Genomic DNA, 284,639 nt, shown 5'->3' on the forward strand with positions numbered 1-284,639 from the left:
TTATGCTGCTCTCTCTCTCTCTCTCAAAATAAATAAATAAACTTAAAAAATAAATAAATAAAGTAAGTTGGTGATTGCCTGGGCATAAGGAGGTGAGAGGAATGGGGAGTGACTGTTAATGGTCATTGAGTTTCTTTTTGAAAATGTCATAGAACTAGATAGTGGTGATTTTTGTACAACTTTGTGAATACATTATAAACCACTCAATTATACACCTGAAATGAGTGAATTGCATGATAGGTAAATTATAAGTCAATAAGGCTGTTATATTAAAAAACAAACATCACTAAGGGTAAGTTAAACCAGCCCTTGGGTATAAGCAGCCCCTGGTCCTGCTCACTGAGGGGTAAGAAGGAGCATTTTTCTAGCATGTCTTTTAATGCTTCCATCAGACCAGGGATTTACCCCCACTCCACAGATGAAGACATGTTTCCAGGTCACACATCCCTTCAGCTGTGGGCAGGCTTGACACTGTCTTCCAGCTCAAGAGCCTACGTTCTTTGCATCATTCTAAAGTCAGAAGGCCCCACTGGTATGAAACCAGGAAGAGACTGACATCATTCAAACTTCTATTTGTTCATTGTAAAATGGACTGGCCACCCCTGTCCTGGGGGACTTCCAGGCACCAGGTCTGCCAGCTGTGGTTGGACGGGATATGCACTGCACAAGGGCACTCATCAAAGGGGGCAGGATTCCCAGCTTAGACCTGGTAGATATGAATATCAGTGGTGACAGCAATTGTAAAAAGGTGTATTTTCTTACAAAATCACTTTATAACGGCAGTTTTCTAACATAGGGATATCAAACGCTTTGAGCAAGAAGTGCTAGTTTTAAATTGAGGTGAAATCACATAATAAAATTCGCCATTTTAAAGTGAACAATTCAGAGAGATTTTGTGTATTCACAATGTTGTGCAACCATACAGCTTGTATCCAGTTCAAAAATATTTTCATCACCCAAAAGGAGACTCCACATCCATTAAGCAATGGCTCCCCATATTTCCCTCTCTCCAGCCCCTGACAACCACTAATCTCCTTTCTGTCTGGACATTTCATATGAATGGATTCATATAATGTGTGACCTCTTGTGTTTGGCTTCTTTCATTTAGCATAGTGTTTTTTAAAAATTAAAAAAAAAGTGTATTTTGATGCTTAGTTTTGAGAGAGAGAGAGAGAGAGAGAGAGCAAGTGGGGGACAGCAGAGAGAGAGAGGGAGACACAGAATCTAAAACAGGCTCCAGGCTCTGAGCTGTCAGCACAGAGCCCAATGCGGGGCTCAAACTCATGAACCATGAGAGCATGACCTGAACTGAAGTCTTGAGCCAAAGTTCGATGCTTAACTGGGTGAGCCACCCAGGCACCCCAATGTTTGTTTTCGAGAGAGAGAATACACATGAGAGTGGCGAGTGGGGGAAGGGCAGAGAGAGGGAGACAGAGGATCCAAAGCAGGCTCCAGGCTGACAGCAGAGAGCCCTATGTGAGCCTCGAACTCACGGAGCCTTGACATCATGACCTGAGCCGAAGTCGGACGTCTAACCAACTGAGCCACCCAGGTGCCCCTCATTAAGCGCAGTGTTTTTAAGGTTCAACCATGTTGTAGCCTGTATTAGTGCTTCACTCCTTTTTAAGGCTGTAAATATTCCATTGTATGGATATACAACATTCTTTTTTTTGTAAGTTTATTTTTATTTTATTTTGAGAGAGAGAGAGTGCGTGAAGGAGGGGCAGAGAGAGAGGGAGAGAGAGAGAATCCCAAGCATGCTCTGCATTGTCAGCACAGAGCCCAATGCAGGGCTGGAACTCATGAACCGTGAGATCATGACCTGAGATGAAACCAAGAATCAGATGCTTAACCACCTGAGCCACCCAGGCGCCCCTGGATTTACCACATTGTGTTTACCCATTCATCTATTGGTGGACATTTGGTAGTGTGAATAATGCTGCTCTGAACATGTGTGCACATGTACTTGTTTGAATCCTTGTTTTCAATTCCTAGGAAGGGGATTTCTGGACCACATTACAAGTCTACGGTTAACTCTTTAAGGAAGTTCGCGGGTACCTTTTCCGCGGGTACAAAGGCACTTTGTGGGCACAATGGCTTTGCCCATGAGACAGTCTTCGGGCTTCCATCCACCCAGCCCTTGCCAGCTGCCCAGCCTGGGGCTAGGGTCTCCATAGATGTGACTTGCTTCCCCCCTCACAGCCACAGAGAAAAGGGCTCAGAGAGGTACAGTGATCCCTTAGTCACACAGCGATAAGTAGGGGTCACAAGTGCCCAAGTCCCAAATTGGTGTCCTGGACCACTGTGCCATCAGGTGGGATTGTCAGACGTGGTTTTTAGACAGCAAGGCTTTCTGCTGTAACACCTACCCTAAGACCAACTTGAAAATCTGGGCCTTTTCTTGCTCCTTCCCTGTCCTGACTGTACCCTCGTCCTCACTAGCTCTGGGGGCTGGAGGCCAAAGGAGGGCTCCCTTCAAGCAGGATGTGGCCATGTGACCCCCATCTGTCATCTGTCATCCATCATCTGTCATCTGTCAGCCCTTGGGAGCTGCAGGCAAGAACAGAAAACTAGGGCGATCAATACAGCTATTCTTTAGTCTGTTTGCTTGTGCTGTACTGGACAGTGCGTGGCTGGGCACCTCCTCCAGACCGCCAGCCCCAGGCCCAGAGTGGGGAGCAGCGACCTCTGTGGGACTTCCTTGGCCAAGGTTTCCCAGTGAGTGATTGTGTGGGCCTTCCCTCCCAGGCCCCCCTCAACTTAACTCCACCTGCTTTCTGCAGAATCAATTATTGATGAGGCCCCTACAGCTAGGGAGTCCCAGGGGGGTATCCTGGCTGTCATTTCCAGCTTTCACAGAGACAAGATGAGCTTGTTCCTGAAAGCATGGCCTGTGAGATGATCTAGGCTGTGGCTACCAGTGGTCGGAGGCCCAGAGCACCCTCAGGCCAGGGGGTGCCACCCACCTGTGGGGCACAAGGGAGCCCTGGGGCTGCTTTGTTTCCCAGACCACCCACCATGTGTTCCTGAACAGAGTAGGGAGTAAGCAGAGCGAAGGGCCTGTAGACAGCAGGCTGGGGTGCAGGCTCAGACAGGTGGCTGGCTGGTGGTCCTGAATGCTGGGGAGGCGTCTGGATGTGGGGGTGGAGGCCAGGAAGGATCTGGGCTGCCTGGAAAGAGGCGGAGGCGGTGTGACAGCCACATTTCCCGTCTGCCGATCAACTTCCCTCAGGGGAAGGCCCGACATATGGGAGGTGACATTGGGAGCCACAGCAGATGGCAGAGGAGCCCAGGAGCTGCTGGGAGGGGGTCTCATATCAGGGCAGCGCCTGAAGTCCTGGGCTTCTTGGGCAACGGTGTACCCAGGGCCCCCCCCCCCCCCAGTCTTCAGGAGCCCTTTCTCCCCCAGAAGAGGAGGGTCCTCCCTAAGCTGCATGCTGCTTCTTCTGAAAGCTCCCCCCACCCCATGCCTTCTCTCGGTCCCTGCCCTGGGCTTCCTTGGTCGCCGTATCCCCCCTGTAGACTCTGAACTCCTTGTGAACCTGGTCCTTTCCCAGGTACGTTAATTCTCATCCGTGCGAATGTATGAACGTAAGTGACCCTCTGTCCATGTCTGTGTCCCAGTTACCTAGATCTTCGGTAACCTGAGGTCTCCCTGCTTAGGATGCCCTGGGTCTCTCTGGAGAATGAGGTTCATTTGGGGGTGGCTCCCATCTCACCTCTAAGCTGAAGTGAGAGTTGAATGGATCTTCAGTCTTTCCCCACCCACTCTAGTGGCCCAAAGCAGGGCTAGGGGAAGAGAGAGGCCAGCAGGTGCCCAGGACACAAGATTAGGGAGGTTGGGAGCAAGTGCCCCACTCTGAGTCACTGGGGAGTCTTTGTCACGTCACATGGCTGCAGGGCCTGGGGGAAGGCTGACCCAAACTGTGGAGGCTCAGGGAGCAGGGGGTGACAGAGGAAGGGATTGGTTAGCTCATTTCCTGGCTCTGCTGGGGACCCTGAGGAGGGCTGGGTGCAGTTGAGGACATGCGAATAAACCCCTTTTAGGGGTCACAACCCTGGGCAACAGGGCACTGGGACCACCTGACTGGGGGACCCATGTAAGGGACACAGCATCCCAAAGCTGAGGCTGCTTGGCAGGGAAACGGGGCTGAGGGACAAGCCATTTCTGAAACACTTGTGTTGTCCTGTTTCTGCCCCAGAAATTACAGCCAAGTCTTGAGGTGTTTGAAGAGAATGTCTTTGTCAGCTTGTCAAGTGATTCTGACAGAGGAGACTCTGAATCAACCGGTGGGAAACAACCAAGCACACAGTGGACAGCATGGGGAAAGTTTAATAAAGGGCCACGTACAGAGAGTGGGCACACACAACATACTGTGGTTGGTTCTAGCTCAGGAGCTAGCAACAGGACACCTTTATTGTCGCCCCCCCCAACCCTGGGGCCTGAAGGGGTGTGGGGAGGGAGCCAATGGAGAGCGCCAGCCCACTGTGACCGGGCTCCTCCGTCCCGTGACACTTTCTGTTGTGTGCCACAGCCCTGGTCCTAATGTGACCTGCCTGCCCCCCAAGATTGTGTCTAGTGGACCAAGCTGGGGACCCACACCACAGAAGGGCCAGCAAGTCCTCTTTGGGAATCCTGAGTGTGTGAAGCTACATCTATAAGATGGTCACTGAAGCACCTTCGGTAAAAGCTAAAACATGGACACAAACCAAATGTCTCCCTCAGGGGACAGGGCACTTGGGACTCTGGTCCATCACGGGAAGGAAAATGGCAGCTGCTAAAGAACAAGTAGGTTCGGTGTGTGGAGAGGGCTCCTGCAGGTTGACAAGAATGCAGGCTGCCAGGCAGCATGTGTGGTGGAAGCTCATTCTGGTTAAACAAACAAGCCCACAACCATGGTTGTGCTGCCCAGGAATAGTCTGGGAGGATTCCCACAGCCATTAACAATGCTTACTTCCAGGGACAGGAGGGGGACTTTTAGTCTATATACAAAGCTTTGTAGTGTCTTGTTTTGGCTTATCACAAGTGTGTACATAATTCCTTTGTGTGATTTATATAAAGAAGTATTTTATAGCTATAAAAAAAAGACAGCTAAAATGTGAAGGGAGAATGAACAGAAAAAAGATGCCAGGTTCTTCCCCAACCAGCATTTGGCAGTTGCTATCAGCTGATGAACGCCACTGGGCACTTGCAGTGTGCCAGGCACTGTATGGGGTACTGTTCGGGGCACTGACCAGAACAGCTGTTTGCAAAATGCTCACCTGAGAAGCAGGTGGGAAGTGCCCAGATGTGCCCACCTGCTTGTGGCACGGGGTGGGCAGGGATGAGCAGGCACCCACCCAGGGCCGCGGAGTGTGGGGTGTGTGGGGGTAGTCAATAGCTCCCACAGAAGAGTAAGATGAGGGTATAGAGAGAGCGGGCACTCTGGGAAGGAGCTGGGGAAGGGGTGCCTGGGTTGTTCCTTCTGGTTCTGGATGTGCAGGACAGGGTGGTGTAGGTGAGGAGCCTGCTAGACTCTGGAGGGCCTCTGATATCCTCGAAAGATACGTGGATGCCACCACAAAGGTCCTGAGAGGCACACACCCAGCATTTTCTTGTTTTCCAGGCCCTTCCTGTGTAGGCCGGAGGGAGAGAGGGATGGCAGGGCAACCATGGACACCAGCTCAGCAGTGTCTGGGTGACCATTGCTGGTAACAGCAGGGCAGTGCCATGCACATTGGATGTAGTAGGAATTTACCTCAGGGGCAGCTGGGAAGCCTTCTTCCCATAGCACAGCTAGGGAAACTCATTGTCCAGGTGGGCCAGAGGGGCATGAATAGCCTATTCTGCACATTCTCACCCACTGACCAATAGGACAGGATCCCAGGGATCAAAGGTGAGCCAAAGATGACCCCTTGGCCAAAAGGGGCCTGAGAGACCATCTTGTCCATCCTCCTCCAGAGGGGCAAGGCTGCTGAGGGATCCCATAAGTCTGTGGCAGAGGGACAGTGGACGATGAAGCCTGGGGCTCCGAGGCCCAGAACTTCAAGTCCTGTTGAGAACAGAAAAGTCCCAAGCAGGGATGACAGGTGGATTTTCCCTCATATGCTGACTTTGACAAGTCCTGCTTGCCTGGACCACTTAGATGAGAAGGATTCTGAGGCCAACCCAGGAAAGCTGGGAGAGTGCCTACATGGGCAGCTGATGTGTGCCGAGGGTAAGAGATAGTGGGGCACAAGTGTCTCATATCTGTAGTCCTGAGGCCTCTCAAGGCCAGGTGAATCTAGAGGAGGGACTGGCCTTCCAGATGATCACCACAGTATACCCACAGCTGGGCAGTGAGAGGCTCCTGGGCAGCCAGAGCAGGTCTTTCCTGGCTCCTGACCTGCTAACGACAAGTGGCTGAGCTCTGGGGCTCAGCATGGTGCGTGGGCAGACACGGATGGCTTCCTATCACCCCTCCACGGTCATGGAAGGCACTGTCCATGCATGTGCAGGGAGTAGAGGCTTCGGATGCAGGCCCCAGCTAACAGCAACCCAGGCTGGAGGATGTCTTGCTCTCCTGGGTCTCGGGTGGACTCCCCTCCATTCCTGTAAGGTTGGAAAAAGTCACATGGCCTCAACTAAGCACCTGTAGCTGACACTGGGCAGCCTCCCTCCCCTGCCACTGGTACCCTCTGGTGACTCCACTGGTCCCAGCTGAGCTTGACCTCCTGGGCCTCTCAATCAAGGTCCTGATTACCTGGCACAGGCTGAGAGGCCTAGGATGTATTCTAGGTGGCGGAACAGCATGGGCAGAGACACAGACTAGAAGAGCCAAAGCCCGGACACATCCATGCAGCCAGGGATGCCCAGCCTGGCTCATGAGGAAGCTGCTGGAAGGGCAAGGAGAGCCAGGGAGGGAGTCTGAGCTGGCAGGCAGGGTCAGGGAGGCTGTGGGCCTGAGGTCCGAGTAATGGCAAAAAGGATAGCCCAGAGAGGACAGCACAGGGGGACGAGTTAAGGGAATGGGCTCTTGGGACAGGGGGATGGTGGACATAGATTTTAGGCTGCAAGCCTGCTCCCCAGTCCCCACCCTGCTGTCTGTACGCACGGATGAGGTCTCCGTCGCCGACCTGGAGCTGGGCACTGCTCCTCCTCTCCAAGTCCTGCAGAACCGACTGCTCGAATGCCAGGGCAGCTACACGGCTGAAGAACGCCTTCACATTCTCCCCTGTGGGCCCAAGAGACAGCCCTGACCCTGTCGCCTCTCCCCTCACCCACAGACGAATTTGTGAGCCAACAGGTGCGGGAGCCAGGGCGGCCCGCCTGTGGGGCTTCCTGAGGCGGCACAGTGCAAAGGATGGGGCGGGCTGGCCCGGCCTCCCACCTCAGGGGGCTCTGGGGCCCCCTGCCCTGGCAGCTCCCTCAAATCTGAGGCTTGGTTTCCCAGCATCTACTCTTCCAATTATTCGCCACTGAACATCTCCTGTGGGCCAGGCACTGGGATGTGTGGAGATCAGAGGGTGTCTGCTCTCTTGTCACTTTTGAGCACCTATCCAGTGAGCAGTTGTGAAGATTAATGTTCTGTCAACTTCCACATGGAGACTTTGTGTATCCTCCTCCAGGTGGAGGAGAGCACCCACCTGGGCACAGGGCTAGATTCCAACTCCTGACATGCACATGACCCTTGTGCAGCTAACAACCTATACAACTGCTCAGGGCAATCCTGCTTGGCCCATAGGAGAATTCTCAACGAATGTGCTGTTACTCTAAGAGGGTGGGTTCTCATAGGCACAGTGGATGTTGTCAGGAAGGGGCAGAGGGAACTGGGCATGGCCATTGCCACACTCTTATCTGTGTCAGGCTGGAAGTTGTGCTTCCACCCGTGGTGCCTATCCCACCATTACCTCACCAAGTCCCTGGCCAGATGTTTACCGCAGCCCCTCACCCAGGGCAAGGACTACAAGGCATAATGCCTGAGTCCCCAGAGCCACTGGGGCCTTCTATGAGCTATGCAATAACTGCATGTTATTTCATTTCATCCCTGGCAACAACCTGTGTTTTTAAAGTGTGTCCTTTGCTTCTCTGCATTTTCTAACTTTTCCACCATGAATACACATGGCTTTTATAATTTAAGACATGTTTTTTTTTTTAATATATGAAATTTATTGTCAAATTGGTTTCCATAAAAGACAACATGTTTTTACAGTAAAAACAAGATGAGATAGAAAGCATCACCCATTTCTCAGATGAGGACACTGAGGCTGAGAGATGTTAAGCATCTTGCCAGGGCTGAAGTAAACAGTGGCTCATGGGTGAAGGTGGCACAGGGACCGAGGGCTCACTGTGGCTGGGGCCCAGTGTGGCTGGAGGACAGATGGGTGGGATGTGGATGAGGGCCAGGGGGCCATGAGCAGTGTTGCAGTGTCTTTCACGATGACACCCGGGGAAGGGGTGGGAGCCCCCAGTTACTGGACCCTTCTATGTGCCAGGAGGTACCTCTTACCTGGCTACCTCAGGTGGGGGGTGGGCAGAATGGTACAGTGGTTACAGGTGAGAGCTATATTCCAATCCCAGCCCTGCCACTTCCTCCCTATGACCCTGGACATGACCCACAGGGATAAAATGGATCTGACTCAAGGAGGGAGGGGGTTGCATTACAGAACACAAGCATAGGGCCAGGTGTCGCTATTCCTGTTGCCCACGGGGGAGGGCTCCTAGTCTGCCTTTAGGGATGGGAGACTCCTCTCAAGCAATGGAAGGCCCTGCATCGTCACCAGCACAGCTGGCTGTGACTCAAGCATTCCACAGAGACACAGAAGGAAGCTCTGCATGCACTGTGGCAACTCACCTGTCTTAGCTGACACCGACCAGTACTCTGCCCGCATCTCGCTGGCCAGGCGCACAGCCTCCATTTCTGCCTGCTCACATGCAGCCCCTGACTGGGAGAAGCAGCCCTCCTGACCCAGCTTTCCAGGCCCTCCCTGTGGGGAGGCACTTCCTACTGGGCCACCTCCCTCCCCATGTCACCCTGGGATGGTCAGCCTCAGTGCACAGGTGGGGGTACACATCCCCAGGGGTGAGACCCCAGTGATCCCTCAGACAAGACAAAACAGGAACAGGGAACTCAGGTGCCCCTAACTTTCAGCTCCTGGCCTCCAAATCCCCATCTAGGCATGTCAGCACCACCCTCCATTCTCCAAGCTTAGGCTGAAAGTGCATGCATTTTCCCGGGCGCCATCCTAAGCCTCTAGCTCTGGCGTGCTCACCAGAAGGTCCTTCTTGGTTCCCACGAGGAACACGAAGCAGGAGCCTGGTTCGTTCTCCCTTAGCGCATCCTCCAGCCACTGCCTGGAATGCACAGAAGGAAGACAGGCTGAGGAGGGCATCCGTCTCCCTAGAGACGTCTGAAGAAGACCAGGGAATGGAGGGTGCAGACCTGGGTCCACCCGAGAGCTAGGAGCATTGAGCCTCCAGTTGCAGGGAGGGCACCTAGACCCAGCTGGCTGAGTGGGGCGCTGGTCCTGCCACCAGCTGGACTGAAGGTGGGTGGGGATGCAAAAGCACTTGTCAGGGGAGGTGAAGACCCTACCCTGGCAGCGCCCTCACCCTGTGTCAGCTTGGGTGAGTGCTGTCCTTTCATCAACTTAAACAATCACCCCAGCCTCCCTCACGGGGTTTGGGAGAAGCTGGATATGAATGCCCCAAGCCCAAGTGAGGTGAAAGGACTTTGGTCAATTCCCAATTCCCAGCAGAAGCAGATGGCCTCCCAGAATTGGTCATGTTACCAGGTCTCCTGACTGATCTCTACCCAAGACAGCAAATACTATCCCTTCAGACAGGACTGGATATACGTCATTTGTAGGACCCAGGGCAAAGTGAAAATGTGAGGCCCCTCCTCCAGCAATTATTAAAGCTTTCAAGATGGTGACAGCAGAGCATTAAAGCAAATGCAGGCTCAGGGCGCCTGGTGGGGCTCAGTCAATTAGACGTCTGACTTCAGCTCAGGTCATGCTTTCATGGTTTGTGAGTTCGAGCCCGCATCAGGCTCCCTGCTGTCAGTGCTCTCCCTCTCTCTCTGCCCTTCCTCCATGCACACTCTCAAAATAAATAAGCATTAAAAAAAAAAAAAAAAAGAAAAGCAAAGGCAGGACCTTGTGAGTGCTGGCCCCAGTATGACTGGGCTGCCCGTGTATCCTGAACTGGCCCTGCCTTCAGCAGATGGATGCAAATTTTAAAGGATAATTTGGCAAATTGGACAGTAAGTGGCCTGTGGGCAGTCAGTTCTGACAAGTGAGCCTGGTCATGTGCACCCACCAATGGGGGCCCAGCTCGTGGGTGTTCCCAAACCCAAGAGGACCACAGGGGCCACAGAGTCCCAGACTTGCCTGGTGTGCTCCAGAGTCTGCACATCAGTGAGGTCAAAGGCTGTGATGATCACTGTACACACAGGGAGAAGCCAAGAGCAGGTCAGCAACAGGTGAGGCCAACATGGTGCGACCAGGAAGGGCTCCCCTCATGCAGCTCCCTGCTCCCCAGGAGAAACCCAGAGAGGAGCCTGGCTCCCACACAACTGCCAGAGTGGTCCCCCAGGCAGTCGGCTCTGGTCCCCACTGTGGGGGCTGGGGAAGAGACACTCCATAGCTGCCCCTTGGGACCTACCTACCCACCACCCTTTCCAACCCATATCCAGAGGTCCAGCCCCAGGGGTTATCCAGGGAGGCAAGATGAGCTCATGGGCTCCTGTGTTCAAACTTCTCTTCTGCCACTTACAGCTGAGGGAGCTCAGATGAGGGTTTTAACTGCTGAGAGCCTCAGTTTCCCCATCTGTGAAGTGGTGAGAATGATATCTCAGGCTCTCAGGGTTGCCATGAGGATTAAGCAAGAACAGCTATTTTACAAGCTCTTGATCTAGGGCCTGATGCAGGGATTTTGACCAATGGCAGCTATGGCTATGAGGACAATTAGCAACAACCAGCTTTAGGAAAACAATTTCTGAGGAGCAAGGTAGACAGAAAATTGGGAGATGCAGCCGCTGCCCCCTAGGTGCCTCTCCTCAATGGCTCCGCCCTGGACCCGTTTTGTCCAGGGTGTCCAGGAGCCCGTTGGGAGTCCTGAGGGAAGCCCCATGTGGAGGACATTCCAGAGTGGCCCTGGGGAAGTGAGCGGGGCTGGGCAGAACCTTCCTCTGCACCTTGGCTGAAGGTTGTAGGAGGCCGCCTGAGGCAGAAAAGAATGGAAATGAAGGAGGACACTGAGGACCTTGATGGGGGTGGGCCAGGGTGCAGTTCCCAGGGGTGTCCCAGTGCCTCACACGTCATCCTCAGGACGTGTCATGCCCCTGAGAAGACGTGCCAGTGCAGGAATTCCAACCCACAGCCAAAGTGCTTATGGTTTGTTTCCTGTTTTTGCTTTTCTCAAATCTCAAATGGAAACTTGTAATTTCTTTACACCGGTACTGAGTAGACATAACTGTGCCTCAAAACTTGAGCCTGGTTTTGGAGCCTGTGAGCGGTTCTCATGTCTCCCATTGAAACCCCTTCTTCCTGGGAAGCTGGGGTCGGAGTGGGGAGCTTATGCTGCTGCCTACTGCCTGGGAGGCCTGCCCAGTGCCCGGGCCACCCCCACTACCCCCCATCCGCAGGTGCAGTCCTGTGGCCCTGCCACTCCTCCCCTCCAGCCTAGCCTCCCTGCACCTCCTCCAGGAGTCGACTATGCTCTTCTTTTCTTTTTAGGGGGTTTCTAGACATGCATCTCCCTCTCTGAGCATCCTTCTGAGCTGAAACTGTGGCTGAGACTCACAGGGAGCAGCCACCAGCACAGGGTCCCTGAAGGATGTGACTGCGGAGGCCAACCACCGGCCGGGTTGGCTGGAAGGCAGTTTCTTCATCCCAGAGGACTGGCCAGGAATTTTCTCAGTGGTCCTCGGAGGACAGATTTGGTGTCTGCGTGGAGGACCTGGACTTCTTGTTATAAGCCCAGTGGGAGCCTCCTGCTGTATGTGGTTGAGGGCCCCACCATTGCCATCACCCAGATGCTCACCCTGGGCACCCCGGTAGTAGGCAGATGCAATGCACTTGAACTTCTCCTGCCCTGCTGTGTCCCAGCTGTGTGGTGGCAAAGACAGAAAGGGAAACAGAGAGGTGGCAGATTAAGCAATTGCAGTGGTCTGAGCCAGCAGGCTAGTGGGGCTGTGGGTGGGCAGGCCTGAGGGCCCGTCCCAGCTACCAGCCAGTAGTCCCCGCCCACCAATTCCTCATGATCTCTTCCTAAGGTGCCCCATGGGGGAGCTTCCTGGCTGGATTCACCATGCCAGTGGAGGAGGGGGCATGGCCCAAGTAGTTCTACTGCCTGGATAAATGGAGTTGTAGCTTAGTCCCTTTGGACCATGCCATTAAAAAAGAGAGTATGTTCCCTGATATGCTTGCTCTGAAGATGTGGAAATCCACCTGCAGGGGAGGCCCTGTGAATGGGAATGGGGCTCCAGGCTAGGCTGCCAGCTATGGATCTGCCCTTGCTCATGTGTGGCTGGGCCATGGCTTCAACATTCTGTACTGCAGCAGAGGGGATGTTCAGGTTCTGGGTGGGGGGGTGGGAGTATATAACAGGGACATGGTTTGCATCTCCTGGGTGACTCTGAGCTCTGGCTCTCTGGAGGGGCACAGCCCTGACTTTATGGAAAAGAATGCCACAATCGATTAATGATGTCTGCCATGAGCACACTATAGGAGAGGGGGACACCCATGCTGAGATCTACTTGCTCTTGTTTAGAAACAGGCAGGTGATCAATATGCAGGCCTAAGCCTGAAAATCCATTCCCTTTTAAAAATAATAGATCGGGGTGCCTGGGTGGCTCAGTCGGTTGAGCATCCGACTTCAGCTCGGGTCATGATCTCACAGTTCGTGGGTTCAAGCCCTGCACTAGGCTCTGTGCTGACAGCTCAGAGCCTGAAGCCTGCTTCGGATTCTGTGTGTGTGTGTCCCTGTCTGCCCCTCTCCTGCTCATGCTCTGTCTCACTCTGTCTCTCAAAAATAAATAAATGTTAAAAAAATAAAATAAATAAATAGATCAGAATTTAACTCTTCAGCAAATGGAAAAGTAGACAAGCCATGAATAAGACCTCAAAAGTCTGAAATGTTTTCATGTGATTCAGCATGACGCAGAACATTTTGACTCTATTCTTTCATTAATTCATTCATATTGTCTTTCATTTCTGAAGATGACTCTGGATGGGAAGCTGGAGGGTGGCCTGGAGGTGGGGCCAGATGGATAGCTAGCAGTGGCCTCAATGTAGGACAATAAGAAGCCAAGCCAGGACAGTATCTGTTCTAGTTAGATGTGGCCAGTGGCCACAACGGGGAGCCCAGCACAGGCCATTCTCTGCACGGCTCCACCTAGGCTGCCCCATCAGCTCTGTGCTCCTCAGCTCTCCTGGCTCCGGAGCCCCTTGATCCCACAGCCCTGCATTTTCACAGCCTCTTCTGCTCTGGTCTGGCCCTGTACTCTCCCTTGTGCAAGATTCAGCAGTGCCACCTGTATCACTAGGACTGCACTGGGGCTGTCCTCAGGGAAGCAGACATTATCATGACAGAGTTAGGAGCTGAGGTCTATGAGAGGGTGACCTCCATCTTGATGACCATAGATTCCCCGGCTAAGCCCAAGCAGGGCATAGAGGATGGAGAAATGAAACCAGAGGAGCAGGGGTGAACCCCAGGGAGAGAGAAAAGAGAAGGGGACCAGGACAGAGGCAGTAGGCAAGAGGAGGTATAGGAGCAGCTGGGCAGAGAGCATAGAATGTGCCATGCAGGGCAGCTTGGAAGCGGGGAGGAAGCCACACAGGAGAGGGTAGGGCTGGTGACACAGAGAGGCCTGCAGTATCCTCCAGGTGCCAGAGGAGAAGGAAGGTAAGGTCCAGAGCTCTAGTGGGAAAGTGTGAGGCTGGGGAAAAGACTCTGGGCTGTTCTGAGGGAAACTGGAGGGAGAGGCTGAAGCCAGTGGGTCACTGAGAGGCAGAGACATGGGGTCTGGCAGGGAAGCAGACAGACACAGGGAAATGGAGCAGAGCGAGGGCAGGGGGTGGGGGTGGGGGTGGTACATCAGGCCTGAGGAAGGCACATGGACTAGGTGCCTTTTGGCTCCATTTTCCAGATGAGAACAGATGCTCACAGGCCTGAGGTGACTGGGATCACCAGGGGCCAGGCAGACCTGGACCCGGAGCCAGAACCTGAGGGGTGGGCATTAAGAGAGAATGAGGGTGAGTAGGCTCATTGGTCTGTGAGGCCTTTCCCAGGTCTGATGACCAATGTGAGACACCCATGGGGACTGAGGGAGTATACAGGGCCTCGGGGAACTGGAGAAGTCCAGTTTCACATAACTGTTCCTGTTTGTCCAGACAGGTCCTCACTGGGCACCACAGGGCACAGTCAACAAGGAGCTTACCAAGGCTTTCCCCAAGGGTCTCCTCCGCAAAGCCCACCCATGAGCCACACAGGAAATGCTGTGACATGATGGCGACTTACATTTGGAGGCTAAAGGGAATCCCAGCAATCTCAAAGCGCTCGATTTCAAAGTCTACCCCGATGGTGGCCTTGTAGTCACGGTCAAAAACATTCTTGCAAAACCTGCGGGAGTTGAGGGAGTCATCAGAGAGGCTGTGTGTGGAAGCTTTGCTCACGACAGCCAAAGTCTGCAGGCAATGAAAAATTCACCCTGTAGGGAATATAAGGAGATGATGGTTCACAGGGATAGACCCTAGATGGAATGAGCTGCCAACAAGAGCTTTATGGGGGTGGAGCAGCAGCCTGGAAGGCAAACACTGCAGGTCAGGGCCAATGAGGTATGAGCCCGTGGTCCCAGGGTATGGTGTCATGAATGCCAGGCTCCTGGGATGCTGCGCCCTCCTCCTGACCTGCCACTCCCTGGTTCCCTGTACCCCCTCTGGAGACATGGTTCCCATCAGCCAAGCAGTTTGGACTACGACAAAGTTATATGGGCCTCCCAGGCAAAAGTGTGACAACCGGTGCTGGGAGGTGTGGCGGCAGGCATACCTGTGGATGAGGCTGGTCTTGCCCACGTAGAGATCGCCAACGACAACCACCTTGGAGAGTCTGAGCCTGTGAGGGATATGGGTGTGTTGCTCTCAAGCTTGGCCACAGAGCATCTTCACACATATGGGCCCTTCCTTCCCTGAGCTCCCCACTCATGAACCACCCCTCAATCCTTGACAGGGGACAGGCCACCTGCTGAGACACTCTGGGATGTCTAGCCCCATCCCTGGTATTCAAAGGGGAGGGCAGGAGGGTCTGCATTTGTTCTGGGGACTCTGCCGTTTCTGGGGCCATACCCTTGTGCCACTGGGCCAAGCTCTGTCATGAGGATAAGAATTGGGCATGATGAGAGGCTGAGTCTTGGGCTGACGGGGTGGAGGGAGGAGTCCTAGGTGGTGTGATCTACAAGCTGGGGGTGCAGTAAGGAACCAGGAGCCACTGATGCAGACATAACACCCATGTGCAGGGAATACAGGCGTGGGGGAAGAGAGCCCCTGCATGCTCATACCCCCCCTGGGGCTGCATGGGCTCTTGCTCTTTGCAAGCAGGTGCTCCCTGACCAGGACACCATGGCCACCAACTGCCTTGGAGGTATCTGCAAGGTCCAGGCAGGCCCCAAGAGGTGAGGAGTGGACAGGAGTCGGACCAGGACACGGCACCAGGCTGTGGCTTGAGGCCAACCGGCTCTGAAGTTCTTGGGCTCCCCGGGGACCCTGCTCACTGAGAACAGCCACAGCCTCACCCTGTGTGTGTCCTGCACTCCCTGCGGCAGCATGCCTGGGACTCCTGGTGATACTTTAAGTTTCTGCAGCTCGCGCCACAGGAGCTCAATGGGGAAACATTTGACCAGGCACTCCCTCTGCTGGCAGACCGCGAGAAGGCACTTGTGTCACCTGGTGACCCGGTGTAGTTCCCCTGGTCATGTCCGAGAGTGCAGCAGCTGTGTCTTCTCTGCTCCCAGCTGGCTTCTAGTTCTGGAGCAGGGCGGCCCTGACTCCACTTCCCAGATGAAGGAGTAAAGGTACTGCTGAGGTACTGTGGGAGTACCCACTGTGCCTCAGTTTCTGCACGTCCCAGAACTGTTGTTGAGGGTCAGAGAGGTCATCTGCGTGAAGCACCTTATAAGGTACCAGTACGTCCTAACTGGTGGCCAATGCTCTCAGCCCATGACCATGGCTGCTTTGGCTATTCTGACCTGAGCGCAGCCTCACCTTGTGCCACCTTGGGAGCCTCAGTGCTGGGTGTCCGCTGCCACCTCACTATACCGGGCGACACCTGTGAGCTCAGCGGACTGCCTGAGCAGACTGTGAGCTCCTCAGGAGGAGAGGCAGAAGCAGGCCCTGGTCCCTGTGTGCCAAGAGGAGTAACTGCTAACTCCCTGTGCTGGCAGAGCTGGCTGCTGCCAAGGCAGGAACGAGGCGGTGCCAGGCGCTACAGGAATGAGGTGGTACCAGGTGCTGCCGAGGAGGGAACAGGACAGACACGGCCCATGCCCTCACAGGCTAGGTCTCGTGAGGAATCCAGATAGGCAAACTCGGAATTCTGTGAGCTAAGTCCTTGGGACCCAGAAGCACACAGGAGGGGCACCCCACCCAGCGCAGGCTGGGGAGCAGGGGTGATGGGGGACTCCCCTGACACTAGACTGTGAGCTGAAAGAGTAGGAAAGACATTCCAGACAGAGCAAGCAGACATACACGGAGAGAGACCTCAGGCTGAAAAGTCATGGCGTGACTTACTGAGAAAAGGGAAAGTCGTTCTCTATGGCAGAGGTGGGTCAAGCAAAGCCAGATCAAAATCCCCATCAGCTCCAGGCCTGTACTGGGCTGCACAGGTGTCATCTCTGTGTTTCATTTGTTCGTTCATACATTTATCCATGCATTCATTCCTTCTTGCCACCTCCCCACACATCCTGCACCCCCTGGCATGTGGGGTCACTCACCCGACGGTCCCCGTGTTCCTGCTCTGGCAGGTGCTGCTGACCTGCCCGTGAAAGTGCTCCTTGAGCTGCAGGCAGGCGTCAGGGGTGTACCACTGGAGAAAGACAGACAAACAGGTGGGCACTGTACCCTGTGAAGCCACGGCTCCATCACCAAGCAGGGCAGCGAGGTGGTGACTTGTTTCCCAGCATTCTCTCCCGCCCCAGCCTTGAAGCTCCAGCTTCATTAGCTTTCTCTGATCCCTCTGTCACATCTGTCTTCTATCCCATCAGTGGCCCTGAGGCTCCAGGGTCTTGTGAGTCCTGAGGAGCAACAGCAGAGGCCAGGCCAGACCAAAGGACCCAGGTGGTGACTTGGAGAGCTGGGTCTAGCCTGGGGCAGCTGTGCCTTTGCTGTGGGCATGTGGCAGATCTCTGTCCTCTCGGGGCCCCTCAGGGTGAGATAAGGGGTGGGCTATGAGGGCCCTTTTAGCCTCCAAGGTCCTTCCATACTTTCTGCAGATCTTGGGTGCCATTTTTCTTTAAAAATATGCATATGTGCACATGGGAAATGTCCTGGAGGGCTCTTTTCATCTTCCACATTTCTTGGAAGGCAAAACTGGGCTATGGTTTAAGAGTACGATCTCTCTTAAACAGGAAGAGGAGGACCTGTGTCCACTCTTAGCTGCTGTGTGATCCCAGACAGCTGTCTAATGTCTCTGAACTTTAATTTCCCCATCTGTTAAGACTTCAGAAGCCTGGAGGCATAGAATGAAATCATGTTGTAAAGCCATCAGGGCAGACCCAGCCTGGCACATATTAAGTGCTCAGCAAATGTTCACAGCTATTAAGAGGTCATGACACATGTTGAGTGCACTTTTGTTTTATAATTGGAAAAGACGATATTAAACAAGCTGAAGGTGACTGTTATGTTTTACTCTCAGATTGGCGGAGGCTAAGGATAGAACATGGTAAGGACACGGGGAGAAGGGCATCGTTGGAAGCTGTTGGTGTTCTCTGCTATGATATGGTAGTAGTCCCCCGGGCCGCCCTCTGTGTCCTTCAGAGGGGCACTGCTTGGACCCACAGCTCCCCTATGGCAAGAGCTCCACCTCCTCCTTTAGCCCTAGTATTTCTTCTGCGTTCCCAGCCACTGAGATGGGCTCTTCCCTGGCCCATGTGCCCCCACAGCTCCATGTGGGACAGAGGAAGCAGGGACAGTGGAAGGAGCTTTACAAAAGGGTAAGTCACAACATCTCAGTAGGCCCGTTTCCTCATCAGTAAAGTGGGGATACTCATAACAGCAGCTCTTCATATGGTCATTGAAGGATCAAAGGGGTAATGCAGGTGAACAGCTTAGCCCCGTGGCCCACATTCATGTGGAACAGTGTCAGCTACTTTAGGAGAAAGCTGGCTGCTTTTTCTTATCGACTTCCATGTCGGCTTCAAAACAGGGGCCAGCCTGGCCAAAGTGGTCATTAGAGGAATCCCACCATTTTGGATGCACTGAAGAAATGTAATAAGGAAGACTGGGCAGGAAGCGTGGGCTGATTTTGGATACAGGGAAACTGAGGCACAGAGTAACAGGAGTTACTGACCATGAATTTCTCAGGTGTGAAATGGTGTGGCCCTGGGATACAAGATGAAATGCCACAGATGGGAGTGGGGAGAATATTACCCTCTGTGAAAACACGATGGATGCCCCAGGGTAGGGGAAGGTTGGAGCTCTGGAGTCAGACCCACATCAAGTCCTGGCTCTGCCACACCCAGCTGTGTGATGCCAGGCAGCTCTCCCTACTTCTCTGAACCTTGTTGGTCTTCTCTGTAAACGGGGTCCTCTGTCCCTGAACTGTTTTGTGCCCATCACACTTCCCTTCCTTTTGCCTCATGAAACATCTGTGTCCATCATCCCTGGTTACCACTGTCAAGCTTTCTAGGGAAGCAATTGCCTGGGCTTCTGTTGAGATGGAAAATTCTGGGGGAATTGTCCACAGATCTGAGGCACCACAGCTTTCTCTGTGGGTGTGTAGAGGAAGAAAAGGTGAGAAGATATGGTTGCAGACCCAAGTTACCCAAAGTCCTACAGCCATCTCCTTCCTCCTTAACAGTCTGGGCACAGAACTCAAGAAAAGAGGTCACTCTACAGAGAGGATTTTTCCCTCCATGCCTGTCCCAAGTCACATGGAGGCAACCACTGACAGCAGCATCTCATGTGTCCTTCCAGAGGTATTTTTGGCATGTACAAACACATACATTTGTTTTCTCCCCTCTCCTTTTTTCCACCCATGGAAGTACACTACACACTGTTCCCTTCCTTGCATTTTACTTAATTGACTTTAGCCATTACTGCACATCAGCTCCTGAAGGGAAGGAAGCCTCATTCTTCCTCACGTCTGTTAGGAAGTAGCATTTTGCTGTTGAAGCAGCCCCCTCTGGAGGACATTTACATTGTGTCTGACCTGTTTTACAAATTGCTTCAATGCCTGGCCTTGAATGGCTGGATCAGAAGGCAGGGGCAGCACAAAGGTGGGAAATACTGTCTCACTGCCCTCTATAGGGGTTGTACTGATTTGCATCCCCTGATGCAATTAACACTGGATTTTAATACACATGGCAGAGAGCTGTGGGTTTTCAGCAGGAACCAAGCCGAATGGTAAAGAGGGACACCCCCGGATTTGGTTTCAGGAAACTAGAATACTATTTTGATAACAGTAGTAATAATGAGAAAGGCAGAAATACCCACAACGCGGGTAAGGGAGCTCCCATTTACCAAGAGCCAGGCACCCAGTGTGAGAGGAGTTATCCTTATGTATCAGCAGCTGAGAGGTTGAGTGACGTGCCCACAGTCACACAGTTAAATGACAGAGTCAGGATTCACACCCAGGACTGTCTGACAGCAAAGTCTGTGCCTTTAACCTCCATGCCACCCTGTCTCCTGGTGTCACCCTTAACTTGCTGGTCCACTTTGGGAGAGTCAACACCAAATCTCCCTGCTTCTCTAAACTCTGGTAAGTTCCCAGGGTCTGTTAGTGAGGGACTGATCTCCTAGGCTCCTGTGCTTTGTTTCCAGTGATGAATGCAGGTGGGGAAATGTGGATTTGGACATGAAACACACATAAAGGGCTGGCCTAATGACTCTCTACCTTAGGGAAGCTGGTGATGATGCGGTCCCGGCTCACAGGTGGCCCCAAAGGCGTCAGGGAGGACCTCATCCTTCCAGAATGTCCTGTGGACCCAACCAGGGGAGAGTTAGGGAGCTGTGCAAAACCCTGGGGACTCAGCCTCAAGTTTATGTTTAACTTCTCAGCAGCTTTAAACATTGATCCTGGCTTCCTTCTCAGTCAGGGATACTGGCCAGAGGTCATCTCTTTCCATCTGCAGACAGTATGGTTGGGGTGGGGGTGGAGGGAACCAGGCTTTCCTAGTCCTGCCTGAGAGTCAGGAAGACCTGGGTCTCCTTCTGCCGGGTATCCAACCAGGAGAGGCTGCTCTCTGAACTTATCACTGGGGTGCGAGTGAGGCATTGCACAAACGCTGAGCTGTGCATCATGGAGGAGGTGGAGGAAGTGGAGGAAGTGGAATTGCGGTGGTGAGGGGTGGTCCCTTGCTCCTAGTCTCTAAGGGATTAGGGTTTGGGTGGTGGTGGGGGCTTAGGTTACAGCCCACAGGCGTTTCCCTGTACCCCCTCACCATGCCCAGCACCTGGCCCCTCAGGCCTATTCAACAGTCCTGCATCTTCTGTCTTTCCCCTTTCCCCACGAGGGTGGCCTTGGCCGAGGCCTTAACCAGGCCTATCGTCCTCCCGGATCTAATCTGACTCTCCTTCAGGACCAACACAGGCCTGGCCCGAGGTGGGCGCTCAGGGAATGAGGCCCCGGGGCTGCAGGCCTCGGCTTTCAGGTTACCTCGGTGAGAGGTGGGCGGGGGCGCGGAGCCCTCCCAAACAGGGCCTCCGGGACAAGCCCATACGGGGGCGAACGAGGTTGGGGCAAGGGTATGGCGGACTCACCCACGGAGGTTGCGAAGGCTCCAGAAGCTTGGTGACCTGGTCAGGCTGGGCCCCGGGCAGCGATCACCATGACAACGAGCACCACGCGAGACCCGCCGGCTTCTGACGAATCCAGGGCGTCGGGGACGGGGTCTGGGCGGGGCTCACAGCGGAAAGAGTCCCACACGCAGATAGCGCAGTCGGTCACCGTAGCAACCGTAGCCTCTTGGGGAACGGCGGAACCCTCCAGGACACTGCACAGGCGCCTGCGATCACCTTGGTAACAAGGGCCGGAACTGGCAGGCAGGCTGTGGGAGGGGGGCAGGGCGGGTCCAGGGGCGGGGCCGAGGCCCTAGGGGTGGGGCTGAGCGTGGAGAGACTCGCGCACCCGCCTCCCTGGGATAGGTGGTGGCTCAAAGGAACGGATAGAGATTATGTGAAGTATTTAAATATTTATTTTCAGAATATTAAATATGATTTTTTATGGTTATCTAAATTTTTTATGTTTTTCTTTATATATTGGTATGAAGGGATCTCCAAGATCCCTTGACTTCTTGTTCTCACAACCCATATCTGACTTATCGGTACATCCAGTAGGTTCTACCCTGAAAATTTGTCCAGTATCCTCTTACTCTCTTCCACTTCCACTAGTATTGCTCATGTCCCAGCCATTATCTTCTCTCCCTGCAGCTGGTCGCCTTGCCTTCACCCTTGCCCCTGACCTATTCCCAGCTCAGCAACCCCAGGGATCCTCCGGTTAAAACAGATCAGATCATGGCAATCTTCCAATGCCTCCTCATCTCTTCAGAGTAATAAAGTCTTTACAATGGTCCAAGAGGCTTCACCTAATTTGCTCTGGCCTTATTTCCTCTCTTATCATCTTCTTCTTCTTCTTCTTCTTCTTCTTCTTCAATTTATTTTATTTTAGGCACACCTGGGTGGCTCAGTCAGTTAAGCCACCGACTTCAGTTCAGGTCATGATCTCATGGTTCATGGGTTGGAGCCCCATGTGGGGCTCTGTGCTGACAGCTCAGAGCCTGGAGCCTACTTGGGATTCTGTGCCTCCCTCTCTCTATGCCCCTCACCTCACAAAGCTCATGCTTTGTCTCTCTCTGTCTCTCAAAAATGAATAGATGTTAAAAATTGTTTTAATAAAATAATTTTTTATTAATTTTTTTTTTAATTTTAGAGAGAGAGAGCACATCGGGGAGAGAGGCAGAGGGAGGGAGAGAGAGAATTTTAAGCAGGTGCCACTCGGAGCCCGATGTGAGGCTTGATCCAATGACCCTGGGATCATGACCTGGGCTGAAATCAAGAGTCAGATGCTCAACCAACTGAGTCACCCAGGAGACCCTCCTCTCTTATCTTCTACTGTTTACTCCCCAACCCCCCATCCCACACAGGCTCCACTGGCCTTGTTGCTGTTCCTGCAATGCACCAGGCACTGGGGTATTTGCACACTGGCTGTTCCCTAGGTCTGGAATGCTCTTTCCCCGGATATTCACATTGCTCCCCTTCTTCAGCTTCTTCATGTTTGCTCAGATAACACCTCTAAGATGAGGCCTCCCCAAAGCAGCCTATTTACAATGGCAGCATTCTCCCAACCCCTTAATTCTGCTCTGTTTCCCCCAAGCACTTACCATTTTCTAACATATTATATAATTTATTGTTAATGTTGATTGCCTATCTCCCTCCACTGGCAGCAGTGAGAGCAGGGGTGTTTATTTATTTCATCCATGTATTGCATTGGCTAAACAGTGTGCCTGGACAGAGCAGACATTTAGTGAGTGTTAAGTGAGTAAATGAATATTAAATTAAAAAAAAAAAAAAGAAGGTGGAGAACACTGTTTGAATCATATTTACTTGTATAAGTTTAGCTGAGCTGTGGAAAGCTACCAGTGGTTGTTACAAGTGAAGACAACCAGTTGGCTGGGGGCTGAGAAAGGAGGGAGACATTTTACTTTCATACTTTCTAGATTTTCCTCTATGTGCATATATTGCCTATTCAATAAATAACTCAAATGAAAATAAACAATTTGGGACACAGAGAATAAATAAGATCCCCCATCTCTGGCCCTGCAAAGTCAGACTTGATTATTTTGGTGTGTTTCCCTCCTTCAAGTCTTTCCCCCAGACACCTCCTCTCTGCAATCAGGGCATAAGAACTCTTGCTGTAGCATTGGCATTTAATTGGAGTCCAGCCCCCTGCAGTGGCCTACCATTTATTGACCTTAATCTGCATAGTTCTGAATCTAATGATGCCTGAATATCATATGGCTGGCTTCTGGAGCTCATTTTATAATTAATTTCTGTAATTAATGGCTGTTTATAAGCTGACCTGAGTCACTGAGCTCCTGTAAGCTAATTTCTGTTTGAAGAGTGAGGCATGTGGGCTAGATGGCCTCCAGAGGCACTTGTAAGACTGTGTAATCACAAAATGAGAGAGTAGTTAGCTTTGGAGAGGAGGATGGGGTATGTGATAGGGAAAGAGGATGCAGGCGTTGATAATGTCTGGTGGTGAATTCATAGATCGTTGTTACATTTTTATGCTTCATAAATTAACATATATATAGCGTAATGTTATGTGTATCTTTAAGAACATAACAAAAAAGAGATTGAAAAATAATAAAATACAAGGATAATTAAAAAAAAAAAAAAACAGGGGCGCCTGGGTGGCTCAGTCGGTTAAGCGGCCGACTTTGGCTCAGGTCATGATCTGGCGGTCCGTGAGTTCGAGCCCCGCGTCGGGCTCTGTGCTGACAGCTCAGAGCCTGGAGCCTGTTTCAGATTCTGTGTCTCCCTCTCTCTGACCCTCCCCCATTCATGCTCTGTCTCTCTCTGTCTCAAAAATAAATAAACATTAAAAAAAAAAATTAAAAAAAAAAAAAAGACTCCAGGGGCGCCTGGGTGGCTCAGTCGGTTGAGTGTCCAACTTGGGCTCAGGTCATGATCTCATAGTTCGTGAGTTCGAGCCCCATGTGGGGCTCTGTGCTGACAGCTCAGAGCCTGGAGCCTACTTCAGATTCTGTCTCTTTCTCTCTCTCTCTCTCTGCCCCTCCCCTGCTCACACTCTGTCTCTCTCTCTCTCTCAAAAATAAATGAACATTAGCAAAAAAACTCTTAAAAAAAGAGACTCTGTAACCAGATTCTGAGAGGCCTAGGGTACCCAGTTTTGAGAATCTACTTGATTTAGCTTCCTGATTTCACAGATAAGGAATCTTAGACTCAAAAAATCAAAAGAATTTGTCTAGTGAGTTAGAACTATAATTGGAACCCAGATTTTCTGAACTCCTAGCCCAGTGCTCTCTACACCACCTTCCTAAAAAAGCTAAGAGGCTCTGCTTAGAGAGATCTTTTATGATTAGGTCCTTGGAAGGACAGCAGTAGGGGGCAGATCTCCACATCACCATATGGGATCCTTGGCCACAACAGATTAAGTCGTGGTTAGTTATCTTCATTTCAAAGCTAAATGTGCTGGAGGCTGATGCTTGGTGCCTTTGTTAAATTTCAGTGCTGAAGACTCAGGCTTAGGGGGTGGACTTATGTGAGTTGCTCTACCTCCTCCTATGCCTCAGTTTACCCAGCTATAAAATGGACCTGATCCTGTACTTCAAGGGTTTGTGGTGAGGATCACACAAGATGGTGAAGGTGCTTTGTAGATTATAAATCTTGATTCAAGCCCATTAACCATTCATTTATTCTACATTTACTGAAAGCCTTCTAGTATATTCCTGGCACTGGAAAGACAAGTAAACAAGATTGACATGGTCTCCACCCTCAGGGAAGTTGGAGTCTGCAGGAGGAAACAGAAATAAGTAGAGAATTAGAGGAGAAAGTTTGCCAATGGGATAATTAAGCTGTGGGAACATTTACTAATTTGGAATTGGGGAGAGGATAGGCTTCATGGAGGAAGTGTATACCAAGCTGTGTCCTGAAGGACAAAGAGGTGGTCAGTGTTACAAGTAGCTCAGGCTGCAGAAAAGAGTTGACCATTTGGGAAATTAGAATCCAGCATGACTGAAGGAGGCCCGTGACCCCGGGCCTTAAGTGGCAGGCTAGGAGTTTGGAATCTATCCTGAGACCAGTGGGGTGCCACAGGAGGGTTTTATGCAGGTGATGGCTGGGTCTGGCTTGCTTTCAAGAACAATTACTCCAGCCAGTAATGTGTTGCATCCACTTCAGGAGCCTATCTGTGTCATTACCAGGTAGTCGGCAAGTAGATAAGGAACATGGGCCAGGGCTAGACGGTCCCGGGATCAGGCCTGTGTGGTTTGAAGGAAGGTACTGAACCTCTCCGAAGTTTCTGTCTGTGAACTGGAGTTTGCTCTGAGGATTAAAGGCATGCAATGCTCAATTCAGAGCGTACAATCGCTTCCTTTCCCTTCCCTTCCTTTTTGTGCCATGAACAAAACTGAGCTGCCTTTGTTCTTCACAGTAACCCTGTAAAGTATCTTTATCCCCATTTCACAGCTTGTCCCAGCCCGGTGCAGTTCGCGCCTGCGCGTTGGGCACTGAGGACGCCACGGGGGTAGCTTGGCAACCTGGTCGCCTGGCAACGGCGTGCGCTTCCGGGACCACGCGCTGAGGCAGGTGAGCCAGCGGCCGCCAAAGGGAACAGGGGGTCCCCAGACCCATCCAGTAGGGTTCACATTGGGCTCATGTTCTCTTATCCCAAGGTTCTCTCACCTGGCTGGACTCCCTAACCCATGCTCCTTAGAGGAGGGCAGGCCCTTGTCCCCAGCACCCATTGTTCCTTGCCGGGGGAGTCCAGAAATGGCCACGTTCCTTCCATCTAGGCCCCTTCCCCTCTTTCCCTGTGGTTTGGTGCCCAGAATCAGAGTCTGGCTCATCTCTTTTACGGGAGTTGACCATTCCTCCTGGAGTTAACTGTCACTGCGACTAATCGCAGTAACCACCACCACTATAATAATAACCCCAGAGGACATATCCCGAGCCTGGTGTGCCAGGCCCACGAGTAGCAGTTCATATGACAACTCCAGTAGGGAAGGAGGTGCTATTATCACCTCTCTTCTGCAGCTGTAGAAAGACACAGACAGACATAACTTGTCAAGGGCCACCTATGGCCTAAGTCTGAAGTCTGTTCTTAACTACAGCTGAACCTTTGAACTACCTAGGGCTTAGGAGTGCCAACGCTACCCTTTTCTCACAGTCAAAAACCCATGTATAACTTCTGACTCCCTCCTTAACTACTAGTATGCCCACTGTTGACCAGAAGCCTTAGCAATAACATAAACAGTCAATTAACATGTATGTTATGTTATATTTATTATATATTATATTCTTACAATAAAGGAAGCTGGAGGAGAGGAAATGTTATTAAGAAAAGCGTAAGCGGGGGTGCCTGGGTGACTAATTCGGTTAAGCGTCTGACTCTTGATTTCTGCTCAGGTCATGATCTCATAGTTCATGAGATTGAGCCTCATGTTGGGCTCTGCAGTGCGGAGCCTGCTTGGGATTCTCTCTCTCCCCCTCTCTCTCGCTCTCAAAGTAAATAAACATTTTTTAAAAAAGAAAAGCATAGGGGCACCTGGATAGCTCAGTCGGATGCTTTACCAATCTGAGCTCCGGTCATAATCTCACGGTTGGTGAGTTCCTGACCCGTTTTGGGCTCCACACTGACAATGAGGAGCCTGCTTGGAATTCCCTCTCTCTTCCCCTCTCTCTGCCTCTCCCCAACTTGTGTGCGCAGGTGCGTGCTCACTCTCTTTCAAAATAAATGAACTAAAAAAAAAAAAAAAGAAAGCATAAGGGAGGGAAAATACATTATATAAAAAGTATTTATGCAAAAGTGTATTATGTAAAAAAGTACTATATTATAAAAAATCCACGTGTAAGTGGACCCGTGAAGTTCAAACCTGTGTTGTTCAAGGGTCAGCTGTACTAGCCACACTGCTTATAGTCGCTCAAAGTATGTATGTGTGTAATAAAAATAAATCACACTTTAACCTTAATTCCTTTTTTGTGGATGTGTCAGGAGCATGTGGATATGGGTCCCTGATGGATGAATGAAGTAGACCTGGATTTGAACATTGGCTACTGGCCTTATCAGTTCCATGACCTGAAGCAAACTCCCAACCTTAAGCCTCAACTACTTCCTTTGTAAAATTGGGATAATGCAAGTCCCCTCCTTCTGGAGTAGTTGAGTTAGATACTAGATATTGCTGGCAGAAGATAACTACTACACGTGGTGACCATATTAATGTTTGCTTTTTTGGTTTGTTTTGTGTCTTTGGTGCCTTTACAGGCCCCAGCCTATAAAGTACTGGTGGTTTCCTCTGTCATTATGGGTGGGAGAACCCTGGAGTTTGCAGTGTGGGCTACTATTTACCTTTACTGTGACCTTGAGCAGATTCCTTCATTGTTCTCAGCCTCAGTTTGCTCATCTGTAAAATGGAAGCAAAAATATCCCCCCGGCTGCCCTTACAGTTTTGAGAATCAAATGAGAAGTAGCTTCTAAATCACAGTAGTAGTAACAACAACTTTTTGGATTCTCTCAATCAGTGGTTTCTGCAGAGCTTTGTTTTGGAAGCTAGAGAGTTGCCCTCTGCAGGCGTGGAAAGATGGCCCATGCCCGGATCTCCATGTACCTGCCCCCCGACATCAACCCCACCCAGGCTGCCATTGCCTATGGCTGTCGGGCCCTGCCCAAGCTGAACGAGGAGCTGCAGTCAGAGGACCTGCTGACGAGGCAGAAAGCCCTCATGGCTCTGTGCGACCTTATGCACGACCCTGAGCATGTCTACGTGGCCATTGACACAGGTGAGAGTGTCACAGCCCAGGTAACCATGACTAGGATGGACGGACAGTGGCTCAAGGTGGGAGGTGCTGCGGCGACCTGGCCCCTTTACCGCATCCCTCCTGGCTGGTCAGTCAGTCCCTGCCCAGACACCACTCGTGTCCCACCCAGAGCCACAAATCAGCCCCCTCTGCTATGGCTCAACCAGGTGGCCACAAATCCACCAAACAGTTCTGTTTATGTATCTAATTCACAAAGCTGTCACAAAAGATAGGCACACACCTTATGAAAACCACACGTATATCTGGGAGCTCTATGTCCCTTGTGTCCCACTCTTCTAATTCTCAAAATAAGACTTGAGGTGACTTTCATGGCATGGTCACACCTTTCTCAGATCAGGCACATGATGGATGAACTGCTTCTTCTCCCTCCAGCCTTAGTGGAAGGGCTAGTTAATTCCAGCTTTGCCTGAGGTTCCTAGAACCAGGGCCCAGGACACTGGGTGGAGCTTCAGTAATAAGGGTTGCTATTTAATAAGCCTGACCCTGGGCCGGCATCACCCCAGTGCAGAGCCTGTGTTGTCTTAATCCTAATAGCGCCTGCTTTGGGAGGGAAGATTAGAAAACTGACAGATAAAAATCAGAGACTCAGAGGAGGGGAATGAGGCTAGGGTTGCCAGATAAATAAATAAAGCAGGATTTTTATTTGTTCAACCTGGCATCTCTAGGTGTAACCTATTCACAGGTAGGACTACTTTGGGCCTGGAATGAGAATTTGACCCCTCAGTCTCTCTAAAGGCAAAGGCCATTTTCTTAATCCTGCAGTAGACTGTGAGAGGAGGCATTGGTGGAAAGCCTGCAGGGCTTTAGATAAAACGACCCCCCCCCCCCCCCCCGCCATGTGAGCCTTTGTAGCACACAGAGACCCCTTTGGTGACTCTGAAATATTTTGTAACTGACATGATTCCCTGAGGCCTGAAAGCAGCAGAGCCTCTGGTAGTCTTTGCTGCCCAACGTTGGCTCACCTGTTGACTGCTAGGTTCATTGATTTCTGAGAATGGTAAATGTTCAAAGGTTTTTGTGCCTTGCAGGCTGCCTGGAGAGCCTGAAAGCTTTGCTGAAGGATAACAATGACATGGTGCGGATAAAGACCACTGAGGTGCTCTACATCATGGCGACCCATAATGTGGGCAGGTGGGCAGCTGTCTCTGGAAACGAATGTCATGCTTTGGAGCCACATCACTCCCCTGGGTGGCATGCCCTTGGATGACCTTGAGCACTCTGAATTTTGGTTTATCAGTTTGTGTGTATCCGGGGGAGGGAGGGGGTGCTTTCCCATATCAGTTCAGTTCACCCTCTTGACCTGGGATAACTAGGTTTACCTGGTATTGAAAACAGAACCAAGGGGCCCCTGGGTGGCTCAGTCAGTTAAGCATCTGACTCTTAATTTCGGCTCAGGTCATGATCTTGTGGTTGTGAGATTGAGCCCCACATCAGGCTCTCTGTGCTGGGTGTGAAGCCTGCTTAAGATTCTCTCTCCCTCTGCTGCTCCCCTGCTCGCTCGTGTGCTCTCTCAGAAAGAAAGAAAGAAAGAAAGAAAGAAAGAAAGAAAGAAAGAAAGAAAGAAGGAAAACAGACCTGAGAATCACAAGCAGCCCTCAAGCCCTGCCCAGGCACTGATGCCCAGTGTGCACATGTCCAAAAAGAAGGAATAGAAGGGCAGGGTGCTCAGTGTCTCCCGGCTTGTTTGACGTAAACAACAGATGGTCCTTTACAGAAGCTTGAGATCTTTTCAGCGGTGTCAGGGCATCTTACAAAACTCAAGGTTGCTCAGTCCTGCCTCTTCCCAAGCTCTCTGTGCCTCAGTGTCCTCATCTGCAACTGCTCATTGGGGCAGTTAACACTTAGAGGCAAGGGGGTGAAGCACCTCTCATTCTTCTGCTCCTTTGTTCTCTTTCTGGACTGCCATGGACATTGGGTAGTAACCCCCAAAAAGGGCTGACAGATGCTGTGAGGACAGGTACTTGGAACCTGGGCAAGTACAAGGAAACTGTGAGCATAGCGAGGGTGCCTGTAGGTTTGTTTAGTGGCAGTGGGAGGTTGGGGAGGTTGTGTGGGATTCCTGGATATGGCCACATTAGCAGGGGTGGGGAAAGGGGACACACAGCGAAGAAACTGTCACTGATCAAGGACCTGCTATGGTCTGGCCCACATACTCCTTCAGCATCCACTATCCCTCACACTGCCACCTCCAGGCATGGGGAGGAGAACTGAGTGACCAGGGTACAGGATTCTAACACACTGGCTCGCTCCACCACACCACAATGGACAGAGAATGCAAAGGGCCAAATATAACCTAGGCCAGCTTGAGAAGTTTGCCTGAGTTCGGTGGTGATCTTATAACTTACAGCCAGTAGCTTGTGGAGCCCGTCAAGCTCTAAGTACCTGCTCATGTTGAAACCCTTGTGCCTCTTGCACCCACACAAATAGCAACAGGAAGAGGAGATAAGGGTGGCAGCCCAAGGCTCGACATCTTGTCACCCTGAGGAGTTCATGTGACAGCCCACGAATGGGAGAGCCTCACGGGAGGACTAGCTCCCCCTGCCTGCCTCTTCCTTGCTTGCTGGTGAATGGGGCAGCTGCCCTCAGGACAGACACAGCAGACTTGCAGAGCAGGAGTGATGTGGCGGGGTGACCAGGCACTGACTGAGGAGGGCAGGACACCTCATGATGGGTGGTCAGAAAAGGTCCCTGCAACCTGGGTATCCCGCTATGATTTTCTTGTCCCAGAACAACTCAGAACTCGCCACATGGTTAAGTCCTGGCCATCACAGCAGGAGCACAATTGGTTGGGCACTTCCTGCGTGCCAGGCACTGGGCACAGGCCTCACAGTGAGTTCTCACTTATTTCTGGTCCCAGGCCTGAGAGAAGTGACCTCAGAAGCCCTCACCATATGCAGTTGGTTAATGAGAAGAAATGGTTACAAAGCCAGGAATTGAAGAAATTGTACATTCCCTTTAAACTGTTCATTAAAAAAATTTTTTTAATGTTTATTTATTTATTTTGAGAGAGAACAAGTGGGGGAGGGGCAGAGAGAGAGAGAGAGAGTCCCAAGGAGAGATTCTCGATGTGGGGCTCAAGCCCACGAACTGTGACATCATGACCTGAGCCAAAATCAGGAGTCACACACTTAACTGACTGAGCCACCCAGGCACCCCTAAACTGTTCGTTTTAACTCCAAACACAAATAATTAGGCATTCACCAATCCCTGTGTGTCACCCAGGCCTCTTCTTGGGTGTGGGCCCACTGGTTGGTGTTTCCCGTCATCTCTTTTGCTTAAACCACACCTGTAACATCATCTAATTTGCAGCTTTGGTTTCTTTAAGATAGAGTGGAGAACTCAGACATTAATGGAGTAATCTGCATGTAAAAACCTTCTAGAATCTTTTATGATCATCTCACTTTTTTTCTTTTTTGAGACTCACTTTTGAGTCTTCCTGAAGCAATCAACTTTGTTTTCATAAGGAATTAAAAAAAAAAAAACCCACAAAACTCTTCTCACATCTAATTGGCTTACCTAATAGCTAATTAACTTACATAATTATAACAACAAACATAACAGGCACACATAGGTTTGGAGGCCAGCATCTGGCTGTTGGCAAGCTCACAATTCAGCTGGGAGAAAAGGAAGAGGCTTTGAGGGGCGGGGCTTGCAGAGCCTGGAGCTTCAGGGGGTGTGTGCCCTGGTGGGTGCAGCCCCGATTCAGGGTGGGTCAGTTGTGAGGCTCTGCTGCCTCATCATCCTCATTTTACAGGCTCACAAGAGTGAAAGGAAGGATCCAGGCGCACAAAGAGCAGTTGGAGTCCTAGCTAAGGAAGGGGCAGAGCTGCATGATTCCAGTGCGTGGTTCTTTCCACTGCCACCCAAGCCACACTCCTGGCCTCTAGGGATTCTGTAATATATGGTCCACCTCTGGCCTTTTTCTTCTTCCAGGAAGCCAGAGGGATGTGGTCTGCACCAACCAGCACAGGCTCAGTCAGGCTCCAGGTGGGGTTGCGGGTGGGCAACTTCCCCCTGGTTTTTACTGGATCCTCTCTGGGCATGGTCTTAATTATGTCTAAATCTGACTTCTCTTCCCCAGAGAGGGCTTTTTAGAGCACGATGTCATCCTTGCCTTGTCCTACCTGCTGAACGACCCTCAGTCAGCCTGCCGGAAGAACCTGCACCTGGCGTTCAAGCATGTGGCTCAGCTACCTTCAGGTAGGCTCTCAGTGGGCACTCAGATGGCCCCTTGGTCTCCACTCTAGGTCACTCATGTGCCCTGCTGCAGATCATGGTCTAAAGCACGTTTTTTAAAAAAGGTACAATTTTATTAAGATACATCATACATATCAAAAAGGCACAAATCATACATGAAGGTTTTATTACATTGTACCAAGTGGACATGCCATGGAATCACTACCCAGATTAAGAAATTTGTACATATCGCCACCACTCTGAAAACTTCCCACATGCCCCATACCAGTTTCTACCCCTCATCCAAAGGTGAACAGTATCTTCTATTCATAAGACCACAGATTAGTTTATGCCTTTTCTTGAACTTTACATCAGTGGAAACATATAGGCTGAAATATTTTGTTTCTAGCTTTCTTTTTGCTCAACGTTTTATCTCTGAGATCCACGTATGGTTTTTGCTGATTTGCACTGGAGTATGGTATTCATGTTATATGAGTATACGATTCCAGTTTATTTATCCACTCTGTTGCTGACGGACATTTGAATCATGTCAAGTGTATGGATACCAAGAATAGAGTGTCTGTAAACATCCTCTTGTCTTTTGATGGATGCGTAGAGGCATTTCTTTTGAGACATACCTAAGAGTGGAATTGCTGGGGATAGGATAAGTTTATGTTCAGCTTTAGAAGGTACCACCAATGGTTTTCTAAAATAGTTACATCAATTTACACTCCCACTAGCAGTGTCTTAGAGTTCCACATGCTCTCTATCCTCACCCACACTTGATCTTTCCTGGCTCTTTATTTTAGCTATTTTGGTGGGTGGGTGTGTGGTAGTATCTCATTTTGGTTTTAATTTGTGTTTCCCTGATGATTATAGCCCTGTAAATGTCTTCCTTTGTGAAGTGCCATAGCATGTTTAAGGATTAAAGAAGTCCTGCCCCAAAGGCCCCTCTACCCTCAGGCTCAAGGTCCCCTTCACCTGACTGTTTCTGCTAATTAGATGCAGAGTCCAGGGTGATGGCCACCCACCTGCTGCAGCTCGAGAGTTGAGATCTTGTGTCAGAATGACATTGCCTTGTCACATGGTGCAATGAACATTTTTGAATGGGGGGCTTATTCCAAAAGGCATGATATCAAGGTCTTCAAGGGGGTGCTTTAAAATTAAAGTTGGGCAAAAAGGCATTGCAGCCCAGGAGTGAGACAGCCCTAGGTTCCCTCTGCCCTCCCCCTCGTTCCTTGCATGCCCCTGGATGGATTATTTCCTCATCTCTAAAGTGAGGCTGATACTACCTGCCTCGGAGACCTGAAGTGAAGGCAAGTGAGAAGATGCTTGCCAAGCATGTAGTGTATCACCCTGCACGAAACACGCCATAAACATCAAGTCCACATGTGAGTACTCTCTGAGTTGAGGGTCCCAGAGAGAGATGACTATGGGATCAGGTACGGAGAGGTGGACAAAACAGAGCGAGCCCTTGGGGGCCTGGGATTGCTGCTCATCCAGGAGGCACGCCTTCTTCCAGCTGGGCTGGGCATGTGAGACCAGATGACAGAAGCTTCTGGTAGTTTTTTTGTTTTTTTTTTAAAGACCTGCTTATCCCTGGCCATATCCCAAGCCAACAGAATCTGTTTCTGGGAATGGGCACACATATCTTCTCAAATGCACCTTGGCTGATTCTCCCTCGAGGCCATGGTTGAGGGCCACTGGAATACTGGGATGTCTATGAAGCTCCAATGCTCAGAGCGGAACTAAGTAAATGCCCTGTGCTCACCATGGAGCAACTCTCCTTGAGGTGTGAAGCTCCCAGCCAGCCCTCTTAAATGATTGTGACCTGTTTAAGCATTCAGAGAAATACAGAGACAATAATAAGAAACATTGAGTACCATCATGGCTTTGCTAAGTCTTAACCTTCTGCCGTATTTCATATTTGCTTGGTATTTTTGTTTTTAAAAAAAGTAATGACAGTCAAAGCACCCTGTGAAGCTCCCCACCTCCCCACCAAAGCACCCTTTCTCCTGCCCTCCCTGGAGCCACCAATAATTTCCGAGTATATCCCTAACGCATGGCTTTATAATTTACCATGAATGTAGTTATTTGGTGATCTTGCCTTGCATGTTTTAAAACTATGTAAATGGATCTTACTGAATGTATACCCTTGCTACTTAGAGAACCTAATGTTATAATTTTGAGATTTATCCATGTTCTGTCATGGGCTCCGTTTTCCTATTTTATCTGTGGCGTGCCCTTCTGGTGTTTGAACAGACGCTTACTCCTGCTCGGCTGATGCGGCGTGCTGGTTGTCTCTGATCCTGAGCATTCCCGCTCAGATTTTCCTGGAGTCCCTCCAAGGCCTCTGCTGGAGGAGAGCATCCTTGTGGGGGTGGGAGAATGCATGGCCTTCAGCTTGGCCAGATGCTGCAATTGCTTCCCAGCCCACCCTCCTCCAGCCGGAAGAGAGCCTGGTGCACATCCTCACCAGCAACCTGATGGTGTGCTGTGCTGTTTCACTGTTGTGTGGCTTTGCCATCCCCTGTGACTGGGAGAGGCGGCATCTTTCCTCTGCCTGGCGCCACTTGTGTTTCCTCTCCTGCCCAGTGCCTCCCCGGAGCCTGAGCACATTCTGTTGAGTTGTTTTTCCATTTCTTATTGATTTGAGGGAGTGTTTCATATATCCTGGATTCCAACCCTTTGTTGGTTACATACACTGCAAATACCATTTCCTGGGTTGTTTGCATGGCTTTTCACTGTTTATTTGCTTATTCATTGGCCCAGAAGTTTTTTGTGTGTGTGCATGTGTGTGTGCATGTTTGTGTTTGATGCTTAAGAGCTCATGAAGATAGTCTGTCCTATTTTGTTCTAAAAGTGTAAGGGTTTTGCTTTTTACATTTAGCTGGTGAAGGTACCTGAATTGGATTTTTGTTTGTTTCTAGGTCTTCTTGTATAGCCCTTGCCAGTCCTACACTGTCTTGATTACAAAAGCTCTATGGTGATCTGTGTTCTGGTGGGAAGGGCCCCGCCCCATCTCCTTTCTGCAAAGTTGTTCTGGAATCCACAATCACTGGGCCCACCACGAGGAGTAGGGGGGCTGTGGTTCTGACAAGTCTGACTGGGGGCCCCAGCGGTGAGCCTTGGCCTTCTGTCACAGTATCTCTTGGCTGCTACTCCTTGTCTCTGGTGTGTCTGGAAGGGAGGCCTGGGACACTCTGGTGAGGAATGTGCAGTAGTGGTGGGTGGGGGTAGCTGGAGGGAGAAAGGGAGACACACAGTGTGCCAGACACCGCAAGAGGTCTGCCTGGGGGAACTCAGCACGATGGCTTCTGGGTTAGACAGTATGGCTGTGTCCTAGGTGGTGTCCTCACTGGGCCACTGGGTGGGGTGAGTGGATCCACTTCAGTGGTCCCACTCTTAACCAGGGTGTGGCCTTGGGCAGTAACATAGCCTGTCAGAGCCTCAGCTTCATTACCGAGCACGGGAATATGTGTGCCTCTGTGGTCTGCTGGGATAGTCGGAACTCAGCTCTCCTACTGGTGGTCATTGGTATGGGTTTTCTATCCACTGCCACACCAGAAGGCACCCTCTGCACCTGGCAGAGTGCCTGGCACTCAACAAATGTTGGCATTTAGGTTTTATGCCGTATTTTAAAGGATCATTTGTTAGTTATTTGCCGCAATGCACTTCCTCCCTTCTTTCATTAATTACATAGTTGTGTGTTGGGCCCTTGCTCTGTTCCAGCCACTGTGTCTCACTTGCTTCGTCTGTAGTGTTGGGTATCTGTGGGGGGGAAGTAGGTCTTCCCTGAGTCCTTGATGTCTGGCCAGATCTGGCCTAGTGTGTGGTTTCCCAGAGTAACCAGCAGGGGGTACCACAGGATCGATGACTGCCTGACAGAGCCTGGCTGTCAGGCCCCAGGGTGGTGCAAGTCAGGCACGGGAGAAACCAGGATTGGAGAGGCAAATACCATGCAGAAGCCTCCAGGCCACGTTCCCTGTCAGCCGGGCCCTAAGTGACCGCTAGGGATTCTGGGGGAATCTCTGTTCCCTTGTTTCTGCTAACCGCACACAGAAACAGGTCTCGTTTTGTGGCCAGGCGTGCTGTAGGAGAGAACTCTAATGCCGAAATTGAGGATTCTTCTGTAACTGGACTTTGGGATGTAGCTGAATAGTACCGGGGACCTGGAAGTGTCTCCCTACCAGCCCCACTGGCCATGACCCAGGCCCCTTGGGCCCTATGACAGTGGCCTGGAACCAGGGTGACTGGGTGCACCTGTGAGACTGAACTCTGAGCTGCTGGCCCAGCTGTGGCAGGACCACGGTGTGGGGACTGCTGTGTCCCCTACACACTGTGTGCAGCCTGGCTTGGGTGAAGCCGTGAGGGTTAAAACAGGTGTCCCTCCCTACCCAGAGGAGAGCACCAGCTGGGGAGGGAGTTAGGGATGTGAGTCCTCTCCTATGGACACTGGCTCTTCAGCTTCAGAAAGGAGCAGGGTGGGCCTGGGGAGGGACAGGGCATGCCAGGCATGATGTTGGATGCTGTTCTGATCTTGGCAGTTTTGAGGTGCAGGGGAACATCAGAGCTGAAGCAGTGGGAATAGCAGAAGCCTAGGGATAGGGGGTGCTGGAGAAGCAAAACAGGATGTTCTCACCCTTCCACAGTGTGCCTCAGCCAGGCAGCCTTAGCCAGGCAAGCTGCTGCACCCCTTTCTCTCCTTGAAGGCTGCCTCGGGAGGTGGCCCAGAGTAGCCTCCTGCTCCTCCTAGCCCTGACACCACAGAGTACAGGGATGGGGCTGGCTGCCTCAGGGGGGTGGGTCTTTCCTTTCTCACCTGCCTTTAGGATGGGATGCACCCGGCCCCAGGCACATCCTCAGCCTGATAGTCCTTGGTGGGCAGTTGCCCCCTTCCCAGACTTAGCAAATGACGATGCCCACCAGTGGGGACACTGCCCACCTGGTTCCCAGCCTGGTGCACCTGCATGATGCCTCCTGTCCTCACCCTCTGCACACACTTGCCTGCTCCAGCCGGAAGAGTCTTTCCCTGTCTGGCCTAGTCAAGGCTGGCCACTGTCCCAGCAGCTATCCTTGTGGTCTCTCTGGGGGTGGGCCATCTTTCTCAGCCTTCTCTATGAGGTCTTTGTAATATACCCAGGTGGTTTGGGACAGCTTGTTACACAAAGAGGGTCAAGACTTTCCGGTGCATGCACTGGGCAGTACCAGCTGGCCCCTGGCCTTGGACCTACCTCAGCACTGAAGCCCCTCACCCAGCTCATCTCTTAGTGAGGTGAGCCCCCAGGGTGCCATCCAGCCTTGGTGGGGCCCCCTTGTCCTCATGGTGTACTGCACCCCTCCCTAGCACCTGCCCCTGAGTCGGCAGACCTATAGCCCATGCCTATTTGTCCTAGATGGCCAGGGCCTTGCATGGGCTCCAGGGAAGGTGGACAGATGGAGCACTGCCCCTGGGGTCCCAGGCCTGGTTGGGTCACTTGCTACACAGTGTGATGCCAGGAAGTCATTCCCCCTCCTGGTCTCTGCTTTCTCCTCTATAAAATCGAATCAGTAATCTCAGTGTCCTGAGAGTGGAGGAGGCTGGGATCAGACGAGTGGGTACGGGGCTCAGCGCAGGGCCATGTGGTGTGCAGTCACTGAGGGGAGCTAGGGTTATTGTCACTGACCCATCACACTATCTTGGATGACCGAGAGAACTACAGGGGAGGATGGCAATACCCCCATGAGCCCACAGGGCAGTGTGCCCTGTAAGAGAGCGTCTTTTGTCTTCCTGTCAACCCTGGCCTCCTCTCACTGGTCCCTCTGCTGCTGGTCCTAGAGCTCATTTCTCTCTGGCCAATGCCACCATTGGTGGACCTTTCCTGGGCCTTTCTTTGGCTTAGCATGTGCCTTCTCCATACTGGGAACTGTTTGGGCACAGTAGAGAAAGGAGGTGGGTCAGAATGTGCCAGGTACCCTTCCCACCTTGCCCTGGAGTGAGCACTTTATGCAGTAGAGTGTGGGAAGGAGGGGACATGCAACACCCAGAAGGCTGAGCCCCGAGGGATAGACAGTTCTTGGACTTCAAGGGTGGGGAAAGGCACATGAGCATGATTAGCAGAACAAGAGGCAGACATAGCATGCCCACGAGAGGAAGAACCAGCACAGACAGAGGGTGACTAGACTTATCGTGGGGATCATTTCATAACATATATAAAAATACTGAATTATTGGGGCACCTGAGTGGCTCAGTTGATTGAGCATCCGACTTCGGCTCTGGTCATGATCTCGTGGATTGTGAGTTTGAGCCCTACATCGGGCTCTCTGCTGTCCGCGCAGAGCCCGCTTCAGATCCTCTTTCCCTCTCTCTCTCTGCACTTCCCCTGCCCCCACTCTCAAAAATAAACATTAAAAAAAACCTCTCAATCCCTATGATGTATACTTGAAACTAAGAGGATTGTATGTCAATTATACTTCAATAAAAACAGTCAGCCCATGAAATGAAAAAAAAACCTCACTGAATGCATGGTCTCCAAAATGTGGAAGAGAAGAATATAGAACACATACTTACCAGAGTTGATGAAAGGAGGCAGGGAGGGGTAGTTCATGTAAGTTTAAAAAAAAAAAAAAATCAATGCAGATAGATTGCAGCAGAGGGCGGGACATTGAAGAGTCTGCCCACTGGGCTCTGGGGACCAGGCTCTGGGAACTGGGAGGACTGTCCCAGGGAAGGCACCTCCCATCCCTGAGCACATCAGGAGAGAAGGCAGAATCCTTCTATTTTCCTTCTATCTGTGTATTTTTAGGTGAAGGATGCTCATGGTGAAATTACTGCTCTTTTCACAGTTGGCATTAAAAGCGTAAAATAAGTCTCAAAGATTTTAAGTCACACGCTATTTCTTCTTATACAAAAGTCCCCTTGGGTTTTTGCTGTTTGGTGATGTGGGAAGGCGTGAAGGGAATCCCCACGAGGCTCGTGGTGGGGGAGGGAGAAAGCCCAATCTGTATGTGTCTGCACGCTGTGTGTCTGCGTGTGTGCGTGCGTGTGCATCTCCACTTGCTGGTCCTCACTTAGGGCTTTGTGTGGGTCCTGCATTTGAGGAGGAGGTGCAGAGTGGCTCTGGGCTCCCCATGGGATGCTGTCTGTCTGGTGCAGAATGATCAGGGGCAGAGCCAGACAAGAACCCCAGGCTTGGGAAGCCCTTGCCTCTCTGTTCCGCCAATCCCTGACCTTGACCTTGGACACCTTTTCTCATCTGTAAAATGGGGCACAGCTAACAACCTGCTACCATAGAGATGTTAAAATAATCTGTAAGGAGCCTAGTGCAGACTGAACAAAGTTGCTTGACTACTAACTAGTGCTTTCCACCGCATGGAGATGCCTCTAACCACACAAGCCAGGGTCGGCAAACGGTGGGATAGTGGGGGGACCCCTCCTCCCCACACCTTGTAGGACCCACCCTATACTCTTGGGCATTGTCAGCACCCTCCAGGCTCTCTACCTCTTCCACTCTGTGGGGATGAGTCTGACTCTGGCAGAGGTGTCTTTAGGGTATGACGGGTCTGGGTGTTGGTGCAGCCTGGGCCATTGCTGGGCAGGGGTCTTGGAGCCATCATCACCCCTGAACCTCAGCTCCTCCAGACACAGGGGCCTGGCAGGCCTCCCCCTGTCTTGATTTCCAAATGATTCTGCCTAAATGTGTGGGTTAGGGGAGAGAAAAAGCACCCTGGGCACGGAAGGTGTCTCTGGGCACCCTCCCAGATGTCAGCCGCACACATACAGCACATCAGGACAAGGCTCAGCTCATTCAGGGTATTTTATTTTCTTAAAGTAGACAATCTTTAACTTTCATACAATCACCAGCTCCTCTTTCCCTCTGTACATCTCTTAAAGTCCTTGGCTGTGATTCCACACACTGACCTTGGACATATAGGTACCGAACAGAGGCTAAGAGAAAAGGAGATTTGGCAAGGGCTTTGGCGGTGCCTTCCCTCTCAACAGCGGGGGTTCATATTTACATGCGGCCCTCGGCCAAGGTCCTTCCATGATGGTGGGTGCCACAGGCCCTGGGACATGAAGGGCCAGAGTGCGAGGTCCCAGCAGGGCCTCCCTCAGGCTACAACGCTCGCTGAGCCTTCACAGGACTTGTAGCTGCTCTCAGCCCATCTCAGGTGTAAGGTGTGCAGGGGCCAGGGCCCCATCTCTTGCTTCCCCTTCCTCCACTTGCAAAGCCAATGGATAATTTACTCTTTAAATACCAAAGACATTTAGCTATTGTTCATTCGCTCCTAGGTGAGGAACCTTCTTTAAATACATCACATTTATTTTCTGAAATAAAAACGAAGCAGAAATCGCACCAGTAACAAGAGGACGCTGCACAGGCTTATGTACAACGCGGCCCCACGAGGCTGCCACAGGGCGGCCGTCCGCCCCAGTGTCGCTCGGGAGCAGAGGGACAGACTCATCCAGATAACAACTTTTACACTCAGCAAGCCAGACACAAAAAGGACCACCTGAAAAAAAAATATGTTTTGAAAATCTGCATTTTAAAAAAGAATACTCAACTGCATTTGAAATTTTCCATATTTCTGCGAAACACCACGAGATTTGGCCAAAAAAAAGGATGTCAGAGAAGAAAAACCAGGTTTTGATTTATAAAACATCAGACTAGTAGAAGAAAAGCTGGAACCCAGCTGGCCTAGTTTGAAACAAATCGTGCCACTCATGTTATTGTGTGGATTTTTGCTGCATATTTTGAAGCTGTTTAAAAAGAGCTGTGAGTGGCTAGAGGTCTGGTTAGTGCTGTTATCTGGCCTTGCACCCTGGTTCCAGAACGAACGTGGTACAGAGTAGGCCAGCAGTAGGCGTGGCCAGCAGGGAAGGCGCATGGACCCTGCTCTGGTCCTCCCTCCTGGTCAGCAGCAAGGTCCCCAGTCCCAAGCTTGGGCAGAGCTGGCTTCCTCCAGATGACCCAGCCGCCTCTCCTCATAGTCCCACGAGGACCCCCATGCAGAGCGGGGCCGGCTCGGGAAGGCAAAGTGAAGGGGGCATAAAGGGCTCATAGTGAACATGGTGACAACTGCTTAAGTCTTCAAGAGGCCTCAACGCTTTGGGGAACTTTGCCATCTCCAGACTGTGTGTGTGCATATGTGTGTGTGTGTGTGTGTGTGTGTGCGTGTGTGTCTACCTACCTAGCAATCTATCCGTATATATTTATGTTTGCGGTAATGTGGGGGCCAAGGAGGTGGAGGGCCGGGGGGGGGACATTTTTCAGGTCCCCCGTTTTCTGCCCCTAGGCTGGGTCTCCCTAGCACGAGTGGGGGTGTGACACCCCAGGGGTTTCGCCACAGGCAAACTGGCCTGCCCAGCTCCTCAGCAAAGGCCTATGTACTTGAGATTGTTCTGTATGATGACGTCTGTCACCGCGTCGAAAACAAACTGGATGTTACTGGTGTCGGTGGCACAGGTGAAGTGGGAGTAGATCTCCTTGGTCTCCTTGTTGCGGTTCAGGTCCTCGAACTGCCGCTGGATGTAGACAGCGGCCTCCTCGTAGGTGTTCTGGCCCTTGTACTCAGGGAAGCAGATGGTGAGCGGGATGCGCCGGATCTTCTCCGCCAGCAGGTCCTTCTTGTTCAGGAAGAGGATGAGTGAGGTGTTGATGAACCAGTTGTTGTTACAGATGGAATCAAAAAGGCGCAGGCTCTCTGCCATTCGACTCTGCAGGCAGGAAAATGCTGGTGTTAATCAGGGGATGCAGCAAGGAAAGGCCCTAGACCCACAGCCCTTCAGAGAGGCCCCTTGGGAAGGTCTCCCAGCCCAGCACTGGCCCTGCAAAATTCACCCTTTTATTGGGAAGTCTTCCTCTGCGAGGCCAAGTCTGTCTTCACCTGCCTCCCACAGGCTCTGGAGCCCCTACAGTGGCTGGCACCGCCCTCCGCGCCCTGATACTTGTTAGTAATGGGCGCTTCTGCTTCATCGGTGCCTCCTCTGTGGCTCGGGGCTGCTTCATGGTCTCCCTTAGCGGCAGGGACCTGGGCAACTCCAAGCTCATAGCTAAGGGCCCCATCCCCTGCCACCCCACGCTGGCTCAAGTCCCCCATGCTGCCATCGCATCTCCCTCAATGTGAGCGTGGCCAGCTTCCTGCCCAGCCAGCAGCTCCAGCCTGCTAGGGCTTGGGCCAGTCCTCTAAGCCTCGACCCTGCCACGTGGTGCCGTCAGTCCTCAGCCAGATCTGTGAACTAACAGCCTGTGCTTCCAAAACCGAAGGCTCCAGTCTAGAGAGCTGGGGAAGGCTCAGGCCCCTCTGCTCCGCCCAGGTCATTGCGCTCATGTGAGGACAGAGGCCTACCAGGCTCAGTGACCAGAGTATGGCAATGGCCCTTATTTACCCCCTTCTTTCTGAGGACCTTAAATGGGTTGTAGTAACTGAGTTTTTAGGGAACATAATGTATTTGTCTGACTCCCAAACTCACCACTCACCATTTCCACAGAGAACTGACAATTCTAGCTTCTAAAAAGAACTGCTGGTGAGTTACTATGGTGAAAGCTGCCCCTCATTTTAAAATAAAACGAACAAGCCAAATGTCCGAACAAAGCCCGGAACTAGTTTAGTTTAGATCCAGGGTGTCGGAATTAAGGACTTTCTGACTAGATTATATCACCGGTGACATGGTAACAACAAAGGAAGCTGCAGCTGGTGCTGATGGTGTGGCCATGGCATGCCAATTTGTTCAGTCCTTACACCTTCTGATTCCCATTTTACAGATGAAGAAACTGAGGCTTGGAGAGGCAGGAAATGTGCTCCATGTTCCACAACCAGGAGTTCAGGCTCACTTGGAGGGTGGATGGGCAGCACTGTTGGACCCAAGTGAGATCACCCCAGGTGGGGCTGTCCAGGAGGATGCCACAGTGAAACCCTGCTCTCCCAGAGATCCTGAATTGTCTGAGATACACGGTCTAATAGCATCAGTGCTAGGAAGGAACCAGGTTGAGTGGGGAGAGGATGCCCAGAGGTACTTGTCATTACTCTCCAACCTCAGAGAAGTGGTCTTCAGATCCCGTATTCCACCTTGGAGAAGAGGTTTTCCAAAACCAATCTTGTGCCTTCTTTAGAATGAGCTAAGAAATACCAGAAACCCTGGAAAGTGGGTGGTTTCAGGTCTTGGGGAAGCAGGGGCGGGGGGGACCCTTCTCCAGAGAGAAACAAGATGCAGGATTCCCATCCCCAGCAGTGCCTGGAGGAGTCACATGATGTTCCCAAAAGTGAGATAAATGGTGGTCTAGGAATGTCACATTCTGCTGGAGACTAATTAGCTCTAATGGATTTCTGGAAGCCACACTGTAAAGCCTAACAGAGCTATCAATTCTCACAGGAATGATGTCATAATCAGGGGCTGTGCTTCTGACCCCAAACTTCACATCAGATAAATAACAGAAACAGTCATTAGCACATATGCATGAATTCAATGAGCAAACACTTGCTGAGCATGCCCTAAGGGCCAGTGACAGGCCCCAGCTCTCATGTCAGGTGATGGAGCCATGACAGGTGCCCAGGACTCAGAGGGGGACGGGCTGCCCACCAGCAGGTAGGACCCAGCAGGCCAGTTCCCAGGGTATGGAGCTGGTGTTCATGGAGTGGGGGCCAGGCAGAGAAGCCAGGACACAGCCAGGCTCCTAGAATGGGTATCTGCTGGGTCACCTGGGGTGAGAGCCAAGGTAGCTCTTATACCTGGTCCAAGCCCAGCAGCTCTGGGCAGGCTGTAGAGTCTGGGAAGTGGAGGGGCAGGAGGGTGTTCTCAGCATGCTGAAACAGCGCGTATGTGCTGGCCGGTGCTCATGCCGAGGCCTCTGCTGGTCGGTCGTTTGAGGGCAGGCCCTGCGTGGCACTGAAGGGGTCAACGGGCCACAGGGCCCCTCCCACCCCATGGCCATCTCAGCTGCTCTTCCTGTTCAATATCCACCCCAGGTTCCTGACTTCAGCCCCAACTGACCAGTCCTTCCTGTCCCATGTGAACCTCTGCCCCACAGACAGCTCTTGGCAGACTTTTTGGTCCTTAGACATCTCCCTGAGCCTCATGTTCCTCTGTACTTGAAAATCTGGGAACTCAGGCACTTTCCTCACAGGGCAGCCATGCCCTTGGCAGTGCCTCACAAACACTCATAGGATCACTACTGCCTAGGACCACAGGAGTCTCCTTCTTGCTTTTGTGTTTTTTGGGGGCTCAGGTTTCCTGCTTGTCTCTCTTCCTTGGGATAAACCATGGGTAATCACGCTGGCCATCATTTACACACCTGCGAGGTGATAGGCATCAAAGAATAACCACAAAACCTCTATCTGTGTAGATGCCCTGCCTGCATGGGCCCTGCCAGGCAGGATTCAGCACAGCCTGCACAAGGCACTGACTGGGTACTGGCTTGTAGAAATGCACATGACCTTCAGAGCTTGTGAAGCACCAGGCTAGATGCTGCACTCCACCTGTTATCCCCTACTGCTCTCTGGGTGCTAATGGCCCACAAGGGGTGCCACTTGGCCAGCGCCCCCTGTAGCTGCAAATGAGGCCCCTTGGCTGAGGAGAGCTGGTGACGGTGGGCAGAGTGGAGCTGGAGTCCCCTGGCCTTTTGACTCGGTGCCCTCAGTGCTACTGTCACTGTCGTGTGCTCACTCCTTCATTCCAAGCGCTCCCAGGTGGGCAGAGCAGTGTCCTGACACCTCAAAGCATAAATCATTGAAAAAGGAACGTGCTATTTTGGGCTGTAACTCTGGAAACTGTGTGAAGCTTGCATGAGTGTGAGTATGGGAGGAATGCCACTGGTGTACTTCCCCGCCCAGCTTCCAGGGCCTCCCTTCCCCTCCTCTCCACGTTCTGCTCGCTATGGCCTCACCTAAGACCCCTTCTTCCTGGAAGCTCCTCTACTTCCGCCCCCATATCCCTGTTCACCTCGCAGCAGCACATGTCTGGCTATGCGTCCTGCACCAGGGTAAAGTCCCAGCCCCTCAGTCTGGCCTTTAGGGCTTCCCCTGGTACCTCTCTCTACAGCCCTCAGTAGGTATGCACAGCCTGGACACCAGCTGTGGCCCCATTCTTCTGCTCCTCGGCCTGGGTGGGGCTCCCCCATGTCGCTTAGTTCCCCTATGACTCTGCCCACTTGGTATCATGGGTCAGAGCTGCCGCAGAGGGCCCCAAAGGTGGTAAGAGAAAACTGGGCACCATCCTCTTGAGGTCCAACTGGGCCACTGGGCCCCTACGGCAAATGAAGGCAGGGGCAACTTTGGGATCATCGCTAGTATATCACCCCCTTGTCCTGTGAAATTTCCATTAGCCTGACACAAACATCCTCTTGGACCCAGAATCTGAGAGGCCACCTCTGCAGCCCATGGCTGTGCTGTGAGCAGGAGGCTACAGATTTCACACGTGGGGAGATGGGGGCCCAGACAGGCTGACTCCCAGGGCTCCGTTAAGAGCCCTGTATCTCCAACAACCGCTTGCTCTTCCAGGAAGAAGCCCTTCTTGCCTTTACTGCTCCAGCTGCCAGTGGAGCAGTCATGGTTGTTTCACCCAGGAGGCAACACACCCACTAGCAGCTGCCTGCAATGCCAGCCGGGGGCTCTGAGGCCCACCCAGCTCTCCCTAGGGCCTGCTCACCAGAAAAATGGCACTTTCTAGGAGTCTGGGATTTGTCTGCGCATTCATTTATATAAATAACATGGAGCAGATGATTCCCATCAGAAGCTTATGCAGTGGCGGGAATCTTACTGCCCAATGGTGAGAAATGAGTGATTTGCAACAAAGCATGTCAGACAGCAAGAGGCAGTTGGGTGGCTGGATGTAATCCCTGGGGTGGTAAAGAAGTAATTTCTTGGCCATTTGCAAAAAGAAAGCTCCTGCTTGGACAGGTCCAAATATACTCAGTGTCACTGAATGAACTTTCTCCCAGGGTGGCCTGTGGATGTCACAAGGCTGGACCTAATGGCCTGTTGCTAAGGAGCTAGCTGGCCTGTGAGTCTGGAGTCTCTGTTCAGTGCTGAACTTGGCAGCAGAGGCCTTCACCAGGCACATGGCTACCATGTGATAGCACCCATGGTCTCCTGGATGGGACCAGCTACATTTTGAGGCCAACAGCCAGGGTGAGCTGGGATGCAAAGGAGAGCCTGCATGTGGTGGTGGTGGTGGTGGGGGGAGTTGGTACATTGCCCCTTGGTTCTGATTCTCTACGATGGCTCTCCTTGTGTCACAAAAGGGCTGTCCCCTATCCCTGGTTACAAGTACCGGGTCTGGAGCCAGGTGCCTGGTGTTCACTGTCACCACCAGTGTTTGATGTGCCTTGGACAAGTCATTTCTTCTCTCTGGGCCTTGGTTTCCTCATCTGTAAAATGGGATGGTCACGGCGTTCAATGTCAAGATAACTGTGAGGAGGAATAAAGGTGCTGATATGAGAAGAGCCCAGATCTACTGGGCCTTTTCCCATGGCTGCTGCTGCTGCCCACTGGGCACTCTCCCGTGTCACTCACTGCCCCTTGCCCCAGCACAGGGCTGTCTGTTGTCTCCTTTCACCTCTCAGTGGAAGACCCACCTCCCTCAAGGAGGCCTGCGTCCTTGCACTAGGTTCCCTTAGCTTTTTAGTGGGGCACAGGACAGCCCCAAGTGCCAGGCTGAGCACCTCCAGTTACCATCGTTTCCCTGATTTAACAGGTCAGGCCCATGAGCTTTGTCATGACAAGGCAGACTTTGGTTTCCTTGCGTGCTGGCTGGGTGGGAGAGGGCTGTCCCAGAAATCCAGCCTGGAACCCAATCATGGACACTCAGGTACAGCTGCTGCACTTTGCACATGAGGATAATGGGCCCTGCTACAGGCAAAAGGGTCTGTCCAAACGTTTCCCGCACAGCCTCTTCCAGAACATCTGCCTCCTACTGACTTGAGAGCTCATTGGCCTGCCTGAGGTAGAGGGGACAGCGGGTGTCCTCCAGCCGTGGTCCTGGGTCCCTCTCTGAATTCTGGTTCCTTGCATGGCTGGGGCAGGGAGCACTGCTCAGCCCCCTAAGGCACTGTAGTTTCTAGAGGGAGGTAGGGGAACAGGGTAAGGGAGCTGGCTAAGGACTACCAGGTTACCAGCCCAGCCTGCCTTGGGTCTTTCTAACTTGTCTCTCTAGGGGGCTCATTTCAGTCTCCTGCCCTCTTGGGCCATCCTCCCTGCCTCCTGAAGCCTGAGCCAGTTTCTGGTCTCGTGCAGTTTGCCTCCACAGTCTGTGATAGAGAGTGTGGGGTCCTGTGTGCAGCATATCTGCAACTCAACAGGCTTCTGGGGCGGACGAGGGGTGGGGCCTGTTTTTGGAGCTGGGTACCTTACACCATAGCCTGACCAACCCACACAGCAACATACATGTCACTTTCCAGCAGCACCAAACGGTGGGCAGGCAGGCAAGAGAAAGAGGCCCAGAGCCTCAGAGCCTCAAGGTCTGACCTCTATCCACCGCACCTCTCCTGATGGCCACCCAGACCTTTGGGTGCCCACAGGGCGGTGCCCTTCCTGTTCTCTCCTCACAGGCCACCACAGGTGTTCTGTTAGGACCCAGGTCCTGTATGTGGTGATTCACTGACCACCACTGGGACTGAGGACTAAGCTGTGGGGAAGGGGCATGGGCATGCTCTGAAACCCTCTCAATTCCCAGATTTATTGACTGAGCTCCTGGGGCTAAAGCTGGACTCCTCAGAGGGGCATGCTGGCCTTTCATGATATGGGTGCTCTCATCTTTCTCCCAGCCCCCACCTCCACGTCACTCCTTGTTCCTGGCCCTCACCTGCTCCGCAGTACCTTACACAGGCTGTCTCTAGTCTGTGTCACTCTGGGCAAAATGCTTGTCTCTCAGTGCCTCAACCCCTCATCTGTGAGAAGGTAGTAAGAGCAGCCTCATCAAAAGGTGTGGCTTTTAATGGAGAAAACGCACACAAAGACTCATACGGTTTCCATCATTGGTTGTGGGGCCCTGGGTCCTCCACCTGTCTCTTGGGCCTTGAGGCCCCATCTAGCTGTCGGGTGGGCGGAGCCATAGGCATGCTGCATGGCCCCTGTCTAGATACAGGCGCTTAGCGAACCTTGCTGCCTTGTTATTATCACACAGGTCCCCCACTATTCTGTTCCAAGAAGAGGTAGGCTGTATGGATGCTGCTCCTTGCTCCCTCTGGGGTCCCCAGAAAGTGGAGTCCCCACACTACAGGTGGCCTTGGTTTCCATACCAGCTCCTAGCTCTGTAGTCCTCCTGGGATACTGGTCCAGTCCACCCTGTTCCCAGTGCCCTCTTCTCTTATGTGGACACACATTCTAGGGGGGGGTGGTGGGACCAGCACCTCCTGACCCTCCAGGGTCACACTGGTTTTGGGCAGCCATATGCAAATGCTGACTCATGCTAGACATGCCATCAACTAGACCCTTGGAACATGGGGAAGGCCAAATGGGGGCCTGATGGGTAAATCTGAGTGGGGGATATGCCAGGAGGTGGTAGCATGTGTTATGTTGTGTGGCTGGGGAAGGCTCTGTGCTGACCCGTCCTGTCTCCTTGTCTGCTCACTCTTCACCAGGTTCCCACTCTCCAGGGTCCGGCACAGGGCTCACTGTGGTCACAGCACAGGGCACGGCCAGCTGGTATCCACAGAGGTCTCCAGCTTTAGACCTCACACAAAATGCAGGGGATGTCAAGGTTTCAACTCTTCCCAGCACTAGCCTGAACCCTAGGGTCAAGTTGACCTGGAAACTTCGGCCTGTCAACACTTCAACACCCCTTCACTGCTGAGCCCCTGCAATCCTCACTCCTTCCTTATCTCCCTGGTAGATCCTCTCCAGGTGCCCTTTTGCATGAGATGCTGTTCTAAGCATAAGGGAGACAGAGAAAGAGCCAATGGTTCTGTCATCAATGAGCTTGTCCTGGGCAGGATGGAATGAATGAAGTGGTGTGGCTGTGGAGCGGTCAACAAGGGTCAGAATCCTTGATATGTGAGTCACCAGCTCTCAGCTGTTCTGAGCCTCAGTTTCTCCACCTGTAAAACGAGGTTGAGTAGCGTGCCTCCTCACAAGGTGGCTGAGGACTGAAATGTGACATTCAGGGAAAGCTAAGTCCCCATGCCCAGACACTGTGGCTGCTAGCAGCCATCAGGGGTATGACTGAGCCAAAAGAGGAGGCTTCCTGGAGCAGGGGGTATCTCTACCGGGCCTTATAGGGGGTAGGGCTCCGAAAGGAAAAAGGAAGGGCAGGGAAAGGCCCTGGAGTAAAGACCAGCCAAGGCATAGAGCTGCTGTGTGGGTAAGCTGGGAAGGGTGGTAGAAGGGATGCAGCAGGGGGCCAAGGCCTTGGCACTGGCTCAGCTGGGGCCTCAGAGCCCAGGTGGGACTCAGTTTCCTCATCTCTAATATGAGGTCTCAGTTTTGCTATAACCTGGAAAGCTCAAGTCTGCCTGTTATAGAAAAGCCTGGAGTGTTTGTTCATGGGAACTGTGAATTCGGCTTTTCACACTGGAAGTAAGGCTGGAGGCTGGGCTATGCACATGAATGAATTCCATTCACCATGGATGGAGCCAGCCCCATAGCTGCCCACCCTGCAGCTGAGCCACCGGGCCTAGCCCCGGGCAGCAGAGTGCCAGGTGCCAAGGGCGCCAAGGGTGGGACCTGGGCACTGAGGCTGCCTGGCAGCGCCATGGCCGGATGGGCCAAGGGGGAGGTTTCATATGGGGCTGGACATCAAATTGGCACCCTTCACAAAGTAACAGCCAAGCCTCTGGCCCCTCTGGGCTCCCTCTGTGGTGGAAGCTTGGGGGCACCAAAGACGGGGGCTCCCCATCAGCTGGCAGGGCATGGTCTGAAGGGTGGGGCATTGCTGACCCGGTGAGTGGCATGTCCCAGTGGGCAGTCTGGTGCCCACCCTCAGTGCAGTGCCAACTGCCTCTTCCCACTGCATCGCCAGCAGAAGCAGGTGAGGCCTGGAATCCTGTGCTCTGGGACTGGTGGGCGGGAGGAGCCTCCGAGACTTCCCTGGCCCATCCTGAACCCTACCAAGGTGAAGTTGGCTTTGCTGTCTCCAGACTTTTCCAGCAGAAATAGGGGGAGTGGGCCCCACCCTCAGACCTATGCCCCAAGGTACTGGCTGGAAGGAGCAAGGGGTGGGTAGGGCCTGTGTTAGGTGTGTTTGCAGCTGTGGACTGGTGTAAAGACAGGGTTCTGCCTCCAGAGTAAAACCACTCCAAGGATGGCGTCAGTCAGTCAGGGAAACAGCTTATTCTTTGTCTCCAAAGAAGTGGGGCGGCAGGTCTTTGGCGCTAAGACAAACATATGTGTATGTTTCTCTTCCTGTAAAGCTGCAGAGAAGTCTAGAGTGGCCAGGGGATGCTCAGATGGCCCTGCCAGGTGGCTATGAAAACGAGGCTGATCTAGGGATGAGGAAGAGGCCAGCCTGGGCCCAGACTGCAGGCTGCCCATTGGCTCAAAACCCTTTGCTTCCCCAGCCAGTTCATAAGTCCACTGAGGGTCCTCATTCTTCCAGGGTTCAATTCCCTTTTAGGCTCTAGCTTGTCCAAGAGGAGCTCACCCTGGCCTGGATCTACCCTCAATTTGAGGGGTACAGGCAGAAGGCCTCCCCCGGGGAAAGGGTGGTGGTGGCAAGAAACACAGCAAGAGCCCCATCCTGAGCTGGAGGCCTCCTCACACCGTACCTTGGGGGCTGTCCCTAAGGGAAGCAGTGGAAGAGGGACAGGTACTGTTAGGGGCAGGAGACAGGGTGGGATCTAGGGGCAAGAAGGATGCTAGACCAGCAGAACCTCATCTAGGCACAAGGCCCTGTGCTGTTTTCACAAAGATGCTGTTTGGTCAACGTTCGGATACTCCGCTCTCCTTTCAGAGGAGTTACGGACTCAGTGAGGAACCGGGGTCAAACAGCATATCTGGGCTTCAAGACATCCTTTGCCATTCACCTCTGCTGAGAAGCATCTCCAGCCAACATCCTGCCTATCTCTACACCCCACCACACCCCACACCGAAATCAGGCAGTGCCCAAGACTTTCTGAGGTGTCCCTCTGCGGCTGGGCTGAGCTCACCTCCCTTGCCTGGCGGGAGCCTAGAGATTTGTGGCTGTGCCCCTGACCGGCAGACAGACGGCTATGCTGCAGGGAAGTCTCTCTTGGGCTTTGCCACTCTCCTTTTGAGCCGGAGGGGGAGGCCACTGTACACACTCCCCTGAACTCAAGGAGCCTGGGATGCAGTTGGGAGGTGATGGTAGGAGGAAGGGATGGGCAGACAGACAAAAACCACTCAGTGAGGCAGCACGACTGCTCCTGCTTGGCAGAGGCACAGTGCGGGAGCAGGGGGAGGAGGCCTGAGTCATTTCGGCTCATGCCTGCAGGGATGGGGACAGGATGCTCGGAGCTCCCCAGGCAGCCCCAGCTCAAGGTTGTTGCCTGCTGGAATCCATGTTTCTTTACCTTCTTCCCCTGCCGCATGGTATGTGTCCCCTCATTGGAACTGTCTCCCGGAAGGCAGGGCCTGTGTATTCGGCTCACCCAGGCCTGGATGGAAACCACCATAACTGTGCAGACAAGAGGGCAGATGTGGTTACGGTCCAGCTGCCAACAGGGAGACAGTGGGTAAGGAGGCCTCTGAGTTGCCCTCTGTGCTCACCAAGCTGAGAGCATGGCAGCCCCTGGGGTCCTTCCAAATGCTGAGCTGCTGAGAGTCTGTCATAGCAGCTGCCACCCAGGGTGGCTGCTCCCCTCCCTCTGTTGAGCCGAGTACTCAGATGCTCAGCAGACTCACTGCTGTTTCCATGACAACTGAGGAGAAAGCCTCCACCCTCAGAGCCTCACACAGCAACACAGACCGATGGCGGGAGGCTGCTGATCCTTGAGCTGGGCCAGGAGTCCCTTCCCAGGGGCACACGGGCCTGGCCCTGGCTGGCTGGAATAACCAATATTGTCCATCACTATCTACTTGTTGGGGGGTAGGGGAGGGTCTTTGGGAGCTGAGTGGACCCCACTCTTCCTGAGGGACAGGGTAGTGGACAGAGAAGAGGGGAGGTCCTTCTGTGACCTACTCCTGGCTGGAGCACCCCTGGGTGGAGGGGGCCTCCCGATGGAAGAGGAGGTGAGGTGCTGGTAGTGTCACTGAAGGTCGTGTCACTGATAGTGTCTGGCCCTTGGCAGAGTTAGCCTGTGGCAGTGTTAACCTCAACAATTGCCCCTGATGGCTCTGGGCCTTGCTTCTTCCTTTGTGTGGAGGCTACCCTGATGCCTAGATGTCCAGTTGTGTTCATCTCAGAGAAGAGGCTTGTAAGAGGCTCCCAGACATGCCACGGAGGGAAGCCACAGTGGGGTTCTTCCTGATATTTCCATTTTACATAGAAACTGGGGCTCAGAGGGTTAACCTGGACTGCCCAGGCCCCGCTGCCAGGCCTACCACCCCCATCGCCCAAGGAGAGCCCCCCGTACAACGACAGCCACCCAGGCCTGGTCATCCCCCACTGCTATTGGCTTCAGGAAAGGGGGACGTGTCTGGGGACAGAGCTGGATGACCAGGGTCACTTCCAAACCAATCTGGTTAGCATTTCCTACTTCTTCCTCGCACAAACCTAAATGCTGCCTTGCCAGACTAGAGAACTGGATTAATGAGGCTAATGAATCAATGAGCCCCTGACTGCCTCTAGAGCCCAATGTGCAGGGACAGCACAGAGAGGAGAGCCACCAGGGCAATGTGGGCAAGCCAGGAAGCACTGTTGCTCACCCTCGTCCCCTCCTCCAAGGCATTCAGGACCCCTGGGGTGAGCAGCACTCCCCCTCAGGACAGCCCTGCTTCCCACTGCTGCCAGGCCCAGGTCGGTTGCACCCACCCCCCAAACTTAGGCCCTCAAGGCCCTGGAGGTGCGCTGCCCCCATAGCTGTGTGTAAACCCTCAAGATGCCCAGGCTGAGACAGACGGACACAGCCCTGTCCACACATAGGGACAGCAGCTCATGCCCCTCCTTCCCCTCTATCTGTCGCAGCAACTGGGGGCTTCCTCTCCTCAGCACCGCCACACCCTCCCACTTGATGTCTTCCTATCCCATCCTGTTCTCATGTCCCTGGGCCCAGCCACAGGCCTCCCCAGTGTAGGCCATGGTTACCCCTGCTCTCTGACCCTTGGTCAGATGTCCACTCAGATCAGCACCCACCCCTCTTCCATCTGACCCCTTTATCTCTCTGACTTACCAGCTTTAGGGCTCCCTGGGTGGCATGTGTGGATAGGCTGAAAGGGTCAGCAGCTGAACCCTTAGCAAGTCAGGAAGCAACCCTACAGGGTGAGGGCCTGAGTGAGGAGCCCTCAGACTGTCTGCTCCAACAGGGCTACCCACCCACTCTGCGGCCAGATCCATGGAGGGCTGCCTTGGTTCTCCTTGAGCTTTACCTTACCCGAGAGCCTTGGGTCCTGCGAGCCATCAGACGGCAGTTACTTTGGGCTATCATGCAATGAGTCACAACAGAAATGTGGTCAATAGGCAATAATGAGAGAAGGCTGGAGGCCCAGTGTCCCACCCACTGAGCACCGCTGTTTGGGTGCAGCAGCACTGAGATGCAAGCCCAACCTCCCCTGGCTGCTTCGGCTGCCCTTTTCTCCGGACCTCAGTCAGTCCCTTGGATACACCTTAAGCTCCTACCGAATGTAGTGCACACTCCTGCCTCGAGGGACAAACAGAGAAGAGCAAGGAGCAGTCCTGGCTTATGAAAACCGAGTCTCCCTAGGGGAAGGACACACATGCCACCAACTGTCCGTCACCACCCCATGCAAGCTTGAGGGCAGGTGGCACGGAGTGGGGTGTGCCAGCTGGGCTGGGCACTGATGAATGAGCTGATTTCTGCCACTAGAGGAGGAGGCGGCACCCCAGGCCATGGGCACAACCCTAGCAGAGGCCAGGTGTGTGTGTGGGGCTACGGTGTGCAGAGGGCCCAGTGTCAGGCTGTGGGCTCTGCCCGCATCCTGTCCCATCGATGGTACTTCCAGACACACCTGGAAGCTGTCCACACCTCTCCTTCCCAGTGCTACCATCTCTTGCCAGACTGTCTCCCTGCTTCTGCTCCGTGACTCTGTCATGGCCCTATCACTGCAAAGCCTAACCCTTCCAGTCGCTTCTATCACAGTGGATGATACCATGCTTTCCGCCAGCTCCCTGACTCATCCTGCCCCTCCCCGCCTGAGGGCCTCCACCACTGCTATGCTTTTCCTTCCCTTGGGTTCCCACAGAGAGGATCAGCTCCCCAAGGCCTTCTGTGAGCCCCCTATCTGAAGCACCCGCCCTAGTCACTACCTTAATTTGCTACACAGCTTCAGGCCCAATTGGATCCTGCTCTTGGTATTGCTCATCATCTGCCATGAACACAGTGCCCCGTCCGTCAGGGGCACTGGTCTCTCCAGTGCCCGGCCAGGGTGGTCTGCTGGATGCAGGGTGATGGCAGCAGGGCCAGATGGTGCACGCTGTCGGCAATCTTATTGGCATCACAGCCGTGTGCGGGGCTGGGGTGGGGTGGGAGGAGCCGTGGGTGCAGAGTGCCCCTGCCCCACAAATGGCCTGCAGGCCTCATACTGCCCCTGGCCTCCTCCCCTGCCCGGGACCCCAAATGTGTGGCAGGGACTACTGAGGACAGCAGGGCTGGGCCTCCCTCTCTGAGACAGGCCTTATGCTGCCCTGGTCTTTCACAGACAGTTGGCCTGTGTTCTTCCTCACTTCAGCTCAGTTGTTCAGTGGCTCAGTCTGGCAAAACTAGCCGAAAAGGTGTTTGCTAAGTAGGCGCTCTTCTGGCTTTAAAATGATCAGGAACTGCCTGATCCTGTGTCTTGGTGGATGTGGTCTCAGGTTTATTTTCCTACTTCAGCCCCTTGTGGCCAACCCCAGGGGGTTCTGTGTAGAGGCCCCAGGCCCCGACTCCACTGGTGTGTTCCCATCCACACCTTGTGAGGTGGGTCTGCCTGGCACCTGCTCCTATCACCCCCAGCCTCTGCTGCCACCTGGGGACGGACAGTCCTGGGGCCACACAACTCCCTGGCTAGAGTGGAGATTAGCATGTGACACAAAAAGATTAGCAACTCAGGGTGGCACACCTCATGCCCTTGGACAGTCCAGGTTTTCATGGGGCCCCTGACCTTCCTATCACCTTGTCCTCTCCTTCTCTTCCCCAGATCTCTCCTGCCCCAGGGCCCAGCTTGCTGCATGCCCAGGCAGGGAGGGAGGGGGACAGGAGGCTCAGAAGTGGCCCATTTTAAAGTGCTCAGCCCTGCAGGCCTTGGGCCAGCAACGGATGGGGCTTCTCTGGGTTGGGGGTGTGTTCCGACCAGTCCAGAAGTCAGAGTCATTGCTTGCCTGTCCCTTTGCCCCCCAATCCAGTGACAATTGCAACGCTCATAGTAACAGCACTGGCCAGGCCTGCTACTCAAACAGCAAAGCCTGTTTAAACAAGATAACAGGCTGCCAGTAAAGCTGAAATTCGGGTCTTAATAGCCTAAAACCCTCCGAACCTGCCAGAAACGGGAGACAGCTACTTCCTGCCTCCCATAGCAGTTCAGCTTTGGACCACCCGCCGCTGATACTTCTCACCCAGCTCGGCACCCACCCTCCACCCCCCTTCTGTGGGCCATTTTGTCTGCTGGCCCCTGTTTTCCCCATGTATACATGGAGGGGACTAGGGAGACCCAAAGTAATAGCAAGGGTGGCAGCCTCCCAGTCCCTGAACTCTCATGCCCTGGGCAGGGGAGAGCCATGGGTCCTCCTTATAAGGTGGTAGAGAGAGGGACCAGCTGAGCAGCCTGAAGTTTCCTCATCTGTGTGGTGGGGGCCACACCCTGCCAGGGTGAGGGTCTTAGAGGTTTGTGTGCAGGGCCCCATGGCTGCATCTGGGGGTCTAGTCTCTGTCCTCTGACCTGCCTTCGTCTTCCCACCTGGATGTCAGCCCCTGGAGAGAAAGGGCTGGGGCCTGGGTGCCACCGACTCTCCCAGGGTGCCTGCCTGGCACAGGGCTGAGAACCAACGTGCCTGAATACAATTGTGGTCAGCCCAGCTTGCCCCCTTCCATTTCTTCTGTGGCCAACCACAACCCACACAGCCATCCGAGCTCTGAGTGCATGCTGTGCCCCAGCCCCATGGATTGCCCAAACTCCCCAGGAGGTGCGCAAGGGACAAGGGGCCGGGAGCTATGCCACTGGGCCAGCCTGGACCTGGGCAATCTAGGCCACACAAAGCCCTGGGGCTCCCAATTGCCGAGCTGTCCCCCTGAGAGTCTGAGCGGGTGTCACCAGCACCCCAGACACACACACATCACTTGGTTTTGCTTTCTGCTCTCACTGAACCTCGGAATCGACTTACAGGATCTTAAACCCAGAAAGGACCAGAAAGGACCATCCCTCTCCCACAAGTATCTGCAGAGCCCTGGGGTGACAGGACCCTGGGGCTAGTGTGACATGGGTGGTGAGCAGCCTGTCACTTGAGGGGACAGATTAGGTATGAGAAACAACTCCCAGTTTGGGGTAGCAAATTCCCAGGGGAACACTGGAAACATCTTCTCTGAAAGGTTCCTGGAGTTCCCATATTCTGCTCTCTCACTTCACACCCAGCCCCAGACAGGGGAGGGGCCCCTGGGCCACCCAGCAGATTATTGGCAGTACTGGATGAAGTCTAGGCTGTGGCCCCACCTGCCCTCACCTTAACCCCCTGCCCCCCCCACCGCCTCAGGCAGGAGCACGTCTTTTAAAGCCCCAATGCATTTTTGCTTTAGCTGAAATGAGAACTGTTTCCTATTTGTTTTTGTGTTAAATCTTGCCAGCTTGATCTAAGTCCCCCTGCTGTCAGTCACCGATGGGAAATTAGCAAACAGCAGGATGCAGGTTCGTGAAGACTGGAAACTGGCAACACAGATTACAGGCCTGGCCCAGGGCTTGCAGACCATCACTGTCACTGAGGGAGGAAACAGAGCACAAAAAACTCTCCCAACTTTAGCTCCAGAGGACTCCTCTGGAACCTACTAGCCTAACACCCTTGTCTAACTCTGTTCAACAAGGAGCATGCTTCCGTACTCCTGGGCATACTCCTGTACTCCTGGGCCATACCTCCAGGAGCAAAGGCTGCTGAAACCACTGGCAGCCAGTTCCTGCAGAGACATGGGAAACTGGGGACAGGGTCGGTGGGGTGGGGGGCAGGGGGAGATGTCCCCATTAAGACACCTTAAGGGGGAACCTCTGGCTGTGGGTCATTACTGCCCTAACCCTGGCTTCTCCATCTGCAGGGGATGAGGGAGGCTAGTGTAATCTTCTGGGTCTTCTGGGATCTCAGCTCCGTTGAGAATCTGATCAGTGGCAGAGGCTCTCCAAGGAAGGATTGCCCATGCATGTGTGTTGGTGCAGCCACACAATGGGAGTGTGATTTAGGGAATTCTGCAGGCCCATGGGACCCTCCATGGATCCCAAGCACTGCCAAAACAGGGGCCTCCCCCTGGGAATGGCTGTTGCTGGCCCAGTGCCTGACACTGCATTTGCCCGAGGTGGTGGCTGCTGGCTTTATCCTGCCCAGGAGGATACAGGTACAGTACCTGTCATTGGTTCATTGATACACCCTGTACCCTGCTAGGTTCTCAGCAGCAGACAGTGCTTTCTTGGTGCTCACTCTGGCCAGCTCTGTCCAACCCTCTCAGGTCATTTACAGGTGAGGTAGGGAGGTGAGACAAAGTGGGTGGTGTTCCATTTTTGGCCTCAAGTCCTCGTCTTCACTCGGGAGACAGTCTTGGTCTTCAGGATGTGCAGATCATGTGTCATTGCCCCCTGGGCGGCCCCCAAACACCTCACCCCACCTGCACCTGTGCCCACCTGCTTCACCAGGGCTGTGCCAGCCCATCCTCCCAGACAGGCAGTGTCGGGGGAGAGAATGGGGTGGCCCAGGGTGACGCCCAGGTAAGGCCACAGGTGGGTAGGACAGTCTGGGCCTAGTTACAGAGCCAGAGCAGTTCTGCCTTGCAGACAGAGCACTAGGTGGGAACAGGGACAAGATTTGAGGGAAGGGTGAGCCAGGGGCCAGCTAGTCAGTGGTCACAGTCACAGTCTCACTGACTGTAGGCTAGACTCACACACTGTGAGAGCTCTGGGGGAAGTCAGGCCTCCAACTTCCACAGGTTCCTTGCTGACCAGATGAGACCTCCTGCCCCGCCCCCCTCCGCACCCCCCCCCCCAATACCACTGTAGCCAGGGGAACTGGGATGCCCCTAGGAGGAACCTGTCCTGTCCCAGACCTGGCAGTGCCCCAGTGCCTTTGCTCTGAGAGCTTTGTGCCAGGTTCCCCGGTCAGGAGGGGTACAAAAAGCCAAAGTGTCTGAGTGTCAGAGCAGAGCATGATAGGCCTGTCCAGCACTGCCCTTATCCTGATTCAGTGGGGTCTGTAGCCCCTGTGATATGATGTGATGTCATGTCTTAAGAGGCACTTGAAGCCTGGCCCTGGGAGGGGTGTGTGGGATTAAGGGGGGAGGTGGGCAGGATGGCTACCGATAGGCTCCCTGGGGAGCAGACTACCCTGGGGAACCAGTCTCAGCTCAGGCCACACATGGCCCCAGCCTGCTATATGGTGGGCTGGCCTTAGCTTTGGCGGAAGGTGGGGGGGGGGTGTTGCTCAGCTATATGCAGGCTCAGCCCACTTGCTTGTCCAGGGGGAGGTCATGGCAATTTCTCATGAGAGGAAAATGAAATGGCAGGATGGTACCATGTTCCCCATGGGCCTGTGCTGATTCCCATACCACCTTCCCTGTCACTCAAACCAGGGTCTAAACTCCAGTGCCTGTACTCTCCAACAGAGCACCAGCCCCACAGTTCCAGGCGCTGAGGCACCAAAAACAGGCACAGGTAATGGCAAATATCATCAAGACTATGTCTTGTCCTTGAGCTGAGGGGCTGTTTCACTTTACAGATGAGGAAGTCAAGACTGGATCAGATCATCCAAGCTGAGAATGGGCAGGACCAGGGGCCTCATCTGGCCAGGTACTGCTCCCTTTTGCCTTCTGGGATCCTGTCCTTGGGCAGAGAAGGCTAAAAAGGGAGCCAAAGGGGATGTACCTGGGAGCCCAGTGGGCACTGAACAAAGCACCATGGAGTAGAAGTCTCCACTTAGTGCCTTTCCTACTGGCCCAAGGGTGGGAAGCCACCCAAGAACCAAAGGTTGCCTCAGTCAGCCCAGGGCCTTTGGCTGAATAGGTTTATTAATGAAATTAGAGAAAGTGCATGAGCCAGGGCTATGCCAACTGGAGGTGAGGAAGGCAGGATTAGAGTGAGCTGTGGCCCGGGCTCCTGGGCCAGCCTGAGCGTTTGTTCTCTGGATCTGAGGACATGTGTCCAGTCGGGAGCCATGTGCAAGGGGAGTAGGAGTGCCTTTTGCTCCACTGTCAGATACCCAGGGCCCCTCCCCTTCCCTCAGCTGACTGCTACTCTAATCTCCCCAGAAACTCTAGACTGTCAGAGCCAGTGGGGCCTCACGGGCCCTACAGATGGGTAAAAAGGGGTCCTGCAGGTAACCTGTTAGCACAGAAGCATTTCTGGTGTTGTTCATTGCAGTTGAGGGACTCCCCTGGGTTGCAGACGTCCTATGTCCCCATCTCTGCAGGTTACTGAGGGTCCCCAGCTCAGCTTGGCCCCCACTACTCTCAGCCTCCTTCCTTCAGTCTGTTTTTTCTTTTTTTATAATCTTTTTTTTTTTTTTTTATTTAGAGAGAGAGAGAGAGAGAGAGAGAGAGAGAGAGAGAATGCGAGCAGGGGAAGGGCAGAGAGAGAGGGAGATAAAGAATCTGAATCAGGCTCCAGGCTCTGAGCTCCAGGCTCTGAGCACAGAACCCGATGTGGTGCTCCAACCCACAAACCGCGAGATCAAAACCTGAGCTCAAGTCGGTCAACCAAATGACTGAGCCACCCAGGCAACCCTGCAGTCTGTTCTTGATAAGTGGACAAGTTGTTTTTCAGTTCTCGGATTATAGAAATCCCTTAAAACAATAATAATCTGTGTCTTAAAACCCAGAGCTGTTCTGATGTGTGCGTAAGGAGCAGAGCTAATGCGCTGGGGAAATTAATTACCCCACTGGTCTGGGTAGCCAAGTCGGATGCGGGCTGGGAAGTGTTACCATGAAGCACAGAATGGAGACATTCTGTGGTCAGCTGAAGGGGCGTCCTCTAGAGCAGATCATGTGGCAGAGGGGGGAAATGCACAGATTGTGGGAGATGCAATGGCCCCAGCAGACCCCGGCTCCACCATCCCAGGGTATGCAGGCACCAATGCCCATCCCAGACTGCTGGGGATTGTTTGCAGCACCCGGGACCTTGGCTCTCCTGCAGGGTAGTCAGTGCCCTAGCTCTCCATGCCCCCTTCAAACAGCCCCTGGGTCTTGCCTTTACTGGCTGCTCCCACAGCCCCCACAGCCAGGCTGGATTCTGCAAGGTCCACATTGAATACAGATTACCACCCCTACCTTTATCCCAATCCACCCAGGCCCTGATCCTGATGCCTCGGCCCCCCTTCTCTCCTGCAAGTTCGTCTCTGGGGCAGAGGAGGCCCTTCTGGCTTCTCTAAACCCAGACAGCTGCTTCACAGGGGTGCCTTGAGGCCAGCGACAGCGAGCATGGGGCCAGTGGAAATGGGTGCTGGCCGAGCCACCCCAGCCCTTCAGGGGCTGCGTGATATCATTCTCATCTGACCTCAGAGAAGGAAGGGACACAATCATTTCTGTCCCTAGATGGTGAGCTTCTTGCACATAAGAGGTGTGTAAGAAACGCTTCCTGAATGAGTATCACAGGGCTTGTCTTCTCAGATGGAGAAGAATACTGGACAGGCCCTGGCTCGAGCAGATGGTCTCACGTTAGTCTGCTAACGTGCTGACAGAGAGAAAGCAGAACTACCCAGCTCGGAGTCTGCTTCTCTGCGCAGAAAGGATTCTCGTAAATCTGCCTGGGGAGAGTGGGAGGGGGAGCCCAGGACGAGCGTGGAGTCACTCTGGCAAATTACTGTTCTCAAGCGGGATGAACGTGAACAGAAATAACACCTGCGGTCACAGGGCCGGAGTAGGGAAATGCTGAGGAGGCTGAAAAAGGGGGACACTGCCTAGCTTTTCAAAAAGACACAGATGGTGAATCCTGTAATTCACCTATCAATGAGGCTGCCTAGAAGGGGCCCTTCTGGCTAGGCTTTGGGGTCACTGGCTGCAGTAGGCTGGTGAGTGTTTAACAGCAGGTTGGGAGGACGCTGATTTGTAGCATCCGCCAATTTCTGTGGTGTGAATACGTTCTCCTGGATGATTTTAAGCTACCAACATGATGTCTAACAGCTAGCTCATCAACTTCTTAAAAAGTGAAAATTTGACACTTATGAGCTGGTACTGGGCAGCTCTGGCCCTCCGGTGGGCTGGTGTGCAGAGAGGGAGGCTCTGTTGCCGCCACCTTGGCTTTCAGTGTCCTCTGAGGCAAGTAGTGGGCCAACTCTGCTGGCACAGTGCTGACAGTGCCTGCTTGCCCCCCTCCCTCCTGGTTCGTCAGCACTAGGGCAAGAAGCCGACCCCAACTCGCCTATGAGGGAGGCCCACGATGGAGCCCAAGTTAGTCGACTTCCTGTTTGGGGAGGGCCACCAGGCTCAGAGATCCGAGGAGCGTTGTGGAGGTCCCTACTGCAGATTCTGCCAAAGCGTGTGGCAGTCTGTCACAGTGGAAGAGGGGGAGGGATGGGGATCACATTCCAGATATGCTTAGTGACAGCCTGTGCCTGGGGCGAAAGGGGCCTCCAGTGACACAGCAGGAGGTGACCACCATGGAGGTGTGGCTGATATGCTCAATGGCAGAGCTGGGTCCCAAGGATGAAGAGGTATGGGATAAATGAAAGGCTGTATTAGGATCCCAAAGTTCCACTATACAGAACGGAGCAGGGATGGAGGAGCTGGCCATGCTGAGCAGCAGGTGGGCCTGAGCCCTGGGCTGAGGTTCATCCTTCTGTTTGGCTGGTATGGGACTGCAGACTTACTCTGGGCAAGGAGCCAAGCACAAAGGTAGACAGGAAATGGGAGCCCGTGGAAGTTCTCAGTGCAACAGGGATGAAGGAACATAGGAAAGACCTATTGACAATGGCCTCAGTGGCTGCATGTCTCCCTGGGAACACAGGAAAGGAAGTCTCAGCCCAAGGAACTGACATATCAGTTGGCAAGATCTATGGATCACATATAGGCATCAGGCTGTGCTGCAGGGGAGTGACAGTTGATGGCTGCTGCCTTCTCTACGCTCCCTCCACTTCACCTCTGCCCATCATGGGCTGGAGCCAACACTCCGTGGGGACTCATTTGAAGCTCAGGGTGGCCACACACTGAGTGGGGGCCATGGGCTCACTCCCAGGGTTCACTGAGGTGAGAACCAGATGGCCTTAGCCCTGTTAGGACTATGACAAGGGCTAGGCAACAGAGCAAGGACCTTGGATGGGCCCAGAGCCTGAGGAGCCCACATGGAGGCAGAGGGACTGTTCATAGGTACTGACAGCACCTCTGGGCCACCAGAAATCCAGTTGTGAATGCATGTGTGCCTGTCCCCCTTGCAGCCAGCCACAGAGAGAGAACTGGTCTAATCTGTGGGAGGGATGCCGCTGGGGAGAGTGTGTGGCCAGCTGAGCCCTGTGCCCACCTGTACCTGCCATGGGAGGCACTGTCATGGCCCAGCTCTCTTACTGCCTTTGCTCTTCAGAGCAGCTCAGATCTGTGCCTGGGGTTGTCCACTCCAAGGAACCCAGGCCCCTCTGCCAGCCAGGCCCTGCCTCCTGGCTCTGGTCCAAGAGGTCTCTGATGTCCCAGGGTCATCCACAATTTGTGGAGGTTGCAACAAATTGGATGTGGCCTTGGAACATCATGAGACTGGAAGGAGCTGCTCAGGGAGACCAGTGCCTGGGGGGCAGGAGGAAGGCCAGTGGCCTCTATGCAGGTCAATGGCATGCCTCCCTGGAATTGTCCCAAGTCCCCATGGCACAATTCCTGGATCTATGTCCTCGACCAGTCAGGAGCATGAGGCAGAGTGGGGATGTACTCTGCTCAGGCTGCCTGTGGTCCTGGCACTGATGGCGTGGGGGCAGGGCCAACTCTGACAGCCACTCAACTGTCCTGAGCCCAAGGGTGGAAACCAGTCCCCGCCCCAAGGCCTTCCGTGGAGCACCCCTGTACCTACAGGATGTGGGGATTCTGGAGTCCCTGGAATCTCTGAGGGAGCACTGCAACTCCCCATCCTCTGAGAGCCCAGGGACACATGATGCATGATCTCTAGGCCTCAGTTTCCTTACTTGCAAAACTGGCTGGTTAGGGACACTAAAGGATATATGAAGTCCCTTCTAAATCTAAGCAGAAGTATCATCCACATCTGGCTATTTCTCATTCTAATCACCTCCTTTGGACCAGCTCTGTGATCACCAGCTCTGTTAACAATAAGTAGAAGCCTGTCTTCCTGCAACACAGTGCATCACCTTTAACATGCCATTTTGTGACACAACACAATGTTTTAAAGTGCCAAAACCAGTTCCCTTTAGGGCTGAATGATAAAGCAGTCCTAGGGTGTGGGTACACAGTTTGTAAGACAGCCTTGAGCAGCCCTCTCCTCTGGGGCACACTGCACAGGCCACCCCTTAGGGCCCAGCACTTTCAGGGGCTCCCCAGAAGGGCTGAGTGTCCCAGTGGCTGTGCACCCAGAAGATGGGACTCTGAACTCTGGCTCTTCCCCAGCCTGCATGCTTCCTGCCCAGTCCAGTCTGCTGAGCACCATTGTGTGCCAACCCTGTGCCCATAGCACATGCCATCTAGGGTGGGTGGATGACAGGGCTGTGGACCTGTGACCTGTCTGTAGTTCAGCTCCCCTGGGAACTGAGGGCCCCAGGATGAGGAGGAGGCCCCAGCTGAGGGCCAGAGCTAGGCAGAGGTAACATCGATAGTCTAGAGTCTGGTTATGTAGCCCCCGCCACCTGCTGAACCTGACCCCCTAAAGGGCATGTTCCTGTGTTCTACCCATCGCCCTAGGGACCCTCCTCAATACACATCAACCAGCTGTCTGTTGGATAAGCAGTGGGGATGCCAGGGTTCCCACACTGAGCCTTGCCATGGCCCAGAGCACCTGTGGTCACAGTTGGTCCTAGATGAAAGCAAATCAAGGGACACCCCTGGGAACTGCTACCTGCCAGGTTCTGAAGGAGAGGCAGGTATCCCAAGGCAACATGAGGGTTTGTAGAAATGATGCTGCAACTATGCTGGATGTGTGCCCCTCTCCCCACCAGCCACCCCCCTCCCTACCCCCCCCAATAGCTCTTTGTGCTGCTTGGATGGTTGGGCTCATCTTGGCGTCTGGCCTTGAGTCTAGGCCTTACATCTGCACAGCAGGTACACAGCAGGTGCACAACACGTGCACAACAGACCCTCTACAGGGCTGGGAACACTAACAGCTCCACCAGAAAATGGGTAACTAGTGAGCTCCCTGTGGGTTTTCACATGAGAACACTTTGACACTTCCTAGGCAGGCCTTTTAATCTGCCCCTTCTGAAGAATCCCCATACCATTAAGCAGCGGCAGAGTCCATTAGCAGATCCACAGGGGCAGAGATTCAGTAGCAAATGCCCACCCCCTGTGCCTTCCCACGGTTCCCAGCAGGGTGTTGGGGCCCTACCTGGTGGGATGTGTGATGAGAAGTTGGGTGAGACGCCCACAGGGGGGCCTTGGGCACATAGCCTCTTGGGGCTATCACAGTGGGATAGGTGCTTAGTCGGTACACCTCTGCGCCTGAGGGGGGGCCATGGCTGAGCTTCTGAGTTTAAAGCTCTGTCTTTCTTTACTCCTGGAAGAGGCCAGGGACAGGCCCAGAAGGAAGGCGGAGCTGCCAGGAAATGGCTTTCCCAGAAAAGGCAGGCCAGAGGCAGGGAGACCTGGTGTGGCCCCAGGCTGTAGGTGTGGCTCAGGGAGGGATCATGACCTGTCCTAAGCCCGGGCACTCCCATCTATTCCCCCACCAGTGACTGGGACAATAGGCACAGCCACCCCACAGGATCAGTCAGGTGACACATCCCTGTGCTCTCTGAGGGGGTCCCATGTGGCGATAGTAGAGGCCCACCTGACTCTGGAGGCCCCAGGTGCCTGCTGGTACTGTATAGGGGCATGGGGCCCCAGGTAGGCCCGAGGACCCATTAAATCCTTCCAGGATGAGGGTGGGGAATCACAATCAAGGCTGGGCCTGGCTTCTTGCATCTGCTCGTTGCCATGTTCCACGGACACCCGGAATCTGCCTCCCCCTGCCCAGGTGCTGCCCTGCGCTTGCTGTAGCCCTCCACAGCCCTCCACAGCCCTCCACGCCCAGGAGCCTAGAGATCCTGATGTTACCCTTGGCAACGTGCTGACGCAGATGCCAGCGGGCGGTGGGTGGGGGGAGGTGGTGGTGGTGGCTGTGGCTCGTTTGCCAGGCATGGGGGCGGGGGGCTCTGCCAGCCCGCTGTCAGAGGGAAGACGAGACCTTGAGAGCCGAGCCGGGGAGAAGAGCTCTGGGGAGCCATGTCCAGAGCCTGGCACCGGGCCCCCAGGTTCCCTTGGTTTCTGCAAAAATCACCATGGCTGGTTCTTGGCTGCCTTGCCTTTGCTGCGGCCCAGGAAAGACAGTTCAGGGCCCTAGAAAAGAAGGCATGGGTAGCAGTCCTGTCCCATCCCCTATGGTGGCACTTGCCTTGGCCAGGCAGGAGGAGGACAGGGGCACAGAAGAGGTGGGCCAGCGGTGGTGACGGGAGCTGCCTGCAGGCGCCGGCAGAGGCAGGCTCTGCTTTCTGCCTGGCCCGGCTCTCCCCTGGGCTGTCAGCCTACCACAGCGGCCAGCCGGCTGGAGGAATCACGGAGGGTATTGTCTTTCCTCGGCAGCCTGTTTGTTTTCCATCCCGAGATATTGCTGGTAGAGCATGAAAGGTCACAACTATTTGGAATCCAGTGAATTTCCAGCCCCACTTGAGTTTCTCATGAGGAATTTCCTTTTCTGGGGAACAACTACCTCCCCAGGCCTGCTGAGACCAGGGTGGCAGCAGTGGTGGGGTGCAGGCCTGGCTGCTAGTCCCTCCCTTCAGAAAATGCCCTGAGCAGCTCCAGAGCCTGGCAAATGCAGGCTTCCCAGAAACACCCCTCCCCCCTGCAAGCCAGGCCGGCAGCTGCCAACACCGCCCAGGGCTGCCCACTGGGCCGCCACAGGGACAGGGCTGGGAGTAGGCTAGTGATGCGACGGCCTGTGTGGGGCTGCCTGTGCAGTCCTTCGTCCACCCAGCCCAACTGGGCAGCCATTCACTTGCCCACGAGAGGGGACCCACCTGTACTGACAGGCTGCAATGGAGGGGTGTGCTGGTGTTGGGGTCAGGGAAGGCATTTCAAGAAGGTAACACCTGAGATGAGACCTGAAGAACTGGGGCAGGCAGAGACAGGGTGGTCACACACTTAAGGCTGGAGACAGCAGAGCGTGTGAGTGAAACAAGCCCACGAAGGTCAGAGGAGAGAAGGGAGGGGCAGCAAGGAGGCAGGCATGGGCCAGGTGGAGCCGGTGGGGCCTCAGGCAGGAGAAGGCCTGGGCTCGGGCCCATCTTTAAGGACACTTGGGTGGCCTCCTGGCTGATAGGTTCAGAGAGCAGAGATAATAACCAAATCCCTCCATGAAGCACGTGACCAGCTCAGGCCCCAGGCATCCTGCCTCCCACGTCCTGCCACACCTGTGGGCACTGGCTTGGTTGACAGAACCTGCCAACAGACGATCTGGGAGCCTGGCCCATTGCTGGAGGAATTTGCCATGCTTGCTCTGGAGATGACAAATGAGGCAGCCCCAAGATCCGAGGAAGATCTGGGAAGGTCCCAGAGCACAGGCTACCACCAGCCTCAGGACACCACAGACACAGGCAGAAGCCTGGAGAGCTGACCACAGGAGTACCGTGTTCTGGGGCCTCACCTGAGCAACTTGCTTTGCATCATGGCCTGGTCAGCCCCGAGTCCTCTGCTCACAGCAATGCCTCATCAAAGAGCCTGACCTCGCCCGTCAGCTGGGATGTTCCTTCTGCCAAGAACCACACATGGCACTGAAGTGGTGCAGGCAGAAGCATAAGAGGAACTAGAACCCCTAGAGACCACATAGTACTGGGAGCAAGGCAGGCCCTGCCCCGCGGATGTGGTGTCGTCAGCCCAGACACCCTCATACCATCACTGCCTGGCACGGCCCTGGAGAGACCCCTGGATGCATACAGGAGAGATGAAGGGAGCCCTGCCTCTGTCTCCGTAACTACCTGCAGCTGTTTCTTTCCTCTTCTCCAAGAGGCCGGGCTTCCTTGAAAACCTGACGAAAGCTGAAGACCTTCTCTCTATCCAGAAAAATGCTCAGGCACCTGGCAGGATGGCCACAGCGCGTAGCCATCCACAGACTTTCTTGGGGCCACAGGGCCAACTAAGACTCCCAGCTAAACCCAAAGAATAAAGCCATCACCTGCCTTAAAAAAAGACTGAGTGAAGAACTAAGCTCCTTCCTTGCCATTGCCCTGGTTTCCTGAACACTGTAGGGTCAGCCCCCCATCCCTGCCATTTCTCAGCATGGTGGGTCCCCCTGATGACTATTGTCACCCTTTCCCCTGCCAGCCCACCGACTCCCTGAGCTGCTGGCACCCACAGTCCCATACCACCTACAGCTACTTGCAGACTTCTGTTTGCCCCCATGCCCCCCACCTCCAGGATCAAAGATCTCTTAAGAGCAGATTCCAGATCTTTGCTCAGTGCTTCTGCCGGGCACAACACCTCCTCTGCAGGACAGCCGGGTGGGGCAGCCTTAGCCAATCCCATCCCATCTGGCTGCTCAGCCTCCACCACCACCCCTGGGCGCCCAAGGAGACTGTATTGCTTGTGCACTGGGCCTTTCGCCTTGGTTGAGCTGCATCGGTTGCCCACCCTCTCCTTGCCAGCGGCCTGGCTCCCTTCCCTGCCCAGGTTCCCCATCGAGCCCCTCACTGGCTCAGCACCAACCCTGATTGTACCTCCCTATGCTACATACAGTCTCTGGGGCCTCCACCCACCACATGCCTTTGAGCCTCCTGCCCCACACAGTGGTTCTCAGCCTGGGCTGAGGGCCTGAAAGAATCCCCATACCCACCCAAATCCTGGGGATTAAACCTCAGAAATAGTTCTTAACCCTGTCACCGCCAGACTCCCAGGATCCAGATGGGGTTGTGGGGCCATGGCTGCAGTTCCCAGGACCCACAGTGCCAGGGATTGGCAGGAGTTTTGTGTATTTACTGAATTGCCACATGGACCAACAACTGGATCCCTAGCTTGGGCCTTGTCTCCACTCTCATCCTGCAGATCTGTCAACCTCCCTCCCAGCCTCCAGCGTTACCCTCCCCCACACCTGAATGCCCCCCAACATCACCTGAAGTGAAGCCCCTCACAGGGCCGAGCTTCCCCAGTGACCTCCAGGTGTCCTCTGGGCTCCAAGCAACATGCTCTTGGGGCTGTGAAGCAGACCCCACTCAGCAAAGGGATGGCTCTCCATGCCTAGAGTATTTCAGGCATAGGGTGTGGGCTGCTCGCGGCACTCAGGTGGGGGCTACCTGGGCACCTAGGGTCTATGAGCACCTAGAGGGCAGTGCTGTCAGCAGCTGGATGAGGGCATCCATACCCGGTGGAGCCCGAGGGTATGGTGGTTACTCAGAGGGTATTCAGAGCTCTGAGGGCCTGTCAGGGTACTGAGGTCAGAACGGGACCTGCCCATGCTGGGGCAGCCACTGAGAAAGGTGACAGCAGACACTACTCCAAGGTCCTGTAGTGGCTGTGATACCCAGCACATTGCACACTGTGCTCCCAAAGACAGCACGTCGCTGGAACCACCCTGGCTCCCCTTCTGACTGCAGCCTCTCCTGTCCTGCCCTGCCCATACCCTCAAGCCCACCCCCTTCCCAGGAGCCAGCGGTGGTAGGAACAAGCAGAAGAAAAGCCTGGCACACTCACCGTCTGGTTGTCCTCATAGAGTTTCAGGTCGTAGCCACTAAGCTCCACACAGAAGATGATGGCTGTGACGCCCTCAAAACAGTGGATCCATTTTTTGCGCTCTGATCTCTGCCCGCCCACGTCCACCATCTTGAAGGTGAGCTCCTTGAAGGTGAATTTGTTCTCCACTATGCCCGTGGTCATGTCCCGGGAGCGCAGAATGTCCTCAACAGTGGGGATATAGTCGGGCGCGGCAATGCGCTCCAGGTCGTTCAGGTAGTAGGCGGCGTTGTCCTCCAGGTGGTACTCGCTGGAGCGGCCGAAGCAGGCCTGTGCCCCGGGGTCGGCCCACAGCCGCCGCATGACCCCCAGCAGCTCGGGTGTGATTTCACCCTTGCTCTCGGCAGGGCCCGTCAGCGCGAAGAGCTGGACTGCGTCGTAGGCGCGGTCCGGGTTATGGAAGTCGATCTTGAGGGCGGCCAGGGCACGGATGATGCGGGTCAGCGAGTCGATGGCGTTGTAGATGATGAGGGGCTTGTACTCCTTGCAGGCCTCCAGGTTGAAGCCACCACTGTGGATGATCTTCATCTGCTTCACGATGGTGCTCTTGCCCGAGTTGCTGGTGCCCAGCAGGAGCAGCTTGATCTCACGGCGCTGCCGCTGGCTCTCTGAGCGCAGGTGGCGGTCAATTCTCCGGGACCGCCGCGCCGCCTCTTTCTCCTCTGAGCTTTGCCGACATCCCATGGTCCGGCAGCGGCGGGCCCAGATGCAGAGCAGGGGACGGGGCACCTCTCCCTGTTGCCACCAAGCAGGGGACGCTGAGATGCAGGCCGGGTATGCCCGGCAGACGGAGCCCTGCGCCCTGGAAGCGCTCAGTGCGGGTGGGGGGGCGAGGCTGTGCCACGCTGCAGCCCCTGCCCCAGCACCTCTTCTCCGGCTGGCATGGCGATCTTCTGTTGTGAGGAGGTGGCCGAGCCCTCCCTCTAGTGACACTCCACCTGCCCAGGCCAATGTGGGGCCTGATACGCCGTAGTCATTCCCTGTTCTCCGACGGTGGGAAGCTGTACTGTAGCGGCTGCCTAGGCTGCTGCCGTCTGGTTGCTGGTTGCTGTGGCGATGCTGCTAAGTGCGGCTGGAAGGCCAGCCACTGGTGCCGCGGGTGCTCCCTGCGGCCCCCCTGCCTTGGGCATCCGCCCTTCACCTGCCAACACAGAGAAGAGGGTGAGCCTCCTCCCACTGCAGGCTGGGTGGGAAAGGGTCAGACCTCGGACGTCGTCAGGAAGCAGCCTGGGGAAGAGTGAATCAAACCCCCTCCTTTCCTCCGAACTCTGCTGAGTCGTGCCCAAACCACAGCAAAACAAACGTGCCTGGGAGCCACGCCCCACACCCCTCCTGGTGAGCCAGTTTGCCTGAAGCCTGGTGCTTGAGGAAAGGGTACCCAGAGCCATACCAGCGTTTTCAGAGTGACGGAGTGAGTACGGAGCCCTGCCACCCCTCCCTGCCCACTGGACCCAGGCAACCTCCCCCTCCCAGAGCCTCAGTCTCTGGGTCAGGTGGTCATTAGGATTCAATATGGCAATCCTGCTGTGATGTCCCTCCCACGGCCTCCCTCACCCTCTACTACACCTGCTGGGACTGTACCCACATGTGCCACAGCATCAATGGGTCTTGGCCCCTCCTTGGTTTATGGTGAGGTCCCATGCCAGAGTAACTGGATGACCCCCACTCACCACCAGCTCTCAGGAGCTAAGTCACTCCTGCTCTCCCAGGGCAGGACATTCACCAGGAGGAGGCTGGCCAGGCCTGGCAGCAAGCAGACAGGCAGGGAACAGAGCAAGGTGGAGACCCCAGGCTGGGAGCACCACGGGGTAGATAGCAGCCTGGCTCCTGGTGGGTGAGGGGGAGGGAGGCTCAGGCTAGGTGGGCCCAGTTAGGGGAGCAGGGGCTGGGGGGTGGGATGCAGGGCAGCAGCCATATGTGGGAAGCAAGACAGGCCAGAGTATGTCTGAGGGCATCAGGAAATGCTGAGTTCAGGGCAAGGCAAGGGGGCAGCCCACCAGCTTCCTGGTTTCAGGCCAAGTCTATCATGTCCCTGCCTCCCACCTTGATGGTCAGTAAGGAACAGTTGTGCTCATGCCCTAGGCAGGGCCTCAGCACCTCAGTGCCCAGCCCTAGCCAGCCACCTGCTGACCTAGGATGCCCGAATGCTCTTCCTGGGCCTCCCCCATTGACCTATGAGCAGCTGAGCCAGAGCCCTCCCCTCCAGGGCAGTCCCAAAGCTCAGGCTCTGCTCTCCCCACCTGGGAGCCTGCCCCACACAACTCTTGCCTCCTTCTTCCAACCTCTGTCCCAGCCTGGCTGCCCCCTGCAGCCTCCTCATTCTGCCATGGCCAGTGTCCTCCCCTCTAATGTCCCCATTCCCCTCATGGTAGGTCCTGGTTGGGAAGGACCCAAGGTGCCTGGCGGATCCCAAGACCCAAGGGCCTCATCTCATTTCTCCACCGGTCCATCCTCCCAGCTGGCCTCTGTGCCTGCTAGACCTGGCAATTCTGCTCCAAAGCAGGCCCTGAGGGCCTGATCTTTCCCTGGCTCACCTGCCTCTGTGGCCAGGGGCCCTGTAAGCACCTCTCACACCACCTCTCCCCCTCAGTAGAAACTTCATGTGTCCCCAGTGCTTCCAGGATGATGAGTCTCATCCCAGCTGTGTGGCCTGGGCACTTGACTCCACATCACAGAGCCTGTCCCTCACCGGTCACAAGCATCTGTTAGAGATGAAGTGTTCAGTGCAGAGCCTAGTCCCCAGCCAGTGGCAGCCAGTGCCCCAGTGTCCTCATCACTTGTGGGTGCCTGTCCCCTGAGGCCTGGAGCAGCACAGTACCCTGCACACCACGGGAACTCAGTAAGCACTGGTGGGAGAGAGGACGGGAAAGACTCAGGCTTGAAGAGACTGAGGAACTTTGCCGCTTTTCCACAGTCCCATCAGACTGAGGATGGGGGACATGCTGGGTATGTACCCCTGTGTAAGCAGAGGTCAGGGAAGGGATTTGAGCAGCAGTGAGTTCCACATGGTGGAATTACATGGGATTTTTTTCTTCTTTGCATTTTACCATATTTCTTGTATCTTCTTGATGAACTTTTGTTGTAAGAAAGGTTTTGTAAACAAGAGTCAGGGCTTTAACAAGGCCCTGTCTCTCATGCTACCCAGGACTTGCCTCTCTCCACCCTGGACTCTGAGTGTGTGGAGCAGGGACCCAGTGGCTGCTCCTTGGTCCCTACTGATGACCCAGAAGCCCCCTGGGTGTAGAAAGAAGTCCAAAGTCCCCAGCAGCTGCCACCCAGGGCACCACTCCTGCAGGAGTGCTGATGCCCTCCCTCCTGAAGGCAATGCCAGACAGGTTGGGGGTGCCCCATGTTGTCATTACTGTTTTCCTCAATTTGTGCTTGAAAATCTAAGGTACACCCAGGCCCCAAGTGACCAATTCTCTCTCAGTTGGTTAGTGACAGGGACAAAGATCATCCAGAAGGGCAGGTTCCTTCCACCATTTACTGTCACCTAGACAAGCAGCAACAAGGCACCAGGTCTCCATGCCTTGGGGCACCCTGCAGTGACCCCACTCTTGGGACATGGTCTAGCCCAGACAGGTGACATGGCCTGAGGTCGTGCAGGCCAGTCCTCTGCCTCCATGCAGAGCTGCACCCAAACAGACCAAGACATTGGCCGCTTCCTTGCAGTGCCGCACATGATCACCCTGCCTCCAGATCCTTCTCAAACCCAAATCCTTCCCCTTGCAACTTCGGCCCGCGGACCTCTCCAGGCCCAGCACAGGCTGTGCTCTGGAGGGCTGGCTCAGTCACCCCAGGCTGCTCATCAGTGGCCCCCTCGCCTTGCTCCTATACCAGAACTCCGCCTATTCTTCACAGGCCAGCTCACGCGTGGCTGCCACCCCGCCAGCAGGGCACCTTGTACCTGCCTGTGGCCTGAGTCTCTTTCTACTGTGTCCTTTCTTTCTCTGGTCTCTCCTCCTTTCTTTCTCTGGTCTCTCCTGGGGTTTCCTTAAAAAATGGTGATGCCCTTACGAAACACCATATACAAAAATTAACTTAAAGCAGATCAAAGACTTAAATATAAGACCTAAAATGACAGAACTCGTAGAAGAAAGCAGAGGTCAAGAGCTGCATGAACTTGAATTTAACAATGATCTCTTGGATATGACACCAAAGGCACAGGCAACAAAAGAAAAAAATAGCAGGGGCACCTGGGTGGCTCATTTGGTTAAGTGTCTAACTTCGGCTCAGGTCATGATCTCATAGTTTGTGGGTTCAAGCCCTACATCGGGCTCTGTGCTGACAGCTTGGGGCCTGGAGTCTGCTTTGGATTCTGTGTGTGTTTCTCTCTCTCTGCCCCTCCCCCACTCATGCTCTGTCTCTCTCTCTCAAAAATAATAAACATTAAAAAAATTTAAGAAAAGAAAAATTAGACAAACAGGACTCCATCAAAAATAAATTTTGTGCATAAAAAGGCACTATCAACAGGTAAAAGGGCAACCTACAGGATGGAAGAGACTACATGCGATTCCTATATCTGATAAAGGATTAATATCTAGAATATACAGAGAACTAAAACTTGGCCACAAAACAACCTGATTCGAAATTGGGTAAAGGACTTGAATGGACGTTTCTCTGAAGAAAATAAGTGGCCAAGAAGTACATGAAAAGAAGCTCAACATCAAGGACCATTAGGGGAATGCAAATCAAAACCACAGTAAGATATTACCTCATACCTATTCAAATGACTACTATATTGAAAAAAACAACAACAACAACAAGAAAAGAATAAGCAGAAATTAGATCCCTTGTTCAGTGTTGGTAGAAATATAAAATGGTGCAGCTGCTATGGAAAACAGTATGGCAGTTCCTCCTCAAAAAATTAAAAATAGAAGGGTGCCTGAGTGGCTCAGTCAGTTAAGCATCTGACTCTTGATTTCAGCTCAGGTCAGGATCTCATGGTTCATGAGTTCGAGCCCCATGTCAGGCTCTGCACTGATGGTGTGGAGCCTGCTTGGGGTTCTCTCTCTCCCTCTTTCTCTGCCCCTTCTCCACTTGCTCCCTCTCTCAAAATAAATAAATAAACTTTAAAAAAAAAGTAAAAATGGGGCGCCGGGGTGGCTCAGTCATTTAAGCGTCCGACTTCAGCTCAGGTCATGATCTCACACTCCGTGAGTTCAAGCCCCACGTCGGGCTCTGTGCTGACAGCTCAGAGCCTGGAGCCTGCTTCACATTCTGTGTCTCCCCCTCTCTCTGCCCCTCCCCTGCTCATGCTCTGTCTCCCTCTGTCTCAAAAATAAGTAAAAACATTAAAAAAAAAATTTTTTTTAAAGTAAAAATAGGATTACCAGCAATTCTACTCCTGGGTATTTACACAAAAGAATGGAAATCAAGGTCTTGAGGACATTTTTGTACACCTGTGCTCATAACCACATTATTCACAATAGCTAAGAAGTAGAAACAATCCAAACGTCCACTGGCAGATAAATGGATAAGTAAAATGTGATGCACCCATACAAGGGAATATTATTCAGCCTTTAAAATGAAAGACACATGCTTCAACATGGATAAACTTTGAGGACTTTATGCTCAGTGAAATAAGCCCATCACAAAAGGACACTGTATGATTCCACGTATATGAGATCCTTAGGGCCATCAAATTCAGAGATAGATGGTTGCACAACATTAGTGATGTATTTAATACCACTGAACCGTACACTTAAAAATGGTTAAAATGGTAAGTTTTACATTACATCTATTTTAACACCCAAAAAACCCCCAAACAATAACAAAACAAAACAAAAAAACACACAAGTCTTACGGGTAAGCCACTCCAAAAATAAAAATAGTGAGGAGGCCAACTTGTGCAAGAGAAAGAGGCATGCTCCTGCCTGGTCCTGGCTTCACCCACTAGTGGAAGGTCACTTAGGGGCCACATCATCCGTCCTGTGGACTGGAACACCTGACCTAGTGGCCCTCAGCTGGTACCAAGATTCATGAGAGGGTGAATCTCGCAAACCCAGCCTTCGGTCCAAAGCTGCCTTATCCAAGGAGGTGTGACTTGTGTTTTGGAATGACCCCAAGGCTAAGGGCCGAGCTTCTGAGAATCAGGAGAGCAGTTTAGGGGCAGTGGGTGGGGAGCCTGGGGCTGGCCACGTGGTCCTTGACCAGGGAAGCCACAAGGGAACATGGGAGTAGAGGGGAAAGAAACACAGTCAGGTGGCGACTGTGTGCACTGGGCCAAGTCTGGGAGCTTCTGCCATCTGCATGGGGCAGCCCCCAACAGTCACATCCGAGGTGGGTCCCTCTATTAGAGGTACCCTCTTCCTTCAGATCACCAGAATCAAACAAGCAGAAGGCCCACTCGGAATTCTCCCTGCGGCTCTGCAGGGCTCGGCCACATTCCAGGGTGTATAGAACCGGTGGTGGGGAACAGGGATGTGCACTGACATAAGGAGGGAGGCCTGTGAACAGGAGCTTTGGCCAAGGTCCAAATGGGACCTCAAGACAATCCCATTCTGAGGGTCAGCTTCTTTGCCTTTATGTGAGGCTCCTGCCAGTCCTATCTCTTTTAGTCTACTCTGGGCTTTAGTGGGCTTCTTTAGGACTCCCCGTCAGCCTAAAGACAAAGGGCCAAGGGCAGGACGACCACATTGTTCCCTGGTTCAGTAAGTGCTCACGGTTCCCCAGGGCCTGACACCCACAGTCCCCCACCACAGCACTGCTGGGTCTGGCTGGAAACTGAGCAAATGGGTGAGGGAAAGAGTGCCAGGCAGAGGAAAGGCATGTGCAAAGGCCCTGTGGGCGAGGGGAGAGATGAATCATGGTGTGACTGGGGAGATGAAGGAAGGTCAGAGTGGCTGGACAGAGAGAGGAGTCACAGGTGAGAGGATGAGGCAGGGTTGATCAGAGGTGCCCACTGTGTAGGTGCATATTTGTGACCATGTGGGTTGAGTGTGTGTGCGTGTGTGTGTGTGAGTGTGTGTGTCTGGGGTTGCACACTTGCAGATGTGTGTATGTGCCTGTTTGCAGGACTGTGTATGTGTGTGTGTAAGCACTGGTCTAGGTATGTGCCTGTGTGCAGGTCCGTGTATGTGTGTGGGAAAATGTAAGTGCTTGCTCAGGTCTGTGTGCGGCTAGCTGTGGTGTGCCTGCAGCAGAGTGTACAGGGAGAGAAGGTATGGGTTACAGTGTGGAGCTGGGCTGGGTGAGCGAGAGGGGCTGAGGGGAGGAGTCAGGGGTTACTTACCACTTACTGGGGCTGGGGCTTTGAGCCTGGCATTGGGGTGGGGTTAGGGGGCACTGTTGAACGAAGCCAAGACCCATGCCTGAGTTTTCACAGGTGGAGGGAAGTCAGAATCAGGCCAAAGGCAGCAAATTGATGGAGAAGGGTGCCAAGCTGCAGAGTCGGGTCGGGGGCGCTGGGGTGAAGGCTGCAGGTCTGTGAAGGCGGGCAGGGCCTGCTTCCTGACAAGTGACAGGTGACCATGAGCAGGTGGTGAGGGGAGTGTAACTGCTGGGTCAAAGGCCCTGAGGTGAGAATGTGCCTGGCCAGTCTGAGAGACAGGAAAGAAGGTGGGTAGCTGGCATTGAATGTGAGGGGCTGACAGTAGGAGGTCACTGTAAGGGGTTCTGCTGTTTCTCTGAGCAAGTTGGAAGCCAACCAGAGTGTGAGTGAGGAGTGCCCTATCTGAATAGAACAGGGTGGGCTCCTACATGTAGTTATCCAGGTGACAGGGCAGCAGCATGGGCAAGGGCTAGGGGTGGGGGAGGCAGGGCTGTATGGTGGACAGTGCCTGGTGACGGAGTGGGGTTGGTAACACTTATGTCCACTACTGTCCTCGCTCATGGCTGAGTTAAGGGCCAGGACAGAGCAGGGCGGAGCAAGGCTGTGCAGCACCTTGCTTTTCTTGTGTGCATTTGTGCATGCTCCCCTACAGAGGAAGAGAGCCTAGGGCCAAGGTCACCAAGGTGTTGCCCAAGCCAGGCTAAGCCAGGGGTCTCCAAGGAGAGAAGACAGCTTATCAGCTTACAGGCCTGGAGAAGGCCTGGCCTTGGCAGGTGGGACTCGCTCATCACCAGGAGGGAGGTGGAAACAAGAAGCCAAGCCCCTCACTCTGTGGACTCCCTCCTTACCCAAGGAAAGCCCACTCCAAGCTGAGACGCTGAGTCCTGGACTATCAGAAAGGGGTAAATCGGGGGTGGGGGGCAGAATTTGGTCCCATTGAGGAGGTAGGCCCACATCTAGACTGAATAAATGGAGAAGCATGGTTGTGTTTGATGCCCAAGCAGAAGCCACTCAGATGGCCAGCTGTGGGCGAACAGGGGTAGAACCCCAGAGGCAGAGGGCAGCACAAGTCTCAGGGCCAGCAGGCAGGGTGAGACCACATACCCAGGGTACCAGCAGGCCCCCGGTTTTCTTGCAGACATGACACACGTGCCCCTTGGAGAGTGCTCAGCCCCAGTGTGGGGATCAGCAAGCAGTCTGAGGTCCTGGGCCTTTCCATTCCCCCAGACCTGCCCACTTGTCGCCCCCCATGGAGGCCAAGCATCAGCCTGCCTGGGCAGGGCTATGACTCAGCACTACTGTCCCCTGGCCCCGCACCCCACCCCAGCTTGCTCAGACACCTTCTGCTCTGGCAGCAGTGGCTCTCCCACCTGCCAGCTCCACCTTGGCACCTGGCAGCTGCTCTATGGTGACCTGGAGTGGGAGGAGGCTGGAGGCCCAGCCTGGGTGTCTGTGACTTCAGGCCCTTCCTTGCATAAGGGCATCTGGGCAGAGCAGGGAAGGCTCTGCCCCAAGTCCCAGTAGGCTCATGTCTTAGGGTTTGCAGGCACTGTCAGGAGAGGCATGTTGGGGTACCCTGACATATTGGGGTCCACATGCCTCTCCTGCTTACTGGCCTTGGCTTGCAGGTCAGAGAGGCTCCCATCGCCTTCTAGGGGCAAACCCGCCCATGTTGTTTCCATCCCATGTTGTTTCCATCTTCTTCTAAAGAGCGAGTCTCCCTCCCCGCCCTCCAGAACCGTCATCCCTGCGTCAGCTCCCACCGTGGCTTTATTTTAGAAACACAGGGTCCGGAAAAGCCTCTGCCTGTACAGTCACTGATTATCGGTTTTCCTCCCCTCTTAGTAAGGAAATGTTTCCCACTGCCCTTTCATGCCTGGCGCACTAGAATCCAGTGTTCTACTTTTGGTCAACATTTGTGCACACTCCTTCCTGCCTGAGTGTCATGTGCTGGGGTTCCTTGTCTGCACCCCGATTTAGGTCTTCTAGAACCCAGCCTGGACCGCAGGGGTCTTCTTAGTGGCTCTTCTGTGGTCTCGCATAAGCTGATGTACTTTCACTGCCCCGTTCTTGTGCTGGTTTGGACTTCCCTCCCCTTTCAATTCCCCACTTCTCCCCTGTCTGAACACGGTGAGGCCCAAGCTGGTATGTCACCCTCTCTAGCACTGCTGTGCCCACCAGCCAGCACCCTACGGGTGTGTTACTGGCCCCATCTGCATGCATCGCCCTAATGGTCTGGTTGCCAGAGCCTGGCAGAATCTTCACGGTGCCGTATCCTTGTGTCCTTGGACCGTCAGGGATAACTATGGGCTGGGCCTGGGGAGGGTCTGTCCCAAAGAAGCTGGGCATCGTGGTGTCAAGGCCAGGCTTGGCTTTACTTTCCAAGCCCACACTCTGCCTCCTTAGGCTGCTGAGGCCAGCCATGGTGGGGGACACAGCCGGCATCTCTCTCATGTGTGGGTCAACCCTTCCCTTTCCATATGTGGGACAGGTGGTGCCCACCCGTCCTCATATACACGTCCTGTCTAATCGGCCTTATATCGTCCCAGGGACATGGGTATGACCATACACATGTAGGAACTAGGGTTTGAGGAGCAGGGGGTGCTTCCTCAGGGCTGCCTGGCTGGCAGCCTGTGGGGCTCAGCCTCCACTGGGGCCTCCGACTTCTGTCCCCACGACACAACCCACTTACCTGCTGTGACTTACTCAAAGTTTCTCTTTAAATTGACTTGCATTTTTAAGTACTTTAAAAATGACTTCGTATTCATACTTAAATGGAAGCTGAGGTTGCTGTAGGCAGAAGGAACCTAAACTGTAAGCTGGTGTCACTGCTGCCTGCAGGGACGCTGGCCATGGAAGGGCCAGCGGGGCGCTGGCTGTTTGTTAAACAACTGGGATTAGCGCGCTGGAGGGTGTGAGAGCCACACTGGCACCAAACTGAGATTTTCTCCTTGAAGGAAAGGGATTGAGAGAGAAATGAGAAAGGATTACCCTCCTCACGGGGAGGGCAGCTGCTGCTCACAGCTGTGGCCTCAGGCCACCTTGTATGTTCTGGAGGTGCAGATGGATACACAGGGAACCCAGGTACCCCCCAGGGTACCCCCGGGCTGAGACAGTGGGGTAGGAGTGCCAGCCCCACATCCCTTGTCCTCACTTAGGCCAGAGACCATCTCTCGTCTCAGGAAAGAACACCACTCTGACCTCAGGAAGTCACCCCCTCTTCTGCTCAGTTCCATCTGCCTGTTCATCAGGGCACCCTCTGCTGCTTCTCCCATCACTAAATGACCTAGCACGAGGTGCAGTGGGCATCTGTAACCAGGCCTGAGGCCTTCTACACTCAGATCCAAATGGGCAATCAATCAATCAATCAACCAACCACTAGGCCCCAGACGATCATCACTGCACCCTCTGGGAATCAAGCCTAGTGCGTGGCAGCTCAGCTCTGGACTCGGGGACATGGGCAGGGGAGGCGTGGAACAAGCTGAGTCTGTGCCTAGAGGAGCTCATATCCTGGCTGGGGAGACCATGAGCAAATAAGTGTGAGAGGCCATTTTTGATAAATGGCAGTGCCGTGGAGAAGAGGGAGCAGAGGCATGTGGCGGGAAGATCCAGGGAGGTGACAAGACACGATTGTAAGAAGCTATTGTCATGTAAGGGTGGGAGAGGGGGCCAGAGCAGGAGGCAGGCAGGGTGAGGACACCTGAGGGGGACACTGCCACAACTGCTCAGTTGGGCAGCAAAGACCTGCCTGGCCTGGGCCCAGCTCACAGCAGGCCCACCTGAGCAACATCCTTCCCATGGTTCCCTAGGGAGTGGCTCAGTGACGGCTGCCATGGCAGGGACCAACTCCTCCCAGGGGCCAGAGGGCAGAAACTGTGCCCACTGAGACCTTATTTCTCCCATGAAAGTGCCTTTGGTGGTGGTGATGGCGGGTGCATCAACCTGCACCCAAGAACTGTGGGCAGTCTGCTGCCAGTCCCTAGGTGGGACCCTGGACATGTGGGCTCCCCAGAAAGGCCGGCAAGGCAAGGCCCAGGAGTACGGCTGAATGCAACATGTCTCCCCCACTTTAGAGCTTGTGGGCCTGACCAGCATCACGTATAGCAGAATCTGGGTCGGCCCATTCCAAATGCTCCAATGGTTTTGGACACAACAACACATATTTCTGGACTAAAAAGTCTTATCTTCCTGAGGAGATAAAAGCCCCTGCTTGCCTTGGTGCCAGTAACACTGGATGGAGGACAGGGATAGGCCACCCTCCTAGGAGTTGCCCTCTGGGGAAAGCTGGCCTCCACACCCCACCACTTCCTTCCTGGGATCCCCCACCCCCCCACCCCCCCACCAGAAGCCTGGTCCCTGCCTCCCTGGCTGCGTTCCCCACTCCCCTGTCACAGTGCCCTGCCCCAGCCCACCCCACTGAAAACATCCCCCTCTGGGGCCAAGCAAGAGCTTCCCCCACTGTGAGAGCCCCCTCACTGTTGCAGCACCAGGCAGCCCCCTTGGAGCCTGAGGGACTCGGTGGAGACTTGCCGCCTGGCCCTGTGTGACCTTGAGCTAAGTATCATGTGCTACTGGCTTGGCACTGGGACTGGACTTCACCCCGGGAGAGTCCAGCAGGGATGCCCAGGACTGGCCCTTCATAGGCCTCTGGGCCGCTGGCTGCCTTGCAGGTGACTTCCCTGAGCATACCCACCATGCCCTCAGGTCGGTCTGACCTCCTATTCGAGGCCCACCTTACCCTCCCTCTCCTTCTCTGTTGCCAGCTCTGTAAAGATGTGTAGAACAGATGGATGGGTAGATGGACGAACACCAAAAATTACTGGTTCACAGCTCCAAAGCTTCCCAGCACTCCCTTCTGAGTGGGTTACCTCACATGACCTTGCCTGTGGTCCTGTGTGGTCTACTGCCATCCACACCGGGCCTCTGAGACCCCAGCAGGGGACTCTGACCCCTCTGCCGGTGCCTAACCTCCCCCAAATGTCCCAGGGCATTTCACCCACCCCTCCCCAAACTGCAGGCAAGAGTCCTCCTGAGCCTTCCTGCCTCCCCCTCCTACCACCCCTGGGAGTTCACCCTGCCCTTTCCCGCCTCAGCTGGTTTGTAATCCCACCCAAAACTCTATCCTGACCGTTTCTCATCCTGCTGAAAATAAGAGAGGAGCCCGGGGAAGGCATGGGGGGAGAGAGCACACCCGTGCACCCCACCCCTCGCACCCTGTGCACCAGCATCTCCTGGTCTCTCTCACACTGAGAAACCCCACACTTCCCTGCAAGTTGCTCCTGGACTCTCCCCTGGAGTGGTCCTGAGGAAGGGGCTTCCAGGTTGGCTTGCCCAGGAGAGAACTCTACAGTGTGGGCAAGCAGACCTTCCCCTGCCCTTGTCTGTTACTGATCCATCATTTACAAGCTTTTCAGGTAGACAGACCTACCGCTCCTTGTTCTAAGGTTAAAAAAAACAACAAAAACCCAACCCTGTAGATTCCACCAGGGGTGCGTGCGTGCATGCGTGTGTGTGTGTGTGTGTGTGTGTGTATTTATTATAGGTATATTTTCAAGATCGGTTAATGACCAAAAGTTGCCATCAAAGTTGGGACTTCTGGCTGGTTGGCATATTGAAATATGACTTAACACAGGGAGTCATAAGAAATGATAATACGAACTTTAAACATTTTAATTTAACTTAAGACAGATAATCATACATTCCTTTGCCAATTTTGGGGGCGGGCCATCTTTTCTCAGAGCACAGGCTCACTCATTGGAGTTACTGTCACTGTTCCTTCTCAAACCAGAGCACATTATGTGTGAGGTCCAGTTGGCTTTCTCCGGGCAGTGTGAGGTTGCAAAGTACCCAGGACCTGAATCCTAGGTTGTCATGGCTCTCTGTCTCCAGTCTCACAGTTTGGTCTTGCCCAAACCAAACCTAATCACAGCTTGTACTGAGGCTTTCCAAAGCATCCACTGAATTTCCACAGAATCCCTCTTTACGTTCATATTTCATCAGTGTGTATGGTGTTCAAGGATGTAGTCACAATGACAAGTACAACTGGCACACACAGGTTTGGGCCAAACACCAGTGACTCAAAGGGATGGCTGCCAAAGTGCAGGACACTGGCTCCCTGCTGTTCTGGAGCATTCGGCCGGCACGCTTTATCATGAGAACAGAGCACGCCCATTCATCCAGGGAGCATTGGTGACGGGGGTAAAAGGGTTAGAGCTTGCTTAGAGCACCAAGATTTCTACAAGTTCGTAAGTGACTCTGCATTTCATTGATCACAACAGCTTCTTTGAAAAAATGGTAGCATGTGCACACGTGAGACACTTCTGTGCTGGGGAAACAGGACTCTCTGTGTTGGGTTCTTTGCAGCCACTCCACAGCTACCGGGCCTCAGGCCATTGGATTAGCTTATCCATGTCCCCCCAGCCTGCCTGACCGGCCCGGCACAGGCAGACCCATAGCGAGTCTCCTCTTAAAAGCAGCCCCCCTTTCTTTGCCTCTTCCTAGCTCCCTGCTTATTTCGGAGCCAGAGTCTGAGCAGATGGGGGAAGGACCAAGGTTGGGTGCACAGTGTCCCCAGCTGCAGAGAGGCCCCAACAAATGGCTCTACCCCAGCTAGGCAGCCTCTCAGCCTTAGGGCACTGAAGACGGCCAGGGAGGCCCTTCCCTATGGCCCTGTACTGTCCTGTGGCTCTAGATGCCCTCAGCCTTCTAGCCCACAGCTGCTAAGGCTGACGAGATGAGATGTGATAGCATCGCCTGAGGAACACTGACTCAGGAGGAAATCAGGCCAGAGATTTCTGAGCCAAGAGTAAATAAATAAATAAAAATGAAAAGGTTCCACATACAAGGAGGAGGGAGGCACAGATGTGCAGGGAAGACATGTGGCCTTTACTAAAAGCCGAGTGGAAGGGGTTGCTGCCTGGGGTGGAGCCTGGCTCCTGGTTTCCATAGGGAAGGTAACTGCTGACTTTTAGTCAGGCCCGTGGGCTGGGTAAAGACTCTGATTTAACCACTCTGGGTCTCTTGCCCTGCAATTTCCTGCCTCTGAGTGTGGAATCCCAAGATCCTACCCCCCACTCCAGCTATCGTCCCCCCAGGCCAGACCCTCTCTGCTGAGGGCTCTATGGACCAGGCAAGTGCATAGCTCCTTCCCCGAGCCCCTTCTGCCTCCGGGCAGCTCCTTTTTTTTTTTTTTTTTTAATCTTTCTCACCTGAAAGGTGAGCACCACCCTTTTTCTTCCTTGACCTTCCCCACAGCCTGCTTCCCAAGCCTTCTGAACTCACGTAGGCCTGCAGGCTGTGAGTCTGGGGCCCCTGCAGGTCACTCTCAGTGGCTGGTACTGGTCCTCCCATCTATGCCGGGCGAGCCCTAGGAGTCTCTAAGTCTGCGGTAACCTCTGACCCTGTTGATGAAGTTCTCAAAAAGCAGAGCCTGAGATGGCGATTCTTGGGCATGTGACTGGTCCAGGGAGCAGGTTCAGGAGACAGGGAGACAGGGAGACAGGACAGGGCCAGGCAGGGAACCAGGCAAAGGTGTGGTTTCAGCCACCTTCTTGGTGTGGCCTGATCCCAGGGAGCTGTGGAGCCTAAATGAAATCAAGGCTGTCCCACCTTGAGGGACAGGACAGGGCCTCCCAGGGCCCAAGGCTCTTTTCCAGCAAGGGGTGCAGCTGTGAGCAGGCAACACTGATGTGGTAGGGGACAGTGTGCCGACAGGAAAGGGGATCTGGGGGCATATGTGGCATGTGTCTACTGCATGCTCTGCTCTGCATCCCTCTGTCCCCTGCCCCCACTCCTTCTGACAGAACCCAGTGCCTCAGGTCAGGGCTAGGCCTGGCTGGCCTCAGAGGAGCCCTCTGTCTGAAATCCAGCCACCAGCCTCCAACCCCCCAGCCCCTCACTGGGACTGCCACAGTGACCTCTCAGGCACCTTTGCTCTCTCCTGGCCTCTGCACTCTGTGCTTCCCCAGCAGCCAGGGGGATCTTTGTCAGACTGTAAGACAGAGCATCTCTCCTGTGCTCAAAACCTTCCCACAGCTGGCCATCTTAGTTCTGAGCCAGAGCCTGAGTCCTCCCAGGGCCCCAGGGCTCTGTGACCCTGCATCTCCCCCCGCCCTGCCGTGCCCCCTCCACTTTCCATGCTGGGTGCACTGGCCCTCCTGCTGTCCCTTGAGTATCATCCACAATCTCAACTCCAGGCTTCTGCACTGGCTGTTCCCTCCACCTGGAACACTCTTTGTCCAGAGAGCCAATCCATTCTTTCCCCAAATGGCTCAGATGTTCCCAACTCAAGAAGCCTCCCTTGCCCATTCTATTTATGACTCCCCAAACATCCCACAACACTGTGTTTTCTACCAGGGCACACAGCTTCCTTACCGTGTTTACTGCCCCCCCTTGCCCCCATCACACTTACCCCGCTCCCCATTCACACTTGTGAATGCCGGCTTCGCAGGGCAGGGACGTTGGTCTGTGTGCCAATGATGTGTCCTACAGGCCCAGGAGTACCCGGCAGGAAGCAGGTGCTAATAAATCCACCCCAGCCCTTTGTACTGAATGAGGGAGGGGCCAACTCATCACAGGGAGGGGACAGCCAGGGACTTCTGGGAAGTCTTCTGGAAAGGCCCTGGGCCTCCCCCAGATGAACACGGTAGATGTGTGGCCACCTCCCACCTAGTCTTGGCCAACCCTGATACTGCTCTGCCTCTGAGCCCTCAGCCCAGATGTCCCTTCATCTGGTAAGCCCATAAGAACTGGGCTTCCGTTGCTGCCACCGGAAACTTGCCCCCACCCCAACTCCATCCCTCCCTCAAGGCCCTGAGGCCCCTTCACAAACCCTGGTCCTCACCCTTGGCCTCCCCACCCAGCTCCAGCCTTTCTGTGCCAGTGACAGAACACAGCCTGGGGCTGCAGCTCTTCCTCTGCCCCAGTCCTCAGCAGCCACAGTGGCCATACCCCCACACCCCCTCCACACCGGTCCTCCACCCCTCGCCCGCCCCAGGAGAGCCCCAGAACAGCCAGCAAGACAAGACGAACACACCCAGAAACTCAGGCCACGTAGGAACTGAGCCCAGTTGAGGAGCTGGAGGAGCCAGGGCAGGGATGGTGGGTGCAGTGTGGCTGTGGGGCTTCCTGGAGGAGGCGGGTGGGGTTGGGGCCTCAGACAGTGCCATCAGTGTTTTTGCGCCCTCTTCCCTGCCATGAGGTGGGGCAGGGCTGGGGATGTGCGTGCATACGTGCGTGGCGTTATCATAGAGGAAATCAATGCCTGGCACTGGCCCAGTGTTTAAGGGAAATGAATAGATTTTGGCCGAGGACAAAGAGAGTTTGATTAATCAAAAATTGGATAATGGAGGCAACACTCTAATTATTTTTCTTCCCAGCATTTTATCGAGAAATATGTTTGCACAGCATATCAGAGGTAACAGAGTGGGTGAGGGGGGGGTGACCATGCTGGAGGAAAGCCCAGCCTGGGGACAGGGACACCGCACCCCACATGTGCTGATGTGGAGGCTGGCTGGCTGGTCCTGGTGGTTACTCCATGGGGCCACAGGAAGCAAGAGGGGACATGTGGTGCAGGCCTGAGGCTGCACACAGCTGGGGCAGCTTGGGTCACAGCAAAAGGGGTGGGCAGGGTTGCTTGCTGACATGGTGGCCAGGGGGAGTGGAGGTGCGGCACCACCAGCTCAGGTCACTGGGACCTCCTGCAGGGTGAAGGCTGCAGGTGTCAAGTACTCCAACCCATGGTCAAGGAGGGTCTTTGGAAGTCCCTCTGGGCAGTTTGGAGCAGTTTCTCATGTTCACCTTGGTGAGCTGCCCTGTGGCTGAGGTCAGATAGGACGACCGGGCCCCACAGGACCTTCTCATAGCCCTCCCTTGTCACTCACCTCCTCCTCCTGCACTGTCCCCACCACTACAACACCGTTTCTGTGGTCACCTAGTCTCCTAACTCCAGGCAGCCTTCTTGGAGCTCAGCATGAGGCTCACTAAATTGCTCATTCATTCATTCAGGGTACAGAAAGAGGCTGCCATGGGAAGAAACATGCGTAGGGTCCTGGGTTGCCTGTTAGACTCAGGAGGCTGGTGGAGGAAGCACTGAAGAGGAGATGAGTCCTCACCTAATCTGGGGGATCAGAGTCAGTGTCTGGGAGAAGGGAGAGATGAAGGAGAGATGAAGGATGAGCTGAAGCTTCTAGGCAAGAGTCACGGTGTAGTGGGCGGGGTCAGCCAGTCCTTGGCAAACACATCTGAGTCTAAATCCTCCCTCCAATACCCACCATGGACATCACTCGTCAACCATGACCACTTTCCCTCTGAGTCATAACATAGCCCCAGAATCCTTCTCAACACTCTGTGCTTTGGACAGTCACTCCAGAGTTGGTACAAGAAATGAAAACTATCTATACCCTTGACCAAGGCCAATTTAAAGGTGAGGACACTAGACCCAGACAGTGAAGAGGCTTCACCAGCGTCAGCATTACAGGGAGAGCTGGGACTAGAACCCAGGTCTCCTGATTTCCTCTCCAGTGCTTTTCCCCCTGCACCAAGCGGCTCTGCTGAGCTGGTCTTGGGGCACAGGCCATAGAAAGGCCATTCAGCCATCACATGGTCACTGCAGACACGTGTTCCTTTCCTACCACCGGGATCTAGTCTTGCTCTCTTACAACAGTTTCCTATGGACATGCCCCTATTTGTCATGACCATATGAAACCTCTACGTCTGACCAAGGACTTGCCAGGTCATACCATGTCACTGAGGGGCCAGGTGTCAAACTGAGGCATCTGATTTCCAGTGGCAGGGACCCATGCCTATAATGGCAGCATGAGAAGTGAGGCACTCACCTGCCTTGGCTTGTGAGCGAACCACAGTCGGGCCTCACTGGTGCACAGCCAGTGGTGTCCACCTATAGGTGATTTGTGTTTGTTGGCCAAACCTTAAGGCCAAAGACACACCTCTTGGGATCAGAGGGTTGAGCTGGAGCACTGGTTCTCCAGTGTGAGGACTATAGCCACTAGGAAGCCCAGCCCTCTGCATGAACGTGGCTCAAAAGATCATGTTAGCCCTGACCACTTGCCAGTATTCATTTACCCCTTGAACAGCCATTTCTTGAGGCCCTACTATGGCCAGGCCAGGCTCTGGGGCTGGATTCTCAGTGGCAAACAGCCAATGAAGGTCTTGACCTTACAGAGCTTACATTTAGATCCAGGAGAGAGATAGTATATAAAATAAATAAAACAGGTAATAGGTTATATTGTGATGAGTGCTAAGGGGAGAAATAGAGGCAATTACCCACTTGGGAAAGCCACCCCATCTTCCCACGTCTCAGTCTCCTTGACTATGAGGACAAAACTGAGGTAAAAATCAGCCCCTTCTTGGAGGAGTTGGTAGTGGAAAGATAAAGTGAGCCTCTGCCCTTCGAAGGCACTAGCTCACTGTAATCCACAGCAGGTTCTGCTGCTGTCCTCATGAATGCCTGTGTTTGGGCTCTGGGGGAAATGTGCATAACTGAGCCTACTGTCCTCTGCTCCAACACCACAACCTTGACCTCCCTGGCTCACAGGGGCATAGAGCCTTGCTGAAGGGCTCAGGGCTCAGATCCTGGAACCCTGCCTGGAAAGCTCTCCATTCCAGAGGTTGGGGAGGGCTATTCAGTTGGGGCAGGGTCTCTTTCTGAAACGTTTGCTCTGACCACTGTCTGCACAGCCAGGAAAGGCACAGCCGGCCTGGACAAACCCTCGGGGAAGGGTGTGTTTCTGGCTAGAGGCTGCTGGAAGGAATGCCGGGCTTGACACTGTTTGTAAGGCCTCTCCCTGCACCGTGGTTTTTAACAGTCTCGCTTCTTAGCACTTTTTGATGGATTCTCCAGGGATGTCTCTAAAAGAGAGTTATACCTTAATTTAGAAGCAAATAACTCAAAACTCTGTGATATACCAGGTTCCTTTGGAAAAGGGATGAACTCAAGGAAGCCATTGTTGTATGAAGCCAACTACGTGCCAACAGGACTGCCCAGCCCTCAGCCCTTGAACCGTGCCTCCCTCCCGAGGTTAAGGGACAGAGGGGGAGGAAGCAACACTCACAGGAGGCCAGAGTGAGGCTTGCAGGCTGGCTCCGACTGACCCTAGTGGCCCCAAGTGCCAAACACAGCCCGTGTGCCCAACTGCCCAAGGGAGAAGGGGGAACATGGTGGCAGGCCCGTGGAACTGCCCTCCCAGTGCCATAACCAGGCTTCATGGGCAAGCACTTGGGCAGTCAGTCAGGGCCCCATGTCTTGTGTAATGCTCTACTGTCTTGAAATGTTTAACAACTTTTACCAAGGGCCCACAAATCATATAGCTGGTCCTACCCCTGTTGCTCAGTCCCCATGCACTCCACGCATACCTTGGGGTTTGCCTCAGAGGCCCCGCTCTCCTGAGAACACCCTCTTCCACAGTCTTCCTCCACTCCACGTGGCCACTCCACTCCACTCCATGTGGCCATCATGATTGTGCTCCCACCTCACTTCCTGCTCAATCTTTCTCAATCTCTTTTCTGGAAGCTCCTTCTCGGCTCATGCTCTGAGAGGTGAAGGCCCTGAGGCCTGACCCAGCCCCTCTGGTCCCACCTACCCTTGATCCTCAAGTGACCTTGGCCAGTCCCTGGCTTCCCATACACCTGGTGCCAAGGACTCCGGGTTTCTACCCCCAGCCTCGCTCGCCCCTCTGACCGCCACATGTGTCCATGTCTACCAGGTCTAACCTAATTTCCAATTTCCTACCTCTCATGATGGAGTCCGCATCTTCCTTCTCTGCCAATGCCACTGCCATCCCTCCAGCTGTCCATGCTTCCCGTCCATCATTAGGTCCTCTTTAAAATAAACCCCATCCAACCACTTCTCATGACCCCTACTGCTCCCACTGTACTGGGTCAGCAGCCTCCTGCCCCTGACTGCTGTAACAGCCCCTCACGCCCCGCCCCCCCCCCCCCCCCCCCCCCCCGTTCTTGCCCCCATGTCCATCAACCACACAGGTCTTTTAACAGCAGAATTAGTTTGAGTATCTCCTCTTCTCCAAGCTTTCTCTCCTCTTCCTGCCTCACTGGGGCCTGCCTGACCTCCTCCGTAAACCACCCTCCCTACTGGGCTCTGGCTACCTGGCTTTCTGGTGAGGCCTCCAGCAGCAGAAGTGGGTCAGCCTCAGTGCCTATGCACCTGCCACCCTCTTTCCTGGTGCTCTTCCTTGTCAGTCATGACTCACCCGTCACTCTCCATGGCACTGTGCCAATGGTCCCTCCATGCAAAGGGACCCCCTGACCCTCTCCCATCCCCCTCCCATTTAATTTGGTTCTCTTCACAGCACCTACCTTACCTGGCATTCAGTTACCCAGGTGTTGTGTCAGCCTCTCTGAGACTGCTGTGAGCACCATGAGAGCAGACACTGCATCTGTCCTGCTCCTTGCCATATCCCTGTGCCTGGCACAGTGCCTAGTACTCGGCAGGTTCTGGTAAATATTAGCCAAAGGAATGAATGAATGTGCGAACCATTTCTGTTTCCTCGGGCTCTGTACGGAGGGCTGACATCTCCCATGTGCTCCAGGAGCCATCAGATGGTCCCTGTGGTTAGTCCCTGTCAGTTCACTACCACGAGCATCTTCCCTGCCAGTGTGGATGCGTGTAAGGGGCCAGACACATGGGGAGGTCCCATGCAGGGATAGGTGCAGGGACAGGGCAGGGAACTCTTGGCTCTGTTTATGGATGAAGACAAAGAAGCTCAGTCAGCACAGGGTTGGGCCAGGGGTGATAGGGCCAGGGCCTGACCCAGGTCTTTGGAGGCCTTAACTGGAGGGCCCCCCGAACCTGCTTTGGGGCATCTGGGCCTTTCCACGTCAATCCCCGGTCTGCCTAAGCTGTGTCCGGCCACTGCTCTGGGGCTGATCCTCAGCATTTGCCATGATGCCCCTATCCATTTCCTTTTGCCCTCTTTCCTGCCAACCACAGCGCCTGCAGGCGTGTGTCTGGAGGCTCAGTTACCCCAGGTTTCCTTCCTGGGGTTGTGGGAGAGCAGTATGCTAATCTTCTTCTTCCAGAGTTCTTGCAAGCCCAGCCATGGTCAGCAGCAGTGAGAACATCCTATACCCACACAGCATTTTAGGTCTTCCGAGTGCTAGCAAGAGACAGGATAGGGCTGCCTCATCCTCACATCCAGGGACGGAAGGCATGGCACACACTGCCATCACAGGTATGTACGCATGAGAAAAACACACAGAAAAACACGCTGTTCAGGCCACACCCCGAGTCTCAGGCCAGCCCTCCCACCATTCAGTCATCCATCCCACTGGCCTCTTACAGGGGCCCTTGCCAAGTCCACCTGGTTACCCAGAAGTTCCTGAAATCACCCTAGAAGCTTCTGAGATCTGGACCAAGGAATTCCTGAGACTCCACGAAACAGAAGAGCTGAGAGGTTGGGCACAGAGGGAGGAATCCATTCCATATCCCAAATCTAGCATCCCACAGACTCCTGCCAGAGTCAGAATGTGGCCTGGCAACAGGCACAAGAGTGAAGTGGCTCTATCCCTCTTGGCATAATCTGCACCCCTATGAGGGCAGGCAGGCCCTGCTCTCACTGCAGCAACATGGGCTTCAGCCAAAAGCTGAAAGTGAGTGTGTGTTAGGAGTTTGGGGGGGGGGATGCCACATACATGAGTAACAAACAGCCCCTTCAGAGGGAGAGCGAAAACATCCCCGGGTATGAGCAAGTGAGCAGATCTAGGGCAGAAAGTGACACTGGCCTTCCAAGGAGGAGGGACTATGTCTTATTTACCTCCTGTCTCAGAAAATCAACGTCTGTTAGAGGGACACACAAGAGTTTTAAGCCAAATGCCAGTGTCTTGTCCCTGGAGCACGAGGAACGTTGAAGGCACACCACTTCATTTGAACATGGCCAGGCTTTCCCATTCAATCAGCCCCTAAATGGAGACTCCCAAGCCTCCCTGTTACAGTTCACAAACATCCACGCCCCAAAGGGGCAGAGTCTCCAACTAAATATCATTCTCCATCCTGGCTAGGAAGGGGGCCAGGCTGTTGGTGACCCAGTACCCTGGCCTTGCCCATGAGACAAGGTGCCTGGAAGGGCAGTCTAGGTTGCAAGGAGACCCCAGAGTCTTTCAAGCTCTTCCCCAAGCCCACCCCAGCTCCTAGGTCACAGAGCTACTCCCTTTTACAGATGAAGAAACTGTGGCCTACCTGGAAGAGCCACAACTAACAAGCAGTGGGGTGTTCCATTTCCCCAGCTCCTTTAGCTCCTGTGCACCTCTCACCCACCTTTCCCACCACACCACCTATGTCTTCCCAAGCACATCCTGTGCTCCTTCCAGACCCAACTGCCTGAGTGCCCTCTCTGTGGTTTGTTCCACTTTCTTCCCTCTGCCCACAATGCCCACCCCATATGTGCTCATGTCCTTCAAGCTCCAGTTCAAATGTCACTTTGCCCACAGGCCCATCTGACTCCAGCCCAGACCTCATCTCTAAGGTCCCTCCAGAGGCCCTGGCACCCACACTCAGGGTTGGGAGACATTTCTCCCCTGTGGGGTGGTGCGTCGGTCTCAGGAGGGCAGGCCTAGTCCACTCCTACCTCACCGCCAGGCTCTGGGGGAGCAAATGCTCAGTAAATATTTGTTTAATCGAATTTGGCCAAGGAGCCTCCTCTAGACAGAGCCCAAGGCAGCCGGACTCACTCCCCAGAGCAGGGAAATCACTTGGGCAGAAGGGAGTCCATCGGGGGCTGGGATGCCTCACCAAAACAGGCAGACCTCGCCTACCAGGCGGGTCCCTCCATCCTGAGACAGGGACTCTAGGGAACCCTGGTCTCCGCACTGTCTTCTTCTTTCTTGTAACAGAGATCCTCAATTCTCGGCCTAGGCGGAGTCCTGCCATCATCACCAAGGCAGGCTCAGCACCGCCCTGCAGGCAGAGCCCCCGTGGATCTCCCGCAGGATACGGAGCCCCAGCCCCAAGGCCCTCACACCCCTCCCCCCAAACACCCCAACACCCCCACCGCCTTTTAAGGGAAAAAAATATTGAGCCAGGAACATATCACAATCGCAGCAGGTCGATACTCATCTCTTGCTCTAAACGCTTCCAAAAGAACCTGCTCTCTGCAAGACCGGTGACGGAAAACTGCGAGCCACTCGGCCCCGGGCCCAGGCCTCCGGGGCCCTCTCCTTCGTTTCAGCCAAGGCCACAGGTCGGCGCTCCTGCGGCCCGGGGTCGCCTCCTCCCCGCTCCCCTGGGAGGGAGACCCCGCCTCAGCGCCTCTCCCGCAGGTCTCCTGGCCCCGGCTCCGCACGGGCGGCTTTTTTTTTTTTTGGGGGGGGGGGGGGAGCGACGCGGCATCCCCGGCAGCCCTTGCCCACCTCCCGGGCCCGCGGCCACCCCCTCCTGCCAGCTCCTCGGCCCAGTGGCGCCCCTTCCCAGCACCTGCCCGGCCCGTGGTCTCCCCCTGTCCACCTCGCAGGCATCCCCACCCTGGTCGCCCCCACCCCGGCCGGGCATCCCTTTCGCTGCTCCCCGGCGCCCCCCGCCCAGGCGGATCCCTAGCACAAAGGCCCGGGTGGGGCCCCGGGTGGGGGTGGGGTGGACGCCCCAGCCGCGTCCCCGGCCCCCCGAGGTTCAGCGTGTGCCCCGGCCGCGGGTCCGCTCACTCACCTCCGGGCCGCCGCACGGTGCATCGGCCGAGCTGCTCCGGGTGGGGCGGGGCGGGGCGGCGAGCGCGGGCCGCGGCGCCCTCGTTCCGCACTACGCGGGCGGCGGCACCCGCGCGGGGACGTGACCGGACCGCGGGCGGCGCACACCCTCCGGCCGGCTAGGCTCCCTCCGCCCGCTCTCCCGCGCCGCCCGCCGCCCGCCCGCGGGTCCGCCCGCCCCGCGCAGCGCTGCCGCCGGCAGGGGGCGGAGCCGCGAGCGCAGCGCGTTGCCAGGCCAACCGCGGGCGGGGGTGCCGCGCGCCCGCCGGTGACCACGCGCTGGGCGCCACCGCCCCGCCACGAGCGCCGGCTCTCTTCCCATTGGGCAAGAGCGGCTGACCGATGCATATGAGGCCCAATGGCAACGGGCAGGGGTGGAGCCACGGTGCCGCGCGCGCCGCAGTCCCGCACGAGCTGGCGCTGCCCGTACAGGCGTCCCCGGGACCTGGCTGCGCGAGGGCACGGCTCCGAGCTAGCAGGACTGCTTCTCAAAGAGCCAGAGACAGAGCTTAAGAGTGGCGGAAGGCCCGGGCCCCCGTTCGCCTCCCCCAGTTTGTATTCGAACCCAGCTTGGCACTAAACTCCGCCACCTTGGGCAACCAACTGACCTCTCTGAGCCTGTTTTGCAAAGTGGGGCTAGTGGCACCTGCTTCCCTGAATTGTCGCGACCAACCGCTGGAACGTGTGCAAGGCTATGAGGCTATTCAAACCCTAAAGGTTTACACCAATGAGGTTAGTGCAGCGATGGGAGGGACATTAGTCATCTTTGCTGCTTGCTACCCCAGCGTGAAGGGGCTTTTTAAACGGTCCCTGGCAATCCTGGCCATAGAAGGTTGCCTGGAAAAGGAGGAGAGGAGGAAGGGTCCAGGATGTGTCCCTTAGATCAGAGAGGCAGGAGGGAGCCAGCCAGCTCAGTTAAGGCCAGGACCCCCGCCGCCTTTTAGAAGCTTGTGGAAGGTAGAAGGCATCCAACCGGCAGCAAAATGTACCTGAGCCAGTCTGCCAAATTCTTTCAATTTCCGGGGAGGCCCATTTGTGGGCCTCAACGCCAGGAGTCCCTCACTCCTGTGCTTAAAAGACTTGGGCCAGAGAACCAAGATATTAATGCCACTCCTTGTCTTTTCCATCATTGTAACTTGAAGCTTGGTGTATTCTAGAGCATCCCTGGTGAAATGCAGATTCTCCTAGGGACACCTTCCTTATCAATTTACACCCTCATGGTCACATTGCAAGGATCACCCAACACCTGGCAGGAGCACTGGAATTGATCATTGGCAAGGGCGGATTGGGTGGTCATCCCAGTCCAGGTTTGTGGTTTGAAGGCAGGGGCGGGGGTCCCATTCTGCAGGCTGGACGCTGTAGCATTGCAACATTATCCCATAACCTTTCTGGGAATGTTTCCTCTGCTTTTTGAGATGGAGACTGTTGGACTACATATCCTGTGACATGACATGCCCACCTGTGAAGAAGTTGCCCAGATTCTCAGGGACAGGACAGATGTTGGTGATGGGCATCCCGAGGTGAACGTAGACCTGGCACAGCGCTGGCTGGAGGTGGTCAGTGAGAACTAAAGGAAGGTGGCCAAAATTGTGGGGCTTCTCTGGGTGCATGCCCTCAAACCCCCAGCCTGGATCAGGCTGGGCCCCTGCCCACAGGACCACTCAGAGGCCAATGGATGTGATACCAGGAAGATGATTGGCACAGGCCCTGCCCTGATGTGGATCAGAGGTGAGAGGGGGTGAGGGTGAAGCACAGACCCAGCTCTGTTGCCCGTACACCCTTGGGTGAGTTATTTCACCTGGATGAGCCTCAGTTTCCTTTTCTGTCAAAGGGGACACTAATAGACTGTCCTTAGTGATTCTGAGGGGAAGTGCACGTAGGCACATGTCTAGAGATGGGTGAGGGCAGTTTCTGTTGTAGGATTGGGGTCAGAATTGAGCTGTTTGCAGAGGCAAACTAGATGTTAGTGTAGATGACCCTCTACAGCAGTCCAGGCATAAGATCGGAGCTAGCCCATGAAGCAGCCCAGTGGAGCTGGCTGCTACCTCCCTCACCTGACCCTAGGGGCCACTAATGATTGTAACCCTTCATACAGCAATTATTTGTTGATGACCTCCTCTGCACAGACACAGTTCTGGGATTTAGACAGGCCCGACCCTGCCTGTGGACCTTCCTGTCTGTGGGGCAGTAATCCACCATTACTCTTGCCTCACGGAGGAGAGCCCTCCCCAGAACCCTGGGCACACATGCAGGGGGAGAACTGGGCACTGGGACAGCAGAATGGAGGTGGCCTGTGACCTGGGACAAGAGAGAAGCATGTTCCAAGGTGGGGGATGTGCTGGATGTGAAGGAGCTATGATGATTGGGAGGAACCCATGGGAGACCAGCATGGCTGGAGCCAGCAAGCAAGTGTGGGTGCCAGAATACAAAGCTGGAGTGGAGCTGGGGACAGTTGAACCGGGCCAGGGGCCCTTATGCAAGATTGGGGATGTTGACCTAAGAACCACCGGAGAGTTTTAAGATTAGCTTTTTATTTTATTTTAATTTTTAATTTTTGTTTATTCATTTATTTTATTTAGAAAGAGCATGAGTTGGGGAGCGGGGCAGAGAGAAGAGGGGAATCTTAAGTAGGCTCCATGCTCAGCATAAAGCCCAATGCAGGGCTCGATCCCATGATCCTGGGATCGTGACTGAACTGAAATTAAGAGTCGGACACTCAATTGTGCCACCCAGGTGCCTCTAGCTTTTAATGTCTTTATTTTTTTTTTAAATTGTTTTAAGTGTATTTATTTATTTTGAGAGAGAAAGAGAGAGCATGAGCAGGGGAAGGGCTGAGAGAGAGGGAGAGAAAGAATCCCAATCAGGCTCCTCACTGTCAGTGCAGGGCCAGGTGTGGGGCTTGAACCCACAAACCGTGACATCATGATCTGAGCTGAAGCCAAGAGCCAGATGCTCAACCTACTGAGCCACCCAGGTGCCCCCATTTTTTTTTTTTTGAGAGAGAGAGAGAGAGAGAGAGAGAGAGAGAGAGAGAGAACAAGCAGTAGAGGGAGAGAGAGAGAAATCTCAAGCAGGCTCCACACCCAGCGTGGAGCCTGATGTGAGGCTCAATCCTATGATCCTGAGATCATGATCTGAACTGAAACCAAGAGACGCTTAACTGACTGAGCCACCCAGGCACCTGAGATGGTGTAGGTTGTCTTAATATGCAGAATCAAATAACAAAAATGTCAACTATTCATCCCAGAGAAAATAAGAAAGCAGAGATTCTGCATGAAGCTGAGTTCAGCATAGGGCTGCAGGATCACTGAGCGACAGAGTGTGTCAGGAGAGGGCCATGTGGTGGCTGCAGCCATGACAAAGAGCTGGCCCTGGCAGGGGGGGGGGGCAGAGTGGGGAGGGTGGGGGCCAAGGAAGAGGCCCCCATGAGAAGAGGTGCTGGAGGAAGGGTGGTGCTTGCTAAGCACATGAAGGACCAGTGGGAGAGGTAGCCGGGAAACCAGCAAGTAGAGGGTCCTGGAGCCTCAGGAAAAGTGTCTTGAGAGGTAAGATGGGGTCAGCCACATCATATGCTATTGAGAGGCCCAGTAAGCTAAGGACAGGGATGTGTCCTCATGAACAAAGGTGGGCACAGTTGGGGGTCAGTGTGCCAGCAGTTCAAGGCATGGGGGCCACATGAGGCTAACACTGGACAGGTGGGTCCCCCTGAGGTGCAGATGGCCTGGGGGCTGGGGCTGGTGCCCCATCCTCAGTCCTTCCTAGCCAGGAAAACAGGACCAAGAGATAACAGCTTGGGGCTCTGTGGTGAAAAGAGGAAGGGGGCCCTAGTGATTAAGCCTTGGACTTCACCAATCCTGCAGGGACAGATGGCTGAGGAGTGGCCTCTCCAAGTGGTATCAACCTATCTCCAGAAAATGACCAAAACTCAGTCACAGAGCATTCCGTGCCTGGACATCATGTCCCTTCAGTTCCAGAGCAACTGGTGGAGCTTTCTGGCTCATCAGTCACTGAATCCGTCCTGGCACACCAGCCATGCCAGACCGGGGGCCCTCCCCAAATACACCCATGCCTCGTGCCTTTGCCCTTCTGCCCCATGAGGCCCAGCTCCCCTGGGCCTACCTTCCTGCACGCCCAGAGTGCCTAGGATGCTGGAACTCCTCATCTATGTGAGTATGAACCTGTCTCGTCACGACTGGTCCCGGGCAGATTGTGCCATTGGTCTCCCCACTACCCGAAGATGGGGGTGGTGGCATCTTGCTAGTCTCTGGATGCAGGCAACAGCACCCTCCTGTCTGGCTCTTCTCCCGGCTTGACCTGCTCTCCCAAGCCCCTCTGGCTGACTCTCAGGCTGTGGCGGGGCTGAGTGGGTTTCTCCAGTTTATTTCCTTGGGGTCTGTGCAACCCCCCCAGCCCCAACTTGAACAAGCCGTTGCAGATCTGGGTTAGTTATAAATAGCCAGGCCTGCAACTCTCCTTTTAGCTGAAAAGCAAAGTGAACGAGCAGAGAGAGACACACCCGGCACGCGTTTTATTTTTAATCTTCTCCCTCTGTCTCAGAATGAACTGGGGTCCCAGTGCTCAGCATTTCTAGGAGCAGAAGCCCAAGACAAATGCCTGGGGCCCTGGCTTTGCCCCTGTCTGCTGTGTGATCTTGGGCACTTGAGTTGCCACTCTGGGCCTTGGTTTCCTCACCAAGGGAGGGAGCAGTGGAGGTGATCACCTCTAACAGTTGGACTTGGACTGTCTTCCTCTGCCTTTCCCCCTCCCCCCTGGCCCCCGCCTGTGCCCAACAACACCTTTGGGAGGAGAGGGTCCCTGGAAAGCCTAGGTGCAAGTGAGGCCCCAGTCAGGGCTCACTTGGGATGATGCACAAATTGGGATGATGCACAAATTCCTCATCCCCAGCCCTTTGCTTGGGTGTCCCCCAGCTAGGAACTTTCTTCCTCTATGCAAAATCTTTCCAGCCAGCCAAATCCTTGAAATATCGAATGTTACCTCCCCATGGTGAGCTAGGAAGGGGCTGTCTGGGTCACGTTGTGTCTGAGTTGGACCCAGGGCTGGGGCAGGTAGGGAGCCTGTGGGCAGGTGCCTGGGAAATGGCAGGTGGGAAATGGACCTGGAGCAGTCCAGGTGTGTGGTCTGGCAGGGCCCTGATGGGGAGGGTGAGGCTGAAGGGGAGAGACAGAGGCTGTGTTCCTGCAGGGCAGGGACTGCAGCTTTTGTTTTTGTATCACACTCCTCTAGTGGATCTCAGTGATGGTGGAGTCCCTTATTATGCTAGGCCCAGCTGTTTTGGGCTTATGATGATAGTCCCTTACAGAGAGCATGTTCCCACCCACTACCCATTGGCATTGCACAACTCCTTGCCAGCTAGGCTGGTTTCAATAATGAGGAAACCAGGCTCAGAGAAGTTAAGTAACTTGTCTAAAGTCACACAGCTGGATATATTTAGGAGTACAAGCTAGGCACTTTTGGAAATCCGTGTGTATTAAATCTTAAAAAGCCTAGTACTCTTTTAAAAAAAAAATGTGTATTTATTTTGAGAGAGAGCATACATGCAAGTGGGGGAGGGGTCGAGAGAGAGAATCTCAAGCAGACCCCGTACTGTCAGCACAGAGCCCGACGCGGGGCTCCATCTCACGAACTATGAGATCATGACCTGAGCTGAAATCAAGAGTTGGAAAGTTAACCAACTGAGCCACCCAGGCACCCCAAAAAGCCTAGTCCTCTTAAAGCAATGGGAAACTGCTTTTCCTGTATCATGAATGCCCTGAGAACAAATAGGGCAGACCTACTTCTTCCATCATGACACCCCAGTGAGAACCTGGCCGGGGAACTAGGAGCCACTGGACACGCATCTGTGCCTCTCCGCCCCCTCACCCTGGGGGCACCTGCCATTTGACATCCTCAGGAAGTGAGGGAGGAAGGCTGGGGTGATGTCTTCAAAGAGGAAATCCCTGGTGCTAATTGGCACTTAGAGACCTTTCGGCTAATTAACCTGTTTATTTGTCTCTCTAGAGCAAATTAGAGGGTTTCTGGGGAGGCAGAAGAGAGAGGTGTTGCTGGTGGCCACCTCCATGGGGGCTATATATGGCTTCTTGGTGGGTGGTGTGGGCCACTGGGGAGGCCAGGAAGAGGGCTGGGAGGTGGGCTGGGAAGTGTGGGCTGCCCTTCCATCAGTGCCCTGCTCACTTCCCAGTAATGGCTGCTATGGGAGCAATTCTGGGCACATGGGAGTTAGGCTCCTTGGGGGTGCCGCCCGGGCTGGTTCCAGGTTCCCCTCCAGACATCTGCCGGAGGGAGGAGGAGCTAACTGGAAGGAGGGAAGTGGAGTCCATCCTTGGGGAGGCTCACCACACCGCTTCTTCCAGCCCCAGTGCCCCAGCCATGCTGCCATGTGGAGTTCCCCTTTCTGAGGGGGCTTTTTTAGACCTCCTTGGCCAGAGTTCATGGACTTCCTGTCATCTTGGGTTGGAGGCACAGCTCTTTTTGTATATAAGATGCCAGCCTGTTAGCTTCTACCTCAGACTTGATTGCAAGCTCTTTTCCCTTTCCCCAAGGGCTGGCCAGACTGGTCTGGGGTTTCCAGCAGCTTAGAGAGGTTTCAAGTGGGAAGGAGGGGTTTGGGTGGTCCCCCTCCTTCCTTCTGGTGCAGGGTGGGGAAGGGAGGGAAGCTTCTATGCCTGGCCATGCAGGGATGGCTGTTGTGCTTACACAGGATGGCCGCTGCTTCTCAGGCTACTGAACACCTGTTGAACGCCTGTAACTGATGTCCCCCCAGTTACAGGTGACAACAAGGCTGGCACCTTTGGGGGTTCTCCAGGGCTGTGTGGTTCCCACTCTGGCTTGTCATCCATAGCCTCCTGCTAGCTGCTCAGGGGCCCAGGAGCCAGAGGCATTTGCAAACCTCCCCTGCCCCACCAGCTCTGCAGAACTTTCCTGGCTCCTGCTTGCTGCCCAGAACGGGTAAGGGGGGCTGGCCCACACTCAGTGCCCTTTCCTGTTCTGCAGGAGCCCAGGGCATTGTCAACAGTGGCCTGATCCCCTCACTCGTGTGGAAGCTGCAGAGGGAGGAGGAAGAGATCCAGGGGCTCCTCTTGGACACACTGGCGGCCTGCCTGATGGAGGATGCCACCGAGGCGCTGGGTAGCCACGTGGTGCCCTTCCTGAAGCAGAAGCTCCTTAGCACCAATGATGACATTCGCAGCAAAGCTGCCCGCACACTCATTGCGGTCAGGTGAGCCTGGCCCGAGTGGATGGAGCAGGGAGGGTGGGAGTGGCCGGCCCTGGGGCTTCTGCTGAGGCTCAGAAAAGGCAACTGAGCTGCCCCCAGCCCTGCAGCAAGCCAGCCTGCCCTGGAGGTCCAGGGAGCCCACCTCAGGGCCTGCTTCCCCTGGCCTGCTTGTGCCCTGGGGGAGAAGGACCCTCTCCCCTGGGGTGGCCACAGCCCTGTTGGCCTGAGGGTGTCCTAGGTTTAGCACTCACAGTCCTGTGTCCCAGGAAGCCCCCAGTCCTGGGGAGCATGAGATGGTTTTTTACCCCCTCCCTCTGAGGAGGGCAAGCACAGGAGAACTGGTGGTGACAGGGTTCACTGAGTGTTCCCTATGTGCCCAGCATTACCTACAGACCGCACATTTAGACATTCCTCCAAGGAAGGTGAGTATCTCCGTTTATAAGTAAGGAAATGAAGGCACAGGGGACCCAGGGTTACACAGAATCGTAGTCTAAATCCTGGCCTGGAGCCTGAGGGAGCACAAAGCCTCAGAGCTGGGAGGAAGGGCGGTAGGGAGGCAGCGTGTGAGCCTGGACAGAGATGTTCCCCAAGGATGGGTGGTCCCTCGTCCCCCCCAAGTCCATGCCTTAGATATGGCCACCTGCCTTCATCCTGACACCTCTTGCCTCCCTGAGGCCTGGCTTTCCCTCCATCTGGGATTCTCTCTAGAAACCCAGGCCATCGTTTCTACAAGTGTGGCCCTTGATCCAGACCCCTGGGAGCTTATGAACATGGAGATTCTGCGCCCCATCGCCCATCACCCCACGCCCATCACCATCTGCTCTTTGCTCAGAGGTCCCCTTCCAGGGAAGCCTCTAAGGACCATACCTGCTCTGGAAACTGGCAGCCTCCACCAGCCTGCATGTGCTTTGCACTATTCCCTCCTGTTTTGTGTGTCACCCCCAAGGGGAGTTCCTGAGGACAGGGCTTTGCTCTGTTTGCCGCTTGGGACTAGGGGTTCAAAACAGGGGGAGCTTTGGTCCCCTAGGAGACAGGCAGCACTATCTGGAGACATTTTTAGTTGTTCCAATGTTGGGGAGAAGGGGCACTTCTGGCATTGAGGGGGTAGAAGCCAGGGATGCTGTTGAGCATCCCACAATGCAAGGGACACAAGAACCATCCAGCCCCAACATCAGTGGTGCTGAGCTGGAGCAATCCTGCTCTGGCCTCAGCATCTGGCCCCAGGGCCTGCAAGGTACTCGGGCAGCCCTGGCTGTGGGAATGAATGAACACATGGGACCCCTGCAGGTGGGCCTCAGGACTCTGCATCTTTGATCAAGCTCCCAAGGGGAGCTCATGGGGAGTCCATCATGTACATTTTCACAGCTTTGTACAGTGCCAGGATTAGAAGTGACTTACAGCATCCTCTCTCCTGAGGGTGGCTCTCTACCGGTGTCTCCCTGGCAGCTTGCTGCTATTTGTGTGGCTGAGCCCATCCCTGGTAGCTCTGGCTCTTACATGGAGTCAAAATGAGTGTCCCTGTGGTTTGCACCCCTGGGTCCTGCTGCTCCCCATTTTGGAGCTGGGGGGAACAGGTCTGTTTTTTTTTTTTTTCATGTGATACCTTAGGACAAATCTCCATCACCCACCCCACCCTGGCTCCTCTGTGGTTTTGCCTTCAGTGGCCACAGGCCATGCTCCCAGGTTGTCTGAGTGTGGGGGGTGAGACCCAAATCTGTGCTCCCTGGTGACTTGGTACCCATTGGCTAAGCCTGGACCACCAGGGATAGTCCCAACACAAGTCTTTCTGGTGTCCCCTGGGGTGGTCCTGGGCCCTGCTCACCTCCTCTTGCAAAAGTGAAGCCACATAGTTGTTCCCTCTCTGGTCTAGCATCCCTCTGGAGGGCAAGAACCAGGTGTGGCAGCATGACGTCATCCCCATCCTGGTGCACCTGCTGAAGGACAAGGTGGAGGAGGTGCAGGCCAATGCCGCTGGGGCCCTCATGTATGCCACGGTGACAACTCAAGGTGAGGCAGCTTGCTGGCCAGGTGCATCCCCTGTATAGGTGGTGGAGCTTACTGGGCAGTGGGGGGTCACTGCAGCCTCCAGCATGCTGGCTGTCCCTGCAGGCTTTCCAGAACTCTCGTTTTGTGCTCAGCATCCTACTGTCCCCTCCCTGCCCCACCAAAATACTTTCCCGGCCTGTTGTTGAAGTCCTTTCAAGTTTGGGCCCGAGGCTCCACCCTCCTTCTTCTTCCTGGCCACAGTGGGCCACCTACCTGTAGTCCCTCCTGGTCACTCCCATTAGGACCTCTGTCCCCTCCTGCCAGGCTGTTCCCTGGGACTGGAATTCCCACCTCCAACCCAGGACGCTTGTAAGCCTGGATTCTGGGATTAATTATGTCGTTTGCCGTCCTTGATTTGGTTATCTTGAGCCCTAGGCAAACAACTGGAGCCTTGCTTTCATGGGTTTTTAAAAAATTTTTTTAAATCTTTATTTATTTTTGAGAGAGAGAGAGAGACAGAAACAGAGAGTGAGTGGGACAGGGGCAGAGAGAGAGGGAGACACAGAATCTGAAGCAGGCTCCAGGTTCTGTCAGAGAAGAGTACAGAACCCGATGTGGGGCTCGAACTCATAAACTGTGAGATCATGACTTGAGCCGAAGTCGACGCTTAACTGACTGAGCCACCCAGGTACCCCTTCATGGTGTTTTTTTTTTTTTAATCAAAATTACTTTTTTCAATGGGTGGGGTAGGCAGCAAATAAGAGTATGAGATTACCTCTCCCACCTGGGGAACCCCAGCCAGTCAGGCTTCCATGTTAAGTTATCCAACCCTGGGCTAACAGGAGCTACTGGGCTGGTTTCCCCACCTGGAGGCCAGGGTGGGTAATCCCACTTGACCTCTGAAAGCTGTCTGTCCTTCCCCATGCTCACAATTGCCTGTACCAGCCCTATGCCCCGTGCTCTCTTGGTGTTCCATAGAGGACTGACTGGGTCTGACTCTCAATCAGCATGCTGTAAAGCCCCCCAGAATTGGCCTCTCAGCCATTCCCCACTAGACCCTAATGGTGGAATTTGAGACATACCAGAGGAGGAGAGGTTGGGGCCTTCCTGGAGCCACAGCCTCCTTTCGATTATGCAGTGAGGATGCTGACCACCAGGGCAGGGGCTCCCCCCAGCACATTTATTTCTTGGGCGTCCTCAGTGCTGTGTCTCATTTGGGCTTCCTTTGGGAGTTCTTGGAGGGCTGGAGGGCTCATGGTGGGCCCAGGTAACAGCTAGAACCTAGGGATGTGGGGCCACTTTTCACAAAGCTGGCACTCCAGCCAAGGGTCCCCAAGCCCCTGCCATGTGCCAGGCCCTGTGCTTGGTGGTGGGGACCTGGACATCTCAGCCTCTGGTGAACATTGGTGGGAGTGGCAGAGGGTTGATGATATAGAAGAGAAGCATGGCATGTGGTGGCCCAGGGCAGGGGCTGAGCCTCCTCTGGGAGGGGCATGGGTGTTGATCCAAGGGACAGTGGGAGTCAGCACGGCGGAAGGTAGCTGGACAGGTCCCAGCATTAAGAGAAGAGTACAATGGGGTGCCTGGGTGGCTCAGTTGGTTGAGCGTCCGGCTTCGGCTCAGGTCACGATCTCACGGTTTGTGAGTTTGAGCTCCGCGTCGGGCTCTGTGCTGACAGCTCAGAACCTGGAACCTGTTTCAGATTCTGTGTCTCCCTCTCTCTCTCTGCTCCTCCCCTGCTCGTGCTCTGTCTCTCTCTCTCTCTGTCTCTCTCTCTCTCTCTCTCAAAAATAAACATTAAAAAATTAAAAAAAAAAGAAAAGAGAAGAGTACATTAAGCATAGCAGGAAGGATGGGAGGCAGGGGGCAACCATCTGGCCTTTTAGCAGGCCAGGACAGCGGGGAGATGGTGAAGGTTAAGGAGCAATGTCTTCTTTACACATTAATGTCTGTGCCCACCACTAGACTGTAAGCACCAAGAGGGAGAGAACTATGTGAGTTTTTGTGCCTGACACAGAGTGGGTGCTCAAGAAGCATTTGCCACATAAATCAACAATTGGGTTTTACTTTTTGTGTTTCCTTGTGAAAACTGGATTGCCGGAGAGGCATCAGGGTGGTTGGGGAGAAGCCAGTTGAGGGGCTGGAGGGGCAGGAGATGAAGAGGGCAAGGTGGGAGGCAAAGGAAGATGCTAGGCCTTCGAGGGAGTGAGGAATGGCACCTCCCCTGAGGCCAGATGCCAGGATTGGGCTGGGGTGAGAGGAGGCCCCCTGAGGAACGCGTGGTGTTGGTGGCCCACAGGAAAGTATGCTGCCCTGGACACAGAAGCCATCCACCCGCTCCTGAGCCTGCTTGGCTCATCCTTGAGCAAGGCACGGTTGAATGCCACCAAGGCCCTCACCATGCTGGCTGAGGCCCCCGAGGGCCGCAAGTTTCTGCAATCTCGTGTGCCCGTCTTCCGTGTCCTGGAGGATGACACCAGTGAGGCCGTGCGGCGGGCAGCACAGATCGCCGTCAAAGTCATTGAGTGGAAACCCTGAGCCTTTTACTGGGCCAGATCTGATAAGCTGCATGCCTGAATAAATGGGCTGAATCTCTTTATCTTGCGTCTGAATGGCACTTTATATTCCTGGAGTGTGGTCACATCTTCCATTTCCTGCAAAGGGGAAACACCCGGCCTCAAAGGACTGGGTCATGGTGGCCAGGCAAGGAGGCATGGGCTAAGTCCAATGCCCAGGGATGGGAGGGTGGCATTCTGGCTCTCTGCTGGGGCCAAGAGTCCCCACAGAAGGTAGACAGCAGGGCTAGGCCCTCCAGAGACAGGGAGGGGCAGGAGTTGGATTGGGAGAAGAAAGACAGTTGGATCTGGCACAACCCAAGTTTCAGACATTTGAGTGACCAGGCCCTTAGGTGTGGCTGGATACTGCCCTGTTCAGCCAGTTCTTCCCCCTTCTCACAATGGGTGTCAGGAGGGAAGGTCACAGTGCCAGCCTATGTGGGCTCTTTCAGGGGGAATGTGAGTTGTATGAGGCCCCCTAGAGATGCACGCCCAGGACAGATATCTTCCCCGAGAAACAAGAAGTCTTAAGAGTAAACTCCCAGCTGGCCTATGCCAACCATACCCCAGCCCCACAGCAGCCCTCTGTCCAGCCTTCCACTTGGGCCTCCACCTGTCTCCACTTGCCTCTCTTCTCCCCCAAGTGAAACTGGCAAATGAAGCTGGAGAGCTTGAAGGGGTTGGAGGAGAAGCCAGGCTGTGGAGAGTATGAGGCTTGGGAACCCTTTAATCTCCTCCAGCCTTCCCTGCCTGGTCTGGCAGGATGATGGTTCTCAAGCCAGTTCTGACCTCTGTTCTAGAAGCTTCAGGAGGGGAGCTTAGCTTCAGGGGAGCTTTTTGAGGCTCCCTGACTCAAACGAGGCTTTCCTCATTATAGCGCCAACCTGCAACCATATTTCCTATGGGACAGAACTTCCCAGGCTCATGGAATGCCCACTTCTCCCAGAATAAACGTTATCAGCAGAACCAGAGTCCTCAAGTGAGCACCTTCTTATAGTTCTTTCAGTGACTGGGGCTTTCACTTTCCTAGAAGCAACAGAGAAGTTTGTGTCCCTGGAATTAGAGGATTAGCCCAAGTAGGTGCTCTTGTTCTAAAAGGGACTGGCTGCTGAGCCCATCTGGGGTTTCGGGTAAGTCTCATTCTCAAAACCGGCCCCATAGGAGGAAACCTTTTCTCCTTCAGCAAAACAGGTGCTTGAGGACCCCACTTCTTCATGTCCCCTTCCCACCTCAACCCATGGCAGCTCTGGCCAGGGTCACTGACTGCCTTGCTGCCAACACCCTGTGCTCTTTGTGTTTGATCCACGCTGTGGCCCAGGTGTGGATACTCCCTTCCTGTAGCAGCTATCTTGGGCCTCCTTCCAAGGCTCTGGCTGTGCTCTCTTTGGTCTCCTTTATAAAACTCCCTTTCTCTACATGACCAGTAGTGTTGGCATTTCTCACAGCTTTGTCTAGGCCTGCTCTCCTCCCACTCTGCCACACAATCTCACCTTCCTGGTATGGGCCTTCTCTACCAGGTTCTCTTCTTAGCTAGGCTTGCCCACTGCCTTGTCTCCCCCAAATCTGGGCCTGCAGCCCCAGCCTCTCTCCTAAGTTCTGAACCCTTCTATCCAACTTAACATCTATCCTTAAATGTCTCCAGGCAAGAGTTAACGCCAATCCTTCACAAACTGTTCTGAGAAACAGAAGAGGAAGGGACACTTCCCAACTCGTTCTATGAAGCTAATTTTACCCCATACCCAAACCAGACAAAAACATTACAAGAAAATAAAATTATAGACCAATATCCTTCATGAATATAGACCTAAAAACTCAACAAAATATCAGCAAACCAAATCCAGCCACACTAAAAAAGCATTATACACCATGATGAACTGGAATTTATTCCAGGAATGCAAGGTTGGTTTAACATATGAAAATGAATCAATGTAACACATAACTACAATAAGGACAGAAATCACATAAACATCTTAATAGATGCAGAAAAAGCATTTGATGAAATCCAATACCCATTTCTAAAAAAAAAAAAAAAAATCCAAACTAGGAATAGAAGGGAACATCTGCAAAAAGTCATCGCTAATATCATTCTCAATTCTGAGAGCCTGGATGAGTTCCCCGTAAGATCAGGATATCTGCTCTCACTACTTCTATTCAACACTGTACTGAAGATTCTAGCCAAAGCAATTAGGGAAGAAAATGAAATGAAAAGCATCCAGATTAGAAAGAAAAAAGTAAACTATCTCTTTTTGCAGACTACATGATCTCGTACATGGAAAATCTCAAGGAATACACTTAAAAACTATTAGAACTAATCAATGAGTTCAGCAAAGTTGACAAAGAAAACAACTCCATTTATAATAGCATCAAAAAGAATAAAATACCTAGGAATAAATCTAACAAAAGAAGTGCAAAACTTGAGTACAAAAAATAAAACATTGTTGAAAGAAATGAAAGAGGACCTAAATAAATGGAAAGACATCCTATGTTCATGGAACAGAAGACATACTATTGTCAAGATGGCAATAAGTATCTTCATGCAACTCAAACTCAACATGTCCCAAATGGTGCTCAACTTTTCTCCCACATCCACTCCTTTTCCAGTGTGGCCTGTCTTTGGAATTGGTGCACCCTTTGCCTGCATGCTTAACCCAGAGAGTCATCCTGGCCTCAACCTCCAGAAGTCTAGTCAGTCAAGTCCCATTACTTCTGATTGCTGGCTTCTCTTGATGCCATTCCCTTCTCTTTTCTTCTTTGCCACTAACTTGCCTGGGTTGCTCTAAACAGCCTCCTAGCGGGTGTTCTTGCTTCCCTTTAATCTTTCCAGCAACAGCCAGCAAATCTGAACCTGTCACTTCCCCACTGAAGCTCCCAAGAACTTATGATCCCAAAGTAAATAAAGCAAATCAGGCCTATGCTCACCTTGCCCTCCCTGTGGCCCACTGTTCTATGCATAAGCCATGTCTTGGCATCCTCAACCATGCTTTCCACTCTTGTGTCATGACTTTCCACATGTTGTCCTTTCTGTTGTCCAGTGCACTGACTTCCTTCTTTGGCCAGGGGAGGCCTTTCTTGACTCAGACTAGGTGGGCCTCCTTGTTGTATACACAACTCATGGAGAGCCAGTGTGTATCTTTGGTATCAGGCAGGGCTGTTCCAGGCCCTATGCCCATTCCCAATGTACTCAGTTCCCTTGCTGAGCCTGTCTCTTCCCCTATGAGATGTGGTTAATTCTAGTCCTTCCACAAAGTGTGGTTCTATGGCTTGAATGTGATAATGCACTTACCCCTGGCAACAAAATAGTAGGCCATATTAAATGCTGGCTATCATGGCTAGTGTTTCACTCTCTGCTTCCTATGCTGTATTCACAACTATTTCCTTGTAGCGGCTGGCACATAGTAGGCACTCAAAAATGTCAGCTGAAGGGATAAACTAGGGAGGAGAGACTGCATGTGAGTGTGCCTTGAGTGTGATTTTTGTGATGCTGGGTGGGCCTCTGCCAAATCACTTTAAGGCACCTGGAACTTCATCTAAAGACACATATTATTGATTTTTGAGAAGAAGGAAGAGGAAGGAGCAGCTTATGGAGTCCCTGCAGAAACACAGCCTCAGAGTGGCCTATACTTGACAGCTAAAGGAGTTTAGCTCCTGGATCCAATGCCCAATAACATGCCAATTGTAGGTAGACTGGGAAGGACTGGGAAGAGCTCAAGAAGGAGGAAGTTTTCCTTTCCACCTGCCCTTCAGGGGTGCGGTATGGCTTTAGCCAGACAATGCTGAGTTGTTGAGAGGACTGTTTCACTGAACAGAGACTGCTTCAGCTCCACCAGTGGTCCAGACAGGAGCCAAAGTCCCACCCGTGGGCAGCCTCGGCTTCAGCTGGTCTGTGAGGTCTTTGGCAGTGGGCACAGCACCTGTAGGTGGGAACCCCCACGTGGGGGTGAGGCTTACATTACATGGCATCTTTGCCAGCAGGGCATACCTTTAAAAGGAGGAGAGAACAAAGCAAATGGAGGTTGGGCATAGGAAGGAAATGGTTACAGTGAAGTAAACACAAGCAAAAATCTCAAATATATCTAGAAATAAAAAGCCAAAATTAAATTTAAAGTGAAAGTCAGTGTTTATGCAGTAGAGCCATTTGGAGAAAATGACTCATTTTGTAAAGGAACAGATGTTCTCATTTGCATAGTCTCTGGAGTCGCAAATGGACTTCACCCTGTCCCCTCAGCATGCATGCCCTGCAGCTGGTGGCACTTGATTTGTGACACTGAGGGAGTGTTTACATTAGTGTAATCCTTGGTCCCATATCCATGAGTCTCCCGGTAGGAAACACTTTCTCCACTGGATGATGAGGGACTCTGGAAGAGGCTGTGGTTTGCTTGCTCTTCCCAGACACCCCTGGGCCCCAGCTGCCTTAGTAGTAGTAGATGTGTAACAGGACTATGGTCAATATCAAGAGGAACCCACTGGCATTGGTAATTTCTCTCCTGAAGGGGATCTCTGACATGTCATCATACTTTGTCCCTTCCCACATGTCACTGTGGTTTGTCCCTTCTAATATGTCACCACTCTCTGTCCCTATATGTACATCATGGCACTCTGTCTCTTCCAAAGTGGCACTGTGCTCTGTCCCTTCAGACGTTCCACAGCACTTTGTCCCTTCAGACCTGTCCTGGCACTTTGTCCCTTCCAATATATGCTCTGTCCCTTCCGATATGGTACCACACTCCATCCTCTCCTTGGCTACTTCTTCTGGGGCCAGTTTGGGGCCAGGCTGTGGCTCCAGTCCACAGAATGCATTCCACGCTTTCCAGAAGCAGCCCTGGGTCTCCTCAAATGCATCTGGAATAGAGGGAACAGGCAAAGATCAGGATCACAGGCCAGGACACAAGAAGGACTTTCTATGGTGTCATATCTCAGCAGTCCCAGAGAAAGACCAAAAGACTCTCTCCAATATGATCAGTCCTCAGCCCCTGCTATGGAACATCTACCACCATCCTCAGAGACATGGGCGAGTGGGATAAGGGGCTTTGGGAGTTTGGCAGGAGTGGGGTGGGAACTGCCTGGGGCCATGCTTGCCTTCTGGCAGAGCCTTCAACAGGGCCCAGATCCTGGAGTGCCTACCCTTCTCTGTCTTAGGCACATGGCCGAACACAGTTTGGTAGGTTTAGGGCACAGGACTGCTCCTCTGAATCTGCCTCCCCAGTCGCTACTCTCTAGAGGATGGAAGAAATCCCCTGATTTCTGGACACTGCTCTCCTTGGCAAGCTCTCAGAGAATGTTTTCCTCAGGCAGGTATCAGTCTCACGGCCTGGCCCAAAATAAGTTACTCCGGGCACTTGAAGGGGAAATCACTGATGCTTTTCAGGAGGCAAAGGAGGGAAGTCTAGGATTTACAGGGAATTTTCCATTCAAATTAGTCAGAATGCCTTTCTGGGACTTAAAATTGCTCCCTGTCTGTCTGTACAGCTCCTGCTGGCTGCTCCTTTGGCCTGTTCAGGCTCGGGTCAGCACCACGGCTAGCTCCGGCACACCCATGTGGGTCCAGCGGCTGCCTGCAAACAGTTTCCTCCTTGATTACCAGATGGGCATATCTCAGTTCGAGTGTGCACCCAACAGTGTTCGTTGCGACCTGTTCTCTGTCTCATTCTGTTGGGCAGCATCCATGCCAGCCGTGTCCCGAGGCTGAGGTAGCACCATGGATGACAGAACCCATCAGCCAGGGACAGAGGAGCCTCTGTTACACAGGGAGGGCTGCTGCAGCAGGAGGACCTCAAAGCCAGGGACACAGATCTCTGCTGCCAGTGCTGAGAAGTCCTGAGTGGCACATTCTCAATACCCATGTTATCATATTGTCATGCAGCTGCCAGGCCCAAGAGGCTACTGTATGTAAAAGGCAACTGATCGTTTTGATGATGGCCCAAGGGTTATATGATGGGCAGTGGGATGGCCAGTGGCCGAGAGCACACATTTTAGAGTCAAACTTGCCCATGTTCACATTGGTGCGCTATTTCTGCCTGATTATCTGTGGACCTGGGGCAAGTTACTTAACTGTTCAGTGCCTCAGTTTCCCCATCTCTAAGTGGGGATGATAATTGTACCTATCACACACACCTATCACACCACCTGGCACATCCCAAGTGAGCAGTAAATATTAGCCACTGTCATTATCATCATCATCATCATCATCATCCACCCATGACTATGGAGAGAGGAAGAAGAGGAACGGGAGGTGCACCAAGAACAAGCACCTGGCACCTAACAAGCCCGTTTCCCCCCACCAAGAGAAGAGACATTCCCAGAGAGTCCTACATCCTCCAGGTGTATGGGACAACCTTGCTTAGGATAGACCACTCTTCTGCTCTGCACCTGCCCCCAGGGCCTCCTCTGCAGATGACAAGAGGGAGCCTGGGGCCTCTTTGGGCTCTGAACTTCCCTAGCAGTGGTGGAGGGGGGCCCCAGAAGGCTGCCTCCTCCCCTAAACTCACAGCCTCCCTGGGTACTCTCTGCCTGAGACTCAGGACTAATCTCATTAGGCCTTTATCCCTGTTTGCGTCAGGGCCACAAGAAGCTCAGGTCACCCCCCACCCCCACCCCCACCCATGGCCCCAACACTCCTTTTCTGACCCCATCTGCCGAAAACCTTCCTCTGGGCCTTCTGGAGTCCCCCCCACCCCCGGAACATTCTGCTTCTGCTTGCTGGGACTGAAATCTAACTGTCCTCAGACCTCTTTTCCCGGAGCCCTCTCTCCCTTTTCTCCCTCAGGTTTCTCTTGTTAAGGCAGGGCATCATCTCTATGTGGCTAAATCCAGTGGCCAGTCCTAAGGCTTCATCTTTCTTCACTCATCAGTATTTGCCTCTCCTCCAATGGCTTCTCCTGGGGTGTCTCTTGCTTCTGCCTGGGCCAGATCCCTGTCTCCTCCCCCTGCCCCTCCCTTCCAAAGGTGGCTCACTGTGTCTGCTGCCTCTCCCCAGCCCAGAAGCCTCTGCATAGATGTCCAGAGACATCTCAACCTCAACAGACACCCCAGAGGGGGCCTCTGCCTGGAAAAGCATTTCTGAGAGGAGGGACCATGGGGCAGTACAGGCCACATCCACCCAAAACACTATCAACCAGGACCTCCTGCAGGGTTTGGATCCTTCTCACCTGGGTGTGCTTGGGGTGCTGGTCTCCTCCTTTGTATTTCTGCATCCAGATCTACCCTTTCCTCTTGACTATTTCGTAAACTCCAACAGAGCCGGTGGAGCTGGGGAGAGAGCGGGGGGCATGTCACCATCTAGGGCCCTGTCACACAGACTGTACCCAGTCACAGCCAGAAGCTGGGCACCAGGGTCTCCATGGACTGAGATGAGACCTGGTTGTTCAACTCCAACAAGAGACAGAAGGAACATGGGGTAGGGAAAGCATGGCACTTGGGGACCTTGGATTTCAATTCTGGCTCTGATACTGTGTGCTTGCATGGCTTTGGCACAGGGGACACAAACTGTCTGGGGCTCAGTGTCCTTCAACTATATAGTAGGGGTAGGAGAAAAAGTGCTCAGAGCTCCTTCCAGTTCTAAGAGTCCAGGAACCTGTGCCCTTCAGGATGAGAGCAGCCGCCTGTCACCTTGGTCTGCTTCTTCCGGTGGAGGAGGAGGCCCTCTGACTGGATGAGTGGACAGGGCAGACCCGGGAGCTGCTTTCCTTCAAAGAGCCCCTCCTGCCTGTCAGAGTTGAGCACTAACCCAGCCCAGAAGAGGCTTTACCTGGTTTACCTGGCCCCCCACTGAGCTTAGTTACTCAGACTCAATAAGGCATTTGCAGATGCAGAAGGAAGTGTCCCTTCCCTTCTGCTCTGTGACCTTGCTCTTGTCCTGAAAACACACATGGAAACTTTGGGAAGTAACAAAATCCAGCCAATTGTTGTTGTTGCTGTTTTTAAGGGCCAACTAAACGAACATTTCCACCAAGCCTATCCTGGAATAGATTTTGATCTATTGTACCAGACTCATTATATTTGAATCCCAGCATCCCTACCCCAACATATGGCAGGGATATGAACAGGCTGGGTTGGCCCCTCTCTGGCCAGCCCACTCCAAGACCTGCCTGAGCCCCACCTCTCAGACTAAAATGTTGGAACTAAAATTCTGTTGTATTAATAACAGAGACTGGGTTTAGCCTCTAATTGCTTCCTGATGATGCCATATGTGTATATTTGCCTTCCCAACGACACTATCAGCCCCTTTGGAAGAGGTTGCTGGGTGCACTAGAAGAGCCTGGGTTCATGTGCTGTCCCTGTTGTCCTGCCTCCTCTGGTAGGCGGTGAGAAGAGGGCCTGGCCCACTGACACTGATCCATAAGTTCCAGTTCTCCTGTTCACTTCTCCCTCCCTTGTTGGCAGCTGCTTTGTGTTCTCCAGAGCACCTGGCACACTGGGAGGCAGGTGGTAAACAATCAACAAATACTTGGCTGCTTGAGAAGTGGGCACAACCAAACAGTTGAGAGGAAGAGAACAGCAAAGAACACAATCTAGACAATTAAGACCCTGAGCAACAGGAAATCAAGTTCCCCACCCACCGCCGGATTCTCAAGGCGCTGGGAGCTGGGCAGTCTCCCAGCTGTCACTGATGCAGCGGGTGTGCACATCCCACACCCCTGGTTGTCCTCCCCATATGCTCTAGCCCTCTTCCAACTGGGCTCTGTGCACAAGAGAGGAGTGAATCAATTGGAAACCACTGACCAGGAAGCATGGCCAGAGGGAAAACCCAAGATTGAGGGGGAGACCCTGAGGCAGTCTTCTGAGTTCAAGGCTTTTACCCAGAACCCAGGAAAAGCTGCAAAACAGGCATGTAGATCTCATAGACTCATCTTCCTTCTGATCTCCTCCCTAAACTTCAGATACAGTAGGGCTTTCTGGCTTGGCCAAGTCCCTGTCCTGCGAAGCCTACTGGCCATGCTGATGGAGGTGATGTAGGGGAGCCAGGTTGGGGCCCAACCCTACCACTTACCTATTTGTGGTACCTTGGGCTTAATTTCTTGACTTAATTTCTTGACTTAATTTCTCTGGGCCCAGACTTCCTATATTCCAATTGGGGCGACTGATATCTACTTCCTGGGAGATGGGAACAGCAGCTCAGGAGAAGGCTGAGAGGCACCCAGCCCTGAGATGAGCCACCAGAGGCTTCCAGTATTCCAGTCCCCTCCCCCTTCCTGATGGCTTAATTCCCTGAGGATGGGTGGAAGCTGGGACTGCTCTGATTACATTAATTCACACTGAGGTTAGTGAACTTAACACTTCTAAGGAAAATTTGCATCTTAAAAGCCAAACTTCTCATTCTAAGTGAATATCTAATTGGTGAATTGTTGGAAAGTCTTTTAGTTTAGTTTTTATAGCAGGGCCCTTTCTCTGTTCTTTGCCTATTACTGACCCATCCCCCAAGCCCAGTCCCTAGCCCTCCCTCTTTTCAAAAAGAATGCAGGAATTCAGTCACTCTCTCCCAAACCAGCAGAGCCTAGTTACTGCTCACGGGGACTCTGGGACTGAGGGTTGATCCCAGAAAAACCTCACGACAGCACTTACATGTTTATCGGGAATTGGGTCCGTGAATAAAGAGATCCCCAGGATGGTGAAAAGGCTGACTATGAAGAGGATTACAGCAAAGTAGAGGTAGTGCATGCCACAGATGATCAGGGGGCACTTGCTGTTTGCCCCACAGCTCCAGGGTCCGTAGGCAAACTCAGACAACATTCGAGAGAAGCCAATCAGAAGTCCTCCGGTCAGCCCCCAGAAGGCACCCTGCCAAAGGAGGAGCCCCAAGAGAGTCATCTGGAGGGGATGGGTGGTGAGACAGACCATCAGCCTCACCTCCCCACCAGTTGAGTTCTGAAATTAAAATCATCATCGTAACAAAGGCTTTAAATATCTTGTGGAAGGAAGCAGAATGTAAGCACCAGTGAGGAGGCCGTGCCTTCTTGGGCTGAACCAAGACCTGAGACCCCTGCACTTTCTCTTAGGTCAATCAGAGAACTTGAGAAACACTGGAAACACTTTTAAGTAAGATCATAAAAAGGCATCTCAAACATCATGTGTCCGAAAGGCTGTGGTGACACCTCCATCTCCCTGGTTGCTCAGGTTGAAACCCCAGGAGTCATCCCTGGTCCCCTTATTTCCATCCTGCCCTACCACCAACCTATCAGCAAATGCTGTTGGCTCTGCCTCCAAAGTATATCTGGAATCCCATCACCCTATGGCTACCGCCCTAATCCTGAAACTGCCATCTTCTCTCACATAGGTGGCTTCCCTTCCTGGCCCCTGCCTGCCCACTGTCCTCACAGAAGAGTGAGCTCTTCAAAGCATGCATTAGAGAATGCCTTGTCTGTCTCGCTTAAACTCTCCAGTGGCTTCTCATGGCCTGCCATCAGAATAAATCTCCACCCTACCCATCAGTTGACTTCACCTGGCTCTGCCACTCTCCCCTTGGTCATTCCACTTTAGCCACTGCATGCAAACTTCCTCCTGCATGTTTAACCTGCCTGTTTTGCTCTTGGCTCAGGCCTTTGCACTTGCCCTTCCCTCTGCTTGGGTCTCTCCCTAGATCTTGGTATTTCTGGCTCATCCTTCAAGGTTCAGATTCAAGGTCACTTTCTTAGAAGTCTTCTCCTACCATTGGCTAAGGTCCTTGTATCCCCCCTACCTCTAGTGCCTGCCTTGCCACCCTCTACTATCCTTTTTTATCTTTTAAACAATACTGCATCACTATCAGAAATCTTTATCTGCTTATTGGGTATAATCTGTCTCCTCCAGCCAGACTGTCCACACTTTAAGAGTAAGGACTTCATCTTGGCTCTAGAGCTGTATCTGGAGCTTGACTTAGATGGAGATGGATGTCAGAGGAGACAGAAGATATGGTACATGGGCAAACATCTTGGAAAAAGGCCTAAAACCAAACGCCAGGTGGACGATCCACAGGAACAATTTATTGAAGGAGATGTGCAGAACGGGAAGATCTAGAAACAGATGGACAGCAGAAGCCAGATGAGCATGCCATCTGAAGCAGAGTGGAGGAGAAGGCCTAGAGAAACTCTCTAGGTCAAAGGGGTACCTGCAATTGCTTGTAACCTTGGACGAGGGGTGTCAGGGGAACCCCTGAGCAGATTCCCAATTTTCTTTGGCAGTAGGCTCCAATACCTCAATGCTGGTGTCATCATTGGGAGGCAGATTCTCATGACAGCCTGACCCTCTTGCCCATGCCCTTGCCAGCAGAGCAGAGGGCAGCAGCTCTGGCATCTGCAGAGTCCAGCCACCCTGCCCCCCACATTCTTGGTGCTAAGTTGAGTCTTGGTGAGCTGAGCAGAGCAAGGAGCTCTGGCAGGTTGGTCTAGAGGATTGGACACCTGAGATGGGCCGATAGGAAGCACCAGCCATGTGGAAGAGTAAAAAGATATTCCTGGCAAAGCAAACAGTATATGCAAGTGAAGGGAGAACAGAGAAGGCATAGGACAGTTAGGTAATCAGCACTGCAAATCAATTGGAGTAGGTGGGGCCCAGGGGCTGTGCATGGAGAGGGCAAGGGCCAAGAGGTAGGCAAAAGCCAGATCACATGACACCTTAGACACTGTGCTCAGGAAATTGTGCAAGGCCCAGCTACTCGGTGCTGCTAGGGGAAACAAGTTATGACTCAAATAACAAACAAAATATTCTAGCAAACCATGCTTTCAAAGTCTTATTGATAAAATGATTGAATCATTAGTAGGAATCTTTATTTAGTTTAAAGTGTGAATGGAAGATATGGTCTTCACTATAGGAAGGGTGAAAGGAGCTCATGACTGTACATCCCCCTGTGACCCTGAAATCACTGAGTATGACGCATCCATGTACAGAGGCAACAGAATTATATTTTCCTACAACCAGATATGTGTGAAGAAGGAGCATGCACACTGCATCATCTATGTCATGGTTAAAAGTGGATTACATTGTAAAGGGAAGAAAAACAAATTAGAGCTCACCTTTTCCCTGAATGCATGAGGGAGCTCAGACTAAGTCTACCCAGGAGGAAATAATCTCTTGGAAAGCAATGATGCAATGGTGTGAACTCTTGAAGCACAAGAAACCCTTCTAGGGCAGCTCTTGCAAAGACAACTATGATGTGAAGGCAAGTCCTCACACTCTGTCTTGCAGTGGCCATGCCAACACCTACCTACCTTTTCAGTGACTCTCTTGCAAAATACAGCAAGCAGGAAGATGGCAGCAATGGGCGGGGTCAAGTAGCTCATAACTGCATGTGTGTATTCAAATAGTCGTTCACTGTATTCTGTTTCCATAATAGGGACCCAGAGGATAGTGACAGCAAGTAATATTATAACAAAAAACCTGTAAATTATACCAATAGTCAATGGCAATTTGATGAGCATTATTCCCCCCACCAGTAAAATATCTATAAACCATAAACTATTAGCTCAATTATTCCTTAGATTAAATTCAGATGCCCATTCATAAATGTGGAACAGAGGAGACAGCTACATACCTAAATACTGATAGAACCATAAAGCTGCAGATAAAAATCATTTAACTTCTGAACAAATAAAACTGTCCATTTGCCTGTTACTAAACCATGGATAGATTTTCACCACATTTGGAGGGTGTGTTTGGTCAGTCATGCTTACATTATAGTACATGGAAAATATCAAATTCTTGAGGATAGCATGCTATAAGACATTTCAGACAGATTAGTACAGCACATAATTTTGAAGATTTTGACAAGTTCAGAAACTTATTTAAATTTTGCTAAAAATTTTATGAAACTGAGTGGAGGCTCCAAATGTTCATTATTTTTTCTTAAAAATTTTTAAATGTTTATTTTTGAGAGAGACAGAGAGACAGAGTGTGAGCAGGGGGGGAACAGAGAGAGAGGGAGACATGAATCTGAAGCAGGCTCCAGGCTCCGAGCTGTGAGCACAGAGCCTGACGTGGGGCTAGAACTCATGAACCGCGAGTTCCTGACCTGAGCCAAAGTTGGATGCTTAACTGACTAAGCCACACAGGTACCCCCATTATTTTTTCTAAGTAAAAGATTGTAAAATATGTATTGATATATAAAATTACACTAGATTACATGTCATCCCAATGATGAATAAATCTTAGTTCTGTATCAACAAGGGCTTAAAAATTATAATTTAGAGTGAATGACTATAAGATATGAAGGACAAATTCCTTGATAATCAAAGAAGACACAAGGATGTGAATTCCCACCCAAGTAATGATGTGATAGTTTGCATGAGACTAATCCTCCCACAGTAACAATGATAAGTTGGGGGCCAAATATTAAACTGCAACACTCAGGGAGCCAAAAAGCAGGCGGAAATGGGAAAGGATTTAATCCTTGAAAGAATACAACCATAGTGGATGCTATCTACACTACCCAGCTTTTCTTCTGAAGGCTCTTCCTAGTTTGCATGGTGTGGGTGGCTAGAAATTAGCAGAGAGCCTATTACTAGGTTGGGGTATAAGAAGATAGAGGATGGGGGGGCGCCTGGGTGGCTCAGTCGGTTGGGCGTCTGACTTCGGCTCAGGTCATGATCTCACGGTCCGTGAGTTCGAGCCCCGCGTTGGGCTCTGTGCTGACAGCTCAGAGCCTGGAGCCTGCTTCAGATTCTGTGTCTCCCTCTCTCTGACCCTCCCCCATTCATGCTCTGTCTCTCTCTGTCTCAAAAATAAATAAACATTAAAAAAAAAATTAAAAAAAAAAAGAAAAAAAAAGAAGATAGAGGATGGGGATTCAGAGTGGTTGAAAATGCTATGGGGGAATTTTAGAAAGGAGGGAGCTACTGAACAAGGGGGTCCAATCTGTGCATACACTTCCCTTATATCCTTGGCTGATCCCCAAACTATACATGTGTGGGAGACTCTCCAAATAGTCTATCAACAAGTGGCTGCTGGAAGGTTGAAAGAGTTGAGCAGACTTCAGTGGCTGCCTACACTGGGAGAGACAGAAATTGGGAGTTGGAATCTCATAGAGTTAGAGGGCCTGTCTAACCACCTTAGGCTTTTCACTGAAACTCCTGAAGGGCCATGCCATAGAAGTAGAGACTAAATCCCAAGACTAAGAATTTGCCATAAGACTGAGTGAAACTGAAACAGACCCACCCTAATAAAGTATAAAAACAGACCTCTGCAAGTTTAAGGTGATCAGCTAGTAATTTACCCACATGCTTGAACCAATACACTTTAGAAGACCATGATCAGAGTCTCTACAATAATGTATTTATTCACAACATTCAGTATACAATAAAATTTACTAGGCATGGGAAGAAATAAGAAAATGTGATCTTTAGTCAAGAAAAAAGGCAACTGATAGAAACAGACCCCAAGATGGCTCAGATATTAAAATCAGCAAAGACTTCAAAGCAGCTATTATAGCTACATTAAAGGACTTAAAAGAAATGATGGTTATGAGAGAATAGATGGGAAGTCATAATAGAAAACTGGAAACTATAAAAAGTTTAAAAAGGAACCAAAATAAAAATTTTAGAACTGAAATTCCAGTTCAATATATGACATGAAAAATTCACTGGTTGGCCTTAACAAATTGTAAATGGTATAAGAAAGGGCCAATAAACCCAGAGGCAGACTGATAGAAATCTAAACTGAAGAACATAGGGAAACTTTTAAAAAATTTAAAATAAACACACCTCAGTGATCTGCGAGACAATATCAAGAGGGCTAATATGTGCGTAAACAAAGTCATAAAGAGGAGAGATGAAACAGAAAAATCGACAAAGAAACAATGATCAAAAATTTCTCCACTTTGGTGAAAACCATTTATGTACATATTCATATGCTCAGCAAAACCAAATCATGATAGATATAAACACATGCACACATACCCTTAAGCATATCATAACAAAACTGCTCAAAACCAAAAATGAGAAAATCTTGAAAGCCACAGGGGGAATAAAAAACATTATAAATAGAAAGCAGCACTATGAGTTTTGGTGACTTCTTATCAGAAATAAGAGGTCAGAAGAGAATGAAAGAGCATCTTTAAAGTGGTGAGCAAAGTACTGCCAATTCAGAATTATATACCCAGCAAAAATATCTTTCAAAAACAGACAAAACAAAAACATTTTCCAATAACCAAAAGCTGAGAGAATCTGTCACCAACAGACCTGCATTATGAGACGTGCTGAAGAAAATTCTTCAGGGTGAAGGGAAATTACAGAGATGGAAACTTAAACCTAAGGTTGTAATGATGAGCACCAAAAAGGTAAAATATATGGGTAAATATAAAATGCTATATATTTATTTTTTCTTATTTTAATTTAGTTTATTTATTTTTTTAATGTTTATTTTTGAGAGAAAGAGACAGAGTGTGAGTGGAAGAGGGGCAGAGAGAGGGAGACACAGAATTCAAAATAGGCTCCAGGCTTCAAGCTGTCAGCACAAAGCCCGACATGGGGCTTGAGCCCACAGATTGTGAGATCATGACCTGAGCTGAAGTCAGCCGTTTAACTAACTGAGCCACCCAGGTGCCCCTATTTTAATTTAGTTTAAAGGCAACTGACTGCTTACAGCAAAAAATTATATTGCTATCACTATACTATATAGCAATTATATACACACATATATATGGGGTTTATAATGCACAAAGAGATAAAATATATGACAAGCATAATGTAAAAGATGGAAGGAGAAAATGGCATATACTGTTGTAGGGTACTTACATTTGACATAAAATGATAGAGTATTAACTCTAAGTAGACTAAGATAGATTAATAATGCCTATTGTAATGCCTAGAACAACCAAAAGAAATTAAAAACTATTTCTAATCATATTAATGATGATGTTAAATGCAGATGGACTTAACTCTCAAATTAAAAGGCAGAGACTGTGGGTGCCTGGGTGGCTCAGTTGATTGAGCGTCTTGACTTTGGCTCAGGTCATGATCTTGCAGTTTGTGAGTTCAAGTCCCACACTGGGCTCTGGTGCTGACAGCGCAGAGCCTGGAGCTTGCTTTGGATTCTGTGTCTCCCTCTCTCTCCACCCCACCTCTGCTAGTGCTCTGTCTCTCTCTGTCTTTCAAAACTGAATAAACATAAAAAAAATTTTTTTTAAGGCAGAGATTGTCAGATTAGATATAAAAATCAAGGTTCAACTATATCTGCTTTACAAGGCACTCACTTTAAATATATTTAAAGGTTAAAAGTAAAATAGATTACAAACACTAAGCATAAGAAAGCCAGTGTGGGCTATATTAATAACAAAGTAAGCCTCAAGACAAGGAGTATTATTAGAGACAAAAAGCTACATTTCATAACGGTGAAAGCATTAATTCCTCAGGAAACCATAACAAACATAAATATGTAAGCACCTAATACTAATACTTCAATATGTATAAAGCAAAAATACTCAGAGAATTGCAGTGAGGGAGAAATGACAACTACACAATCACAATTGAAGATTTTAATACCCTTCTCTCATTATAGAATATACTGAATGTATATACGTATAGATATAACATACACACATCATATACATAAAATTATATATACAATATATAACAGAACTAGACAGAAATTAAGAATACAGAAATGTCAACACATTTCAAAAGATTAAAATGTCATATAGAGTACATTCTTGGATCACAGCAGAATAACTTAGATATCAGTAACAATAAAATAGGAAAGTGCCCACTACTTGGACATCCAACAGCACACTTCTAAATAACCCATGAACAAAGGAAAAAATCGCAAGGAAATTAGAAAATATTTTGGACTGAATGAAAATGAAAACACAACCTATCAAAACTTGTGGGATGCAGCTAAGGCAGGCCTTAGAGGGAAATTTATAGCTTTAAATGGTAATAATAAAAAATAAGAAAGGTTTTAAGGCAATGATCTGAATTTCTACTTTAAGAAGCTATAAAAAAGAAGAGCAGTGTAAATTCAGAGTAAATTTAAAAAAAAAAAACAAAGAAAGAAAAGAAAAACAGAAATTGATGGGGGAAAAAACCCACAAAAACCAAAAGAATCAACAATTCCAAAAGTTGGTTCTTTGGAAAGATTATTAAAATTGAAAATCCCTTAGGCAAATTTTATCAAAAGAAAGATAACCCCCCACCACAAATTACCAATATCAAGAATGAGAGTTGGATTATTGCTAAAGATCCTACAGATTTTAAACGGATAATGAAATTATGGGAGGTGCTCAGAGCCATCCCAGTAAAGATGCTTCTGAACATCCTGCTTACCAGTATATCAGGGAATGCAAAAACCATGCTAGGCAAATAACCTGCACCAAGATCAGGACTGAAATACACTACTTGGGTGATTTAGCCTGACAAGACTGATTACCAGATGTAATGAATGCAGTCTGGCAAGATGGCTTCTCCTAAAAGCATGTCAAAAAATGCATAGATGATGGCACAAATCCTTAAAGGTATGGAGATTACAGAATATGAGTTAAAAGTTATAAATCAGATGTTGGGAGTTTGCATTCTTTTTTGTTTCAATGTTTTATTTATTTTTGAGAGAGAGAGAGAGAGCAGGGCAGGGGCAGAGAGAGAGAGGGAGATGTAGAATCCAAAGCAGGCTTCAGGCTCCAAGCTGAGCTGTCAGCACAGAGCCTGACATGGGGCTCAAACTCACAAACTGTAAGACAATGACCTGAGCCAAAGTCAGACACTTAACTGACTGAGCCACCCGGCACCCCTGGAGTTTGCATTCTGAGATGTGACCACAATTCTAGATGATGCAAAAATTTGTTTAAGCTATGTTAATAAAGGTACAGTTGATGCAAATGTGAGTAGCAATCGAGTGTCATGCTGACCATTTTTTTTTCTTATAAGCATTATTTTTTTACCGTTCACAGTCAGATATACATCTGAAATAGATTTTGTGTATGGTGTGAAGTAAGAGTCAGCATTCTTTTTTCCATGAATAGCCAAATCACCCAGGACCATTTATTGAAAATCCTTCTCCCCATCAATTTCTCTACTGCATTATACTGGAATCTTTGCCATAAATCAGGTGACTGTGTATCTGTGGGCCTTCTTCTGTATTCTGTCTGTACTATATCCCATTGATTTAGACAAATCAAATTTGATACAAATATTTGTACCCAAATCACATTGTCTAATCAGTATCACTTCATAATAGATACTGGTATCTGTTAACTTAAATCCTCCAGCTTTGTTCATTTTCAGGAATTGCTTTGGCCTTTCTTTTCTTCTTCTTCTCCTTTTTTTTGGTTTTGGCTTTCTTTGCTCTTTACATGTCTGTCTTAATTTTAGAACTGGTTTGCCAATTTTTACATGCACAAATAAATCTGCAATTTTGACAAGGATTACTTTGAATATGTAGAATAATATGAAAGGAATATAGTGTCAATATTGAATCTTCTAATTCCTGGATATGGTATATTCCTTTATATACTTCAGTCTCATTAATTTTTCTCAACAATGCTTTGTAATTTTCAGCAATTTTCTCACTTTTGTGAGATTTATTCCTAAGTGTTTGATATGGTTTAATGACACTACAAATGATAATGTGTAAAATATGATTAATTCTTATATTTTGATCTTGTACCAGTCTTGTTAAATTCACTTTTAAATTTTAGCAGTTTGTCTATAAAGTCTTTTATGATAATTTTATTTCTATCCCCATGCCATTTATTTCCTTTTCTTACCTTTTTGTGCAGGATAGTACAACTCCAGCAAAACTTTGAATAAAAGTGGTTGTGGTGGACATTTGTGTCCAGTTCCCAATCACAGGGGAAAATATTTTCAGATGTAAACATAAAGTATGATATATACTATAGGTTTTTTAATATATATGTATATTAAAATATACATATATATTTAAAAGCCAGAGTAAAGAAGTGCCTTTAAATTCCTAATTTTCTAAGATGAAACAATAAATAAATAGGCATTAAACATTCTAAATTATTTTCATCTGTTGTGATGATTGTATTATTTTCTCCTGTTTTCAGTTAATGTGGTCAAGTACGTTGATTGATTTTTGAATTAAAAGAACTATTCTTGCATTCCTGGAATAAACCCCAGATGGTCATGGTCTATTTTTCTTTTTCTATGTTACTGGACCTGCAAATATTCTGCTTAAAATTTCTGCATCTATGTTCATATTGGCATGGTATGTATTTTACCATGTTTTCTTTAGGCTTGCCTCAATCATATTTTAAAGATATCTCTTTTCAATGAGTTCTCAGGATACAAAATGAACATACAGTAGTGTACAAAATCAGTAATGTTTCTATACACTAACAATGAGTTACCTGAAAAAGAAATAAAGAAGACAATCCCATTTACAATAGCATCAAAAACAATAAAATACTTAGGAATAAATTTAAACAAGGAGGTGAAAGATTTCTATACTGAAAACTCTAAGATGTTGATAAAAGAAATTGAAGAAGACATAAATAAACAGAAAGATATCTTGTGTTCATGGACTAAATGAATTAATATTAATAAAATGTCCATACTACTTAAAGCCATCTGTGGATTCAGTGCACTCCTTATCAAGATTCTAACGGCATTTTTTTTTTAACAGAACTAGAAAAAGTAATCCTAAAATTTGTTTGGAATGACAAAAGACCCTGAATAGCCAAAGCAATCCCGAGAAAGAAGAACAAAGCTAGAGGAATCACACTTCTTGATTTCAAACTATATTACAAAGCTATAGTAATCCAAATAGTATGGTACTGGAATACAAAGAGATGCATAAACCAATAGAGCAGAATTGAGAGTCCAGAAATAAACCCATACATATACAGCCAACTAATATTGGACAAGGGAGCCAAGAACACTCAATGAAGGTGGTCTCTTCAATAAATTTGTCCTGGGAAAATAGGATATTCACATGCAAAAAAATAAAACTAGATCCCTATCTTATACCACTCACAAAAATTAACTCAAAATGGATTAAAGATGGGGCACCTGGGTGGCTCAGTCAGTTAAGCATCTGACTTCGCCTTAGGTCATGATCTCACCATTTGTGAGTTTGAGCCCCGTGTCAGGCTCTGTACTGACAGCTCAGAGGCTGGAGCCTGCTTCAGATTCTGTGTCTCCCTCTCTCTCTGCCCTTGCCCCACTCGTACTCTCTCTCTCTCTCTCAAAAATAAACAAACATTAAAAAATTAAAAATGGATTAAAGACTTAAATATGAGACCTGAAACTATAACTCTCAGGAGAAAAGATAGGAAATAAGCTCCTTGATATGGGTTTTAGCAATGGGTTTTTGGATATGACTCCAAAATCTCAAGGAACAAAAGCAAAAATAAACAAATAGAACTAGGTCATGCTAAAAAGCTTCTGCATAACACAAGAAACAACAAAATGAAAAGGCAACCACAGAATGGGATAAAATATTTGCAAACAACACATCTGATAAGGGGTTAATATCCAAAATATATAAGGAACTTATACAACTCAATAGCAAAACAAAATATAACATATTCCAAGTAATCCAATTAAAAACTGAGCAGGGGCGCCTAGGTGGCTCAGTTGGTTGAGTGTCCAGCTCGATTTTGGCTCAGGTCATGATCCTAGGGTCATGGGATTGAGCCCTGTGTCAGGCTCCATATTAAGTGTGGAGCCTGCTGAAGATTCTCTCTCTCCCTCTCTCTCCCTCTCTCTCTCCCCCTCTGCCCCTCTCCCCTGCTTGCACTCTCTCTCAAATAAAAAAAAAAAAAACCTGGGCAAAAGACCTGAATAGACATTTTTTCCAAAGAAGGTATTCAAATGGCCCATAGGTACATGAAAATGTGCTCAACATCACTAATCGTCAGGGACATGCATATCAAAACCACAGTGAACTATCATCTCATACCTGCTGGATAGCTATTCTCAAAAATGCAAGAGATAACAAATACTAAGTATTGATGAGGATGCAGAGGAACAGGATCCCTTGTATACTGTATGCTGGAATGCAAACTGATGAAGCCACTATGCAAAACAACATGGAGGTTCCTCAAAAATTAAAAATTGAATTACCATATAATATAGCAATACTACTTGTGGGTATATATTTGAAGGAAACCAAATCACTGTTATGAAAAGATATCTGTACCCTCATGTTCATTGCAGCTTTATTTACAGTAGCTAAGCCATGGAAACAATCTAAAGGTCCACTGACAGATGTTTGGATAAAGAAAATATATGGATACACAATGGAATATTATTCAGTCAAAAAAAGGAAAGAAATCCTGCCATTTGTGACAACATGGATGGACCTTAAGGGCATCATGCTAGGTGAAATAAATCAGACAGAGGAAGACAAATACCGTATGATCTCACTTACAGGTGGAATCTAAAAACACCAAACTCCTAGAAACAGACAGCAGATTGGAGGCTGCCAGAGGTGAAGAGGGTATGGAAGAAATGGATAATGGAGGTTAAAGGCACGAGCTTCCAGTTATAAGAAAAATAACTTCTGGGATGCAATGTCCAGCATGGGGATTATAGCTAACAACACTGTATTGTATATTCAAAAGTTGCTGGGATGGCAGATTTTTAAAATTCTCATCACAAAAAAATATGTACCTATGCGTGATGATGGGTATTAACTAAATTAATTGTGGAACTTCTTGAACCTCTGGGTAATGATCCACCAGTTTTGGAAAATCTTGGCCATTATCTTTTCAAAATTGCTTCTACCCAAACTATTCCTCTCTTTCTGTGATTCCAAGTGACATATATATTATTCTTATGATTGCATTCCATGTATATCTTCATTTTGTGCATGTGTTTCATTTTTGATATTGTCAATTGATCCATTGCCAATCCATTAATTATCTGCTATATCCAATCGTTAACCCATCCAAGTTCTTAATTTCAGATATTTATTTTTCTTTTTTTAAGTTTATTTATTTATTTTGAGTGAGAGAGAGGGAGAGAAAGAGAGAGAGAAAACATGAGTTGAGGCACAGAGAGAGAGAGAATCCCTATGGAGTAAAGACAGCAACTATGTTTTACACATATACATCCCCCACCCCATGCCTAGCATGGTGCTGTATGGCATCATGGTTAACAGCATGGTCCTGAGATGGACATGTTCTCCTACTTACTGCGTGATGTCAGGTAGACCAATTTCCTTCTCTGAGCCACTCTCCCCCCATTGATTGGTAAGATGAGAATAAGAACAGTAAAACTTACCTTTAAAGGTTGTCATGAGGACTAAATGAGACAATGAGGTAATTCTGTAAATTTCCTCACAAGGACTCTTTGGGGGGGTACATTAAACTATGCTAGCATTTTTTAATCATCGTGATTATTATTTTTTCCCAAATGGAAACAAGTTTCTTTGTGATTTTAAAAACAATACATCATCATTGCAAAACTGCAGCAAAAAAGTACAACCATACTGTATTTAAACAAAATAATTCTTATATACAGTATGATAGCCTAATTTTTCACATAATCACTTCTGGTGGGCATTGTTTTCATTGACAGCAGAAACTAGCATGGTTAGAGGAGTCCTTCACCTTCCTGTTACCATGAGCTCCTTTTCAGTGGCCATAGGCCGAATCTGGGTATAGATGTCCATTGTGAACAGGGTGCTGGCACAGTTGAAAATAGAAGTCAGGGAGGACATGAGAGAGGCCCATAGTGCGGACAGCATCAAGCCTCGTATGCCTAGAAGAGAAGGGACATTTCCTAGACCTCCAGCTCTCTGGCCATGCCAGGAGATGCCTTAGGCCTCCTAAGGCACTTTTCTATATACTACATTTTCTCCTACAAAAAACATTCAAATTTTATTTGGAGTGGCATTCCATCTAAAATAGATTAAAGCATTACATTTGTCCTTGCTTTGTGATGAAACTTGCTAGTTTCCTGCACTGTCTTTATATAATAATGAGAGTTAATATCTCTTGGGTGGTTATTTTGTGCCAGAATATTTCCTTGGGCATTAGCCTGTACCATCTTCCCTACAGCCCTGTGAGATGGACTCCACTGCTGCCTCACTTTTACAGATGAGAAGCCAGTGGCTCAGAGAAGGTTCAGACTGGAGGCAAGGGATGTGACTCCTTGTGTCCCAGTGTCCTCATCTCTAAAGTGGGCATAAAAGTACCTATCACACAGGGCTGTTGTTAAGATTAAGTTAAGCAGATGGGTTAACAGAGAGCAAGCACTCATAAAATGTGAGCTATTAACATAACAATCTAATATTTTCACCTGAAAGGCTATCCTACTGCAGGGACTTGACTCTGCAGAATGATTTCTACGTGTTGATGGGAGAGCCTGAGGCTTAACTGGAGCCTGAGCTGGAGGCCCACTGCAGCAAGGTTCCCAGTGTATTCTGTAGGCTACTGGGCCAGGCAAAGACTGGTGTCCTTGCATCTACCTCCCTTCAGGTGCCCTGCAGTTGACCCTCACTTGAAGCCCTGGGTGCTTTAGGATGGGCTCAGCTGCGTAACCTGGACAACTTCCTTCCTGAACTGTGCAATGGTCAGTATTTCTCTCACTCAGATTCCATCTCTATTGGATTTTATGGAAATAGCTCAACTTTGATCTCTAGAGCTCTTACTGATCTTTAGAGCTAATATGGGATTTAAAAAATGTTTGGCCATCTCCATGGGATTTGAGGAAGTAGTTGAGATGAACACACAGACTCACTGTTAATTTGCAGTGAAAGCCATCTCACTGTTGGTGAACTGTCCATCTCCCTGATCACCCAGTGGACATAAGCTCTTTGAGATCAGGGCTAGGTATTGCTCATCTCTGCCTTCTCATTGCTTAGGACGATGCCTGGCACAGAGTGGAGCCCTCCAGCGGAATGAGTGAGTAAAAGCTTGAGTTAAGCAGGGGAAGTGAATAATGCAAATCGTGGGCATGAGCTAGCTGTGCCTCTGAGAGTATATACCTTGTGTGAGCGTGTGAGAGATGATGGAGAAGGAGGCCCGGCTCCTTCCCTCAGGGCAAGCAAAGCTCCATTTACATCACTAATGTCCCCCCTACTTCACAGCCAACATTTTCACCCAGAAAGATGGGCTGCCTGGTAGATAAGCCACCCCCAGCTTTCACACTGCTAACTATCCACTTAAAGCCTGAGGGCACAGGTTCCAATGGGGACACAGATGATGTGGTTTCCATGGCAGGGCCCATCTCTTACCTTCGGGAAGCAGCTCTACCACCAGCACCGGGTAGGCAATGGAGCTGCAACCAGTTCTGGTGCCACAGAACCTCTCACATACTGAAGGTACAACACATGCCACTTTATCTGCAAGGGGAGGTAACAGTCAGGTCACACCAACATGTTGGCCTTAGAGCTCTAGAATCTGAGTTGAAGGAAAGGGAAGCAAATTAGGAATCCTATGTGGATGTCAGATTGGTCTACTGGTGACAGCTCCAATTCATGATCCTTCTCAGGAGGATCACTCCTCAGGAGCTTGGGGTAGAGGCAAGGGCTAGGAATTAGGCTCCTAGGAGCCAGATCAATCAGGGCTTCTACCAATTCACTGCTTGACCCCACGCATGTCATATGGCCTCGACATGCCTTTCAGTGACCACTGCTAGGTGACAGATTATTCATCCACATACTAATGCGTGAACAACTCATAACCTTATTTGCTTAGCCCTCACAGGAGTGTTATTTCAGAGTATTTGGGAAGGAATTTTGGACAAAGGGAAGGAAAGGGAGTGAATGTGATATGTTGTTTAAGAGCTTAAATTAGGAATATAAAGTTATAATCTGATATAAAGTTACCCAAAACAACAAATCAACTTTTATGACAAAGAAGCAGGATATTGCCCCAGTTTATGGGGCAAGCTATTTACTGGGGACAGCTATCGAGCCTAAGCACTGGTTACCAAACATCTTGAGGAAGACTAATACTAAAGCTTGATTAGAAACTCAAGGGGGCAGCTGCATCCATTTACATCTTCCCACTCTCCCTGCCTCCTGCTTCGGGTAACAGAACCTCTGTGACACTTGGGGTGGTATAGGAAGGGCCCAGGAGCCAGGCCTGGCCATTCTGGAAGTTCCTTCCCCTTGGCTACAAGACTGGTCCCTATCACTAAGTGAGTTCACTAAGACTCCTCTAGGATTTTTGCTGGAACTATAGGGAAAAGAAACACTTGGTGGGTATTGTTGAGCTGGTGGGATAGAGGTCTGCTGCAGCTGGTGACCACTTTGCCAAAAGAAGGCCCGAGGATGACACTAGCTCTGAAGAAAGAGGAGCTAAAAAGGTGCATGTCATGTTCAACCAAGGGCCCCAAATAATACAGTGTCCTAAACAGAAAAACAGATTTCAAGAACCACACCTTGGCAGTTGGCAGTGTCTGGCCCCCAGCTCTGGCCAGGGGAGAGACCCAGAATCTAGGGCCAAGAGCACTTGGGTTATTGGAAAAGCATATTCTTCCAGGAACATGGACAGGTGCCAAGCTTCCATGATAAGTGGCTTTCTGGCTTTATACACCTGGCATGTGCAAATGGATATGTGAATCTGGCCATTTCTGAGGACTAGGAACAGGTGGTTCCTGGCTCTTCTCACCCCAAGGGCTCTCCACCAGTGCATCCCATCAACTCTGTTCACCCCTTGGTCAGAAGGCTGGAGAGAGTTGGGGTTCTCGAAACCCACTCCAGCTAGAAGGAGAGGCCATTCCCCGCTCTTTTTCCCTCTCCCTAAGTAGTTTCTTCTCTAGAGTCCAAGATATATGTGACTCTTCCCAGTCTTCTTCTTTAGTGAGCAGGGTGGTCTCTGCTGTGGAGTGGGTTAGGGAGGCAGGTCCACAAAGCCCAGGACATTCTGGAGTCCTAAAGAGCACAGCAGCATATTTCTTAACCAATGAGGAGGCATGAGACCCCCAAATGCCACCTGACAGTCAAAGACCAAATCTGGGAATGCTGAAACAAGGCCTTTCTCTCTGTTAAAACTGGAAGGGAATTAGGATTAAAAAGAGGCATGCCTCGGGGCAGAACGAAGGATGAATTAGGTTTAAAGATGTCTCCTGCACCTGTTACTTAGCAATAAAAAGTGTTTTACATTCTGTTTGGCCTTGTCAAAGATCAGCAGCAGAAGATTCCCATGGAAGCCATCTGCTTTGCGATAGTGGCTGCACCTATCAGAGAAAGTGCTCCATGAAGGTTTAATGAATAAACAAACCTGGTACCTTGAGAGACAGTACGGCTAGTAAGACAAGGTTGAAATGGAAATAAGACATCCGCAGAATTATGATAGCTCATTAAGGGAAACAGAGATGCTTTAATGGCATTTAGTAGAAAGAACGTGGGCCTGAGTCAGACCCACTTTGGGGGTTTACATAAAGCTCCCCCTCTGACAAGCCCTCCTCAAGGTCTAAGTGAGCAGTGATAGCATCTTTCAGATCCCCAGCACAGCACCTGGCACAAAGGCGTGCATGCCATGATGATGCATCAGTGCAAGGGGAGTAAGTAAGCCTTCTTGCAGATTGTGCCTCCAAGCCCTGGCAGAGACTGGGCTCTGGCTGCATGGAGCATTGGTCAGCTCTTCCCTGCCTGAACTCTTCGCACGGAATTTCTCTCTTGCCACCTACATCCATGGTCTCTGCCAGACTTCTGTTCGGCGGCATCCCTAATCCGAACCCCTTAGCTCCCTAGAAAGGAATCTGGGGCATCTCAACACCTCCCAATACTGTGGGAGGCCTGATGACCCTAAACGTCCTCTAGATCTCTAAGAAAACAGAAGATCAGTGTGAACACATCAGAATTAAGAATTTACCCGGGAACAAGATGCGGCTGATCATTCCCGGCATCACTATGCTAAACATGGGCAGCAGCTTCAGGTACCCACAAAGGACGCAGCCGCCTCTCACATGAGACATGTTCTTCCCTGCCAGGCATCGCTGGACAAAAATCTGCCAAGGAAACACAGATGGGTGAGGTGGGGGGTGGAGCTATCAGTGAATCAAGTGTGGGCTACCACGGCACAGACAGGATAACTGTGACCTGCTGCAGCAGCAGGATGTGCCCTCTGGTGGGTTCTTGCTAAGCTGCTCACCCCAATCGTCCAGGCATCTTCAGGGCAGGCAGGGCCAGAGGAGATGCACGTGACCAATAGCATGTTTTGCTCAGTGCACAGTTGCCCGAAGGGACAGGAATGGTGTGCGTGACCTTGGCCTCATTGTTAGCACTGCAAACCAACTACAGAGGCACAGTGCTTATGAACTGTCCCCTGGCAAGGACGAGACTCCCTCCTAGAGGGCACAGACTGTCCCTGTGGGGCCAGAAGGAAGAGGGCCCTTGTGACATCAATCAAAGCAAAGGGTCCCCGGCACCAAATGAATTTTCAGAACTGGGACTAACTTTGTTCATCTAAATTGAAATGAACCAGTATAGATCTTTAAAATGCAAAATCTCCTAGGAGATGTCTCACGACCCATTTCATAGTGCTCCTGCCATGAGAAGCAGTGTGCTCTCAGGCCAAACAGAATGCTACAGCTGGCAGGTGGAGAAGCACTTAAGAAAGCACATAAAGACATGGTCCGGTGCATCACAACAATGCAGTATTATGTATGTACTCAAAGTTCGTTTCTGAAAAACATTTAGATAGTGTGAAAAATGCTCACAGTGTGATGGTAACTAAAAGGCATACAGGATCCAACAGCAGGCTGTACACCGTGGCTCTGTACTGAGAAAAAAATTGCACAGGAATAAAGTGACATGGTTAGAGTGGTTAATCCTGGCATGGTAAAATTAGCAGGCAGGATGGTCATCTTTATGTTTTGTTTATTGTCCAAATGCATCATTTTAATAATAGGAGGAAGAGTCCCAAAGTGGTGCTCCTCATGCAACAGGTACTGTTTCTCAGGAGGTCCACTGGTATCCTGTTGCTGGCCTCTCAGTGAACGCAGGCTTCCACTTGAGTGGGTGTGGGTGGGCAGCCAGGCTGCATTTCCTGGTCTTTACTTAGCCCAGTGCACAGAAGAGCCAGTCTCTCAAGAGAGGGGATGAAGGAGGAGGGCAAGGACAGAAAGTTGGCTCTCATTCTGAGGCAAGGGTGATCAGAAAGGCAGTACATCATCCATGTAGGAAGTCCTAAGCACTTTTGTACATTATCATATATTACAAAGTGGGGCAAAGAGAGGACTATTGTTTAAAAATGGTGGTGGCCCAAAGTTAATTTTCCTTCCCTCAGATTGTTTGCTTCTCTTTTAATCAAACATTTTTCTTAAGTCACTTTCTTTGCTAGTTAGAAGTTATGTATTCTACTTCTGTGTATTTAATAATGACCTGTAAAATTTTCACATAGATACAACTTCAAGTCTACAAATACAAGTCTTCACATCAACATCCCCACCCTTCTGAACAATTTAGAGTCCACAGACAGATTTAACTCCAAACTGTGGTCCAATATTTTAGTTTTGTTCTATTTTTCACTTCCTGTACTTGTATTATTATTTTTCAGCCCATTTGCTCAGGACCTGTCACTATCTTTGCTATTTTTCTTGCTCATGAGTATTTCTTTTCTTTTCTTTTCTTTTTTTTTTTTTTAACGTACATCCTTCAGTCCTTCTTTAGGGAAGGTTATGTCTTAATTTTGCCCTTGGTCATGAATAATACCTTAGCTGGGCATGTACTTTAGAGGTGACAGTTTCCTCAATGCCTTTGAAAATTTTACTCCTCTGCCATGGGTTATATGTCTGCAGCTGAGAAGCCTGTTGTTGGTATAACTGTCTTCTTTCATCAGTAATCTTTCCTCTTAGGTACCTTTCAAAATCTCCTTGTCTTCGATGTTCTGAACTTTCATTACGGTTTCATTCCATTTCTTTGTGTGGATTTGTAAATTATTTCTGCTTGAGATTCACTGTGATTCTGGAATCCAATGCTTCCTGCTCTTTTAGCAATGGCAAAACTTCTCAGCCACTTTCTCTTAAAATATTGCTTCTCTCTCCTTTTCTTCTGGAGCTCCAACGAGATATATTTTAATCCTGATTCTCTCTTCCATGTCACTTTGTTTCCCTTTCATACTTTCCAGCTTTGTGCTTTCAATTTCTTCAGTTATCTCTTTCAGATGACTATTTTTTCCCCTTCAGCTATGCTTAATCTGCTAGTTTTTAAATGTTTATTTAAGCAACCTCTACACCTAATGTGATCTACGACTCTGAGATCAAGAGTTGCATGCTCCTCCCACTGAGCCAGCCAGGTGCTCCTTTAATCTGCTATTTTAACAGCTACTGAGTTTCACATTTCAGCAAGCCTATTTTTCATATCTAGAAGTTTGATTATTCAAATCTGACTGATCATTTTGGTAGAATGGTGTTAATGTTTTTAGTTCCATTTTTATTTCTTTAAACTTTTTTTTTTGTATTTGGTATTGTATACCTCAATGTTCTGAAGTTTGGGGGTATTAATTCTGCTGTTTCTGGCTCAAGGTGGTTTGATTCTTCCGTGTCTTCTAATTTCAGCTTAGGGGCTCGTGTTGGGCAGGCATTCATTTGTGGGAATCCTGCAAGACCTCGGCTGAGGGTGCATCTCTCCAGGGAAAATCTGCCATTACTCCTGCCGGGTCAATGTGTAACAAATTTTGGATGAGTTTATGTTCATTTCTTCCCATGGGGTTTCCCTGACAATTCAGGGAATTAAATTAAATTAAAAATTTAAATTAAACACCTAAATGTATAGGAAGGCTAGTCTTCCCTTGTGAGTTCTCAGGGGAGAATTTTTCTTCCTCCTGGGGCCCAGGTTGATTTTGTTTGTTTGTTTGTTTGTGTGTTTGTTTTCAGCTATTTCTCCTTGCTGGTGGGCAGATATTTTCCCAGTCCACCTTTTCACTGAGGTAACAACCTTCACTCTTCACCACTCATGAACTCAAGGCCTTTCTCCTGTTCTCACCTGGCCAGTTAAACCTAAGCCTCGGAAATCCTTGCTTGGCAAATGCTCTCAGGGCACCATAGGTGTTAGTGTCAGCTTAACTCTCTCTCTCTTTTAAATGTTTATTTACTTATTTTTGAGAGATAGAAAGAGATAGAGAATATGAGCAAGGGAGGGGTAGAGAGGAGAGAGAGAATTCCAAGCAGGATCCACCCGGTCAGTGCAGAGCCCAACGTGGGGCTCAAACTCACCAACCGTGAGATCATGACCTGAGGTGAAACCAAGAGTCAGATGCTTAACCAACTGAGCCACCCAGGTGCCCCTCAGCGTAACTCTCTTGAGTTCACTACTCTCTTTGGTTTTTTGGCCTCTGGAGATTTTCTTCCTTTCTTATGAGCTTTGCTATGACTACAAAAAGATGCTTGTTACATTTTACCCAGTAGGACTAGAAAATTTTGTTATGGGAGGTAGTTCAGGAAATCTAGTTTACCCATTGTCAGAAGTGAAAGGCCAGGGGCAACTTTTAAATTTGCAGAAGAAACTGAAAAGAAAAATACAGAAAGATCAATAAACATGTGATAAATAGATCGGCAAAAATACAAATAAAAAAAAAATCCTCAGAGCTATATTGGAGAGAATACCCATGTATTGTGCTCTGGATCTCATTTCTTGTCTTTCCACTCACTACATTTTAAAGACCCTTTAGTGTTGCTACAGGTCATCTAGTCCATTGCTCTCATGACTGCACGGTATTCCACAGTCTTACTGCCCCCATGCCATTTTATCTACCCACTTAGTTGTAACCAGCACAATCAACATTGTGATCAACATTGCATATTATAGTCCCTCATGAACTTGCATGAGGATATTTTAGGTAGCTTCTGAGGAACACCACTGCTAGCTCAGAGTACGATATACTTACTTTTATAAAATACTGCTGGATTACCCTCCAGAACAGATCACACCAGTCTATACTTCCACCAGAAGTACACGAGTTTTTTTTGTTTTTGTTTTTGTTTTTTGAGAGAGACAGAGATAGTTTAAGTGGGGGAAGGGCAGAGAGAGAGGGAGACAGAGAATCCCAAGCAGGCTCCACACAGTCAACACAGAGCCCAACTTGGGGCCTGAATTCATGAAACCACGAGATTATGACCTGAGCTGAAACCAAGAGCTGGGTGCTTAACTGGCTGAGCCACCCAGGAGCCCTTGTGTGAGGGCTGACCTGGGCATTATCAATCTTTCTAATTTTGCCAGGCTTCTTGTGGTTTTAAGCTGTACTTATGTGATAACTCTGGGTTATATGCTTGTTAGCATTAATGCTTGTTTCAATTTCCTTTTTTATAAATGGCCTGTCATTATCTTTTGCCCACATTTCTATTGGAGCTCCTTTTTCTTATGGATTTGCTATTGTTTCTTATTCATGATAAATCCAATAATCTTCTCTAATCTGTCATCTGTTGACTTTATCTATGATACTCTTTGTTAAAAAGTACCTATTGTGTATGGGCCCCTGGGTGGCTCAGTCGGTTAAGTATCTACCTCTTGGTTTTGGCCCAGGTCATGATCTCAAAGTTCGTGGGCTTGAGCCCTGTGTTGGGCTCTATGCTGACCAGATTCTCTCTTTCTCCTTTAGGATTCTCCCTCCCTCCCTCTCTCTCTGCCCCTCCCCTGCTCATATGCTCACCAATACTCTTTCTCTCTTTCAAAAATAAACTTAAAGAAGTAAAAAATAAAAAGTACTTATATGTAATGTAATCAAACCAGTATGATTTGTACTCCCTGATATGTCTTAAAAATATTCTGTTATCTTCCTTAGATGCATAGTTTCACTTCCCACATTTAAGTCTTTAACCCACCTGAAGTCTACCTTTGTACTAAGTGCTGGCTGGGGGTGAAGTTTTGTTACTCCAGATAGTCCATTGGTTTTCTAACAACTAAGTTTTCTAACAAAGAGTATGTATCTCCCCCATTTCTTTCTTTCTTTCTTTCTTTCTTTCTTTCTTTCTTTCTTTCTTTCTTTCTTTCTTTCTTTCTTTCTTTCTATTCATTTAGTTAGTTAGTTAGTTAGTTAGTTAGTTAGTTAGTTTTATTTTAAGTTAGGCTCCAAGCCCAACCTGGGGCTTGAATTCATGACCCTGAGATCAAGAGTCTGTATGCTCTACTAACTGAGCCAGCCAGGTGCCCCACACCCCTGTTGATTTCTGAAGCCTCCTTAGATACATATTAAATTCCTATAAGTACATAAATCTGCCTGACCTCTTTATTCTGTTCCATTAGTCTGTGTGTCTATTCTTGGATATTTCAAACTATTTTTATTATTGCTACCTTGTAGATGTTGAAATATCTGGTTTGGCAAGTTCTCTCCCTTTGTTGTTCAGTTTCAAACTTGGGTTAGGGATTTATAGCATTTTCTTCTTCCACAAAATGTTTAAACCTTTTTTTTATTGTGATATAAATATGAAAGTATTTTTTTATTGTGATATAAATATGAAAGTACACGGTAGCACATTAACAGCATACAGTCTAACACCCATCCAAATCGAGATGGAACATTGCAGGTACCCCAGAAGCCTCCCTGTGGCTCTTTTTTTGTTTTTTGTTTTGTTTTGTTTTTTTGCAAAAATTAATGTGAAATTCACATAATATATAGTTAACCATTTTAAAGCGAACAATTCAGGAGCATTTAGTGCATTCCCAATCTTATGCAATTACCACCTCTCTCTACTTTCAAAACTTTTTCATCACTCCAGAAGAACAAACACATCCATTAAACTGTCCCCCTCCATTCCTTCTCTCCCAGCCCCTGGCAAGCACTAATTGGATTTCCATCTCTATGGATTTGCCTACTCTGGACATTTCATATAAAAGGAATCATACATTAGGTGATCTTTCTGTCTGGCTTCTTTCACTTAGTATAATGTTTCCGAGATCCATCTAGGTTGTAGTATGTGTTCCTACTTCATTCCTTTATATGGCTGAATAATATTCCAATGAATGGATACACATTCTGTTTTATTAATTCATTGGTGGGTGAACATTTAGATTGTTTCCACCTTGTGGTACTTGTGAATAATGCTGCTACATGGGACTTTTTTTCATCTCAACCCCTTCCCTTGCTCCAGATATGACTGCTTTCATGACTACTTTATTTCTTCCTTGCTTTTCTTTATATATATGCCAATTACTATGTATTCCTAAATGACACAAGTTAGCACTGCCTGTGTTAAACTTTATAAAAATGTAATCATGCAGTGCCTAGCCTTCTGTGTCTAAAATCAAGCTGTGAAGATTCATCCATGTTATTGTGTATAGCTGTACTTTCTTTTCATTTCTCTATTGCCTTTGCACCATGTGAATATTTCATAGCTTATTTAATGAGCTACCATTGATAGTGAGCCATATAATATTCAGAATAAATTTGAGTCCTTAAAAAAATCCAGCTGAAATAGTGATTGGTTACATTTAATTTACAGACTCAGTTGGGGAAAACTGACATGTTTTTCATGTGATAATGATGGGAAGAAGGAAACAATGAAAATAGATGATGGGTTATAATGGGACTGTGAGTGAAATTCCTTTTAAACAGAATTTCTTATGAAGTTCTTTAGGCAATAAGTAAAGACTGGAAGGGAAACCTGATCACTGAGTGCAGTCAGGCCCGCTGTTGCCTATAGAGACTGGTAAAGCCTAGAATGCAATGAGACCGACCAGCCTCCAATGTAGTCACTTCACCTGCACCACGTCTAATTACCTGATCAGTGCACCAGTAGTATAAGGAGAGGGTGGAGACGCCAAAGACAATTCCAGGCCATGGGAGGTCTCCAGTGACGGGATCTCGGAAGATATGGAAAAAATCCAGGCGAGGAATAAAACACTCTGGCTTGGCAGTCCAATTTCCTTCATGGATTGGGTCTGGCTTACTATGTGGGTATTTATTCAGTAGCTCCTGGTATCCTCCCACTTCCTGAAAGGCTTAAAACATGATAAAATTTATCAGTATCTTACACCACACAATAACATATGTTTGAAGACCCAAGATTACAAAGTGAGACCCAGTTTCATTGACTGTACCTAGTATAAAAAGCACAATGGACTGAAAAATAGTCAAAACTGTATGTGCCTAAAAAAAGACATCATCTCTTCCAAAGAGAAATGGGAGTACAGTGGACATTGGTGGTTGTGTGCGCCCCGCCCCCCCACTCCAGCTTCTGGTAGCAGAACCCCTCTTTCCAGTTGCATTCCATCCTGTGTCGCTTAGGTGGGCCTCATCAAACTGTCCACCATTCCAATATGGCATGTGCCCCAGGCCTGGCCAATGCTCTGTCCCATGGGCAACAGCTGATGTGTCAGGAATAGATATGAGACCCAAACTGGGCTAATCAGAATCTGTCCCAGGAGACTTCTGCTTAAGGAACCAAAAAAGCCTTCTTCCTTTCTTTGGGGTTCTGAGCTAGTCTGGCAGTTTGCAGCTCTCTTGTTTACCTGGTTCATTCAGAACCCTGGATCTAGGCATAACTGAAGGTACTGTGCCCCTGGAATTTTTACTTACGTGAGCCAAGAAGGTATTTACTTGCTTATGCTAGTTTTGAACTAAAGTTCTATCACAAGCTTTCTAAAGAATCTTGGCTAGAATAGAAATTAATATTCACTTTCCTGCAATGCCAACAAAATGTTTATAAAATGTCATATTTGAAATTTTCCTCAGTCATAGCATTCATCTGTCAATATCCTAAGTGGTATACAATCTTAACATTAAAAAAAAATGTTTTTAAAAGGCACAAAACACCCATAGTTCCACTTAACTAAAAAATTCCCTTTATTTTGGCATATTAAAACATGTTCCTTTGATACAGATTTGATTATTGAAATGTGTTCAGAATCATTTAGAGTTGAAAGTAGTCAATAAAAGAATACTGAGTGAAGACACCTCATGGCACTTCTATAAATGAATTCCATATGGATTAAAAGAAAGCAAAATACTAAACTACAAAGTTATTAGAAAAAAACACAATATCTTCATGAACTACAGAACTAGAGAGTTGAGTTAGTCTACCTTCTTAGACAAGTCACAAAAAGGAAGAGGAAAGTTGGTAAATTTGACCTCAAAATTTAAAATTTATATGACTGAAATCAAGTTAAAAATCTGTCAGGCCAAAAGAAGAAATTTGTGTCATGTATAAAGAACTCTTATACACCAATAGCCAAGGGAAACTACTCAGAAGAAATATAGTAGAGAATATGAGTGGGTAATTTACAAAAGAGGAACTCCAAATGGCCACTAAGTATATAAAATGATGCTTAACTTCACCAGTCTCTAGAAACTTCCAGTTAAAACAAGAATGAGATACTTTTTTTTTCCTTCCCCTGTTTGGCAAATTTTTAAAAAGGCTTAAAACATCAATTATTGGCTGTAAGGGTAGGGAACACATATTCTGACATATATTGCTGAGAATATGTTAATACAGCCACTTTGGAGGATAATTTAGGGTATGTCTCAACAAAGCTGGGTTTATTCCAGGAATTCAAGATTGAGTTAACACTGAAAAATAATTCAATATAATTCACCATGTTAACAGAATAAGGGAGAAAAATAATATAATCATCTCAGTAAATGTGGAAGAAACACTTGCTACAATTCAAAACCTGTTCATGATAGGGGTACCTGGGTGGCTCAGTCGGTTAGGCATCCAACTCTTGATTTCAACTCAGGTCATGTTCTCACAGTTCATGAGTATGAGCCTCATGTCGGGCTCTGTGCCGACAGCACAGAGCCTGCTTGCAATTCTCTCTCTCTCCCTCTCTCTCTGCCCTTCCCCCACTGGTGTGCTCTTGCTCTTGCTCTCCCTCCCTCTCTCTCAAAATAAATAACTTAAAAAAAAAAAAACACGTTCATGATAATTCTAGCCAACTAGGACTAGAAGGGAACTTGTTAGCCTGGCAAAGAGTATTTACCAAAAATTGACAGCAAATGATTTATTTAATGGTGAAATATCCAAAGATTTCTCTCTAAATTGGCAAAGAGACAAGGATTTCTGTTGTCTCTACTTCTATTCAACACTGTACTAATGACCCTGGCCAGTGCAATAGGCAAGAAAAGGAAACAAAAGGTATAAAGTTTGGAAAGCAAGGGAAAAAAAGATAACTTCGTGACCTGGGTACTTGTTACCAGGCTGTGTTCACTTTGTGATATCTCATCTAGCTACATACTTTGACTTGTGCACTTCTCAATAAAGTTTACTACAAATACAAAAACAAAAAGATTTAATAGATCTCCATTCACGGACATAGAAATTTGCCCAAGATATAGAACCAGTGGTGGAATAACAGGCTGCAAAATTTTGTTTTGATTCTGTTAAAATATGTCTCTCATAGATTAAAAAAAAGATTGTATACATGAAGAATATATCTGGAAGGATATATACAAAACTAATAATACTAGTTGTCTCTGGAGAGTTGAATTGAGAAACTGAGAGCAATGAATATTTCACTGTGTACCTTTTTGTTTTGTTTACCTTGTGTGTGTACTACCTAAAAATTAAAAACAAAAAATTGCAGCTGGATGTGTATGGGGTCTCATGGTGACTAGTTTGGACAATACTCATTTGGATGTATAAGATCTTGTATATTTTTAAAAGAAAACAATTATTCCATTAGTTTAAAATAGTTTACCTACCAACATCAATGCCCTAATTATAAAAAAATCCCATTACATTTCTCAGAAAAAGTCTTAGTCTGTTTGGGCAGTTATAAGAAAATACCATAGGTTGGGTGACTTACAAACTGCAAATATTTACTTCCCATGGCTCTGGAGGCTAGGAAGTCTGAGGTCAAGTGCTGGATGATTGGGTGTCTAGTGAGGATCCCCTTCCTGGCTCATACATGGCTATCTTCTCAATGTGTCCTCAAATGGTGGAAAAAGTGAGGGGGCTCTCTGAGGTCTCTTTTATAAGGATACTAATGCCATTCATGAGTGCTCTGCTCTTATGACCAAATCAGTTCCCAATGGCTTCGCCTTGGGGGTTAGGATTTCAACATATGAATTTTGGGAGGGAGACGAATATTCAGTCTATAAGAGTAAAGAATATATAATTACTTAGAGATATAATTGCTAACATTAAGTGGAATATTCCACCTGCTCCTAAAGTTTAGTCAGATGTCATTTTCAACTATTGGGGTGAGGGTGGCAGATTTTAAAAATGTTGATGTTTAACACTAGTACACAATTAAAAACAATGGCTTAATGTGTTCTATAGTTTAGGGTTTTGTCATTCAAATTAGTCAGTGCTTCCCAATTCATTAAAAAAATTCCTTAGATTATGCCTGATGTGTATTTTGTGTTTCAGCGATATAGCTCTGAGTACACCTCATGGCACACTAATGCTTACTGAATGTTAAGAGTGAGGACTACGTGACTCTGTTTGATTCTATCATTTCTCATTCAATGGGGCTCAACAACATGCTTTACGGAACCACAGTCCTTCAACTGTATTCACGTACCATTTCAATAATTTTTCAATACCTGAGACAAGAGTTTTTCCTTCTAGATTTATGTAAGACCAATCTCTGACCCATGGAGCAGTGGGTAACACCATCCTCACTGAGGTCATTATCTTAGCTAGTGGGAGAAAACTATCATTTTAAGGTTAAATGTATTTGCCATTACAGGTATTATAATATGTTAGTTCACATAGTGGAATTTGGTGTTTAGAGACTCAGCTATGATTTCTGCTCTTAGTGTGTCTCATGAGCAAGTTACTTAACTGAATAACTCAGTTTCCTCATCTGTAAAATGGGGATAACAATAGTAGTTATGCATCACAGTGATGTGAAGATTAATATGGATAAATGCCTACGTGGTACCTGATACTCGATTTCTGTTAGCTATTATTTTCATTCTTACCACTTAATAAGCACCTACCATATGCCTCAGACTGCACACTGTGTGCAGGATACAATGGTTTTGGTTCTTAAGAAGTTCTGGAGCTGAGGGGTATGATTTATTTATATGACACAATCAATGAACAATCAAGGTATATATCACAAAAATATCAAGGTGTGTGTAGTAGTGATTTGAGTCCACAGAAGAAAAGACATGTAGATGGAATAATAACAGAATCACATTTTTGGAGGTGGGTCTTCTGTTGACCTTGATGGGTAGATTTAACTGTGTGGATGAAAAGGAGAGGGGCTTATAACTGCAGAGGAAGAGCATGGGCTGAGGCACGGAGGTGGGGATGAGTGTGGTGGGCCAGTCGATCACTGTCCCAAAGCACTACAGTTTGTCATTACCACTTCTACGTCTTCTGAAGTGAGCAAAGGTTTACTTCTCAACTTTTTGTGTGACCTGAGATAATGCTCTAAGGGATCTGAGGGCCTCAGTCTCCTCATCTGCAAAAGATGAAAGTGCTGAAATGGCCCCAGACAGCAATCAGACTGGAAGATTCCAGCCATGGTGCCCAGTCTTCCAAGATTGACTTACCAAAGACCATTAACAAGATTGATCCCAGAACCATAACAGCAGCATGTAAGGTATCAGTATAAACTACAGCTGCAAAACCACCTGAATAGGTAGGAGAAAGAGAAACAAAAGCAACATTTGAGACTCTCTGCTGCAAGTCACTTCTGTATCCCTATTCTACATGCTTGTCTCCTTCCAGATCTCTCCATTCACACCTTTGTACCTTTAAGTCAGTAGGTCTTACAATAACATGCTTAGTCTTGGTACATCCTGTGTTCTCTCTTTAACATCCCTCATGATCTTTTGTTGGATTCTTATCTTGCCCTTCTATGTCCCAATTTCCCTTTACTTCCCATTTTTTGGATGAATGAAAAGCTGGTAGTTTTCCTAAGCAAAAAAGTACATCTTTAATCACAAAATCTCAGTTTGGAAGCAACAGTTAGCAGCATCTCTGGTCTCAACATGCTAGATGCCAGCAGCACCACCCCCCCCTCCCTGGTTGGGACAACCCAAAATGTATCCAGACATTACCAAATGTCACCTAGGAAGAAACCCCCAACTCCCACTCCCTTGTGCATTGAGAGCCATTAATTGAGTGCATTCCATTCCCTACCCTGATCCTCCTCACTCAGACAGTGGTAAACTGCCAGGGACGCTCACCAGCATCCAAGATTTGCACTGTGGCTGGAAAAAACAAGTGATGAGGGCCCCCGCTCTCAAAACTTAGGCAGAGACTCTGGGACAGAATTGCCTACATAAAAGATGCTATCTGATGGCCTGACCAGGTTACCAGGTGACCAGGATGACTGAAGCTGCCGCCTCCCCCTAATTCCTTTTCTGTTTCTACTCTTTTACTTAGCAGCCTGCAGTGTCAGATGATGGCCCGCTCCAAACATGATCACTGCCATCCTTGCCAATGCCCTTAGAAAGCCCCCACTGGCCTGATCTGATTTCTAGAGGTAGTATGTCACTTAGGCACCCTGCCTCCATTATTTTCACTGTTCCACCCCCTCAGGCCTAGCAGTATGATCTATAGACTTAGGGAAAATGCAAAAGCTGAGACCCTCTGCCTCCTTGTCTACTAGCACTCCACTATAAGTAGTAGAGCTTTGGGGCGCCCGGGGTGGCTCAGTCGGTTAAGCGTCTGACTTTGGGTCAGGTCATGATCTCATAGCTCGTGGGTTCAAGCCCCGCGTCAGGCTCCAGGCTGACCGCTCAGAGCCTGGAGTCTGCTTCGAATTCTGTGTCTCCCTCTCTCTCTGCAATTCCCCCACTCACACTCTCTCTCTCTCAAAAATAAACATTAAAAAAAAAAGTAGAGCTTTTGTGTCGGTATAAATACCTGTGTGGTTACAGTAACCTCACCTGTGATGGTATAAATGCCCATAATTGTCAGCAAGATTATGGTGGCCAGGTAGACGTCTAACCCCAAAACCAGTCTCATGAACATGGCACCAGTACAGATCTCCACCTGAAATGAGTACAAAGGAAACAGGCTGCATTTTCATTTCCAGCTCAATCAACAGCAGTATCATAAAGACCCTAGAAGCCATCTGCAGGAAGTGGTCTATGGTTAGCACATTCACTCCGTCACTAATGGACATGGGGTGAGGCCTACCCAAGTTCTGTTGGGAAAAAAGGCTTATGCCCCATGAGTTCAACCAAGGTCAGCACTTTTAGGGCTTGGGTCAATCCAATGAATTCAGTTCATACAAAACTTAGCCTATTCCTCTCTAGACCCTTAGAACAGGGAACATGCTCAGAGAGTGAGCTGTTCTTATAGTTCTGCCATTGGAAGAGGCAAAGGGGACAGCTCAACAGGGGCTGGTAAGTTTTTTCTCTAAAAGACCAGATAATAAATACTGTAGGCTTTGCAGGCCACATACTGCCACTGCTTTCCACAACCATTTAAAACTATAAAAAGCCATTCTCAGCTCAAGGACTGTACAAAGCAGAACATCAGGTTGATTGGCCTGCAGGCTGGATTTGTTGATCCCTGGTTTGGCTGGCACTGATTTTAAAGCATCTGCATATCATTTAACTGGCTAATCTCTTGCCTAGTTATTCTGGTCTCCAAAGTAGGGATGCAATGGGCAGAGATCCTCCCTTTATTCATCTATCCATTTATTCACCAAATGTTTACTGTGCACCAGCATAGCAGATACTCGACAGGGTTTAGAAGACACGGGGCTACTAAAACTCAGTTGCTGCCCCCAAGAAGCTTATATTTAGTGACAGAAACTAAATAGGCAATTTCTATGTAGTGTGATAGGTGATACTCACATTGTATATCTGTATGGATGCGTGCATGTATTTATTTATTTATTTATTTATAGTTTTTATTATAGAGACAGTATGAGTGGGGGAATGGGGCAGAGGAAGAGAGAGAAAGGATCTTAAGCAGGCTCCACCCTCAGTATACAGCTCGATCACATGACCCTGGGATCATGACCTGAGCCAAAATTAAGAGTTGGACACTCAACCAACTGAGCCACTCAGACGCCCCTCATTCAGTCAGTTAAACACACACACACACACACACATTTATCAAGTGCCTTAGGTGCCAATAATTTTCTCAGCACAGTGGGTAATGCAGTGAACAAGCCAGGCAAGGCTCTCGGCCTCAACAAGCTTGCACTGAAGTGGAGAAGGCAGATAATCAGAAAGGTAACAGATAAATTATTCTCACATGGTAACAAGTATTACAAAAAAAACCCACCAAAACATAACAATGAAATAGAGATTGACTAGGTACACCCATGGAAGGCTTCTTCAAGGAGGTGATATTTGAAAATTTTTTTTGAGGGGGGGTACATTCTAGACACAGTGTGAAACAAATGTCAGGGGCTTTCAGTGGGAATAAGATTGGCAGGTTTGAGAAACATAAGGCAGGCAGTGGGGCCAGAGCCTGGTGAGAACAGGGGAGGAGACCAGGAGACAAGGCTGGAGAGGCAGGGACTAGAACAGAACATCCTCACAGATCATAACAAGGGGCTTAGGTTTTCTTGAAAGGGTGGTGGAAATTCCTGGATTGTTTTAAGCAGAGGAGTGACATCACTTAATGACATGACATAGATTAAGGCCAAGGTTCTCTAGAAATGCAGAGGGACCTGTAACTGAGGCTTGGGAGACAAATAAGATGCCCCTGCCTTTATTTTTTGCAAAGTATTACTAAGCTATTTTTTTTCTCTGCTCTAGCTTAGACAGAAGAAAACGTAAGTAACTTATGGGGCCACAGAGTGAACTGCTGACACCAATCTAGCACCATCCTACCTACTGAATTTTTGTTGTTTTGTTTTGTTTCTTGGGATGGCTTTTATACAACTCACCGAGATCTTATTGAAGATATAGAGGAATAAGTACAGAATAGCAAGGAGGAACTGGATCCGGAAGCCACCAAACCTCTTCCTCAAATATTCTGGCATTGTCATCACCTGTACAAGCAATAAGAGAAGTCACCACCAGACAGAGTGCCAGAAGAGGCAGACCCACAGGGATGCGCCTTGATCACAATGTGCTGGTCATCATAGAGACACAGCTGATGGGGGGGGGGGCCAGGGATAGAAGTTGCAGCAGGGTCACCCACTCTGGCTTTGGATTCCATGCCACCAGTTAAGATGGGGGAAATAAGAAAGGAGAAGCAATAGTATTGTCTTCAAGAAGCAATCTCCTGAAAGTAGGAGGAAATCTAGCCATTTGAAGATGTCTCATGATGACAAATCACTTTCATGAAATAATCCTAGAGCAAATTCAAATACCTTATCACATACTACAAATATAACAAGTACTCAGGAGAGACAGAATTTGGGGCGCCTGGGTGCTCAGTCGGTTAAGCAACCAACTTCGGCTCATGTCAGGATCTCACGGTTTGTGAGTTCGAGCCCCGCGTCGGCTCTGTGTTGACAGCTCAGAGCCTGGAGCCTGCTTCGGATTCTGTGTCTCCTTCTCTCTCTGCTCTTTCCCCACTCATGCTCTGTCTCTCTCTCTCTCTCTCCTTCAAAAAGAAATAAAAACATTAAAAAAAAATTTTAAGGAGAGACAGAATTTGACTCAACAGCTCTCCAACCTGGTCATCTGTGCCCATGTGCTCTCATGTGTGTGCTGTTTGCCCCAAACAATCCTGTTCATTTCGATTTCCATGGTCTCAGGCTGCGTGCACCCCACGACAGGGATGCACGCATGCACAAGATGTCTCTTTGTTCATTAGATGCTTGGACCCAAGTGCAGTGCCAGGCTCACAGTAGGTGAATAAATGTTTGTTAAATGTATACTGTCCCACTTCTATCCCAAGTATCCTCATATGGGCTGCTGTCACAGAGTGTAACAGAATGGCTTAAGCAACAGAAATATTATTATCTCTCAGTTCTGAAGGCTAGAAGTTCAAGGTGTCAGCAGGCTTGGTTCCTTCTAGGGGCCGTGAGGGAAGGATCTGTCCAGGCCTCTCTCCTTGGCTTGTTGATGGCTGTCATCTCCCTGTGTCTTCCTATTCTCTTTCCTTTGTACATGTCTGTGTCCAAATTTCCCCTTCTTATAAAGTCATACTGGATTAGGGCCCACCCTAATCATTTCATTTTATTACTTTGAAGATCTTATCCCAAAATACAGTCATAATCTGAGGTAATTTCCTTGGGATTATGGCTTCACCATTGCAGATGCTAGACAACATGGCAAATAAGCCTTTCACATTTTTAATGCCGCTCTACAAATATTTACAAATTTTAACAGTTTTATAAGGCATAATTTATGCACATAAAACTCTCCCATTTTAAATGTAAAGTTTGATGAGTTTGGGAAAATGTACACAATTATACAATCACTACCATATTAAAAATATTAATCATTCTCTTCTTAAGATGGATTTTATTTATCTATTTATTTATTATGGGGGGAGGGAGGGGCAGAGAGACAGAATCCCAAGCAGTTTCCATGCTCAGTGTGGAGCCTGACACGACACTCGATCCCACCACCATAAGATCATGACCTGAGCTGAAATTAAGAGTTGGATGATTAACCCACTGCTCCCCCCAGGTGCCTCACAAAATATTAATCATTCATAATGCCCTCCATAAACCCCCTAGGGTTTGCAGTTAAGGCCTTCAACCCACCCTTGGTCCTAGCTGTCCCCACGGATTTGCTTTTCTAGAATTTTAAATAAATAGAATCATTTACTATGTACTTTTTAATGTCCTGCTTCTTTCACTGGCCTCATGTTCTTGGTTGAGATTCAGCCACATTGTTGCATGATCCCTCTTTCATGCTGAGTAGTATACCACATCACATGTTGTTTTTCTACTCTCTTACTGTAATTTAGATTATTTCTAGATTTGGCTATTAGGAACACAATTGCTATGAAGCTTCATGTACAAATTTGTGTGTATACAAATGTTTTCATCTCTCTGGGGTTGGTAAAGATCTATGTCCAGGGAAATACTACTGACTGGGTGGTCAGGTTTAATTTGTGAACAAACTGCCAAAGTGTCACGGCCATGTGATTCTGTATTCCCTCAAGAAATGTATGAATCCCATTTGCCCCACACCCTCTCCAGCTCTTCTCCTCTTAGTCATTCTGGAACAGTGGTATCTTAAGTAGCATTTTCCTACTATATAAAAAAAAAATATCTTTCAAAGAGTTAAAGGTTATGGGGCACCTGGGTGGCTCAGTTAGTTAAGCATCCAACTCTTTTTTTTTTTTTAATGTTTATTTCTGAGACAGAGCATGAGTGGGGGAGGGGCTGAGAGAGAGGCAGACACAGAATCCGAAGCAGGCTCCAGGCTCCGAGCTGTCAGCACAGAGCCTGACGTTGGGCTCGAACCCACAAACCGTGAGATCATGACCTGAGCCGAAGTCGGTCGCTCAACCGACTGAGCCACCCAGGCGCCCCAACATCCGACTCCTGATCTCGGCTCAGGTCATGATCTTGCAGTTTGTGAGACTGAGCCCCATGTCGGGCTGCAAGTTGACAGCGCATAAGCTGCTTGGGACTCTCTCTCTCCCTCTGCCTCTTCCCTGCTCAGGTGCACTCTCTCCCTCTCTCAAAATAAATAAATAAACTTAAAAAAAATAAAATTTTAGGGGTGCCTTGGTGGCTCAGTTGGTTAAGTGTCCAGCTCTTGACTTTGGCTCATGTCATGATCTCATGGTTTGTGAGTTTGAGTCCCACATCGGGCTCTGTTCTGGAAACAGAGCCTGCTTGGGATTCTTTCTTCCCCTCCCCCCCAACTTGTGCTCTGTTTCTCTCTCTCTCAAAATAAAAAATTTTTAAATGTTTATTTATTTTGAGACAGAGAGAGAGAGAGAGAGAGAGAGAGAGAGAGACTGAGTGCGAGTGGGGGAGGGGCAGAGAGAGGGAGACACAGAATCTGAACCAGGCTCCAGGCTCTGATCTGTCAGCACAGACAGAGCCCGATGTGGGGCTTGAACTCACGAACTGCAAGATCATGACCTGAGCTGAAGTATGACACTTAACCAACTGAGCCACCCAGGTGCCCCTAAAAATAAATAAATAAACTTAAAAACAAAAATTTTATTTTGAAGTCCCATATATCAATTTCCTCCTTTATGGTTTTAGGTTTTTTTGTGTTCTGGTTGAGAAATCTTTCCCTACTTAATCACTTTATTCTTCTTTATTTTGTTTTGCAATAAGGTTTTTTTAAATTAGCTTTAGGTGTACAAATAATTATTTGATATTTGTATATATTTCATCTACATTTTTGAAGAGTACTTTTGCTGGATATGGAATTTGTGGTTGACATATTTTTATTCCTTTCAGTATTTACATATGTCATCCTAATGTTTTCTGGCTTCCATTGTATCTGATCAGAAGTCATCCATTACCTGTATCATTTCCTCCCTGCATATAATGTATTTTCTTTTAGTTCTCTCAAAATGTCCTCTTTATCTTTACTTTTAGCAGTTTGACTATGATGTTAACCTAGGTGTAGCTTTGTGTTCATTGGTGTTCGTTAAGCTTTTTGCATGGAAAATTAACATTTTTCACCACACTTGGGATACTTTCTTACTATTTCTTCAAAAAATTTTTTTCTGCCTCTTTCTTGCTCTCCTTTCTGGGATACCAATTACATGTACGTTGGACTACTTGATATTGTATCACAGGTCTCTGAGGCTTTGCTCCTTTTTCTTCAAATTTTTTTCCCTTCTGTTCTTTCTCTTGGGTAATTCTTATTGAATTCACTGATTCTCTCTTTTGTCATTTTTTTGGTGCTGTTGAGTTCCTCCTATGTATTTTTCATTTCAGCTAGTGTGCTTTTTAACTTTAGAATTTCCATTTGGTTCTCTTCTATAGTTTCAGTTTCTCTGTTGAGAGGCTGTATTTGTTCATTCATTAGTATCACATTTTCCTTTATTTCTTTGAACATATTTATAATAGTAGGTTCAAAGCCTTTTTTTGTTAAATCAACATCCGGGCCTGCTCATTTATTTACTGCTTTTTCTTCTGGAGTGTGGGTCACATTTATATTGCAATTTCTTTGTGTGTCTAATAATTCCTGGTTGCAGACTGGCCATCATAGATCATATGATGTAGCATTCCACAATCTGCTTTGTTCTTCTGAAGATTGCTGTTTCTTGTTGTTGTTGTTGTTGTTGTTGTTGTTGTTTTGTAGGCAATTAACTTACCTGGACTCAAACTGCAACATCTTTCATGTCATCCCACCTCCCACTCCTACATTGAAGTTTATAGTTGCTGATGTCTATGATTGTTTTTTCAGCTTCTAGCTGCTGCTAATTTAGCCTGGTCCTATGGAGGTTTTCTTTGCACTTGAGTAGTCTCACAGTCAGTCAAGGTTTCATGCAGAATTTATGCCAAGTTTATAAACTTTGATTTATACTCAAAGTTAATTCCCTCTTTGTCTCCCTTGTTTTTGGTGCTCCCACAAAAGTTTCCTGTTGCTTTGTTAGCCCCCTGTTCTCTCCTCTGTTATGGGTAAGACTTGTTCTCCACTGCCTACATTGTGTGGGTTGGGGAATGTACTCAGTCCTAGGCACTGTAAAGTCACAGATCTCACACGTATAGCTCTGTCTCTGTAAGACAGAGCTCCCTTTGGTTTCTGTCTTTTTTTTTTTTTTTTTTTTTGGCTCCCTGGGTTCTCATGCATGCATCTGTACTTTGGTGGTCAGCCAGGGATCTGAGCTTTTTCTATCTTACTTTAAAATTCCCCTCTACCTCAAGGACATAAAGATATTCTATACTTCCTTATAAAAATTCAAAATCTTTTGCCTTTCCTATTTAAGTCTTTAATCAATCTAAAATTATTTTTGTGTATAATAGGGATCCAATTTAATTTTTTTCATATGATAATCAATTGACCCTCCTTTACTCAGTGATCTGCAGTGCCATTGATGTCATAAACCAAGTTCATGTATATGAGCGTTCCTTAGTTATTTCTCTTTTACACTTGTCAGTGTTTTAATTCTTGTGTCAATACCATACTGTCTTAATTACTATAGCTTTATAGTAAGTCTTGATATTTGAGGGCAAATCTTTATTATTTTTCGTTGATAGGAGTATCTTTGCTACTTTTATGCTTTTTTACATACATTTTCTTTTTTCCAGCTTTATGGATATATAATAACATACAACATTGTGTAAGTTTAAGGTGTACAACACAATTTGATAAACATATACTTGCAAAATGATTATCACAGTAAGTGATATCTATATACATATACTTGCAAAGTGATTATCACAGTAAATATCTCCATCACCTCATATAATTACCTTTTTTTTTAATGGTGAGAACTTTTGAGATTTACTCTCTTACAACTTCTAAGCATATAACACAGTATTGTTAATGATAGTTACCACACTACTTAAAAAAAATCCTTGTAGCCATTCTGTGCCTTTTGATTGGAGAATTTAATTCCTTTATATTTAAAGTAATTATTGAAAGATAAGGACTTAAATGCTATCTTACTCATTGTTTTCTGGCAGTTTTGTAGTTCCCTTGTTATTTTCTTCCTCATGCTGTCTTCCTTTGCAAATTGATGATTTTCCATGGAAGTATGCTTTCATTTCCTCCTATTTATCTTTTGTGTATCTACTGTAACTTTTTGCTTTTTTGTTACCATGGGGTTTACATAAAATGTCTCATAGATGTAATAGTCTATTTCAAGGTGATAAATTTGATCACATACAAAAACTGTACCTTTGACTCCCCACCTCAACATTTTATGTTTTGATGTTATAATTTCTTTTTATATTATGTATCCATTAACAAATAATTATAGCTATATTTTAATATTTTTATTTTTTTATTATTTTTAAATATTTATTTTGAGAGAGATACAGAGAGCGTGAGCAGAGGAGGGACAGAGAGAGAGACACAGAATCCGAAGCACGTTCCAGGCTCTGAGCTGTCAGCACAGAGCCTGACATGGGGCTCCAACCCACAAACTGCAAGGTCATTCCCTGAGCCAAAGTTGGACACTTAATGTTCTGAGCCACCCAGGCACACCTAATTATTTTTATTTTTTAATATGTATTTAGTTGAGAGAGAGAGCAAGCAAGTGGGGGAAAGGCAGAGGGAGAGGGAATCTTAAACAGGCTCTATGCCCAGCAAAGAGCCTGATGTGGGTCTCAGTCTCACGACTGTGAGATCATGACCTGAGCCAAAATCAAGAGTCAGATGCTTAACCAACTGAGCTATCCAGGTGCCCCTCTCCTTCATTTATAAAGGATAACTTTACCAGGTAAAGTATACTTGGTTGGCAGGGTTTTTTTCCATCACTTTAAATATATCATCCCACTCTTTCTTGGCCTGCAAGGCTTCTGCTAAGAAATCTGCAGATATCATTATGGAGGTTCCCATGTATGTGAAGACTTTTCTCTTGTTTAAAAAATTTTCCCTTTGATTTTAGACACTTTCATTACAAGAAAAAGAATATAGTTTTAGGTTGAAATTTGGTGGGGGGACCCATAGGCTTTATGATCTTGGATATCCAAATCTCTTCCCAGATTTGGGAAGTTCTCAGCCATTATTTCTTAAAATAAGCTTTCTGTCCCTTTCTCCCTCTCTTGTCCCTCTGGGAGCCCCTGATGTGTATATTGTTTTTCTTAATGGTATCCCATAGTCTCATAGACTTTCTTAACTTTTTCATTGTCCCCCTTGAGTGAATTATTTCAAATGACCTGTCTTCTACTTCACAGATTCTTCTGCTGGATCCAGCCTGCTATTTATGTGATCTATTGCACTTTTCATTTCATTCATTGTATTCTCCAGCCCCAGAATTTGTTTGATTATTTTCATGATCTCTCTCTGCTAAACTTCTCATTTCCTCCATGTATTGTTTTCCTTATTTTATTGAATTGTCTTTCTGTATTTTCTTGTACCTCACCAAGCTTCTTTCAAACAACTATTTTGCATTCTTTATCAAACAAATCTCAGATCTCCATTTCTTTGGCATTGGTTACTAGAAAACTGTACTCCTCTGGTGGTGCCATGTTTCATTGCTTTTTCATGTTCCTCAGAAAAAAATTTTTTTAGGTAGGTTCCATGCCCAGTGTGGAGCCCAATGTGGGGCTTGAACCCATGGCCCTGAGATCAAGACCTGAGCTGAGATCAAGACTTGTACACTTAACTGACTAAACCACCCAGATGGCCCCATGTTTCTCAAATTTTGTATTACTGTCTTTGAGGAAGCAGTCACCTCCACATCTTTACTGACTGGCTTTAGGAGAGAAATACCTTCTCTAAGCTCTGCTAGAAATTCCAAGGCTTTCTCAGACTTTTTCTATGGATATACCTGCTCCACATTTCTTGTTCCTTTTTGGGGGGAATCCTTTTTAAGATTATATGTCTTCTCTTGATCCTGCAAAGCCAGGCCAAGTTCTGACAGCCTCCCTTTGCTTGCTTTCCCTAGGGCAATGCTGAATGCTCAAGTTAGTGTGCTTTCCTCAATCCCACAGAGTCAGTATGGCTTTCTGTGAATGCTCACTAACTTTCTACAAAAAACACTTGCTCTTGCCACCATCAGGGATGCAGAAAGAGAGCTGGCCAGAGGGTGGAGGTGCATGTGGGTGAGGTGTGTGGCATGCTAGGGTGCCCTTGGGCCAATTGAGGGGATCTATAGGTGAGGAGACCCCAGCGGCTCACTGGCAGGCTTCCTGATAAGTCTGCAAAGTAATTAGTAGGATTCATGTTCCTCTGATCATGGCTGAGAGCCATGGCTGCTGTTCTCTCAGCCACTCCCCAGCCTCCTAGATGTGCGGCACACCTCCATATTCTGGATGGGATGAGAAACAAGTGGGTCCTCTTGGCAGACTTCTGCACAACTAGATTGCTGAGCACTTACTCCCATACTCTCAATTTCCCCTGTGGGAGAAATTTCAGGCTGAGAAGGTCTCTCCTGGCACTTAGCTGTGCCACCTTGGGGAAGGGGTGGGACATAGGTACACTGAAACTCTTCCTCTCACTCTCTTCATTACATCCAGTCTTCGATTTTCTTTTTTCCAAAGTGTGCTAGAACTTCTCTAGTGGAATTCTGGTCTTCCACAAAGGCCCTCTTATCTGTGGGTGATTACTGAATTGGTGTTCTTTGAGGGAAGATGGCAGAAAGCTCTTATTCCACCATGTTGATGATGTTATTCCACATATCTTCACAGATGTGCAGGCCAGATGGTCTCTGTTCTCTCTCAGCTGGTCACTGACATGTATTTATCCCCTTATCTCCTACATACATTTTATTATAAATTTTTTTAAGTTTATTTATTTATTTTTGAGAGAGAGAGAGAGAGAAAGCATGAGCATGAAGAGAGGAGAGGCAGAGAGAGAAGGAGAGAGGAAGAGAGAGGGAATTCCAAACAAGCTCTGCAATATCAGCATGGAGTCCAACATGGGGCTTAAATTCATGAACCATGAGATCATGACCTGAGCTGAAATCAAGAGTTGGACACTTAACCAACTAAACCACCCAGCTGTCCCCTACATACATTTTAGAATCAGCATGTCAAGTTTCTAAAAAAATTCTGTTTGGAATCTCATTCCCAGCACAGACTAATTTGGAGAGAACTAACATTTTTAGGATATTGTCTTCTAGTAATTAACATAGTTGTTCGTTTCATTTATTTAGGTCTTATTTTTAGATAAAGTTTTCAAACGTTTTCTGTAAAAGCCCTTAAAAGTGAACCCTTGAATAAGGTCCAGAGGGAAACAGCAGGCAATTACCAGCATCTGTGTACCCAAGGCCGAGTGATGTTATTTCAGGCATTTCTCAGGGTTTAGGGAAGTCAGTAAAACGATCAAAAGACTGAGAAGTTTAACTTGCCTCCAGGATATGTTTATGTACACATGAAATATTTGTAAGAAAAAATACTATAGAGAACAGAGTAACTGATAATGGCTACTCACCCCAGCCTTAATGTAAATAGGAGAAAATATCCAACCAAGAACACACAGCAGAAACGGAGCCTGAAACCAAGAAAGAGAATTACATTAGGGTTCCATCTAGGGCAAGCTCTTAAATGAGATGCAAGCTCAGTGACTTCTGTTTTGAGTCTAACAAATGTATCAGTACTGGGGAACCTTATAAACAACAGCCCAAGCACGCACCTTCTAGTACAATAAACTACTTACAGGCACTTGATCTTTGCCTATGAAAGAGTGCCTTCTTAATTTGGTGGGGGGGGGGGGGGGGGGGGGGGAGGGGGAGGGGGAGGTTTAACTGAGCCAGTTTTCAAGGTATTTATTTTTACTATTGTTTGTCTACTTCCAGAGAGGAACAAAGGTGGCTTATATATAGAAGATAGTTAAAAAAAAAAAAAAAAAAAGAAGTATCAGAAACCATTCAGAGAAATGAGGGAGAAACTCTACCAAAATTTCATACAAGTTATTGAAAATAAGGAATAAATTTGGCTCTGGCTTTCTTACAAAGAAGGGGTAAGGTAAGTTGAATTTATAAAGAAGATGCTAGTAAATTCTGAGAAGTAAATGGTGGTAAAGGCCAGGGCTTTTTGCTAGGTTTGAAATTGACTCTGCTAGAAGTGTCGTTTATTTTTGTAGTCTATAAGGAGAAAGATTAGACTCAGAAAGTAGGGAGCTTTCTGATTTACCCAGAAAAGTCAGATGGTTTATACAGAAATAAGTTAATAAGCCCAAGACTTATAAATTCACTTATATTTAGGCGAACAAATTCTATGTTCTACAACAAATATATCCCACAGATTAAATAAATAATCCATTTAATAGGTTTTATGGTTCAAACCTGGTATTCTTAGGAGGTCATTTAGGAATTTTGTAGTAATTGGTTGAATATCCTGAAGAGCACAGTTGAGCCCATTCTCAATACATACTTCAAATATACACATGCATATACATACACACATACATGTACATATAGACACATATACACATATATATCTGTATGTATATCTACACATAAACATGTATGTACACATCTATTTAAATGTTAATATGGTCTTTTCTCTTTTTCCTCCCTGGATGGTCTCCTAAAAGTTCTTTGTTCATTGTATTCCTATAGCCCTTGGGATGTAAACATTCTCTGTCTCTTCATTAACTTCATTAACTAAGAAGAATGAAAACTAGCACAATCATTTTGAAAATCAAAGACTTGGTTCTTTTCTTCTGTGACTTCTAAGAGGTCTTCAATATTTACCAGAGGTAGAAAGCAAGTTTTTATATTTAGGAGTTTTATTTGGACAATAATAAAGAGGGAGGTTAGTTGCTGCACAAGGTATTACTTACATTCCATTCAAAGGCCCCAACAGCAATCCCTGAAGTCACTCCTATTCCAGCCAGGCCCATGAAGTGGCCACTGCCAATACTGGAGGCAAAAAGAGAAGCGCCTATCTGAAAATCAAAAGGTGATTACCTAGCAGAACTATCAGTCCAACTCCAAGAATTCATTTTCACAAATGTAAACTGAATTTTCCATTTTCTCAAAGGGGATTACTCCCTGGGCAGAATTCCCATTTATGTTTCTTCTACACAAACACCCTACCTACAAATTAGAAGCCAGTGAGAAGAGAGAACATGAAAAAAGAATGGCCATTCTTACATTGCCACATTTCACATGCTCCACCCACTTACTTGCAATTCCCTAATGCAGAAATATTAGCAGAGTGCAATTTCATCATTGTCTAAATAATTTAAAAATATCAATAATCTAACTGGTTGTAAGTGATTGGTTAAAATACTAAGGTGCATGAATATGATGAAATACAATGTAGCATACAGAAAGAATAAAGGAGCTTTTCATTAAACAATAAGGTAAGCAGTATGTATGATATAATCTCATTAAAATTTTATGTGTGCATCTTACACTTGCACAGATATATGCTTATATATGCATGGGAACGGTTCTGGATATATATATATATATATATATATATATATATATATATATATAACAAAATATTTCTGGAGTTATGGTTATAGAGATGGAATGAGGAGAAAATTTCAAGTTCTATACTTAGACTATAACTTTTGGGCTTTTTACAATCAACATCTGTTACTTTCAAAAGAAAAAATTCCTAGAGGTATTTAAATGAGCAAAATCCCTCCTAAACCAATAACAGCTTTTTAATTGAGTAGAGATAGCCACTCCATTCAAAACAAAAATCCAACTATGATGCCTTTGACATGAGATAGATTTTAAACTAAATTATCAAGAGAGGTTGAAAATAATGAAGCCTTTTAGGTAAAAACAAACACCTCATCACTGACAATATTGACATAGGATAAAGTAGTATTCAAGATCAAAAGCATTAGGGGCCCCTGGGGGCTCAGTCAGTTAGGCATCCACTCTTGATTTTGGCTCAGATTCATGGGTTCAAGCCCCACGTCAGGCTCTGTGCTGGCGGTGCAGTCTGCTTGGGATTCTCTCTCTCTCTCTCTCTCTCTCTCTCTCTCTACCTCTCCTCATAAATAAACATAATAATAAAAAAAATTTTTTAAAGTAACTTTATAGTTACCTTATAGAACTACCTTTTACAAGGTAAAATGCACTAATAAGCCATCGTTGAGAACATACAGATATCAAATACCTTAACAGGGACAATTGTAAGGCAAAAAAGTCTTAGAAGTGGCACATAATAAATACTCAAATAATAGTAGTTATTTTTATTATTAAGAATGTTCACTACATTTACCATAATAGTTAAAAATTATATACAGTCTAATTTGCCCAATAATATGGTATTTAAATGGTGGCGTGTCCATATGATATAACACTATGCAACTGTATATAAATATAAAATAAATCTACCTATCTATGTTTATACAGATGTTGGAAGTTGCTAGCATGTTATTAAATTAAAAGATAGCTTTAAAAGGCACCATTTGTTAATTTAATAACTACTAATAAATGTCCATTGCCAACTATGCCCAGGCACTGTTCTAGGTATTAGGGATACATTAGTGAGTAAACTAGACAAAAATCCCTACTCTCATGAAGCCAACATTCTTTTGGGAAAAAGAGAATAAACAAAATAAATTAGAAGATTATTTTATAGCATGATAGTAATAAATACTATAGAGGAAAAAAAACTGGAGAGGTGGATAGGAAGTACTGGGAAATTGGGTGGTCAGGGTAGACTGTCTGAGAGAAGAAAACCAGAAGAGGTGGGGGCATAAGCCATGGGGATTCTGGGGAGAGTGCTCCAGCCAGAGAAAGCATCAGGGGCAAAGGCCCTGAGGCAGAAACACAGCTGGGTTGTTCAAGGACACTGGCTAGAGATGGGGAACAGGCATCCTGGGAGGCAAGGTCAGAGAGGTAACGAGGTACAGGACATCTGTGCCCTACTACAGGCCACTGTAAGGGGCTGGACTTTCATTTTGGGTGACATAGGCACCCCAACAGGGTTTTAAGCAGAAAAGTGACATGGTCTGACTTGAGTTTTAATAGACTCTCTTTAGCTGCTCTGTTGAGATTGCATATAGAAGAGCCAAGGTAGAAGGAGGGAGCTCAACAAGCTGTTATACTTAATCCAGGTGAGAGACAATAGCAGCATGGACCTGGAGGCAGAGTTGATGGGAAGTGGTCAGATTTGAAAGATATTTTTTAGATCGAGTCGCAGGATTTCCTAATAGATGGGACGTTGGGTACAAGAGAAACTAAAGCATCTAACAAGCCTCCATGTTTGTTAACCAGAGCAACCAGAAGATGGAGTGTTGCTATTCAGGAGAAAAGAAAGGTGGTGAGAGAAGCAGATTTGCTGAGGGAAGTCCAGGGCTCCCTTTGGGGCTTGTTCAGTTTGAGATACCTGATAGACCTCTCAAGTGCAGTGTCAAACAGTACAGGTGTCATGTGTGAGTCTGGAGTTCACATGAGAGACCTGTGATTTGTTAGCATGTAACTGGTATTCAATGCCATGAGCTAGACGAGTTGCCAAGTATTTGAGTGTGATTGGAGAGAAGCAGTCAGGCGTGGGCCCTGGGGACTTCCAGTGTTAAGAAGCGAGGGAGATGGGGAAAACCAGCTGGGGAGACTGACCATGAGCAGCTGGGGAGGCAGCTGGAAAGGAGGAGAGCAAGGCGACAAAACAGGGAGGGAGGGAGGAAGGACTAAGAGCCTCAGAGTTTCACCACTGCCAAGCCAGCTTAGATGAGCACTGAGAACTGGGCACAAGAATAAGCCATGTACAATTTAAAAAAAAAAAAAAAAAAAAAGGAGAGAAGGAAAAGTCAGTCACATGGAGGGCCTCAACAAGAGCAGCTGATACCCATCAGGTATCTGCTAATAAGAATATAAAACAAAAAAGATAGCCAGAGTGGCAAAAATCATTCTTTTAGTTTCCTTTACTAATACCATAAAATATTTTGTTCATGAAGCAATAACCCTAACAATGAAAAGAGAAGCCACAGCAAAGAAATTAATAAATCATAACATACGTAAACATTGGGAGGGCAAAGCATGTTACTGTCTCTTGGAAACCGTTAGAAGTGTCAGTTTTATGAGGTAATATGGGAAAGATTGTCATTTCTCTAGGTACAGAAAACATGACTACAGGTCTAAGTGGCTCAGGCAAAAGACTGGGGGTCTCACAGCCCAGGAAGAGGCTGTGTTGCTGGAATCCTCTGCAGAAAAATAAACTAAGGTAGGAGGCCCATTGCAAACATTTTTTTGCTGCATTCAATCTCTTTCTAAAGCAGGTTTACAAAAAAAAAAGAAGATTCAAGTATAATTCAGAGAGTTAAATGCCAGGAAAATGCTTTTCCCCAAATCTCCCAGCTAAGAGGCAAAGCCATTTCTGCTAGGTTGTTGGATCCATCAGAGTAAGTGTACTTTCTTTTTCCCTTTGAATAAAGACAATTTCTCCTTCTGAGACAAGATTTCTCTCTTTGAAGTACTACCCCAGTGTGAAAAAAAAATCTTTGCCATAAGACTGGTTAACATTTGAGGGCAAAGAATATTAATGAGTAAGGGCCTGCTTCTTATATAATTCTCTAAATGTACCTTACATTCCTGTGCTGGAAATGCATGTACATTTTTACATGTACATGTACATTTTACATGTACATTTTACAGTTAATTTTTTTTAATGTTTGTTTATTTTTGAGAGAGAGAGTGTGAGGTGGGAAAGGGCAGACAGACAGGGAGACACAGAATCCAAAGCAGGCTTCAGGCTCCGAGCTGTCAGCACAGAGCCCCACGCAGGGCTTGAATTCATGAGCTATGAGATCACAACCTGAGCTGAAGTTGGACACTTAACCGACTGAGCCACCCAGGCGCCCCTATTTTTACATAATAAGTTATAAAGCAGCACTGGCTCAGGCTTGCCTTGGGTCCTAGGAGGTTGGGCCCTTCTGGTGACCCACATCTTCCTCCTCCCTGGGGCACTCCTACCCACTCTATCCTGGGTACAGGGTCATGGACAGGCAGCTGCCTCTTCTGCTGTGGGGGTTTTGAGGCACTCCTCTTGGATGGAGTCACTTTGAATAATGAATAATACATAAAAGACAAGAAATGGTTTCTACCCTGCCTCCCTCCATCTAGCATCATGCTGTTCCATACCCAAGCTTTGGTATATGCTGTTCCTTCTGCCTGGGATGCCCTCACACTCTACCTGCAAACACCTACTCCACCTCCAAACCCTGCTCAGATAACCCTACCTCTAGAAGACCTTTCCCGTCTTGTACCCCCTCCACCCAGCAAGCCTGAGTTTACCTTTCATCAGTATCTGGCCTGTGCACCTCCCACCAGACTCACTGCTGTCCTGCACTGTAACGTGATGCAATTTGCTGGATACACATATAACTCCCTTTCTAGATTGCGGGCTTCCAGCAGGCAAGACTGTCTATTCCCCACCTGTGTCCTGGAACCTAGAACAATGCTTTGTACATACCAGGCACCTAATAAATGGTTAGTGAATTAAACTGAGTTGAATGAAAACATTTTGGTAAGAAACTACTTACGAGTTAAGCAAACTCTAATGAAATGACTTTCCCAATTTAGCAACTTCAAATTATTTTGGGTATAAGATATCTACATTAAAGTAACAGACAAGTTAACATGTGGCCGCCTAAGCGGATTGCCACATGCAAGCCTTACTCACCGGCCACCATGCTAGATTGCGGCCAGCCAGGAAGAAGTCGTCTACTGTCCCACGACTGCTTGACAGGATAGCCTTAAAAACAAATGAACAATAGAAATACAAGAAACAAACTGCTCCAAAGACACAGATCTCTCAAACGATCACCTTCATTTATCCATAAATCTCTTTAGCAGAGACCCCCCCAAATCCATTTTCCCTTTCTTTCTTTTTAGGAATAGAAGCCCCTACTCACTGGGTTACTCTGGCCACCCAGCAGGAGACTACAGTCTCTTCTAGCTCTGATTGTGTGGACATCTCCATTTCTCTACACTTCTGAGAAATTAATATTGCTTTATTTTTTCCCCCAACTAGTTAACCAGTGTCATAGCTTCTAGCAGAGTCTGGGAGATGAGTGGTTAGTGAATGTATGGATCAGTGAGGAATGGCAAACCTGAACAGGCGCCCAGCTTCTTCCAGAACAGCTGTCACTCTGCCATTATTACGGTGTCCTTCCAACACATCCAAGTCCTCTCTACTCAGGCTCCCCAGCTCTGATTCCCAGACTCTGATGTGGCCAAAAGACAATCCTGGGGATTTCCTGGAATGCCTAGGACTGGCATGACCTAAGGATGACAGCTGATTGACAGAAATATGTTTCTGTGGGAAGAGTGAACTTAAAAACTGCCGTCTGAGGGGTGCCTGGGTGGCTCAGTTGGTCAAGCGTCTTGACTCTTGATTTCAGCTCAGGCCATGATCTCACAGTTCCTAGGATTGAGTCCTGCTGGGCATGGAGCCTGCTTGGAATTCTCTCTCTCTCCCTCTCTCTCTGCCCCTCCCCTGCTTTCTCTCTCTCTCAAAATAAATAAATAAACATTAAAAAAATCCTGCCATCCGACGTATCTATATTATAATGCAATTTCCTCACATCATAAAGCCTCAAACCAAAGAAACAACTCTCCAAATCAGACACATTAGGTTAGTCTCACCTCATCTAGTCACTAAATATTTACCAAGGGTCTACTATGTGCAGAGCTGAACTTTTTAAGGAAAGCATCAGCTGGGAAACTTTTAAAAGGACTTAAAAAAATTCATCTGTTCTCAGAATAAAAGCATCCTCGCTTTCCACAAAGAGAGGACCAGACAGTAAGAAAAGCAGATCCTGGGGAGAAGGTGGCTTAAGTGCCTGTCCCTGCCTCTTCCTTCCTCCATGCTCTCTTCTTGGAATAATAACACCACCACAGCAGCCAGGCTGGTGGGGGAAGAAGATACAACCAACTCTTTCTCAAAGATCTCTGGGCTGAGACTGATAAAAAGAGAAAAACAAAAACAAAAACAAAGTGTAAGTTTTTTCCCTTTACCATCCTATAAGAGCCAAGACACTAGCAGCAAAGACTGATTTCTCAGTTCCCTGGGGGACTCAGCAGACAGGAGTTGATGAATGCTTTCAGAAAGAAGTCCCATCTGTGTGAATGTGGGCAATTTGGTTCAGCAAGAAAAGGGTGGTTTAATAACTGGAAGAAAATAAAGCTAGATTCATCCATTGAATCATACATAAAAATAATTTTCAGATGTTCTAGAGATTTAAATATGAAAAAACTATAAACTATTAGAAGAAAATTTGGGATAATATTTGTACAAATTTGGAATGGGAGAAAACTTTCCTAAGAAAAGCAGGAAATCTAGAAGATGCAAAGGAAAAGAGAGATAGTTGACTTCTTCAAGGTGAACAAAAACTCAAATGACAGAAAGACACCATTAATAGTTTAGACCAGTGGCTCTCAACAGAGATGATTTTTTTCCCCAACCACTCAGGGGATATTTGGCAGTGTCTGGTTACATTTTTGGTTATGAATGGGCAGGCGTCAAGGATACTTCTAAGCATCCTATTATGCACAGGACAGATACCCACAATGAATTATCTGGTCCCAAATATAAGTAGTAAACACTGGTTTGGACAAATGACAGCTTGGGGAAAACAGATGAGCAAGTCAAATGACAAAGAAGTTGATAAAAGCAAACAACACAGATAAAAAATGGCAAATAAAAAGATGCTCAACCTCACTAGGAGTCTAGGAAGTACAAATTAAAGCTACAAAGACATACCACTGTCCACCCATCAGGCTGGCAAAACACACACACACACACACACACACACACACACACACACACACACACACAGTAATGAGCAAGTCTTGGGGGAAAGAGCATGATCATATCCTGCTTGTGAAAAATGTAAATCTCAACAAGCTCTGGAGATTAGCATTTAGTAATATCTACTAAAATTTCAAATAAATGTATACTTCTGACCCAGCACTTCCAATTTTGGGAATCCATGCTACACAGATTAAAAGTACCAACACAACAATACCTGGCATCAAAACCAATACCTGGCAACAATCTAAGTGTAGATTAGTAGGGAAGAGCTGGATAGTATCTATTTGTGGGGACTACTAGGCAGTTAATAACAACATAAGCAGTATCTCTATCCATTGACCTAAAGGATTCTCTCCATATATAGTAAGTGGGGGAAAAGGCAGGCTGCAGAGTAATGTGTATGATACGATCGCATCTTCTATAAAGACAAAACACAAAATTCTACGTGTGTCTGCATGTTTGGATAAGCACTGAGAAAGGGGAGGGATACATGACCCATGGTTATCTCAGAGGGATGGGAATGGATGGGGGAAGAATAGTAACTTATTCTTTATTTATGCATCTTTTCGCTATTACAATGAGCATGTTAATATTTTCCTAATTAAAAACAATGTAAGATTATCCAAAAGAACAAATGGAAAGATAATACAAAGAAGGGAAAAGATCAGAGCATTCTGGATAACTATGTATGTTTTATGGCTCCCAGAACAGAAGGAACAGCAGGTTTCTTTAGGAAATGACCAGATGGCTTACCAGTCCTCTGACCTTGGCCAGACTTAGGCCCCAACTGAGTCTGGGACAAAACTGGGTGGGGGCTTCCCAATTCAATGAGAGCACTAGAAGAAGGATCCAAAAATAAGTACTCATTACTCAGAGACCCTGTGTCTTTGGGTACTTAGAAGGATGTTTCTCATAACTGAGGCCAATTAAAAAAAAATCCTCAGTTTGAATGATCTGGATAAACACCCCAGATTTCTCCTTTATGTTTGGAATAAAGAGCCTATATTTTCTCTTCTGGTACAAAATTCTCTTAATAGGATGGAGACCATGTCTCCATTACTCTATCTGCTTACTAGCAGCATAGTGACTTAGTGTAAGCCCTCAAAAAGAGTGTCCAGTGATCGTATTTTGAAAGGCACAGTAAGATTCTGCACAGTAAGATCCTGCTCGTAACCTGGTGAAGTGTCCCAAAGTAAAGGTCACATGGGCATGAAAGCTTCAGCTGGGTGGGGGCCACCCAGAATGAAAACTCTCCCATTGGTTTAGTGAATGGTGGCAGTCACCAGATACTCCTGCTTGGTGAAGCAGGCCAGGCAGAGGCTTCTGATGGTTAACAACTTATCGGAGGGGTGACACCATGACACCAACCAAAGCTGTCATACCCATCTGATCTTTCGCTGGAATGCAGGCCTGTCCCAGGGTAGCATGGTTAAAAGACACCTTTTTGAGTGCTTACGTACTAAGCTCTAGTGGGCAGATGGCAATAAAGGAGACATGGTCTCCACCCTCTTAAAAGAAGCTTGTACGAAGAAATAAGCTTTTTATTCAGATTTAAAGGGAACACTTAGAGCCCTAAGTTACTAGTGACCTTTGAGATTTTGCTAGCAAGGCAAAGGGATTAAGATCATGAGTCAGATCAGACAGCTCTAGGTTCAAATCTGGACCCAATCTTTCCCTGGTTACTTAAATTCTTTGAGCCTCAGTTTCCTCAACTGGGGAATTAGTGGGAATGACAGTATGTTATTCACAGCAGGGTTGTGAGGACATGAACTTGAAGCACTCACAGCAGACCTGTCACTTAAAGGCCTAATCAGAGATAGCCGTCACTATTATCACCATCATCATCATGATCTTAATAGCGCCTGCTTATCAAACACCTCTCAGGTTCCAGGTAGCGATCACGGGGGAGGGATTTGAGCCTGCTCATTTATTTGGGTGGTGGTGGGGGGGTGGGGGACACGTGAGATTAATCAATATGGCTCCATTACTGAGGATTTGCATTTATTTACCTTTGGCTGGAGGGTAGGAAGTAGGTAGGCACAGGGAGAGTGAAGAGGTCTCCACCGGCCAACAAGGGCTGTGCATAGGCTGGGGCAGGATACTGGGGCGGGATGCAAGGTCGGGGACCAGGTGACTGGCAGGGAGGGGGTCAAACCCAGCCTGGGGTCCAGGGCCCCGCCTTCCCCTCCGGGCCCCGACGACGTACCCACAGCCCGATGCCCAGGACCAACAGGAAGTACAAAACCATCACCAGGATGTCTAGGGCGCTAGTGACGCCGAAGCCCAAAGCATTCCAGCTAGAGATGTCGCCATACCACGAAAAGCTCATGGTGGCGCTTCTGGGCCAGGTGAGTAGCGCGGGCTATCAGAGGAGGCGGCAACGGCTCTCACTTTGGCTTCGGCTGTGGCTCCGCCACCGTAGTGCGTCATGGGAAGGGCCGCGGGGCAGCCTGGGAGTTACCTGCAGGCCTCGCGGCCCAGCGCGGCCAAGTCCCCTCCTCCCCCCTCCCCCCACCCTCCCAGGTTGGGGATCCCGGCTTCCTTAGGGGTTGGTCTATTTAGTGAGAAAAGGAAAAGCCTTTCCTCACTGCTGTACCAGGTACAACACCTACCCCCCCCCCCACCCCCCCCCCATTCCCCTGGGTGCGCTGCACTTCCTGGAACTTGGACTTCGAGTTGGGCTGGACTGGGCCAAGCGTGAGTTAACAGGGGCAGGATCAGTCGCTGTGCATCTTTCTGAGCCATCCTTGGGGCCTGCAGCAAAGTGGGAAGCCCGTGATACTGCCATTGTCTTTATTTTTGCGTTAATTTGGATTTAGTAAAACAATTACATTAGGATATTATTTCTCGAGTCCTGACTTTTTCGATGCCCCCTTAAATTCTGCACCAAGGAAAATGCCTCACTCGCCTCACCCTAGTCAGGGTCCTACTTGGGCCAACTGATTTCAGAGGGGCCCCAGCTTTTTGCAATTTGATCTTTCGCTGGTGATGTGAGCATTTTTAGTCTGGGCCAAGCGTTACTCTCCTTGATGTTTCTGCCAAAGATGTTTTTCTGCTAAATTGTACTTTTTGAAATTTTGGCTAATAATACTAACAACAAAAAATACTAGTAACAATAATAATAGCTAACATAATAGTTCTTGTTATATTTCCTTCTTTGCACTTTGCACATGTTAACTCATTTGATTCTCACAATAAGCAAGTTGAATTTATGACCACAAGGATGGGGGGCTGCTGGGGGGGGGGTGTTGCTTATACTGGCTGGTAGCCATTTAGAGGTCTATGATCACGGCCTCCTGAGCAGAATTCTGTAATCCTAGTTCAGTGCTGTTCAAAAGAAATATACTATGAATCACAGATGTTATTTAATTTTTTTCCAGCTTTATTAAGGTATGATTGACAAATAAAAATTGTGTGTATTTAAGATGTAGGTGATGTTTTGACAAATTACCATAATCTAACATATCAATCACTTCCCATCATTACCATTTCGTGTGTGTGTGTGTGGTAAGAACACTTGAGATCTACTCTGTTAGCAAATTTCAAGTATGCAGTACATTATAATTGACTGTAGTCACCATGTCATACACTAGGTCTCTTGAATTTATTCATTTTATAACTGCAAATTTGTACCCTTTGATTAATATCTCCCCTTTCCCCCCAGGCCCACCCTCGCTTCTGGTAACCACCATTCAGTCTCTGTGAGTTTGGCTTTTATTATTGTTATTTTTTTAGATTTCACGTATAGGTGAGATCATATAATGCCTTTCTGTGCCTAGTTTATTTCACTCAGCATAATGTCTTCCAGGTTTATCCATGCTATTGCAAATGGCAAGATTTCCTTCTTTTGTGAGGCTGAATAATATTCCATTATGTCCATATATATCACATTTTCTTTACTCATTCATCTGCCCCTGGATGCTTAGGTTGCTTCCATATCTTGGCTACTGTATAACGCTGCAATGAACATGGGGGTGCAGGTATCTCTTTGAGATAGTGACTTTATTTCCTTTGGATACATACCCAGAAGTGGGATTGCTGAATCATGTAATAGTCTTTTTTAATGTTTTGAGGAACCTCTATGCTCTTTTCCATAGAGGCTGTGCCAATTTACATTCTCACTAATATTTTTTCCCTTTTCTCTACATCTTTGCCAGTATTTGTTATCTCTTGTCTTTTTGATAATAGCCATCCTACCAAGTGTGAGGTGATATCTCATTGTGGTTTTGATTTATATTTACTTGATGATGAATGATGTTGAGCATCTTTTCATATGCCTGTTGGTCATTTGTATGTCTTCTTTGGAAAAGTCTCTATTCAGGGTCTTTGCCCACCATTTAACCGGTTGTTTTTGTGATATTGAGTTGTATGGGTTCCTTATGTATTTTGGATATTAATCCCTTATCAGATATAGGTATACCTTTGGAGATCTTGAGGTTCAGTTCCAGACAACTGCAATAAAGCGAAAATTGCAATAAAGTGAGTCAAATGAATGGTTTGGTTTCCCAGTGCATATAAAAGTTATGTTTACAGCATATTGTAGTCTATTAAGTATGCAATAGCATTATATCTAAAAAAATGCACATAACTTAATAAAAAATACTTCTGGCTAAATAATGCTAACCATCATCTGAGCTTTCAGCAAGTCATAATCATAATCACACATCACCATAACAGATATAATAATAATGAGAAAGTTTGAAATATTGTGAGAATTACCAAAATGTGGCACAGAGACATGAAGTGCACAAATACTGTTGGAAAAATGGTGTTAATGGACTTGTTCAACTCAGAGTTTCCACAACCTTCACCTTGTAAAAAAAGTGTGCAAGAAAGTGGAGTGCAATAAAATGAGGTCTGCCTGTATAGAGTTTGCAAATATTTTCTGCCATTCTGTAGGTTGCTTTTTCATATTGTTGATTGTTTCCTTGGCTGTGTCCCAGATATAATTTTAAATTTTCTAGTAGCCACATTAAAAAAAAGTAAAAGAAACAGGTGAAATTAGTTTAAATAATATATTTTGTTTAACCCATTATATTCAAAATATTACCATTTCAATGTAATTAATGTCAACATGGTTGAGATATTTTATATTCTTTTTTCCACATTAAGTCTTCAAAATCTGGTATATATTTTACACTTACAGCCCATCTCAGTTCACATGCTAACTTTTCACCAGAAGTACTTGATCTATATTTAGATTTAATAAAAATTTTAAACTGTTTATTTATTTATTTCTGAGAGTGGGGAGGTGCAGAGAGGGAGAGAGAGAATCCCAAGCAGGTTCCATGCTGTCAGTGCAGAGCCCAACTTGGGGCTTGATCTAATGAACTGTGAGATCATGACCTGAGCCGAAATCAAGAGTTGGATGCTTAACTGACTGAGCCACCCAGGTGTCCCTAGGTTTAAGAAAATTTACCTTTGAAAAAGTAAATTCACATACCAAGTTGTTCTACATATACTTAAAAGTTTTCCAGTAACTGAACTAAGTACCCAAATTTCAAACAGTTTGTCATTAACTTACAAACTGTTTCATCTTTTTGTGAGAATTTATTTGACTTGGAAGCAAAAGCATATCCTTTTCAAAACTACAACTGTCCAAGTTAATTCACTAGCTCTGTTGTCAATGCAATATTATTAACAATGAATTCAAAAAGGCATTACATAGTTTGAAAAACATTTCTAAACTGATCAGTAACACAAAGCATTCTTCAAATTTTTCTTGTAGTTTTTGCTGCCAATTACAGAACAGCCAGTTGACAATTAAAATCTTTGACATATTGAGTCATGTTAGGAGAATGCATAAGATCATTATTACTGATCTGTGTCGTAAAGTTCCAATTTCAACATAAATTTTTATACTTGGCTAGCTATATTACAAATAAGTTTTTCCCTTCTTTGACTATTCAAATTTGGCCAGTTCATACATAGTACACGTTAGTGAAAGGATGGGTACAGACTGCCGGTTTTTGTCTTTGATTATTGGATATTTAACAAGCATTCCTTTTATTTCAAGGAAATCTTGAATTGCAGTTGACATTACAGTAATTGTGAAGTTTTCAAGACTTACCCAATGAGCATTGGCAAAAGCACAACTTCATTAAATTCATTGCCTTCTATTTCTTTGAGCAGTTCTATAAAATGATTATTCATATTATTCGCACATATATATTAAATGATCTTCAGAACTGTATCCATCCATGACACTTTCCCTAGAGTCTGCTATAAAAACTAAGCACAAGTTTTTTTTTTTAAGTATTTATTTATTTTTTGGGGGAGAGCACAGGCAGAGGAGGGGCAGAGAGAAGAGGACAGCTGACAGGCTGACAGCAGTGAGCCCGATGTGGGGCTTGAACTCATGAACCACGAGATCATGACCTGAGCCAAAATTGGGTGCTCAACCGACTGAGCCACCCAGGTGCTCTAGTTATGTTATTTCAGTGGTTGTTTTAGAGCTTATAATATATATCTTTAACTTAACCCAAGTGATATTATTTCACCTCATATATAAGAACTTTACAGTTGTATGCTTCCATTTCTCCTCTCCAGTCTTTGTGATATTGTCATACATTGTACTTTCTATTTGTTATAAATTTTAAATTATACATCTTATTTCTTTTTAAAATGGTTTGTTATCCTTAAAAGAGATTTAAATAATAATTTAAAAATCTTTATATTTACTCACACCATTACCATTTCTGGCACTCTTCATTCCTTTGTGTAGATCCAGACTTCCAGCTTGTGTCATTTTTCTTTTGCTCGAGTGATTTCCTGTAACCTCTCTTGTGTGCGAGTCTGCTGGTGATACATTCTTTCAGCTTTTATATGTCTGAAAAATCTTTACTTAGCCATCTTTTTGAAAGATATATATTTTTTTAACGTTTTTATTTATTTTTGAGACAGAGAGAGACAGAGCATGAACGGGGGAGGGGCAGAGAGAGAGGGAGACACAGAATCGGAAGCAGGCTCCAGGTCTGAGCCATCAGCCCAGAGCCCGATGCGGGGCTCGAACCCACGGACCGCGAGATCGTGACCTGAGCCGAAGTCGGACGCTTAGCCACCCAGGCGCCCGGAAAGATATTTTTACTAAGTGAATTCCAGGAGGATACTTTTTTCTTTCAGTACTTTTAAGATCTTGCTCTACCATCTTCTAGATTCATCAATTTTGATGAGAAATTTGCTGTCATCCTTATCTTTGTTTCTCTGTACATAATGTGTATTTTTTCCTCTGGCCACTTTTAAGATTTTCTCTTAAAGGAGTTGGTTTAAGAAATGTGATGATTAAGATGTGCCTTGTTAGGGTTTTCTTTATGTTTTTGTGATTATGTTTGTTAAATTTCTTACATGTGTTGGCATATAGTTTTCATCAAATTAAGAAAACTTTCTGCCATTTTTTTCAAATGCCTCCCTTCTCTTTCAGAGGCTCCAAGAACATGCATATTACATCACTTGAAGTTATCCCCCATGTTACTGATGTTCTGTTTATTTTTCAATCCAAATTCAATTCCAAATTTCAATTCTTTTCTTCTGTAATTTCTAATCTATCATTGATCTCATTTTCATCACAGATGTAGTTCTTGAACTTTAGTTATAAAAAAACTTTTCCATATACTTACCTAACATATTTGATCTTTCCTGAAGCTTCTTGCACGTGTAAAATGGCATAACAGCTGTTGTGGGGACACCTGGGTGGCTCAGTTGGTTAAGGGTCCAACTTCGGCTCAGGTCATGATCTCGGTTTGTGGGTTCAAGCTCTGAGTTGGGCTCTGTGGTGTGTGGAGCCTGCTTGGGATTCTCTCTCCCTCTTTCTCTGCCCCTCCCCTGCTCATGCTCTTTCTTTCTCTCAAAATAAATAAATAAACTTAAAAAAAATTGCTGTAATGTCCTTGTCTATTCATTTATTATCTATGTCAATTCTGGGTCAGTTTTGATTAGTTGATTTTCCCCTGATTATGGATCATGTTTTCCCTCTTCTTTGCATGCCCGGTCATTTGTGGTTGAATGACAGACATTGTGAATTGTATTTTGTTGGGTGCTAGATATTTTTGTACTCCTACAAACATTATTGAATTTTGTTCTGGTGTGTGGTTAAATTACTTGGAAACAGCTTAATCAATTCCAGACTTGCTCTTGAGATTTTTTTTTTTTTCCAGGTGAGATCACAGGAGTGTTAAGGCTAATTCCCTGCTACTCAGGCAAACTCTTCTGAGTACTCCACCCAAGCTTTATAATTCTGAGGTTTTTCATGCTCACTGGTGAGAATAGGCATTATTTTCAGCTCTGAATTTTCTCTGGGTATTGGTCTCTCTAATTGTTTTTTTGTAGGTTTTCCTTGGCCTCAGGTAGTTTCCTCAAAGGCTTACACTGATCACCACTTAGTTGAATACTTGAGGGTGACCCTCTGAAGATTTGCCAAATTTTCTTCTGTTCAGCATTCTCTTTTCTGACACTCTGCCCTATGAACTCCAGCTGCTTTGGATCCTGGAGCATCTTTATCTCTTTAACTCAGGAGGACCACTGGGGTCTGCCTGTATTCTCCCCACTCAGCCTGGAAACTCTCTCCAGAGAGTAATCTGGGGGCAATTGCAGGGCTCACCTTGTTTGTTTCTCATTCCTTCTTTCATTGCCTGATGTCCAGTGATTCAACAACCATTTTTTCATGTATTTTGCTTCATTTTTTCCCCATTGTTTCATGCGGGGGAGTAAATCTGGTTCCTACTACTATATATTAGCCAGAATATCCTTTCCTTAAAAAAAGTACCCAGATTTATTGAGATACAATTCACATATCATACATTCCAAATATTTAAAGTGTTCAATTTGGTGGTTTTTTTGTATACTCACAACTCACAGAGTTGTGCAAATATAACTACAATCAATTTTAGAACATTTTAATCATCCCGGAAAGAAACCCCATACACTTTAGCTGTTACCCCATCTCCACTAATTCACCCATTCCATCCCAGACCTAGATTTGCACATTCTAGACATTTCATGTACATAGAACCATACAATATGTAGCCTTTGGTGTCTGGCTTTTTTACACTTAGTAGAATGTTTTCAAGTTTGTGAAAATGTTCCAAAATTGATAAAATATTCTAAAATTCATAACTTTGGGCTATTATAACTAATACTGTTTTGAACATACATGTATATGTTTCTGTGTAGACACATGGTTTCCTTTCTCTTTGGTATATGCCTAGGAGTGGAATTGCTGGGTCATATCATAACTCTGTGTTTTGCTTTCAGAGGGAATGCCAGACTGTTTTCCTGTGTTGCTGCATCAGGGTTGTTCCCACCAGTGACATATGAGGGTTCTGATTACTCCGCATCCTCACCAGCACTTTTATTGTTTACCTTTTTGATTATAGCCATCCAAATATGTTTGAAGTAGTATCTCATTGCAGTTTTAATCTAATATAGATTAAATGACTAATCATGTTGAACATATTTTCATTTGGTTATTGGCTATTTGTATATCTTTCATGGAGAAGTGTCTATTTGGGTCTTTTGTACATTTTTTTTAGTTGGGATGTCTTTTTATTGTTGAGTTGTAAGAGTTCTCTATGTATTCTGGGCACAAGTCCCTTGTCAAATATATGATTTGTGAATGTTTTTCCCATTCTGTGACTTGTCTTTTCATTTTCTTGATGGTATCTCTGAAGCACAGAAGTTTTTAATTTTGATGAATTCCAGTTTATGTATTGTTTTCATTTGTTGTTCATGCTTTTGGTATTATATCTGAGAGATCATTTGCCTAATCCAAAGTCATAAAGATTTACCCATATGTTTTCTTTTAAGAGTGTTATAGTTTTAGCTCTTACATCTAGACTTTTGATCTATTTTGAATTAATTTTTCTAAATGGGGTGAGGTAGGGGTCCAATGTAATTCTTTTACATGTGGATATAGTTTTCCCATCACCATTTGTTGAGAAGACTATTCTTTCCCCATTGAATGGTCTTGGCACCTTTATCAAAAATCAACTGACCATTGAAATATGGTTTTATTTCTAGACTCTTAATTATGTTCCACTGATCTATATATGTATCCCTCTGTTATCACCACATTGTCTTGATTATTATTGATGAGGGATTGTAAGGCAATCTGTCACCCTGCAAACAAACCTGCTCCCCCACCCCAGGTGGGATATGTGTGATATTCCTCAGGCACTTCTGGCTGCCCAAGAACAAAGGAAAGGACAGAAAACAAATGGTTAAACTGATAGAGTCTCCCAGTTTGCAAATATCTTACTAAAATTATAAGAAAAGGGCAGTCTTATCAATAGCCTAATCTCCAGGACTCCTTACACTCTTGATAATGCTTTGCTAGAAGGAAAACAACCTTAGCTTGACAACAGCTAGGTCCTGTAACCTGTAAGTCATTTTTAGCATATGGAAATCCCTTAAAAAAATTTCCTCTTGACTTATCTCCCGCAACTCCATAGTATATACCCCTCTTCACAACCCCAGTGCAGCTCTTTCTGCCTACATGTCCTGTCCCTGTGCTTTAATAAAATCACCTTTTTGCACCAAAGATGTATTTCAGAATTCTTTCTTGACCATTGGCTCTGAAACCTTCACCCCCCCCCCCCAAAAACCCTATCATTATTGCTTTGTAAATAGGTTTTAAAATAGGGAATTGTGAGTCTTTCAACCTTGGTTTCTTTCAAGATTGTTTGACTATTTTGGGTCATTTGAGTTTTCATATTATTTTTAGGATCAGCTTTCTAATTTCTACAAAGAAGCCAGATGGGGTTCTTAAAAGGATTGAGTTGAATCTGTAGATTTTGGAGAGCATTGTCATGTTATCAATAGCATCTCATCCATGCACATAGGATATAGCTCTATTTATTTAGGTCTTCTTTAATTTCTTTCCACACTGTATAGTGGTTTTCAGAGTATAAAATTTTCCACTACATTTGTTAAATATATTCCTAAGTATGTATTCATTTTGATCTTATTGTAAATGGAATTATTTTTTTACTTTCGTTTTTGGATTGTTCATTGCTAGTGTGTAGAAATACAATTGAGTTTTTCCAGCTTTATTGCAGTATAATTGACAAATAAAAGTTGCATATATTTATGGTATACAATATGATGTTTTGATACATGTATACATTGTGAAATGATAACTACAATCAAGCTAATTAACATATCCATCACCTCACATAGTTGTAATTTTGTGTGTGTGTGTGTGGTGAGAACATTTGTTTTCTTAGCAAATTTTAAGTATACAATATAGTATACTATAGCTATCATGCTATACATTAGATCTCCAGAATTTATTCATCCTGAATAATTGAAACTTTGTACCCTAACATCTCATAACTGATTTTTGTATATTGATCTTATATCCTGCAATTTTGCTGAACTTGTAAATTAGCCCTAGTAGTGTTTTTGTGGATTTCTTAGGATTTACTATATATGAGGTCACATCATCTGTGAATAGAGATAGTTTTTACTTCTTTCCTTTCAATCTGGATGCCTTTTTTCTTTTTTTTCCTTGTCTAATTGCCCAGGCTAGAGCTTCTTTCCCCAACCAGGCCCATCTGATAAGCTTCACTCATCGCAGCTGATTGCTTTGTCATTTTCAACAATGCCATGGGGCATACATTGCTTCACAGACTGATCCAATTAAATTTAGGTTCATTTGCCAGGATAGTTTTTGAGGTCAGTGTTTGAGATTTGTTCTGACCCCAGGAGGGCTCTTCTTAGTTGTCTCTTTTTCTGATTTTCCCTGGTAAATTAGCTGGCCTATGGTCTAGTTTATCTCTCTAGTGAAGTTAACAGTCTTCTCTTAATTGCATTTTACCACAGGTCTGTTGTTTTGAGAGTGCCTTTAGGTTTGAGCTTCCTCCTACTCTGTTGCAAATAAAGCCAGTTCACTTGGGAAGGGCTTCAGAGATCTTTGTTTTGTCCTGCCTTTCCCCCTGAGCAAAATCTCAGTCTTAGCTCTGAGCCTGGGGCAGGGTCTGACAACTCTGCTTTAGGAACTGGGCACTCATCCAGGGGCCTTTGATCTTCTTAGCTTGCTGCAATGTCCACTTTATGAGTAAGCTTCAGCAAGGGTGACGTGTATCCCAGTATTTCAGTGTGTCCTCTCCAAGGTAGAGCGTCTGTCACAGTGAATGCTGAGCGGGACAGAGCCCCCAGCCTCTCCCTGGAATTTAGTATCTGCAGTAGGTAGCTGGGGCTGGGGGGTGAAAAATGCTGATGGACTGCCCTTCTCTGGAGGATACTATAACTTTTAAGTTGGAGCTGGTTGAGGAGGGTGCCCTGTGTTTCTTGGCTGCACTTGCCAGGAATGGTGTTTCTAATCACATTGGGCTGGGGGCGGGGGAAGGGAACAGGTTATGATCGAAATGCTACAGACTCTCACTTCTTTTGCCAGGTTTTAGTAGATGCTCTTGAATAAATATTTCTCTCTCTTTTATTTCCAAAGATATTTTATTTATTTATTAAAAAAATTTTTTTAACATGAAATATATTGTCAAATTGGTTTCCATACAACACCCAGTGCTCGTCCCAACAGGTGCCCTCCTCAATGCCCATCATCCACTCTCCCCCTCCCTCCCACCCCCCATCAACCCTTAGTTTTTGAATAAATATTTCATTAGCTGTATGCCCTCAGGTCTGTTTCCAGAGACTATAAATATAAATATGTAAACGTATATATAAAGACGTATATATACACATATATGTATATATAGACTTTAAATGTTTATGTATAAAAATATATATTATTTCTTAAAATTTATGTATATTTTAAGAATATATATAATAAGTATAAATAAAAATTATATATATATATATATATATATATATATATAAATTTAAAAATTTACCAGTTTTCCTGCAGAGTGGATCTGTGCAGCTCTTCGTGTTGCCATTTCAAAAGTTAAACTCTTAAATAAAATAAATAAACAAAAAACTCAACAAAACAAAACAAAAGTGGAACTCTCCCTCTCCCCAGATGGTTTTTGAAACTCTGGAAATAAATGCCCAGCTGAATGCTTACACAACTTCTACTGCAGAAAAGACTTGAGGATTGATGCCCCAGTGAGTCAAACCTCTTACCTTCTTTCTTAATTAAAAAAAAAAGAATTTTTTTTTTTTTTTTTTTTTTTTTTTTTTTGCTGGCCACACATTAATTTGTAGAGTAAAAACCCTTGTTACCTTGAATTTTAATTTTCCTAGCTCTTTTGTCATAAAAGGGTACTCATAATCTAGCTAGATCATAAAGCAGGATTCTCTTAGGATTGGATTCATTCTTTCCACTCTGTTGGGGGACAGGGGCACATGGGAAACAACCTTGTTTGAGGTGCCCGTGTTCTTCCAGCATTCACCCCACCTAGTGGGCAAATTTTATATAGACAACTTTGAGTCTAGATTAGATTTAGTAGTCTCTGGTACCCTCCAGTGATAAATCACAGTAGCACAGTGATTTCTGGTCATTAGATTATATTCGTGAAGTGAATTGATTTTTTTTTAAGTTTATTTATTTATTTAGAGAGAGAGAGTGGGGAAGGGCAGAGAGAGGGGGAAGGGGGAGAGAATCCCAAGCAGGCTTCATGCTCCCAGTACAGAGCCCAACATGGGACTTGAAATCACCAACCTGAGTGGAAACCAGGAGTCATATGCCTAACTGAGCCACCCAGGCGTCCTTGGTGAAGTGGATGTAGTACATCAAAGGATGTAGCACATCCATATGCCTCCTCTGTTGGGGTTCCTATGATTCCAGATCCTTTTTTTCCCCATTCCACAGAGCAGTAGGGGATCATCTTAATGGTTGAGAACCAATTATTCCCACCCATTTTATTCTAGCAGAGAAGGCATCCACTGGGATTGACCTAATTGCAGGTGTCCTACCACCCCAGCCCTCTCTCTATTGTTTGTCAGACCAAACTACCTGAATTTGTGACCCAAAGGTTGAGAAGCCTATTGTCTTTGTGGTCAGTCCAAAGCTATGATCTTGTACTCCTGAGCTGCATCCTATGCTGTGTTTAGTTTAATTGGACATCCAGTCCACGGACTCTAGTTATTATTTTATTCAAGAAGGATCATTTAGAAAAAAAAAAGATCCAACCTCCTTGGTGGTAGTTTGTCCTAGAATGTTGGTTTTAATTATTGCAGGCCAAACCTCTTCTGCCTTCTCACCTTACTTGAGATTTCCCATATGAAAAGCCCTAAAACTGATCTAGGGATAATCATTTTTGAAAAACATGACACTCCCCGAAGTCAGAAGTTCTACATTCAGAGACATCATTAAGGGTGTGGAGAGATGACAGAATGATTTCCTCCATCCATGCAACTTGGAGACAGGGAAATATTTAAAGAGAGAAAGGTGAACATCTGGCCTTGGCCTCATCATATGAAGCCTCTGGCAGGGGCAAGGGTAGAGGAAAATTGATGCCCTCTTTTTTCACATGCAATACAGCCTGTGTGGGCTCTTGCACACATACCTACCTCATCGTCCTTAACTAGAGCTATAGGCCTGAGGCATTTGCAAGAGTGTTTATATATGGTTCCAAGTTGTCACAGCTACTGGGTGCATCAGAAATTTCTTTTTTTTTTAATTTTTAAATTTCTCTAAAAAAAATTTACATCCAAGTTACTTGGCATATAGTGCAACAATGATTTCAGGAGTAGATTCCTTAGTGCCCCTTATCCATTTAGCCCCCCCCCCCCCCCACAGCTCTCCGGTAACCCTCTGTTTGTTCTTCATATTTAAGAGTCTCTTATGTTTTGTCCCCCTCCCTGTTTTTATATTATTTTTTCTTCCCTTCCCTTATGTTCATCTGTTCTGTATGCTAAAGTCCTCATATGAGTGAAGTCATATGATATTTGTCTTTCTCTGACTAATTTCGCTTAGCATAATACCCTCTAGTTCCATCCATGTAGTTGCAAATGGAAAGATTTCATTCTTTTTGATTGCCAAATAATACTCCATTGTATATATATACCACATCTTCTTTATCCATTCATCCATTGATGGACATTTGGGCTCTTTCCATACTTCGGCTATTGTTGATAACGTTGCCATAAACATTGGGGTGCATGTGCCCCTTTGAAAGCATACCCGTATCCCTTAGATAAATACCTTGTAGTGCAATTGCTGGGTCATAGGGTAGTTCTATTTTTACTTTTTTGAGGAACCTCCATACTATTTTTCAGAGTGGCTGCACGAGTTTGCATTCCCACCAACAATGCAAAAGAGATCCTCTTTCTCCACATCCTCACCAACATCTGTTGTTGCCTGAGTTGTTAATGTTAGCCATTCTGACGGGTGTGAGGTGGTATCTCATTGTGGTTTTGGTTTGTATTTCCCTGATGATGAGTGATGTTGAACATTTTTTCATGTGTCATTTGGCCATCTGGATGTCTTCTTTGGAGAAGTGTCTATTCATGTATTTTTCCCATTTCTTCACTGGATTATTTGTTTTTTTTCTGTTGAGTTTGATAAATTCTCTATAGATTTTGGATACTAACCCTTTATCTGATATGTCATTTGCAAACATCTTCTCCCATTCTGTTGGTTGCCTTTTAGTTTTGATGATTGTTTCCTTCACTATGCAGAAGCTTTTTATTTTGATGAGGTTCCAATAGTTCATTTTTGCTTTTGCTTCCCTTGCCTCTGGAGACGTGTTGAGTAAGTAGTCGCTGCGGCCAAAGTCAAAGAGTTTTTGCCTGCTTTTTCCTCAAGGATTTTGATGGGTTCCTGTCTTACATTGAGGTCTTTCATCCATTTTGAGTTTATTTTTGTGTATGGTGTAAGAAAGGTCCAGGTTCAATTTTCTGCGTGTCTCTATCCAGTTTTCCCAGCACCACTTGCTGAAGAGACTGCCTTTATTCCCTTGGATATTCTTTCCTGCTTTGTCAAAGACTAGTTGGCCATACATTTGTGGGTCCATTTCTGGGTTCTCTATTCTGTTCCATTGATTTGAGTGTCTGTTTTTGTGCCAATACCATACTGTCTTGATGATTATGGTTTGTAATACAGCTTAAAATCTGGGATTGTGATGCCTCCTGCTTTGGTTTTCTTTTTCAAGACTGCTTTGGCTATTTTTGTGGTCTTTTCTGGTTCCAAACAAATTTTAGGATTGTTTGTTCTAGCTCTGTGAAGAATGCTGGTGTTATTTTGATAGATATTGCATTGAATATGAAGATTGCTTTGGGTAGTATTGACATTTTAATATTTGTTCTTCCTATCCAGGAGCATGGAATCTTTTTCCATTTTTTTGTGTCTTCTTCAATATTTTCATAAGCTTTCTATAGTTTTCAGTGTATAGATTTTTCACCTCTTTGGTTAGATTTATTCCTAGGTATGTTATGGTTTTTGGTGCAATTGTAAATGGGATCAATACCTTGATTTCTCTTTCTGTTGCTTCATTGTTGATGTTTAGGAGTGCAACCGATTTCTGTGCATTGATTTTATATCCTGCCACTTTGCTGAATTCACGAATCAGTTCTAGCAGTTTTTTGGTGTAATCTTTTGGGTTTTCCATATAGAGCATCATGTCGTCTGCAAGGAGTGAAAGTTTGACTTCCTCATTGACGATTTGGATGCCTTTATTTCTTTGTGTTGTCTGATTGCTGGGATTAAGACTTCCAATACTATGTTGAATAGCAGTGGCAAGAGTGGACATCCTTGTCTTGTTCCTGACCTTAGGGGGAAAGCTCTCAGTTTTTCCCCATTGAGAATGATATTAGCGTTGGGTCATTCTTATATGGTTTTTATGATCTTGAAGTATGATCCTTCTGTCCCTACTTTCTTGAGGGTTTTTATCAAGAAAGGATGCTGTATTTTGTCAAATGCTTTCTCTGCATCTATTGAGAGGATCATGTGGTTCTTGTCCTTTTATTGATGTGATGAATCACACTGATAGTTTTGCAGATATTGAACCAGCCCTACATCCCAGGTATAAATCCCACTTGGTCGTGGTGAATAATTTTTTTTAATGTATTGTTGGATCCAGTTGGCTAATATCTTGTTGAGGATCTTTGCATCCTTGTACATTAGGGAAATTGGTCTATAGTTCTCCTTTTTAGTGGGGTCTTTGTCTGGTTTTGGAATCAAGGTAACGCTGGCTTTATAGAAAGAGTTTGGAAGTTTTCCTTCCATTTCTATTTTTTGGAACAGCTTCAAGAGAATAGGTGTTAACTCTTCCTTAAACGTTTGGTAGAATTCCCCTGGAAAGCCATCTGGCCCTGGACTCTTGTGTTTTGGGAGATTTTTGACTACTAATTTAATTTCTTTACTGGTTATGGGTCTGTTCAACTTTTCTATTTCTTCCTGTTTCCGTTTTGGTAGTGTATATGTTTCTAGGAAGTTGTCCATTTCTTCCAGATTTCCCATTTTATTGGCATATAATTGCTCATAATATTCTCTTATTATTGTTTTTATTTCTGCTGTGTTGCTTGTGATCTCTCCTCTTTCATTCTTGGTTTTATTTATTTGGGTCCTTTCCTTTTTCTTTTTGATCAAACTGGCTAGGGGTTTATTAATGTTGTTAATTCTTTCAAAGAACAAGCTTCTGGTTTCATTGATCTATTCTACTGGTTTTTTTTGTTTGTTTGTTTCAATAGCATTGATTTTTGCTTTAATCTCAATTATTTCCTGTCTTCTGCTGGTTTGAGGTTTTATTTGCTGTTCTTTTTCCAGGTCTTTAAGGTGTAAGGTTAGGTTGTGTATCTGTGATCTTTCTGTCTTCTTTAGGAAGGCCTGGATTGCTATATACGTCCCTCTTATGACTGCCTTTGCAGAGTTCCAGAGGTTTTGGGCTGTGATGTTATCATTTTCATTGGCTTCTATGTACTTTTTAATTTCTGCTTTAACTTCTTGGTTAGCCCATTCATTCCTTAGTAGGATGGTCTTTAGTCTCCAAGTATTTGTTATCTTTCCACATTTTTTCTTGTGGCTGACTTCTAGTTTCAGAGCGTTGTGGTCTGAAAATCTGCACAGTATGATCTCAATCTTTTTGTACTTGTTGAGGGCTGATTTATGTACCAGTATGTGATCTATACTGGAGAATGTTTCATGTGTACTGGAGAAGAATGTATATTCTGCTGCTTTAGGATGAAATGTTCTGAATATTTCTGGTAAGTCCATCTGGTCCAGTGTGTCATTCAAAGCCATTGTTTCCTTGTTGATTTTCTGTTTAGATGATCTGTCCATTGTTGTAAGTGGGGTACTGAAGTCCCCTACTATTATGGTATTATTATCAATGAGTTTATGTTTGTGATTAATTCATTTATATATTTGAGTGCCTTCACATTTGGAGCATAAATGTTTACAATTGTTAGATCTTCTTGGTGGATAGACCCCTTAATTATGATATAATGCCCTTCTTCATCTCTTGTTACAGTCTTTAATTTAAAGTCTGGATTGTCTGATATAAGTATGGCTATTCTGGCTTTCTTTTGTCCACCATTAGCATGATAGATGGTTCTCCATCCCCTTACTTTCAATCTGAAGGTGTCTTTAGGTCTAAAGTGGGTCTCTTGTAAACAGCATATAGATGGATCTTGTTTTCTTATCCATTCTGTTACCCTATGTTTTTGATTGGAGCATTAATCCATTGACGTTTAGAGTGAGTACTGTAAGATATGAGTTTATTGCCATTATGTTTCTTTTAGATTTGGAGTTTCTGGTGGTGTTCTGTGGTCCTTTCTAGTCTTTGTTGCTTTTGGTCTTTTTTTGTTTCCTTGTCTTTTCTCCCTCAGAGAGTCCCCCTTAAAATTTCTTGCAGGGTAGTTTAGTGGTCATGAACTTCCTGTGAAAATGAATACAATGAAATAGAATAAAATGAAATGATGGAAGTAAAACAGAATTTGAAAAATTTACAAAAAAGTAAAAGTATTGTAGAAAAAATACTTTTAATAAAAATTGAAAATAAAAATACATTTTTTCTCTTTCCCTATTCAAGAAAAAGAAAGGAAACGAAAAAGAAAGAAAAAAAAAGAAAATTGAATAGATGGACCAGCGAACAGACTGAAATACCATTGAAATCACATTGTCTTCCCCTAGGTGTCAAACTATGAAACACTTTATAGTCTGTAAACTAAGCAGGTGGAGAGACTTGTGTTCCTGAAGAGCAAGGTTGGCCCAGTTGCGTGGGGCTTAGTGTAATGGCTCCATTCTCCACTAGATGGTGCTGCTTAGCTTACTGGGGTGGATTATTGTGGAGCTTGTAGGTGTGTATGTGCATGCGCAGGAGGGGCAAAAATGGCGTCACCCAGCTACCCCCAGTCTCTAGTATTAGAACTCTGTTCTCCCTGATCGGCAGTCACGCATCCTTCCTTTGTCTCCGGTCCGTCCACTCCCTGCATTTACACTGCGACCAAGCCGTCAGTTTGCCAGGTAGCACCTCCCTCCTGCATTTTATCTCAGATGCGGCTGTGTTTCCTGACCCCTTGCTTCTGAGGGACTGTGGCTTTGACCCACTCAGACCCTCTGGGAGAGGGTCTCACAGAGCAATGGCCGGGTGCTGGCCCCACCCAGGAATGTTCTGTGGGACCGTGCTGTTGCTGATGCCCGTAAACCGTGGCTGGGTGCCAGCCCGCCCCAGAAAAAGTTCATGTGATCATGCAGCAGCAGCCCTTCAGGGATTGTGAAAAATCACAACATGCATCTGGCACCAGGCTTCACTCTTAAAGACCTTGTTCCAGCACCAGCAAATGTGCTTGTTCTCTGGGGTCTGCTGGAACTGGGCACAGCCTCTACCAAATGTCCTTCCATCAGGGGAACCGCCTCTCCCGTGTGGCCCCAGGACTGCCTGGACTTCACTCTGCTCCTGGGGATTCGCCCTTCCCACCAGAGCACCGCCAGGTATCGCGCTGCGGAGTTTCAGGCTCTGTGCTCCCCCTGTTTATAGTCTTAATGGAATTTAAACCCTCTCCTTTCTCCCTTTTTAGTTCAGTCCCTGTGGCTGTTTCCACTTTTCCATTTTCTCTCCAGCTTCTGTTTTTGGGGGGGTGCTTTTCCTGTACTTCCCCCCGCCCCGTCCCCAGTCTCTGTCCTCTCTCTGCAAGCAAAAACAGCTCCCTGCCCTCCGTGGCTTCTCTCTTCTCCAGTTCACGTCTCTGCGCCACATACCTGCCGAGTTCTCTGGTTCAGGTTGTGCAGATTGTTGTGTTGTTAATCCTCAATTCAGTTTTTTAGGTGTGCAGGCTGGTTTAGTGTTGATCTGGCTGTATTTCATGGACGCAAGATGGAAAAGAAACTTGCATGCTGCTCTGCCATCTTCAGAAATTTCTGATTTCTTTTATACACCTCTGGACAGGCTGCTCTAACTTAGCTGTCCTGGGATTAAATCTCACGAATCCTGGGAGATCTTGTACTTGATGCTGCTCATCGGAGAGGGAACCTACATCCATTCTTCGTTCCCTCCCCACATTGGCTGTCCTGTGTTCTCACTGGCTGATCTGTCCCACCTGATTTAACCCTAGTTTGGATTGATCACAGTTGGGTTGTTTGGTCATCACAGTTGCCTTCAGGTGTTCCCTGTGGCTGTTTGCATTGTACAGGACCCAATGCCTGGAGGTCTCACCTGTTAGAACTCAGAGGACATGGGATGGAGTGGAGGGGGGTGAGCCCAGAAGTTTTGGGAAAGCCAGATGCAAAATATTGAACTGTATCCCCCAGGAAGGCAGTTTTCTCAAGAAGTTTTTGATAAAGACTACCCCCAAATGATCAGTCTTATTTCCTATGGAGTGGGTTTCTTATTTTAGCTAATGGTAATTGATTTCTACCTGTACCGGGGGGGTTATGTTTGCGTTAATAATTTTTCCCACGCCCCCACGCCATGCCCAGGTCCCTTTAGGTTTTATCTGACTGTATGGGGTCACAGGTGAGTGAGGTATATCTATAAACCCTGAACTAATTCCCTCATGGTACCTCCCCTTCCCCATCTCCCACTTCCCTCTGGAAGAAGGTGTTTTTTATTTTGGTTTTGGCTTTTAGATCCAATGATAGCAACAGTTTGGAAATCACCCTGCTTTCAGGCCATCTTTTGATGCCATGTTGTGTCAATTTGGGCCGAGTTTGATCAGGAAACATTTACTATAAAGAGTTAACTCATCAAAAGGGTAAAAGAAGGTGCTGAGAGGTGCACTAATGTACTACCCACTACCTCTAGGCGAAATGAGGCTGGACAATAAATAAACTAAGGGCTTAGGAGAGGGACTCCATACAAGGCTGAGATTCAGACCCTTCCCAAGAGGGCTTTGCAGAGATATGCAGCCTCCAGACGGAGAGAAATGTGTCATAGGGTGTTGGCCAAAGCTGGTCCCTAGAAGTGGTTCATCATTGCAGAGGGCATGGGGTGGGGTGGACAAGTCTTCAGGAGTAGCTCCTGGGGTGGGGAGACATTTGCTTGGGGATACAGCCAGAGCGGGTGTGTAGAAATAGCAGCCAGGGATTTATGTTTGAATTAATACTTTTTCTCCACATTGCCCCTCCAAGGGATCTGGAAAAAATGGACTCCTGGACTAAGCAGAAGCATTCTAGAAGAATACACTATTGAAAGGATTCAAAGATAAATTGATTGATTGATTGATGTTTATTATTGAGAGGGGTGGAGCAGAGAAAGCAAGAGACACAGAATCTGAAACAGCTCCAGGCTCCTAGCTGTTAGCACAGAGCCTGATGTGGGGGCTCGAATCCATGAACTGTGAGCTCAATGACCTGAGCCAAAGTCGGATGCTTAACTGACTGAGCCACCCAGGAGCCTCAAAGATAAACGTTTAGCAGTCAGCAGTCTGTTGGGGATTGGGGTGGCCAAGAGTTAAGTGTAATGTTTTTCTATTCCAGAGGCTACCCTCATTTCTCCACCTGTCCTACCACAGGTGGGGATATAAGGCTCTGAGATCTGGGAGCCAAGGGTTACACATGAAACAGAGGGTAGTCTTGGATCAAAGAAAGCGTTGGGGTATGGGGCCAAATTCCAGGTCCCAGGAGGGAAGACTCATCATGAACAAATGTGGCCAGATATGTTAGCTCGGTGACTCTTGTGCTAGGGATGCTGTGGTGACTGCTTTGGATTTATACGCTGTTCTGGTAATTCTCCGTCAGGTGTAGACTGGTGGGTGGTCTGCAGTGGTGACCTGCTGGCATGACGTGGGAATTTACTGTCATAGAAGTTCACTTCTTATTCCAACCCTGGGAGCCACTTCTGCCCAACAGGGAGGAAGACACCATCCTGGTGCTTCCCAGGCACTGAATCTTTTCTGGAGATGGTGGACCCCAGGAATGAATAAGACAGAGGGGAGAAACCCTTGGGAGGTAGGGGTGAGGTGGGGATGGGGTTTCCCATTTCTTTTCCCACCCTCTAGACACTTCTCTATGTGATCTGGGATTTGCTTGGCTCTGCCACCGGGTGTCGCTGTCTAGTCATTCAGAAGCACAGGGAGCTGACTATTGCTGGCCCAGACCAGAGAAAGAAGGACCAGGCCTCCGCAGTTAGTCAGTGGTGTGTTGGAGACTGCTTGCACCAGCTCACGAGAATTATTGATTGAACACATTTCTTCTGTGTTCGGTGAAGCCCCTTAGTAGCTCGAAATCAACCATGGAGGGAGTAGTTACACCATGGAAATTGGCAAATGCTACATTAGGGCTTCCCCCTCCACCCTGCCAACATACACTTGCTGAGTGGGTTGTTCAACATTTACCAGCAAACCACTGGGTGTAGTGACAGTTTAGTGACATGGGCTGGCAAACTGAGTCTTGGGGAGTTTATTAGATTAGTGGCAGAACTGGAAAAGAACCCTACTGTGTGTGAAGCACTGCATTAGGTGTGCTTGGAGAAAACAAGGGTGAATGAGTCTGTCTCCTTTGCTCACTCTGAAGAGGGAGATTAAAGGCATTTTGCAGTGGGAGCCTTACCTGGCATCTGGCACACAAGTGGGATTTTGCCTGCATTATCTCAGAGCTATAAGGGAGGGTTGCTGTAAGAACATGGGGGTAAAAAAGGAAAACACTTGGTAATGTCTTCTGGTGGCAAGTAGGACCCCCACACTGCTGGTGGGCGTGTGAATTAGTGTAGCCACAACAGGGGGCAGGAAAAGTGAAAAATATGCATTCCTTTTTACTCAGTGGCTCCACCTCTGGGTGTATTTGGAACAGCATTATTTGCTAATTGCTGCATTATTTGTAGCAGCAAAAAATTGGAAACCTAAATGCCTAGTATATACCATGAATATAGTATATATCATTTACCGGTATATTATATATACCTATGTGCATAATGATATATATGTGTATAGTGATATATATGTGTGTATAGCGATATATATGTATAAAATGGTATTTATGTGTAGAGTGATATATATAAATATACATGTATATAGTGACATATATGTATATATGTATATGACATATATGTCATATCTATATCTACATATCTATATCTATATATCTATCTGGTGATGCCTGTGACAGTTTTTCCAGACTCCAGTCATGCAACCTGGAGAATTATGCCTCATATTGCCCTAGTTTGTATAATAATAAAGACTTTATTATTTAGCACCCTGAAAAGGTATATACATTTGTAAAAATATATATATGCTTATGTAAACAGGTATACATATGTATAGTGTTACCTTTATAAGATGGACTATTCAGCAATTAGGATGCATAAACTAGATATTATTATTATGGCTAGATTTCAAGAACATAATGTTGAGCGAAATAAATGTAGCTAAATAATATGTATGGCATAAACCTTTTCTTTTAAATTTGGAAACACATTCAAATTTCTTATCACAGCTTAACATGACTTGTTATCATTTATGTGTATAAGTGTGTTTGTTTATGATCTCTCCCTTTTTTAAATGTAAGGCAAGGACTTTGTTGTGTTCATTTCTATGTCCACTTCTGTTTCAATGTATAATTGTACATTCACTTTGGAAAACAGTTTGGTGGTTGCTTAAAAAGTTAAGCAACCAACTACATCTACCATATACCCAGTCATTCCACCCCTAAGGATATACCCAAGAGAAAAGACAGCATATGTTTATACAAAGACTCATACACAGTGTTTATTAGAACACTACTTGGCAGTAAATGATCATTAAAGACTTGACTGAATGGATGAATGAATGGGTGCATGAATATTTCAGAAAGGAAAAGGTGTAGTCTGAGTGGGGAGGCTGTGCGACATCAGCTGGTCTCAGGCAATGCAAACCAGAATCTTGCCAGAGGGCCTGGGCAAGGGCTAGTGTGCAGAAGTGGCCCACCCTGGCCCTGAAGGTGTGAGAGGTGTGAGAGGCCCTGAAGGTGTTGGAGCTGGTCAGTCAGGGCTGCTGAGGTGAAACTGGGCCTTTGACACACCTGCCCACTGACATCTGTACTCAATAAAAAGGAAGGAAAATGAGTGAGGTGCCCTTTTGTTGGTATGGCCTTGCAGTATCCCCCCAGCACCCTCTATTGGCAAAGTCTAGCTTTGCACCAGCTGGCAAGACAACTTTCTATCCAATAGATGCACCTATCTCTACACCCTTGCTCTCCCAAATGAGGAGGCATGTGCTCCCAAGAGTCATTGTACCATAGCCAATTATATTAATTTCTCCTCAAAGTCAATCACAATTCCACTGAATATTCTGCTAACCTCCAACAACTTGTATGTAAAATGATAATAAGCAGAAAAGAGAAAATAATAAATACAAATGCATATATACATATAACAAGCAAAAAAAAGTGAAAGTTTTTTTTTATTGGTCATGAATAGAGTTGCCAGATAAAATACAGGTGCTGAAACAATGAATAGTTTTTAGTATAGGTATGTCCCAAATATTGCATAGGATATACTTATACTAAAAAGCTTATTTGTTGTTTACCTGAAATCCATCTGTATTATTTGCTAAGTCTGATGATCCTAGTCATGAGGCCATAGTTGATATCTATGGCTTTTATTCCTCTACCAATTCGATATTTCTCTTTTCCTTAGCTAGGACCTCAGCTGGTCATGGATCCTCACCTGGTGGTTAAGGGGGAGATCTAAACCCTCATTCTTAAAGGCTCTGAGTATTAAGAAGCACTAAGATGCTTAGTGCTTTGGTAGACAAGGCTCCCCTGCCCCCACTGTGTAGCACCAACCTGATCTCTCCTTAGTAATCTGGATGAATCTGCCCCACCAGTAGAGTAGCCCCTTTCTCTGTCTGTTGGTTTCAGTTCAATAGAACCATTGTAGTGTGCCCTGGTGGAAGGATTATCTTCTTGGGAACTCATTTTCCAAAGCAGCAGAGCTCAAAGCTGCCAACACAGGAAGAAAACATTCCCTGAGTGAATTATTAGGATTAATTGTAAAAGAAGCCACTCTCAGGTCTATCCCTTGATTCCCAGACTTGTGTATCCTGGCTCTGGGGAGAGACTGCATCATATAAGTGTTTCTGATTCAAAGCATAAACTGCATCCTATAAGACAGAAGCCCCTATTTCATGGTTAACTTGTGCCATAACTGAGTCTTCAGTAAGCCACTCCACTTTTAAATAGGCCAGCAGCTTCTGGGTGATGGGGTATGAGATACGACCAGTTAATTCCATACATTTCTTTTGTGGTCAAATACATTCTTTGATTAGACCCTGCTGTGGGGGAATGCTATGGTGGTAGTTAAGGCATCCCAAGAGTCCAAAGATGGTGTTACTGGAAGAAGCATTACAGGCAGGAAAGGCAAATACATATCCAGAATTTGTGCCCCTTCCATGATGGAAGAAGTGCAATGGAACCAACCTGTCATCAGGTGGCTGGCTTGGTTCCCCAGGGAATGGTGCTATGCTAGGGCTCCTAGTTGGTTTCTGCTCTTGGCAAATTAGCCACTAGGTGGCAGCAGTAGCCAGGTCAGCCTTGATAAACCCACTGGGCAAACATTAGTGGCTGGGAATGATGCTGCCTGACATCATGAAGTGTATCATTTTGTCCACATGATTAGTGAGCTCTCCTCCACCGAGAGTGTTCATATGTCACTGATGATATGGGATGGGACTGGCTTCACATGCTGTCCACTCTAAGAGGTGTATCCCTATACTTCTTCTCATTCTTTGTCATTAATTTTCAAATACAGACCCTTGATCTTTCTGAGTCCCTAACTGTCTCAGTCTGCTTCGGTTGCCATAACAAAATACCATAGACTGAGGGGCTTGAAAAACAGACACTTATTTGTCACTAGAGGCTGGAAGGTCTGAGATTGAGGTACTGGAAGATTCAGTTCCTGGTGAGGACTCTCTTTCTGGCTTGAAGACACTCGCCTTCTCACTGTGTACTTACATGGCCTTTACTAGGTATGTGAATGTGTGGAGGGGAAGAGAGATAGAGATAGATAGAAAGAGAGAGAGAGCATTCTCTTTTCTTATAATCTCATCACAAGGGTCCCTTCATGACCTCGCCAAAACCTAACTCCTAAAGACCCACCTCCAAATACTATCATATTGGTGGTTAGGCCTTCAACATCTGAATTTGGAGGGGCCTGGGAACAAATATTTAGCCTATAACACGGCCATCCAGACAAACCACTGGCAGCTCTTAATCACTGTGAACCCAGATTTCTTGCCATCTCTCAATCCGGGCTAAGTAGACCTGAAATGTACCTCTCAGTCTTCTATTCCTGGGAATGCTGTTCTCTACTTCTGTCTTTCAGGGTCACCCCTGAGTGCAGCTGCAGGTGGCCACTTTCAGGTAGTACCAGCATATTGTGCAGACCCATCAGGAACCAGGTTCAAGACCACCTTCTTTGGATGTGTCATGTGCAGGGGTGAAGACCTGCCCTACTGAAGCTGTTTTGCCTTCATGAGGGAAGCCAGCCAATGTGGGGATAAAGTTAGAGCAGGGAGAATCGTAGAGGAACAGGGCTAGGACCTCTGGGTTCATGTAGCTCTGAGGGTTCCATGTCTGGATTCCCAGTTATGTGAGCCAATAATTCTTTCCTTGTTTGAAGCCACTTTTTGGTGTGTTCCACATGATCACTGACTGACAATGCCCATTAACAGAGGTCTGCACACATGCTCTGGAAGCATGGAGAGCTGCCCAGTAATTCTGCCCCAGCCTCAAATATTGGAGAGAAAAGGCAAAGAAGTTCCATCATACAAAGGCACCTAAAATGTTGGAAACGTAAGGAGCCCAGACATTACTCTTATGCAGTGTAAATGCTTGGTACACATTTCACAAATGAATGTTGCATCAAGAAAGCCATTTGGAGAAGAGTTTCCATTTACAGGAGTGGTGGGCTAGGTTATTCAGATAAATTAAATATAAATGGATGGAAAAATACTGCATAATTCCTACTGCGGAAAGGAAAGCTGGTGTAGTTATATTGATATCATATTTAAAAGCTTTATGGCCAAGAAGCATTACTTGAAATAACTTGAAGAGGAAGATAGCAGATTGGAATACTTAACTGACTTGACCTAATGGATTTATTTATAGGACATGAATCCAAAATTACAGTATGTATATTCCCTCCAAGCAGAAAGGGCCATTGACAAAAGTGGACCATATACTGGTTTATAAAGCAAGCTTAAATTTCAAATGACGGAAATCATTCAGCACATGTTCTCTAAGCAAAATACTAGAAATCAATGACAAAGAAATACTAGATATCCTCATGTGTTTGGATGCCTTTTATTTCTTTTTCTTGTCTGATTGCTGTGCCTAGAACTTCCAGTACTTTCTTGACTAAAAGTGGTGAGAATGGACATCCTTGTTCCTGATCTTAGGGGAAAATCTCTCAGGTTTTCATCATTGAGTATGATGTTTAGACATCTTTTTATGTTTGGAAATAAATAAGTATGCTCCTCATGGTTTAGAGAAGGACTAAAATGAGAAATAAAATGGCATTTTGAACTGAACAATGAAATCCCTACATAAAAACCTAAGGGACACAGCTAATGTGGTACACAGAAGAAAACTAATTTAAGGAAACCTTAAAATGTTTATATAAATTTGACAGAAAATAAAAATGCTGAAAATTAATGAGCCAAGCATATACTCAGCAAAGCTAGAAAAGAACAAAATAATCCCAAAGAAAAATAGAATGAGGGCAGACAGGAAAGGAAATACAAATACTGAAGAAATAGATAATAAACATTCAGTATTTATGATACAACAAGAGAGCACAGTTTGGTTGCTTTATGATACAACTGAAATTGAAAATTATTTGGTGAATTAATCAAGAGCTAAAGAAAGAAGGCAAAAATTATGCAAATCAGGAATGAAAAAGGGGACGTTTTTTTCCAGACACGGAATACCCAAAATGGATAATGACAGTCTGTTATAACAGCATTATGACAATCATTTGACATGAAATGAGAACATTCCTAGAAAAATCTAATCCAACATGTATATTTGACTCAAGGAGAAATAGAAAATCTCAGTTCTTCAAAAGGCATTGAACCAGGGCGCTCGGGTGGCTCAGTCGGTTAAGCATCTGACTCTTGACTTTGGTTCGGGTTATGATCTCACGGTTTGTGGGTTTGAGCCCCAAATCAGGCTCTGCATGACAGTACAGAGCCTGCTTGGGATTCTCTCTCTCTTGCTCTCTCTCTGCCCCCCACCCCGATTGCACTGTCTCTCTCAAAATAAATAAATACACTTTAAAAAAAAGGCATTGAATCAGTAGCCCAAAATTTTCCCACAAAGAAAACTGTCTTGGAGAGCTTCACTCGTCAGCACTTCTAACCTTACACAGGTTCTTTCAGAGAAGAAGACAATTATTTTGGAGAATAAACACTGTCTCATTTTATGAAACTAACACAACCTTAATTGTGAAACCTGACAAGTGCAGCAAAAGAAAAATTATAGCTCTCTCTTAGGAATAAATACAGATGCAAATATTTTAAACACAGTATAAGCAGACTGAATTCCAGCTATACTGCAGGATATTACATAAAGGATAAGTCTGGTTCATGCATTCTGAGAATGCAAGATTGGTTGAACACTAGAAAATCTATGCAATTTACAACATTAAAAAAAAAAAAAAAAACCCAAACACCATATAATAAAATCCAATACATGACTTTAAAAAACCCATCATACAAGGAATATGACAGAACTTCCTTGATCTATGAGAGAATCTTTAAAGAAAATTCTAGCAGGCATTGTGTTTCATAATGAAATGGTTAAAAATATCTCTGTGATAAGACAAGGATGCCCATTTCCCCCCGCTGCTGTTGCACCTGTATTACAGTACCAGCAGAGGGAGTAAGCAAGGCAAATAAATAAAATATTAAGAATTGAGAAAACAGTAACAAATTGTTGTTATTCACAGCTGATATGCTTAAGTGTGTAGCAAATCCCACAGAATGTACAGATAAATTAATAGAACCTATAAAAAAGTGCAACAGATTTACCAGATCCAATATAAAAAATGGAAATGTATCTCTATACATCAGCCGATGATTAGAAAGTGACATCTGAGAAGGCTACAATTTACAACTCATTAAAAATATCAGTTAACTAGGGACTAATCTAAAGAGATGTCCAAGCCGCTTGTCTACAGGGAAAAGTCTACATGCAACTTCATTGTGAAGTATTAAAACTTATTAATGGAAGAAGGAAAGGCTATTGATGGATTGAAAGATTCAATGTGGTAGGATGTCAATTTTCCCCCAATTGATTGGTAAATTCCCCTGAGAACTTGTTCAAGGTGCAAACTTTCTGTACCTTTTTAAGCGGACAAAAGTTGGGAAGCTGATTCTAAGAGAAGCTTAGATCCTCTTGCCCGAGATGAGTGCTCTTCTCCTTCCTGGGCCAGTGTTTGTGGAGGAATGGGACCTGCCCAAATGTTTATCCATCGCCTAGGATGGCCAGTACCATGCTGTCTAGTCACACACTGAACCCTGAGCTCAGTGGTTAGAGCCTGCTTGGTTATATGTAGGAAGTTAGAAGTAGTAGGATAAAGTCAACATGATGTTCAGGTACATTTGAAAACTTGCTCCAATGGGGCACCTGGGTGGCTCAGTCAGTTAAGTATCTGACTCGTGATTTTGGCTCAGGTCATGATCTCACTGTTCCTGAGATTGAGCCGGAGTTGGGCTCTATGCTGACAGCATGGAGCCTGCTTGGGATTCTCTCTTTTTCCCTCTCTCTGCCCATCCTCCACTCATTCTCTCTGTCTCTCTCTCTCACTCTCAAAAAGAAAAAAAGAAAACTTGGAACAAAATACAAGGTGCTAAGTATGAGCTGCAAGTCCCCAGGGACAGCTGACTCCCTCTCCTGCCAGAATTCTGCCCTTCCTTGGATCAGGTCACACTGGCCTCCTTGCTGTTCTAGCAACTTGTCAGGCACATCCCACCCCAGGGCCTTTGCACTTACTGTTCTTTCTGCAGGGAGCACTCTTCCCCAAAGGCATCTTCCTCGGCTGGTCCTCTCACTTCCTTCAGGGGTGGCCTCTCCTGACCATCTAAACTAACAGTTACCACTCTTTCCCTTCAACCCCTTTCTTTTCCTAAAGAACTCATCACACTACATATTACAGCATAATGTGTTGTTTGTTCTGGCCTCTGGCACCCACTGGAACTTTGCTCTGGGACTTGGTCTCTGAGGCCACAGCCGTGTCCCCAGAGCCTAAAGTATTGCCAGGATTTGGAGCAGATCAGCTGCTTCCTGGGGAATGAATGGTGCTTGTTTTCTTTCCAGGAAGTAGGGAGAGCATGGGACTTGGGGTGGGGGTGGAAAAAAGTGGAGTCCAGCTTGACCAATTGTTTTTCTTCTCTTAGGAAAAGAAGTGAGCTAGTTGGCCACAGGTTAGCGTGTGTTGCTTCTGTGTGACAGGTCTATGTTGGTATTCTTCGTATTTTTGTGTTTCCATAAAGTGCAGCCCCCTCCCCTCCCAACCCCCTCCCATCTAGCACAGAGGAGACCCCTCTCAGGGACCCTATTGTTTGGAAATTCCTCTTCCCCAAAGCGCCTTTTTCCCTCATGGGGGGCCATGCACCTTTCATGTGAGGGAGGTGGGGGTTTGAGATCCTCAGCTCCTCAGTCCCAGCCCCTCCCCTGGGAGCAGGCTCCGTCTCTGTGCTCTAGCAGGACCCTGGGAACTGGAATGAATTGGAATCTGAGAACCTAGGCCTCGTGGGCGAGAACACTGGCCTGGAAGTCAGGGACCAGGGCTCCATGTTACCTTCTGTATAGCCTTGGCCAAGTCCCCTCTGTGGAAGGAGAGAATAATCTTCCCAGACTTGGGCATCTGGGAGTTCTGATTCCTGTGGTTATTACCAGTTTGACTGTGACCTTTCAGAGAAGTGACAACAGCAGCCACTAGAGGGCACTGTCAGTTTGAGGTTTGGTGCCTGTACCAGTGTGTGGATGTGTGAGCATGTGCGTGAGGGTGTGACTTGTGTGTGCATGTGCATTTGTGTGAGTGTGAATGTGAGTGTGTGTGTGTGTGGTACATTGTACAGGGACACTCGGGGCCGTTGACCAGAAATGTGGCTGGGATGCCTCCCTTATGGCCCATGGAGGACAGTGAGGGAGGTGGTGACATCCCCCGTGTGGGTGACACCTTTGCAGTGTGCACCGTGACTGTCTGGCTGGGCCCTCAACCACTTGGCAATTGGCAATCATGCTTCTGGGGTCAGCTCCTGACACGCCTGAGCTCCTCTCTGCAGGAGGGACCTGAGGCCCTTTGGGCTGGGAGAGTGCTGAGAGCAGAGGGGCTGGCCTATTAGGAGAGACCTGAGATGTGAGGTGTGGGACAGTGTGGTCACTCTGTTCCCTGAGGCCTGGAAGGAAGGGCTGTAGGAGGGGACAGCTTTTTCTCTGAGACACTGTGCATCCTTCATGTTTACAACGGATAAGCACCAGGCACCACTCCCCCGGCCCCCTCGTATGCTGTCTGCTCAGGGTGGGACTGAGACCTACTTACAGAAGGATCACACAGGGATCCCTGTGGGTGTTGCCCCTGAGCCTGGACCTTGGCTGGTGGAATCTTGAGTGAGAAGCTGAGAGACTGGGCTGCGATGCTCAGCCTTGAATATGCTGCAGCTCTGCAGGCCCAGACGAAGGTAGGCAGGCACTGGGTTTGCATGAACGAAGCCAGCCTGAGGCCTGTTGACCAGAGAGGAGCCTGAGGCTGGGAGACCTGGAGTGGAGAATGCTGACTTTCTGGACTTGACTGCAGACCCTGAGGGATTTTCAGCCCAGAGTAGTTGATGCTGAGTTTCAGGGTGCAGGTCATAGGTCTGGAGCCCAGCAGAGAGAGGGCCCCCTCAGGGCCAAGGGCATGTGAGTGCCATGTTGGGGAGAGCACTGGCTTTGAGTCTGGTGGCCAGGCTCACAGTGTGACCCTGGCAAGCCCTTTGCCCTCTGCAGGCCACAGTTTCTCCTGTGAAAGCTGAGTGGGTAGAGCCCAGTCTCTAAGGTCCCAGCTCTTCCCCAGTGACACCCCTCAACATCCCCTCTGGTTCCTGGGGCAGCTGGGGCCCCTGATGGGCCTGACAACCCAGGCTTTGAGACCCCTCCCCCAGGGTAAGCCCCAGGCTGTGCTGCTGGAGGTGCTGGGGCTGGAGGTTTCCCCTCCAACCTCCACATCAAGGGCAGCTTCCCCAGGAAGACCACACTTGGGTCTCTGGCCTCAGACACTGAGGGGCCCTGTGTTATCTGGGGCAGAGGAGACCAAATCCCTCCCAGGGTCCTGACTGTGGAGACCAGCATCAGGGCCTCCCATGCCTTCCCACAGCCCTACATGTGCAGACCCCACAGACCCCGGCCCATGGTCCCCGACTCGCAGCCCTCACACCCTCCCAGCACCTCCAGAACAGCCAGAGGACGAGCTCACAGCCCCGAGCTTCTCCTCCCACCTGGAGCTCGGGGCTGCCAAGGAGACACAGAGCAACCATCGGGGAGAGGGGTCTGAGACCTCCTGAGGAGGGGCCACCAGGAACTCGGAAGAAGCCCTGGAGCCCCTCTCTGCCCCCTGCCTCAGAGCAGAGCAGGAGTCAGGGTGGGACAGGTAGGAGGGCAGCGTCCTCAGGTGCCTGTCTGTCCTTGCCCTTGCTGTCCCTTCCTTAGGTTCCAGGGGGGCCTTCAGGGCTCTGAGAGGTGGGGTGCTGCCTTCTGGAAGTCAGTCTGTAGCATGCTTCCAGAGGCTTAGACAGGCATGACCTTTGATCAACGTGGCAATGGTCAACCTGAAGTCAGGGGTGGGACGTGAGCAGGGGGGTCGAGGCCAGGGGCATTGGCTGTGTCCTGTGCAAACTGTGGTACCCAGTGGGTCCTGAGACAGGCTTTTAGAGCTGCACATTCACAAATGTGATGCATGCCAAGGTTTACCTGCCCCTGTGTGGGTGTGTTGTTCAGCAACAAAAGGAAAAGCTCTCCATGTGTCTATCTATCATCTATTGTCTGTTTGTTGCCTACGTGAAATGCAAGGTCAAGTCTGGAAGGACATACTCCACATATGACCACCACAGTCTCCAGGCTGTGCTGGCAACTTCTTTATGCTGTTCTTCTGTTTTATTTTAGAAGAATCTTTGAATTCCTTTTTGTAATCAGAAAAAAAAAACTAAGCTGTCTCCATTTTTAAAAACAAAACAAATCAAAACAACGTGGGTTGCATGTTGATAGAACCCCGGAGAAACCCTAACTCAGCTCCAGAGGTGGTGGCGGGCTGGCTCTGGAGGCCAGGAGCACAGCCTGGTGGTGGCTCCTCCGGGAGTGAAAAGGAGCCTCGTCAGCATGGGTGGATGTCAAAGGCGCAGTGTTGAGAGAGAGAAAACACACGCAGCCTCACTGAATCTATATGAAGTTAAAAAACAGGCAAAGCCGACAAACAGTTGGTTCAAGGGCACCCGGAGGACATAAAACTATTGGACAAAGTGTAGAGATGGCTAACGCAAGGGCTCCTGAGGTCCTGGTCACTGTCAGAGTCTGTGGGGCTAGTTCATGGAAAGTTCACATCATGTACAGTTTGCCATTTAAAAATGAACAGTTCGGTCATCTAGTACATTCACAATGTTGTGCAACTGTTACCACTGTTATTACTATTTAAACAGACAGATGCATTTTATTTATTTTGTGGTTGCTACAGTTTACAATGAAAATACGATTAAAATATCCTTCAAAATAGTAGCATTGGCTCCTCTGGGTGAGGTATGAGGGGTGTTTGGCTTTGTTTTGTTTTTCCCCTCTTGTTTGTTTTTCTTGCTTTTCATGTTGTTTACACTAAGCAGTTATTATTTTAAAACTGAAGACCAAGACCGATAAACTCTGTTTTGAGAGGAACTTAGAATAACAAACAAGGTGATTCTTCCTTAGGCTGAGCTGACACCTGTGTCCCTGTAGCGCATCTACTTCCTGTTGTGTCCACCTGGGCCTGGAGTCTGGGCCCCCAGAGGTGCCCGAATCTCTCTGCTAGGATGGCCCTGAAGTAGGAGTGAAATCTCTTCCGGGCTCAGCAATCTCCTTCCTGCATTATCCGTTCCACGTCCTCTGGCCGGCGCCTCGTCACACTCATGTTTGATCAGCTCTTTTTGTTTCGGACTCTGGTTTTGTTGATTTTTGTTAACACAAGCTCCTGAACTAGAACTGCAGGTCCCTGGGGAGTGGGCCGAGTTGTTTTTCCACCAGCCACTACCTCTTTCTCCCTCAACTTTAATATTATTCTGAGAGTAGAACAATTTTGAGAGACGAATTTAAAAACAAAGTTGAAATTCCACCACAATCCCACTGCTTCATCCAAATGGTGGCCCCTGCTGTTTCTATTCCTGTCCCCACCCACCCCAGACCTGGAAGCCTCTGCCTGGTGCACGCTGCTTCCAGGTGGTGGTGACACTATCTCAGGCCTGTGTTCCAGGGCAGGGCCCTGCTCCTGGGCAGGGAAGTTCTCATAGTGGACTGAATCCCTGTGTGCTTTGCTATCCCTTGATTCACCAAGTGCTCTTGGGTGAGCCTCTGGCCTTATTTTCCTAAATGAGGGTCTTAGATTGGATCGGTGTGGTTAACCTCCAGGCACAAAGCCCTGGACCTCTCCCCACAATGCACATTTATACAGAAAAATTTCAGGGTTTTGTGAACTCGTGAGTTAGGCATCCTAGAACACCTCAGGCCTCCAGGGCATCCTACTGTGGGGAGAGAGCAGTTGAGCCTCTTTTTTGTGACTCCAGACAGCAGACCTCACATCCATTATTTTAGCCCTGCCAGGTGCTGTGCTGAGTGCTTTCCAGAATTATCCTCCTGAATCCTCACACAGCCCCGAGGGATCATCATCATCACCTGCACATGACAGAGGAGGACACAGAGAAGACAGTCACCTGCTTAAGGTCATGTACTTGGAAAGTGGTGGAGCCAGGACTAGAACCCAGGTTTGTCTGGGCTCCAGGCTCCAGGCTCCAAGCTCAGGCTCTTCTCATGATCCAACCTCCAGCGGGGAGTCAGCTCGATGCTCTGCAGGGTCTGTCCACACCAAGAACACAGCTGGGAAACTCTTTGGAGTTCCAAAAGCACCTTCGTGCCTGCCCGTCCTTTTAGTTGACTTCCCAGCAGCTGAGCTGGTGAGGTGGGCAGGGCAGATACTGACCGACATCTTTGTTGCCTGTGAGGGGACAAAGCCTAAAGACATTCAGGTGGTCATGGCCCCAAGGTCACACTCAAGTCAGAATCAGCATCAGAACCCAAATGTTGGGTTCAGTCACTTTGCACAGAGCTGCCAGGGGCCAAAGATTCTGTGTTTCTCATGGTTAGGATCTTCCCAGCCACCTAACTATCTGTCTACCCATTCACCCATCCAAAACTAACCTACCCAAGAACCCATCAGTACATTGACTCCTCTACCCACCCATCAGTTATCCATCCACACATCCATTCATTCATCACCAGTCATCAGGTGCACACACATCCATCCCTTCCTTCCTGCTCCCCTCATTTGAATTGTGTATTGAGAGCCTTGTAACTCCCTGGCCCTGAGCTGGGAGTAAGGTGAACAGTCTGCATACCTGGAAGGAGTCACATCTTTCCCTTTGTCAATGGGGGTCCTGGAAGGGGCAGCTGAGGCAGGCAGCAGGCAGACTGGAGTGGTAGCTGTTGAATTGCTATTCTTTTGGGCTCTAGGTCACAGCACCCGACTCACTGAATTGGGCTAAAAACTTGTGGAGAAAGTGAGGAGTGAACAGCTGGGATACAGTGTCTGTCCACATGTTACTTATAGACGAGATAGCTGGCAGCGTAGGCTTCAATGTAGAGTTTCTTTTGAGATTTTGTGAATGTAAGAAATGACATATCTACAAGTTACTATATTACTAACATAAACAAGATTAGAATTAACGAACTATAGGTACTGTAGAGTGAGGCTCCAGTAACAATTTCTAACCTGTTTCTGTGATTCATTGAACCACGCATCCTGGGAAGGGATTTATGCACATTTCTCATGCATTCTGCATTAATGGACATACGAGGTAGCAACTAATATGCTCAATACTGACTGGATCAGAACACGGGGAGAGGAAGTGATTGCCAAGGTACATTGTCATCTGTGTGGCAGAGAAGTTTGTCAACCTAGGTCTTCCAACCTATGCATACTAGATAATTCTTCCTGTCCAAGGAACTGAGGAAAATTCTCAAAGTTTATTCTTGACTGCTTCAGAAGGTGCTTCTTTCCATCATATCTGCTGATTCTGGACTGACCTTGCCTCACGCTAATCTGCTTTATGTGTAGGAAGCTTTTTATTACTCTTTGCAGAAATTGCTTAAACTCTTGGTTTGCAATTGCTCACTCTTCTGTTTTCAACTGCTTTCCTCTAATCTTCCTTGCCAAATGCCTGCTGCTAGGTAGGTATTCACCACTCCCAGAATACCTTCTTTCTTTTATTAGTAGCTTAGCAACTTCCCTTCTGCTTTCTGACCCTGTGTGGAGCTGGAGCTAGAATGGAGTATTGTGGATGTGGACAGGACCTGAGATTTAGGGGAAAGAGTCCATATTAGTATTGTAATGACTCTTTCCATATACATGTCCCCTGTTGTATCACTGCCCGAGAGAATAGCCCTCTGTCTCTCCATTAATGTTATCCCAAACCCTGCACTTGGCAGGTCATGGGCGTAGCAGGTGAGCAAGAAATATTTGCTGGATGTTAAGGGTTGAAAAAAAAAGACACTTCCTTAAGTGAGGAAAACTTCATTTTTCATAATTATACAATAAATGTATAATCACTGTAGAAAATCATAAAAGTCCAATGTGCAAAGTGAAAACCAACCTTACCTAAAGTTTCAGCCACAGGTAGCCCCAGCTCACAGATACAGGTATGGATGTAACTATGGATACAGAGACAGAGACACATGTTCACACGTGTCACATCTTGTCTTGTGACCTCTTTGGGATAACATCATGTTCAAGACTTCAGATGCTGTTCAAATCTTCCAATACGCCATTTTTAGAGGATCATTGATCTTAATCAGTTTCTTGTTTTGTTTTCTGATTATGAAAGTAATACATGTTTGGGGCGCCTGGGTGGCTCAGTTGGCTGAGCTCCATCTCTTGATTTTGGCTCAGGTCATGATCTCATAGTTGTGAGATCAAGCCCCATGTTGGGCTCTGCACTCACAGCAGGAGCCTGCTTGGGATTCTCTCTCTCCTTTCTCTCTGCCCCTTCCTCTCTCTCTCTCTGTCTCTCTGTCTCTCTCTTAAAATAAATAAACTATAAAAAATAACAAATAAAAATAACACATTTTCTTTGAGAAATCAGAAAATACAGAAAAGAATGAAGAGGAAAATAAAGCAAGCATCTGATCTCACTACCAGAGAGGACTCCTGTTAGTATGTTGGTGTGTATGCTTCCAGACTTTTCTCTGCATGCAGTCATGTCCTTTTCACAAGGATGGGCTCAGATGAGACCTTCTCTTGTCATCCGCCTGTGTGCCACTGTTCCCCACTGTGGAATTGGTCCACAGCACTTATCTGGGGCTATTTGGAGCTGTGAAATTTGGCTGTCTGAACGTATGGCTGTTAGAAAGCTGCTACAGGGTGCACTGTGCTGGTGATGAATCTCTACCAGCAGGACTTAGGGTCAAAGGGAAGTGCATTAACAGGCCAGGACACAGGGGATGAATTTCCTCTGGAAAGGCTGGGCTGTGTCTCCCTGAGTCCCTTTGGAATCATGGGGTCTTGGGAAATCAGGATGCTTGTGCTCACCCACTGGTCCTGTCATCTGTTCATTCTGCTGCTGGGAGGACCTGAGGCTGGGGTTCCAGTCCCTAGGTGCTCCCTCCAGTGCTGATTCCTTCTGTGACCCTGGTTATCCCTTCCTTGGGGCCCTACTGGCAATGGAGGACCACCACTGGCTGGTTCTTAGATGCCTTGAGGCTGGGCCCTCCAGGACTCCAGGTCTCAAAGTTGAGCTCGGGGAGGCAGCCAGGGGGCAGCACCACGACCAGCCAGGGCTGGAGGGGGCTGGGTTGGGGAGGGCTCTGCTACCCCCACCTGGGAGCTGCACAAACATCCGGCTGTAGCCTTGAAACTGCCCCTGTCCTAGTCCCTGGCCACACCTGGCCCTGTTTGTCACACGTCCCACGCCCTGCTGGCTGCAGGCTGGGTTTCTCTTCCCCTTACTTCTTTCTTTTGGTTACCCCTGAGTTCTGGTTTCAGCCAACGCGGGGTTAACTTTAGCCTGGGGATTCCCGTAGGTGGCCAGCTGCAGGCAGGGCCATGACTCGGCCTCCCTTGCCCAGATCCCCTCCCCAACCTAACTTCCACCTTGGACCTCACTGTCCCTGCAGGTCCAGGGCCTCCCTGTGCAACCTCTTCATCCAGAATCCTAGTTTTCTTACGGGTTCTGGCCCTTGGGGCTTCTCACCCAGCTCTCCTTGAGCAGACAGGAAAGTTGGGGCCCAGAGAGGGGAAGGGACTTGCCCAGGGTCACATAGCATGTCAGCAGCATCCCCTGGGCAAGAGCCTAGGAAATGACAGCAATAGGTGGGGGTTGGTGAAGGGCACCATGGGTTAGGCACATCATAGGCATCATCTTAAATCTCTACACCTACCCTGTTGGGGGGAGACTAGTTATCTCCCCCTTGTATAGATGAGGAAACTGAGGAGACACAAATCACCCAAGGTCAAGGGTAGAGAATGGCTGTGTGTGTGTGGGGAGCCCTGCCTGCCAGCCCTGGGGTCTGGGCTTCTACTGCAGAGTCTCCCCAAGGCCCTTAGCCTGCTGGTCCTCCCTCCTCTCAGCAGTGGGGCAGAGGAGCTGTCCGAGGGGTCTGTAACCCTGGCTCTGCCTGACATCCACTTTTGGGCCCCTTTTACACCTGAAAGGGAGTTGGGGCTGTAGAATGATAGAGGGAGGCCATCCCATGTGAGCATATCTGATGCCTGGCAGAGGGAAGCTCTCCATACAGAACACCCCTATGTGAACTCGGGCAGGCCCTGTTCTCTGCTGGCCTCAGTTTCTCCACCCATCAGATGAGAGGCTGGGAGTTGGGACATGTGGGAGCTGGCCCTGGCTCACTCTGTGATGTTAACCATTTTGAGCCTCAGTTTTCCCACCTGTGAAATCGGATGATGATCCTGGCTGTCAGTCTCACAGAATCCCTGAGTGGTTCAGCTGAATACCACATGTCACCATGTTTTGTAAATGGTACAGGGACAACAGGCCACTCAATAGGGTCTCAGGGATTTGTTGCCTTTTGGAATCGAAGATCTAGTCAGTGCTGAGGCCTTCAGGGCCCTACCCCTATGCTTCTGCTAGGCTTCAGGGCTCTGGACAAATCCTGAATGCCTCTCTGGCCCTGCCCTGGCCTGCCTCCCAGCATCCTCTGGATGCCCCCTCTCCTCTGCCTGATGCTCACTGTCTATGTCTGATTCTCTTTCCTTCCCAGGTCAGGGCTCAATCATGTGGCACAGAATGCCAGGGTTTTCTGGGTGGTGAGCAGGATGGTGGGCCAGGCAGCATGGGAGAATGGAGTCTGGGATCTTTGAGGTGGAGGGTCAGGGTGTTTCATTGGAGCCTGAGAGCACCAGCTGAGGGGTGCTGCAGTCCCACTCTGTGCCTTTGCTCATGCTGACCCCCCAGAATGTCCTCCCTACCTCTGTCCTTCCAGCTCTGGGGGTCTACCTCCCAGGCCCTGTTCTGAGGTTGCCAAAGTTGCTGCTGCCACCAGACCCCATTTTCCTACTGTGCAGGACACCCAGAATCCCCCACTCCTTGTCTTCTCCACCAATGTTTGTTGGGGAGGAGGGTCTCATCTGTACTGAAGCTCTGGGCTGGGCAGGGATGAGTGTCCATCATTTTAGCTTCACCCCCAGGACGTTACCTGGGCCAGGCATGTATGGGTCTGTCGTGGGTAGGTGGGGGGGTGATGTGAGTGAACAGTGTTGATGAGGTGATTGCCCATGTCTGGAGTGAGGGCCACACTCTCCCAGGCTCATCAGTAGGGGCACTCGCCCTAGGCCTGCCCACGGGATACTTCACATCTCCTGTGTCAGGTGATGTGGTGTTCTGGCAGATGCCAGTAGGCCTGGCTCCTGGCTTCCCTGGGCTGGGGGAGTTACTTGGTACCCCCCAAGAATGAGCTGGTAGAAGATATTTGCCATCTTTGGGGGTGAATCCAGGCATATGTGATGGGGTCCTGGGTTCCTATTCCCCATCCCTATCAAGACCTCAGAGCCTTGGCATGTCCTGGGAATATCTCTGATTGGAGAAGGACAGGGAGGAGAGGAGAAAAGGGGAAGTCAACCTGGAGGGTAGATCAAGAAGGTCTATAATGTGGGTGGGGGGAGCTTGGGGAGTTTGGCTACCCACTGGGCAGGGGGCCTGTCTGTCATACCTTTGCCCTTAGTGTCTAGACCTAGCACTCAGTACATGGTCAGACTAGGCAGTGAATGGTAGCTGAAGCCCCTCTTCCAAAGGTGAAGCAGGTACTTTCCAGGTCTCACTTTGACCTTGGCTAGACCAGTCCCACCTTTCCTGGGACATGGGCAGTTGAGAGCCCCTCACAGGCCAGGCCCCCAGAAAGCCTCAGGGAGGCTTCATGGATGAATGGGTAGATAGATGATGAATGGATGGACAGACAAACAGATGGATGTATGGACAGAGATATAAGTGACTGACCCATCTGAGGTCCTGACCACTGGGGAAGGACCCCATGAGGCCTCTTGAGGGACAGCTGTGCTTCTAGGCTACCCAGACCCTGGGCTCCCAGAGTAGTGACTGCGAGGGTCTACATTTCTCCCCCCTTCCCTCTACTCGGCCCAATCCCCAGAGTTCTAGGTCTGGGAGCAGCAGGTCAGGCGTGACCAAGTGTCTCATGTCTAGCCCCGGCTACCATGACCACTCAGGGCTCCTCTGAGCAACAAGAGTCTGGCTGTGTCCCACATTCAGTGGCATATCCATCTGTGGCACTTAGGAAGGTTCATGGGGCATCCCGAGGAGGGGGCAGAATTGACATAGAACAGAATACTGCTCCTGAATGTTGACTGTGATCTCAAACCCTGCCCGGCTCAGGCCTGGGCACAGGGGCTTGGGGGGCCTTGATGCTGGGATGCAGGCCCCTTCTCCAGCTGGGCTTGTGGAATCTTCTGCAGCTGGACCCCCTCCCTACTCTGGGGAGGAGGCACCTGCTACTCGGGCAGGGGTTGGGGCCAGTTTGGGTTTCCCCAGCTATTTTGGGCATCAGGGATTCTTGGTTTTACCAGGCCAGCTGCATGGGGGTGAAGGTGCCAGGCCCCTGAGGTGCTGGCTGGGGTTGGAAAAGCCCCATGATAATGGCAACAACAATAAACCACGGAGACAAGCAAAACATCCACTTTTCCATCTGATTGGCCTTCCCTTCCCTCCAGGGGGTGAGGTTCCATTATTATCAACCAGGCTGTACAGAGGGGAAACTGAGGCCCCAAGCAGCCAATTATAGCTACAGGGACCTGGCTCTGAGTCAGGGCTCCTCCTGGCCCCCTGGCCTCCTCTAGCTGCTTGGGTGTGAGACCCTGGCCAGATGCTGCCTGGCTCCTTCACCCTACTTTATTTTCTCCATGGCACAAACTCTGTCTCCTGTATGACACCATTCACTTATCTGTTAGGCTTGTTTCCGTCTCCCTCAAATGTGAGTGCTGCAAGTAAGACTGTGCCTGCCTTGTCCCCACTGTGGTTTTTGCACATAATAGGCATCTAGGGAAGACATGCTGACCAGGTGACTTTGTTCTGGGTCAGAGGCCTCATCCATGCTGTGCCTTGGTCCACACTGGAACTGAGTTGGAGCTCCTGTCTGACTAGGGACAGCTGAGAATGGGGTTCCCCTGGCCGCTCTGGAGTCCCACCTTCTCTAGCCTGCTCTGCCCTGCAAACCTGGACCCAGCATCCCTTCCCTCACAGAGCCGCTCTTGGCTGCCTGGCCCATGGCAGCCTTTCTGTCCTCTGCTGGCAGCCAGGCTGGGTCTGGCCAGTTTCCTTTCTCCTCCCTGGGGTGGTCAGGAGACCCCAACACCTCCCCATGAAGGCTGGGCACTGGGTGGGCAGGAACTGCCTGACCCAGTGAGGGTGCATGGCAGGTTTAGGCTCTGGATCAGCAAAGCACTGGGCATAGCGTATGCTTAGTGGACACTCGGTGGCTGTTGGCCCTAACATGAAATGTCTCTGGTCTGGACACTGAAGAGCAGGAGGGACCTGGGGCTGAGTCAAGGGTGTTGATATGGCCACAGGAAGAGGGTGTGACCACAAAGGGATGCCCTGGTAGGTCATGCTGACCATCAGCTACTCTGTCCCCAGAGTGGACACAGGGGCTTCTGATGACCCTAGCTCTGTGATGCTGTCCACAAAAGTCACTCAGTCCTGCCCCTGGTCTCTGTCCTTGTTTCCCCAAGACATTCTCCTTGATACCGACTGGATTCCTGGAGACAAGGGCTGCCAGAGGACCTGTCCCTTGTTGGTCCCCATACATGCTATAGTGTCATTGGGTGGGAAATAAAGTCAGGGTCACACCGTGGTCTCTCATGGGCTAGGCTGGTGTGAAGTCACACCCAAGGGCTCTGGGAGGGGCCGACAGAGACCAGGAACCTCATGGTGACCCCCAGGTATGGCCCCTGGTGAGGCCATCCTGGCAGCTGCATGTCCCATGGTGGTGCCTCTATCAAGGCCTGACCCATTGAGCACTTGATGGTGCTGCGTGATGTCTGGTACAGCTGACTGCAGGGCCTCATGGTTGGTTTTCTGCCCCCTGCCCCCCAATTATAACTCATTATAAAGAGCATCATTCATTCAGCAAACAGGAGCTCACAAAACTTATCATCTAGGGGCATCTGGGTGGCTCAGTCAGTTAAGCGTCTGACTCTTGATTTCAGCTCAGGTCATGAATTCACAGTTTGTGAGTTTGAGGCCTGTGTCAGGCTCTACCCTGACAGTGCAGAGCCTGCTTGGGATTCTCTTTCTCTCTCTCTCTCTCTCTCTCTGCCCCTCCCCTGCTCATTCTCTCTCTTTCTCTCTCTCTCAAAAAAAAAAAAAAACCTTAAAAAACCAAATTTATCATCTAAATTGAGACATTTCTGGGAGTGGAAGGAGGACTATTAATAACTACACCAGGACACAGGCCTGAACCCGTAATATCCAGGACACAGGTCCCCCCTCCAACACTCCCTTCCAGACCCAGGTGTTCTGTTTTGGGGGTGACTGTCACTTGCGGGGTTCCTGCCCAAATAGAATTAGGTTTGTTGTGGTCCCAAGTGATCGACTGGCTTTTTAGAAAAACTGGCCCTGCCCCAACCCCAGTACCCTCTGTGACAGCTGAGGCCATCTGCAGTTTCTCAAGGTATCTGAATAGGAGCAGAGGTTCCCCCAGATTACCCTAGAAAGTCCTCACAAAGGTGTCCTGTGCAAGGTGCCTCTGGGGACTTTGCACTACAATGTTCGGGAAAGACCTGGCCAGCTCTGTGGATGCTAGTTTCGGATGCTCCCTATGTGTGCAGCCGGGGACACCTGCCACCTGGCCCCTGTCCTCCCACACATCCTGTTCAGGAGCCACATGGAGGAGGTTAGATGTGTGATCATACAGGAAGATGTGGAACCTTTGCTGAGGCCACAGAGACCTCAGAGAAGAGGCTGATATGTAGGGAGGGAGGGAGGGTGAAGGAGAGTCCACTCTGAGATGTGGATTGTCATTGTGCTGTCTCATGTGTCACTAAGCCATTACAGTGGGCATTACAGTGGGCAGGTGACTGTTCGACACCCCTGGAAACTGTATTTTCCAGGTGGCTGGAAACCTGGGTTTGGATCTTTGTGCTGGGGTGTGGGTGTTCTTGGTGTCCATATCCCCAGAAGACACAGGCTGGGGACAGACCCCATTCTCAGTGCTGCCAGGCTCAGTGAATACTGTGGGGGTGAAGGATGAGGGTGTCTCCTGTGTAGGCTTGGCTGAGCAGCACTGCCTACATGCCTGTGCAGGCCTCACAGGGGGGCTGGGCAGATGGGAGTGTCTTGCAGCTCAGCTCCTTAGGAGTCCTGGGCTTCCCCAGGGCCCAGAGAAGACACCTCTCTCCCTTCCCCCCAGGGCCCAGAGCTGACACCTTCCTCCCCTCCCCACAGGGCCCTAAGCTATCACCTCCTTCTCCTCTCCCCCAGGGCCCTGAGCAGCAGCAACCTCTCTTCCCCTCCCCCGCAGCGTTCCTCTGCCCTGCCCTGCCCTGTCTGAGGCTATTCTGGGCTCTAGCTTTTGGTCTGAGAAGGAAGCCACAGCCTCCTTACCCTATCTGACTCAGTCCTCTCCTTGAGCCCAGGCCTCCAGCAGGCAGGAGACCCAGAAGGGAGAGGGCTGCCCAAGGTCACAGGACAGGGGCAGGCCAAGCTCCCCTCCCCTGACCTGCTACTCTTCTCTTATTTTGTGAGGCGTTCATCCTGTGTGGACCTGCTTGCTTGGTGTCCTGGGGCAGTCACTTCTTCAAGGGAGGGATGACCCTGCTCTGAACTGGGCAGGGCAGCCCCAGTGTGACCCGCCTGGTCAGTGACCTTCAGGGAAATGGACTATGACAGCTCTAAGGGTCCATGAGGGACCGTGATGGCAGGTGGAGGCATCCTGCTGATGTTTCTGTTGGTTCAGTTTTAAGTGAGCAAAATCTGTTGCATCAGATGCTCCCTTGGCCGGGAGCTGATCTGGGGAACTCAAGGATGAGGGTGGGCAAGGGATACAGGAGTGCTGATGCATAGGGGCGCTTGTACCCCAATGTTTATAGTAGCACTTTCAACAATAGCCAAATTATGGAAAGAGCCTAAATGTCCATCAATTGATGAATGAAATTGTGGTTTATATACACAATGGAATACTATGTGGCAATGAGAAAGAATGAAATATGGCCTTTTGTGGCAAAGTGGATGGAACTGGAGAGTGTTATGCTAAGTGAAATAAGTCATACAGAGAAAGACAGATACCATATGTTTTCACTCTTATGCGGATCCTGAGAAACTTAACAGAAGACCATGAGGGAGGAGAAGAAAAAAAAAGGTTACAGAGGGAGGGAGCCAAAATATGAGAGACTCTTAAAAAATGAGAACAAACTGAGGGTTGATGGGGGGTGGGAGGGAGAGAAGGGTGGGTGATGGGCATTGAGAAGGGCACCTGTTGGGATGAGCACTGGGTGTTGTATGGAAACCAATTTGACAATAAATTTCATATTTAAAAAAATAAATAAAAAAATAAAATATTTATAGCCATAAAAAAAAAAAAGGATGAGGGTGGGGGTCAGCAGTAGTCTCCACAGTTGTCTCCTTATAGCACATGAGCTCTTCTGGGGCAGGTGGTCTTTGTCCCTTGCACCCAGCTCTGGCCCACAGCAGTGCTCACTGAGGGTTTGTTGAATGAATGAATGTGTGAATGAATGAATGACATGTGTTGGGATGAGCTGCTGTGGAAAGATCCTGGGGAGCAGGTCAACAGCAACTCACCATGTGGCCCTAGCAGTGCCCTTCCTCACACCGTCAGAGCCTCAATTCTTTGTAAAATAGATATACAGCACCCACGCCTGCTTTGCTTTGTGGATTCAGAGTCCTCCCATGACTCCCCTCCTGCCTGCATCCTACCCACACTAAATCAATATAGAACGAAGAACTCAGGTTCTAAAGACCCTTAAGGATGCCCCTGATTTCTGGAGGTTGTGGGGTTCTATGTGCCCAGCACCTTTTCCTGGTCTGACACAGGCACAGCCTCCTCCTATGGGACAGTGGCCTCAGGTTGGGGATCCCTGAACACCAGCAGGAACCAGGCAGGCGCAGCTTCCTGTCTGGCATGGGGGGAGGTGCGGTGACTTGGGTCAGGAAGCCTGGGTGTCTATCCTCTGTGTGGCCTTGACCAGTTCTGGGAACCTCTGTCTCTTCATCCCTAAGGTGTGTGTGTGTGTGTGTGTGTGTGTGTGTGTGTGTGTGTGTGTGTGTGTAGGGGTATTAGCACCTGCCTGTGTGTGTTGACGGGGGTGGGGGTCTGGGAATCACATAGGTAGAGCATGTCAGACATCAGAAGCAGTGCTCAGCGAGGGGACACTGTCCATATGGCCCATGAGAAAACAACTGTGGCAGAGCAGGGGACAATCCCACTGCTGGGCAGCAGTCCTGGAGGGGCCCAGTGATGTTGACCCAGCACTCAGTCAAGCCTCTGTGGAATGGAGGGAGGTGTGGCCCCCACCTCAGCCCCTCCCCCCTGCCTCCCATCAAGCTGACTCAGGTTGTTGGGCTCTATTGGGGCAGGGCACCACCATCCGAAGTGAGGTCAGCAGCCTGGTTGAGTTGTGGAGCCCAGGGCCAGGCTGGGAGATAGGGCCCATTAAAAAAACAACAACAATAACAAAAACAAACAACAACAAGCCCTTTTTAGATCCAGTTTATGACTTAGAAAGAGTGGCTGATGGGGCCAGCTCCCTGTGACCCTGAGTGACAATACCAGAACAAAGTGGATGGAGGAGGACAGAGGATAGAGAAGAAGGCTCAGGAGAGGGACCTTGGGGGCCTGAGGAGTTCAAGATGGGGAGAATGGTGTGCGGTTCTCAAGTCCACCTAGAGGTCGGCAGAGGGGAAGACTGTGAGGAGACAGTTGGATTAGGGCACTTGAGGGCCATCGATGATACCCTGGCAAATGTAGGGGAGAGGTGGGGTGACAGGCAGACCAGCTAGTTTGAGACAAGGTAAAGGGGCCGTGGAGCCCCGGAGTCCTTAGAGTCATGCTATAGGGGGCAGGTGAGAGGTAGGTAGCAACAGGAGAGAAGGTGGCATCCGAGATGAGTTCTGGGGTGGGAGAAAGAGTGGGTTTACTGCCAGAGGGACAGGAGAAGGTGACTGGAAGGTCGATTGGCCTGGATGTGCCATCCTGGAGGGTCAGAGTGTGCATAGGTGAAGGGGTGCCTGGAGGGGTATCCTGGGGCACCAGGTGGTCTACTCTGGAGTGACTGAGTGCCTTGGAAGTCACCGGGGATGCCTAATAACCGAGGGAGGTCAGAGGCCCTGATGGACTGCCCAGTGACCCAGCTTTACGGGGGGTTTCCCACACAGTCTGTTAGAGGATGGGTTCACACACTGATGCCCCATTATTTTCTTACTGGGAAATAGAATCTTCAAGAGTTTGTCTGGTTACAGATGGGCCATTCCTAGGCCAGGCATTTCATTACTTCTGGGTCACTTCTTCCGCCTGGGATCATGTCTGTGGTCCTGTCATGGCCATCTTGGGAGGGATGGTGGCTCCTCACATTGAGATGTTGAGGCCTGAAATCTGGTGCTGGGCCTGAGAAGCTGCTCTCTGATAGAGATGGAGTAGGGGCCCTGAGGCTGCCGTGACTGCTGGCTGTTACCGCTGCAGCCAGACCAGTCAGGGCCAGGGGAAGGGGACTGGAGTGGCATGCATTTACAGTGATGGCAGGGAAATGGGTGTCACCGAGATTTCATTAAGGGGACTTGGGTGGGAGAGTTTTTGGGAGTTGGGTCCCAGAGGCTAATCACCCTCCAGCCCTGCCATGCCGCATTCCTCACAGGGTGTCTGTCCATCCTAGAGCCTGAAGGTTCCAGAAGTCAGGTCCCCTCTGCTGAATGCCCTTCTGCACCTTCCCCTGGAGGTTTGGTGACATCTCAGGGCAGCAGATGGAATCCTAGAGGAAATGGGAGTGCCGGAAGGTTCTCAGCAGGAAAGGGCAGAGGTGAAAGTGGACTGAGGTGGGGGGAGCCAAGAACAGAATGGGAAAGCAGCCTGCTGTCCTCACCTGTCAGGGTGTGTGCCATCTGGAGAATTCCACTTGAGTCAATGGCTCCATTCAACAGCCAGCCCTGAAGCAGTGGCTGTGCTTGGCACTAGACCCCCTTTCCCTGGACCCCCATTCAGAGAGTTTTGTGTGCTTTTCCATGAGGAGATTATCCCCCCTGACTGAAGGTGTTACCGAGAATCCCTGGATCCTGAGGGGGAGCAGCTAGCACAAGGGAGTCGGGGGATTAGGCTGGAGAAGCCAGCTGCCAGGGACTGAGTCTTCTGGTGGTGTGGCAGCCAAGGGTGAGCCCTGCTGTGACCTTCACCTCCCAGGACTGAGACTGAGGTGGGGTCTCCAGGAGAAGGAGACCTTTTGGCCCCTCCCCTGCATGCCCTGACCCTGATTTTTGACCCAGAGGAAGGTGAAGAAGCATGAGGAATGCAGACACTCCAACCTGAGGCCCTGTCCCCCTCAGTCCCTCATTGGTCCCTACAACTCTGTCCTCTTAGGCCGTGGGTCCTGGGGCAGGGAGGTGAGTCCAGGGGGACTCAGAGCTCTCCAGGGATAAAGCTGGACAAATCTGGAGGGCCCGGCTTGGGTGGGCAGGGTGCTGAGGGTGGCCTGGGACCCGGGGTCAGATGACATCTGGAGTAGGTGGTGTTGGGGTGTCCAGGTTCAGTTCTTGCTGTGACCTTGGGCAGGCCACTTAGGGTCTCTGGGCTCTGGTGTCTCCATCCATAGGACAAGGATCATAATAGGATCTTCTTCCAAGGGCAGTTTGATGACTGACAAGTAAGGCCTAGAGAGCATTTAGCTGGGGACCAGTTGGAAGAAATGCCCCAAAGCCATAGCTAAAATCAAAGTCCTTTTCCTGTGACCCTAGCAGGAGAAGGGACTGAAAGAGGCAGGTGGGGTGGGGTGGGGTGGGTGCGGTGCGGGGTGAGCCTGGGCCAAGGAGGCCCTAGGAGTGGCCCAGACTGGGCAGGATGCAGGGAGGGAGAGGAACATGGGAGAAAGTTCCCAGACCCCTAGAAAACTGAGCAATAGTGTTGTGGTCAGCTTGAAAAGAAAAGCTAATAAAAACAAGATAAAAGGGGCCAGCCAGATGCCCAAGGCTGGATATTCCCCTTGCATACTTTTGGCTTCTGTAATCTTGTTTGCCTCCTGTGTCCACCAACTGTCAGATAGCACCACTGATAAGTGCTCCCTCCCCTTTTTCTTTTGTCTCTCAACCCCCTACCATCCCAGCCATAAAAGGAGGCTGATACCAAGGTTCAGGGCTCAGCCTTTGGAGGTGACTCTGCTGGGCAGGCACTGGTGCACAATAAAGTCTTTTCTGATTCCTTGAGTGTGTGTGCCTTGTCTCTTCCTGTGTGCCAAGTATTTGTTGTAACAAGCTGAATAAGGCCCCCAAAGGTGTCCATGTCCTAACCCCCAGAACCCGTTCCTTTACCTGGTATCAGAAATTTTGCAGATGTGATAGAATTAAGGACCTTGAGGTGGGGAGATGATTCTGAATTATGTGAGTGGCCCCAGGTAGGGTCTTCCCAAGGGAAGAGGGAGGTGGGAGGCTCAGAGAGAGAGGAGATGTGGCAGTGGAAGCAGAGGTCAGAGAACAAGGGACAGAGACTTGAAGATGCCACTGAAGCCTTGACAGGAGGGAAGGAGGGGTCGAAAGTCCAGGAATGCAGACAGGGATCCAGAGGAATCTGGAGTCCCCAGAAGGGGTGGCCCTGTGACACCTGGATTTCTGCCTTCGGGACCCATTTCAGACTTCTGACCTTCAGACCTATAAGAGAATAAGTGTGTGTTGTTTTCAGGCACTCAGTTTGTAATGATTTGTGACAGCAGCCATAGGAAATGAGCTCAAGGAGCCAAGGGACAGATTTTCCCAGGACACTTAGTGTGGCCCCTGCCCACAATGACATGCCTGGCCCATCCCCCTCTAGCCCCTCATAGTGCAGGGGAGGAGTGGGAGCCCAGGGATCCAGCAGGAAGGGCTGAGGGTCCTTGGTCCTTTCACCACCCCTCATTGTCAGAAAGCAGCCAGAACCCCAGACCCCCAAAGCCCCCAATGCCACCAAGGAAGTCCCCGGATGGATGTTGGTTTTCCCAATAACATCCAGGATTGAATGGAGATAGTTCTGAATAAATGATGCTCCATCCCCCTTCCCAGAAGATGGCAGGTGACTTTCTGAGCCACACACCTGAGATAGTACCCCATCTTTCTTTGGCAGAGTTGGGTCATGAGTGGGGGAGTGGCTCATAGGTCCTGGAATACCCAAGGGGCTATCAGACGGAGTAGGAGTGGGCTTAGAGATGCAGTGGATGCAGGGAGCTGTGATTTTGTGCCAAGGGTCCATTCTGGATCCAAGGGCAGGAGCTTGCCTGGCTGAGCCACACTGGGGCGAATCAGGGAACTGAAACCATGTAAGCACCCCCCACCACCTGGTGATGGTGACCTGGTAGTAAAGGAGACAGAGGACTCCCTATGCAGAAGCAGCTATAGCCTCCTCATGGTCATTGCCATATGCTGAGACTGCCAGGTAGTTATCTGTATGTCAGAGCCTGATTCCCATCAATGGGAAGGCCTCGGGTAAAACACGTCCCCACTTTTTATTATGGTACAAGATGCCTGAGACAGCACTGAGACACCAGTTTCCGGCCAGCAAAGGCTGTGTTTATTCTCAGAGAAATTAGGAGGCACTTATTTCCCTCCTTGCATTGATTCCTGGGGAGCTCAGAGCTCATTTTGGCAAGTGCCTGAACCTCGGGGCAGGCCTTTTATGGGACAGTTTCCTTCCTGGCTTCCTCCTATTCCTCTTATATCTCTGAACCTGTCATCACGTGAAAAATAAGAGTGGTCCCCAGATTTAAGAGCCTGTGGAGCCAAATTACTGGAATGTCCTGAACTCTATGGGTGCTCCAGCCTGAGGGAGTGACATGGAGTGGGTAAAAGTGGGTGGGAGCTGAGCTGGGCAGAGGGGGAGGAGGACATACAGGAGGTGAGGACCAGGAGCAGAGGGGGTCCAGGCCAAAGGAAAGAGAGGATACTGGGGGTGTAGAGGGTCCCCACAAAGTCAGGGAGGGAGGGCTTATCTGGAAGTCAGCAGCCCTGGCCAACTCAGACCAGGGAGGTAGCAGGGAGTGGGCATAGCTGTGTGCTGGAGGGGGAATGGGGGAAGGAGGGGACAGAGGTACTGAGGTTCTAGTGACCAGACTCCTTCAGGTGACCAGACTCCTCATGTCCTGACTAGTTTCCTGGGAGATGCCCCCAGGAAGACCATGAGTGTTTTTGTTTCCCCTCAGGTTGCTTTCCCACTGGGTGCCAAGGATTGCACGCACCTCACCTTGAGGATCCTGGAAGGTTGCAAATTAAATATGAGACCAAAAAAGAATGAACAGAGAGCAATGGTTTCTGATTGACAAAAAGACATTGTATTGAGAGCTGATTCAGTGTAGGGAGCAGGGCTGGGGACGATGGGCATGGGGCCTGGAAAGACCCCTCATGTTTGTCAGGGGAATCCCAGTGCCTGAATCAGGGAAGCTCTGGCACCCTGTCTTTCGTCTTAGTCTCTCTGCAGGTTCACCCATCCTCATAACTCACCATCCCACCCCTGAGCTCCTCTGGTCCTGGCTGGCATCAGCCTTGAGACCTTGTATCAACTTGGGAAAACCATCTGTCCTACAGCATCGGGCTGTCTGAGATCTCCCCCCAGGTAACTATCCCTAGTATCTTCATATAGGGCTTCTGTCTGTCTGGCTTGGTCTATCTGTATTCAACAGGGTTTCTGTTTTTCAGGTTCTCCTCCCTTCCAAGGAGGAGCTTCTTACCTCACAGTCCCAGACAGTGAGACCCCAGGATTCCAGGGAGGAGCTTAGACACCAACAAGGAGGCCCTGGGGAACCATAGGCAGTGGGGCCCCAAGACCACTGGGGGTGGACATGGTCAGTACAAGAATGGTAAATATAGGGAAGGTCCAGAAGGTGGGTTATCCTGTCCTGCTGGCCTGTCTTCTATTCTGAAACATTCTCTGGGCTATTCTGGATAAGAATGAAAATATCCCATATAGAAAAATGAGGACTCCTTCTACCCTAGCGGCTGGAGGAGATGGTTAACTGGAGAGAGAGCTCTGAGTCATAGTGAGGAAAGGTAGGAAGAGGTCACTGGAACTGGCCCATTCTGTCCCCACCAGGTGCTTCAGAGCAGGAATAGGCTACAGGCGGTGGGATGGCCAGACAAAAAGGTGAAGATTCCAGAATGCCAGAGTGATTCAGACCTCAGCCACACTCAGGATAGAAAGGAAAGAAAAATGCTCTCAAATTTGACTCTGGTCCCCAAAGAGAGAGAATGGGGGAGACTCACCTAGTATCGTCACCTGGGTCCCTCCATTGAACACATAGCACAGTGATACAGCCTTGAACACAAACCCTCTGTCACCCTGGCACCATACCCTCTCCCCACCAAACCCAGGCCCATCTGCAGCTGCTTGGGAGGCTCAGAGTCCAGCCTCCTCTTTGTGGGGGTTGGGCTGGCCCATGGGAGCTTGAGACGGGGCCCCCCTCCCCAATGCACCTTCCCTTCCTCATGGGGTGAGCTTCCCTCCAGCCCCCACCATGGAGGGGTAGGAGGGAATGCCTGAGTGACATATCATAACTCAGGTAGCTCCTGGCAGGAGCTCTGTGTATGGCTCAGCTTGCTTGGGGAATGCTACCTGGGAGATCGGACAGCACAGTTTCCAACACAGACATCACGGGGCCTGTGCCTTCTGCAGAGCTGAGGCCCGTGGAGGGTTCTGGATGCCACCACATGTCCTAGGTACATGCCCAACATGGCCATGTGTGCAATAGCAGGTGTTCCTGTGTCATGGTGTGTTCGTGCAAGTTTATTGGGTGTGTGTGCATGTGTAGTCTGTCTGTGTGACAAGGAGCCTAGACCTGCCATTCTTTTTTTTTTTTTTTTTTTTTTAATTTTTTTTTTCAACGTTTTTTATTTATTTTTGGGACAGAGAGAGACAGACAGAGCATGAACGGGGGAGGGGCAGAGAGAGAGGGAGACACAGAATCGGAAACAGGCTCCAGGCTCCGAGCCATCAGCCCAGAGCCTGACGCGGGGCTCGAACTCACGGGCCGCGAGATCGTGACCTGGCTGAAGTCGGACGCTTAACCGACTGCGCCACCCAGGCGCCCCTAGACCTGCCATTCTGAGTTAGCTCCTAGCACAACAGACTTCCTGGTTCTCAGGGCCCATTCACAACGCCTAAGAAGTGTCAGTTCACAGTTCAAATATGCCCAAGGTACAATCCAGAATGTAATCTAGACATTGAACTCATGGCCTCAGTGACCACCCAGGGACATTTTGGTTTAGTGCTTGTGATGGCGTCAGCAGTGGATGGACTCTAAGGGGTCCCTGCCTCCCAGGGCCTTGAATACAGCTGGGCCTCCCGTGACACATGTGGGTGGAGGGGCCCCCAGTGTAAGTGTGGGTTTGAGTGGCCAGGGTCCAAGAACTGAGGGTTCTGTAGTAAGTATGACAGAGATGTCTGTGGGAGGGACACAAGACAGTGTCCCTGGGGAGGCAGGAGAGGGGGGCTGATAAGAAAGGGAGAATGTTCTAGTCTGTGACGATGTGGAGTGTCTGTATGAGGTAGGAAACCAAGAAAACATGGCATCAAGTGAGGGCATTCATGGAAGTAGAGTGGGACATCTCAGGAGGGGGACTAATACCAGACAGTGAGGACCAAGGTCCAGAGAGAAGCTCAAACATTATATAAGAGTCCATGGGGAGCCAAGAGCAGTGGACTTCTGTGTTGCTGATGGCTGATGTGGTCCATGCAAGAAAAGTAAGCATAGAAATATGGCAGAGGATGGTCTATCTGGATTCTGCTGTTTGTATCTCCTCTTCTGGAATATTCTCTGGCAATTCTGGCTGAGAGTAAAACTACTCCTCAAAATAAAAATGAGGATGACTTCTGCGGGTTCCTCTCCAATAAACCCAAAACAATGATGGTCCCAAAGATGGTTGATTCAGGACAAAAAATGTTAAACCCAAATAACCAGAGAGCAAATTTATGACTGAATAAAGACAATTTATTGAGCATTGATTGGGTGCTGGCAGAAAGGCTGGGATAATCCTGTCTCAGGGAAGTCCCTCCTGGAGGTCCTGTGGCTCTAGGCCTCATTGGGTGGGTGGGGGTCTTGTGACCTAAGAGCACTCTGCAGGGACCACTCTCTTCTCCAGGTGCTCCCCTCATACGTGACCTGGGGTGTAGCTGCTTCTAGATTTCCACTGGTCAGGTGACAGGCTCAGGAAACTGCTGGCCACGTACTTGTTGCTCTGTTTGGAGGGCTTGGTGGTCTCCACACCCTGGGTGACGGGGGTGCCATTTGCCTTCCAGGCCACTGTCAAGTCACTGGGGTAGAAGTCACTGATGAGGCACACCAGGGTAGCCTTGTTGGCACTGAGCTCTTCAGAGGAGGGTGGGAAGAGTGTGACCTAGGGGACCGACTTGGGCTGACCTGTGGGGCGGGGGAGTGGTAGTAAGTCAGAGATCAGGTGTCCATGGCTGAAGCTCCTATCTCAGTCCTGATGTGGGGAACAGCTCTGTCATGTCCATGGCTCAAGTGCCCCAGCTGGCTGAGTTCAGGTCAGCCATGGGTAGGGTCACTCACCTTCTGTTGGAATGAATACGACTGCCACATTCAGTAGTGTCCCTCCTATGGCCTCAGACTCTCTTCAGGTCACATGTCCTCCTAATCCACACAGTCCTCCCCTGGGACTTGGTGGCACTGGCACTGAGGCCTGCTTTCCCTTGTGAATCTGTTTACCCTTGGATGTTGGTATCACTGCCATAATGCCAAGTCACTTACCTGGTTACTGTATAGCTGGTCTGTCCTTGTTGTAGGGCTGTATTCCCATTTGAAAAGTAGGTTTCCTGCCCCCAGAGCCCCTCACACCATCATTGCAGCCTCCCAACAGGGACCCTCCCTGGGGATGCTGAGTGGGTAAGAAGTGGGAGTCCCTGGAGTTGGATTCCAGGGAGTCCTGTAGATGGAGGGTTTGTAGGTGAGGTGAATTTTCAGTTCTGAGGGATCTCCCTGTTCTGTGAATTGATGCTGGGGACTCTGACTGCCATGTCTGGAAGCCTGGCAGTCAGTGTCCCTATCACCTGTCCGTATCAGGGGACTCTGGCCCCATATATCTGCTCATGGCTCTTTCCTGCTGTGGTGGGCCATGAAGGGATGTACCTGTGCTGCCTGAGTGTCCTGACTGAAGGATACGGTCCTGAGACCTGTCCTGTTTCTGGTGTCCTGTCTGTGCCTATGGAGGTGGAAGGTCCCAGCACCAGGACCCCTTTTCCTCTGACGTTCTCCCTTAATCCTTGACCCCCTTGTCCCACTTCCTCCTCCGTGTCTCCTAGTACCCAGACCAAGGCTCTCCTCACTGTGATTCAGGAAGTCCTCTGCCTGGGACACCCTGAGGATGGAACCCAGTGTCTGAGCCATCCCCAAAATCCACATCCCATGGCCCCTCTGGCAGCCCAAACTCCAGTCACATGCACTTCATCCCTCAATTCTCGGACTCTTTGAGCCCAGATACCCTAAATGGGGAGGCGACCATCCCCGAGTCTAGAGGACAAGGTTCCCACGAGGAGAGAGCTGGAGCCACAGTGAGGTCTGAATTCAGGTCTAGATCAGGAACAGTTTACAGGGATGGTCCCCTGTAGCCCTGACCAGACAACTGACAAGTCAGGACTGGTAGAGGCTATGAGGGGCAGATAAAAGAGGCAAAACTTACAGACCCCCCAGACCTTCAGCCTAAGCCCAGGTCACAGTAGAAAGCACAATAGCCTGAAATTGTACACTGGATCTGAAAGAGGAGGAAAAGGGGGAAAACTCACTGAGGACAGTCAGATGGGTCCCTCTACTGAAAATAGGACACCGTGACACAGCCTGGAACACAAACCCTCTGTCAGTCCCTCCACCCCTGACCCAGGCCAACCTGTAGCTGCACAGGAGACCCAAAGCCCAGCCTCCTTGTTGCGGGTGCTGGCTGGGCAGATGAGTGGGTGATGGGGATAATCGCTGGTGACCTGGATTTTCAGTTCCATGGAGGGTTCAGATTCCATCCTCAGTCATGGGGAGGGGTGGAGAGACCCTCTTTAGGTATGGCATCAGAATTCAGCTAACACCATCCTTAGGAAGGTGCTGTGTGCTCTCCTCAGTCTGTGTCAGGATGTCATTGTAGAAGGGGTGAGCAAGGGTGTTTCAGCACAGAGGTGATGGAGCTGAGAGCCCTTTGCAGAGTTGGGACTCATGAGGAAGGTCCTGGATGTATCACTACATCGTCCACACAGGAAACAGTGGAGGTTTGGGGTCAGGAATGGAAAGTGTTGAGAGGAGACTCATGTTTCCCCCAAGCATTTAGATCCTTCTATAGGGTCCTGAGCTCCTGAATCCCTGCCTTTGGCTGGTTCTTCTAGAAGGTGGCATGATCACTGTTTAGTCTCTGTCCTTAGCCCCATGAGGAGAGTTGTCATGCCATTGGGGTATGTGGGCTGAATGTAAGCTGGATAGACCTGGTGGGTCCATCGTGCTTGGGGAGGCACGCACTGGGTCCAACAATTTCGCTCTGAGCTGATGTGTGGGAGTCTGTGCTGGTCCCTTGAACTGACTGAGAATCACACATGCCCCCACGTACAGGAGCATCACTAGCACAGGGTGGCCCCACCACATAGGACAGATACTGTTTCCCTACACTGGACCATGACTTTGTGAGGGTCTCTTTTACCCAGGGCCCTGGCCTGCATCCAGGCCCAGGGCTGTTACCTGCAGAGCTCACACAGGAGACACACAGGTCTGGCATTCTTTCTGTGACACAGTTGCACACTAAGCCAGCACTCCTGCTGTCTTTCCTGATTTGCTCTCACTTCATCTCTCAACTCCCTCACACCAGCTCATGAGGTTGCTTGTCTCACTCCACCTAGACCCCAATCTGCAGGGCCTTCTATTGTCACTGGCTGGCGTTGAAGCTTCTATAGGGACTAAGTTTTCTTTGTTCATGTCCCATCCTGGGACATAGTGCAACATCTTCTACCCCAGGTTGTCTTGATGCTTCCATGGAGATGTTCACCATGGGAGTGTTATAAATGAACCAATGGTTCTGTGATCATCATGTGTGTGCATGTATGTTTCTGTTTATTGGTACCTGTGTGTGTGCTTGTGTATGTTATGATCAGATCCCACACTGAGATCCTAAGAAGATGAGTCAGTTGAGAAACCTGTCAGCAGCCCATTCCCAAAATGGGAGCCTTGATTTATAACATAGAGGCCCCAGGCAGGTTACATAAGCACAAGTGGGTTTATGGGTTGGCCTGGCCTCAACAGGTCCTGGAAAGCATAGCTGGTGTCTGTCTCCCAGAAAACTTGGATGCAAGTGGGAACCAAGAGACACTGTTGTGTGGAGGTGCCAGCAATGGGAGAGTGGGTGTGAGTGACCAGCGTCCAGTCAGAAGGTCCTGTAGTAAGTGTTGCAGGGAGTTGGTGGTGGTGCGGGGAGACATGTGATTGTTCCTGGGGTAGGAACAGAGATTCTCATAAGGAAGGGAGGAACATTCCCATGTGGAGAATGTTCACATGGGGTAGGAAACCAGGGAAAACATGGCATTGAGTCGGGGTCTAGAAAAAGAGAAGAATGGACACATAAGAGGGGCAAGTTGTAGACAGTGTGGCGCCAGGTACAGGGAGAAGCTCAGGATTATCCTAGAAATCATGGGGACCCAAGATCAGTGAGGGCAGCCATGACTGGCAGTGGACATGGTTCACACAAGAAGCAAAGTATGCAGACGTTGTGGTGGATAGTTTCTCTTGTTTCCGCTGATTGTATCTCCTGCTGAGGAATATTCTCAGACAATTTTGGCTGAGAGTTAAACTACCCCTCAAAAAACATGAGGAAGCCAATCTTTCTGTGGACTCCTTTCCCAAGAGGCCAAAAGAGTGATTTCCCCCCCTAAAGATGGTTGAGCTCAGAACACAAAAAGTTAACTCTAAAAGACCAGAAAGCATGATTTCTGATTGAGTAAGAGACGTTTTATTGAGCAACGATTGGGTGCTGGGAGAAGGGCTGGAATGGTCTTGGTACAAGGGGAATCCTTCCTGGAGGCTCAATGGCTGCACATCCCCTTGGGTGGGTGTGGGTCTCAGGCACCTAAGAGCACTCTGCAGGGACCACTCTCTTCTCCACGGTGCTCCCCTCATGCGTGACCTGGCAGGTGTAGCTGCTTCTGGATTTCCACTGGTCAGGTGACAGGCTCAGGTAGCTGCTGGCCGCATACTTGTTGTTGCTCTGTTTGGAGGGCTTGGTGGTCTCTACACCCTGGGTGACAGGGTTGCCGTCTGCCTTCCAGGCCACCGTCAAGCCACTGGGGTAGAAGTCACTGATGAGGCACACCAGGGTGGCCTTGTTGGCACTGAGCTCCTCATTGGAGGGTGGGAAGAGTGTGACCGAGGGGGCCGACTTGGGCTGACCTGTGGGGCAGGGGAGAGGCAGTAAGTCAGAGATCAGGTGTCCATGGCTGAAGCTCCTACCTCAGTCCTGATGTGGGGAACAGCTCTGTCATGTCCATGGCTTGGGTCTCAAGGGCTCCAGCTGGCTGAGTTCAGGTCAGCCATGGGTAGGGTCACTCACCTTCTGTTGGAATGAATCTGACTGCCACCTTCAGTAGTGTGTGGGTCCCTCCATGGCCTCAGACTCTCTCCCGGTCACATGTCCTCCTAATCCACACAGTCCTCCCCTGGGACTTGGTGGCACTGGCACTGAGACCTGCTTTCCCTTGTGAATCTGTCTGCCCTTGGATGTTGGTATCACTGCCATGATGCCAAGTCACTTACCCAGTTACTGTATAGCTGGTCTGTCCTGGTTGCAGGGCTGTGTTCCCATTTGAAAAGTAGGTTTCCTGCCCCCAGAGCCCCTCACACCATCATTGCAGCCTTGCCCACCTCCCAACAGGGACCCCCCGCTGGCAATTCTGAGTGGGTAAGAAGTAGGAGTTCTTAAAGCTGGATTCCAGGGAGTCTTGTAGACGGAGAGTTTTCAGGTGAGGTGAGTTTTCAGTTTTGAGGTCAGGCCATGTCTGTTCTGAAGGGTCTCCCTATTCTGTGAGGTTTTCTGGTGGGTCTGTCTAAACACTTACTGTTTCTGGAAGCCTGGCAGTCACTGCCCCTGTCACCTCTCCCTATCAGGGGACTCTGACCCCATGTATCTGCTCACAGAGCTCTCTTGCTGTGGCATGCTGTGAAGGGATGTACCCCTGCTGGCTGAGCGTCCTGACGGGACACTTTCCTGAGACTTGTCCTGATCTTGGTGTCCTTACTGTTCCTCTAGAGGTGGAAGGTCCCTGAACCCTGGGGCCATTCTCTTCTGACGACCTCCCTCCCCCAGACCCCCTTGTCCCATTTCCACCTCCATGTCTCCAAGTCCCCAGACCAATGCTCTGCTCGCTGTGCTTCAGGCAGCCCTCCAGCTGGGACGAGCTGAAGACAGAATGCTATGCCTGAGCCGTCCCCAGAATCCTTCCCACACCCCACAGCCCTGCTTGCAGCCTGAGTGCCCCACTTCCTTGCCTTCACCCCTCTCTTCTCCTCAGACTCTTAGAACCCAGCTTTAATGATGAGCTATGTCTATTTTGAAGGGTCTCCCTGTTCTGTGAAGTTTACTGGGGGTCTGTCTGTCTTCAGATTGCTGAGTGCCTGGCAAGTCCTGTCCCTGTCACCTGTCCGTATCTCGAGATCCTGACCCCACATATCTATCTGCTCAGGAGGCTTTCCTGTGGTGGTGAAGGCATTTACTTTGTTGCCTGAGTGTCCTGAGACCTTTCCTGTGCTGAGGTCCTGACTGTTCCTGTGGAGGTGGAATATCCCAGGGCCCAGGGCCCACCTCTGCTCTGATGTCCAGCCTTCTTCCTTGACCCCTTGTCCCACTTCCTCCTTCATGCCTGCAAGTTCCCAGACCAAGGCTCTCCTCACTGTGCTTCAGGGAGTCCTCTGCCTGGGACCCCCTGAGGAGGAACCTGGTGCCTGAGCCATCCCCAGAATCCTTCCCACACTCCACGTTCCCTCTGGCAGCATGAACCCCCAGTCACTTGCCCTTCACCCTCAATTCTCATCAGACTCTTGGAGCCCAGAGACCCTGAGTGGAGAGCTGACCATCCTGAGTCCAGAGGATTAGGTTCCCATAGGGAGAGAGCTGGAGCCATGGTGAGGGCTGAGTTCAGGTCTCCTGAGATCAGGAAGGGTTCATGGGAATGGTCCCCTGTAGCCCTGACCACCATCTGACAAGATGGGACCGGTTAGAGGTGATGAGGGGCAGACAAAAGAGGCAAAACTTACAGACGCCACAGACCGTTGGCCTGATCCCAGGTCACAAAAGAAAGCAGAGAAAAATAGCCCCAAATTGCATACTGGATCCAAAAGAGGATGGAAAGTGGGAGACTTACCGAGGACGGTCAGATGGGTCCCTCCGCCGAACAGAATACACTGTGACACAGCCTGGAACACAAACCCTCTGTCAGCCCCTCCACCCCTGACCCAGGCCCACCTGCAGCTGCACGGGAGGCCCAAAGCCCAGCCTCCTTGTCACGGGTGCTGGCTGGGCAGATGGGTGGGTGACAGGGGTGACCCCTGGGGACCTGGAATTTCAGTTCCATGGAGGGTTCAGATTCCATCCATCCTCAGTCATGGGGAGGGGTTGAGACACCTCCTCTAGATATTGCATTGGAATTCCCAAGTAACGCCATCCTTAGGAAGGGGCTGTGTTCTCTCCTCAGTCTGTATCAAGATGTCATTGTGAAAGGGGTGAGCAGGGCTGTTTTAGCACAGAGGTGATGGAACTGTGAGCCCTTTGCAGACTTGGGACTCATGCGGAGGGTCCTAGATATGCCATCACATCCTCAGCACAGGAAACCATGGAGGATTGGGGTCAGGATAGGGAAGTGTTGAGAGGAGAATCATGTTTCCCCAGCACTTAGATCCCTCTCTAGGGTTCTGATCTCCTGAATCGCTGCCTTTGTCTGGTTCTTCTAGCGTCATCACTGTTTACTCCCTGTCCTGAGCCCCATGAGGGCAGCTATCATGGTGTAGGGGTGTGTGGGCTGAATATAAGCTGGTTAGACCTGGTGGGCGCCTGGTGGTTTGGGAGGCTATCACTACGTCCTACAATTTCGCCCTCAGCCAGAGTGTTGGAATCTGTGCCTGACCCTTGAAGTGAGTGAGAATCACACATGCTCCATGTACAGGAGCATCACTGGCACAGGGTCACCTCACCAAGCAGGACGCACATACCATACCTCTGCACTGGACCTTCACATTGTGAGGAGGGTCCCTGACACCCAGGGCCTTCACCTGCATCCTGGCCTAGGGACATCACTTGCAGAGCTCACACAGGGGTCACACAGGCCTGGCATCCTTCTTTCTGTGACACATTGGCACATTGGCATGCTGAGCCAGAACTATGACTGTCTTCCTTGACTTACTCTTGATTAGTGTGTAAACACCCTCCCAGCAGCTCATGAAGTTGCTTGTCTCTCTCCAGCCTTGAGTAGAATCCCTGGGACCTTCTATTGCTACTGGCTGGCTCTGGTAGGGATGACAGAGATGGAGTTGTCTTTGTTCATTTCATATCCTGGCTCCCTGTGCAACAACTTTTGCCTCAGCTCCTCCTGATCTTTCCATAGACATGCCCACCATGGCAGTGTTATAAATGGACCAATGGCTCTGTGATCATCATGTGTGTGCATGTATGTTTCTGTTCATTGATACCTGTGTGTATACTTGTGTGTGTTATGATCAGATCCCACACTGAGCTCCTAAGTCGATAGATGAGTCAGTTGAGAAACCTGTCAGCAGCCTATTTCCAGAATCTGATCCTTGATTTATAACAGAGGCCCCAGGTGGGTTATTGAAACACAAGTCGTGGGCTCTTGGCTTGGCCTGGACTTGGAGGGGTCCCAGAGGGTATAGCTGGAGTCTGTGTCCCAGAGACCTTGGATGCAAGTATGAACTAAGAGACACTGGGAGGGGGAGGTGCCAGCAATGGGAGTGTGGGTGTGAGTGACCTGCGTCCAGGCAGATAGTCCTGTAGTAAGTGTGACAGGGAGTCAGTCGAGGGGGAACATGTGATTGTCCCCGGGGAGGTAGGAACAGGGGTTCTCATAAAGAAGGGAGGTGGCTCTAGGCTGGTATGATGGGGAATGTCCACATGGGGTAGGAAATGAAGGAAAATGTGGCACTGAGTGGGGGCCTATAGGAAGAGGAGAGTGGGAATGTTCAGAGGAGGGCTTCTTGTAGACTGTGAGGTGCAAGGTCCAGGGAGAAATTCAGGAATTATCTAAGAAATTGTGGGGACCTGATATTGGGCAGGGCAGCTAGGACAGGAAGTAGACATGGTTCGCACAAGAATGAAAGCTAGAGACATTGTGGAGGATGGTCTCTTTAATATCTGCTGTTTTGATGTGCTGTTCAGAATTCTCTGGCAATTCTGGCTGAGAGCAAAACAACGCCCTATGAAACATGAGGACGCCTTCTGTGGGCTTCTTTCCCAAGGCCAAAAGAATCATGTCCCCCCCTCCCCCACCTTAAGATGGTTGAATTCTGGACCAAAATGTTAAACCCTAATTACCAGACAGTCTGAATTCTGATTGAATAAAAGACATTTTATTGAGCATTGACTGGGTGCTGGGAGAAGGGCTGGGATGATTCTGGTGCAAGGGGAATCCTTCCTGGAGGTCCTGTGGCTCTAAGCCCTTTGAGTGGGTAGGGGGTACCATGACCTAAGAGCACTCTGTGGGGACCACTGTTTTCTCCACGGTGCTCCCCTCGTGTGTGACCTGGCAGGTGTAGCTGCTACGAGATTTCCACTGGTCTGGTGACAGGTTCACGTAGCTACTGGCCGCGTACTTGTTGTTGCTCTGTTTGGAGGGCTTGGTGGTCTCCACGCCCTGGGTGATGGGGGTGCCATCTGCCTTCCAGGCACCATCAAGCCGCTGGGGTAGAAGTCACTGATGAGGCATACCAGGGTGGCCTTGTTGGTGCTGAGCTCCTCAGAGGAGGGTGGGAAGAGGGTAACTGAGGGCTAGGACTTGGGCTGACCTGTGGGGTGGGTGAGGGGCAGGAGTTCAGAGGTTAAGCATCAACTGTGGGCTCTCTTACCCTCGGTCCTCTTTGAGGTACAAGTTCCTAAGCATCCATTCAGGTCCCCAGTTCCCACTGTGTGTCTGCATATCCATGTTGAGGCAGTTGGGGAGGGGGTAGGTTAAGGTGTTTCTCAATCATCTCCCATCTGTTCTGGGAGCTTTTGAGGGGCATTCCTGTCACCACCCCTCCCGACATTCTCCTGGAACCTTTCCTTCCACACAGACAATGAACTCTCACTGTCCTGCTCCTGCCTCCTCTGACATTTTGACAGTGTCTGTCTCGGCTCTACATTTGTCTGTCTGTGGCTAGGGTTATGATGTGAGCTCTCTCACCTCCCATTGACTCGTCCCATGGACCATTCTATCCTGACACTGTTGTGCTGGGAATGTCAGGGTCTTGGGCTAAAGGGTCTGTTTTTACCCAGATGTGTCTCTCCTGGGCCGTCCGTGATGGGGTAGGATCCTTGCTGATCATACAGATTCTGTCTGACTGGCCTTGTGTCTCTCTCATTCCATTGTCTTTCTGCAGCCTCGTCCCCCATGTCCTGCAAATTTGTTTAGCATTAAAACCTTCAATCCAAAGATTCTGCCTCTCTTTGGGGCAGGAAGTATGTCCTGCAGACACTTCAGTGTTCACCTTGTTCTCACATCCGGTCATTCTGTGACCCTTTCTTTGGCACCTTCTCTTTCTTCCATCGTCCTCCTCCTTGCTGGTTTCCCTGAGTCCCCTAGCCAGCTCAGGGCTCTGAGCTTCCCCAAGAGGCCTGGGGGAACAGCTCCATCCCTGCACCATTGCTGGCCCTGGATCCTGAATGCCAGAGCTCTGGGCCCTGCCCTGAACCTCTGACCTGTGTGTCCTCAGACATGGCCCTGAGGGTGCTGTGTCCCTGTAAATTCTCCACATGGTTACCCCCACAATGTTCCCTGTTCTCTCTTCCCTTTTAGATGGGGACCTTAGTGACTCCCTGAGACAAAGGTGGACTGACATGAGGCCAGACAGGAGAGGAAGGAACAGAGCACATTTAGGACCCAGTATGACCTTGGCAGACAGAGAGTGGAGTCTGTAGGTCATCCCACTTATACTCCTGCCTCTGGGGATAGAGGTAAAGTTCTGATGGTACATGGGAGGAAGAGGAAGGCCCCAGGCTCTGGGGTCCTGGGTGAGAGCATGAAAATAGGCTTAGGGAAGACACAGAAATGAACAGAAAAAGGAGAAACTTGTTCAGACCTCTGGGAGAGCAGGGAAGGAAGGAGATGAGACTCACCTAGTACAGTCAGCTGGGTTCCATCGCCAAACACCCAACACTGTGATATAGTCTCATACAAAATCCCTGGCACAGGTCAGCCCTGCCCCACCCCTTACCCCCCAACCTGCAGCTGTGTTGGAGGAAGTGAGGGCACTGCTCCAGGCTGGTGGTGTCTGCAAAGCAGGGGGGGCCACACATCCCCCATTCCTAGCAGATAACAAGACCAATGTCCCCACATGAAAGGCAACAGGATCCTTGCAAGCAATTCTTCCAAAGGAAGTTGGTAACTGATCTGCTGTTTCTATTTACTATCTCCTATGGATTGGGGTGAGTTTGTGGAGGTCTTTTGTGTCATTGTGAGTCAGGTTCCATGGAAATAAACCTGACATCCCTTCTCTGTAAGTTCAAACAATCCTAATTCCTTGGTGAGACCATGAGTTGAAGGCAGTGCATGTCCCCTCACTCACAAACCTCCCTTTCCAGGGAGAAGCAGGTTGGCCTATGGTATAGGCCATTGGAAACTTCCTGTATCCCCTACTGTCACATATGGGGGCTCAGCCTTATCTTCCCAGGAATGTCCTAGTTTGGGACAGTCCTATGTGAAGTCTGTCCTGGTCCTGTGGGACATGCCAGCCTGTGTCAATGTGACCTTTGGAGTACCCCAGAGATACCCCAATCTGGTCTCATGTTGGGGAGGGTCTGGTGTGTGACTGCTACTTTCCTTCTTTCAAAGGTCTTAAATGCCACCTGACACTAAATGGAACTGGCATCAGTGACTGATTTCAGGCCTGGGGTGGGTAGGCACAGAAGAGATGAGAAAAGATGGTATGTGGTCCATTAGAAAGCAGGAGCTGTAGAGCTCACCTGGGGTCATGTGAGTGTACCAGAAGCTACCTGAAGAGATCCCACTGGGCCAATGTCCATATGTGTAGCCACATTGCCATCATGCCTAGGGGCCTACCCTGGTGCCACCCCCTAAGCCCATCAGGTCAAGCCCAGAGCGCACCAGGTCAGCAGACAATAATGCTTCAGCAGGGTAAAATGGAGGGAGAAGGTCATCATTCTGTAAAGTGGGGAACAGGAGGGGAAAGTTTATATTTCTTTGTTATAATATATGAAGGTCGCTGTGGGGAGAATAAAGAGCAGATGAAGGCACTCTCCTCATGGGCACATTGTAGCCTTCATGGGAGAAGGAAGACAGAAATGAAATATTCCCATGATGCATCCTTCCCATTTGATTAATGGTGTCATTGAACATCAAGGCAGCTAATGCTACCTAAAAAGATCCACTTGACTGAGGTCCTTTGATGCAAAGTGACCAACAATCTTGGGAAGTGATTTTGCCAAGTCCAAGCTGGACCTCCTGAAGCCTCTGAGCTAGATGCCCTTTGCAGGAAGAGGAGGCGGAGAGAATGGTTCGGGTACAGCTATGGGAGGCTGTGGCTGCATCCCCACCGTGGGAGAGTCCCAGGACCAACAGCCCTTCCTAGAAGGAAGGACGCAAGCCATTGCCAGGACCCAAGCCACTTCCTTGGAAGGAAAAGTAGAGGGGTTGGATAGATTCTTACAGACCCAACAGACCTGAAGACACATCCACCAATCACAGTGTCAAATGTTACTCAATACTCATAAAAATAAGGAAGTAAGAACACCACCAGCAACATCAAAAATAAAACTTCATGAATTCACTTATGATACCTATGAGGCTTTTTGATGAGAAATGGACTATTGTCTTGCTATTAAGAAGTTCTGATGGTTTCTGCTTAGATTTGATAATGATGTTGTAGTTGTAGCTCAGGTCCCGTCTTTCCAGTTCACGAATGAATTGTATACAGAACAAATGGTACGATCTTGAATTTGCTTCAAAATGCTGCATAAGGGAAGACCTCAGACTGGGTCACCTGGGACTCTGGCACCTGGTTGATAGGAACATGGGGTTTCTCCCTTGCCTTCTGTCTCTTCAGTTTGTGGAGATCATAATGAACACTTAAAACAATGAATAGAAGAGCTTGTCTAGGGGTGGCAGTGGCTATGGATGGGGGAGAGGTGGGTATTATGTCATTCTCCCCAGCAGGACCATTGGAATGAGGGAGGCCTGAGTGGTCCCTTGTTCCTTTGGGGTCTTAGTTTTCCCATCTGTGGAATGGGTTCATGTAGATGCTGATCCCAAAGTTTCTATTATCTCCTAGGTAGATTTGGGGACTGTTGGCTGCTAAAAAGCTCCTTGGGGGCCCCTGTCTCTGACCCACTGTTGCCCTGGAGCATGCTATCCTTGGAGGATCTGTCCCTGGGCATTCTTGCCCACAAGCAAGTCTGGTGAAGGCAGCTCCAGGACCCTGATGAGCTGAAGGCTCAGACAGGGTATCTGTCCAATCTAGGACTGGAGGACTGGCAGAGTGAGCGTGGCTTGCACCTCTGAGAGGCTGACATGAGTGCCTCAGGCCCTGTAGTGAGTGTGTCCATGACACAAAGCTACAGGTGCACTCTGTACACGGCCATGGTGTTGCAGGCTGGAAGAATCCTCAGGGCCTGGTGTCCGGGGTTGCTGAAAACTGGGAAGCATGGCCTTGCCAAGGGCCTCTGGCTGGTCTGACCTCCCTTAACTCTACTCCTGAATTTGAAATGACTCTGTCTTTTGGACAATCAGTGGCAGCCCTTTGTGTGGCTGAGATGGTGCCCTTTCCTATTCACCCTGTTGTTCCGTGACCCCCACACAGGTTATGAAGTCTGATATCATCTGCTCCATCCATAACCCAAACATAACTAATGTGTCTGGTGTCCAGATTTTCATGACTGAGGTCTCAGGCAGTGCGAGGGTGACGCTAAGCCTCACTGACCACACACAAATCTGAACAGACCCATTGTCCCCAGGACCCTCCTTGTTTCTGCCTGATCCCCACTGGGACTCCAGTCTGTCTCACTGGGCCCATCTCCATTCCCATGGGGACAAGGACTGCAACCGTTGAGTTGGGACCATTTGTTCTTCAGGCCATGGCTGACAAGCACACAGGGAAAGTGGGTAAATAGGTTCTCACTTGACAAGTCTATCCCTAATTACTGAGGCTTACCCAGAGTTACGCGGAACAGTGAATGCACACCAGATATGTCAGTGATATGTGCTAAGGTCTTTATTGAGCACAAGTAGAAATAGGGAGGGCGTGTGACCTGCCTGGTCTGAGCTGATCCAGGGGTTGGTTCTCACGGCTACACAGTGGGCTGGGGAAGGGGTGTCTGGTGAGGAAGGCCCCCATCCCGGAAGCCTTGGGAACCTAAGAGCACTCTGCAGGGACCACACTCTTCTCCACGCTGGTCCCCTCGTGCGTGACCTGGCAGGTGAATCTGCTGCGAGATTTCCACTGGTTCGGTGACAGGCTCAGGTAGCTGCTGGCCGCGTACTTGTTGTTGCTCTGTTTGGAGGGCTTGGTGGTCTCCACGCCCTGGGTGACGGGGGTGCCGTCTGCCTTCCAGGCCACCGTCAAGCCGCTGGGGTAGAAGTCACTGATGAGGCACACCAGGGTGGCCTTGTTGGCACTGAGCTCCTCATTGGAGGGTGGAAAGAGGGTAACTGAGGGCGCGGACTTGGGCTGACCTGTGGGGCAAGGGAGAGGTAACAAGTCAGAGTTCACATGCTTATTCAGTCAGCTCCTATCTCTGTCCTGAAGTGGGATACAGCTCTGTCATATCTAAAGCTTGGTCCTCAGTTGCCCCTTGCTCCCTGTGGTCTGGTCAGCGGTGGGTAAGGTCACTCACCTTCTGTTGGAGAGAAACTGAGTGTCCATCTGTTGGGAGATCTGAGCCCAACTGTGGCTTTCGTCCCTCTTCAGGTTCAACTGTACTCATCACTTTCCTAATTGCCTCTAGGCTCCCGTGTTACTGACTTTTATCTTGCTTGACACCTAATCTTTCCCTGTGGAACCTGTCTGTCCTGTGGCATGTCCTGCCAGGTCCATCTCCAAGGGGTGCTCATGCAGGTATCTGTCTGTCCTGGTGTTAAGCTCTCATCCCCTTCCGGGAGGGGGTTTCTTGGCCACATTCCCACTGATCCCTCATTGCAGCCCCTGCCCACCTCCTGACAAAGACCCTCTAAGGTTGCCTGAGGGGGAGAGAGTGTCTGCCCTTGGGCCGGAATCTAGCCTAGCAGGTGGAGGCTTTCTGGAAGAGGTGAATCTGCTGTTCTGAGGCTGGAGCTGGGGCTTCTCTGAGGGTCACTTTGCATGTGAAGTTATCTTGGGGCGTCTGCTGTGCTAGCATCACAGTGTGCCTGTCACTGGCAGCCATCCTTGTCTCCTGTCCCTGAGGAGTCACCAGCCCCAGTATCTGCTCAGGGGTCTCTCCTCCAACGTTAATATGGGTGGGACAAGCTTTGGGGCCTGAGTGTCCTGAGCCCTGTCCCGCGTGAGGAGGTCCTGTGTGTCCTGGAGAAGGATGAGGGACCCAGCACTCTGAGGCCACCTTGTCCTAGGAAATCCTCCTTCTGTTCTCGTTTCCCTTGCCTTGGGTTCCCTTTTATTCCACGGCCAACCAAGAGTTCCTCCCAAAACCTCTCAGTAGCTCCCACCTAGAACCCGGAGAGCATAGAACCCAAGTGTGATTGATACACACTTGGACAGATGAGCTATGCAAGCATCCTTTACTGGTCCTATGGCCCTTGTGCCCCAGCCCAGGTTCCCCAGTCCTGTGTTCCTTCAGTCCCTCATTTCCCCACATCTGGGGGATGACAGACCCCAAGGAAGCTGATTGTGTCAGAGTCCAGAGGAGAAGCCCCCTGAGAGTGCTCTGGGTCACAGTGAGGGGGAACAGGAAGGGGTCCTTGGGACTGACCTGAGCTTCCCCGGCCAGGAGTCTGACAAGAGAGAACAAGCTAAAGTGGTGAGGGACAGCCCCAAACTGTGAAGGTCCCAGACCTTAGAGAGTTTCAGACCCCAAGCACAGTCATCACAGAAAGAAGAGAAAAATTCCCCCAATTTTCACTCTGGTTGCCAAAGAGAGAGAAAGGGGGAGACTCACCGAGGACGGTCACCTTGGTCCCTCCGCCGAAAACATAACACAGTGATACAGCTTTGAACACAAACCCTCTGTCAGCCCTGACACCCTTCCCCCTTCCCCAGGCCCACCTGCAGCTGCTTGGGAGGCTCAGAGTCCAGCCTCCTCTTTGTGGGGGTTGGGCTGGCCCATGGGAGCTTGAGACGGGGCACCCCCTCCCCAATGCACCTTCCCTTCCTCATGGGGTGAGCTTCCCCCCCAGCCCCCACCATGGAGGGGTAGGAGGGAATGCCTGAGTGACATATCATAACTCAGGTAGCTCCTGGCAGGAGCTCTGTGTATGGCTCAGCTTGCTTGGGGAATGCTACCTGGGAGATCGGACAGCACAGTTTCCAACACAGACATCATGGGGCCTGTGCCTTCTGCAGAGCTGAGGCCCATGGAGGGTTCTGGATGCCACCACATGTCCTAGACACATGCCCAACATGGCCACATGTGCAATGGCAGGCGTGTGTGTGTGTGTCCTGGTGTGTGCACGCAAGTGTATTGTGTGTGTGCATGTCTATTCTGTCTGTGTGACTAGGGGCCTAGACCTGCCCTTCTGAGCTAGCTCTGCTAGCTAGCAGTGGAGTCTTCCTGGTTCTCAAGGCCCATTCCCAACTTCCCAGAAAATGACTGTGCGCACAGATGGATCCATGACACAATGCAGAATGGGATCTGACACGGATTCATGGCCCCAATGAATACGCATGGACATTTTAACTTTAGTGGTATTTTGTGCATAACTCCAAGGTGTCTCTGTCTCCCAGGGGCCTTGAATACAACTGGGTCCTCCGTGACACATGTGGAAGGAGAGGCCCCCAGTGGGAGTGTGGGAGATACTGACCAGGGTCTAGAGACTGAGTTTCCTGTAATAAGTGCAGCAGGGCAGGTCTGGGGAAGGGAACAGTGCAGTGTTCCCAGGGATCCAGGGACACGGGGCCCCTGTGGAAGGAAGGATTCTCTAGGATGTGATGATGGGAAGTTTCCAAATGTGTAGGAAACCACAAAAGGCATGGCCTTACGTGGGGGCCTTCAAGGAAGGGAGACATCCCAGTGAGTTGGGCTGGTCCCAGTGAATAAGGTCCCAGGACCGGAGTGGAGACTGGAAACGAACCAAGAGGCCATGGGAATCAAGGGCTATGATCCTGAAAATGGTTGGGGTGGAAATGGCCTACAGAAGTCTATCAAGATCCACAGGTGTGGACCTTGGTACTCTGGGTCTTGCTGCTTCCGTTGCGAGTACAGAATATTGTGTGTGCAAATTTGGGTGAGTGGGAATCTGTTCCACAAAGAAATATGGGGCTGCTCTGGTGGCTCTTCCCCATAAAGCCAGTGAACCTGTGTTCACTCCAAGGATGGTTGAGTTCAGGGCACAAAATGTTAAACACAAATGACCAGATAGTGCGATTTCTGATTGAATAAAGGACATTTTATTGAGCATTGATTGAATGAAGGGAGAAGGGCTGGAATCATCCTGGTGCAAGGGGAATCCTTCCTGTAGGTCCAATGGCTGCACACACCCTTGGGTTGGTGAGGGTCTTGGGGACCTAAGAGCACTCTGCAGGGACCACATTCTTCTCCATAGTGCTCCCCTGGTACGTGACCTGGCAGGTGAAGCTGCTGAGAGATTTCCACTTGTCAGGTGACAGGCTTATGTAGCTGCTGGCCCTTACCTGTTGTTGCCCTGTTTGGAGGGCTTGGTGGTTTCCATGCCCTGGTAACAGGGGTGCCGTCTGCCTTCTAGGCCACCGTCAAGCTGCTGGGGTAGAAGTTATTCATTAGGTGGTCTTGTTGTCGCTGAGCTCCTCAAGGGGGGGTGGGATGAGGGTAACTGAGGGTGAGGACTTGGGCTGACCTGTGGGGTAGGGGAGGGACAGGAGGTCAGAAGCTCAGCTTCCACGTTTGGGGTCACTTCACTTGACATCGGCCTTCATGTGGGTACAGGTACCTGAACATTCAGTCAGGCACCCAGTTCTCACTCTGCGTCCATGTGAATCCATGTCGGGGTGGGTGGGTGGGTTAAGGTGTTATTCAATCATCTCCCCACCTTTGCTGGGGACCTTTGAGGTGGATTCCTATCACCACCCATCCTGAGACTCTTCTGAGATCTTTCCTTCCACGCAGACATCTAACTCTCACTGTCCTGCTCCTGCCTCTCCTCTGACTTTTGACAGTGTCTGTCTCAGCTCTACTTTCGTCCTCTGTGACCGTGCTATTACGTGAGCTCTCTGACCTCCTATTGGCTCATCCTGTGGAGCATTCTATCTTGAGTCTTGTGTGAGGTCTTTGCCCTAAGGGTCTGTTTTTACTCAGATGTGTCTCTCCTGGGCTGTCCCTGATGGGGTAGGATCCTTGCTGATCATACAGAGTGTGTCTGCGTGACCTTGCATCACTCTCAATCCATAGCCTTTCTGCAGCCCCAGTCCCCGTGTCCTGCAAATCGGTCATTTCACTAGAGCTTTCATGCCATAGGTTCTCCTGTGTTTGTTGCAGATGTGTGTCCTGCAGGGACTCAAGAGTCCACTCGTGTCTCACATCTTCTCATTCCATGACCCTTTCTCCGGCATTTACTCCTACAAGCTCCATCCTGCCTGTGGCAAGTTTGTCTGAGTCCCCAGGCCAACTCTATATGGCCACTCCATAAGGCCTGGGGGGAGCTCCACCTGCACCACTGCTGACTCCGGACCCTGATCCCCAGGCTCTGCCCTGAACCTTGTCGTTTGTGTCCTCAGCCTTGGCTCTGAGGCTGCCTGACCCAGTAAATACTCCACATTGTCACCCCCTCAATGCTCCCTGTTCTCTCTTCCCTTTTTTATGGGTACCCTTAGTGAGTCCCAGAGACAAACGTTGTCCAGGGCCTTACAACAGTAGACAGAAAAGAGCACATGTGGGACCCAGGATGACCCGGCGGACACACAGATGAGTTTTTAGCTCATCCCGACCATCCTCTGCCTCTCAGTTGGTAGGGGAGGGGCTGTGTTGACCAGAGAAGCAAGCAGTACAGTGTAGAGGGAGGGAAGGAGATCAGGGTCCCAGGGACTGGGGTCCCAGACGAAAGAGTGACCAAGTTGAGAAAAGACACAGAAAGAAAAAAAAATAGCAGAAAATTTCCCAAAAATGTGGGAAAGCACGGAAAGAGGGAGAAGATGAGACTCACCTAGGATGGTCACCCGGGTCCCTTTGCCAAAAAGAAAGCACTGTGATACATGCTAATACAAAAACCAATGCCTGGGAGTCCGTGCCCCACCCCCTAGACCCCCCACTTGCAGCTGTGATGGAGGAGGTTGGGGCACTGCTCCATGCTGGTGTCTTTTCAGTGGGGGGCCACAGGTCTTCCTCTTCTAGTGGATAACAGGGTCAATGTCCCTATGTGTGCAGCCACAGGATCCTGGAATCAAGTCTTCCAAAGAAGTAGGTGTCTGAATGCTGTTCCAACCTGTAACTCCTAGGAATTGGAATGAGTTTGTGGAGGGCCTCTCTGTCACTGCAAGGATCTATGGATCTGAAGAGGATATCGCTTCTCTATATGTTGAAACATCCTAATTTTTTGGTGAGACAATCAGGTGAGGGAGGGAGTTTAACCTTCATCCCAAAATTTCTTTGCAGGTGATAGCAGGTTGGCCTGTGTGCATGGGCCACTGGAAACTTCCTATGCCCCCAACCATGATTCCATAGAGCTCAGCTTTATTTTGCGAGGGGATGTCCTAGTTTGGGACTGTCCCAAGTGAAGTCTGTCCTGTTCTTGTGGGACATGCCGGCCTATGTCCTGGTGACTTGGGGAACAGCCCTAGCCAAACCCCTATCTAGTGCCATGTTGGGGAAGGTTGGCTGTGTGACTGTTGCTCTGCTTGTTTCAAGGAGTCTTAAATTCCATCTGCCACAAAAAGGAACTAGCATCAGTGACCACTTTCAGGCCTGGAGTGGGTAGGCACTAGTGAAGTAGAATATGTTGTCCATCAGATAGCAGGAGCTATAGAGATAACCTGGGGTCCTGTGAGTGTACCCAGGAGCCACCTGAAGAGGCTCCGACTAGACTAATGTCCATAGATGCAGCTACATTTCCATATGTATAGTGGACAACCCAATGCATTCCACCAGCCTTTCTGGTCAATCCCAGTATGTACCAGGTCACCAAATAGAAATGAGTCAGCAGGGGAGGGTGGAGGGAGCAGGTCATCATCCTGTGAAGTAGGGAAGAGCAGGGAACAGTGCACATTTCTTCTTTTCCCTGCACATGAAAGGTACTCCCCACCTAGGTATGTGGCAGCCCTCCCAGGAGAAGGAGGACAGAAATGAAATATTGCCATGATGCACCCTTTCCATCTGATGGACAGAGCCATTGAACATCAAAGCAGCTAATCCTACCTAAAAAGGTCCACTCGATGTGGGTCCTTTGATGCAAAGTAGCCAACTGTCCAGGGAGGTGATTCTGACGTTGTACAAACTGGACCTCCTGAAGGATCTGATGCCAGAAGCCCTTTGCAGGATGAGGAAGCAGAGAGGATGGCTCAGATACAACTCTGGGAGGTTGTGGCTGCATCCCCACCATGGGACAGTCCCAGGACCAGCAGCTCACCCCCGAAGCCCCTTCCTTGCAAGGAAAAGTAGAGTGATTTGGGAGATTCTTACAGATCCAAGACACATGAAGACACATACCGCAATCACACTGTCAAATGTTATTCAATACTCAGAAAGAGAAAAGGAAGTCCCCCCAAATAATGATAGCAGCAACAATATAATTCCATGCATTCACTTGTGACAAGTTTGAGATCTTTGATGATAAGTATTTTGGTGGTTAAGGATTTATTCTCAGTGTCTACATCGGTTTGATCATGCTACTTTAGTTTCTGTTTAGGCCTTTATCTTCTGGTATACAGATGAAATCATTATTGAGAAAAAGATATGATATCTGGAATTTGTTTCCAAATATTGCATAACAGAACAATTATCTTGTTATTGCGTCAGCATCATCAAGGTATTGATAGATTGGGACCTAGTTGATGGGAACATGCAGGTATTCTTCTTCCTCTATCTCCCTTTTTTGTTGTTTTCATTTATCCTTAATTCACACTTCACAAGAAAATTACAAGAAGAGATGATAGTGTGGGGCAGTACCAGATGTGGGGTGATTTTGGCATTCTACAGCAGGGTCATGGATATGAGTTAGACTAGGTGGCCTTCTCCCTCATTTGGGGCTCAGCATTCAGATCCATGAAATGTGGCCAGCAGTTGCTGTGGGATACTAGGACCCCCTAATATCCTTCTCCCTCTTAGGCTTCCCTAGGGCAGGGGTGGCTGGGATAAAACTCTAAGGGGTCCCTGTTCTCTCAGAACTCCTGGGCTTTGTAGGCTCTGTCCCTGGGCTGACTTGGCTCCCTTGCAGGTCTGGTGAAGGCAGCTCCTTGTCTGTGATGAGCTGGAGACATAAACAGAGGGCTGCTTGTGCCTGCATCTCTACGAGACTGACCTCTACTGCTTCAGTGACCTCAGAATGAGTATATCTCTGATAGAAGTCCACAGGTGCATTCAGTATTCAGCCACAGTGAGTGATGGAGGCTTGTGTATTGGCGGTTCAGTGGGCCCTGAGTACCTGGGGAAGGGGATCCTTACTTTGCTGTAGCCTTCAGGCCATACAACTCTGCCTGGGCTGGTCTGCACCAGCTGAACTATACTCCTGAATTCAAATTGGCTCCCTCTCTTTGGGATAATCATTCGCTGCCCATTATGTGCCCAAGAAGGTGTCCTTTGTCATTTACTCAGTTCTCCATGTCTCTACCACATACAGGGTCGTATCATCGCGTTCATCTATAACCTAACCATAAAGTAACTCTCTCCTTGGTCTCAGTTCTGATGATGAGACTTCAGGATTGAGGTCCCAGCTCCTCTGTTTGGGTCCCTTTGAGCCTGACCTTGACCTAGGCCCAAAACCACATAGACTGGTTGTCCTTGTGCCTCATCCTGACCTCCAGTTCCCAGCACTAGTGTGGGTGAACACTGCTGTCTTGAAGAGTGTTCCAGGGCTTCCTGAGTTGGTTGGGAGAGTCAAGTCGGTTCGGGAAGGGATAGGCTACAAGATGTGAAACTGTTTCCCAGTAGGCCTTGTTAGCATCTTTACTCACCTAACATGAATTATGAGTTTGAGAAATGTACTTCTAAGATGCTTTCCATGGCTTCCTGCTAACGGGCCAACCATGGACCCCCTCGTTTGTTAGTCATTCTCCCCTCTGTGTCACTTGTATGGAACTGGGAAGTTCACTTCTGTTCCTAAAGACCATTGTTTCTGCTCAAGGACCTCGTTCCTCCTTACTGTTGCTTCTGCCCACTGCTGGCTCCTGGGACTCTCCTTGTTTCTCCCTGATACCCTGCAGGCCCTCCCTGGTCCTTCTCACTCAGTTTCTCCCTTTCCAGGTGGCAAGGACTGCATCCCGGGCGCTGGTACTACAGGATTATTTCCTACTCTGGGTCGTACCCAGGGGGATAGAGCATCAATGGGGTGCTTTTAGGGTTAGTTGGGTGGATGGCGGTTAGATAGAATCTCATACCATTACTGTCCCTTCTCTTAATTACTAAGCCTTTAACCCAGACATAACAGACAGAGAATTCACATCAGAAATGTTGAATGATAAATGATAAGTTCTTTATTGAGCACAAATAGAAACCGGGAGGGTGTGTGACCTTCCCGGTCTGAGCTGATCCAGGAGTTGGCTCTCAGGGGTACATGGTGAGCTGGGGAAGGTGTATCTGGGTGAGGAAGGCCTCCATCCCTGACAGTCTCGGGGACCTAAGAACACTCTGCGGGGACCACACTCTTCTCCACAGTGCTCCCCTCGTGCGTGACCTGGCAGGTGAATCTGCTGCGAGATTTCCACTGGTTCGGTGACAGGCTCAGGTAGCTGCTGGCCGCGTACTTGTTGTTGCTCTGTTTGGAGGGCTTGGTGGTCTCCACGCCCTGGGTGACGGGAGTGCCGTCTGCCTTCCAGGCCACCGTCAAGCCGCTGGGGTAGAAGTCACTGATGAGGCACACCAGGGTGGCCTTGTTGGCGCTGAGCTCCTCATTGGAGGGTGGGAAGAGTGTGACCGAGGGGGCCGACTTGGGCTGACCTGTGGGGCAGGGGAGAGGCAGTAAGTCAGAGATCAGGTGTCCATGGCTGAAGCTCCTACCTCAGTCCTGATGTGGGGAACAGCTCTGTCATGTCCATGGCTTGGGTCTCAAGGGCTCCAGCTGGCTGAGTTCAGGTCAGCCATGGGTAGGGTCACTCACCTTCTGTTGGAATGAATCTGACTGCCACCTTCAGTAGTGTGTGGGTCCCTCCATGGCCTCAGACTCTCTCCCGGTCACATGTCCTCCTAATCCACACAGTCCTCCCCCTGGGACTTGGTGGCACTGGCTCTGAGACCTGCTTTCCCTTGTGATTCTGTCTGTCATGGACGTTGGCATCACTGCCATATCCGCCAGGTCCCTTACCTGGTTACCCTGTGTCTAGTCTGTCCTTGTTGCAGGGCTGTGTTCCCATTTGAAAAGTAGGTTTCCTGCCCCCAGAGCCCCTCACACCATCATTGCAGCCTTGCCCACCTCCCAACAGGACCCCCACCCCCGACCCCGGGGATGCTGAGTGGGTAAGAAGTGGGAGTTCCTGGAGCTGGATTACAGGGAGTCTTGTAAGATGGAGAGTTTTCAAGTGAGGTGAATTTTCAGTTTTGAGGTTAGACCATGTCTTTTCTGAAGGGTCTCCCTGTTCTGTGAAGTTTATTTGGGTGTCTGTCTGTTTACCATTTCTGGAAGGCTGGCAGTCAACGTCCCTGTCACCTGTCCCTATCAGCGGACTCTGATCCATGTATCTGCTCATGGACCACACCTCCCTTAGAGGACACTCTCCTGAGACCTGTTCTGATCTTGGTGTCCTTACTGTTCCTCTAGAGGTGGAAAGTCCCAGTACCCTTGGGCCCTTCTCTTCTGACAACCTGCCTCCTCTTTCACCCCCTTGTCCCACTTCCACCTCCATGTCCCCAAGTCCCGAGACCAATGCTCTGCTCTCTGTGCTTCAGGCAGCCCTCCAGCTGGGACGAGCCAAAGACAGAATACTATGCCTGAATGTCCCCAGTATCCTTCTCACACCCCGTGGCCCTGCTAGCAGTCCAAGCTCCCCACTTCTTTGCCTTCACCCCTCAATTTTCTTTGGACTCGCGGAACCCAATTTTAAGGATGGGCTATGTCTGTTCTGAAGGGTCTCCCTGTTCTGTGAAGTTTACTGGGGGTCTGTCCATCGTTAGATTTCTGAGGTCTTGGCAAGACCTGTCACCTTTTCCTACCTGGAGACCCTGGCCCAACGTATCTATCTGCTCAGGAGGCTTTCCTGCGGTGGTGAAGGCATTTACTTTGCTGCCTGAGTGTCCTGAGACTGTCCTGTTGCTGGCTTCCTGAGTGTCCCTATGGAGGTGGAAGGCCCAGAACCCACGGCCCCCTTCTCCTGTGATGTCCTTCCTTTCTTCCTGACCCCCTTGTCCCACTTCCTTCTCCATGTCTCCAAGTACCGAGACCAAGGCTGTCCTCAGTGTTCATCAGGCAGTTCTCTGCCTTGGATCCCCCAAGGATGGAAACCGGTGCCCGAGCCATCCGCAGAATCCTTCCCACACCTCACGGTCCCTCTGGCAGCAGGAACCCCTACTCATTTGCCCTTCACCCTCAATTCTCCTCGGACTCTTGGAGCCCAGAGACATTGAGTGGTGAGCTGACCATCCCTGAGTCCAGAGGAGAAGATTTCCTTGGGGAGAGAGCTGGAGTCACAGTGAGGCCTGAGTTCAGGTCTAGATTAGGAAGGGCTCACGGGGACGTCCCCTGTAGCCCTGAGCACTTCTGACAATATGGGGCCAGTGGAGGAGATAAGGGGCAGATAAAAGAGGCAAAACTTACAGACCCCACAGACCTTCAGCCTGAGCCCAGGTCACAGTAGAAAGCAGAAGAAAATCACCTGAAATTGTATACTGGAGCCAAAAGAGGAGGAAAGGGGAGACTCACCGAGGACGGTCAGATGGGTCCCTCCGCCGAACAAAGTACACTGTGACACAGCCTGGAACACAAACCTTCTGTCAGCCCCTCCACCCCTGACTCAGGCCCACCTGCAGCTGCTCGGGAGGCCCAAAGCCCAGCCTTCTTGTCACGGGTGCTGGTCAGGCAGATGGGTGGGTGATGGGGGTGATGCCTGGGGACCTGGAATCAGTTCCATGGAGGGTTCAGAATCCATCTATCCTCAGTCATGGGGAGGGGATGGAGAGATGCTCTTTAGGTATGGCATCAGAATTCAGCTAACACCATGCTTAGGAAGGTGCTGTGTGCTCTCCTCAGTCTGTGTCAGGATGTCATTGTAGAAGGGGTGGGCAGGGGTGTTTCAGCACAGAGGTGATGGAGCTGGGAGCCCTTTGCAGAGTTGGGACTCATGGGGAGGCTCCTGGATATGCCACTCCATCATCTGCAGGGGAAGCAGTGGAGGTTTGGGGTCAGGAATGGAAAGTGTTGGGAGGAGAATCATGTTTCCCCCAGCACTTAGATCTCTCTCTTAGCCCCGATGTCCCGAATCGCTGCCTTTGGCTGGTTCTTTAGGAAGGTAGCATGGTCACTGTTTAGTGCCTATCCTGAGCTGTGAGGGCAACTGTCATGGTATAGGGAGATGTGGGCTGAATATAAGCTGGATAGACGTGTTGGGCCCCTGGTGTGTGTGGATGCAGTCACTACATCCTACAATTTTGCCCTGAGTGGAAGTGTCGGAGTCTGTGCCTAGCCTTGAACTGACTGAGAATCACACATGGCCCACATGCAGGAGCATCACTAGCACAGGGTTCCCCCACCAAGCTGGAAACCATACTGTACCTCTGCACTGGACCTTCACATTGAGGAAGCTCTCTGACACCTATGGCCTTCTCCTGCATCCTTGCCTTGGGATGTCACCTGCAGAGCTCACAATAGGGGACACACAGGTCTGGCATCCTTCTTTCTTTGTCACATTGGCACACTGAGCTAGAACTCTGACTGGCTTCCTCGATCTGCTCTCGATGAGTGCGTAAACACCCTTCCAGCTTCTCATGAGGTTTCTTGTCTCACTCCAGCACAAATAGAATCCCTGGAGCCTTCTATTGCTGGTGGCTGGCTCTGGTAGGGATGACAGAGATGGAATTGTCTCTGTTCATGTCATATCCTGGCTCCCTGTGCAGCCCCTTCTACCCCAGCTCCTCCTGATCTTTCCATAGAGATGCCCACCATGGCAGTGTTGTCAATGGACCAGTGTCTCTGTGATCATCATGAGTGTGCATGTATGTTTCTGTTTGTTGGGACCTGTGTGTGTGCTTGTGTGTGTGTTATGATCAGATACTACACCGAACTCCTAAGTAGATGAGTCAGTTGAGAAACCTGTCAACAGCGCATTTCCAGAATCTGAGTCTTGATTTGTAACAGACACCCTAGGCAGGTTAATGAAAGACAAATGATGGGCTCATGGGTTGGCCTGGCCTCGGAGGGGTCCCAGAAAGCAAAGCTGGAGTCTGTTTCCCAGAGAACTTGGATGTAGTGTGAACCAAGAGACACTGGTGGGGTGAGATGCCAGCAGTGGGAGTGTGGGTGTGAGTGACCAGTGCCCAGGCAGGGGCTCCTATAGTGAGTGTGACAGGGAGTCTGTGGGAGGAGGACAGTCAGTGTTCCTGGGGAGGTAGGAGCAGGTGTTCTCATGAGAGAGGGAGGAGGCTCTAGGTTGTGACAGTGGGGAATGTCTACATGGGGTAGGAAACCAGGGAAAAGCTGGCAGTGAGTGGGGGTCTATAGGAAGAGGAGAGTGGGAATATTCAGAGGAGGGCTTCTTGTAGATGGTGAGGTGCCAGGTCCAGGGAGAAACTGAGGAATTATCCAAGAAATCCAGGGGATCTGGTATCAGTGAGGGAAGCTATGACTGGCAGTGGGCATGGTTAACACAAGAAGGAAAGCTAGAGACATTGTGGAGGATGGTCTCTTTAATTTCTGCTGTTTTGATCTCCTGTTCAGGAGTATTGTGTGACAATTCTGGCTGAGAGCAAAATAACCCCTCATGAAACATGAGGACGCCTTCACTGGGCTCTTTTCCCAAGGCCAAAAGAATCCTGTTTTCCCCCAAAGATGGTTGAGTTCTGGACTGAAATGTTAACCCAAATTACCAGACAGCCTGAATTCTGATTGAATAAAGAACATTTTATTGAGCATGATTGGGTGCTGGGAGGAGGGCTGGGATGATCCTGGTGCAAGGGGAATCCTTCCTGGAGGTCCTGTGGCTCTAAGCCCTTTGAGTGGGTAGGGGATGTCTTGACCTAAGAGCACTCCTCAGGGACCACATTCTTCTCCATGGTGCTCCCCTCGTGCGTGAACTGGCAGGTGAATCTGCTGTGAGATTTTTACTTGTCGGGCAACAACCTCAGGTAGCTGCTGGCTGCATACTTGTTGTTCTGTTTGGGGCGGTTGTTGGTCTCCACGCCCTGTGTGACGGGGGTGCCGTCTGCCTTCCAGGCCACCGTCAAGCAGCTGGGGTAGAAGTCACTGATGAGGCACGCCAGGGTGGCCTTGTTATTGCTGAGCTCCTCAGGGGAGGGTGGCAAGAGGGTAACTGAGGGCGAGGACTTGGGCTGACCTGTGGGGTGGGGGAGGGACAGGAGGTCAGAAGCTCAGCTTCCACGTTTGGGGTCACTTCACTTGATATCGGCCTTCATGTGGGTACAGGTACCTGAGCATTCAGTCAGGCCTCCATTTCCCCTTCTGTGTCCATGTGAATCCATGTTGTGGGGTGGTGGGGTGGGTTAAGGTGTTATTCAATCATCTCCCCACCTTTGCTGGGAACCTTTGAGGTGGATTCCTATCACCACCCATCCCGAGACTCTTCTGAGATCTTTCCTTCCACCCAGACATCTAACTCTCACTGTCCTGCTCTTGCCTTTTCTGACTTTTGACAGTGTCTGTCTCAGCTCTACTTTTGTCCTCTGAGCCAGTGCTATTACGTGAGCTCTCTGACCTCCTATTGGCTCATCCTGTGGACTATTCTATCTTGAGTCTTGTGTGAGGTCTTTGCCCTAAGAGGTCTGTTTTTACTCAGATGTGTCTCTCCAGGGCTGTCCCTGATGGGGTAGGATCCTTGCTGATCATACAGAGTGTGTCTGTGTGGCCTTGCATCACTCTCAATCCATAGCCTTTCTGCAGCCCCAGTCCCCATGTCCTGCAATATGGTCATTTCACTAGAGCTTTCATGCCATAGATTCTCCTGTGTTTGTTGCAGATGTGTGTCCTGCAGGGACTCAAGAGTCCACTCATGTCTCACATCTTCTCATTCCATGACTCTTTCTCCGGCATCTACTCCTACAAGCTCCATCCTGCCTGTGGCAAGTTTGTCTGAGTCCCCAGGCTAACTCTATATGGCCACTCCATAAGGCCTGGGGGGAGCTCCACCTGCACCACTGCTGACTCCGGACCCTGATCCCCAGGCTCTGCCCTGAACCTTGTCGTTTGTGTCCTTAGCCTTGGCTCTGAGGGTGCCTGACTCAGTAAATACTCCACATTGTCACCCCCTCAATGCTCCCTGTTCTCTCTTCCCTTTTTTATGGGTAACTTTAGTGAGTCCCAGAGACAAACGTTGTCCAAGGCCTTACAACAGTAGACAGAAAAGAGCACATGTGGGACCCAGGATGACCCGCCGGACACACAGATGAGTTTTTAGCTCATCCCGACCATCCTCTGCCTCTCAGTTGGTAGGGGAGGGGCTGTGTTGACCAGAGAAGCAAGCAGGACAGTGTAGAGGGAGGGAAGGAGATCAGGGTCCCAGGGACTGGGGTCCCAGACAAAAGAGTGACCAAGTTGAGAAAAGACACAGAAAGAAAAAAAAATAGCAGAAAATTTCCCAAAAATGTGGGAAAGCAGGGAAAGAGGGAGAAGATGAGACTCACCTAGGATGGTCACCCGGGTCCCTTTGCCAAAAAGAAAGCACTGTGATACATGCTAATACAAAAACCAATGCCTGGGAGTCCGTGCCCCACCCCCTAGACCCCCCACTTGCAGCTGTGATGGAGGAGGTTGGGGTACTGCTCCATGCTGGTGTCTTTTCAGTGGGGGGCCACAGGTCTTCCTCTTCTAGTGGATAACAGGGTCAGTGTCCCTATGTGTGCAGCCACAGGATCCTGGAATCAAGTCTTCCAAAGAAGTAGGTGTCTGAATGCTGTTCCAACCTATAACTCCTAGGAATTGGAATGAGTTTGTGGAGGGCCTCTCTGTCACTGCAAGGATCTATGGATCTGAAGAGGATATCGCTTCTCTATATGTTGAAACATCCTAATTTTTTGGTGAGACAATCAGGTGAGGGAGGGAGTTTAACCTTCATCCCAAACTTTTCTCTGCAGGTGATAGCAGGTTGGCCTGTGTGCATGGGCCACTGGAAACTTCCTATGCCCCCAACCATGATTCCATAGAGCTCAGCTTTATTTTGCGAGGGGATGTCCTAGTTTGGGACTGTCCCAAGTGAAGTCTGTCCTGTTCTTGTGGGACATGCCGGCCTATGTCCTGGTGACTTGGGGAACAGCCCTAGCCAAACCCCTATCTAGTGCCATGTTGGGGAAGGTTGGCTGTGTGACTGTTGCTCTGCTTGTTTCAAGGAGTCTTAAATTCCATCTGCCACAAAAAGGAACTAGCATCAGTGACCACTTTCAGGCCTGGAGTGGGTAGGCACTAGTGAAGTAGAATATGTTGTCCATCAGATAGCAGGAGCTATAGAGATAACCTGGGGTCCTGTGAGTGTACCCAGGAGCCACCTGAAGAGGCTCCGACTAGACTAATGTCCATAGATGCAGCTACATTTCCATATGTATAGTGGACAACCCAATGCATTCCACCAGCCTTTCTGGTCAATCCCAGTATGTACCAGGTCACCAAATAGAAATGAGTCAGCAGGGGAGGGTGGAGGGAGCAGGTCATCATCCTGTGAAGTAGGGAAGAGCAGGGAACAGTGCACATTTCTTCTTTTCCCTGCACATGAAAGGTACTCCCCACCTAGGTATGTGGCAGCCCTCCCAGGAGAAGGAGGACAGAAATGAAATATTGCCATGATGCACCCTTTCCATCTGATGGACAGAGCCATTGAACATCAAAGCAGCTAATCCTACCTAAAAAGGTCCACTCGATGTGGGTCCTTTGATGCAAAGTAGCCAACTGTCCAGGGAGGTGATTCTGACGTTGTACAAACTGGACCTCCTGAAGGATCTGATGCCAGAAGCCCTTTGCAGGATGAGGAAGCAGAGAGGATGGCTCAGATACAACTCTGGGAGGTTGTGGCTGCATCCCCACCATGGGACAGTCCCAGGACCAGCAGCTCACCCCCGAAGCCCCTTCCTTGCAAGGAAAAGTAGAGTGATTTGGGAGATTCTTACAGATCCAAGACACATGAAGACACATACCGCAATCACACTGTCAAATGTTATTCAATACTCAGAAAGAGAAAAGGAAGTCCCCCCAAATAATGATAGCAGCAACAATATAATTCCATGCATTCACTTGTGACAAGTTTGAGATCTTTGATGATAAGTATTTTGGTGGTTAAGGATTTATTCTCAGTGTCTACATCGGTTTGATCATGCTACTTTAGTTTCTGTTTAGGCCTTTATCTTCTGGTACACAGATGAAATCATTATTGAGAAAAAGATATGATATCTGGAATTTGTTTCCAAATATTGCATAACAGAACAATTATCTTGTTATTGCGTCAGCATCATCAAGGTATTGATAGATTGGGACCTAGTTGATGGGAACATGCAGGTATTCTTCTTCCTCTATCTCCCTTTTTTGTTGTTTTCATTTATCCTTAATTCACACTTCACAAGAAAATTACAAGAAGAGATGATAGTGTGGGGCAGTACCAGATGTGGGGTGATTTTGGCATTCTACAGCAGGGTCATGGATATGAGTTAGACCTAGGTGGCCTTCTCCCTCATTTGGGGCTCAGCATTCAGATCCATGAAATGTGGCCAGCAGTTGCTGTGGGATACTAGGACCCCCTAACATCCTTCTCCCTCTTAGGCTTCCCTAGGGCAGGGGTGGCTGGAATAAAACTCTAAGGGGTCCCTGTGCTCTCAGAACTCCTGGGCTTTGTAGGCTCTGTCCCTGGGCTGACCTGGCTCCCTTGCAGGTCTGGTGAAGGCAGCTCCTTGTCTGTGATGAGCTGGAGACATAAACAGAGGGCTGCTTGTGCCCGCATCTCTACGAGACTGACCTCTACTGCTTCAGTGACCTCAGAATGAGTATGTCTCTGATAGGAGTCCACAGGTGCATTCAGTATTCAACCACAGTGAGTGATGGAGGCTTGTGTATTGGCGGTTCAGTGGGCCCTGAGTACCTGGGGAAGGGGATCCTTACTTTGCTGTAGCCTTCAGGCCATACAACTCTGCCTGGGCTGGTCTGCACCAGCTGAACTATACTCCTGAATTCAAATTGGCTCCCTCTCTTTGGGATAATCATTGGCTGCCCATTATGTGCCCAAGAAGGTGTCCTTTGTCATTTACTCAGTTCTCCATGTCTCTACCACATACAGGGTCGTATCATCGCGTTCAGCTATAACCTAACCATAAAGTAACTCTCTCCTTGGTCTCAGTTCTGATGATGAGACTTCAGGATTGAGGTCCCAGCTCCTCTGTTTGGGTCCCTTTGAGCCTGACCTTGACCTAGGCCCAAAACCACATAGACTGGTTGTCCTTGTGCCTCATCCTGACCTCCAGTTCCCAGCACTAGTGTGGGTGAACACTGTTGTCTTGAAGAGTGTTCCAGGGCTTCCTGAGTTGGTTGGGAGAGTCAAGTCGGTTCGGGAAGGGATAGGCTACAAGATGTGAAACTGTTTCCCAGTAGGCCTTGTTAGCATCTTTACTCACCTAACATGAATTATGAGTTTGAGAAATGTACTTCTAAGATGCTTTCCATGGCTTCCTGCTAACGGGCCAACCATGGACCCCTCATTTGGTAGTCGCTATCCCCTCTGGGTCACCCTGTATGGAACCAGGAAGTTCACCTCTGTTCCTAAAGACCACTGTTTCTGCTCAAGGACCTCGTTCCTCCGTGTTGTTGCTTCTGCCCACTGCTGGCTCCTGGGCCCCTCTTGTTCCTCCCTGATACCCTCCGGGGACCCCTGGTCCTTCTCACTCAGTTTTTCTCCCTTTCCAGGTGGCAAGGACTGCATACTGGGGGGCTGGTGTGGCAGGACTATTTTCTACTCTGGGTCACACCCAGGGGGATACAGCATCAATGGGGTCCTTTTAGGGTTAGTTGGGCGGATGGCGGTCATACCATTACTGTCCCTTCTCTTAATTACTAAGCCGGTTAACTCAGACATAACCAGACAGAGAATTCACATCAAAAATGTTGGATGATAAACGATAAGTTCTTTATTGAGCACAAATAGAAACCGGGAGGGTGTGTGACCTTCCTGGTCTGAGCTGATCCAGGAGTTGGCTCTCAGGGGTACATGGTGAGCTGGGGAAGGCGTATCTAGGTGAGGAATGCCTCCATCCCTGACAGTCTCGGGGACCTAAGAACACTCTGCAGGGACCACATTCTTCTCCACGGTGCTCCCCTCGTGTGTGACCTGGCAGGTGAATCTGCTGCGAGATTTCCACTGGTCCGGTGACAGGCTCAGGTAGCTGCTGGCCGCATACTTGTTGTTGCTCTGTTTGGAGGGCTTGGTGGTTTCCACGCCCTGGGTGACGGGCGTGCCATCTGCCTTCCAGGCCACCGTCAAGCCGCTGGGGTAGAAGTCACTGATGAGGCACACCAGGGTGGCCTTGTTGGCGCTGAGCTCCTCAGAGGAGGGCGGGAAGAGCGTGACTGAGGGGGCCGACTTAGGCTGACCTGTGGGGTGAGGAGGAGTGTAAGTCAGAGATCAGGTGTCCATGGCTGAAGCTCGTACCTCAGTCCTGATATGAGGAACAGCTCTGTCATATCCATGGCTTGGGGCTCATGTGGCCCCAGCTGGCTGAGTTCAGGTCAGCCATGGGTAGGGTCACTCACCTTCTGTTGAAATGAATCTGACTGCCAGAATCTGACCCAATGTCTGGGTCCCTCATGGACTCAGACACTCTCCAGGTCACATATCCTCCCATCCACAGAGTCCTCCACTGGAGCTTGGTAGCACTGGTTGTCAGACCAGCGTTCCATTGTAAATCTGTGTGTCCTAGATGTTTGTGCCACTGCCATTATCCCCCAGGTTGCTTACCTGGTTCCCCAATAGCCAGTCTTCCTGGTTGCAGGGCTGTGTTCCCATTTGAAAAGTAGGTTTCCTGCCCCCAGAGCCCCTCACACCATCATTGCAGCCTTGCCCACCTCCCAACAGGGACCCCCCGCTGGCAATTCTGAGTGGGTAAGAAGTAGGAGTTCTTAAAGCTGGATTCCAGGGAGTCTTGTAGACGGAGAGTTTTCAGGTGAGGTGAGTTTTCAGTTTTGAGGTCAGGCCATGTCTGTTCTGAAGGGTCTCCCTATTCTGTGAGGTTTTCTGGTGGGTCTGTCTAAACACTTACTGTTTCTGGAAGCCTGGCAGTCACTGCCCCTGTCACCTCTCCCTATCAGGGGACTCTGACCCCATGTATCTGCTCACAGAGCTCTCTTGCTGTGGCATGCTGTGAAGGGATGTACCCCTGCTGGCTGAGCGTCCTGACGGGACACTTTCCTGAGACTTGTCCTGATCTTGGTGTCCTTACTGTTCCTCTAGAGGTGGAAGGTCCCTGAACCCTGGGGCCATTCTCTTCTGACGACCTCCCTCCCCCAGACCCCCTTGTCCCATTTCCACCTCCATGTCTCCAAGTCCCCAGACCAATGCTCTGCTCGCTGTGCTTCAGGCAGCCCTCCAGCTGGGACGAGCTGAAGACAGAATGCTATGCCTGAGCCGTCCCCAGAATCCTTCCCACACCCCACAGCCCTGCTTGCAGCCTGAGTGCCCCACTTCCTTGCCTTCACCCCTCTCTTCTCCTCAGACTCTTAGAACCCAGCTTTAATGATGAGCTATGTCTATTTTGAAGGGTCTCCCTGTTCTGTGAAGTTTACTGGGGGTCTGTCTGTCTTCAGATTGCTGAGTGCCTGGCAAGCCCTGTCCCTGTCACCTGTCCGTATCTCAAGATCCTGACTCCACATATCTATCTGCTCAGGAGGCTTTCCTGTGGTGGTGAAGGTATTTACATTTGTTGCCTGAGTCTCCTGACATCTGTCCTATTGCTAGTGTCCTGAGTGTCCCTGTCGAGGTAGAAGGTCCCAGCACCCAGGGCCCCTTTCTGCTCTGATGTCATCCCTTCCTCCTTGGCCCCCTTGTCCCCCTTCCTCTTCTATGTCCAAGTTTTCAGACCAAGGCTCTCCTCACTGTGCTTCAGGCACTCCTCTGCCTGGGACCTCCCGAGGATGGAACCAGTGCCTGAGCCGTCCCCAGAAACTTCCCATACCCCACGGTCCCTCTGGCAGCATGAACACCCATTCACTTGCCCTTTACTCCTCATTCTCCTCAGGCTCTTTGAGCCCAGAAACTCTGAGTGGGGAGCCCACCATCCCTGAGTCCAGAGGAGAAGGTTCCCATGGGGAGAAAGCTGGAGCCATAGTGAGGCATGAGTTCAGGTCTAGATCAGGAGTGGTTAATGGGGATGGTCCCCTATAGCCCTGACCACACATCGACAAGATGGGACCAGTGGAGGCGATGAGGGGTAGACAAAAGAGGCAAAACTTACAGACCCCACAGACCTTCAGCCTAAGCCCAGGTCACAATAGAAAGCAGAGAAAAATAGCCTGAAATTATACACTGCATCCAAAAGAGGAGGGAGAAGGGGAGACTCACCGAGGACGGTCAGATGGGTCCCTCCGCCGAAAATAGGACACTGTGATACAGCCTTGAACATAAACCCTCTGTCAGCCCCTCCACGGCTGACCCAGGCCCACCTGCAGCTGCACGGGAGACCCAAAGCCCTGCCTCCTTGTCACGGGTGTTGGTCAGGCAGATGGGTGGGTGATGGGGGTGCCCCCTGGGGACCTGGAATTTCAGTTCCATGGAGGGTTCAGATTCTCTCCATCCTCAGTTATGGGGAGGGGTTGGAGAGACCCCTCTAGATATGGTATTGGAATTCCCAGCTAATGCCATCCTTAGGAAGGTGCTGTGTTCTCTCAGTCTGTGTCAGGATGTCATTGTGGAAGGGGTGAGCAGGCTACTTCAGCACAGAGGTGATGGAGCTGGGAGTGCTTTGCAGAGTTGGGACTCGTGGGGATGGTCCTGGATATGCCATCACATCCTCAGCACAGGAAACCATGGAGGATTGGAGTCAGGAATGGGAAGTGTTGGGAGGAGACTCATGTTTCCCTCAGCACTTAGATCCTTCTGTAGGGTCCTGAGCTCCCGAATTCCTGCCTTTGGTTTGTTCTTCCGATGGTACAGTGGATGGTTACTGCTTAGTCCCTGTCCTGAGTGCCATGAGGGCAGCTGTCACGCTGTAGGGGTTTGTGGGCTGAATGTAAGCTGGATAGACGTGGTGGCCCCTGGTGTGTGGGCTACAGTCACTACGTCCTACAACTTTGCCCTGAGCTGAAGTGTTGAGGTGTGTGTCTGACCCTTGAACTGACTGAGAATCACAAATGCCCCACATACAGGAGCATCACTAGTACTGGCTGGTCCCCATGAAGCAAGACACATACTGTACCTCTGCCTTACACCTTCACGTTCTGAGGAGGGACACTGACAACCAGTGCCTCACCTGAATCATGGCCTGGGACGTCACCTGCAGAGCTCACACAGGTCTGGTATCCTTCTTTCTGTGACAAATTGGCATACTGAGCCAGAACTCTGGCCGTCTTCCTTGATCTGCTCTTGATTAGTGTGTAAACACCTTGCCAACAGCTCATGAGGTTGCTTGTCTTGCTCCAGCCTAGATAAGAATCCCCGGGGCCTTCTATTGCTACTGGCTGACTCTGGTAGGGACGACAGAGATGGAGCTGTCTTTGTTCATGTCCCATTCTGGCTCCCTGTGCAACACCTTCTACCCCAGCTCCTCCTGATCTTTCCTGTGTGTGTGGTTGTGTGTGTGTTATGATCAGTTCCCACACTGAGTTTATGGGGTTTCTCCCTTGCCTCTGTCTCTTCAGTTTGTGTAGTTCATAATAAACATTTAAAACAACGAATGGAAGAGTTTGTCTAGGGGTGGCAGTGGTTCTGGGTAGGTTAAATGGGGGAGGATGTCATTCTCCCCAGCAGGACCATTGGAATGAGGGAAGCCTGAGTGGCCCCCCTTTGTTCCTTGGGGTCTTAGCTTTCCCAACTGTGGAATGGGTTCATGTAGATGCTGATCCCAAAGTTTCTGTCATCTCATAGGTAGATTTGGGGACTGTTCACTGCTTAAAAACTCCTGGGGGCCCCTGTCCTCTGACCCACTCTTGCCCCAGAGCACGCTGTCCTTGGAGGCTCTGTTCCTGGGCATTCCTGCCCCCCAACAAGTCTGGTGAAGGCAGCTCCCGGACCCTGATGAGCTGAAGGCTCAGACAGGGTATCTGTCCAACCTAGGACTGGAGAACTGGCAGAGTGAGTGTGGCCTGCACCTCTGAGAGGCTGACATGAGTGCCTCAGGCCCTGTAGTGAGTGTGTCCATGACACAAAGCTACAGGTGCACTCTGTACACAGCCATGGTGTTGCAGGCTGGAGGAATCCTCAGGGCCTGGTGTCCGGGGTTGCTGAAAACTCTGGGAAGCTTGGCCTTGCCATGGGCCTCTGGCTGGTCTGACCTCCCTTAACTCTACTCCTGAATTTGAAATGACTCTGTCTTTTGGACAATCAGTGGCAGCCCTTTGTGTGGCTGAGATGGTGCCCTTTCCTATTCACCCTGTTGTTCCGTGACCCCCACACAGGTTATGAAGTCTGATATCATCTGCTCCATCCATAACCCAAACATAACTAATGTGTCTGGTGTCCAGACTTTCATGACTGAGGTCTCAGGCAGTGCGAGGGTGACGCTAAGCCTCACTGACCACACACAAATCTGAACAGACCCATTGTCCCCAGGACCCTCCTTGTTTCTGCCTGATCCCCACTGGGACTCCAGTCTGTCTCACTGGGCCCATCTCCATTCCCATGGGGACAAGGACTGCAACCGTTGAGTTGGGACCATTTGTTCTTCAGGCCATGGCTGACAAGCACACAGGGAAAGTGGGTAAATAGGTTCTCACTTGACAAGTCTATCCCTAATTACTGAGGCTTACCCAGAGTTACGCGGAACAGTGAATGCACACCAGATATGTCAGTGATATGTGCTAAGGTCTTTATTGAGCACAAGTAGAAATAGGGAGGGCGTGTGACCTGCCTGGTCTGAGCTGATCCAGGGGTTGGTTCTCACGGCTACACAGTGGGCTGGGGAAGGGGTGTCTGGTGAGGAAGGCCCCCATCCCGGAAGCCTTGGGAACCTAAGAGCACTCTGCAGGGACCACACTCTTCTCCACGCTGGTCCCCTCGTGCGTGACCTGGCAGGTGAATCTGCTGCGAGATTTCCACTGGTTCGGTGACAGGCTCAGGTAGCTGCTGGCCGCGTACTTGTTGTTGCTCTGTTTGGAGGGCTTGGTGGTCTCCACGCCCTGGGTGACGGGGGTGCCGTCTGCCTTCCAGGCCACCGTCAAGCCGCTGGGGTAGAAGTCACTGATGAGGCACACCAGGGTGGCCTTGTTGGCACTGAGCTCCTCATTGGAGGGTGGAAAGAGGGTAACTGAGGGCCGGACTTGGGCTGACCTGTGGGGCAAGGGAGAGGTAACAAGTCAGAGTTCACATGCTTATTCAGTCAGCTCCTATCTCTGTCCTGAAGTGGGATACAGCTCTGTCATATCTAAAGCTTGGTCCTCAGTTGCCCCTTGCTCCCTGTGGTCTGGTCAGCGGTGGGTAAGGTCACTCACCTTCTGTTGGAGAGAAACTGAGTGTCCATCTGTTGGGAGATCTGAGCCCAACTGTGGCTTTCGTCCCTCTTCAGGTTCAACTGTACTCATCACTTTCCTAATTGCCTCTAGGCTCCCGTGTTACTGACTTTTATCTTGCTTGACACCTAATCTTTCCCTGTGGAACCTGTCTGTCCTGTGGCATGTCCTGCCAGGTCCATCTCCAAGGGGTGCTCATGCAGGTATCTGTCTGTCCTGGTGTTAAGCTCTCATCCCCTTCCGGGAGGGGGTTTCTTGGCCACATTCCCACTGATCCCTCATTGCAGCCCCTGCCCACCTCCTGACAAAGACCCTCTAAGGTTGCCTGAGGGGGAGAGAGTGTCTGCCCTTGGGCCGGAATCTAGCCTAGCAGGTGGAGGCTTTCTGGAAGAGGTGAATCTGCTGTTCTGAGGCTGGAGCTGGGGCTTCTCTGAGGGGTCACTTTGCATGTGAAGTTATCTTGGGGCGTCTGCTGTGCTAGCATCACAGTGTGCCTGTCACTGGCAGCCATCCTTGTCTCCTGTCCCTGAGGAGTCACCAGCCCCAGTATCTGCTCAGGGGTCTCTCCTCCAACGTTAATATGGGTGGGACAAGCTTTGGGGCCTGAGTGTCCTGAGCCCTGTCCCGCGTGAGGAGGTCCTGTGTGTCCTGGAGAAGGATGAGGGACCCAGCACTCTGAGGCCACCTTGTCCTAGGAAATCCTCCTTCTGTTCTCGTTTCCCTTGCCTTGGGTTCCCTTTTATTCCACGGCCAACCAAGAGTTCCTCCCAAAACCTCTCAGTAGCTCCCACCTAGAACCCGGAGAGCATAGAACCCAAGTGTGATTGATACACACTTGGACAGATGAGCTATGCAAGCATCCTTTACTGGTCCTATGGCCCTTGTGCCCCAGCCCAGGTTCCCCAGTCCTGTGTTCCTTCAGTCCCTCATTTCCCCACATCTGGGGGATGACAGACCCCAAGGAAGCTGATTGTGTCAGAGTCCAGAGGAGAAGCCCCCTGAGAGTGCTCTGGGTCACAGTGAGGGGGAACAGGAAGGGGTCCTTGGGACTGACCTGAGCTTCCCCGGCCAGGAGTCTGACAAGAGAGAACAAGCTAAAGTGGTGAGGGACAGCCCCAAACTGTGAAGGTCCCAGACCTTAGAGAGTTTCAGACCCCAAGCACAGTCATCACAGAAAGAAGAGAAAAATTCCCCCAATTTTCACTCTGGTTGCCAAAGAGAGAGAAAGGGGGAGACTCACCGAGGACGGTCACCTTGGTCCCTCCGCCGAAAACATAACACAGTGATACAGCTTTGAACACAAACCCTCTGTCAGCCCTGACACCCTTCCCCCTTCCCCAGGCCCACCTGCAGCTGCTTGGGAGGCTCAGAGTCCAGCCTCCTCTTTGTGGGGGTTGGGCTGGCCCATGGGAGCTTGAGACGGGGCACCCCCTCCCCAATGCACCTTCCCTTCCTCATGGGGTGAGCTTCCCCCCCAGCCCCCACCATGGAGGGGTAGGAGGGAATGCCTGAGTGACATATCATAACTCAGGTAGCTCCTGGCAGGAGCTCTGTGTATGGCTCAGCTTGCTTGGGGAATGCTACCTGGGAGATCGGACAGCACAGTTTCCAACACAGACATCATGGGGCCTGTGCCTTCTGCAGAGCTGAGGCCCATGGAGGGTTCTGGATGCCACCACATGTCCTAGACACATGCCCAACATGGCCACATGTGCAATGGCAGGCGTGTGTGTGTGTGTCCTGGTGTGTGCACGCAAGTGTATTGTGTGTGTGTGCATGTCTATTCTGTCTGTGTGACTAGGGGCCTAGACCTGCCCTTCTGAGCTAGCTCTGCTAGCTAGCAGTGGAGTCTTCCTGGTTCTCAAGGCCCATTCCCAACTTCCCAGAAAATGACTGTGCGCACAGATGGATCCATGACACAATGCAGAATGGGATCTTGACACGGATTCATGGCCCCAATGAATACGCATGGACATTTTAACTTTAGTGGTATTTTGTGCATAACTCCAAGGTGTCTCTGTCTCCCAGGGGCCTTGAATACAACTGGGTCCTCCGTGACACATGTGGAAGGAGAGGCCCCCAGTGGGAGTGTGGGAGATACTGACCAGGGTCTAGAGACTGAGTTTCCTGTAATAAGTGCAGCAGGGCAGGTCTGGGGAAGGGAACAGTGCAGTGTTCCCAGGGATCCAGGGACACGGGGCCCCTGTGGAAGGAAGGATTCTCTAGGATGTGATGATGGGAAGTTTCCAAATGTGTAGGAAACCACAAAAGGCATGGCCTTGCGTGGGGGCCTTCAAGGAAGGGAGACATCCCAGTGAGTTGGGCTGGTCCCAGTGAATAAGGTCCCAGGACCGGAGTGGAGACTGGAAACGAACCAAGAGGCCATGGGAATCAAGGGCTATGATCCTGAAAATGGTTGGGGTGGAAATGGCCTACAGAAGTCTATCAAGATCCACAGGTGTGGACCTTGGTACTCTGGGTCTTGCTGCTTCCGTTGCGAGTACAGAATATTGTGTGTGCAAATTTGGGTGAGTGGGAATCTGTTCCACAAAGAAATATGGGGCTGCTCTGGTGGCTCTTCCCCATAAAGCCAGTGAACCTGTGTTCACTCCAAGGATGGTTGAGTTCAGGGCACAAAATGTTAAACACAAATGACCAGATAGTGCGATTTCTGATTGAATAAAGGACATTTTATTGAGCATTGATTGGATGAAGGGAGAAGGGCTGGAATCATCCTGGTGCAAGGGGAATCCTTCCTGTAGGTCCAATGGCTGCACACACCCTTGGGTTGGTGAGGGTCTTGGGGACCTAAGAGCACTCTGCAGGGACCACATTCTTCTCCATAGTGCTCCCCTGGTACGTGACCTGGCAGGTGAAGCTGCTGAGAGATTTCCACTTGTCAGGTGACAGGCTTATGTAGCTGCTGGCCCTTACCTGTTGTTGCCCTGTTTGGAGGGCTTGGTGGTTTCCATGCCCTGGTAACAGGGGTGCCGTCTGCCTTCTAGGCCACCGTCAAGCTGCTGGGGTAGAAGTTATTCATTAGGTGGTCTTGTTGTCGCTGAGCTCCTCAAGGGAGGGTGGGATGAGGGTAACTGAGGGTGAGGACTTGGGCTGACCTGTGGGGTAGGGGAGGGACAGGAGGTCAGAAGCTCAGCTTCCACGTTTGGGGTCACTTCACTTGACATCGGCCTTCATGTGGGTACAGGTACCTGAACATTCAGTCAGGCACCCAGTTCTCACTCTGCGTCCATGTGAATCCATGTCGGGGTGGGTGGGTGGGTTAAGGTGTTATTCAATCATCTCCCCACCTTTGCTGGGGACCTTTGAGGTGGATTCCTATCACCACCCATCCTGAGACTCTTCTGAGATCTTTCCTTCCACGCAGACATCTAACTCTCACTGTCCTGCTCCTGCCTCTCCTCTGACTTTTGACAGTGTCTGTCTCAGCTCTACTTTCGTCCTCTGTGACCGTGCTATTACGTGAGCTCTCTGACCTCCTATTGGCTCATCCTGTGGACCATTCTGTCTTGAGTCTTGTGTGAGGTCTTTGCCCTAAGGGTCTGTTTTTACCCAGATGTGTCTCTCCTGGGCTGTCCCTGATGGGGTAGGATCCTTGCTGATCATACAGAGTGTGTCTGCGTGGCCTTGCATCACTCTCAATCCATAGCCTTTCTGCAGCCCCAGTCCCCGTGTCCAGCAAATCGGTCATTTCACTAGAGCTTTCATGCCATAGGTTCTCCTGTGTTTGTTGCAGATGTGTGTCCTGCAGGGACTCAAGAGTCCACTCGTGTCTCACATCTTCTCATTCCATGACCCTTTCTCCGGCATTTACTCCTACAAGCTCCATCCTGCCTGTGGCAAGTTTGTCTGAGTCCCCAGGCCAACTCTATATGGCCACTCCATAAGGCCTGGGGGGAGCTCCACCTGCACCACTGCTGACTCCGGACCCTGATCCCCAGGCTCTGCCCTGAACCTTGTCGTTTGTGTCCTCAGCCTTGGCTCTGAGGCTGCCTGACCCAGTAAATACTCCACATTGTCACCCCCTCAATGCTCCCTGTTCTCTCTTCCCTTTTTTATGGGTACCCTTAGTGAGTCCCAGAGACAAACGTTGTCCAGGGCCTTACAACAGTAGACAGAAAAGAGCACATGTGGGACCCAGGATGACCCGGCGGACACACAGATGAGTTTTTAGCTCATCCCGACCATCCTCTGCCTCTCAGTTGGTAGGGGAGGGGCTGTGTTGACCAGAGAAGCAAGCAGTACAGTGTAGAGGGAGGGAAGGAGATCAGGGTCCCAGGGACTGGGGTCCCAGACGAAAGAGTGACCAAGTTGAGAAAAGACACAGAAAGAAAAAAAAATAGCAGAAAATTTCCCAAAAATGTGGGAAAGCACGGAAAGAGGGAGAAGATGAGACTCACCTAGGATGGTCACCCGGGTCCCTTTGCCAAAAAGAAAGCACTGTGATACATGCTAATACAAAAACCAATGCCTGGGAGTCCGTGCCCCACCCCCTAGACCCCCCACTTGCAGCTGTGATGGAGGAGGTTGGGGCACTGCTCCATGCTGGTGTCTTTTCAGTGGGGGGCCACAGGTCTTCCTCTTCTAGTGGATAACAGGGTCAGTGTCCCTATGTGTGCAGCCACAGGATCCTGGAATCAAGTCTTCCAAAGAAGTAGGTGTCTGAATGCTGTTCCAACCTGTAACTCCTAGGAATTGGAATGAGTTTGTGGAGGGCCTCTCTGTCACTGCAAGGATCTATGGATCTGAAGAGGATATCGCTTCTCTATATGTTGAAACATCCTAATTTTTTGGTGAGACAATCAGGTGAGGGAGGGAGTTTAACCTTCATCCCAAACTTTTCTCTGCAGGTGATAGCAGGTTGGCCTGTGTGCATGGGCCACTGGAAACTTCCTATGCCCCCAACCATGATTCCATAGAGCTCAGCTTTATTTTGCGAGGGGATGTCCTAGTTTGGGACTGTCCCAAGTGAAGTCTGTCCTGTTCTTGTGGGACATGCCGGCCTATGTCCTGGTGACTTGGGGAACAGCCCTAGCCAAACCCCTATCTAGTGCCATGTTGGGGAAGGTTGGCTGTGTGACTGTTGCTCTGCTTGTTTCAAGGAGTCTTAAATTCCATCTGCCACAAAAAGGAACTAGCATCAGTGACCACTTTCAGGCCTGGAGTGGGTAGGCACTAGTGAAGTAGAATATGTTGTCCATCAGATAGCAGGAGCTATAGAGATAACCTGGGGTCCTGTGAGTGTACCCAGGAGCCACCTGAAGAGGCTCCGACTAGACTAATGTCCATAGATGCAGCTACATTTCCATATGTGTAGTGGACAACCCAATGCATTCCACCAGCCTTTCTGGTCAATCCCAGTATGTACCAGGTCACCAAATAGAAATGAGTCAGCAGGGGAGGGTGGAGGGAGCAGGTCATCATCCTGTGAAGTAGGGAAGAGCAGGGAACAGTGCACATTTCTTCTTTTCCCTGCACATGAAAGGTACTCCCCACCTAGGTATGTGGCAGCCCTCCCAGGAGAAGGAGGACAGAAATGAAATATTGCCATGATGCACCCTTTCCATCTGATGGACAGAGCCATTGAACATCAAAGCAGCTAATCCTACCTAAAAAGGTCCACTCGATGTGGGTCCTTTGATGCAAAGTAGCCAACTGTCCAGGGAGGTGATTCTGACGTTGTACAAACTGGACCTCCTGAAGGATCTGATGCCAGAAGCCCTTTGCAGGATGAGGAAGCAGAGAGGATGGCTCAGATACAACTCTGGGAGGTTGTGGCTGCATCCCCACCATGGGACAGTCCCAGGACCAGCAGCTCACCCCCGAAGCCCCTTCCTTGCAAGGAAAAGTAGAGTGATTTGGGAGATTCTTACAGATCCAAGACACATGAAGACACATACCGCAATCACACTGTCAAATGTTATTCAATACTCAGAAAGAGAAAAGGAAGTCCCCCCAAATAATGATAGCAGCAACAATATAATTCCATGCATTCACTTGTGACAAGTTTGAGATCTTTGATGATAAGTATTTTGGTGGTTAAGGATTTATTCTCAGTGTCTACATCGGTTTGATCATGCTACTTTAGTTTCTGTTTAGGCCTTTATCTTCTGGTATACAGATGAAATCATTATTGAGAAAAAGATATGATATCTGGAATTTGTTTCCAAATATTGCAATAACAGAACAATTATCTTGTTATTGTGTCAGCATCATCAAGGTATTGATAGATTGGGACCTAGTTGATGGGAACATGCAGGTATTCTTCTTCCTCTATCTCCCTTTTTTGGTGTTTTCATTTATCTTTAATGCACACTTCACAAGAAAATTACAAGAAGAGATGATAGTGTGGGGCAGTACCAGATGTGGGGTGATTTTGGCATTCTACAGCAGGGTCATGGATATGAGTTAGACTAGGTGGCCTTCTCCCTCATTTGGGGCTCAGCATTCAGATCCATGAAATGTGGCCAGCAGTTGCTGTGGGATACTAGGACCCCCTAATATCCTTCTCCCTCTTAGGCTTCCCTAGGGCAGGGGTGGCTGGGATAACACTCTAAGGGGTCCCTGTGCTCTCAGAACTCCTGGGCGTTGTAGGCTCTGTCCCTGGGCTGACCTGGCTCCCTTGCAGGTCTGGTGAAGGCAGCTCCTTGTCTGTGATGAGCTGGAGACATAAACAGAGGGCTGCTTGTGCCTGCATCTCTACGAGACTGACCTCTACTGCTTCAGTGACCTCAGAATGAGTATATCTCTGATAGAAGTCCACAGGTGCATTCAGTATTCAGCCACAGTGAGTGATGGAGGCTTGTGTATTGGCGGTTCAGTGGGCCCTGAGTACCTGGGGAAGGGGATCCTTACTTTGCTGTAGCCTTCAGGCCATACAACTCTGCCTGGGCTGGTCTGCACCAGCTGAACTATACTCCTGAATTCAAATTGGCTCCCTCTCTTTGGGATAATCATTGGCTGCCCATTATGTGCCCAAGAAGGTGTCCTTTGTCATTTACTCAGTTCTCCATGTCTCTACCACATACAGGGTCGTATCATCGCGTTCATCTATAACCTAACCATAAAGTAACTCTCTCCTTGGTCTCAGTTCTGATGATGAGACTTCAGGATTGAGGTCCCAGCTCCTCTGTTCGGGTCCCTTTGAGCCTGACCTTGACCTAGACCCCAAACCACATAGACTGGTTGTCCTTGTGCCTCATCCTGACCTCCAGTTCCCAGCACTAGTGTGGGTGAACACTGCTGTCTTGAAGAGTGTTCCAGGGCTTCCTGAGTTGGTTGGGAGAGTCAAGTCGGTTCGGGAAGGGATAGGCTACAAGATGTGAAACTGTTTCCCAGTAGGCCTTGTTAGCATCTTTACTCACCTAACATGAATTATGAGTTTGAGAAATGTACTTCTAAGATGCTTTCCATGGCTTCCTGCTAACGGGCCAACCATGGACCCCCTCGTTTGTTAGTCATTCTCCCCTCTGGGTCACTTGTATGGAACTGGGAAGTTCACTTCTGTTCCTAAAGACCATTGTTTCTGCTCAAGGACCTCGTTCCTCCTTACTGTTGCTTCTGCCCACTGCTGGCTCCTGGGACTCTCCTTGTTTCTCCCTGATACCCTGCAGGCCCTCCCTGGTCCTTCTCACTCAGTTTCTCCCTTTCCAGGTGGCAAGGACTGCATCCCGGGCGCTGGTACTACAGGATTATTTCCTACTCTGGGTCGTACCCAGGGGGATAGAGCATCAATGGGGTGCTTTTAGGGTTAGTTGGGTGGATGGCGGTTAGATAGAATCTCATACCATTACTGTCCCTTCTCTTAATTACTAAGCCTTTAACCCAGACATAACAGACAGAGAATTCACATCAGAAATGTTGAATGATAAATGATAAGTTCTTTATTGAGCACAAATAGAAACCGGGAGGGTGTGTGACCTTCCCGGTCTGAGCTGATCCAGGAGTTGGCTCTCAGGGGTACATGGTGAGCTGGGGAAGGTGTATCTGGGTGAGGAAGGCCTCCATCCCTGACAGTCTCGGGGACCTAAGAACACTCTGCGGGGACCACACTCTTCTCCACAGTGCTCCCCTCGTGCGTGACCTGGCAGGTGAATCTGCTGCGAGATTTCCACTGGTTCGGTGACAGGCTCAGGTAGCTGCTGGCCGCGTACTTGTTGTTGCTCTGTTTGGAGGGCTTGGTGGTCTCCACGCCCTGGGTGACGGGAGTGCCGTCTGCCTTCCAGGCCACCGTCAAGCCGCTGGGGTAGAAGTCACTGATGAGGCACACCAGGGTGGCCTTGTTGGCGCTGAGCTCCTCATTGGAGGGTGGGAAGAGTGTGACCGAGGGGGCCGACTTGGGCTGACCTGTGGGGCAGGGGAGAGGCAGTAAGTCAGAGATCAGGTGTCCATGGCTGAAGCTCCTACCTCAGTCCTGATGTGGGGAACAGCTCTGTCATGTCCATGGCTTGGGTCTCAAGGGCTCCAGCTGGCTGAGTTCAGGTCAGCCATGGGTAGGGTCACTCACCTTCTGTTGGAATGAATCTGACTGCCACCTTCAGTAGTGTGTGGGTCCCTCCATGGCCTCAGACTCTCTCCCGGTCACATGTCCTCCTAATCCACACAGTCCTCCCCCTGGGACTTGGTGGCACTGGCTCTGAGACCTGCTTTCCCTTGTGATTCTGTCTGTCATGGACGTTGGCATCACTGCCATATCCGCCAGGTCCCTTACCTGGTTACCCTGTGTCTAGTCTGTCCTTGTTGCAGGGCTGTGTTCCCATTTGAAAAGTAGGTTTCCTGCCCCCAGAGCCCCTCACACCATCATTGCAGCCTTGCCCGCCTCCCAACAGGACCCCCACCCCCGACCCCGGGGATGCTGAGTGGGTAAGAAGTGGGAGTTCCTGGAGCTGGATTACAGGGAGTCTTGTAAGATGGAGAGTTTTCAAGTGAGGTGAATTTTCAGTTTTGAGGTTAGACCATGTCTTTTCTGAAGGGTCTCCCTGTTCTGTGAAGTTTATTTGGGTGTCTGTCTGTTTACCATTTCTGGAAGGCTGGCAGTCAACGTCCCTGTCACCTGTCCCTATCAGCGGACTCTGATCCATGTATCTGCTCATGGACCACACCTCCCTTAGAGGACACTCTCCTGAGACCTGTTCTGATCTTGGTGTCCTTACTGTTCCTCTAGAGGTGGAAAGTCCCAGTACCCTTGGGCCCTTCTCTTCTGACAACCTGCCTCCTCTTTCACCCCCTTGTCCCACTTCCACCTCCATGTCCCCAAGTCCCGAGACCAATGCTCTGCTCTCTGTGCTTCAGGCAGCCCTCCAGCTGGGACGAGCCAAAGACAGAATACTATGCCTGAATGTCCCCAGTATCCTTCTCACACCCCGTGGCCCTGCTAGCAGTCCAAGCTCCCCACTTCTTTGCCTTCACCCCTCAATTTTCTTTGGACTCGCGGAACCCAATTTTAAGGATGGGCTATGTCTGTTCTGAAGGGTCTCCCTGTTCTGTGAAGTTTACTGGGGGTCTGTCCATCGTTAGATTTCTGAGGTCTTGGCAAGACCTGTCACCTTTTCCTACCTGGAGACCCTGGCCCAACGTATCTATCTGCTCAGGAGGCTTTCCTGCGGTGGTGAAGGCATTTACTTTGCTGCCTGAGTGTCCTGAGACTGTCCTGTTGCTGGCTTCCTGAGTGTCCCTATGGAGGTGGAAGGCCCAGAACCCACGGCCCCCTTCTCCTGTGATGTCCTTCCTTTCTTCCTGACCCCCTTGTCCCACTTCCTTCTCCATGTCTCCAAGTACCGAGACCAAGGCTGTCCTCAGTGTTCATCAGGCAGTTCTCTGCCTTGGATCCCCCAAGGATGGAAACCGGTGCCCGAGCCATCCGCAGAATCCTTCCCACACCTCACGGTCCCTCTGGCAGCAGGAACCCCTACTCATTTGCCCTTCACCCTCAATTCTCCTCGGACTCTTGGAGCCCAGAGACATTGAGTGGTGAGCTGACCATCCCTGAGTCCAGAGGAGAAGATTTCCTTGGGGAGAGAGCTGGAGTCACAGTGAGGCCTGAGTTCAGGTCTAGATTAGGAAGGGCTCACGGGGACGTCCCCTGTAGCCCTGAGCACTTCTGACAATATGGGGCCAGTGGAGGAGATAAGGGGCAGATAAAAGAGGCAAAACTTACAGACCCCACAGACCTTCAGCCTGAGCCCAGGTCACAGTAGAAAGCAGAAGAAAATCACCTGAAATTGTATACTGGAGCCAAAAGAGGAGGAAAGGGGAGACTCACCGAGGACGGTCAGATGGGTCCCTCCGCCGAACAAAGTACACTGTGACACAGCCTGGAACACAAACCCTCTGTCAGCCCCTCCACCCCTGACTCAGGCCCACCTGCAGCTGCTCGGGAGGCCCAAAGCCCAGCCTTCTTGTCACGGGTGCTGGTCAGGCAGATGGGTGGGTGATGGGGGTGATGCCTGGGGACCTGGAATCAGTTCCATGGAGGGTTCAGAATCCATCTATCCTCAGTCATGGGGAGGGGATGGAGAGATGCTCTTTAGGTATGGCATCAGAATTCAGCTAACACCATGCTTAGGAAGGTGCTGTGTGCTCTCCTCAGTCTGTGTCAGGATGTCATTGTAGAAGGGGTGGGCAGGGGTGTTTCAGCACAGAGGTGATGGAGCTGGGAGCCCTTTGCAGAGTTGGGACTCATGGGGAGGCTCCTGGATATGCCACTCCATCATCTGCAGGGGAAGCAGTGGAGGTTTGGGGTCAGGAATGGAAAGTGTTGGGAGGAGAATCATGTTTCCCCCAGCACTTAGATCTCTCTCTTAGCCCCGATGTCCCGAATCGCTGCCTTTGGCTGGTTCTTTAGGAAGGTAGCATGGTCACTGTTTAGTGCCTATCCTGAGCTGTGAGGGCAACTGTCATGGTATAGGGAGATGTGGGCTGAATATAAGCTGGATAGACGTGTTGGGCCCCTGGTGTGTGTGGATGCAGTCACTACATCCTACAATTTTGCCCTGAGTGGAAGTGTCGGAGTCTGTGCCTAGCCTTGAACTGACTGAGAATCACACATGGCCCACATGCAGGAGCATCACTAGCACAGGTTCCCCCACCAAGCTGGAAACCATACTGTACCTCTGCACTGGACCTTCACATTGAGGAAGCTCTCTGACACCTATGGCCTTCTCCTGCATCCTTGCCTTGGGATGTCACCTGCAGAGCTCACAATAGGGGACACACAGGTCTGGCATCCTTCTTTCTTTGTCACATTGGCACACTGAGCTAGAACTCTGACTGGCTTCCTCGATCTGCTCTCGATGAGTGCGTAAACACCCTTCCAGCTTCTCATGAGGTTTCTTGTCTCACTCCAGCACAAATAGAATCCCTGGAGCCTTCTATTGCTGGTGGCTGGCTCTGGTAGGGATGACAGAGATGGAATTGTCTCTGTTCATGTCATATCCTGGCTCCCTGTGCAGCCCCTTCTACCCCAGCTCCTCCTGATCTTTCCATAGAGATGCCCACCATGGCAGTGTTGTCAATGGACCAGTGTCTCTGTGATCATCATGAGTGTGCATGTATGTTTCTGTTTGTTGGGACCTGTGTGTGTGCTTGTGTGTGTGTTATGATCAGATACTACACCGAACTCCTAAGTAGATGAGTCAGTTGAGAAACCTGTCAACAGCGCATTTCCAGAATCTGAGTCTTGATTTGTAACAGACACCCTAGGCAGGTTAATGAAAGACAAATGATGGGCTCATGGGTTGGCCTGGCCTCGGAGGGGTCCCAGAAAGCAAAGCTGGAGTCTGTTTCCCAGAGAACTTGGATGTAGTGTGAACCAAGAGACACTGGTGGGGTGAGATGCCAGCAGTGGGAGTGTGGGTGTGAGTGACCAGTGCCCAGGCAGGGGCTCCTATAGTGAGTGTGACAGGGAGTCTGTGGGAGGAGGACAGTCAGTGTTCCTGGGGAGGTAGGAGCAGGTGTTCTCATGAGAGAGGGAGGAGGCTCTAGGTTGTGACAGTGGGGAATGTCTACATGGGGTAGGAAACCAGGGAAAAGCTGGCAGTGAGTGGGGGTCTATAGGAAGAGGAGAGTGGGAATATTCAGAGGAGGGCTTCTTGTAGATGGTGAGGTGCCAGGTCCAGGGAGAAACTGAGGAATTATCCAAGAAATCCAGGGGATCTGGTATCAGTGAGGGAAGCTATGACTGGCAGTGGGCATGGTTAACACAAGAAGGAAAGCTAGAGACATTGTGGAGGATGGTCTCTTTAATTTCTGCTGTTTTGATCTCCTGTTCAGGAGTATTGTGTGACAATTCTGGCTGAGAGCAAAATAACCCCTCATGAAACATGAGGACGCCTTCACTGGGCTCTTTTCCCAAGGCCAAAAGAATCCTGTTTTCCCCCAAAGATGGTTGAGTTCTGGACTGAAATGTTAACCCAAATTACCAGACAGCCTGAATTCTGATTGAATAAAGAACATTTTATTGAGCATGATTGGGTGCTGGGAGGAGGGCTGGGATGATCCTGGTGCAAGGGGAATCCTTCCTGGAGGTCCTGTGGCTCTAAGCCCTTTGAGTGGGTAGGGGATGTCTTGACCTAAGAGCACTCCTCAGGGACCACATTCTTCTCCATGGTGCTCCCCTCGTGCGTGAACTGGCAGGTGAATCTGCTGTGAGATTTTTACTTGTCGGGCAACAACCTCAGGTAGCTGCTGGCTGCATACTTGTTGTTCTGTTTGGGGCGGTTGTTGGTCTCCACGCCCTGTGTGACGGGGGTGCCGTCTGCCTTCCAGGCCACCGTCAAGCAGCTGGGGTAGAAGTCACTGATGAGGCACGCCAGGGTGGCCTTGTTATTGCTGAGCTCCTCAGGGGAGGGTGGCAAGAGGGTAACTGAGGGCGAGGACTTGGGCTGACCTGTGGGGTGGGGGAGGGACAGGAGGTCAGAAGCTCAGCTTCCACGTTTGGGGTCACTTCACTTGATATCGGCCTTCATGTGGGTACAGGTACCTGAGCATTCAGTCAGGCCTCCATTTCCCCTTCTGTGTCCATGTGAATCCATGTTGTGGGGTGGTGGGGTGGGTTAAGGTGTTATTCAATCATCTCCCCACCTTTGCTGGGAACCTTTGAGGTGGATTCCTATCACCACCCATCCCGAGACTCTTCTGAGATCTTTCCTTCCACCCAGACATCTAACTCTCACTGTCCTGCTCTTGCCTTTTCTGACTTTTGACAGTGTCTGTCTCAGCTCTACTTTTGTCCTCTGAGCCAGTGCTATTACGTGAGCTCTCTGACCTCCTATTGGCTCATCCTGTGGACTATTCTATCTTGAGTCTTGTGTGAGGTCTTTGCCCTAAGAGGTCTGTTTTTACTCAGATGTGTCTCTCCAGGGCTGTCCCTGATGGGGTAGGATCCTTGCTGATCATACAGAGTGTGTCTGTGTGGCCTTGCATCACTCTCAATCCATAGCCTTTCTGCAGCCCCAGTCCCCATGTCCTGCAATATGGTCATTTCACTAGAGCTTTCATGCCATAGATTCTCCTGTGTTTGTTGCAGATGTGTGTCCTGCAGGGACTCAAGAGTCCACTCATGTCTCACATCTTCTCATTCCATGACTCTTTCTCCGGCATCTACTCCTACAAGCTCCATCCTGCCTGTGGCAAGTTTGTCTGAGTCCCCAGGCTAACTCTATATGGCCACTCCATAAGGCCTGGGGGGAGCTCCACCTGCACCACTGCTGACTCCGGACCCTGATCCCCAGGCTCTGCCCTGAACCTTGTCGTTTGTGTCCTTAGCCTTGGCTCTGAGGGTGCCTGACTCAGTAAATACTCCACATTGTCACCCCCTCAATGCTCCCTGTTCTCTCTTCCCTTTTTTATGGGTAACTTTAGTGAGTCCCAGAGACAAACGTTGTCCAAGGCCTTACAACAGTAGACAGAAAAGAGCACATGTGGGACCCAGGATGACCCGCCGGACACACAGATGAGTTTTTAGCTCATCCCGACCATCCTCTGCCTCTCAGTTGGTAGGGGAGGGGCTGTGTTGACCAGAGAAGCAAGCAGGACAGTGTAGAGGGAGGGAAGGAGATCAGGGTCCCAGGGACTGGGGTCCCAGACAAAAGAGTGACCAAGTTGAGAAAAGACACAGAAAGAAAAAAAAATAGCAGAAAATTTCCCAAAAATGTGGGAAAGCAGGGAAAGAGGGAGAAGATGAGACTCACCTAGGATGGTCACCCGGGTCCCTTTGCCAAAAAGAAAGCACTGTGATACATGCTAATACAAAAACCAATGCCTGGGAGTCCGTGCCCCACCCCCTAGACCCCCCACTTGCAGCTGTGATGGAGGAGGTTGGGGTACTGCTCCATGCTGGTGTCTTTTCAGTGGGGGGCCACAGGTCTTCCTCTTCTAGTGGATAACAGGGTCAGTGTCCCTATGTGTGCAGCCACAGGATCCTGGAATCAAGTCTTCCAAAGAAGTAGGTGTCTGAATGCTGTTCCAACCTATAACTCCTAGGAATTGGAATGAGTTTGTGGAGGGCCTCTCTGTCACTGCAAGGATCTATGGATCTGAAGAGGATATCGCTTCTCTATATGTTGAAACATCCTAATTTTTTGGTGAGACAATCAGGTGAGGGAGGGAGTTTAACCTTCATCCCAAACTTTTCTCTGCAGGTGATAGCAGGTTGGCCTGTGTGCATGGGCCACTGGAAACTTCCTATGCCCCCAACCATGATTCCATAGAGCTCAGCTTTATTTTGCGAGGGGATGTCCTAGTTTGGGACTGTCCCAAGTGAAGTCTGTCCTGTTCTTGTGGGACATGCCGGCCTATGTCCTGGTGACTTGGGGAACAGCCCTAGCCAAACCCCTATCTAGTGCCATGTTGGGGAAGGTTGGCTGTGTGACTGTTGCTCTGCTTGTTTCAAGGAGTCTTAAATTCCATCTGCCACAAAAAGGAACTAGCATCAGTGACCACTTTCAGGCCTGGAGTGGGTAGGCACTAGTGAAGTAGAATATGTTGTCCATCAGATAGCAGGAGCTATAGAGATAACCTGGGGTCCTGTGAGTGTACCCAGGAGCCACCTGAAGAGGCTCCGACTAGACTAATGTCCATAGATGCAGCTACATTTCCATATGTATAGTGGACAACCCAATGCATTCCACCAGCCTTTCTGGTCAATCCCAGTATGTACCAGGTCACCAAATAGAAATGAGTCAGCAGGGGAGGGTGGAGGGAGCAGGTCATCATCCTGTGAAGTAGGGAAGAGCAGGGAACAGTGCACATTTCTTCTTTTCCCTGCACATGAAAGGTACTCCCCACCTAGGTATGTGGCAGCCCTCCCAGGAGAAGGAGGACAGAAATGAAATATTGCCATGATGCACCCTTTCCATCTGATGGACAGAGCCATTGAACATCAAAGCAGCTAATCCTACCTAAAAAGGTCCACTCGATGTGGGTCCTTTGATGCAAAGTAGCCAACTGTCCAGGGAGGTGATTCTGACGTTGTACAAACTGGACCTCCTGAAGGATCTGATGCCAGAAGCCCTTTGCAGGATGAGGAAGCAGAGAGGATGGCTCAGATACAACTCTGGGAGGTTGTGGCTGCATCCCCACCATGGGACAGTCCCAGGACCAGCAGCTCACCCCCGAAGCCCCTTCCTTGCAAGGAAAAGTAGAGTGATTTGGGAGATTCTTACAGATCCAAGACACATGAAGACACATACCGCAATCACACTGTCAAATGTTATTCAATACTCAGAAAGAGAAAAGGAAGTCCCCCCAAATAATGATAGCAGCAACAATATAATTCCATGCATTCACTTGTGACAAGTTTGAGATCTTTGATGATAAGTATTTTGGTGGTTAAGGATTTATTCTCAGTGTCTACATCGGTTTGATCATGCTACTTTAGTTTCTGTTTAGGCCTTTATCTTCTGGTACACAGATGAAATCATTATTGAGAAAAAGATATGATATCTGGAATTTGTTTCCAAATATTGCATAACAGAACAATTATCTTGTTATTGCGTCAGCATCATCAAGGTATTGATAGATTGGGACCTAGTTGATGGGAACATGCAGGTATTCTTCTTCCTCTATCTCCCTTTTTTGTTGTTTTCATTTATCCTTAATTCACACTTCACAAGAAAATTACAAGAAGAGATGATAGTGTGGGGCAGTACCAGATGTGGGGTGATTTTGGCATTCTACAGCAGGGTCATGGATATGAGTTAGACCTAGGTGGCCTTCTCCCTCATTTGGGGCTCAGCATTCAGATCCATGAAATGTGGCCAGCAGTTGCTGTGGGATACTAGGACCCCCTAACATCCTTCTCCCTCTTAGGCTTCCCTAGGGCAGGGGTGGCTGGAATAAAACTCTAAGGGGTCCCTGTGCTCTCAGAACTCCTGGGCTTTGTAGGCTCTGTCCCTGGGCTGACCTGGCTCCCTTGCAGGTCTGGTGAAGGCAGCTCCTTGTCTGTGATGAGCTGGAGACATAAACAGAGGGCTGCTTGTGCCCGCATCTCTACGAGACTGACCTCTACTGCTTCAGTGACCTCAGAATGAGTATGTCTCTGATAGGAGTCCACAGGTGCATTCAGTATTCAACCACAGTGAGTGATGGAGGCTTGTGTATTGGCGGTTCAGTGGGCCCTGAGTACCTGGGGAAGGGGATCCTTACTTTGCTGTAGCCTTCAGGCCATACAACTCTGCCTGGGCTGGTCTGCACCAGCTGAACTATACTCCTGAATTCAAATTGGCTCCCTCTCTTTGGGATAATCATTGGCTGCCCATTATGTGCCCAAGAAGGTGTCCTTTGTCATTTACTCAGTTCTCCATGTCTCTACCACATACAGGGTCGTATCATCGCGTTCAGCTATAACCTAACCATAAAGTAACTCTCTCCTTGGTCTCAGTTCTGATGATGAGACTTCAGGATTGAGGTCCCAGCTCCTCTGTTTGGGTCCCTTTGAGCCTGACCTTGACCTAGGCCCAAAACCACATAGACTGGTTGTCCTTGTGCCTCATCCTGACCTCCAGTTCCCAGCACTAGTGTGGGTGAACACTGTTGTCTTGAAGAGTGTTCCAGGGCTTCCTGAGTTGGTTGGGAGAGTCAAGTCGGTTCGGGAAGGGATAGGCTACAAGATGTGAAACTGTTTCCCAGTAGGCCTTGTTAGCATCTTTACTCACCTAACATGAATTATGAGTTTGAGAAATGTACTTCTAAGATGCTTTCCATGGCTTCCTGCTAACGGGCCAACCATGGACCCCTCATTTGGTAGTCGCTATCCCCTCTGGGTCACCCTGTATGGAACCAGGAAGTTCACCTCTGTTCCTAAAGACCACTGTTTCTGCTCAAGGACCTCGTTCCTCCGTGTTGTTGCTTCTGCCCACTGCTGGCTCCTGGGCCCCTCTTGTTCCTCCCTGATACCCTCCGGGGACCCCTGGTCCTTCTCACTCAGTTTTTCTCCCTTTCCAGGTGGCAAGGACTGCATACTGGGGGGCTGGTGTGGCAGGACTATTTTCTACTCTGGGTCACACCCAGGGGGATACAGCATCAATGGGGTCCTTTTAGGGTTAGTTGGGCGGATGGCGGTCATACCATTACTGTCCCTTCTCTTAATTACTAAGCCGGTTAACTCAGACATAACCAGACAGAGAATTCACATCAAAAATGTTGGATGATAAACGATAAGTTCTTTATTGAGCACAAATAGAAACCGGGAGGGTGTGTGACCTTCCTGGTCTGAGCTGATCCAGGAGTTGGCTCTCAGGGGTACATGGTGAGCTGGGGAAGGCGTATCTAGGTGAGGAATGCCTCCATCCCTGACAGTCTCGGGGACCTAAGAACACTCTGCAGGGACCACATTCTTCTCCACGGTGCTCCCCTCGTGTGTGACCTGGCAGGTGAATCTGCTGCGAGATTTCCACTGGTCCGGTGACAGGCTCAGGTAGCTGCTGGCCGCATACTTGTTGTTGCTCTGTTTGGAGGGCTTGGTGGTTTCCACGCCCTGGGTGACGGGCGTGCCATCTGCCTTCCAGGCCACCGTCAAGCCGCTGGGGTAGAAGTCACTGATGAGGCACACCAGGGTGGCCTTGTTGGCGCTGAGCTCCTCAGAGGAGGGCGGGAAGAGCGTGACTGAGGGGGCCGACTTAGGCTGACCTGTGGGGTGAGGAGGAGTGTAAGTCAGAGATCAGGTGTCCATGGCTGAAGCTCGTACCTCAGTCCTGATATGAGGAACAGCTCTGTCATATCCATGGCTTGGGGCTCATGTGGCCCCAGCTGGCTGAGTTCAGGTCAGCCATGGGTAGGGTCACTCACCTTCTGTTGAAATGAATCTGACTGCCAGAATCTGACCCAATGTCTGGGTCCCTCATGGACTCAGACACTCTCCAGGTCACATATCCTCCCATCCACAGAGTCCTCCACTGGAGCTTGGTAGCACTGGTTGTCAGACCAGCGTTCCATTGTAAATCTGTGTGTCCTAGATGTTTGTGCCACTGCCATTATCCCCCAGGTTGCTTACCTGGTTCCCCAATAGCCAGTCTTCCTGGTTGCAGGGCTGTGTTCCCATTTGAAAAGTAGGTTTCCTGCCCCCAGAGCCCCTCACACCATCATTGCAGCCTTGCCCACCTCCCAACAGGGACCCCCCGCTGGCAATTCTGAGTGGGTAAGAAGTAGGAGTTCTTAAAGCTGGATTCCAGGGAGTCTTGTAGACGGAGAGTTTTCAGGTGAGGTGAGTTTTCAGTTTTGAGGTCAGGCCATGTCTGTTCTGAAGGGTCTCCCTATTCTGTGAGGTTTTCTGGTGGGTCTGTCTAAACACTTACTGTTTCTGGAAGCCTGGCAGTCACTGCCCCTGTCACCTCTCCCTATCAGGGGACTCTGACCCCATGTATCTGCTCACAGAGCTCTCTTGCTGTGGCATGCTGTGAAGGGATGTACCCCTGCTGGCTGAGCGTCCTGACGGGACACTTTCCTGAGACTTGTCCTGATCTTGGTGTCCTTACTGTTCCTCTAGAGGTGGAAGGTCCCTGAACCCTGGGGCCATTCTCTTCTGACGACCTCCCTCCCCCAGACCCCCTTGTCCCATTTCCACCTCCATGTCTCCAAGTCCCCAGACCAATGCTCTGCTCGCTGTGCTTCAGGCAGCCCTCCAGCTGGGACGAGCTGAAGACAGAATGCTATGCCTGAGCCGTCCCCAGAATCCTTCCCACACCCCACAGCCCTGCTTGCAGCCTGAGTGCCCCACTTCCTTGCCTTCACCCCTCTCTTCTCCTCAGACTCTTAGAACCCAGCTTTAATGATGAGCTATGTCTATTTTGAAGGGTCTCCCTGTTCTGTGAAGTTTACTGGGGGTCTGTCTGTCTTCAGATTGCTGAGTGCCTGGCAAGCCCTGTCCCTGTCACCTGTCCGTATCTCAAGATCCTGACTCCACATATCTATCTGCTCAGGAGGCTTTCCTGTGGTGGTGAAGGTATTTACATTTGTTGCCTGAGTCTCCTGACATCTGTCCTATTGCTAGTGTCCTGAGTGTCCCTGTCGAGGTAGAAGGTCCCAGCACCCAGGGCCCCTTTCTGCTCTGATGTCATCCCTTCCTCCTTGGCCCCCTTGTCCCCCTTCCTCTTCTATGTCCAAGTTTTCAGACCAAGGCTCTCCTCACTGTGCTTCAGGCACTCCTCTGCCTGGGACCTCCCGAGGATGGAACCAGTGCCTGAGCCGTCCCCAGAAACTTCCCATACCCCACGGTCCCTCTGGCAGCATGAACACCCATTCACTTGCCCTTTACTCCTCATTCTCCTCAGGCTCTTTGAGCCCAGAAACTCTGAGTGGGGAGCCCACCATCCCTGAGTCCAGAGGAGAAGGTTCCCATGGGGAGAAAGCTGGAGCCATAGTGAGGCATGAGTTCAGGTCTAGATCAGGAGTGGTTAATGGGGATGGTCCCCTATAGCCCTGACCACACATCGACAAGATGGGACCAGTGGAGGCGATGAGGGGTAGACAAAAGAGGCAAAACTTACAGACCCCACAGACCTTCAGCCTAAGCCCAGGTCACAATAGAAAGCAGAGAAAAATAGCCTGAAATTATACACTGCATCCAAAAGAGGAGGGAGAAGGGGAGACTCACCGAGGACGGTCAGATGGGTCCCTCCGCCGAAAATAGGACACTGTGATACAGCCTTGAACATAAACCCTCTGTCAGCCCCTCCACGGCTGACCCAGGCCCACCTGCAGCTGCACGGGAGACCCAAAGCCCTGCCTCCTTGTCACGGGTGTTGGTCAGGCAGATGGGTGGGTGATGGGGGTGCCCCCTGGGGACCTGGAATTTCAGTTCCATGGAGGGTTCAGATTCTCTCCATCCTCAGTTATGGGGAGGGGTTGGAGAGACCCCTCTAGATATGGTATTGGAATTCCCAGCTAATGCCATCCTTAGGAAGGTGCTGTGTTCTCTCAGTCTGTGTCAGGATGTCATTGTGGAAGGGGTGAGCAGGCTACTTCAGCACAGAGGTGATGGAGCTGGGAGTGCTTTGCAGAGTTGGGACTCGTGGGGATGGTCCTGGATATGCCATCACATCCTCAGCACAGGAAACCATGGAGGATTGGAGTCAGGAATGGGAAGTGTTGGGAGGAGACTCATGTTTCCCTCAGCACTTAGATCCTTCTGTAGGGTCCTGAGCTCCCGAATTCCTGCCTTTGGTTTGTTCTTCCGATGGTACAGTGGATGGTTACTGCTTAGTCCCTGTCCTGAGTGCCATGAGGGCAGCTGTCACGCTGTAGGGGTTTGTGGGCTGAATGTAAGCTGGATAGACGTGGTGGCCCCTGGTGTGTGGGCTACAGTCACTACGTCCTACAACTTTGCCCTGAGCTGAAGTGTTGAGGTGTGTGTCTGACCCTTGAACTGACTGAGAATCACAAATGCCCCACATACAGGAGCATCACTAGTACTGGCTGGTCCCCATGAAGCAAGACACATACTGTACCTCTGCCTTACACCTTCACGTTCTGAGGAGGGACACTGACAACCAGTGCCTCACCTGAATCATGGCCTGGGACGTCACCTGCAGAGCTCACACAGGTCTGGTATCCTTCTTTCTGTGACAAATTGGCATACTGAGCCAGAACTCTGGCCGTCTTCCTTGATCTGCTCTTGATTAGTGTGTAAACACCTTGCCAACAGCTCATGAGGTTGCTTGTCTTGCTCCAGCCTAGATAAGAATCCCCGGGGCCTTCTATTGCTACTGGCTGACTCTGGTAGGGACGACAGAGATGGAGCTGTCTTTGTTCATGTCCCATTCTGGCTCCCTGTGCAACACCTTCTACCCCAGCTCCTCCTGATCTTTCCTGTGTGTGTGGTTGTGTGTGTGTTATGATCAGTTCCCACACTGAGTTTATGGGGTTTCTCCCTTGCCTCTGTCTCTTCAGTTTGTGTAGTTCATAATAAACATTTAAAACAACGAATGGAAGAGTTTGTCTAGGGGTGGCAGTGGTTCTGGGTAGGTTAAATGGGGGAGGATGTCATTCTCCCCAGCAGGACCATTGGAATGAGGGAAGCCTGAGTGGCCCCCCTTTGTTCCTTGGGGTCTTAGCTTTCCCAACTGTGGAATGGGTTCATGTAGATGCTGATCCCAAAGTTTCTGTCATCTCATAGGTAGATTTGGGGACTGTTCACTGCTTAAAAACTCCTGGGGGCCCCTGTCCTCTGACCCACTCTTGCCCCAGAGCACGCTGTCCTTGGAGGCTCTGTTCCTGGGCATTCCTGCCCCCCAACAAGTCTGGTGAAGGCAGCTCCCGGACCCTGATGAGCTGAAGGCTCAGACAGGGTATCTGTCCAACCTAGGACTGGAGAACTGGCAGAGTGAGTGTGGCCTGCACCTCTGAGAGGCTGACATGAGTGCCTCAGGCCCTGTAGTGAGTGTGTCCATGACACAAAGCTACAGGTGCACTCTGTACACAGCCATGGTGTTGCAGGCTGGAGGAATCCTCAGGGCCTGGTGTCCGGGGTTGCTGAAAACTCTGGGAAGCTTGGCCTTGCCATGGGCCTCTGGCTGGTCTGACCTCCCTTAACTCTACTCCTGAATTTGAAATGACTCTGTCTTTTGGACAATCAGTGGCAGCCCTTTGTGTGGCTGAGATGGTGCCCTTTCCTATTCACCCTGTTGTTCCGTGACCCCCACACAGGTTATGAAGTCTGATATCATCTGCTCCATCCATAACCCAAACATAACTAATGTGTCTGGTGTCCAGACTTTCATGACTGAGGTCTCAGGCAGTGCGAGGGTGACGCTAAGCCTCACTGACCACACACAAATCTGAACAGACCCATTGTCCCCAGGACCCTCCTTGTTTCTGCCTGATCCCCACTGGGACTCCAGTCTGTCTCACTGGGCCCATCTCCATTCCCATGGGGACAAGGACTGCAACCGTTGAGTTGGGACCATTTGTTCTTCAGGCCATGGCTGACAAGCACACAGGGAAAGTGGGTAAATAGGTTCTCACTTGACAAGTCTATCCCTAATTACTGAGGCTTACCCAGAGTTACGCGGAACAGTGAATGCACACCAGATATGTCAGTGATATGTGCTAAGGTCTTTATTGAGCACAAGTAGAAATAGGGAGGGCGTGTGACCTGCCTGGTCTGAGCTGATCCAGGGGTTGGTTCTCACGGCTACACAGTGGGCTGGGGAAGGGGTGTCTGGTGAGGAAGGCCCCCATCCCGGAAGCCTTGGGAACCTAAGAGCACTCTGCAGGGACCACACTCTTCTCCACGCTGGTCCCCTCGTGCGTGACCTGGCAGGTGAATCTGCTGCGAGATTTCCACTGGTTCGGTGACAGGCTCAGGTAGCTGCTGGCCGCGTACTTGTTGTTGCTCTGTTTGGAGGGCTTGGTGGTCTCCACGCCCTGGGTGACGGGGGTGCCGTCTGCCTTCCAGGCCACCGTCAAGCCGCTGGGGTAGAAGTCACTGATGAGGCACACCAGGGTGGCCTTGTTGGCACTGAGCTCCTCATTGGAGGGTGGAAAGAGGGTAACTGAGGGCCGGACTTGGGCTGACCTGTGGGGCAAGGGAGAGGTAACAAGTCAGAGTTCACATGCTTATTCAGTCAGCTCCTATCTCTGTCCTGAAGTGGGATACAGCTCTGTCATATCTAAAGCTTGGTCCTCAGTTGCCCCTTGCTCCCTGTGGTCTGGTCAGCGGTGGGTAAGGTCACTCACCTTCTGTTGGAGAGAAACTGAGTGTCCATCTGTTGGGAGATCTGAGCCCAACTGTGGCTTTCGTCCCTCTTCAGGTTCAACTGTACTCATCACTTTCCTAATTGCCTCTAGGCTCCCGTGTTACTGACTTTTATCTTGCTTGACACCTAATCTTTCCCTGTGGAACCTGTCTGTCCTGTGGCATGTCCTGCCAGGTCCATCTCCAAGGGGTGCTCATGCAGGTATCTGTCTGTCCTGGTGTTAAGCTCTCATCCCCTTCCGGGAGGGGGTTTCTTGGCCACATTCCCACTGATCCCTCATTGCAGCCCCTGCCCACCTCCTGACAAAGACCCTCTAAGGTTGCCTGAGGGGGAGAGAGTGTCTGCCCTTGGGCCGGAATCTAGCCTAGCAGGTGGAGGCTTTCTGGAAGAGGTGAATCTGCTGTTCTGAGGCTGGAGCTGGGGCTTCTCTGAGGGGTCACTTTGCATGTGAAGTTATCTTGGGGCGTCTGCTGTGCTAGCATCACAGTGTGCCTGTCACTGGCAGCCATCCTTGTCTCCTGTCCCTGAGGAGTCACCAGCCCCAGTATCTGCTCAGGGGTCTCTCCTCCAACGTTAATATGGGTGGGACAAGCTTTGGGGCCTGAGTGTCCTGAGCCCTGTCCCGCGTGAGGAGGTCCTGTGTGTCCTGGAGAAGGATGAGGGACCCAGCACTCTGAGGCCACCTTGTCCTAGGAAATCCTCCTTCTGTTCTCGTTTCCCTTGCCTTGGGTTCCCTTTTATTCCACGGCCAACCAAGAGTTCCTCCCAAAACCTCTCAGTAGCTCCCACCTAGAACCCGGAGAGCATAGAACCCAAGTGTGATTGATACACACTTGGACAGATGAGCTATGCAAGCATCCTTTACTGGTCCTATGGCCCTTGTGCCCCAGCCCAGGTTCCCCAGTCCTGTGTTCCTTCAGTCCCTCATTTCCCCACATCTGGGGGATGACAGACCCCAAGGAAGCTGATTGTGTCAGAGTCCAGAGGAGAAGCCCCCTGAGAGTGCTCTGGGTCACAGTGAGGGGGAACAGGAAGGGGTCCTTGGGACTGACCTGAGCTTCCCCGGCCAGGAGTCTGACAAGAGAGAACAAGCTAAAGTGGTGAGGGACAGCCCCAAACTGTGAAGGTCCCAGACCTTAGAGAGTTTCAGACCCCAAGCACAGTCATCACAGAAAGAAGAGAAAAATTCCCCCAATTTTCACTCTGGTTGCCAAAGAGAGAGAAAGGGGGAGACTCACCGAGGACGGTCACCTTGGTCCCTCCGCCGAAAACATAACACAGTGATACAGCTTTGAACACAAACCCTCTGTCAGCCCTGACACCCTTCCCCCTTCCCCAGGCCCACCTGCAGCTGCTTGGGAGGCTCAGAGTCCAGCCTCCTCTTTGTGGGGGTTGGGCTGGCCCATGGGAGCTTGAGACGGGGCACCCCCTCCCCAATGCACCTTCCCTTCCTCATGGGGTGAGCTTCCCCCCCAGCCCCCACCATGGAGGGGTAGGAGGGAATGCCTGAGTGACATATCATAACTCAGGTAGCTCCTGGCAGGAGCTCTGTGTATGGCTCAGCTTGCTTGGGGAATGCTACCTGGGAGATCGGACAGCACAGTTTCCAACACAGACATCATGGGGCCTGTGCCTTCTGCAGAGCTGAGGCCCATGGAGGGTTCTGGATGCCACCACATGTCCTAGACACATGCCCAACATGGCCACATGTGCAATGGCAGGCGTGTGTGTGTGTGTCCTGGTGTGTGCACGCAAGTGTATTGTGTGTGTGTGCATGTCTATTCTGTCTGTGTGACTAGGGGCCTAGACCTGCCCTTCTGAGCTAGCTCTGCTAGCTAGCAGTGGAGTCTTCCTGGTTCTCAAGGCCCATTCCCAACTTCCCAGAAAATGACTGTGCGCACAGATGGATCCATGACACAATGCAGAATGGGATCTTGACACGGATTCATGGCCCCAATGAATACGCATGGACATTTTAACTTTAGTGGTATTTTGTGCATAACTCCAAGGTGTCTCTGTCTCCCAGGGGCCTTGAATACAACTGGGTCCTCCGTGACACATGTGGAAGGAGAGGCCCCCAGTGGGAGTGTGGGAGATACTGACCAGGGTCTAGAGACTGAGTTTCCTGTAATAAGTGCAGCAGGGCAGGTCTGGGGAAGGGAACAGTGCAGTGTTCCCAGGGATCCAGGGACACGGGGCCCCTGTGGAAGGAAGGATTCTCTAGGATGTGATGATGGGAAGTTTCCAAATGTGTAGGAAACCACAAAAGGCATGGCCTTGCGTGGGGGCCTTCAAGGAAGGGAGACATCCCAGTGAGTTGGGCTGGTCCCAGTGAATAAGGTCCCAGGACCGGAGTGGAGACTGGAAACGAACCAAGAGGCCATGGGAATCAAGGGCTATGATCCTGAAAATGGTTGGGGTGGAAATGGCCTACAGAAGTCTATCAAGATCCACAGGTGTGGACCTTGGTACTCTGGGTCTTGCTGCTTCCGTTGCGAGTACAGAATATTGTGTGTGCAAATTTGGGTGAGTGGGAATCTGTTCCACAAAGAAATATGGGGCTGCTCTGGTGGCTCTTCCCCATAAAGCCAGTGAACCTGTGTTCACTCCAAGGATGGTTGAGTTCAGGGCACAAAATGTTAAACACAAATGACCAGATAGTGCGATTTCTGATTGAATAAAGGACATTTTATTGAGCATTGATTGGATGAAGGGAGAAGGGCTGGAATCATCCTGGTGCAAGGGGAATCCTTCCTGTAGGTCCAATGGCTGCACACACCCTTGGGTTGGTGAGGGTCTTGGGGACCTAAGAGCACTCTGCAGGGACCACATTCTTCTCCATAGTGCTCCCCTGGTACGTGACCTGGCAGGTGAAGCTGCTGAGAGATTTCCACTTGTCAGGTGACAGGCTTATGTAGCTGCTGGCCCTTACCTGTTGTTGCCCTGTTTGGAGGGCTTGGTGGTTTCCATGCCCTGGTAACAGGGGTGCCGTCTGCCTTCTAGGCCACCGTCAAGCTGCTGGGGTAGAAGTTATTCATTAGGTGGTCTTGTTGTCGCTGAGCTCCTCAAGGGAGGGTGGGATGAGGGTAACTGAGGGTGAGGACTTGGGCTGACCTGTGGGGTAGGGGAGGGACAGGAGGTCAGAAGCTCAGCTTCCACGTTTGGGGTCACTTCACTTGACATCGGCCTTCATGTGGGTACAGGTACCTGAACATTCAGTCAGGCACCCAGTTCTCACTCTGCGTCCATGTGAATCCATGTCGGGGTGGGTGGGTGGGTTAAGGTGTTATTCAATCATCTCCCCACCTTTGCTGGGGACCTTTGAGGTGGATTCCTATCACCACCCATCCTGAGACTCTTCTGAGATCTTTCCTTCCACGCAGACATCTAACTCTCACTGTCCTGCTCCTGCCTCTCCTCTGACTTTTGACAGTGTCTGTCTCAGCTCTACTTTCGTCCTCTGTGACCGTGCTATTACGTGAGCTCTCTGACCTCCTATTGGCTCATCCTGTGGACCATTCTGTCTTGAGTCTTGTGTGAGGTCTTTGCCCTAAGGGTCTGTTTTTACCCAGATGTGTCTCTCCTGGGCTGTCCCTGATGGGGTAGGATCCTTGCTGATCATACAGAGTGTGTCTGCGTGGCCTTGCATCACTCTCAATCCATAGCCTTTCTGCAGCCCCAGTCCCCGTGTCCAGCAAATCGGTCATTTCACTAGAGCTTTCATGCCATAGGTTCTCCTGTGTTTGTTGCAGATGTGTGTCCTGCAGGGACTCAAGAGTCCACTCGTGTCTCACATCTTCTCATTCCATGACCCTTTCTCCGGCATTTACTCCTACAAGCTCCATCCTGCCTGTGGCAAGTTTGTCTGAGTCCCCAGGCCAACTCTATATGGCCACTCCATAAGGCCTGGGGGGAGCTCCACCTGCACCACTGCTGACTCCGGACCCTGATCCCCAGGCTCTGCCCTGAACCTTGTCGTTTGTGTCCTCAGCCTTGGCTCTGAGGCTGCCTGACCCAGTAAATACTCCACATTGTCACCCCCTCAATGCTCCCTGTTCTCTCTTCCCTTTTTTATGGGTACCCTTAGTGAGTCCCAGAGACAAACGTTGTCCAGGGCCTTACAACAGTAGACAGAAAAGAGCACATGTGGGACCCAGGATGACCCGGCGGACACACAGATGAGTTTTTAGCTCATCCCGACCATCCTCTGCCTCTCAGTTGGTAGGGGAGGGGCTGTGTTGACCAGAGAAGCAAGCAGTACAGTGTAGAGGGAGGGAAGGAGATCAGGGTCCCAGGGACTGGGGTCCCAGACGAAAGAGTGACCAAGTTGAGAAAAGACACAGAAAGAAAAAAAAATAGCAGAAAATTTCCCAAAAATGTGGGAAAGCACGGAAAGAGGGAGAAGATGAGACTCACCTAGGATGGTCACCCGGGTCCCTTTGCCAAAAAGAAAGCACTGTGATACATGCTAATACAAAAACCAATGCCTGGGAGTCCGTGCCCCACCCCCTAGACCCCCCACTTGCAGCTGTGATGGAGGAGGTTGGGGCACTGCTCCATGCTGGTGTCTTTTCAGTGGGGGGCCACAGGTCTTCCTCTTCTAGTGGATAACAGGGTCAGTGTCCCTATGTGTGCAGCCACAGGATCCTGGAATCAAGTCTTCCAAAGAAGTAGGTGTCTGAATGCTGTTCCAACCTGTAACTCCTAGGAATTGGAATGAGTTTGTGGAGGGCCTCTCTGTCACTGCAAGGATCTATGGATCTGAAGAGGATATCGCTTCTCTATATGTTGAAACATCCTAATTTTTTGGTGAGACAATCAGGTGAGGGAGGGAGTTTAACCTTCATCCCAAACTTTTCTCTGCAGGTGATAGCAGGTTGGCCTGTGTGCATGGGCCACTGGAAACTTCCTATGCCCCCAACCATGATTCCATAGAGCTCAGCTTTATTTTGCGAGGGGATGTCCTAGTTTGGGACTGTCCCAAGTGAAGTCTGTCCTGTTCTTGTGGGACATGCCGGCCTATGTCCTGGTGACTTGGGGAACAGCCCTAGCCAAACCCCTATCTAGTGCCATGTTGGGGAAGGTTGGCTGTGTGACTGTTGCTCTGCTTGTTTCAAGGAGTCTTAAATTCCATCTGCCACAAAAAGGAACTAGCATCAGTGACCACTTTCAGGCCTGGAGTGGGTAGGCACTAGTGAAGTAGAATATGTTGTCCATCAGATAGCAGGAGCTATAGAGATAACCTGGGGTCCTGTGAGTGTACCCAGGAGCCACCTGAAGAGGCTCCGACTAGACTAATGTCCATAGATGCAGCTACATTTCCATATGTGTAGTGGACAACCCAATGCATTCCACCAGCCTTTCTGGTCAATCCCAGTATGTACCAGGTCACCAAATAGAAATGAGTCAGCAGGGGAGGGTGGAGGGAGCAGGTCATCATCCTGTGAAGTAGGGAAGAGCAGGGAACAGTGCACATTTCTTCTTTTCCCTGCACATGAAAGGTACTCCCCACCTAGGTATGTGGCAGCCCTCCCAGGAGAAGGAGGACAGAAATGAAATATTGCCATGATGCACCCTTTCCATCTGATGGACAGAGCCATTGAACATCAAAGCAGCTAATCCTACCTAAAAAGGTCCACTCGATGTGGGTCCTTTGATGCAAAGTAGCCAACTGTCCAGGGAGGTGATTCTGACGTTGTACAAACTGGACCTCCTGAAGGATCTGATGCCAGAAGCCCTTTGCAGGATGAGGAAGCAGAGAGGATGGCTCAGATACAACTCTGGGAGGTTGTGGCTGCATCCCCACCATGGGACAGTCCCAGGACCAGCAGCTCACCCCCGAAGCCCCTTCCTTGCAAGGAAAAGTAGAGTGATTTGGGAGATTCTTACAGATCCAAGACACATGAAGACACATACCGCAATCACACTGTCAAATGTTATTCAATACTCAGAAAGAGAAAAGGAAGTCCCCCCAAATAATGATAGCAGCAACAATATAATTCCATGCATTCACTTGTGACAAGTTTGAGATCTTTGATGATAAGTATTTTGGTGGTTAAGGATTTATTCTCAGTGTCTACATCGGTTTGATCATGCTACTTTAGTTTCTGTTTAGGCCTTTATCTTCTGGTATACAGATGAAATCATTATTGAGAAAAAGATATGATATCTGGAATTTGTTTCCAAATATTGCAATAACAGAACAATTATCTTGTTATTGTGTCAGCATCATCAAGGTATTGATAGATTGGGACCTAGTTGATGGGAACATGCAGGTATTCTTCTTCCTCTATCTCCCTTTT

At 49.4% G+C, this 284,639-nt stretch overlaps 5 protein-coding genes, 4 pseudogenes and 3 gene segments (V, D, J or C); 1 reads left to right on the forward strand and 11 right to left on the reverse strand.

The window, feature by feature from the left end:
• Positions 1–6,416: 6,416 nt before the first annotated feature.
• RAB36 (RAB36, member RAS oncogene family) lies at positions 6,417–20,609 on the reverse strand. The gene is made up of 10 exons (XM_042911105.1): positions 20,069–20,609; positions 16,950–17,041; positions 15,011–15,076; positions 14,483–14,584; positions 12,005–12,069; positions 10,351–10,402; positions 9,232–9,313; positions 8,814–8,904; positions 7,074–7,193; positions 6,417–6,571 (listed from the first exon to the last, which is right to left on the reverse strand). The coding sequence occupies exons 1-10, from the start codon at positions 20,243–20,245 to the stop codon at positions 6,507–6,509; spliced, it is 912 nt and encodes a 303-aa protein (XP_042767039.1). The 5' UTR covers positions 20,246–20,609; the 3' UTR covers positions 6,417–6,506.
• Positions 20,610–25,438: 4,829 nt separating this feature from the next.
• RSPH14 (radial spoke head 14 homolog) lies at positions 25,439–104,750 on the forward strand. Of its 2 annotated transcripts, none has more exons than XM_042910113.1 (7): positions 25,439–25,503; positions 27,436–27,693; positions 28,761–28,863; positions 31,814–31,932; positions 99,943–100,168; positions 102,036–102,172; positions 104,451–104,750. In XM_042910113.1, the coding sequence occupies exons 2-7, from the start codon at positions 27,495–27,497 to the stop codon at positions 104,687–104,689; spliced, it is 1,023 nt and encodes a 340-aa protein (XP_042766047.1). In that variant the 5' UTR covers positions 25,439–25,503; positions 27,436–27,494; the 3' UTR covers positions 104,690–104,750. The 2 variants fall into 2 exon arrangements, with proteins under 2 accessions (XP_042766047.1, XP_042766048.1); XM_042910114.1 differs by lacking the exon at positions 25,439–25,503 and adding an exon at positions 25,515–26,181.
• GNAZ (G protein subunit alpha z) lies at positions 39,690–93,047 on the reverse strand. Its single transcript, XM_042910111.1, has 3 exons — positions 92,894–93,047; positions 68,910–70,089; positions 39,690–41,605 (listed from the first exon to the last, which is right to left on the reverse strand). The coding sequence occupies exons 2-3, from the start codon at positions 69,630–69,632 to the stop codon at positions 41,261–41,263; spliced, it is 1,068 nt and encodes a 355-aa protein (XP_042766045.1). The 5' UTR covers positions 69,633–70,089; positions 92,894–93,047; the 3' UTR covers positions 39,690–41,260.
• Positions 104,751–108,799: 4,049 nt separating the features above from the next.
• On the reverse strand, positions 108,800–166,049 carry LOC122203710 (sodium/glucose cotransporter 1-like). 6 transcript variants are annotated; one of them, XM_042910740.1, is made up of 15 exons: positions 165,815–166,046; positions 161,476–161,547; positions 156,665–156,769; positions 155,312–155,371; positions 146,275–146,379; positions 144,311–144,416; positions 142,967–143,047; positions 138,239–138,459; positions 131,396–131,531; positions 128,809–128,916; positions 127,181–127,331; positions 116,886–117,054; positions 114,265–114,480; positions 111,852–111,951; positions 108,800–109,545 (listed from the first exon to the last, which is right to left on the reverse strand). In XM_042910740.1, the coding sequence occupies exons 1-15, from the start codon at positions 165,935–165,937 to the stop codon at positions 109,118–109,120; spliced, it is 2,181 nt and encodes a 726-aa protein (XP_042766674.1). In that variant the 5' UTR covers positions 165,938–166,046; the 3' UTR covers positions 108,800–109,117. The 6 variants fall into 6 exon arrangements, with proteins under 6 accessions (XP_042766674.1, XP_042766679.1, XP_042766677.1 ...); XM_042910745.1 differs by lacking the exon at positions 165,815–166,046 and adding an exon at positions 164,362–164,433; XM_042910743.1 differs by lacking the exon at positions 114,265–114,480 and having other exon boundaries at positions 165,815–166,049.
• Positions 166,050–221,788: 55,739 nt separating this feature from the next.
• Positions 221,789–284,639, reverse strand: part of LOC122203332 (immunoglobulin lambda-1 light chain-like) — a 614,033-nt gene continuing 551,182 nt past the window's right edge. For 2 of the 5 annotated variants that reach the window (XM_042910051.1, XM_042910049.1), the window contains exons 3-4: positions 224,216–224,253; positions 221,789–222,248 (exon numbers count right to left, since the gene is read on the reverse strand). In XM_042910051.1, coding sequence (XP_042765985.1) covers positions 221,929–222,248; positions 224,216–224,253 — 358 coding nt within the window. In that variant the 3' untranslated portion in view covers positions 221,789–221,928. Of the gene's footprint in view, positions 222,249–224,215; positions 224,254–272,785; positions 273,272–275,234; positions 275,273–284,639 lie in introns of those variants that run through there. The other 3 variants (XM_042910053.1, XM_042910052.1, XM_042910050.1) reach the window with 3 other exon arrangements.
• On the reverse strand, positions 226,418–231,098 carry LOC122203954 (annotated as a pseudogene).
• On the reverse strand, positions 231,263–234,892 carry LOC122203955. The segment is given in 3 exon segments: positions 231,263–231,745; positions 233,164–233,372; positions 234,855–234,892. Coding segments are annotated over 3 exon segments (567 nt in total).
• Positions 244,341–248,423, reverse strand: LOC122203956 (annotated as a pseudogene).
• On the reverse strand, positions 249,578–252,102 carry LOC122203347. The segment is given in 2 exon segments: positions 249,578–250,063; positions 252,027–252,102. Coding segments are annotated over 2 exon segments (381 nt in total).
• LOC122203957 lies at positions 254,467–256,784 on the reverse strand (annotated as a pseudogene).
• LOC122203331 overlaps positions 263,006–284,639 on the reverse strand; it is an 803,799-nt gene continuing 782,165 nt past the window's right edge. The window contains 2 exon segments of the V gene segment in view: positions 263,006–263,491; positions 279,576–279,614. Of these exon segments, the coding sequence occupies positions 263,172–263,491; positions 279,576–279,614 (359 nt within the window).
• LOC122203959 lies at positions 267,549–271,631 on the reverse strand (annotated as a pseudogene).

The sequence above is a fragment of the Panthera leo genome, chromosome D3, assembly GCF_018350215.1.
Source record: "Panthera leo isolate Ple1 chromosome D3, P.leo_Ple1_pat1.1, whole genome shotgun sequence".
NCBI lineage: Eukaryota > Metazoa > Chordata > Mammalia > Carnivora > Felidae > Panthera > Panthera leo.

Excerpts from the sequence above, each read along its gene's own strand:
- RSPH14 (XM_042910113.1), top strand. The coding sequence starts at position 27,495 with ATGGCCCATGCCCGGATCTCCATGTACCTGCCCCCCGACATCAACCCC. Across the intron at positions 28,864-31,813 it reads GCGACCCATAATGTGGGCAG|AGAGGGCTTTTTAGAGCACG; the intron begins GTGGGCAGCTGT and ends TCTCTTCCCCAG. Across the intron at positions 100,169-102,035 it reads CGCACACTCATTGCGGTCAG|CATCCCTCTGGAGGGCAAGA; the intron begins GTGAGCCTGGCC and ends TCTCTGGTCTAG.
- LOC122203710 (XM_042910740.1), bottom strand. The coding sequence starts at position 165,937 with ATGAGCTTTTCGTGGTATGGCGACATCTCTAGCTGGAATGCTTTGGGC. Across the intron at positions 146,380-155,311 it reads CTATTTACATTAAGGCTGGG|GTGATGACAATGCCAGAATA; the intron begins GTGAGTAGCCAT and ends TTGCTTGTACAG. Across the intron at positions 114,481-116,885 it reads GCAAGAGAGTCACTGAAAAG|GGTGCCTTCTGGGGGCTGAC; the intron begins GTAGGTAGGTGT and ends CTCCTTTGGCAG.
- RAB36 (XM_042911105.1), bottom strand. The coding sequence starts at position 20,245 with ATGTTTAAAGCTGCTGAGAAGTTAAACATAAACTTGAGGCTGAGTCCC. Across the intron at positions 14,585-15,010 it reads AAGACCAGCCTCATCCACAG|GTTTTGCAAGAATGTTTTTG; the intron begins GTATGCCTGCCG and ends CAACTCCCGCAG. Across the intron at positions 7,194-8,813 it reads GTCGGTGTCAGCTAAGACAG|GGGAGAATGTGAAGGCGTTC; the intron begins GTGAGTTGCCAC and ends TTGGGCCCACAG.
- GNAZ (XM_042910111.1), bottom strand. The coding sequence starts at position 69,632 with ATGGGATGTCGGCAAAGCTCAGAGGAGAAAGAGGCGGCGCGGCGGTCC. Across the intron at positions 41,606-68,909 it reads TCTATGAGGACAACCAGACG|AGTCGAATGGCAGAGAGCCT; the intron begins GTGAGTGTGCCA and ends TCCTGCCTGCAG.